At 39.9% G+C, this 288358-nt stretch overlaps 2 protein-coding genes and 1 long non-coding RNA gene across 4 annotated transcripts; 2 read left to right on the top strand and 1 right to left on the bottom strand.

Annotated features, from left to right (window-relative positions):
* The first annotated feature begins 20467 nt into the window (after positions 1-20467).
* MSH6 (mutS homolog 6) lies at positions 20468-42311 on the top strand. Its single transcript, XM_045787944.2, has 10 exons — positions 20468-20829; positions 30752-30951; positions 33537-33706; positions 35089-37633; positions 38998-39260; positions 40290-40407; positions 40713-40802; positions 41563-41717; positions 41826-42025; positions 42141-42311. The coding sequence occupies exons 1-10, from the start codon at positions 20573-20575 to the stop codon at positions 42220-42222; spliced, it is 4080 nt and encodes a 1359-aa protein (XP_045643900.2). The 5' UTR covers positions 20468-20572; the 3' UTR covers positions 42223-42311.
* FBXO11 (F-box protein 11) lies at positions 42278-126073 on the bottom strand. 2 transcript variants are annotated; one of them, XM_045787946.2, is made up of 23 exons: positions 125721-126073; positions 67684-67811; positions 67467-67548; positions 66919-67060; positions 65671-65800; positions 64867-64950; positions 64656-64788; positions 62635-62741; positions 62433-62544; positions 62240-62346; positions 62019-62156; positions 52552-52769; positions 51525-51610; positions 50341-50435; positions 49185-49307; positions 49013-49098; positions 48188-48264; positions 47953-48096; positions 45565-45675; positions 44821-44928; positions 44390-44498; positions 43682-43780; positions 42278-43598 (listed from the first exon to the last, which is right to left on the bottom strand). In XM_045787946.2, the coding sequence occupies exons 1-23, from the start codon at positions 125938-125940 to the stop codon at positions 43469-43471; spliced, it is 2769 nt and encodes a 922-aa protein (XP_045643902.1). In that variant the 5' UTR covers positions 125941-126073; the 3' UTR covers positions 42278-43468. The 2 variants fall into 2 exon arrangements, with proteins under 2 accessions (XP_045643902.1, XP_045643901.1); XM_045787945.2 differs by having other exon boundaries at positions 66919-67063.
* A 75-nt stretch (positions 126074-126148) lies between these two features.
* On the top strand, positions 126149-145711 carry LOC148109633 (uncharacterized). Its single transcript, XR_015725172.1, has 3 exons — positions 126149-126289; positions 144605-144674; positions 145540-145711. It is a non-coding gene; the product is annotated as an uncharacterized LOC148109633 (long non-coding RNA).
* Positions 145712-288358: the final 142647 nt, after the last annotated feature.

The raw sequence follows: 288358 nt of genomic DNA on the forward strand, positions 1-288358 counted from the left end.
CAAAAAAATGCTGTGTCCCTTTGTGGTCAACCTTTCCCCCAACCCAGTCCTTGGCAACTGTTGATCTGTTTTCTGTCCCTATGGTTTTGCCTTTTCCCAAATGTCATATAAATGGAAACATACAGTATGTCGCCTTGAGTCTGGCTTCTCTCACTTAGCATAAGGCAATTAAGATTCATCCATCCTTTTCCAAACATCAAGAGTTCATTCCTTTTTATTGCTGAATAACATTTTGTTGCAAAGATTTATTTATGCTCTATTAGAGGGGTATTTGGATTTCTGGTTTTTGGCAATTGTGAATAAAACGGCTATAAGCAGATTTTCATTTCTCTCGGGTAAAAAGCTAGGTGTGTGTTCTCTGGGTTGTACGGTAAATGTTTAACTTTATACAAAACTGCCAAACTGTTTTTCTGAAAAGGCTGTGTCATTTTGCATTCCTACCAGCGATGTACGAGCATTCTGGTTGCTTTGCATTCTCACTGGAGCTTGGGTTTCTGGGTTTTTCGTTTTAGCCATTCTAACTGAGGTGTAGTGGATCTCACTGTGGTTTGAATTTGCATGTCCCTGATGACTAATAATGTTGCACCTTTTTGCATGTACTTTTTTGCCATCCATATATTGGCTTTGGGGAAGTGTCTGTTCAAATACTATACCCATTTTTAAAAGTTAAATTGGTTTTTTATTATTGAGTTTTGTGAGTTCTCTGTATATTCTGGATTCCTTTATCAGATACACATTTTGCAAATATTCTCTCCCAGTTCATGGCTTGTCTTTTCATTCTTTTAACAGTATCTTCAGAATAAAAGAACTTAATTTTGATGAAGCCCAGGTTCTTAATTTTTTCCTTTATGGGTTATGCTTTTCATGTCATATCTCAGAAATCTTAGAGTAACCCAAGGATGCAATGTTTCCTCCTAGAAGTTTTATATTTATGTCTATGATCTGTTTGAGTCCATTTTTTATAGGGTACCAAGTATGGATCAAGGCTCATTTTTTTGCATATAGGTATCTAATTGTTTCAGCACTATTCCGTAAAAAGTCCATTCTTTTTCCATTGAATTACCTTTGCATCTTTGTCAAAAATCTGTTGGCCATATGTATGTGGATATCTTCCTAGACTCTGTCTCTTCTGTTCCACTGATCTACATGTGTCTCCCTTTTTCTGATACCACACTATCTTGACTGCGACAGCTTATGGTGAAATTGGAAATAAGGTGGTGTGGGCTCTCCAACATTGTTATGGTTCAAAATTGTTTTGGCTCTTCTGGTTCTTTTGTTTTTCCCCATAAATCTTAGAATCCACCTGCAGATTCTGCCTTTGTTTGCAGAACCCATAGGCTTACTGGCGCCGCCTGATCAGAATCCACACCGCTGTTCATGGTTTATCAAGAGGTTCTAGTGTAAGGGAGACAGTTAGAACAAGACTCTGGGACCCGATGGCTTAGACTCAAATCCTCGCTCCAAGTCTCACTAGAACTTGGGAAAGTTACTTGACCTCCCTGTGCCTCAATTTCCTGTTCTGTAAAGCAAAGGAAATGGTAATGCCTATTTCATGGGACTGTTGTGAGGATGGCAATAGCATGTGGAACACAGAACAGTGCCTGGCACATAGGAAGCCCTTGATAAGTGTTCGCTGTTAATTGTATTAGCTTTACGTACCTCAATCGTTCCCCTTCTCTCCACGCTCATGCTAACATTCCACAACCACTGAACTATAGATTTTTCTTTCCAGGACAATGTCTCAGGTTTATAAGCTATTTAATGGCCAGCTTATCACATGGCCATGGCCCTCCTGGAAGTTCAATATGCAGCTCTTCTTGGCTGTTTCACCTGAGCTGAGAGCTCCCTCCCATTATGAGATTTTGTAGAAAAGTGGCTTTGTAAGCCATATGATTTGGCTGGTAGTGAAAGGCCAAGCTGAGCTCTGCCTACTATGTCCCACACCACCGAGGCTGAGGGCCGAGCCACAGTCATGGACCCCCCACCACGAGCAAGCAAGGCCTGTGTCTCTCCTGTTGGACTGCTTCCATCCTTTCTCCATCAGCCTGGCATAGCCCCACAGGCAGGGGCTTGGTCTGTCTGGATCCATCAGGGGCTCCCCAACAGTGGGAACTGCTTCCCTCAGGGGACCAGAAGTTGTGTGCGAAGAAAGTCCAGTGTTCCTGATCTACCAGGGATCCCCCAGAGGGTTATTCAGACCTTTCCCACTGGAATGGGAAGGCCAAAAGCTAGGGGGCTACAGCTACTCCAAAGCTGAATACTTTTTTCCTAAAATATTTTAATAATTTTTATGATCATAGTTCTAAAATGGATTGCTTTTTAACTGCCTTCTTTAAAAGAACTCAATCTTGGGGCATCTGGCTGGCTCAGTCAGAAGAGCATGAAACTCTTGATCTCGGGGTTGTAAGTTTGAGCCCCACATAGGGTATAGAGATTACTTAAAAAAGAAGAAAAGAAGGAGAAGGAGAAGAAGAAGAAGAAAGAAGAAAGAAGAAAGAAGAAAGAAGAAGAAGAACTCAGCCTTCCCTTGATAATTCAAAGCCACAATCATATCCACCAATGGCTGTGGACCACCACAGTGATATCATGACTGGGGTCATTTAAGGCACCTGGGCTGTTTGCACCCTGCCCTAATGTCTCACATACCTTCCTACAGATCAAGTGCATGGGCTTCCTCCTCTGCCAATGCCTACCTGTTTTAGGACCCATCCCTTTGGTTCTCTAAACTGAGAAATGAACCTGAACACTATCAATATCCCATTATTAATGGCAATAATGAGAAAGAGAAAAGCAGCCCCCCAGAGCCAGGAGCTGGCCTGACCCCCAGAGCTAGGCTGTGGCATTCTGTCATTGGACATAAATGCTGTCACAGAACATCAACATCAGATAAGACCACTTTGTGATCTGAGTCAGAGCATGACCACAAACAAGACCATTCATCCCTTAATCGTGTCAGAACACAGACCAAACAACACAATTGGCCAAACCACGAAAATGGCCAAACGTCTCTCTAATTTGTCTAATACAAGTGGTTGCTGCTGCTTTACCAAGGAGAGCTTTCGTCTCCACTCCATTCCACCTGTCTTCTAGATCAGAGATGTGAAGATTCCCAATGATACAATAGTGGAGGTAACTCCACTTTCTGACACTGTCTCATTCAGAGCAAAGCCCCACTTCTTTGAATACACCTTAAAATCACCCACATGAACCCAAATACTTAATAAGTCCTCAGGATACAGTTCTGAATATTGATACAGTGCCTTAGTTCAAAGAGGTCACCCATGGGATTACAGGAATATCTGCAGGGCCACTGGGAAGCTTTCTGTGTCCCTCAAGTCTCAAATATTTCTAGAAACCCGTGGGTGAGGATTAATCTGTGAATCTTTAAATATATATAAATTTTTAAAATTTTATTTATTTGAGAGACAGAACGAGCAGTGGGGAGGGGCAGTGGGGGAGAGAGAGAGACAGAGACAGAGAGAGATAAGCAGACTCCCCGCTGAGCAGGAAGCTGGATCCCAGAACTCTGGGATCATGACCTGAGCTGAATTCAGACGCTTAACTGACTGAGCCACCCAGGCGCCTCTCTTTTATATATTTTGAATCAACACAAAATCCATTTGGGAACACAATATCTCTCTCTTACCATCTCACCCCTGCCCCGGCTCCAGATTATCCTGAGAGAGGGATGCACTCAGTTCTATTGCATTAAGGAGAAGAAAAAATGTAACTGCTCAAAAAATTATTGGTAGAACAATGTCTGCCAACAGAGATTGCTTCCATAATGGAGCCCAAAATAGAGTGAGCAAATAAAGCTGTTGAGACGTCTATGGGTTTAGTTTCAGCAAGTGTTCCCGCTATGTAGAAGACATAAAAATGATCTTTGTAATGAGCAAGTAGTGTTTTATTTCCGTCGGGGAAGTATTTCTCATTTAGCCCATTTCATTTCCTCTATGAAACAGGAAGCAAACATCTCACTCTTTTGGACGGTGATGGCATATAAAACCACATCTGAGTATAAATGTGAGGCTACTCAGTCTGTTATAGTTGAAAGTTTGAAATTTTCGCCAATTTTTTTTCTTTAAGATTTTATTTATTTATTTGAGAGAGAGAGAGAGCATGCGCCCGAGTGGGAGGAGGGGCAGAGGGACAAGCAGACTCCCCGCTGAGCGCAGGGCTGGGTCCCAGGACCCCGAGATCATGACCTGAGCCAAAGTCAGACGCTTAACCGCTTAACTGACGGAGCCACCCAGGCGCACCTTAGCGAATGTTCTAAATATAAGATAGTGCAGATGATGGGCTTCGTGTCAGTCTTCTGTGCTCCAGGTCATTTCAGAAAGACTTTAGGGCCCCTTATGCAGATAGGAAGTTTGCATTTCATCCTGAGTGGGGAGAGAGCAAGTCTGGACCCTAACTACAGGGGGTACTGCTCCCCACCCCCTTCTCTCACTTTCTCAAGAAGAAGCCCCAGTCTGGACGCCCAGAGTCATGTTCCATCCTCCTGCAGGCTGTCTTCCTAGCTGCCCTGCCTCTGCAGTGCCCGTGTCTGCTACAAGCGGGAGGAAATAATTATTTTCTCCTATATGGCAGAGTTTTCTTTTTTCATTCCTTATGGAGCTGTCATTAAGTCAGGCTTCTCTAGGGAAATCACTTTAATCTCTTTGGGGGTGTCTCACCATCCCCTGAGGGTGATTCGAGTACATCCAGGCAGTATTTCACTACTGAATCAGGGAATGAGCTGTTGGAAAAACGCATTTACTGTTTGACTTGCATGGCTCTGGCTCAGCTGACAGGCACGGCCTCCTCCCCCGGCCTCCTCCCCTCCTGCTGCCTCCTCCACAGCTGCACCCCCTATTTCTGCCCCCCACTCGCTCACTCCTAATCCCTGCTACCATCTTGTCTTCGCAGCTTACTGCCTAAGGCTCGGGAAGACCACAGTGGGAGCCGGAGACCCCTTTAGGGCGTTTCTACCATTAATGACACAGGGAAAACCTTCAAGGATCAAAGTCATTGCGGTGGGATCATGGGGGAGGAGAGACATCTCTTCCTCTAGGTTCTCTGCTGGGGCTCTGTAACCCAAGGCATTGATTAGCAAGAGAAAAGCATACAGATTAATTCAGTATAAATTTTACCTGACAGGAGAGCCCTCAGAAGGAAATGAAGCCCTGAAGAAGCACTTAAGCCAAAGCACCATTACGCCAGGTTCGATGAAGAGTGGGAAGGCATGGGAAAGTGTGACAAGGCAGTGGCTAGTAAGCTGGGGGATAGTTAGCAAGGCCTGTTTGTTCAGATGCCTCTTGGCTGTCCCTCCATCTTTGGAGATAGCAATGTTTCTTGCAGGGCGCCTGGATGGCTCCTGGTTAAGTGACTGCCTTTGGCTCAGGTCCTGATCCTGGAGTCCTGGGATTGAGCCCCGCATTGGGCTCCCTGCTCAGCGGGGAGCCTGCTTCCCCCTCTCCCTCCGCCCCTTCCCCCTGGTCGCGTTCTCACTCACTCTGCTCTCTCTCTCAAATAAATAAAAAATCTTTAAAAAAAAAAGATAAACTGAGGCATATTTAAAATCTTTAAGAGTTTATTTGAGCAAAAATTGACTGGAATTTGGAAGTGCCGAGCTGGAAGTGTTTGGAGACTCCGTGGATGAGAACTCAGGGAGAGACCTTGTAGAGAAAAGGCAGAAGCAAAGTAAGCAAATTGATTGGCTATAGCTTAAAGCCTAGTTGGCCATTTGTGATTGGTTGTTCTTAGGTTTCAACTTTGTAACCTTGAAGCCTTTGCAGACTTGGATTTGGGTTTCGTTATACAGACCCATTTGTGGGAAAAGAAGGTGAATTGTCCAGGGGCTGTGATCATAGTTCACATGCGTAAGTAGAAGGCCACAGTGAAACACACCCAATGTTAACAGGTGTTGGGCACTGGGTGCTTCTGTGGTTGAGAATGGGTGCTTCCTCTTTTTTTTACTTCTTCCTTCCTTTTCTCTTTCAGTCATTTTGAAATGAGCCAGGCCAGGGAGTTGGAACTCACCTGATGAAGGATGGGAGCCATTCCTTGCCTCTGTCATCTTCAGAGAGCCTTGTGCTTTGTGTCTCATCAGACCTGCCAGAGCTCTCCCCCAGGCTTAACTGGACAGTCAGGGAGAGAGAGAACCCAGGTCTCCTACATGTTGGTCTGAATGTGGGTGGGTCTGTACAGTCTGAACACGGGGGCAGACCCGAGGGGTAGATGGGAGGCTGTGATGATGGGGTGTGCCCAGTCGGGGGTGGGGGCGGCCTGTCCCCAGAGACCAGGGCTGGATCCCCACCCTCCTCACCCTCCCACACAGGAACAGAGACCCCTGAGCTGCACAGCTTACAACCAGATGATACAGGGGAGGTGCCTGTGGGACACCTGCTCTGTGAAATGACCATCAAAATGGTGGAAGTTCAGTTTGTTCTCGACATGGCAAGGCAGAACACTACCAGTCACAAATAGCCACCTAGGCTTCAAGCTGTAGCCAGTCAACAGTTTCCTGAGTCTCTGGTCTTAGGAGCATCTTGGCGGAGGAAGGGCCAAGGCTGGTTTAAAGTGGATATTTCAGCGCAGGGACTTGATGGAACTGGGTGAGAGAGTCATGTCACAGGAATTTAAGATGGACACAGCAAGGCAAGGGTTTGGAGGCAAAGATTTGGAAGGGTCTTGGGAAGCAAATTGTCTCTTGACGTTCCCTATTGAAGAATGGAACAGTTTGATGTTCTTTTAAATCAGAAGTTTCTTAACCTTGGCACTTTTGACGTTTTGAGCTAAGTGATTCTCTGTGGCGGTCCTGTGCATTGTAGGATATTAACAGAATCCCTGGCAATTACCCACTAGATGCCAGTAGCCCTTCCCTCTACAATAGGGAAAACCAAAAATGTTTCCGGGTTGGGGAGGGGGGACTTTAATTAATTAATTTTAAAGATTTTATTTATTTGAGAGAGAGAGAGAAAGCAGGAGGAGGGGCAGAGGCAGAGGGAGAGGCAGAGGGAGAGGCAGACTCCCCGCGGAACACGGAGCTTGACCTGGGCCTGGATCCCAGTACCCTGGGATCTCGACCTGAGGACCTGAATGGAAGGCAGATACCCAGGAGCCCCAAGGGGGGATTTAAATTTAAATGAGCCTTCCAGGAAATTCCTGGAATGAATAATAAAATTATTTGCAACTTTGGCCATCTTTGGCAAGAGATTCCTGTAACAGTAAAGTCAGTTAATAAAGACAGTGAACGGAAAAAGTTAAAAAAAAATACAGTGTACGAGTAAAGTCATGCTAACATGGATTGCAAGCCTGGTGGGTATAGATGGCCTCTGTTCTCACCCTGGGGTCCAGTTCACCCTCCTGCTCCTGCCTCTCTCCCACTGCTGTCTTTGGTCTCTCGCAAGTCTCCTCTTTCTGGTCAGCTTTTAGCTAGACGATATTACATCTCTAAAGTCAAGAACCAATAGCTTCTGAGAAATGAGAACATGCTACGGTGTACTGACCCCTTAGCTGAAACAACAGACTTTACATAACTCCGTGAGTAAGTATCACTGCCCCTTTTACACCTAAGGAAACAGGCTCAGAAAAGTGAAAAACGTTGCTGGAATCTGAATGCAAGGATCTGACTCCAAACTAGGTCGACAAATTTAACGAAACTCTCGTGTGGGACATACTTAACTCAAAAAGCATTTGTTGTTTATCTGAAATTCAAATTTAATTAGTCGTTCTGTGTTTTACCTGGTGAACCTACTTCAACACCCCATCTGTAGCTCCACGGGCGCAAGGCAAGGGGTGTGGGGTGCTGGTACTGAATCGATGGATGGGGGGCCAGGCCTGGGAGCGCAGGGAGTGGCGGTGGCGGAGGAGGTCGGGGTAAAGCCCGCACACGGTCCCTGGTTTGAGCGACTGGCGAAGAGTGACCCCTGGTGGCCGCGCGCCGCCCTGCAGGCCCGGCAGCCCAGACCCAGCGGTGCGGCCCGGGCCTTTAGCGGCGAACATCTTTTCTGGGTTCTGACCTCTACCGAGAGCCGAGCGCACCGGGGGACTGTGGGGAAGCGGGGCGGGCCAGGCTCAGAGCCTCCTGCGAGCTTTTTGAATCCTTTCGGCTGGACAGGAGGTCCGCTCCCCGCTCTGGGTCGGCGGCTCTATCGCCCCCAAGCGGCTGACCTGCAAAGAACGGACCCTCCAGCTCCTAAATCTTCAGGGCGCAGAAGAAGAACGGCTGAAATTCTTCCCCCTCCTCCCTGCTGCCCCCCGGCCCCCTGACCCCCCTGCCCACTCCAACATGAGGGAAGTCAAATCCTACCGAGGGTAGCACCCGAGCAGAGCTCCTGGTTAAAACCAGTTTCGGGGAGTCCATTTCCAGGGTGGAGTTCTATGAGTTACCTTTGTGTAAATCTGCTTGGTTAGAGGGTCCGTCTGTCCTCCCTTGGAGACTCCTTCCTCCCCCAGATTTTCACTGTGTCCTACTCTGTGGCAGGATTTGTCATGTTCTGAAGGTCACAAACACGGTCCATGTGGGCCCCCCTTTCTCAGGGCTGCTGAGGAGGCCCGCCTGGCTGCTAGGCCCCCCACAGCACCCAGGGTGGCTTCCACCCCAGGCCGGAAGGAATCCCACCTGCTGGCCCTTTCCTCTGGGAACTTCAGAGGCCAGAATGTCCTGGGGTGGTCGTGAGGGGCTCTTCCCAGGGGCACCTCTGCTGACTGGACCCAGCTGACTTGTCATACTTTATTGTGTGTATGTTTGGCCCCGAAGGTGTCCCTGGCACTGCCAGCTTGGCCAGGACTCATTCAGGTCTCAGCGTGCAGCCCAGGGCCCTACAGAACTTTAGAGAGCCCCCGCTCGGGTGCCTGTATGGCTCATTCTCCTTCTTCCCATCCTGTGTATTCTCTACCCACCTCCTCCCTACTCCGTGCCAGCAGGCCGACTGCTTCACCGGGGCTCCCTTGTCCCCCGGCTTCAGATTCGGGTCAGTCAGGAGGGGAGATAGAGGGGGAAGGGAGTTGCCTCCCACCCTCCCCACCACTGGTCTGAGGGTGGGCAGTGGCTGTGTTCCTCTACCCCAGGCCACAGCTTTATGGACACTTTCCTACAGCTGTAGGTCTCCCCCAGTTCCTTCCGAAAAGGCTCTTTTCCTTGACCTTTTAGGCCTAGGGCGTAGTGGCTTGAGGGAAAACTTTTCTTCAGTTAAGTACCTGGGGGCCTGCAAATTAAACTAACAAAAAACAGATTAACAGGAGAAAAGACACACTTTTTATTAATATTTGCATGCGTGGGTGTTCCCAGAAAAGTAAAATTCAGAGAGTGTTTGACTTGGGGGCTTAAATACCATTTTAACAAAGGAAAGAGGGTTTGGGCTTGAAGGGATGATAAACTGTAGGGTAGTGACTAGGACATATATGGGGGAAACTACTAGAAGATTCCAATTATTTTAGTAAGTTTTGTGTATGCAGATTCATCTCGGTGCTGATTCTGTCTCTGATGATAAGAGTTACTTCTGATCGGGAGAGGGGGACACTTTCCCTAGGTAAATGGATGCCCTACTTTGAGGAGAATTAAGGCAAGGACAGAGAGCTCTTCCCGCATCCCAATTCTTAACTGTCTTCAGCTCAAAATAATCCTTATGGCAAAGTGACATATTTTGAGGTGCCGTCTCCTGGTCCCTTCACTTACTACTGCTTACCCTGGCGTGCTTCGTTACCATCCATCACTGATTGCTCTTAACCTGCCCACGCGACTGCAAACAGCCCGTCATGAAGCTGTGCGTCTTGCCCGGGCACCAGAATGCCACAGCCGGCTTCTCCTTTGCAGCATCAAACATATATATGTGCACCCAGGACATGCCCGCGTGGAGACCCAGACCCTCCCGGCCCCTGTAGCCTAGTGGGAGAAAGACCGTGACAGGTCCGTAGGCTATGGTGGGAGTTCAGAGAGCCACCCAGCCCTGCCTGGATGTCAGGGCCGCTTTCTGAAGAATAAGGAAGGATGAGCCAAGTGGAGGAAAGCAGACAATGCAGGGAGAAGGGCAGCGTGCACGACGGGCTGGAGGCAGAGATGTCATGCATCAGGCACCAAAATGGCCACAGGAAGGCCAGCCTGGAAGAAGACTGGTCATTAGGCATGACTGGAGCCCAGTTCTGGGCCCTGGTTCTCAGGCACTCACAATCTGCTCGGGGAATGGCATCTATGACACAGAGGGAGTCCATCTTGAAAGGAGCCAGATGAGGCCCAAGCAGTGGGTGCTGAGGATGTTCTTGCTGTGTGTGGGGGGGGGGGGGGAGGGGTCCAGCCAGACGTGATCTGTGCTTTTATTTTATTATTTTTAAAAGATTTTATTTATTTATTTGAAAGAGAGAGAGAGAAAGCACGAACCAGGGGAGAGGCAGAGAAGCAGACTCCCCGCTGAGCAGGGAGCCCAATGGGGGGCTCGATCCCAGGACCCTGAGATCATGACCTGAGCAGCCGCTTAACTAACTGAGCCACCCAGGCACCCTGAATTGTGCTTTTAAAAGGTCACTCTGGCTGCTGCCGGGGGGAATGGGTGAATGTTAGGGAGACAAGCAGGGAGACCAGTTGGGAGGACAGCACCAGTAGTGGAGAGAAGGGAGGGGACAGCTTTGTGCTGTTTGGAGGTAGAGCTGGCGACAGTTGCTGAGACTTTGGATGTGGAGAATAAGGGAGGGGAGGTACCCAGGTTTCTGGCTTGCGCACAGAAATGCCACTTACTAAAATGGAGAGGAGGCAGAGGACAGGCTGGGGGAGGGATCAGGAGCTCAGCTTTGAATATGTTAAGTGTGAGATGCCTCTGAGACAGCCTGGCAGTGGGATATATGACTTTAGAACTCCAGAAAGAAGTCTTGTGAGCTGGGTCTTGCAAGGGAAGAAAGTGGTCAGGTGAGGAAGAATTTACCACTTAAAGGATTGGTGGGTCCTGGAAGCAAGGGTCTTGAAAGGGTCTTGGTGAACAAGCTGTAGTGAGACAGGGAAACTGAATGGACCCCATTAAAAAAGCTGTTTTTTTCTCCCTTCTCTCCAGCTTCTATTCTTGTTGGGGCCTGACACCCCCCCCCCACATATGCTTGTAATGCAAATACATTGTGAGGGACCAAGAGATAATGCTATCTTTGGAGCCTTCCAGCATGATAGATGACATCTAAGGAGTGAAGTGGTAGAGGGGTCGTAAATGTTCGCTAAGACCACTGACTCCCAACACCTAGATGCCAAGACCTTGGGCTTCAGGGAATGAATGACTTACGAAGGACACCTGGACCCTGTCCTTGTTCTGTACCAGACCACAGTAGCCAATAAAAACTCCAGACCCTAAACAAAGACGAGATTCCTGGATGCTCCTTCTATCCATCTCCATCTCTCTCCATAGATAGATAGATAGATAGATAGATAGATAGATCAATCGATCTTCAATAAACCCTGCTTTCACCTTCTGCTGGCTCATGTCTGATCTCCCTCCTTCGAGAAGCCAGGAGTCGTCTTAGCTAGGACCCCCTCTCAGACCTGGCCTGGCTGCATCAGTAATCTTGATCAGTCACCTGCTTAGTTGGTTTACAATCTTATTTTTTAGTAGCAGATATTTCCTGGAGCAAACAGCCAAATTATTTTTGCTTGGTCCCGGTATTTAACACAGGGACAGAAAAGTGCATTCATTTCAGTTCTCATCATTAACTAACTGAGTTAGTTACCTCAAGCAACCACCTTAAAAAAAAAAAAAAATCAATTACTATATAGTGCTTACTCTGCTGGACAGTTGTAACTCATTAGATTGTCACAACATGAAAGACGGATATTGTGAGATGGGCATCGTTATTTGCCCACGTTATCGATGTGCCTCTTGTTTCAAACACAGACAAGTTTAAGTAACCTGTCTGAGGTCACATGGCTGGTTAGTGGTAAGTCTGGGCCCCAGGGCTTGATGCAGGGCTGGACATGGCTCGATCCCAGAACCCTGAGGTCATGACCTGAGCCGAAGGCAGACACTTAATCACCTGAGCCACCCAGATACCCCTCCTATTCCCTCTCTTGTTTAATTGCCTAACTTCTTAGTTTCTCCTTATATATAGTGAGGGGTTGGCCCAGAAGATAAGGGCTTTGGGTGGGGGGCGGGGGTGTTAAAGAATCATTCAGGACACTTATTAAAGATGGCAAGGCAGACTTTACTCAAGAGGGGCTACTAAAGTGGGGTTTTGTAGTAGGAAGAGAGACCATGCTCAGTTCTGAATGCAATGAAGTAGGGGTTTATTGCCAAGGAGCAGGGGGTGGTCAGTGGATAGAAATTTACTAAAAGATAGGGTAATTCTTGGCTAAACTGACCCCCCAGGATTTTTGCTGAAAGGAGGCTGAGTGAACAGATATTAAGGGTGGTCAGACCAACAGTAGGGGATTTTCGCTAAACCTACCCAGCAGGATTCTTGCTAACACTGGACAATGCAGAGATGAGCATGAAGTCTAAAACGTCAGGGTCTCGGAGTTTGAGGAGGGAGTGCAGAGGAGCCTGTCTAAATTTGGTCAAGGAGAGAATCTCTATGAGGAGGGAAAACTTTTCCTCTCTGTCTCTTAAGTGAATGGAGCCTGCAATTAAACTGACAAGAGACAGATGAGCAAGAGAGCAGACAGAGCTTGTCTCCGCGTGCGTCACGCACACACGCACACACGTGGGAGTGCTCCGTGAGTAACTCAAAGGGGTGGTTAGAATTTGGGGCTTTCATATCTAATTTAGTAGGAAAAAGGGAGGGGGAGAAAAGGCTCCTATGGGAAGAGCAAACACATCTCTATAGGAAAGACAAATGGGTTTTCAGGAGAACAAACCTGAGATAAGAAAGTCTGCTATGCTGTTTGTTTATGCCAGTGGTCTTTCTGTCTTCAGAACCATAAAACTTCCCGGGGGAGGGGACTGAGGCCATGTTTGCTGTCTGTCTGTCTCCTGGGAGCAGACCCACACCAAACAGGTGATTTATGGCCGTCCTCAATTCTCAGGAGTTTCTGCTTTTAGTCAGATAAGAGAAGTTCTGGAAGGCATTTTTTTCTATATCTGCTGAATCTCATATGTCTTCAGCTTAAAATACTCTTTATACCAACTCCGGGGGCCCGAGCGGGTCCCCACAGGGCTCATCGAGTTCCATCATTCTGCGGCGCACCATGAAACGGCAAACGACAACCTGTGGTGTGTCACAAGGATCAAACGCACGCCACGGATGTTGGGCCCGCAGCTCACAGACCACCACATGGGGGCTTCTTTGAAACTGCAGCTCTCCTGATCTGGGGACAGTGTGTTCAGAGGAGGGTGAGGACTTCAGGTGAGCTGACAAAAGCTCCTGGATTGCGACTGGTGAAGAGAAGTGGGCAGGAGCTTGGCAGGGGCTGAGAAGGTGTGCGGGAGGGAGGGAGTGGTATTTTTGTGCTAAGTGGTCTGTTGATCTTATCTCATTCCATTTTCCCAATAATCCTATGAGGTAGGAATGAGTTGATCCCCACTGATTAGATCTGGAGACCAACCTCAAGACGCTGCCACGACTCGTATGTGGGGTCCCCAGGGTTGAACAGTGAGCAGTGAAGGCGGGGGAAAGGATTGCCGTCCGCTGGGAGGGGAGGCTGGGCCCAGACTGGAGATCAGAGGCTGAGGCCCTCTGAAACGTGCGAGGGCCTCTCTAGTTACTAGAAAAGCCATCCAGCCAGATGGCTCTGGGGGCCAGGGAGAGGCCTGCGCCAGCCCTCCCCACACTGCTGTTCCAGGTGTGAGAAGAATGCTGGGGCGGGGAAGAACCGGGAGCTGCTGCGGTCTATCCCGGGGGGGCCTCAGCCCGGCTGTCCCCAGCAAGTCACTCGGTGCCTTTACACACCTTGGGCACTTGGAGGAATGCTCAGGTGCCTTTGATGTCAAACCCCTTGCTGCTAGAAAGGCAGACCAGAGCCCCTGTCTCCCATCTGGCTGCCACAAAGTTCCTCCCCTCCTTATTTCTGGGGGTTGAGAAAGTAAAAATGAGCAAGGAATGAGAAGTGAACAATGTGCCCTGCCGTTCACAGGGCAGGGATAACAGAGATGAAGCCAGCTACAAAGTTCAAGAGGAAACACTATTTCTCTGAAGGCCAAGCTGCCCCTGCACGGTGGTGTGGGCCTAGCACTCACTTCCTCACGGAGAGACCTTGTTCTCTAGCTTCGTAGACCAGCAGAAACTCTGCTCTTTGAAATTGTACCCGTGGGAACGAAACAGCCCCGTCTTGCCTGGAGTGTCTAATTCACTTTGACCCCGAGAAGCAACTTTAACTTACAACCCAGGTGGACAGCATTAGATAAGGGCTTTTTGGACACACCGTTCTCCATCTTTCTTAACTTAGTGGTTTCCAAGGAAACGCGGCCTTGGGCCCATTTTGCAGTCTAGATTTTGACTTTGCTTTGAGCCCGTCCAAATACCACTTCAGGGAAATGTCTCCTAACCTCCGCCCTCCCCCCTCCCCCATAACAACTGTAGCTTGTCCTTTGTTGGACCAGCCGCCCACCCCCACGGTCCCTGTTGTGCTAGGACTCTCCTTCCTTGCCACTGGCCAAAGAAACCTGACGTTGTCAGACTATAGGCACGGGCTATTGGGTGAGAAGTTGACTTTACCTCCCAAAGCCCAAGATCGTGGGCTGACTGGGTTAGGACTTGACCTCATCTCCCAAAGCCCAAGACAAAGGCAAGGATTGTTGAGTCAGTCTGCTCCTGGGATGGGCATGTGCGGAGAGGGAGCACAGACAGAGCATCCCATTCTTCTGGAAAATCCTTAGAGCTTTCTCTTTATAAGGGTCTCCTTTATCCGGTGTTCTGCCGTGGCAGGCAGGCGCTGGGCTGAGGGCTTCACAGTGTCATATCACTCAGTCCTCATCACAACCCATAAAGGACATCCTCTTGTCATCATTCCCATTTAATAGGTGAAGAAATGGAGGCCCAGGGAGAGATTATATGGCTTGCCCAACAACGGCCTGCAGTTAGGAAGTGTCTTAGTTGGAATCTGAAGCATCAAGTTTGAGTGCAGAGCCCTTACCCACTAGGTCCTAAACCTCTAGTGCTCTTAACATCTCAGTACTGTCTTCACCACTCCCCTACCTATCCAAAAGAAATACTTAACAGTTCCATTTATTATGTCCATACACCGTAATGATTTATGTCCTAATAGTTTTATAGCTATTTGAAAATAATAAATATATAAGTAATAACATAAATTTAAAAAAATATATTGTATTTATGGGAGGGGGAGAGAGAGAGAGAGCCGCGCACAAGCAGGGGAAGTGGCAGGCAGAGGGATAAGCAGGATCCCCACTGAGCAAGGGATCTGGCAGGACTAGAACCTAGAGCCGTGGGATCATGATCTGAGCCAAAGGCAGATGCTTAACTGACTGAGCCACCCAGGTGCCCCTGTATTTCATTCTTAAATAACCTATACCAAGTGATGGGATATGTGTGCTGCTTGGGCACTATACAACTTCTCAAACTTTGGAATCAGATTTGGACACCATCATCCTCATTCCACATTAATTTTTCTCATGTGTTAAAAAAAGAAATTCAGGGGCGCCTGGCTGGCTCAGTCTGTAGAATGTGCAACTCTTTTTTTTTTTTTAATATTTTAAAAGATTTTATTTACTTATTCGACAGAGATAGAGACAGCCAGCGAGAGAGGGAACACAAGCAGGGGGAGTGGGAGAGGAAGAAGCAGGCTCATAGCGGAAGATCCTGATGTGGGGCTCGATCCCATAACGCCGGGATCATGCCCTGAGCCGAAGGCAGACGCCCAACCGCTGTGCCACCCAGGCGCCCCAGAATGTGCAACTCTTGATCTCAGGGTTGTGAGTTCAAGCCCCATGTTGGGCACAGAGATTACTTAAAATTAAATTAATTTTTAAAAAAAATTCAAGCAAGTGAATTTGAAGATCTAATTGGCTTTATTAAATGATTCGTGAAACGTGCAGCACCCTGTCTAGCAAGTAGAGGGGTGCTCTGAGGAGTTGGACAAAATAGAAAGGTTTTGTAGGAAGGGGGTGGGGCAAGAAAGTTACCAGCAAAAGGAAGGATTGCTTCAGGCAAGACCACCTTTCCTTAGGGGGAAGGGCAGTGGGCCTTTTTGTGCAGATTACTTTTTCCTTTGAGTGGGTGGGGGTGGAGAGGGCCCATGAGGCAGATTACCTCATTGGTGCTTATTAGAAAACTCCTGGGGGTCTGATTGGCTCTTTTGTGACTCTTGGTCTCGGGTTGTGAGTTTGAGCCCCAAGCTGGGTGTAGAGTTTACTTAAATAAAATTAAAATTTTAAAAAAAGAAAAGAAAAGAGAAGAAAGAAAACTCCTGATTGATAAGTTGAAAATTTCTGGAGAAGGTTGGAACTGCAATTAGGTTAAGTCTTAAGCCCTGGTTTGGTGACTTGGCCTGGCCCAAGTAACACCATTTTCGGCCTGTTATATATACCCCAAAATTTGTATAAATATTTTAAGCTGAAGACATTTGAGATTCAATAGATGCAGAGAGTACTTGTTTTGGGGTTTCCTGTATCTGACTAAAACCAGCAACTTCTGGGGCGCCTGGGGGGCTCAGTTGGTTAAACATCTTCCTTCTGGTCAGGTCATGGTCTTGGGGTCCTGGGATGGAGCCCCATGTGGAGGTCCCTGTGGAGCAGCCTGTTGGGCTCCCTGCGCAGAGTGCTTTACCCTCTCCCTCTTCCCGCGCCTCAAATAAATAAAATCTATAAAAAAAAAAAAAAGCAACTTCTGCGAAATGAAACTCTCATAGTCCTGCTCCTGGGGAGTTTCAAGGCCGTGAAAAAGGACGCTTGTAGCTGCATAAGTAATTACCACAGACTTTTTTGTATCCTCTTTGTTTTTATAAAAACCCATTTATCTTTCCTTTTTTTTTTTTTTTTAAGTAATCTCTACACCCAATATGGGGCTTGAACCTACAACCCCGAGACCATGAATCACATGCCCTACCACCCGAGGCAGCCAGGCGCCCCTTCCTCTCCATTTGTCTTCCCTAAAGAAACCATTTGTTCTTCCTCCTCTCTTTTCCTCCACTGAGGTAGATATATAAACCCGAAACGCTAACCACCTCTCTGTTACTAATCACTGAGTACTCCCCCATGAATTCCCCCTGCACGCAAAAAATAAACGTTTGGTTTCTTTTCTCTTGCTAATCTGCCTTTTGTCAGTTAAATTCACAGACTCCCAAGTAGTGAACCTGAGAGGGTAGAGAAAATGTTGTTTTTCCTCCCCAGGAGTATTGCCACAAGCAATCTAACAGGATTTAATGTTCAAACTGTGAACTCCCTGAAGTCAGTAGTTTTGCATGGTATCTGACAGATATTGCTGAGTTTCCCGTGAAAATGTAGAATACCCGTGCCCCTGTGAGTCTGCTCTTGCCTCTGCCTTGCCGCGCGGTTTGGGAACCATGGTCCCAGCCTAAATCCCAACCGAAGAGGATGTAACATCACCTCCAAGTCCGCCGGGACCAGGCTTGCTTTCCGGGTGGTCTCCACCTCCTCCGGACATGGCCGTCGGGGTCCTGACTGTACCCCTTGTGCCAGCATCACTAGCCTGGCACACAGTAAGGACTCAGCTGGAAGAGGGGTCGCATGAGCTTGGGGAGCACAGGTGCAGAGCACACATGATTAACTCTGGAGGGACATCCCACCCTCCCCCACTCATGAGTTATCCCACAGTAAATGCATCCACAATTTTGGATGTAAGTACCACTAATTTCTCCTGCTCTCCTGGCTCTTTTTTCTTAAACTTTATGCAGACCACACCCTCCCTATTTCCACACTTTCTTCTGTTGAGAATAATAGAGCTGAATTAGGTTACTGTTCATCGGACTGCACTGTCTCATCAACATAGCAGTCTGTATCACAAGAGTTCACCGGTCTGCTCTAAATCTCCAATGGCTCCCCAGTGCAGAGTCAAAGCCAAAGTCCCATAAGGGCTCAGGTGATCTGCCTTTGCCTTTCTTCCGTGACTTCACGTCTGGCTGCTCCTCCCAGCTTATTCTCTAGCCAGTCGGGCCTCCTTCCTATTTCCAAACTCAGGGTGTACTCTTCACTTAGGAGCTCTTCCCTTGGCCTGGAAGGTTCTTCTGTCAGACATGTGGAAATAGTTAGGACCACCCAAATGAGAACAAGTAAACACTATTTATTCGGTTTGCTACAGCAAGGCAGTCAGCCACCACCATGTACCTTCGACAGAGACTCAGAGGCTACTCAAAGGCTATAGGGGATGTTGTGTGGCTCCCTGGACTGGTTGTGGCAGATTGAAGCCCAACCCCGCCTCTTCCAACTCAGGATCAATCAGAGAAAACTAAATATGCTCCCAAATCAATCCCAAAGGATGTACCACTCCTAGGGAGCCCATCTCTAGCTTCCCCATGCAAGCTCCTCCCAATCAGAGGACACCTGAAGCCTAACCTTTGTTCACTGTGAAGCTTTCCTACGCCTTAGCCTGTCCTGGAATCGCTGCCCTCCTACGCCTTAGCCTGTCCTGGAATCGCTGCCCGATGATGGCAGCTGACTCTCTGGCTCTAGCAAGCTCTGCGTAAGTAGCTCGTTCTCTTTGTTCCTATTTGGGCGTTCTTCATTTATATTTACAGAGTATGTGCCTTCTGGAGATGGCTGGGTGATCTCACCTACTAAAAAATTGTGTTTGATGATTCTAAGCTGTGTGATTTCTTACTTTTTAAAGTCTTAATGGAGTTTGTGGGAGACATCTAACTGTAGCCTCCAAAATTAGGCCTAAAGTTAGTATCGTGCTCAATAACAATGAAGAAACAAGTCCAGAGAAGTAAAATTGTTCAGTTACCTGGCTGGTGGGCTGGAATGGAGCCCAGCTCTTGATCTAAGAGCTCTGGCACTTAAGTTCTGTCCCATAACTGGCTCATTCTCTCTGAGCCTCTATTTCCTTTTGGTAAAGCCATAATAATGATAGGTTGGACCAAATGAAATAGCATTTTCATACTTCAAAAAGGGTTCAATATTGGCAATTTCAAACAGTTCAACCTAATCCAAGTTCGTGAGGATTAAGTGAAATAAAATGTTAAATTGAAGGCAGTGTAACATTTCTGTTGATAACACAAGACTCGCGAACAGCTTCCCAGGATTAAAATTCCTACTCCATCACTTTCTAGGTGTTTGATTTGGGAACAGTACCTGGCCCATGTGTACCTTAGTCTTTACAACTATAGATCTATATATGTAAGGTCAATAATCCCTTACCTGCAACTCTGAAATGGAAAAATCTCTGAAAACCGAAAGTTTTGTGGCAAGCTCATTTGGTAGCAAATTTTCACCTGAGTTTACATGAGGCTATTGGTAGTCCATATTTATTCCACTTACTGTGAATAAATAGGTTTTGCTGCAGAAATACTGATTGCAGGGTGTTGCCCCACAATCTCTGGGGGTGTCACATAGCGTACGCATGAAGGGAAGAGAGCACCTCTCAAATATATTTGAAACAATGCTGAGTTTTTTTTCTTGCCTAGCAAAGGAAAAGTTGTGGCACAACACGGCTTCCCTCAACAAAGCAAAGAGCTGATCTTACGTAGATTTTTACCAAAGCACAGCTATCGCTGATTGGGGCTGGTTTCCAGGATTCTAGATTCCAGTTACTTATTCACAATTTGGGATCAAGGCCAAAGAACTATCAGTCTTCCTATTTCTTTTTTGAATTTGGAGAACGGGAACTTTAGTCACACCCTGTTCCCTTTCTAAGTCTGAAAAACCCTGCATCCTGAGACACACCTGGTCGGAAGGGTTCAGATGAGAACTGTGGCCCTGAAGTACTTCGCTCACAGCTACTGAGCAGATTTAATTAATCTATGTAAAATTGGAAAGCTCTGTGTAGCTGGCAGATTTATGAAAAACACGTAAAGTGCTTGCCACTTAGTATCCGTTTAGCACGTGTGTGAAGTGCCTACTAAGGGCAACGCTCTGAGAATACAAGATGAACAAGGGGACTTGATCCACCGCTGAATTAAGTCTGAATCCCCCCCCCGGAAGTGCTCTAACCACAGGATTTTTCTTGCAGGCGCGGGAAGGCGTTTCTCCGCAAGGGCCTCATTTCGCGACCCTTGGGTCCGCCTCCTGCAACCGGGCCACTCATGCCCACGCGGTGCGTGATGTCCGTACCGCACGGTCCCCGCTCGCAGTCCCACCACTGCCAGCCTCCCTTCGAGAGGGCCGGCTTCCCCAGAGCGAGGCTCCGCGGCCGCGCCCGCCTTCCGGCGCGGGCGTTCTAGCTCTGACCTGCCCGGATCAGCGCCACGGAGTGAGCGCGCCAGGCCCACCCACCGCCGCTCCGCCCGCCGGGGCCTAGGGCCCCGCGCGGCCTGGCGCCCCCTCCCCTCCTCACGTCGCCGGGCGCCCCGAGGGGGCGGGGCCGGGCGCGCACCGCCCGCGACGCCGCCGGCGCACGCCCCGGCGCCTGCCGATTGGCCGCCGGGGCCAGTGTTCCTCCGGCGCAGCGCGCCTCCCCCCAGATTTCCCGCCAGCAGTCGCCGCGCGGTTTATTCCGTGTCTCTAATCGCTCGGTCCGACTGAGCGGTTGGGCCTCGCCGGCCTTCGCTATGTCGCGACAGAGCACGCTGTACAGCTTCTTCCCCAAGTCTCCAGCGCTGACTAATGCTAATAAGGCCTCGGTCAGGGCGCCAGGTGAAGGCGGCGGCGCCGCCGCTGCTGCCACCGGGGCCTCCCGTTCTCCCGGCGGGGATGCGGCCTGGAGCGAGGCCGAGCCTGGGCCCTTGGCAGGCTCCGCGTCGCCGCCGGAGTCGAGGAACATCAACGGAGGGCTGCGGAGATCTGCCGCCCCTGCGGTCCCTGCCAGGTAGCGGGGTAGGGGGGAGTGTTGGGGGGAGCACAGCGGTGGGGCACAGGGAGCCTGGGGAAGGGAGGCTCGCTTTGGAGGACTTGGGGGGGGGTTCGCAGCCAGGCCTCAGGCTCGGAGGAGGTGGGGCTGCAATACTTGGCTTGAAAGCTTGCAGGGCCCGAGTTTGTAGCCTTGGCATTAGGGGGCGTAGATTGTAAACAGGGTAGGAGGAAATGGCCTGCAGGAAGAAAGCGGGGGAGGAGACGCGGAGACTTTGGAGGAAGAGAAGGGTTCCGCCTGGTGGGAGGCCGGGTTAGAGAGCGAGTGCAAACTGCTCCGGGTAGCGAGGAGAAAGGGGAGATGGGAGCGTTGGGGGTGGGGCAGGAAGAGAAAGGAGCTTTGCACACTCCGTGCGGGGTGCGCACCCAGGCCGGGGGGAGGGGGTGATGCCTGCCTGCAGCGGGGGAGGGGTGGCGGGAAAGAGGAATGTCTGCGGGGAGGATGAACGCTTGTAGCCCAGAGGCTGTGGGGGCGCGGCGTGCAGTGAGTGGGATCGAGGAGGAGGTTCCTCGTTCAGATCTGGGAGAGTGAATTGAGGTCCAGCAGACGTTCGGGGAACACCCTTGGATCGTTGGCTTTGAGCCTGGGGCGCCTAGACACTGAGCGGTGGGCCCTAGGCCTGCTTGTGTGGGCTGTGCAGGAGGTGGGGGTGGGTCGCGAGCTGCGTGCACCGGGGGTGTGTCGCGCTGCAGACCGAGGAGTCTGATTGGTCCGAGTGAGGGTTGCAGGGGCGGGGCGGGGCAGGTTGAGGGAGCAGAAAGTCCTGGGATCGGCTGGGTCATCCCATAGGTAGGCCGAACATGGACCAAAACAAATGAATTTAGAAGCTATATTAATTTTGATACACGTGGAAGTATTGTGTGGAGTTGAAAAAGGTGCTATTTTATGATATAGTGTCTCTTTTGTTGACAATTGCACGGGAGGATGGGGCCCTGCAGTTCTTTTCCGAGTCGAGAAGGCTTTATCTAAAGGCCGTGATCTGGCCCTGGGGAGGGATATACGGACGCGACTGTGGTCCCCAGCCTGCCGGGAGGCGTCTCGCTCTCTGAGCAGTTCGGTGCCGTTCCACTGCTTGGCCGGCCTTTTGTCGGAGCAGCGGGCGACATTTTGAAAAGCTCGCATTTGCTGTATCCCAGGTATTGTATTAGGCACAAAGGGTAATCGTAGCCCTTTGAAAGGATGAAGAAATAGAGGTTTAGAAAAAGTGAAAAACTCCCTTCAAGATCAGAAAGTTGGTTAGTGGTTCTGAGTAGGCTGTTTCAAATGTCTTGAGTTCTAGGCGTCCTACACATTTTGCAAAGTCCTAAGTGTCATTACAGTATTACTTTCCTTTAAGCGACCCTTTCAGGCAGTGAGTTTATGTAGTTGTGTGACGAGCAGTAGGATATGCCTCTGGCTTACAGATTATTAGGAGCTCTTTTTTTCTTTTTTTAAGATTTTATTTATTTATTTGACAGAGCAGAAGCCAGGGGGAGAGGCAGGGAGAGGGAGAAGCAGGCTCCCCACTGAGCAGGGAGTCGGTCGTGGGGCTCGATCCCAGGACCCTGGGATCATGACCCGAGGGGAAGGCAGTCGAGGGGAAGGCAGCAGGGTAGCCGACTGAGCCGCCCTGGCGCCCCTGAGCCCATCTTTTTGAGAAACAGTAGACAAGAGAAGTAACCGAATGTTACCCTCTGTGAGGGGCATTTGAATTTGTAAAGGAAACCTCCTTTTGTAAGGATGTCTCTTGTTCTGATCCAGGAAAAGGAGGATGAAATCAGGAGAAACTCTTAACTAATGGAGCCGGTTCTGGCTTAAATCTGCTTAACAACCATAATCCTTGTTGGCTGTTCTTTCCCTGGTAGCCTCCCATACCTGTCTGTCCCCACCCCCCCATTTTTCTTTTGTCTTTTAGCTGCAGATGGTATTTAAGGGGGTGACTTGGGCTATCTCTGTGAGTTACTGTTTTCCTTAGTATGTCCGATGTCTACAGGGGCTATACATGTTAAACTTTGGTTTTCTCTCATTAACCTTTTACTACTAAGGAGGTCTTAGCCCAGAGCTCAGAAGGATGGAGGGAAAAACATTTTTCCTCCCCTACGTGCATTTGCATCCTCCATAACACTTTTTCATAAATTTTTCATCATTCATCATGAGACCTGCAAGATGTGTTACAACGTTTACTTGAATGTGAATTGATTATTCCTGCATCCATGCTAATAAATGTCCATGTACGTACTCCGCCAGCCACAGAATTAGGCATTGTGGATCCTGGATACACCCTTGAATAGGACAGGCAAAAAGGCAGGTCTTGGAGCGGAAGCCGTGTGTGTGTGAGCTCTGTGAGCTTTGGTCAGGGGAAGAGGGGATATGTGTGTCAGGGGTAGGCTTTTGGCTCTTAAGGATGAGACCCAAGAGAGCGGTAGGAGTTAGCCAGGCTACAGGGGGAGTAGGGGTGTTGGGAAGCTGGTTCAGGAAGAAGGTCCTGCTGACTGTGGTTAGAAGGAAGAGAGGTGACGGAAGCCTTGGAGAGGGTATGTAAGGATCCAGCCACGAACAGACTGATGGGCCACAAAGACATTTGGATTTTGTTGAGGGTCAGTTGAAAGCTTTAAAAAGGAGTTGAGCAGCTTCTAATGTTGGTCATGTACATTTCCTCTTGCGTTTAAGTGTTCCAAGCGTTTTGCCTCTTTTGTTTTTTTTCCTAGTTCTTTGCCGGTGGTGTGTGATGCAAAGTCTTTTTCCACCCTGGGTCCTCCTTTTTGCCAGCTTATGGCATCTTGTGAACAGAAGTTACCTAATTGTAATGTCAGATTTGTCAGTCTTTTCCTTTATAGCTAATACTTCTATAGGTTTTATTTAAGAAATCCATAGGGGAGATTGAGGTTTTAGAAAGCTCACTCTGTGGGTGCCTGGCTGACTCAGCCCCTAGAACATGTGACTTGATCTCGGTGGTGAGTTTGAGTCCCACATTGGGTGTAGAGATTACTTTAAAAATAAAATCTTTAAAAAAAAAATCTCACTCCGACTTAAGTGTGTTTGGTGGGGAGACCTATTGATAATGGAGAGAGCATGTGGGTAGTGGCAGTGGGGGTAGGATTTAGAAGAGGAGTTGAGAGACCAAAGAGCTAGAATAGGCAGGTGTTGATGATGATGTAGGTAATGGGACAGAAGAGCAAGGAGACAGGCAAGATGACACCAGTTGGAAGTAAATGGGTATAAAAAGAGGAGAAGGAAGGGCGCCTGGGTGACTCAAGTTGGTTAAGCATCCCGCTCTTGATTTTGGCTCAGGTCATGATCTCTGGGTCCTGGGACTGAGCCCCCGCACTGGACTCCACGTTCAGCATGGAGCCTGAGGAGTCTCTCACTCCCTCCACCCCTGCCCTCCCATGCTCTCAAATAAACCTTAAAAAAAAAAAAAAGTAGCAGGATATAATGTACGCCCTGGGCCTGCTTCTCATACTTTATTTTTTCTGTAGTTTATTAAGATCATAATTGAGAGAGCTGTAAGGCTTCTGACCACTTAAATCTGGCTTATTATTACTACAGATCTTGGCTAGTTTATTTCTTACAATCTCACTTCAGTGATAATGGTCTCTCGTATGCCCTGTTCCCATTCACAGACAAGGAGTGGTCAGACCTGGCAGATCTTTTTTCAGCACCTTTATTTAAAGATAACTATCTGCACTGGTTGTAGGTGCTTTCCTAAGAACTTTCATACAGTTAAACATATTTATAGCAATATGTTTTCCAACTAATATCACGTCTAATATTAGTTATTGTAAGAGAAAAGAATTAAATTCAAGCTCTTTAAAAAGTATCCTGTGGACTCTGTCACAGACCTAACTGGTTTTAATTGACATAATTAAAACATATTAAAGATATTCACCTTGGGGCGCCTGGGTGGCTCAGTCAGTTAAGCATCTGCCTTAGGCTCAGGTCATGATCCCAGGGTCCTGGGGTGGCGCCCCGTTTAGGACTCCCTGCTCAGCGGGGATCCTGCTTCTCCCTCTGCCCCCCCATTTGTGCTTTCTTGCGTTGTGCTCTCTCTCTCTCTCTCAAATAAATACACAAAATCTTAAAAAAAAAAAAAAAGACGCCCAACGTGTTATAATTTGGTCTGTGGGAGCCTCTTTTGAGCTGCTTTTGTGGCTTAACATTACTTCAGGGCTTTTGAAAAACCTTCATTGTGATGACGGTTTTCCCTGCTCTAAGGCAGGAAATTAAGCTGCTCCACAAAGAACCTGGTTTCTGGGCCCCTGGGGGGCTCAGTCGGTTAAGCCGCTGCCTTCGGCCCAGGTCATGATCTCAGGGTCCTGGGGTTGAGCCCACATCTGGCTCCCTCCTCAGCGAGGAGTCTGCTTCTCCCTCTGCCCCTTACCCGGCTGGTGCTCTCGCTCTCTCGCTCTCTCGCTAGCTCTCTCTCTCAAGAAATACATAAAATCTTAAAAAAAAAAAAAAAAAGATTTAAAGAACCTGGTTTCTTTTAACTTTCAGGTTTCTTTTCCAGTGCTATTTAGAAAATAGTATTAGACGCTAGTTTGGATGATAGTTCATATGGTCACCCTAGACCCTAGTGCATAAATGATGGGCCATAGCTGAGCTGAAGAAGAGAAGAAAAAGGTATATGGGCAGAAGTGTACTGGTAGGTGGGTAGGTATTGTGGGGGCCTTGGAATTAATTGCTATGATGGAACTGCATTTAGTTATTTGAGGGTAGGGGAAGTCTCCTCTAATGTCCACCTTGAAAGTCAGGTGCAAACACTGATAGCTGATTTCTGAGGTTGGTTTGAGAGTGTTTCATGATATGACTAAATATTTATGTGCACAAGTTTTTGTTAGACAAGCCCAGTTTATCTTTTATTGCTTAGAGAAGCAAATTCTAGTGGGGCTTTGGTATCTACTGATTTTTTTTTTTCCCCTTAAGTAGATAGCCTAAAAAGTTGATTATGAATTTGGGGCACAACCAGTAATTGACACCAAGATTATGGACTAAAGAGAAAGCAAAATGTGATTTTAAAGGAAAATTTAAAAAATCTGTTCAGTGTATGTTTGGCTTTACTGAGTCTTTAGTTGTAGGAAGGCTTTATTGTTGTTGTTATTTTTAAAGTAAGCTCTACGCCCAATGTGGGGTTCGACTCCGAGATCGAGTCACATGCTCTACCCTCCGAGCTAGCCAGGTGCCCTAGTTGTATGAAGGCTTTTACATTTGTTTTTCTGAGCTGTCATCTTTTCCTTTTTTTTTTTTTTTAACTGTCTTTGGAATCCCAAGAATAGCAAACATTTAAGATATATTAACAGTTTTGGGGGCTCAGTCGGAAGAGTGGGCGGCTCTTGATTTCAGGGTTGTGAGTTCGAACTCTAGAGATTACCTAAATAAACTTAACAAAAATTTTAAAATAGATACATTAACATTTTTAAAACACACTTAAAGTCAGAACTGGATCTTCTTTGTAAGTACATTGTAAGATAATTGCAATATTTATTTTGGCATTTTAGCTTGGGCTTTAGGAAGAGCCAGTGTATGTTACATTGTAATAAAATCCTTAGATATGAGGTGAGTTTTCAGCCTATGTATTTTCAAATTGGATTTACATAGGGTTAATGATCCTTGTTAATACAGTTATATGAAAAGAGAAAGATGTTAAGGTTGTCAGAATATGTAGCCAAATATTAAAATACAGTGAAGGTAATGTATGAGTGTTGTGTAAGCTGTAAGGAGAGCCGGTGGGAACAGGTGGATGTGATTTTATAGGATGATTAGGCTCTTAAAAGGACCAGTGTGACAGATTATAGCACATTCCAGCTGTGACCCTCAGGCTTGCATTATATTTCCATACTTTATTTTTTTAAAAGATGTATTTGAGAGAGCAAGAGAGAGCGAGAAAGTGAGTACGAGCAGGGAGCAGGGAGAGGGGCAGACAGAGAGAGAGAAACTCAAGCAGATTCTGTGCTAAATGCAGAGCCCAGCTCTGGCCTCAGTCTCATAACCCATGAGATCATGACCTGAGCCAAAATCGGGAGTCGGATGCTTAGCTGACTACACCACCTAGGCATCCCTTCTATATTTTAAAATACAGTACTTAGTGTTGGTAGGAAAACTTGAGTATTTGCATGGATTAAAATAGGTGTTTCTTTTACTTCGGCATTCTTTGGAAACTATACAAATACTAGAAATTAAAATTTTAAAATTACCCATAAAGAACTTAAGTTTGCCCACATAATTAATAGATTTAAAAACTTTGTTAGCATTAAATGAAGGAAAATTTTATTTTTAAAGATTTTATGTATTTGAGAGAGAGCTCCCTGAGCAGGGAGCCCTGCGTGGGACTCGATCCCAGGACCCCGGGGTTATGAGCTGAGCTGAAGGCAGACGCTTAACCCACTGAGCCACCCAGGCGCCCTTACACAGTATATTTTATTACCTGCTTAATTCTCATTTTGAACCAGAATTTTTAAAGTGTCAATTTTTAGCAGTAGAGGAACAGTGCTTATTACTAAATTTTTTAGTCTTTGCATTTTATACTGTACTGCCAATTGCTAACATCAGGAAAGTTAGGTTGTGTGTAAGATTCTGTAAGTATAAGATTACATTTAGGGTAAGGTGATGTTGAAAAACAATTTGAATAGCTCTTTTTAACTTTACAGATAAGGAATTTACTTCAAAACATGATTGTAGGGGCGCCTGGGTAGCGCAGTTGTTAGGCGTCTGCCTTGGGCTCAGGGCGTGATCCCGGCGTTCTGGGATCGAGTCCCACATCGGGCTCCTCCGCTGGGAGCCTGCTTCTTCCTCTCCCACTCCCCCTGCTTGTGTTCCCTCTCTCGTTGTCTCTCTCTTTCTGTCAGATAAATAAATGAAAATCAAAAAAATTAAAAAAAAAAATTCTGATCTAGGGGCACCTGGGTGGCTCAGTGGGTTAAGTGTCTGCCTTCAGCTCAGCTCAGGATCCCAGGGTCCTGGGATCAAGCGCTGTGCGGTGCTCCCTGCTCAGCGGGGAGTCTGCTTCACCCTCTGTCCCTCCCCGGCTCATGTTCTCTCTCTCTCTCTCTCTCTCTCTCTCTCTCTCTCTCTCAAATAAGTAAAATCTTGAAAAAAAAATTTTTTTTTGATCTAGTCACATAGTTTCTCTGGGAGCCCCCAAGACAACTGAGATTCCTGCAAGTGCACTGTTGCCTCATACCAGGCAAAATAGAATTCCACTGGATTTGAGGCATCCTGCTCCCCTGAACTTCAAACGTACCACTGAGATGTACATTCTTGTCAGTCTCTTGGGCACTGACTCCATTCTTGAGAATTTGTAACTTTTATAAGACATGTATGTAACAAACAGCTGATGTCCAGTTCAGCACTTAGTCCTTCTGTAACTCTGTTCACAAAGGCAAGAAAAATAGCCATCTTTAATTTTACAAACCAAGAACACTTTGTAAACCTCACCCCATACTGGTCAGGCTCAGGGCTCATCCACATATATTTAATAAATTCAATACGTAGGGCAGGGACTGCCTCAAACTGGCCAGACGGGGTTTAGGCTTTGCTACGTACATATCAAAATGTTACCTGGGTCTCTATCTTTTAAGGGATTTAGTTGCCTTTAAGAAGGGCAGCCAGGGGGCACCTGGTTGGCTTCGGTTAAGTGTCTGCAGCTGGCTCAGGTCATGATCCCCGGGGACTGAGCCCCGAGTCGGACTCCCTGCTTAGCGGGGAGTCTGCTTCTGGCCCCACTCGTGTGCACTCTCTCTCATAAATAAAATCTTAAAAAAAAAAAAAAAGAAGTCAGCCAGGTTGACAGTATCCCTACTGATAGAAAAATCTGCTTGGATAATGTAATTTGAAGCCTAATGTCTCAAGACTATATAGCCAGAGATTCGTCCCTGACAGGGGACATGTTCATTGAAGTAACGTGCCTATTACTCTGTTTGGCCAGTCTTTTAACTAAAAATTACAGGCAGCGTTCAGACTCAAATCTGATAGTGTCTTTAGGGAGACAGTTATTTCCCTCTGTTAGCAGCGGAGAAAGTACTGCTTTCAGGTACTTCATACAAAGAAAGCTTGTGGTTTTCTGATACTGGTGATAGGCTTTTTGTGGTTCAGTGGCTGCCTGGCCAAGAGTTAAGGGAAAGACCGACAATAGGGAGGCCTGTAAACCATTCCGCACAGCCATGAGGGTCTTTGTCTCCTGGCAGTGGATATGTTAGTAAGGAGGAAGGGCTTATGGTAGAAATTTGAATTGTGTAGACAGAGCTTCCTGTTTGAAGATGACCTCCGTGGTGAGCTTGAAGGCGGTTTTGATGGATTTTTGCTTGTGGAAGTTGCTGTAGATTTCTGGAAGAGTGCACATACCATAAAGGCCCTTGAGAAGAGCCCCAGCTGAAGTCATGCTGTTGTTTTTGTTTCTTTGCTAATTGTCTAGGCTAGGGGTTTTCATATTCACATATTTGAAGAAAGGAATACTTCAACATTGTGATTGGGTCTGAGTAAGGTCGTCCCAGTGTACTAATGCAAGCTGATCTAAAATGTTCTTGTTTGTAATGTACTTATTTTACTTTTGCAGTTATTCAGTGAAAACCTTTAAGCAAGTTTAGAAAATCTTGGTATATAGTACTCGAGCAGAATTTATTAGCTGTTGTGGAATCTCCATCACTAGGGGACTTTGCTGTAGTCTTTAATTTTTACTTTTTTATTAAGTTTTATTTATTTATTTATTTTATTTATTTGACAGAGATAGAGACAGCCAGCGAGAGAGGGAACACAAGCAGGGGGAGTGGGAGAGGAAGAAGCAGGCTCATAGCGGAGGAGCCTGACGTGGGGCTCGATCCCATAACGCCGGGATCACGCCCTGAGCCGAAGGCAGATGCTTTAACCGCTGTGCCACCCAGGCGCCCCTTATTTATTTTTTAAGAGAGAACACGTGTGCAGGCAGGGAGGGGTGGAGGAAGAGGGGGAGAGAGAATCTCAAGCAGGCTCCCCACACCCAGTGCAGCACCCAGTGCAGGGTTTAATCTCCTGAACCTGAAATCATGACCGGAGCTGAAATCAAGAGCCAGATGCTTAACCGACAGAGCCACCCAGGCGCCCCTATTAAGTTTTAATTCTGGTTAACATACAGTGTTTTATTAGTTTCAGCTATACATCTGCCGTAGCCTTTTCAGCTAGATTCTTCCTCTTTCTCTCCCTTTCCCCTCCCCTTTCCCTTTTCAGGAGACCTTCAGGACCAAATTAATTTTGTTTTTGATTCTGCAGGCATATATACTCGTTATTTTTGGGCATGTTAGGCGCTTCTCTGTTTACTTGACTTTCCTTAAAACTAGATTTTTAGGGGTGGAGGTTAGTAGTGTGCTAGGTAGCTTGGAAACAGATTCCAAGCAGAGTCTAATGAGGTAATATTTATTATCACTAGCAAATTGCATAGTATGTTTGGTATTTTATTAATACCGTGGGTCAGGTCCTGTTCCCGATACATACCACATTGTGGTATACAGGTGCGATGCATAATTTGGAGAGCATGTACAAATGAGTCTGCCTTTCTCTTTGCATCAGTATTCTACCAGAATTTGGCCATAGTTTATAAACTTTGATTATTCTGAGAAATAGTTTCTCACCTTTATACCAGAATTCATTATATTCGCATTTGTCTTAATATGTTAAATAAGCATTGTGATATTTGCTTATGTTTTAAAAAAATGACTTGAACATATGATTTTTAAAAATTTTACTTTTTATTTTTTTGAATATCTGACTTAAAAAAAATAACTCTAGAATTTCTGTGCTTGAGTATTAATGCCAGAAGACTTCAAAGGAGTGTTAATGATGCCTTCCTTGGAATTGCTTATTTGTAGGTAATTGCAACTTAATGCAACTTAATCAAATATTAACCAAGTTATATATTTCCTTTTGGCAACAGTTCTTGTGACTTCTCACCAGGTGATTTGGTTTGGGCCAAGATGGAGGGTTACCCCTGGTGGCCTTGCCTGGTTTACAACCACCCTTTTGATGGAACATTCATCCGTGAGAAAGGGAAGTCTGTTCGAGTTCATGTACAGTTTTTTGATGACAGCCCAACAAGGGGCTGGGTTAGCAGAAGGCTGTTAAAGCCATATACAGGTAAGAGTCTCCACGCTTGAGGAGTGTGTGTGAGCGAGTGTGTGTAAGAGAGCAAGCACGCAACACATGAGCACAAGTGTCTGCGACTCCCGTGCAGTGAACTTAAGTGTATTATGTCAGTTGCAGGAGTGTCCGGGCGAACGCTTCCAGCGTGGGACAGAGATAAGAGGCAGCTGGTCTTCAGCTGGCTTGTTGTGGAGTGGAATCGCGGCCTTTTGAAGTTGACTTATGGCAGTATCATGCCCTCACGGGAAAAATGTTTTCATGATTAGATCTCATTGGGACCAGAATACCAAATTCAGTCACGAAAAGGGTGAATGAACAGTGCCCCATCTTCAGAGACCTGAGGAAGGCAGTGCAGTGAGGATGGGTAGCAGACGGGCCGGCGACATTGTCTAGGGCACATGGAGATGCGTGTTTACCTGGCCTTCAGAGTCCTCACTTAGGAGCACATCTGAGTGGAGTTTCACATCAGACTCCTGGAAGCGTAACGTTCTTTTTCCATGCCCAGCTTTTTTATGTCCTAGGCAGCAGTCCTGCCTGTGGAGCTTCACCTGGGCCGGGTGCACCCTGTCAGTTGCCTGAGTCACACGGTGCACCGTGCGTGTGCAGGGTTCGGCGCTTGTATGCGCGTGAGCCCGAGAAAGGCCTTATCCGGTATCCTCAGGTTCTCCAGGATAGGGTGCTGTTGAACTCTGTTTTGGAATCAGAATAAGGGTCAATTTCCCAGGAATCTCTGGGAATCCTGCCTTTTGGTCACAGCGCTCATCCTGCAAGGCGAGGAGAGCACACTGAGGAAAGTTAAGTTGCACGGAAATCTGACCTGCAGGATGGAAAGAGAATCTGGAAATGTGGTTCTGTTTTCTGCACTAATTTGCTGTATAATCTTGGCCAACAAAGTAACTCAGATACTGTTTACTCATCTATAAAGTGAGAGTGTTGAACCAGGTAACAAGGTCTTTTTCTAGGACTAATTTTGAGATTATTACCATTATTTTTGAGAGAGAGAGAGAATACGCCAGCAGGTGTGGGTGGGAGAGTGGGAGAGTCTTAAGCCCAGGGCTTGCTCTCCCGACCCGGAGGTCTTGTCCTGAGCGGAAACCAGCAGTTGGATGCTTAACTGATTGAGCCCCCCAGACGTTTTTGAGATTCTAAACAATTTTGAGATTGAGATTCTAAACAAAGCTTTGGCAACGCGACTTTAAGAATACCCAAAAAAGTTTACATTTATGTTGTCATTATTTTGTAAAGGCACCCCTGTTGTGTACTGCCTTTGCTCTTTAAAGTTCCAAATTGTTGCAATAGCATGGATGAGAAAAAGTAGGTTTTTAAATGTTCTCTTTTGGGGGGGGTCCTTAAAATTGTAAAGTAGTTTGCATCAGGGGTTTTTTGGGGAGTGAGGATGCCCTTACATAGGTGTGGGGGTGAGTGCGCTGCGAAATAGCACTGGAGGAAGTTACGAGCCACCCTCTGTGGATTCTGATTGTTGCATGTTGTGGTGTTGGCGCAGCTCTGTAGAAAAATGGGAAACCGCACCTTTATTTTAGGCAGCCCATGAGGTTGCTAATGTAATGGCACTTTAGGGTGTCCCATCAGTTTTAGTATACGTGGAAAGAAGGAAGTAATGTAATGTTTGGATCTGTTAAATTTAGACAAGTTCAGGTTTGTTTTCTAATTATATTTGGTCAGAAGAAAACAAAGGTATTCCTACTTCTCTCAGAAAAAAACTAAACAGTTTTGTGCCATTAGACGTGCGTCATCTGCATCTAATCTCTTGCTCAGGGGATAGGAGTGTCATTTACAATTAAGCTCTTGGGGTACCTGGGTGGCTCAGTTGGTTGAGCGTCTGACTCTTGGTTTTGGCTCAGGTCATGATCTTGGGGTCCTGAGATGGAGCCCCGCATCCCACTCAGCGGGGAGTCTGCTTGAGATTCTCTCTCCTCACCCTCTGCCCCTTCCCCCACTTGCAGGCATGCTCTCTCTCAAATAAAATCTTTTTAAAAATAATTTAAATGAAAGGAATAAAGGAAGAGTTTTACTTGAAAACAAAACAATAAGTTTGAACTGGGTTACCCTTGCAAAATGTTCGTATCCTTACCAGTAGGGTTTTGTTTGTTTTTAATATACCCTATTTAATTACCTTGGGGGTAAACTTAGTGTCATAGCTTCATTTAACTGACAGTGTAGTTTCTGCCTTCCTGAAGTAATTTTTTTGTACAGAGGGTCGCAGAACAAACCCCTTTTACATCTCATGCTTTGCCTGAAGCGGTGTGCCTTCTCTGTTTAGGGCCACAGCCCCGGTCATTAGAAGAGAGATGAAGTAGTCCTCGGTGACCCAATAGTTAAGGCAATTTCAAGGAGGTAAAATAGGTAATTTAAGTTTCACTGGTAGTTTTCCCCTGGTAATTCCTTCTTTGTAGGCTTTATTGATCTATTATCAATCAGAAGTAATAGGACATTAAAAACTATCCTTGATTCTTGTTCATTAGGACAGGTGTTGCACATTGAGCCCATTACCTAGCTAACGGTTTTTATTTATAAATGAATAAGATTGCTTAATAAGAAATATAAATTAAATTTTTTAGGTTCAAAATCAAAGGAAGTGCAAAAAGGAGGTCATTTTTACAGTTCAAAGCCTGAAATACTCAGAGCAATGCAACGTGCAGATGAAGCCTTGAATAAAGACAAGATTGAGAGGCTAAAATTGGCAGTGTGTGATGAGCCCTCAGAACCAGAGGAAGAAGAAGAGATGGAGGTGGGATATTGTTAAACAGTCCGTTGTTAATTCTGTTGGGAAAGTGATGGGAAAGGGGGGGGTATTAGTGATATTCTCTTTTTTTATTTATATGTATTTGCATATTATATATACTTTAATACTCACACACATGTTTTATTTTTTATTTGTGAGAGAGAGCACGAGGAGGTGGGCAGGAGGAGAGGGGGGAGAGAGAATCTTAAGCAGACTCCACACTCAGCGTGGAGCCTGATGAGGGATTTGATCTCACAACCACGATCATCACCTGAGCCAAAATCGAGAGTCTGGATGCTTAACCGACTGAGCACCCAGGTACCCCAAATACTCCTACACATACTTTTCCGCTTCTGTAGGACTGTAGGCTAAGTTAGATTAGAATCTCAGCAGCCATTGTGCTTGAGTTCTCAAGCTTCAAGCCTGGTGGAAGACACATGCTAAGAGGTCGTACCATTTTGGTAACAAGGACATGGTGATAAAATTGGTCATGATGTCTGGCAGTAAGCCTCTGTATGAGGGTGTGGTCAACCCCTGGAAATTAATTACCAAATGCTCTCAGTACTTTTTTTTTTTTTTTTTTTCCCCTGTATTTTGGATAGGTAAGAAGGTTAAATATCCTTGAAATACAGCCTGGGTTTCAAATGTTAATGGTCAGTATTTGAAAAGTAAGTCATTCTTTGATTTAACAAATTAATGAACTGTGTGCTTAAGAGATTCATTTATGACTAAGCCTGATTTTATGTTTTATTCTATTATAGATAGGGAATAAGCAAACTAATCTAATGTGTATTTTAAGAGAAATGAAAGAAAGTTTTTAATCTTATTTTTGAGGTTGAGGCCAGGGGTTGTAACATTAATGAAAGGTTTAGAAGTGGATGGTAATACAGAGATAATTTAACCTTATATAACTGCACATGTGTGGGAGATCCACGGTAAGTGAAGTGTGCCTTGCTCAAGAAGCCCCAGCTGGTTTGTGGAAGAGCAAGGATGAGAAACCCATATAGACCGCATTGCTTTCTTAACTAAAGAATTTATAAAAGGGCAAACTTCATAATATGTCCCTCTGGAAGAGGAGAGATGACCCTGGAAGAAAGATAACAGAGATTTAAAGTTATTTCCACAGATGACTGTTCATGAGGGTATTACCTGTGGATATTTGGGATGTATGGTCATGCTAATGGCTTCCTCCCTATTGTATAGGATAAAACTATCAGAATCATTTAATAGTGTGATACTACTGAAATTGATATTTTTCTGTTTCTCATTTCTGGAGCTGGATTCTTCTCTTGATACAGGATATTACAGCATTGAGAGATACTCCACAGCAGTACTGTAACTTTCCAGATTTTGTTTTGTATTTAAATAACTCTTTCTTTGCCTGCCAGGTAGGTGCAACTTACTCATCAGATAAGAGTGAAGAAGATAATGAAGTTGAAAGTGAAGAGGAAGTACAGCCTAAGGTCCAAGGATCTAGGCGAAGTAGCCGCCAAATAAAAAAACGAAGGGTCATATCAGACTCTGAGAGTGACATTGGTGGCTCTGATGTGGAATTCAAGCCAGATGCTAAGGAGGAAGGAAGTAGTGATGAACTAAGCAGTGGGGTGGGGGATAGTGACAGTGAAGGCCTGGACAGTCCTGTCAAAGTTGCTTCAAAGCGGAAGAAAATGGTGACTGGAAATGGCTCTCTCAAAAGGAAAAGTTCAAGGAAGGAAATGCCCTTGGCCACCAGACGATCAACTGGCATTTCGTCAGAAACCAAGAGTGCTTTGAATGCTTTCTCTGCCCCTCAAAATTCTGAATCTCAAGCCCACATTGGTGGAGGATGCGATGATAGTAGTCGCCCCACTGTCTGGTATCATGAAACTTTAGAGTGGCTCAAGGAGGAAAAGAGGAGAGATCTACACAGGAGGCGACCTGATCACCCTGATTTTGATGCATCCACACTCTATGTTCCTGAGGATTTCCTTAACTCCTGTACTCCTGGCATGAGGAAGTGGTGGCAGATTAAGTCTCAGAACTTTGATCTTGTTATATTTTATAAGGTGGGGAAGTTTTATGAGCTGTACCACATGGATGCTCTTATTGGAGTCAACGAACTAGGTCTGGTATTCATGAAAGGCAACTGGGCTCATTCTGGTTTCCCTGAAATTGCATTTGGCCGATATTCCGATTCTCTGGTTCAGAAAGGTTATAAAGTAGCACGAGTGGAACAGACTGAGACCCCTGAAATGATGGAGGCACGATGCCGGAAGATGGCACATATATCTAAGTATGACAGAGTGGTGAGGAGGGAGATCTGTAGAGTTATTACCAAGGGTACACAGACCTACAGTGTTTTGGAAGGTGACCCCTCTGAGAACTACAGTAAGTATCTTCTTAGCCTCAAAGAAAAAGAGGAGGATTCTTCTGGCCACACTCGGGTGTATGGAGTATGCTTTGTTGATACCTCACTGGGAAAGTTTTTCATAGGTCAGTTTTCAGATGATCGCCATTGCTCCAGATTTAGGACTCTGGTGGCACACTATCCTCCAGTACAAGTCCTATTTGAGAAAGGAAATCTCTCAACAGAAACTAAGATGATTCTGAAGGGTTCATTATCCTCCTCTCTTCAGGAAGGTCTGATACCAGGCTCCCAGTTTTGGGATGCAGCCAAAACTTTGAGAACTCTCCTTGAAGAAGGATATTTTAAGGAAAAGTTAAATGAGGACAGTGGGGTGATGTTACCCCAGGTGCTTAAAGGTATGACCTCAGAGTCTGATTCTCTTGGGTTGACACCAGGAGAGAAGAGTGAATTGGCCCTGTCTGCTCTAGGTGGTTGTATCTTCTACCTCAAAAAATGTCTTATTGATCAAGAGCTTTTATCAATGGCTAATTTTGAAGAATACATTCCCTTGGATTCTGACATGGTCAGTGCTACAGGACCTGGTGCTTTTTTTGCTAAAGCCAATCAACGAATGGTGCTAGATGCTGTGACATTAAACAACTTAGAGATTTTCATGAATGGAACAAATGGTTCTACTGAAGGGACCCTGCTAGAAAAGATTGATACTTGCCATACTCCCTTTGGTAAGCGGCTTCTAAAGCAGTGGCTTTGTGCCCCACTCTGTAGCCCTTATGCTATCAATGATCGTCTAGATGCTATAGAAGATCTCATGGTTGTGCCTGACAAAATCTCTGATGTGGTAGACCTTCTAAAGAAGCTTCCGGACCTTGAGAGGCTGCTGAGTAAAATTCATAATGTTGGGTCTCCCCTGAAGAGCCAAAACCACCCAGATAGCAGGGCTATCATGTATGAAGAAACTACATACAGCAAAAAAAAGATTATTGATTTTCTTTCTGCTCTAGAAGGATTCAAAGTAATATGTAAAATTATAGAGATTATGGAAGAAGACGTTGACAACTTTAAGTCTAAAATCCTTAAGCAGGTTGTTACTCTACAGACAAAAACCCCTGAGGGCCGTTTTCCAGATTTGACTCTAGAGCTGAACCGATGGGATACAGCCTTTGATCATGAAAAGGCTCGAAAGACTGGACTAATTACTCCCAAAGCAGGATTTGACTCTGATTATGACCAAGCTCTTGCTGACATAAGAGAAAATGAACAGAGCCTCCTGGAATACTTGGAGAAACAGCGTAGTCGAATAGGCTGTAGGACCATTGTCTACTGGGGGATCGGTAGGAACCGTTATCAGTTGGAAATTCCAGAGAATTTTATCACTCGTAATTTGCCAGAAGAATATGAGTTGAAATCTACCAAGAAGGGCTGTAAGCGGTACTGGACCAAAACTATTGAGAAGAAGTTGGCTAATCTGATAAATGCTGAAGAACGGAGAGATACATCATTGAAGGACTGCATGCGGCGACTGTTCTATAACTTCGATAAAAATTACAAGGACTGGCAGTCTGCTGTTGAGTGCATCGCAGTATTGGGTAAGACTTTTTGAAAAGCTTGTTCCTAGGGCTTTGGTTAGTCATGCCTTGTGTCCCAGTTATGCATTAAGATTTAAATCCATTGGACATTTGCCATTGAGGTATATGTCTAAACACAGGTAACAAGGTATTCGTTTTGATGGGTTATACTGTATACTTGCCTCCTCACTAGACAAAATGACTAGTTTCCCTGTAGCAATTTAAGTTCACTTTTTGGCCTTAATCTGGAATAATTGAATGAAAGATTGATAGGTTTTTAGTTTAGTTTTTTTTTTTTTAAAGCAGGGGCTTTTTTTTTTTCTTTGTTTTTAATAGGGGCTTGAACTCACAACCCTGAGATTAAGACCTGAGCTGAGATCAAGAGTCTTATGTTCCAGATGCTCAACCGACTGAGCCACCTAGGCATCCCAGATTTTTAGTACCTTTAGTAGCTGATACTGGTTTTTTTTTTTTAATACTGTTTTCTTCAGCTGCTTTTTTGTTAGACTGAATTAAAACTATTTTGGTCCATCACTTCCTATATTTCAAGATTTTAATCTTTTTTCTCTTAGCCCAAATTACCACACTTATTTCTTATAGTTGATTTCTAAGAGCCCTGATTTATATATTTGTAATTTGGCAACCTTTTCAGTTTAACTTTTTCCTTGAATTTCTGACTTATTTGGAGCCTTTGCTGTTTTACAGTTTGGTTTTTTTTCCTGTGTTTTAAAAATACAGTAACCGTAGTTTACCCAAATTTGTAACAGAACTGTTTTGATCTGAATACAGCTGTCCAGAATTGAATAGCATCCTTCGGTTTGTGCCACAGTTACTCCTTAGACCAATACAGCTTCGAATGGTTTGGTGGGTAACTTAAATCTTCCCTCAGCACAGGTGTTCAAAATTGGTGAATTTATTTTCCTCTTAAGATTCTTTTGTATCAGTGTGCCTGTTGTGTTAACATTCCGTTTCTAAGAAGTGTTAGCTCCAGGTCAAGTAAAAGAGGTCAGTATAGCATTTCCCTGTTGGATCTCTTAGCTTCCCCTTGGTATTCCTCTGGTCCAGGTGTTAAGGGGACTAAGTCTTACTTTGAAGGGAGAGATGTTGGGATGAAAATGAGTTATCTCTCATTTCACAAGTGCTACAATGAAGACACATGAAACATTTAGGCTGGTGACTCATTTTCTGTTAATGAATGCATTAACAAAGCATTTTATGGATTCTAGAGTGCCTACTGTTAGGGAAAAAAATGTATGAAAAGCAACCAGAACATACCACCCTCCACTGAAAGTGTTTTTGAAAGACTTTTTATATTAGTTGGATCTTTGTGCTTCTCAAGCAGCCTCAAAAATGATGAAGCCTCACTTTTACCCTCTCTTTAACAGATGTGTTATTGTGCCTGGCTAACTACAGTCGAGGGGGTGATGGCCCTATGTGTCGTCCAGTAATTCTGTTGCCAGAAGAAGGCACTCTTCCCTTCTTAGACCTTAGAGGATCACGTCATCCCTGCATTATGAAGACTTTTTTTGGAGATGACTTTATACCAAATGACATTCTGATAGGCTGTGAGGAAGAGGAAAATGGCAAAGCTTACTGTGTGCTTGTCACTGGACCTAACATGGGGGGCAAGTCGACGCTCATGAGACAGGTAAACTGAACCTTAAGGTCTTGGTACACAAAGTCATTTGTATACTTCAGGAATATATTACATATTTAGGCCACCCTTTTCCAAATAGCACATAGATTAGAGTCACCAGCAGACTAGGAAGCAAAGGGAAAATGCTTTGTATTGTAAAACTGAGAATTGTATTTATCAAATATCTGCTTCATGTTATGGGGAGCATACATTAAAAATTCAAGAGAGATTTCAGGTTATGATTTCTTTACAAACTCTTTGACTTGATTGGATTCATTTCCTCTGAAGGTAGATGTATTTATAATGAAAAAATGTTGGAGGTTTGTTACTCAGACTCATTTGTGGGAATCCTTGTAAAAGAACCATGAGAGACTTGGAGAGCAAATAAAATTCATGACCTCTAATTAAACTGTTGGAAACTGCTTTTAGGAAAGACAATATCTGTTTTCTCTTTATACATGAGGGGTTGGCCAGCCACTGAGCTAAAAACATGATTTACATTTTTTAAAGGGCTGTAGAAAGGAAACCTGACAGATATTGGGCCCTTGACTAAAAGTTTGCTGACCCCCTGCTCTCCTCCTGTATGATCTTATACTTAGGTTCATTAGATTTGCTAACTAGTTAGAGGCAGTATAGTAAAGTCCAGTGGTTTTCAATCCCATTTTTGTTTTTTAATACCACTTGGGAGAGCTTGACCAAAAAAGTACAGAGGGGGTTCCATCGTCCCAAATGGATGCATTTGGTTTGGAATTTGTTCTAGGCATCCGTAATTTTAAAGAGCTCCCAAGGGACTTCTTTGTAGTCAGCCAGGGTTGAGAATCACTAATGCAGTGGGTTAAAGCCTCACAGGCTCTGAGGTTTTAAGGCCAGTTAGGGCCTAAGCCTCTTGCTCTTCTGGGCTTCACTTTGCCTACTTTGGATTGTGGACAATTTTTTTTTTTAAAGAGTGCCTGACTCCTACATAATTGTTCTTATCTATATCTATCTGTATGTTTTTCTTTGATACCAATTAGTAAAGACCTTTTCCTCCTTCCTTCACAGGCTGGCCTGTTAGCTGTAATGGCCCAGACGGGTTGTTACATACCTGCTGAAGTGTGTAGGCTCACACCAATTGATAGAGTATTTACTAGACTTGGTGCCTCAGACAGAATAATGTCAGGTGAGTTTTCTTTTTCACCTAGGGCTTTATTATTGGACAGTTCATTTACATTATACAAAATGTATTTATACAAAAATACATCTGCCTTGAAATTTGTATGAGCCATTTAAATTCGATGTTTGATTTTTCTTGTGTTAGGCGAAGTGGAGTGCTTTCAGGCATTTGAAAATATTACGAATTGCATAATCTCTTAGTGAGATGTAACCTTTAGTACTGGGTAGCTCATGATATGAACCAAAAAGATGAACGTACTGTTTTAGGATTTTTAAAAAAAGATCTCCTGTGTGTGTTTATTTTCCCTTCAGGTGAAAGTACATTTTTTGTGGAGTTGAGTGAAACTGCCAGTATACTTACGCATGCAACAGCACATTCTCTGGTGCTTGTGGATGAATTAGGTAAGACATTACAATTTCCACTTGAAGGCTATTTTTAAAACTTTAATTTTTCTTGAAGATGGTCAGACCTTTCTTAAAGCTTGAATGTACTCACCTTTGTGCCAAAGACTCATAATTGGAGATAAAAGATAATGTGAAAAAGGTGTTTGGTTGATTATCAGGGCTCTAAATTTCTTCATCCTATTAATATACAGTTGTTATAAACTTTAATAGGACATTTCTGAAGATCATTGGTACCTGAAAAGTATTCTAAAAAGAGAAATGCAGGGGCGTCTGGCTGGCTCAGTCCGGTAGAACGTGTGACTCTTGATCTCAGGGTTTTAAGTTTGAGCCCCATGTTGGGTCTAGAGATTAAGAGTTAAAAATAAAATCTTTAGGGGCGCCTGGGTGGCACAGCGGTTAAGCGTCTGCCTTTGGCTCAGGGTGTGATCCCGGCGTTGTGGGATCGAGCCCCACATCAGGCTCCTCCTCTATGAGCCTGCTTCTTCCTCTCCTACTCCCCCTGCTGTGTTCCCTCTCTTGCTGGCTGTCTCTGTCTCTGTTAAATAAATCAAATCTTTAAAAAAATAAAAAAAATCTTTAAAAATAGAAATGCACCCTACTCCCCAGGGCTGATAAGTGGATCTAAACAGGGCCTATTATTTGGTTGCGCTAATTGATGTTACTGTTTTATCCTCCTCTTTTTGTCATTCCTTCGTGAGGTATATCCTTTTTGGTATAAGGCAGGTCAATAACTTAGGCATATTTTACTTTCACGTAGGAAGAGGTACTGCAACATTTGATGGAACAGCAATAGCAAATGCGGTTGTTAAAGAACTTGCTGAGAACATAAAGTGTCGTACACTGTTTTCTACCCACTACCACTCATTAGTAGAAGATTATTCTCAAAATGTTGCAGTTCGCCTGGGCCACATGGTATGTATAAATTGCTTATTTAGAAGTTTAGATTTTTGAGGGAATCAAGTCAGGTACTTCCACTGCTAGCACTTGAACAGAACATAATAAAGTATTTTCCTTTTTTAGGCATGCATGGTAGAAAATGAATGTGAGGATCCCAGCCAGGAGACTATTACCTTCCTCTATAAATTCATTAAGGGAGCTTGTCCTAAAAGCTATGGCTTTAATGCAGCAAGGCTTGCCAACCTTCCAGAGGAGGTTATTCAAAAGGGACATAGAAAAGCAAGAGAATTTGAAAAGATGACTCAATCACTGCGATTATTTCGGTAATTATACTTGGATATAATTTTGCCATGCAGCTGACCTTATTAAAACCGTAAAGGGGGATGGTTGATGCACTATGAAAAACAAGAACTAAAACTTTTTTTCTTTAATTTTAAGGGAAGTTTGCCTGGCTAGTGAAAGGTCGACTATAGATGCTGAAGCTGTCCCTAAGTTGCTGGCTTTGATTAAGGAATTATAGACTACATTGGAAGCTCTGAGTTGGCTTTTGACAAAGGTGGTAAATTCAGACAACATTATGATCTAATAAACTTTATTTTTTAAAAATGACCATTTTTCCATTTTCTTTCTAGGAAATTAAACCCTTTTAATTCTTATCTACCTTCTACATAATGGTTATTGAATACTCCACAATATATTAAGTCTAGATGTTATGGTACATGCATACACTTTCAGGCTGTTTATACCCACTGTCACCAATACACATAAATGGGGGGAGCTATGAAACTGTATAGGGCTGTATATATACTTGTCTCAGCTTAATGCAGGAAATTGTTTTTAATTTCCAGCAGTTTGTCTAAACTGTTCAAAAAAAAACTATGAACAGAGTTCAAATACAGGACTGTTTTGAAGAGACTTTCTAAAGTGTACTTTAAAACATAGTAGTTTTTACCTTTCACAAAACTGAGTTACAAGAATACTTTTGTTTTACAGTGCATCCCTTCCTAGGAAGTCTCATTAAAACACTCACTTTTTCTAGGGGTGATTTTGAATGCTGCACAGGGAAGGGAAGGAAATAATAAGTCTTAACTTTTCTTAAAGGATACCAGAAACATTGCTGGATATAATTTAAGATTAGTGTTTTCTCTTTCATAGAAAGAACGTACATACTGGGACATGAGTACAGTTACAGCAAGTCTAGGTGTGCTAACAAAACAGGGCACATTCAAGTACAAGAAGATTTGCTTGAAATTAAAAACAAACTACATGAGATTAAAGCATTAAAATCATATTTCTCAATCTGAATACATGTTAAAAAAAAAATCAAAAGAAACGCAGAAGTGCTAGCTCACATTTTTACCATATTACAAAAGCAATTGGTACCCATGTCCATAAAGGCAGCAACAAAGCTGCTTGTCTATTGAAGAGTACTACTGCAAATTGGACTGCATTCAATGCTAGTTGTAAAAACACCAGCTTTTTTTCAGAAGTTGGTATCTGTACAAAATTGCAGCTTATTTCTTCACTTCTGTCCCTTCAAAAGTCTTTACACAGTAATGCTAAAACACCCAGCTTTGAGATCCTGAGTCAATATATTGCCACTTTCTTTTTGGTAGCTTGAGCTTCATAGTGTCAACTGACCTCGTGTATCCATTTTTAATACAGTCTCTTCCTGTAGCATGGGCAAATATTTTAAATCTTCTTCCAAAAAAAATGTTTTAAGTTATGATGTTAGAATGGCAGGACTTTTTCTTTAGGGAAGGAATTCAGTTGTGCTGCAATGTATTAGATTCTATAGGTGGAGCAGAGTCATATAGTGTATCTGTATCATGTGTAGGCTCACCAGCTAATGTACAAGGATTAGACAGTGTTCCAGCACCACAGTCACAGAAAAACCTAAAGCAAAATGAAAACCCAAAAATTAGGAAAGTGATGGGGGAAAATAAGTGGGTAATAGAGCAAGCAAGTGTGCTACATACCTATCATGTCTAATAAATTCTACATCATGTCCCTGATGGCACTTCTTAATGCAGTTCACACATATGGCATTTCGATCTGTGGTGTTACAAGTGTGACATCTAAAAAGCAAAAGCTTACGTTATTTTTCTTGAAATGTTATTTCCTCAAAATACTGCATTTTACCCTATGACCTATGGCTTAAAAGAGGACCAAAATTTTTGTGGCTCTAGCTCAGATTAATTTCTGCAAAAGGACTTTAATGTAGTAAGTCAATCTCCTGTTCTGTCTCTTCTGAGGAAAACCACAGATTTGCAAATTGTAGAAAGGCAGCTGAAACTTTAATTAAAAAAAATTTAACCTGGGGGCGGGGTGGGAAGGGAGTCAAAAACCACTCAGTGACTGGGGTATATGGGACACTTAATTAGAGCTTTACTTTGTAACTCCTGAGCAAAAGCATTATGTTCCACCTTTCCAGTGATAGCAGCAGTTGCCGCAGTATACGTTCCCGTATTTATGGTCCCAAACAGAACCCTCAAGTACACTGATCACAGAACTTAATGTGGACAAATACAAAATTCTCAATTATATTCTCTTTCCATTGGCAAATACCCAATTTTCTCTACCTTTAGCTTACATTTAAGAGAAACATCTAAAAATGTCTTGCCGGTTTAGAAAAGAAAATCACTATCTCCCCCTTTTCAAGACTCACAAGTAATTCAGAAATATACCTGTAGAAATCATGCATGGGATAGCTGGTATAACTTGATATTTTATATAAACATTGGCCTCTACTAACAGCCTTTTCTATGGCGTCTTGATTGTTCATTATTTTGTTATCTGTAATAAAAGAAAAAAATAAGTAAAATTCTAGAGGACAAAGACTTAAGATAAAAGATATATGTTATAGGATTATTCTAATAGAAGAGTCCCTTTTTAAGACCTTTAAAGGAGGCTAACCAATTAAGTAAAAAAAATCAGCTTAAAATAGAAATGGATTTTCCCTGTGTAAGATATTGCCAACTGTTTAGAACAGTCGAAGCTTTCAAAATAGTTCCCTGAGTTGCAGTTAACTTGATAGAGTGACAGCAATGGCTTCTGATACCATTATCTTTTCATGGCATATCTTGTGTATTTATAGGCAGAACAAACTCCAACATACCTTTCATTGTCACATTAACACCAGATGCTAAAAATAAGCCTCCAAACCGGTTGTTAAAAATCTGATTGCCTTCTAGTGTTGCAGTTGCATGATTTGTAATTTCAATACCTGAAGTAAAATTTACAAACAGTAGATACATCATCACGTTACAGTTTCTTAACGTACAAAGAATAAGATGAAAATGTTTGAGTCACTGAGAATAACATTTATTTTTCAGTTAATAGTCCACTATCCTTTAGAAGAAGGAATGCTACTACATATGGTTCATAACTTACTACTTATTTTCTTGGCAAGCAAAAGAGGATAATGCCTGCCCAGAAGTATGTTTAGGTAGCCACTAGTTGTACATATGAAGAAAAAAAAGTGTCCTCTTCCCTGGCAAAAAGTTGAAACATATGCGCGATACTTGGATTTCACTTACCAAGATCTTGAAGAAAAAAAAAAGTTTGAAGCCAGAGGGCTTGAATTTGTTTTCCAAATGGTAGTACAAGCCTGCATTCTATCCCAATTAAGGTTTCATAATTACTAGTAAATAGCAAGAGAGAGATTTAGTTTGGCTTAGAAGAATTCAAAACTTGGATTAGGTGCTCTTATAAGCCATTGGTAATTGACAGGCGTTCAGCCACTCTTACAACACACTTTGCACACCTTCAGTTATTAAGCAAAAAGAGAATTAATGTACTAAAGATCAAACACTTTAATGTATTAGAAAACAAGCTACAGGTAACAAAAGAAAATACAAACCTGCAGCAAATCCATCAAATATTCTGTTTTTCCTTAAGACTGGATGACTATTAGTGCTGATGAGAACACCTGCTTGAGCATTCCTGAAAATATCATTTTCTTCAAGGAGACCTATAATAAAATATTTCCTCAGATTAAGGCTAATGCACATAACAAATTTTACTAGCCTTTTTGGTGGTATTTAGGTTTTTAGTTTCTTATTAACTGCACTGTATAAAACTCAAAGGACTAATTTTTCAGCTGAAATTCAGAGTTTAAGGGAGGACTTAACCAGAAACTGCTTAAAATGGCATGTAACCATTCTAACCAATAACTGGAAATTCCATGGTTATCAGGAACCATGTCAAGTTCACTCACCAATGCATTCCCAGTGACTGGTACCTATTTCTCACTAAAAACACTGAATTAAAATTAGTTCCTTTGAAGTATTTTTAGAACCACTGCAGCCTCAATGCTTTCATTCAAGCCCTGATTATTTCTGGCCATTATTATTATAATCATTACTTGATAATTTCCTTTACTCTCTCTCCTGCTATTCTTCCCAGTTTCCTACAACTCTATCATGTCCCTTCTCTGCTTAAAAACTATTTTGAGAATAAAGTTTAAAATTAAGTTGCCATTTAAAGTCTTTCAAGATATTCCCCTAACCTAGTCTCTTGTCTTAACTACATTACCTATGTTCTGAATATGCTATACATTTTTATCTCTAATGCCTTTGGTTTCTATTTCCTCATCCTGGAATGTCCTGCCTTCTTTCTTCCTTAAGTCACTTCCTCTAGATTTCAGTTTCCCTCCATCAAATTTATTCTCTCTTCTGAGTATAACATGATTAAAAAATGAGCTGAGGAATCAGACTTCAAATACGGATTCCACCACCACCTAGTTCTGAGTAAGCAAATTACTTACCTACTCTTTGTCTCAGTTTTTTATCTAAACTGGGCATAATGGCACCTACATATAAGGTTATAATGAGGATTAAATGAATTAATACTTGTAAACGTATGCCGCACTAAAGAATTAGCTAGTATTACTCCTATAAAACCTACTTATGTATAGTGAATTACTAGTTGTGTACTAGCATTTCTCTGCTCTCTGAAGACAGGAGGAGTTTATTATTTCTGTAGACATTTGACCCGCCTTTGTCATTTCAGTTTTGACCTCTAAATTGCTTTTCCCCTGGAAAAGACTACTCCAAGTCCCTATCTCTAATCTTTGTTTTTGCAAAGATCCGGTCTGAATTCCATATACAAAGTCTCTTAGAATCTGGGCTTGCCCCTTCTCTAGGCCCAACTTTCAGTACCTCTTTGCGCCTTACTGTTTCCTTTAGACTTTTGTTTACAATATGCCATTAGACTATAAACTTTATGGATGCAGTACTGTTTTATTCATCATTGTATCTTTAGCATCTGTATCAGTTGTTGGTACAGAGGTGTTCGATTAATAAATATGTACAAAACAAATGAAAGTGTGAATTATGCTTTCTGCACCGGGAATGGCCTCCCCACCTCACATTTACCCGTGAATACTCATTTTTCAAGACGCAGCTCGAGTGATTTTAGTCCATGAACCTTTTCTCAACACCTTACAAATAAGACCATCCACTGTATTGTGTTTCCTCATTAAATCTTGTAAAGACTCCTATCAGATATGTCACCTTACTGAATTGCTAGATTATGAGCTCTTTCAGAGTCTGTCAGTAATGGAAGCATCTCTGCTTGGCTGTAGTAGTAAATTTCGTTGATTATGTTGTAGTAAAAACTAGCTATCCCTTTCACATAAAATATGTACAGTGCTGGGTTACTGACATTTCAGGAATGGTGACAAATTTGCATTTGACATTCTCCCCTAGTCTTTTTGAACAACATATATTTGCAAGGGGCAGGGACTGTGGAACTCTTGCCTCAATGCAAAATGAGTTGACCTTTATGTATACAAAACCAGGCACACCTTGGCTTCATTAATTCCACTCTCCAACAAACACAGTTGTAAACAGGTACAAAGCAATACTTATTTACTACAGACATTTTCATATATTTACAGGCCAGTTAATTTCTAACCTAGTTCTATAACTGGACCTTGATATTTAGTATAATCATATCACTAAATAATAGAAAGTCCAGAGAGAAAATGTAAACAAATTCTACCTTAACAACGCCTAACAATTAGCACACTGAAGATGGTCACAAAAAGAAAAGAAAAATTGTGTAAACATCTATCTCCTTTACCTCTAGGCACTAACCTAAACCATCTCAAGACCTGATAAGGAAAAAGACTGAGATTCACTCATTTAAAGCTTATATTAATTGGCAATGTCACTGATCATTAAGGATATGGAGGAAGAATATCGAAAAATTGGATTTTTTACTAATGCAAAATTAACAACAATACCTCGACCCCCATTAAATATACAGATGCCACCATCTCTTCCATCATGGATTTTATTTCTTCTTAGTGTAGGATTACTATCTGTCTTAATCCAGACTCCAGCCATTGCATTGTCAAATATTTCATTGTCTTCTATACAGCCTAGACCTACAGGTATAAAAATTTAGGTTATGTTATTTGGGAAAGTGTATTTCTAAAGGCAATTAGCAATAAGAAAAAGATGAAAGATTAAACATACCAGAATTATAAACAAGAATTCCACCATTTTGTCCTCCCCAGATTTTGTTTCGTCTAATTTTGGGGTTGCTTCCAGTCCTATGGATACAACAGAAAATAATGCCATCTTAACTGCTTCTACTCCCATATCCCATGTTATATGAGGTAACAGTGAAAAAATTCATTAATCACAGTAAGAATGAGTCTTTCCAGATGCTCTGAGAAGTTTGTCGGTAAAGACACTGGTTTAATTTTGCTTAATTCTAATTCCCACAGAATACACTTAGCTATAGATTATATTATTACTACAGAGTCTCCTAATATGTAAATTAAACTGAGGAGGTTAGATTAAGTGACTACTATTATTGTATACTCACCTCATATACAAAATGAAGGGCTGAATTATAAGTACTACTACAGTTTCTAAAACTTAAAATACCGGAAAGAGGGATGTAAAAAACTATTACTTTTACAGAAATAGTGTAAAAACAGAAGCTCCCATATACTGAGTGCCTATAACATGCCAGGTATAGCTCACAAGTGTTTTTATACAGCCTTCTACTTTCCAAGTACGATGGGGTACATTGGCAACTATGACTATTAGAGTGGATGACAGAACACTGGAAACACACTCCTAAGGCGGGCGGCGTATGTGCCACTGGCTGCTATCCTCAGCTGGTTCAAGAAAAGCTTGTGGTAAGCCAAGCATGTGGTAAGAGTATGAATATATATACAAAAGGAGGAAATTTTATTGAGCATTAAATAACAAGGAAAGTTCTTCTACATACCCCACCATACTCCCACACAACTCCCTCCCAAAAGAAAGCCAAATGTGAAAAATGTTTACCTTATCTGAACCCCTGAATACATATGATTATATATATCATTGTCTTCTAGCACTCCATGTCCATTGTCATAAAAATAAACACCAACCTAAAATAAAAAAAAATTGCTTTCAAATGACAAAAAAAGTTTATAAAACAATGTATTTCCCATATAAGAGTCCAGAATAATTTTACCTGCTTTCCACTATGTATCCTGTTTCTTCTCAGTACTGGAGTGCTGCCAGTTGTCACCCAGACCCCAGCCAGAGTATTACTATAAACTTCATTCTCTTCTATTACGCCTTGTCCTTTCTCATGCTAAATAAAAGTTACATTGATACAATATATATTTTAGAAACAAGTAGTTTATAGTGTGTTTCCCCCTTTAAAGACAGTTATAAAAAAAAAAAAACACCTAAATTTTTATTTTTTAATCTGGATGAGGTGGTAGTAACATTGTTTTTGTGTAGCCTCTACCTGAGTTTAAGCTCCAGAAGTATTTATACTGTTCTTTATGTGGTTTTGTACTTTTAAGCTTCTTACTTCATTCTAAAATATATAACAAACTAAAGCTCTCTCTCTCATTTAGTAAACTAACAGCTATTTCAAATTACTGGTGAAATCATTCAAAATAAGGTCTCAGGTTACTAAAATATTTATTTTTAGTTTGAGCAGAAGATTTAAGACAGACATTTCTAGAACTGAAAATAAAAATTATAGTCACACCTGGCATTACACAAGGACCTTTCTGAAATTTCCTACATTTTCTCACTTGAATCAGTGTGCAACAGTTTCAGTTATACCATGGAACAGAAGCTATAGGACCAATACATGGTTTCAAAATTCTGTAAGGTGCTCAATTATGTTTCAATAAAAATTCAAATGAAATATTGACTTTTCAAAAAATATTCAAAAATATTCTAGTATTATTAGTACTTTCAGAGATATTATGGATTTACTTACTACTTTTGGAAAATTTCAGACTCCTAAGTGCAGTCACACCAGCAAAACTCCAGTGTAAAAATATAACTCAGCCAATCAGTTGTTGTTTTGAGTTCAGCCCATAATGCCAATTATGAATAAAGACTTTAATAAAAAGGTATATTCTCTATGCCTAAATTCAGTCAGTTGATTGAATTTTACAGAACACCACACATACTATAAAAGTCATTCATATACTGGCAGGGAGAACAAGAGTCTTATTTATTGTATAAATATTAAAGAGAGTCATAAATTCATATTCTGTAAGCTGAATATGGCCTACCTAAGGCTAGACATAATTCTGTCCTCTTCCACCCTTTCTCCCCTGGTTTTGATGCATGACATTCTAGAACTATATTCATTAACTTACCACATAAATCCCACCATGCTGGCCATCATGAATTTTGTTATGTCGAACAATTGGACAACTGTTTGTCCTAATCTGAATTCCTGCTAATGCATTGCCTATTTAAAAATAAAAGTTACAATGTCAACATATGGAGCCTCATTGGAACACAGCAAGAGTTTTACATTACATAGTAGTTAAAATTTTTAGAATTTTAGGAAAAGCACGATTTTGTGAAATATGTCATATTCAGAAAGATATTTATGGTCTAAGAGCATTAAAAAACAAAACTAAGGGAACTAGGAGTATAAAAAGAAAAACTGTAGGCAGTATGGGCATAATAGTTATGGGTAGACTCTCTGAAGCCAGGGTACCAAGTTTTGAATCCCAGGAACTCTCCCTTCCTGTATGACTCTGAGTAAGTTATTTAAACTCATTGTACCTTTGTTTCCTGATCAGTAAGTGGGGATATTTAACAGTATCTACTTCACAGGTTAATGTAAATATTATATGACTCAATTCAGGTAAGATGTTCAGAATAATACCTGGAATTAAGTAAGCTTTCTGTTTATATAAGTATTATCCAGGTAAGTACTAGCAAAAGAGAAAGCCCAGAAACTTACAGTGTCTAGCACACACACATCTAATAATGGTCCACTGAATTAATATCTCAGAAAGTTTTAATGAGGAATAAGTATTTTCCCTTTACAGTTTTTTTTTAAAAAGATTTTATTTATTTGAGAGTGAGCGAGAGAGAGCACAAGCAGGGGGAGGAAAGCAGAGGAAGAGGGAGAAGCAGACTCCCCATTGAGCAGGGAGCTCACTGTGAGGCTTGATCCTGGGACTCTAGGATCATGACCTGAACCAAAGGTGGACACTTAACCGACTGAGCCACCCAGGCACTCCTCCCTTTATAGTTTGTACCAAACTGAAAGGAGTGAATCTAAGGAAACTGTAGATACTCCCTGAGACTAAGGTCTTATTTATATTTTCATCACTGGTATCTAGTATAGTTCTTGGTACACAGTGGGTACTCAGTAAATGTTAAGTGAGCAATGATTGTTAAGCAAATAAATATCACAAATAATCTTTATTGAGAATTTAAAGAAACTGGATCAGTTCTCCTACTTGGTTTCAAAGTGGCCCACTTTGCTAATGTCAGGAAGATAGGCCGAGCTCCAAAATTTTATAGAACAAAACATGCTTACCATAAATGTCATTTCCTTCAATAAGGCCTCGTCCATCACCAAAGATGTAAACTCCCCCTTGATTTCCATTAAATATAGAATTCCCCCTATAATTATGAGAAATAATAAACATCTATTCAGCAAGAGCTTATTTGTTTAACACAATCAACTGCAGAGCTACTCATACTCATGGCACCTTAAAAATTACTTATCTTCTAGGAGCCATAGTTTCCTAATCTGTAAAATGAGGAACTCAAGACTAGCTAATTTCTAAATTCCCTTGTTTTCCTTCTAAGACCTAAAGCTGAAAGAGCCACCGAGTATTTGAGACAAAATATCATTCTTAAAAATTCCCCTCAAAATAACAAATACACTTGGAACTTTTTTTTTAAGCTGATCTAGACACATTTGCTAAATATTAAGCAAGATGGAAATCCCATAATCTACTTTCATAAAGCCAGTGGAAAATAAAACTTGGCAATTAAAAATAATTCATCGTTACTGATTAAATTATAATAGTTCTGTTCTACAGTCTTATTAGCCAACGCCTTTCAGACTGGATCTGTTTATTTCCTTACTGTAGCCAGAGGGAATGGTAGGAACTATTAAAAGTGATGGCCTGAAGTTTGACTTTTTGTTATTTTTGGTCTCTCTGTCCAAGAATCTTTGAGATAATTACTTCCCTGAGTTATGCTATCTGCAGACTCTCAGACAAAAAAAAAAAAAAAAAAAAGAGAGAAGACAAGGTCATTCAGGTTCCAAGAGAAGAACATGGCCCTATATACTCATTTATAATGCAGTTTGATGAATTTAAAATAAAAATCACGGCATTTGCAACTGTTCATAAAATAATTTTATGCATGACTTAGATAACAAACAGAACACCTAAAAATAAATGCAGTAGCTATGTTCACTCAGAAGCATAGACATTTACTAGGAAAATCTATTTTGCAGTAGTCAGGTGACTAGAAAATAAGAGTAAAGCTTGACTTTTCTTGTAACACAAGAAGTGAAAAAGTAATTTCCATCCATAATTACATATAAATACCTTATTGTTGGGTCACTATTTGAGGTAATCCATACACCTGCAAAGTTGTTTGCATAGATTTTATTCTCTATGAACTGTCCTCTTCCTTTTTCATGCACATATATTCCTCCAGTCTGCCCATGATGAATTTCACATCGAACCACTGTGGGGTTAGCATAGGCTTTTACTTCAAAGCCTGCTATTCGGTTTCTGTGTATGTTGCAACTTTCAAAGTAACCCTGAAAAATACAGAAATCAAACTGTAGGTAAGGCTGCTTTCCAAAAAGAAATAACATTTAAAAAATGACCTTTTTAGTGTATGCCTCAAAATTAAGTATCAGAAATGTTCAAGAGTAAGCATAAAACATACATACACACTAAATTTCAAATGATAAACAAGGAATAAAAGAGATTTAAATGTTTTAGTAAAACAGAGAACCACAAATCCTCTAATTAGTCTGAGTATACTCAAAGCCAAGAAAGAAAAATAGGGAAAGACTTATTCAATAAATGCAAATAAATACTATTACCCAATAAATACACATATCCTTTAACAAAGATTTATTGAGTATTAAAGAAAACAAACCCTTGGAGATTTAAAAATGTCCCAAGAAAACAAATTCTAAAAAGGTGACCTAAGGACATAATCAGAGACTACAGAAAAAGACATACAAAATAATGTTCATCTTAGCTCAATAATGGGGAACAGGCTAACTTATATTCATGCTCTACGTGTTATCGTGTTAGATAAAAGGAACAGTACATACTTCAAGATAGTATACATTAAGGATGATTTCAATTTCATTTCAAGAAAATACAACTTGAACAATAAAAGTATGAGGGTGTGATTATTTGAGAAATATTATAGATGGCCTTTGTACCCTTTATATTTCTCCCAATTTCTTAAAATTTTCTGTAATGGACAGACTTATTTTGTAATGAGAACACAAGTTACTGTAATACTGATATCCTAAATTCTAAGATTCAATCAAGACTAAGTATTTTTTAAGATTTTATTTATTTATTTGACAGAGCGTGAGAGCTAGCAAGAGGGGGCACAAGCAGGGTGAGCAACAGACAGAGGGAGAGGGAGAAGCAGGTTCCCCGCAGAGCAGCGAGCCCAATGAGGGGCTCAATCCCAGGACACTGGTATCATGACCTGAGCCAAAGGCGGACACTTAGCCGACTGAGCCACTCAGGCACCTCCAATCAAGACTAAATATTAAGAGAAAAAAGTAAGATATTAAGATATTCCTAAGATGGCACTCCTAAAAGCCATTTCAACTCCTGGTCTATCTCCCTTCAAAAACTAAGTATGTGGGGCGCCTGGGTGGTTCAGTCATTAAGCATCTGCCTTTGGCTCAGGGCATGATCATGGCGTTCTGGGATTGAGCCCCATGTCAGGCTCCTCCGCTGGGAGCCTGCTTCTTCTTCTCCCACTCCCCCTGCTTGTGTTCCCTCTCTCACTGGCTGTCTCTCTGTCAAATAAATAAATAAAATCTTAAAACAAAACAAAACAAAGTATGCTCTCCTTTCTTTAAATTCCCCTTAAGTACTTTCTTATGGTACCTCTATGTACTGCTTTGTACGATTCCTGTTAAATAGTCTTATCCATTCCTCCCTAATCATAAGCTCCTGCATAGAAATGACTATACTACCTTCTGTTACATTTATACAGGACTTCATGTATAGCAAGCACTCAAGCAGGAACTAACTCACTACTTTTTGCAAATTCTAGTGGAGGTTAAAAACAGATGTAATTCTGAATACTACATAAACTCTTTAAGAAAATAGACCTCTGAGAATAATATTCAGAAGTAATTTCAGGTTTCATTTTCCAAAAATAAAGTACAAATTATCTATAACTTCTTCATATTTGGATTAAATACTTTTTAATTGGGGGCATTATATTAAAAAATACCTTCTTTAAATATAATAAAATTTCTTTGATTTTATACCAAATAAAAATGAATGTACACTGGGTATATATACAGACTATTATGGCAAAACTGAGAATCAAAGAAACAAAGATTTAAAAAGTGTTTAGACTAAAAGAACTTAATGTTAGACTGGAAAAATTCCACAGTTCTGATGTTTTCATTATTGAGAAAGGAGCTCAATTAGGCTACTTTCTCTCTGCTGGGAGCTGCATGACATAACTGGTTGGTAAACCTGGGAATGAATAAACTGGGTATGACCAATAAGGCTTCACCCTTAAACTCAGGGAAGTGAGTTGCCCTAAGGGAGCATGCCTTCTGCTAAGTGCGTAAGCTTATTTAATTTTGGGGTGCAGTGAAGCAGACCCATTTTGTTCTTGTTTGAAGGTGTATTCTCCAATTTAACCTTTTAAGGGCAATAAAATTATTTCAGCCTCCTCATGCTACTTCATGGCTTTATTTCATAATTTGTTCAGAATGTGGCAAGAAAAGATACACTGCTTATTGGGTTTCCATAAAGATTTCATAACAGGCCACTGTCATGTCTTGACTATACTAAACACACAGTACTGCAAGTATACTTTGCTATGTACTGACTAAACATGATTCAAATGCAGGGATGCTCTATTTTCTTTAGGTTTTGATTTTGTACTGTTAGGAGAGTCAACAAGATCCACAAGTTTACTAAGGCAAACAGCAGCCTCCTCTCATTTCCCTTACCCAGAGGTCCCCACCTTCAATTCTTTTAACTGATTCTTTCTATCTACCTCTATATTTTTAAGTAAAGACTTGTATTGCTGTATCTTGAGTTTGCAGTTTAAGGTACTGTCTACTGACTTCCTACTTTGGCAGATAAGAATTTAGCTCTATCTCCCATCATACATTCACACTATATCCTTCCAATGCAGTGATATCACAATTTTGGTTAGATTAGTGTGCTATTCAAGAGCTGAGTCATGAAGTATAACTACATATTCTTTGCTGTACAACTTTTTATTAAAGTTGGTAATTATGTTATTTTTCTCCTTTGCTTATGCCTCTAGTGATAATTCTATCCTAAACTCATTACCAATTGTTTAAAAACCTCAATATAAAAAAAAAAAAAAAAAAAAACCTCAATATATTTATACTCACATCAGGTTTACCAGTTTATCTTCATGAACATAAGGTTTTATAATTTGCTCTAATCTGTAATGGTTGGCTTCACTGGCACCTAGTCAGTTACCATGTTGTAATTTAAAAATGTTCCTTAATTCCATCAAAGATAAAGTTTGTAACCTGCATCTTTTAAGATATCATTGAAGAAAAGAAAGCAGTAAAAACCATTTTTTTCTTCATGCTCTTTTTTTTTTTAAAAGTAAACTCTACTCCCACCATGGGGCTCGAGCTCATGATCGTGAGATCAAGAGTCACATACTCCACTGGATGAACCAGCCAGGTGTCCCACTCTCCATGCCTCTACAACCAGAAGCCTCTACACTGCTACAACTGTCATTTTACCACATTCAGACAGAACAGTTTTATAATTTTACAAGGAAAACCATCTCTTGTCACGGGCTTAAAGGGGTTCAGTTAATGTAATTTTGCTTTAAAACATGTTTTAATAGAATGCATCTGTTTTAAGAGATGCCTTTAGTGTAAAATGTCATAATAATACAGAAATGTGAAAGTATATATAGACAGAATTCTACTTTGCCTTGTAAGATGCAAACCACGAAAATTCCAACGTATATAGACAAAACTCCAAAAGCAGGGGCCTTTTTTTTTTTTTTTTTAAGATTTTATTTATTTGTGTGAGAGAGAGAGTGTGCGCACAAGAGTGGGGGTAGGGACAGAGGGAGAGGGAAAAGCGGAGCAGGGAGCCCAAAGCCGGCTCGATCCCAGGACCCTGAGATCATGACCTGAGCCAAAGGCAGACACTTCAACTGAGCCACCCAGGTGCCCCCAAAGTAGGGACATTTTATTGGATGACCCCAGAAAAATCCTATGTCCCTATCAAAAGATACTAAATTGTTAAGAGCTTCTTCTATATTTAAAATAAGGGCTTGGGATGCCTAGGTGGCTTGGTGCTCAGCAGGGAGTCTGCTTCAGGATTCTCTCTTCCTCTGCCCCCCTCCTTCACATGCACACAAGCTCTCCCTCAAATAAATAATCTTTAAAATAAGCGCTTGTTAGCTTCTCAGAACAGTGTTTCTAAATCCTTGCTGTACACATTACCTCAAATTTTTGAAAATTATCATTTAAGGTTAAGAACTTTTTTAAAAAAGATTTTATTTATTTATTTGAGGGAGAAAGAGCACGAGTGGGGAGGAGGGGCAGAGGGAGTGAGAGAAGCAGGCTCCCCCACTCAACAGGGAGCCCCACTCGGGACTCAGTCCCAGGACCCCGAGATCCTGACCCAAGCAAAAGGAGATGCTTAACTGACTGAGCCACCCAAGTGCCCATAAGGTTAAAAACTCAACACTGATTATCAAAATAAAAGGTGAAGCACTTTTTCATTTAAATGTTTTTTGGAAGTGCAACAGTCTTTATTAAATATGACAAAGTAAAAGGCATTTAAGAGTTTCTCTTAAAACTCTCCAAATAAAACAAGAATGAAAAAGAGGAAAAAAATGCTATCTTCATTAAAATAAACTTCCACAACCCCAAACTATTATCTATGAAACACCTGCCAAATACTGTGGAATCTGGATAGGAAGAGTAGGGTGCTGAAACCTAACAAATGTTATCTTAAATCTTCAGCTAGGTAGTTTCCCCCACGAAACTGAAGGTTCTCATAAGCCTAGCTAATGATCTTCTAAGGTGATCGGATCTAGTGGCATGAATAGAATATGGAAAAGAAATATTCCCATGTTATTATTTTCATAAAAATAACTCAGGCACAAGAAGTAAATGTGAGCAAGAATACACACTAATGTGCAATTTCTATCATCTAAAACTTACGTTTCCTATCTAAGGGAGACTATCCAAAGTAAAGGAAAATGAAAGGAGGGAGAGGACAGCCAGATTTTATGATAGATAATCTGTCATCTGTCAGTCTGTCATGTGTTAAATTCATAAATTTAGAATAAATGTCTCCAAAAGTTTACAGCAGTTTGGCATTGCTATGGCATTCTAATTATATTTTACAAAAATAACACTCTGCAACAGATTTAATATTAAACAAAGATAACTGGGAACCTGTGAACACTGATAGGAAAATTATTTTTAGGAATGAGACTGGCACTGTGGTTGTGTGAAAGAAAGAAAAAGAAAGAATCCCCATCTTTTAACGATGCATGCTGAACTATCTGCAGATAAGAAGATGATGTCCAGGATTCGCTTCAAAATAATCTAAGGAGTACAAAAGACAGTAAAGAGTGAATAAGTATAGATGAAACAAAACTGGCCATGAATTGATAGCTGTTGGAGAATGGGTACACGGGGATTCATTCATTATACTACTATTCCCTTTTTTCTGGAAGTTGGAAAAATTCCATAAAACAAAACACATTAAAATTAGAGATTAAAAAACCAAAACAAAACTATGGAGACACAGCAAGGGGCACAGATTTGAGGAAATCACATAAAACTTAAAGAACAAAGCAATACACAGACAAGTTTCTAAAGAAAGGAACACATGGAAGAGAAAACCAGCAAAACAACACATCAACAACAAAAACCTACATTATGGATACTGAAAGCAGAAAAGCAAATCATCGCAAGAAAAAAAAAAAAAAAAACAAACCCAGGGGCGCCTGGGTGGCACAGCGGTTAAGCGCCTGCCTTCGGCTCTGGGCGTGATCCCGGGCGTTGTGGGATCGAGCCCCACATCAGACTCCTCTGCTATGAGCCTGCTTCTTCCTCTCCCACTCCCCTGCTGTGTTCCCTCTCTCGCTGGCTGTCTCTATCTCTGTCGAATAAATAAATAAAATCTTTAAAAAAACCAAAAAACAAACAAAAAAAAAACACCCCAGGATAATCTCAGACAAAAACCAAAATGATCTCAGACTTGTCAGCCACATTTAATGCTAGAAATATAAAAATGACTACAAAATTTGGAGGGGAAAAAGTGTAATCAAAACCGTGTATACATTTAGCCAAGTTGAAAAGTAATGGATAGGCATTCTCGAGTGGCAAGAATTCAAGCTACAATACCAGTAAACCCTTCTTTTAAAAATAAACAAATAATGGCTAGATAAGAAAATTCAGCCATACTAAGAATGAATCAAAATAAAAAAAAAATCAGCAACGGAGAAACTGTTATAAAAGGATTAAAGGTAAACAAATATAGAATAAATACTGACCAATAATTATAGGAATGTAAGTTATAAAACTTTACATAAGAAAAGCAAGAATATAAAGAATGGGAAGGAGATAGGCTGAAATATAAAGTGCTTATTTCCTCATTTTTCACGGGGGAAGTTCGTACTTCAAAGTTTAAACATGAAGCTAACAATGACAAATGCTAGAGTCATACCCTGAAATCCTAGAGGTGTCCTTTATACTTGTGTAGTATTTTTACATAAACAATTCTTTAAAATAAAAAAGAGTAGAACATCTTTTACGATTCATTCTTATGAATATAAAATTTAAATTTTAAGTATGTCAACAAAGAAAAAGGAGCAAAAATTCAGAGAATAAATACGTGTATATTTAAAGAAAGTGGACAGTACAGAAACTAGTTTTAAGTGTTCTGATGTTCTTTGAAGGTCTACAGAAAACAAAGTAGAATTTTAAAAAGATTATCTTCAGTGATGTTATCCTATCAATCATGGGCTGTCACCACAAAGAAGACAAAGAATACAAGCCAAAAGAATATCTAAAATGGAAAAACATTCTATCAAGGGATTTTAAAGGATTGTGTCACAATACTGAAACAGAGGATAGGCCCAAGATGTTAGGTTTTAATTTTCATCCCTCCTTTACAAATATGTAATACCTTAGAAATCTCTTTATTAATCCTTCATGGGAATATCTATGTATAGCACTGCCTAGGAGTTGTTTAAAAACAACTTAAAAAATTTGTAAACCCAAATATATATATAAACTGTATCAGGAGTGTATGATGAGGAGTAAATTATTATGATGAACTTTAGTAGTGACCATCAGCATAGGTCTTTCAAAAATAAGGAAGCTTACTCAGGTTAAAATTAACTTGGTACCTCAAATGTCTCTTGTCGGTGAGACCAGAGGCATGCAAAAATATGATACTGGAATTGCATATAACTCTGGGACAAAGTCTAAAGGCAACACAGGCAAAGAAATACTAGCATAGTATAATGCCATTACAAAATAAGAGATCCATTTAGGAACTACAGCTAATATAGGACTCTAAGGGAGGTGAGATTTTCAAGATTCTTATGTTTTGACATCCTCCATACCTTTGCCCTCCAGACTACAATTCCCATGCTCCCTACTTCCCTACTCCTTGGGAAAAAGGAAGTATGATCTGCAATGAAATGTCAATTTCTCTACTTCAGCTGGAGAGGGGCAAGTGGTCATCTCCACTCTGCTTTCTTTTTATTATATTTATTTATTATTCCCCCCCTACTCTGCTTTCTTATTGATAGGTCCAAGCTATAGCCTACATTGTTTTCCTTATTTTTAGAGTGAGAGACCGCAGGAGCGGGGGTGGGGAGTGGCAGAAGGAGAGGGAGAGAGAATCTTTTTTTTTTTTTTTTTTAAGATTTTATTTATTTATTCATGAGAGACACAGAGAGGCGGGGAAGAGGGAGAAGCAGGCTCCCTGCAGAGCAGGGAGGCTGATGCGGAACTCAATCCCAGGATCACGACCTGAGCCAAAGACAGACGCTTAACTGCCTGAGCCACTCAGGCACCCAAGAGAGAGAATCTTAACCAGACTCTGTACTAAATGCAGAGCCTGATGGGGGCTCGATTTGATGACCCTGAGATCACGACCAAAGCAAAAACCAAGAGCTGGATTCTTAACCAAATAAAACATAGGCACCCTAAGCCTAAGGTTTAAATGAACTGTTCTTCTCAGGTTGCACTTACCCCAGAATATGATGCATTGGATGGCCTCAAACTATTTAGCTCTAATCAGAACTTCATAGAAGGAGTATTACCTCCTGTGGTCTAGTTTAGTTTTAAAAGAGTTCTACATTAAGGTTTTAGGCACAAACAACAAAAAAATTTCCTTCACTGACAATTTGTATATGTGAATCCAACAATCCTCTGTTGCATGATTCATACAACAGCAATAAAATTTCACCACAATCCCATTTGGCCACCATGCCATCACCTCCTCTCCCATCTCTTACTCCTTAACAAAAAATGTTGCCTATGTTGTAACAGGACTTGAAAATTGCCTCAATGAAAATTAGACATTAAATGAAAAGAATACCTGAATAGACATCAAAGGGATTATTATTTTTTAAAGATTTTATTTATTTATTTCTTTGACAGAGAGAGACAGCCAGAGAGAGCTCACACAAGCAGGGGGAGTGGCAGAGGAAGAAGCAGGCTCCCAGCAGAGGAGCCTGATGTGGGGCTTGATCCCATAACGCCGGGATCACGCCCTGAGCCGAAGGCAGACGCCTAACGCCTGAGCCACCCAGGCGCCCCAAAGAGCATTATTTTGAAATAGTGGCCTAAAAGACCTCAAAAAGTTGCATCTCTAGAAACTTGTATAAAATGACACAATAGTACTTAAAATACAATATCATCCACAAAGATGCCTAATTAACTGCTGTGTAAGTTTTAGAACTGGTATTTTATTACCATTATATCTCTTATTAAAATTCTGCCAATTAAAAAAAATTAAGAGGAATAAAATGGAAGTCAAACTAATAGTGAAACCATTAGTTCTCAAAGTGTAGCCTACAAATAGCTTGCATTGAACTCACGGTGAGTATTAAAGATGCATACGCTGGTTCCCATTATATTATGTTACATTATATTTATTCTATCTGGATGGCTTTTTTTTTTTTCTTCTAAAGATTTCCTTTATTTATTTGACAGAGACAGAGAAAGAGCACAAGCGGGGAGCGGCAGGCACAGGGAGAGGGGGAAACAGGCTTCCCGATGAGCAGAGAATCTGACATGGGGCTCGATCCCAAAACCCCGGGATCATGACCTGAACCGAAGGCAGACGCTTAACCAACTGAGCCACCCAGGTACCCCTAACAGGGGTGACTTTCACGCACACTTACATTTGAGAACTACTGGATTAGATCTTACTCCTGTCACAGATTACATCAATTCCCTAAGGACTCCATCTTCTCTACATGCACATAATATTAGACTCATGAATTATAGAATACTGCATATTGATTTTAAAATATGATGCTGAAATGTCTTTTAAACCAATACTCTTCAATTCACCTAGTTTGGTGATGAGAAAGTGCAGAAACCTATTTGAAATTTAATGGATATGGATCACCTGGCTGGCTCAGTTGGTGGAACATGTGACTCGATCTCCGGATTGTGAATTCGAGCCCCACAGTGGGTATTCAGAGATTACTTAAAAATAAATATCTTAAAAAAAAAGAGAGAAAGAAATTTAACTGATATGAAGTCGGTTTTTCTATTAAGAATAAATGTTCTTACCATGCCATGATCAAATGTGAACACACCAACATCTCGTCCATGATGGATATGATTCCGTCTAATAATTGGGTTTCCATGATTTTTAACCCAAATCCCAGCTAAAGCATTATTGGAAATTTCATTATCTTCATATATTCCCTACAACAATTAATCAGAAATAGGTATTAGCAGAACTTAAAAAAAATTTTTAGAAAGAAAAAACCCATAAAAGTTAAAAATACCTGTGCATGATCTGTTATATAAAGTCCAACATTTTCACAGTCGCTGATGTTACAGTGCTTGATAGTGGGACATGCTCCTTGACCACTAACACATACTGCAGAGCCAACTGTAAGAAAAATTATTTATTTAAAAAACCTATTGGTCAACAACACAATGACTTATTTTGTAATAAAACATAAGGGAAACACTAACCTGTACATGTACTTCGGATGATACAGTGATCAATAATAGGGCTACAGTTTACCGTAATCTCTAAGCAGTGGTGTGCATTATGGTGTTGAGCAGATTTGTCATCAGGGTTAAACTGAAAAGTAGAAATTTTGTTTGAAGTTTTGTATGAACCACTACCTTAAATGATTTTAACATACTTATTCTAAATCTTAAAATTCCTTACCCTTATTGTCATATATCCAACATAAGCATCCTCAGAACCTTCCATAAAGACAAAGGTTGAATCTCTAGTGTTTTCAATTATAACTTTGTCTGCTACTTTTCCAGGTGCTGTGGAGAAGATATTTTAAAACATATTACTTTTATTTAAAAAAAAACCAACACATTATTTATCAGAGGAAATTCAAATAAAATTCAATTTTTTAATCAGTAAAAATACTCTGTCATAAAACTAGTAACAAAGAAACTTTCTTTATTGTTTTTAGGTTGGGTCCTTTAAGGGGAATTTTTTTTTTCATTTTTCAAGAAAAATTTTAATTGAAGTATATATATAGTTGACATATTAGCCTCAGGTATACAACATAGTAACTTGACAATTATATACATTACGAAATACTCACTATGGTAAGTGTATTCTCCGTCAGCACACAAAGTTGTTATTTTTTTTTAAAAGACTTATTTACTCGAGAAAGAGAGAGCACTTCGAGGGCAGAGGGGGCAGAGAGGGGAGAGAATCCTCGAGCAGACTCCCTGGCTGAGTGCAGTTGCCTGAGGACCATGAGGATCATTGCCTGAACCAAAGTCAGGAGTCAGACACCCAACCGACTGAAGCACCCAGGCGCCCCATTATCATAATATTACTGATTATATTCCCCATACTTTTCATTTTGTGACATTTACCTTATAACTGGAAGTCTGCGCTTCTTAATCCCCTTCACCTTTTTTGCCTGCCTACCCATCTCCCTCCTGCAAACCACGTATAAGTTCTCTGTATTTATGAATGTTTCTTTTTCGTTGTTTTGTTTTTTAGATTCCACATATAAGTGGAAATCACTTGGTATTTATCTTTCTCTGACTTATTTCACTTAGCATAATATGCAGAGGGAGCTTTTAAAAAACATTAGCATTAAGTAAGAATAATGTTCATTTTATGAGGTAACTATGTTTCACTGGCCTTTACTACAGGCAGTCATATTTAATGTGGATATTCTTTGAGTACCATTGTACTCAAATTCGTGTATAACAATACTTCTAATAATATTTAACTACTAATAGTATTTAGTATCAAATACAATGACATATTAAAAAAATGGTTTCTTATGGAAACAAGATCAAAAATCACTTCCAGCAGCACCAGAAAAAGAGCTCAGGGAGAAGAAAGGAGAAGGAGATGTTGAGTAGGTAGAGAAAGTGAGAAATGTCCTAATTTAAACTTATTTCTAATATTGGCCTTGATTTGGAAGGTACTGCAAATCAATAGGCAAAATTTTCTATACCTTCCTCCCCTTTTCTCTGTGGTGGAAATGGGGGAGGGAAGCAGAAGGCGCAGTGAATGCAAATTTCAAAAACAAGTAATAATTTTTAGCTATCTTCAAATGGTCCATGTACTGTGTCCTTAAAAAATCAGAAAGCACAAATCTTGAAATGACTGATCAGTGCTCAACAACTGTTTCATTACATTTATTCTTAGAAACTTGACTATAAAAATAGCTTTGAAATAGTACGAAAAATTTACCAAGGACATCTGTTTCATTAAAAATACAGCAACAGAAACATTAACCATCTTTACTTTCAAAACAAAAGATGTAATAAATATCTTTTTTCCTTAATGAATAACTAAGGTGTTGGACAAAGTATGGACATCAAGACATACATCTTAAAAAAAAAAAAGAAATTAGGGAGTCTGGGCGCCTCAGTCAGGCACCCCACTCTTGATTTTGGCTCAGGTCATGATCTCAGTTGGGAGATCGAGCCCCTACTTCATATTCTCTCTCTCCCCTCTGCCCCCCACCCCCATCACCGCTCTCTCTCTCTCAAAATAAATAAATAAATAAAATAAAAAAAATAAAAGATACATCTGTAATTTCTGAACTCTCACATTTTCATTGCAATAGGCAATATTCCTGTTCTTTCTTAACCATTAAGCTATTATCAAGGTTCACCTGGATTTTAAGTCACTAGCATTTAAAAAACCCATCATGTAAATAATACATTAAAATTTTAATGACAATGCCTTTAGAATACCTGCACCAATCATGGTGATTGGAGATTCAATATATATCCATTCATCAGTGTATATTCCAGAATGAACAAAGATAAGTCCATCAAAATGAGCTTCTTGTACCCCACCAAGGGCATCTTCAATTGTATCATAATACTAGAAAAAAATAAAAGTGTCAGTACAGAACTGAAAGATTACCATTTTAAGTCTTATAAAAATACAAATCAAACATACCAACATATTTTCTCTTCCTTTATATCTTGCAGGATTACTGTAGAAATGTTCAGCAAATCCTGGCTTTACATGTGCACCTTTATACTAAAATGTCAAAAAACAAAACAACAAAAAACAAAACAAAACAAAAAACCAGAAACAAACATTGACTACTCATGTAAACATATTCTAAATTAATACCGTATATTTTTATTAAATATTGAAAACAATTATCAATTATTCCAACTAATTTTCTGTTGCATAGTGCAATGTAGAATCTGAAACAGCTTATGACTCAGTATTATCCAGTAAGAAAGGACAAAACTTGTTAATCTCAGCACTACTGATATTTTGGTACAGTAATTCTTCGTTGTGGGGGACTGTCCTGTGCATCATTTTAAGGTATTTAGCAGCATCCCTGGCCTCTACCCACTAGATACCAGTAGAATCCTCTTCTCCAGTTGTGACAACCAAAAATGTCTCCAGACATTGCCAAATGTCCCCTGTGGAGCAAAATCACCCCCAGTTGAGAACCACTCATAAAGGACCATATAAAAATTAAAATAACTACTGAACACTAACAATTTAAGAAAAGGTTCAAACACACCCATAAAAAGTATAATGCTCTCAGGCTATTGATGCTTACTGCCACTGTTTAAATTATTAATAAATATGTCAGTAGTGAAAAGCATTGTTGAACAAATATTTTGTGGAGTGATAAATACATTCATTGCTTTGAAACCTATTCTTGAGTTTAAATTAATTTTTTAAAAAGAAACTTTTATTTATGGATATAAATCAATATTTTCCATTTATACTTCATACCAACTGCTGGAAACTCTCTTTCCAAGGATTTGGGTGTTCATATTCTTCTGGATTAATCTGGTAGAATTTGCCAGGTTCAGGATGCATCATAGGGCGAGTATATTCGAAAACTTCCATGTATAATCGTTTCCTATAGGAGGAAAGAAATGAAAGATTTCTTCATAAAAAGTCCTTTAAACAACTAGAAAAATTATCTGATGCTTCAAAAACATGTAAGAATATAAAAAAACCAAAAATTTTAACTGTAAAATAGTTTTTGGCTAAAAACAATGTAACTACATATAAAAAACAGTCCACCTCCCAAAATATAGTGTCAATTCTCCAAAATTTGTTTAGGGGAAAAAAAGGCCACCCTTACTGTAAAAGCCTCATAGTTATTAAAAGGATGGCTTTCAATAAAATACACCGAACTTAACTCGTTATCATTTACATCCTATTATCAAAAACCATCAAATCTCACAAATGTAGTCATAGTAACTATTATCACTTCCCGTACAAAGCAGGGTTCCTTCCGATCTTTTTATCTACAGATAGTTTCATTTATTACAGTTGTGATTATATAGCATCTAAAATTTTGTATTCTGCTCTTTTCAAAAACTTTTTTAGAGAACATAGCATTTTCCCATGTTATTAACAACTCTGTAAAAATCACTGTTAAATGCCTTTATCACCAAGTTTTCAAGTAGACATTACATTGTTAGTTGATTACCTTATTGCTGGACATTTAGATTATTTCTAATTTTCCCCCACTATTAACTGTGCTATTATGAAAAAATTGGACATAAGAAAACAAAATTTCCAGAAGTGGAATTACGTGGGTCAAAAGGCATGCATATTTTAAGGTTCATGAATACAACTGTCAAACTATTTTCCAAAAGTGATATATCAAAATCTACTTTCACATTAAACTATTAGATTGAATTAATTACCTGTTTTAAATTAGACATAGCTGTTTCTAAAAACAGCTCAAAGCTTAAATTTAAATGAAATACATTTCCCAGAATCACTCAGTTGCTATTAACTGATAAATAGCAGAGAAAGTACTTCATTTATTGTTTTAGAAATACCGCTCAGACCAACAACCTACATTTGTGATGAACAGGTAACTTGGAATTTATAAGCATTCTAATTTTGTTCCAACTATTTAATTGTAACTACCAACTCGCACTTCAACTTCCCTACCATCTTTTAGCATTTGGGGCGGCAAATAATATATCTCAAGATAATAAGAAATAAATTTTAACTTACCACAAAATTGGATCATTAGCAAGCTCACTGAAGCGTTTACACACACAAGCTGCTCTACAAAGATCCTGTTCCAGCAAGTAAGAGAAGATTTTTAGAACTACTTCATCTGGTAGTTTCTCCTGAAGATACTGTTCAGCAGGTGCTGCTATAAAGAGATTAGGAAACAGAATATAAACAATCTATTTGTGTGATAGTTTCTCACTATTTAAAGAGCATAATTTTCATTTTATTTAATGAATAGATTTTTTGATGACCATCATTTTATAAGCATTTTGCTTTGACAGATGACACACACATCTACCTTCTTTTGTCTGACTTAACTATTCTTTTAGCTGTTATGCACCATTTCAGAAACTGGTTAAATACATTAATTGTTGTATAAAAATACATTTTAAGTCAAAAGAGAGGTCAAGGTTCTCATGCTTATTCTATAATATCACCTTCTCAATCCCAAATGCACCATTAAACTATATTTAATTATTAATTTTTTGGTATCAAACAAAAATTAAAAAGATTTAACCCTATCCTAGTTTTCCCAAAGGAAATACCTGACAGATCTTGTGATTTTCCAGATACTCTTGCGCGTTTTGCACGATGACCAAAGTTTTCTGTAGTTGAAGTTGAGGCACCCTTCAAAAACAAAATGAAAACTAAGCAAATATTTTAACCATACATAATCATTACTTCAAAAATATAGTGACATGTCCCTTTCTGTTTCAAACAATTCTTTCATTACAAAAAGAAAAGCAGTTACTTTTAATTTACCTCCATACTGCTCTTTGTAGGACACGCTGTTCTTTTTGGCAAAAGTGTTTTTCTACGAAGTTGGTATGGACTATTTTGTGCACCAGGACCTGATTCTTCAGCAACCATATCTGCAGGTACATCATCATCTGTTATAAACAAAAGCAACATGAAAAATGACACCCAGTTTTTTAAAAAAAGCTCTTCATATCGGGGCACCTGGGTGGCGCAGTTGTTAGGCGGCTGCCTTCGGCTCAGGGCGTGATCCTGGCGTTCCGGGATCGAGTCCCCCACATCGGGGTCCTCCACTAAGAGCCTGCTTCTTCCTCTCCCACTCCCCCTGCTGTGTTCCCTCTCTCGCTGGCTGTCTGTCACATAAATAAATAAAATCTTAAAAAAAAAAAAAAAAAAAAGCTCTTCATAAATTTTTTAGGGGGAGAGGCAGTACTTTTTTTTTTTTTTTAATTTGAGAGAGAGGGAGAGATAGGAGAGAGAACGAGCAGGGGGAGTGGCAGGCAGAGGGAGAGGCAGGCTCCCTGCTGAGCAGGGAGCCCGATGTGGGGCTCAATCCCAGGAACCTGGGATCATGACCTGAGCCGAAGGCAGATGCTTAACTGAATGAACGACCTAGATGCCCCTAGATACAACTTTTATGTAAAAGTCTAGCCAACTGGGGGCACCTGGGTGGCTCAGTTGGTAAGTGGCTACCTTCGGCTCAGGTCATGATCCCAGGATCTTGGGATGGAGCCCCGTGGCTGTCTATCGCACTCCCTGCTCGGGCAAGCCTGCTTCTCCCTTTCCTTCTCCCCCTGCTTGTGCTCTCTCTCTCTGTCAAATAAATAAAATTCCAGCCAACCGGATAAACATCTGAAAGGAATGTTGGACTTCATTTCTTACTTCACAATAAATTCCAAAGTAGAACATACACATATTTTAAAAGATTTATTTATTTATTTGAGAGAGCGTGAGTGAGCGAGTAGTGAGAGGGGCAGAAGGAGAGAAGAGAGAATCCTGAAGCAGACTCCCAGCTGAGTGCAGAGCCTGACCCAGGGCTGGATCCTAGGACCCCAAGATCATGACCTGAGCTGAAATCGAAAGTCAGCCGTTCAAGTGACTGAACCACCCAGGTGCTCCAGAACCTATAAATACAAAAAAATCAAACCACTAAAAGAAAACGAAAATTATTTTTTATAATGTTAAAGTAGAGAAGAGGTATAACACAAATTTTGGAAGGCATTTAAAAAAAGGTGAGGAGCATGTTCACTTGATGAAGGGAATGGAAGACTTACTACTACAATGGTTACAGTCCAAGTGGGGTGAGAAGGGTAGTCTTGCAAGAGGTGTCAGAATCAAAGCAGGGTGAGGTGGGTGTCCATGGAGAGGGACAGCTCAGTGTCGAGCATCAGATATCAAGTAGGATGAAAAGGGTACCTACGCAGACAGTGCACAGACTCAAACTGTGGCATAAAGTGCTGGAGCTCAAGAAGGGTAAGAAGGAAGTCTGCAGGGTGGGTGGGTGGGAAGGTGGCCTAAAATGGAGAATCAGAGCCAAGAGCAGGGAGAGAAGAACATCACACAGAAGAAGGGATGTTGGAACTGGAAGACTGGTTGCATACAACAGAGGGATTCATCATATAATTAAATAAGAGTAATGGAAGCCAGCATCACTTCTATGATAAAGATACATAACCTAAATCTAATTTAATAATCTTCAAAATTGTCAAAGTCATGAAAGTCAAGCAAAGTCTAAGGAACTGTCCCAGGATGAAGGTCATAAAAAAGATATAGCAACTAAATGCAACATATGGTCCTGAATTGGATCCTTTTGCTAAAAGGATGCTATTAGGACAATTAGTGAAACTTGAATTGGAGGGGTGTCAAAGGATTAGAAGGTAGTAATGTGTCAGTGTTAATTTTCTGATTTTAACAGCTGTAGTACAGTGATTTAGGAGAATATCTCTTTTTGTAGGAAATACACACTAAAGCATTAGAAGGTGGCAGGACAAGAGACTGGCAACTTCTGTAGGGCAATCAGAGGGAAAAAACCTTCCTTGTACTATACTTTTAACTCTTCTTTAAGTATGAATTGTCAAGAAAAAAAAAAAAGCTGATAGATTTGAGTAATATATAAAAAGTTTTAAAATTCCACTTAGAAAATGAACTCGATAAACATAATGAAAGGAGCAACACAATAAGGAAAAAATATTTGCAATACATGTCACAGAAGGCTAATTTCCTAACTCTATCTGCATGCCTACAAGTCAGTATGGAAAAGATGAACAATTCAATAGAAAATCAGGCCAAGGATATGAACAGATAACTCAGAATTAAGTTTAAATGGTAATAAAAACTACAATGAGATTTTTTTATGTAGCAGATTATCAAAGATCAGAAAGTGTAATCACATACTAGTATCATCAAAGGATAATATAAGGGGGAAAAAAGTTCCTAATTGCTTTAAGGACAGCGATTTGGCAACAGCTATTATTACTTAGCAATTCCACTTCTAGGAATTGATTCTGTAACTATATTCACACATGTGGGCAAAGTACTATGTACCAAGATATTTACTGTAGTACTGTTTATAATACTGCAGGGTAACAATCAAAATGTTCATCAATAACTATTAAATAAACTATGGTGCAGCTATACAAGAGACTATTATGTGGTCACTACAAAATATAAAGCAGTTCTATACAGACTAATTAAGAACTATTGCTAATATATAATAAGTATAAAAACCCAAAATATACAGAACAATGTGTTTAGTGTACGTGTGTGTTTTGAGGCTATATAAATATGCTTATAAATACATATATTTACTAAAATATGTGAACTCCATGATGGCAGGGAGCTAACTTGAAGAGGCTCCTATTGGCCAAAGATGGGACAACGTAAGCATCCATAAGAATGACTAGAATGAACTGAAAAAAATATATTTAAATCCATGAGTAATGACACTTAAAAAAATAAAAATAAAAAAGGTTATTTTGAAAGATGCTAGTGAAAACCAAGTCATCATTTTGAAAACTGGTAAATAACAGGAATTAAACTTTTATTCTTCGTTTCTTACATAAACTGAACCTCCAGGTAACCAAGTATTAGCTGAGAGGAAGTTTCTCTAGAGAAACATTTCACTAATAAATGAAGAAATAATAAAAATTTGCAATCTCTAAAGAGTTAATGGATTTAACCACTGAGTATCAGTAGTTCCTAATATCACAAGAAGAAAAACAACCCGACATAATAGATTTCCTGCTGAAAGAACACAACAGCACTCACCAAGTTTTGCCAAAACACCTAATCTGAATCTGATCAATCTGTAAGAAACTCCAAATGGTCAAACTGTTAACAGTTTCCTCAACAAATATACTGCATGGGAAAAACAGTGGGGAAGATATAAGCAAATCTAAAGCATACTGCTTAAGAATGTACACTTTGTTATTAAAATTAATAAAGAAAAAGTAAAAAAATTATCATAAAAATGCTTTTTGTGGGGGAAGGAAAAGGATTATAACTGGAACAGGGCACATAAAAGGGTATTGCAGTGGCCAGCAAAGTTCTATTCCTTGACCTGTTGGTATTAAAATACCAACTTTAATAATAACTCAATCCCTTAATAATAATTTGATAACCTATATGTCTGTTTTATATGAGTTTCTCTACCTGGCTGTGTTTTACAATAACAAAGATATTTTTTAAAAGGTGGGGTTTAAAGCAGTATAATATTAAAAAAACAGGTTTTCCCAATAGCAGACCTTGGGCAAATTAACATTTTTAAGCCTAATTCCTCTCATTTATTAAAGATAGTAGTATCTTAATAATTCACAAGGCTACTGAAGGGGTTTAAATAGAATAACACATGCAAAACACTCAGCAGTGTGCCTTGCTCATCTGAATGTTCAATAAATGTTTTCGCTATTATTTCATTTAAATATTATTCTATTAACATCACTTTCAAATGAAACCTGGAAAACCAAGCAAGTTTTCTATGAACCATACTGCAGCCAATGTGATGTGCCTATTTGTGGTGTCATCCCTTTGTAGTTTAATATGTGGTTAACGTCTATAAATGTTCCATGTGTGCTTGAATGGAACATCTACGTTCTATTTTTTAAAGTTTAAACATATCTAAAAGATCAAGTTTGTTAACTGTGTTGTTCACATAATTTGTGTGTCTACTTTTGTTGGGGATGGTGGTAGTGGTGATTTGATTTATTAGCTTCTGAATGAAATGTGGGAAAATCTCTCACTATATCTGCAGGCAGTCCTTTATTTGTAGTATGTAAAATTTTGTTTTGTATACTTTAAGACAATGTTATTTGGACATACAGGTTCAAGATTATTACTTCCTCCTGGTGAATTATTTTATCATTATGCAATGGCTCTCTTTATCCTTAATAATGCTTTGCCTTAAAAACCTATTTTTGCCTGAGGGCCGCCTGGATGGCTCAGTCAGTTGGTTAAGTGTCCGACTCTTGGTTTCAGCTCAGGTCATGATATAGCAGTTGTGCGACTGAGCCCCGAGTTGGGCTCCACACTCACTGTAGAGCCTGCTTGAGATTCTCTCTCCCCCTCTGCTCCTGCTCAATCTCTCAAATAAAATAAAATAAATAAAATAAATCTATTTTTGCCTGACAATATTTTCCTAATGGCTTTTTGTTGTGTTTTATGTCAGCCTAGTATTTTCTCAACCTTGTACTTTCAACTTTTTACTGCTGGATTGCGTTTTAGATTTAGTTCTTAACCATTTGTTGCTAGATTTTCTTTCCTTTTTTAAAATTAAAGATCTTAGGGACGCCTGGGTGGCTCAGTTGGTTAAGTGTGTCTTCAGCTCAGGTCATGATCCCAGGGTCCTGGGACCAAGTCCCACATCGGGCTCCTTGTTCAGTGGAGAGGCTGCTTCTTCCTCTGCCTGCCACTCCCCATCCTTGGGCTCTCTCTGACAAATAAATAAATAAAATCTTAAAAAAAAAAAAATTAAAAAGATTTTATTCCTAAATAATCTCTACACCCAACATGGGGCTCAAACCTAGAACCTTGAGATCAACAGTCACATGACCCACTGACTAAGCCAGCCAGGTGCCTCTAGATTTTCTTTCCTTTTCAGCCAAAGCAATGATATCTAATTTGCTATTTAACCCATCTCAAGCCAATTTTTATATACATACACACACATTTATATATATACACACATATATGTAATTTTTAAAAAAGATTTTATTTTTAAGTAATCTCTACACCCAACTTGGGGCTTGAACTCACACCTGAGATCAAGAGCTGCATGCTCCACCAACTGAGCAAGCGAGCCAGGTGCCCCTCCATTTTTATATTTTTAATTTCTGAAAGTTGATTTTTCTTTTTCAAGTCTTATTGTTTCTTTTTAAAATACGCCTATTACATCATCATGCCTCATCTCCCTTTTTTTAATCCTTTTAAAATTTTACACATGCTTACTTTATATTCTTTTTTGGATTATCACTGGTCACTTTTTTCACTTTTTAAAATTTTCGCACAATTAGGGAAGCTGTTTCAAAGTTCTAGGCCGTATGCCTGGGTCTTAGTTCTATTTTGAAAAGGTCCAAGGCCACGTATCTCCCATCCCCATATACGCATTAAAATTCCACCCCAGATCCCTTAGGAGATATATCCCAGGACCAAAAGGTCCCTGTGCTATTTTATACAGCAGCACCAACTCCCACTTACTACTTTGATTTGACTTCTCTCATTTCTGGTTTCCTTCTTTTCTTCCTTTCTTTAGAGCTTAGCTACGCATTTACAGCTTTGCTCTTGTTTTGTGTTACATTTCCGTATGTTTGTAGTGTGTATGCATGTGGGGATGACACCTTTATCAGCTTGGTTTATAATGCTGATAGCAGTTTCTATAACATTCAAAAGTACATTCTTAAAACTTTTCATCCTATACAACCCTCTCTCTCACCCCACTCCCACTCCTATTTAAAATCTATAGATCTTATTATTACAGATACCTACACCTCACCCACCCACCCTGGAATCCCTTCCTTCTCACCATCAACACAACAAATATTAAAGACTGAAAAGTAAGGAATTCAGAGGTACTAACGGAAAGAAAAGGTGTTGGGTTAACTCAGCTGCAACCTGAAGTTCACACCAAACAAATGCGTGAAGCTACATAATTTGAATTGTGTAATGCCATCTTAACCTCAACTTCCCACTTGTAAACACTGTCCTGTTCTAAAGCACTCAAAGCTCAGTTCTAGAAGAACTGTATTAAATTCTTACTTGTGCTGAGGTAAAGAATCTGTGCTAAATTTCTAATATAGTTCTCATAATAAGTTACCACTGACAGTTCTAAGTTACAGTGCTAGAAGGTATTTAAAAACGGGTCATTCTGAAAAGATCACTTGGCCACTATTATAATAAGAAACAAACTCTAATCATTAGTGTTCTCTTCATTTTTTGAATTCCTGTAGAATTGTGTAAGAATCTGTAGTATTGTGTAAGTACCATATATGTCATAGCTGCCTTACGTTGTTATTTACTTTTTTGGTTTATGCCATATTTTCCTAACAAAAATATAAGCTCTGAGGGCAAGGCCTCTCTCTCTCTCTCTCTTTTTTTTAAGATGTATTTATTTAAGAGAGAGACAGCAAGCAAGGGAGGGGCAGAGGGAGAAGGAGAGAATCTCAAGCAGACTCCCCACTGAACACAGAGTCTGGCGCAGGGCTCGACACAGGGCTCAACACAGGGCTCAATCCCAAGACCCTGATATCATGACCTGAGCCAAAATCAAGAGTTGGACGCTTAACCGACTGAGCCCTCAGGTGCCCCAAGGCCTCTTGTTTATATTCTTCCTCAGTGTCTACTTTGTTGTTCAGTAAGTAATCAATAAATGCTGATTCACATCTATGGAGAACACTAGTTTTATTCAATTCAAGGAATTTTTCCTAGAAACCATCACTAGTGGTAAACTATGATGATCTTACATACTACTTTACAGAAAACAAAAACGTGGACAGGAACTGCTTTGTTTCTTTGTCTCCAACTCCATGAACTCATTTACAATCACATCCATTTTTTTTTTTTGTTCCCTCCTAAAATTACGGAGAAGCGTTCCCCAAGATATATTTGGCACATATGAAGCAAACAAAAAAAGTTTTTATTAAAGAAACAAATGAGACAACGAATAAAATGAATGGTTAACAGTAACTGCCAAACAAGCTCCAATCCAAGAATCAAGAAATCATAAAATATTAGTTATGCTTTGTTCCAACAACAAAGTCTAAAAGCAAGCCCTCAAAATAACATTTTGTTAAAAATTTTTTTAACTTTATACCTTCACTTTTACATCGAATATTAGAATGCCAGTATTTAGATGTCAAGCTGTAATCTAAGACTAATAAAAAAATAATTCTCAATACCAAAAATGCTCAATTTCAACCATAACTTACAGAAAACATAATTTTCAGTTAGGAAATACTCAGCCAGCGATGTCTAAGTAGAAACAGAATGAGATCCACATACGTAATTTTGGAAAGTTACTTATTTTTTTAGTAATCTCTCCACCCAATGTAGGGCTCAAACTCATGACCCTGAGATCAAGAGTCACATGCTCTTCAGGACAGCTGGGTGGCTCAGTCCGTTAAGTGTCTGCCTTTGGCTCAGGTCACGATCTCAGAGTCCTGGGAACCTGTCCTACATCAGGCTCCTTGCTGAGCAGGGAGCCTGCTTCTCCCTCTGCCCCTACCCCTGCTTGTGCTCTCTCTTATTTTTAAAAGACTTTATTTATTTATTTGACAGAGAGACAGCCAGCGAGAGAGGAAACACAAGCGGGGAGAGTGGGAGAGGGAGAAGCAGGCTTCCAGTGGAGCAGGGAGCCCGATGCTGGGCTCGATCCCAGAACGCTGGGATCGTGACCTGAGCCGAAGGCAGACGCCTAATGAATGAGCCACCTGGGCACCCTTAAAATAAAATCTTAAAAAAAATTAAAAAATGAAATGTTCTTTGAAATACATACATATATATAGACAGACAGATACCTGTATCTATCTATCTATATATCTATCTATCTCACATGCTCTTCCAACTGAGCCAGCCAGGTACCCCCACATATGTAATTTTTTAATTAATTTTTAATATTCTAGTAGCTATATTTTAAGAAATCAGTGACACACACACACACTTTTATTAAGACCTTATCAGTGCTCTAGGGCACCTGGTTGGCTCAGTGGGTAGACCATGCAACTCTTGATCTCAGGGTTGTGAGTTTGAGCCCCATGTTGGGTGCAGAGTTACTAAAAAATAAAATCTTAAAACAACAACAAAAACCTTTTTCAGTGCTCTAAAAGATAAAAAGTTAGTACCATGCAATTTAAAGGGATGCTATACACATACACATTAATTTTTTAATTTTTATTTTTTATTTATTTATTTTTAAAAAAGATTTATTTATTTATTTATTTATTTATTTATTTATTTATTTATTTATTTATTTGACGGAGATAGAGACAGCCAGCGAGAGAGGGAACACAAGCACGGGGAGTGGGAGAGGAAGAAGCAGGCTCACAGCAGAGGAGCCTGATGTAGGGCTCGATCCCATAACGCTGGGATCACGCCCTGAGCCAAAGGCAGATGCTCAACTGCTGTGCCACCCAGGCGCCCCGAATTTTGTAATTTTTAGATTTTACTGTAAACCCTACACAAATATACCAGAGTCTTTGCTATTAATAGGAGCTAAGGTTTAAGTAAAGCTGTCTGGAAAATAAGCATACTTCTTTAACTAAAAAATAATCTTTGATATTAAATATGACTGAAAATTTATATTAGGATTCATCTCAAAAAAAGAAGAGACTTAAGTCCATACATTCTGAAGTCAAAAGAATACCTTAATTATTATATACTTAACTATCTTAAAGGCTTACAAAAAACTATACTACTGCTTGGCTGAGGTTCAAAGTCCTTTAGGTTATGCAGTAACCTGAAGTTAGAGTTTACGGAATTTAACTTACAGTAGTTTTTCTTCCCCACAAATATTATACATATTCCACATTACTTACCCATAGCCACAGATCAGAATGGAAACTTAAGCAAATCTGTGCTAGTAACTGTGTGTTTAGAAACAGCTCCTAGTCTCACGTTGTAAAGAACCACACTTGACAACTGTTTCTAACACAGTTGGGAACTACCACAGCTTTTTCCAACTACTAAAAAAATCCACTGAACAAACTGAAATGAAGACAAAATTCATTTTAAATGTTTAACTTAAATATTTTACTTAAATTTTTTTCTTAAATATTTTAAGGTAGGGAGTTCAGAAATAAAATCATAATAAAACGCTGCTTTTTAAAAGCATGGCTTGCTATAATCAGGTGTTTCTATTCATATACTTACAAACTTTAAAAAATATAATTATTCAAGATACTATTACATACTTCCATTAATGTATTTAGTTACTATTTACACACATACATACACTCTGTGACCCTCAGCCACAACATCAACTATAGGGATTGTATAAGATTGGTCAAAGAAAATATATTTATATGTTGACGCTTGAAATAATAATCTTTACAAGCCACTTCTTTGATATTATAAAAACTTATTGAAAACTCAAACAGGACTTATTTTCAGAAGAAAAAATTTAGACCAACTCATTCTAAACTGCCTGACAGGGGTCCCTGGGTGGTTCAGTAGGTTAAGTGTCCAACTCTTGATTTTGGCTCAGGTCATGATCTCAGTGTAGTGAAATCCAGCTCCAAGTGGAGCCCTGCTTCAGGTTCTGTGGGCTCAGTGGGGAGTCTGCTTGAGATTCTTTCCCTCTGCCACTCCCCCCCCGCTTGTGCTAATAAAAAATTAATCTTTAAAAAATAAAATAAACTGCCTGACATAAAGTATGTTCAACAAATATTTGCTGAATAAATGAAGACTAAATGAATGAATGTGCCACGAACGATGTGAGTTACTGGTGAAACAGAGCAACTATTAATGCTTTGAATGTTCAGAATTCACCAGTGGAGCAGTCTGATCCTGGACTTTTGTTTGTTGGGAGTTTTTTGATTACTGATTCAACCTCCTTACTAGTAAGTTCATCTGTTCAAATTTTCTGCTTCATCATGATGCAGTCTTGGTAGGTTGTGTATTTCTAGGAATTTATCCATTTCTTCTAGTTGTCCAATTTGTTGGCAAGTAACTTTATTCTATCTCTTCCAATCCTAACAACAAGAAAATCTCTTCTAATCCTTTGTATTTCTGTGCTATCAATTGTAATATTTCCTCTTTCATTTGATTTTATTTGACTCCTCTCTCCCTTTGTCTTGGTGAGTCTAGATAAAGGTCTGTCAATTTTATCTTTTCAAAGAACCAGGTATAAAGTTAGGTTTTAGACCTCTCTTGTTTCTTGAGGTAGGCAATTATTGCCACAAACTTCCCTCTTTGAACTGCTCTTGCTGCATCCCATAAATTTGTCTGTTATAGTTCCACTTTCATTTGTTTCAAGGTATTTTTTGATTTCTCCTTTGATCCACTGGGTGTTCAGCAGCATACTGGTTAATATCCACATATTCATGAATCTCCAGTCTTCTTTGTGTAATTAATTTTCTAGTTTCATACTACTGCAGTTGGAAAAGATGCTTGATATGATTTCGATCCTCTTAAATTTATTAAAGACTTGTTCTGTGGCCTGACATATCTATTTTGGAAAACGAGTCTTTTAGAAGGCAGCATACTGATAGGTCTTCTTCCTTTTATGATGGGTTTTTATTGTTATGTTCTACCAGCCATTCGAAGAAGAATTAATATGAGTCTTTCTCAAGCTCTTTCAAAAACAGAAGAGAACTCTTCCAAACTCATTTTACATTACCCTGTGAGCAAACATTACTCTGACAGCAAAACCAGATAAAGATGCCACAAGAAAAGAAAATTATAGGTCAATATCCCTTATGAACATAAATACAAAAATCCTCAACAATATATCAGCAAACTGAATTCAACAATACATTAAATGGATCATACACCATGATCAAGTGGGATTTATTCCAGGGATGCAAGATGGCTCAACAGCTGCATATTAGTCAATGAGATATACCACATTAACAAAATAAAGGATAAAAATCAGATGATGATCTCAACAGATGCAGAAAGAGCATACGACAAAATTCAACATCCATTTATGATAAAAACTCTCAACAGTGTGGGTATAGAGGGAACATACCTCAACACAGTAAAGGCCATATATGACAAGCCCACAGCTTACATACTCAAGGGTGAAAAGCCAAAAGCTCTTCCTCTAAAACCAGGAAAAAGACCAGTAGCTCTGGTCTTTTACTCAACACAGCATTGGAAATCCTAGCCAGAGCCATTAGGCAGGACAAATAAAGGCATCCAAATTGGAAAGGAAGAAGTAAAGCTGTCACTATTTACAGATGGCATTGTTATATACAGAACACCCTAAAGCCATAAAAGTTGCAGGATACAAAAATCAATACACAAAAAGCTGTTAAATACATGAAGAATGAACTATTACAAAATAAAAAAAATAAAATAAAAAAAAAAAAAAGGAAGAACCATCTTGGGGTTGTGGGATAGAGTGCCATGTCAGACTCCGTGCTCAGTGTGGAGCCTGCTTGAGACTCTCTCTCCCTCTCCCCCACAACTCGTGCTCTCTAAAATAAATAAATAAATCTCAAAAAAGAATTTAAAAAAAGTCCAATTTACAAAAGTATCAAAAAGAATAAAATACCTAGGAATAAATTTAATCAAGGAGGTAAAAGACCTGTATGTTGAAAACCATGACATTAATGAAAAAATTGAAGACACAAATAAATGGAAAGATACTCTGCGCTCATGGATTGGAAAAATTAATACTGTTAAACTGTCCATACTACCCAAAGCAATATATAGATTCAATGCAATTCCTCTCATAATCCCAATGGCATTTTTCATGGAAATAGAACAAACAACTCTAAAATTTAAATGGAAGCATAAAAGCCCCTGACTGATTCTTGAGAGAGAACAAAAGCTGAAGGCATCACGCTCCCTGATTTCAAATTTTATTACAAAGATTCAGTAATTACAACAGTATTGTATTGGAATAAAAAGAAACAAAGATCAACAGAAGGCCCAGAAATAAACCCACACATATAAGGCCAATTAATTTATGAAAAAGGAGCCAAGAATATAAAATGGGGAAAGGACAGTCTCTTCAGTAAATGATGTTGGAAAAACTAGACAGCCTATATGCAAAAGAATGAAACTGGACCATTATCTTACACTATACACAAAAATAAACTCAAAATGGATTAAAAACTTGAAACCATAAAACTCCTAGAAGAAAACATAGGTAGTAAACTCCTTGATACAGGTCTTGGCAAAGATTTTTTGAATCTGACATCAAAAGCAAAAAAAAACAAAAGCAAAAATAAACAAGTGGAACTACCTCAAATTAAAAAGCTTCTACAGAGCAAAGGGAGCTATCAACAAATTGAAAAGGCAACCTACTGAATGGAAGAAAATATTTGCAAATCATGTGTCTGATAAAGGGCTAATATACAAAATATATAAAGAATGCCTACAAATGAACAGCAAAACAAAAATGAAACCCAAACAATCCAATTCAAAAATGAGATTAGACATTTTTCCAAACACACACTAAGGCCAAAAGGTACATGAAGAGATGTTAACATCATTAATCATTAGGGGATGCAAATTAAAAGCACATGAGGGGAGCACCCAGGTGGCTCAGTTAAGCATTGGACTCTTGATTTCAGCTCAGGGCATGATCTCAGGGTCATGGGATTGAGCCCCCTGTCAGACTCTGCACTCAGAAGGCAATCTGCTTGAGATTCTCTCCCTCTCCCCCTCGCCATGCTTGCTTGCTCTCTCTAAAATAAATAAATAAATCTTTTTAAAAAAGCACAGTGAGGTATCACTCATACCTGTTAGAATGGCTATTATCAAAAAGACTAGAAATAACAAGTATTGGTGAGAATATAGAGAAAAGGGGCCCCCTGTGTACTTCTGGTGGGAACGTAAACTGGTACTGCCACTGTAGAAAACAGCATTGAGGTTCCTTAAAAAAATAAAAGTGGAACTACTATATGATCCAACAATTCCATTTCTGGGTATTATCTGAAGAAAACAAAAACACTAACACAAGAAAATATACATACCCCATGTTCACTGCAGCATTATTCACAATAGCCAATATACGGAAACAACCTAAGTGTCCACTGATTGATGAACGGATAAAGAAATTGTGGTATAGACACACAATGGAATATTATTCAGTCATAAAAAAGAATAAAATCTTGCCATTTGTGACAACATGGATAAACTCTGAGGGCATTAATGCTAAGTGAACAAATCAGATGAAGAAAGACAACTACTATATGATTTCTCTTACATGTGGAATCTAAAAAAACAAAACCAAAAAACTACAAAACATAAAAACAAAAAAACTCCTGAAAACCAAGCTCATAAACAGAGAACAGATTGATAGTTGCTCGAGGCAGGGGTGGGTGGATGATAGGAGAAATGGATAAACTGTTTTTTTGTTTTTAAAGTCTAAGTAAGTTGAAAAAATAAATACAATTTTAATTGAAAGAAAGAGGGGGAAGAGGGGTGAGAGGAAGGAAGGAAGGAAGGAAGGAAGGAAGGAAGGAAGGAAGGAAGGAAGGAAATGAACCCGATGAAAGTAGCTCCAAAGTTGTTGACAACTGTAAAGAAGAAAAAAAAAAAGAAACAGAGCAACCAAATAGAGTATTGTTATTTGCTCTCCAGGAATTTAGGAGAGATACAGACAACTAAACAGGCAATAATACAGTATGTCACATGCTGTAATAGGGATAAGCAGAAACTACTATGGAAATACACAAGAATATCGAATCAATATTAGATGATATTGGGGTATTAGTTAAGATTTTTTTGAAGAAAGTCCAAGCTGACATGAATAACAACTGGGAGTTAGTCAAGCAGAAAGAATAGTATATGTCAAGACCTAAAGGTGCCCATGTCCAGTACAGGTCTCAAGGAACTGCAAGTCACTCCATATGGCTGTATCATGTAGCAGGGGCCAGATTATGAAGGGTGCCATAAACACTTCAGAGAATTTAGATTTTATTTTGAATGCCAAGGATAGCCACTGAATGTTTTTAAGCAGAACAGCGACAGTTCTGATTTGTTTTAGGAAAACTATCTGAACAGTGTAAAAACAATTAGAAATGGATGGCATTGATGGTGGGAGACCAGTTAAGGAGACTATGGCAGTAATACAACTGAGAAGAGATAAACATGGCTTGAACTATAGTAATAAAAAGGGAGGAGGTGAATAGATTTGAGATATATGTACGAGGTAAATTCATAAAACTTGATGACTGGATGGATATGGGTGGGGTGAGGATAGAGCCAGAATAATACTGATTTGAGCAACCCAATGGATGATGGTGTCATGTACCAAGGCAGGGATCTTTGTGGGCAAGCCACGGATGGGGAAGAGGGGAAAAAAATTGATGAGTTAAGGTTTGGGTTTTTAATTTTGAGGTACTGTGGGACATTCAAGTGGAGATTCTCAACAAACTCAAGATCCAGTGAGTGATTTAGAGATAGAGAATTTTACCACTCTGTAAATATACTGTAGGAGAAGTAGAGAGCCACTAAGTACAGATTAGTTATCATTATTTACATACTATGATATAATACAGAAGCTTCACGGCAATGTGCTATCCAATCCTTGAGGGAAATCTACGTAATATAGAATGGACTGTTACCTATTGATGTCAAAATTATCAACACCATATATAAAAAATATCTGTGGGCCCAGAATTGGCAATAATTCATAATTCTAGCTTGATGAAAAAAGAAAAGAAAACCTCCAATGACAACTATTAAATCAAAGATTAACATCCTTTGGGAATAGCTTAGCTTTATTTTCATTCTTTCCTGTTACATATCACATTCTGTTTTCCTAAGACATACTCTCCCACTGCTTTCAGGGAAAGTGGGAGTATAGAAAAGCCTCACCCCCAAAATGGAACATTTACATTTTTTCTTCTATTCTTGTATTTTTACCTCCAGTTTTACACTTTCCGTATTTCCTAAACTGACAAAACTCACAAAATAATGCAATCGTTCTTTTCTATCAAACAGGAAAAAATTCCTTTTAAGTTAGTAACTTTCATAAATTTTAAGTAGCTTTAAGTTCATTTGGACAACAATATTACTCAAAACTAGCATTACATCTAGAGTAGAAGCTGATAAGACCAGGGAGTCAAGTGCATCATTAATTTAAGGTCAGAATGACCATGGCCTCAAATCAACAGTAAGATAAACCTAATTAATTATAGGCTAATCTAGGATTCATTTAAGCCAGCAATTTTAGAAATGCTGTTAGTTTTCATGTATTTGCTACTCACTACGAATACAAAGATCTGCCAGAGTAGCTTGACCCTGCAGGAAGCTAGACATACAAATAATTGAAGCACTGTAATAAGCACTGTTTAAAGGCACACACAAGGTGTTAGGAGAATATAAAATAGGGCACACCAATCGCCATATGCACACAGCTTTAAAGAAAACAATTTAGCTTGTCCCTAATTTTATTTTCACATTAAATTTAGAAATGTTTAGAAATGCCTTTTATTAGTTTAGTTTTATAGAGTAGGAATAGCCAAGACCAGGAGAGTAAAGTATGAAGATCAAAATGAGAATAAGACTATTATAGTTTAACAAGCATTAAACGCTTAACCTGTGTTATTAACTCACATAAGAAACTGTTTTTCTGAAAGAAAGAAAATGGACCTCATGGAGAGGTAGGAAGGCTGAGCACCATCAGTTCTCTTTCTTTCACGGTTTGAAGTTAGACCATAATTTCTGGAACTGTAAGATTTCTAGTAATGTTTTACAGATCAAGAGATTACCTGACAGAAAAGGTATTATGACACTATTTTACTGATAGAGCACCTGAGGCCCATTAAAGTTTACTGAACTGTTGAAGGTTAGAAAGTGGTAACAAAATAAGTTTTAGATCAATGGACTCCAAGTACAATGTTAGTTATGTAATTTGGATGTCTCAAAAGTTTATTTTATAATACAAATAATAACAATAATAGACACTGGACTAATGGTAGTAGTAGCAGCAATTCCACTACTGCTGCTACTACTACTATGACTAGTACCTAACTACTACTACTACTATTACTAATACTAGTGTACCTAACACTGAACACTTACATATGGCAAGCACTACTGTTCCAAATGTTTTATATATGTATAGGCACACCTCAAAAATGTGCCAGGTTTGGTTCCAGACCACTGCGATAAAGTAAGTATTGCAATAAAGTGAGTCAAACGAATTTCTGGTATCTCAGTGCATGTAAAAGTTATGTTTATACTATATTGTAGTTTATTAAGCATGTAATAGCATTAGGTCTAAAAAAACCCCATACATACCTTAATTTAAAAAATCTTTTATTGCTAAAAATTGCTAATCATTATCTGAGCTTTCAGCGAGTCATAATCACTGATCACAGATCATCACTACAAAATAATAATGAAGAAGTCTGACCTACTGCAAGAATTACCAAAACATTACAGACACAAATGAGCAAATGCCATTAGAAAAATAGTGGTGATAGACTTGCTCAGTGCAGGGCTGCCACAAACCATCAATTTGTAAAAAGTACAGTATCTGTGATATACAATAAAGTGAAGTGCGATAAAACAAGGTATTCCTGTATTAAGTCACTGAATCACTATATCAACTCTATGAGGAACATCTTCCTAGTTTATAAATAAGGAAATGAGGCAAGGAGAGGTTAAGCATCTTGCCCAAAATCACAACAGTATTAGGTAGTAGAGGCAGAATTTGAACTCAGTCTAGCTCCAGAGCCCCATACTCTTAAACACTGTGCTATCTAAATATAAATTAGTCTTGCTAAATACCAGCGGATACAGAATTATTTAGCATATAGGAGAATACTAGGAGTATTTATTACTACAAGTATTTAGCATATAAAAGAACACTATGAAATAAAAACATTCTTTTGGAAATGTTTATAGATTTTTAAAAAAATCATATTTTCACATCTTATTTTATTGTAAGTGTTAATAACATTTTATATAAAACACCAGAACATATATATCGGACCCTTTATTTTCATAACGGGCATCTCCTTAGATCTTTTTGTATTGTAAGTATCAATATTTGGATATACCATATCCAAATGATTAGGGATACAGGCTCTGGAAAAACTGGCTCTTGGTTAGAATCTTGGCTTAGTAAGCTAGCTGTGCAATCTTGGGACAAGAGTCTCAGTGCATCCATAAAATGGAAATAACAGTGCCTTCCTTATAAAATTTTGTGAACATCAATACAGTACACCTTGCAGAGACATCCAATTTTAGTTATTATTATAAATGAGATGGGATGCTGAAAGTTAGCAAGGTGCACTCAAAATATTCTAGCTACAGACCTTTTTCATACTATCCAATTCAATCCTCAAAAAAAACTATGAGGTAGAAATAATGATTACTAGTGCAAAATACTACTTATGATGGGTGTTCAGAGTATTTCTTGAATAGCAGAAAATACAGTGTGAAGTTGGGGCACCTGGGTGAGTTAAGTAGTTAAGTAGTTAAGTAGCTGACTCTTGACTTCAGCTCAGGTTAGGATCTCAGGGACCTGGGATGGAGCTCTGCATCAGGCTTCACCCTTAGAGGAGAGTCTGCTTGGGATTCTCTCTCTTCCTCTGCCCCTCCCCTGGCTCATGCACATGCATGCTTTCTCTCTAAAATAAAAAAAAAAAAATCTTGGGGCGCCTGGGTGGCACAGCGGTTAAGCATCTGCCTTTGGCTCAGGGCGTGATCCTGGCGTTCTGGGATCGAGCCCCACATCAGGCTCCTCCGCTATGAGCCTGCTTCTTCCTCTCCCACTCCCCCTGCTTGTGTTCCTTCTCTCGCTGGCTGTCTCTGTCTCTGTCGAATAAATAAATAAAATCTTAAAAAAAAAAATAAAATCTTAAAAAAAAAGAAGAAAAGAAAAGAAAGAAAATACAGTGTGAAATCCACAAATGCCATGTGCTGAGTACAGAAAAAAATGAATAATGTCTCCTTTAAGGTATCACTAGTCATTTGGGGAGGCTATAAAATTATTTCAATAATCTTGCCACAACCGAAGTTATTCGTCACACTAATTTTTTTCTAATTATAAAAATATGTTCACTTAGAAAATCTGAAGAAAAACACTAGATGAAAAAAAGTTACTGAAAAATCCCATCACTCAGAGTTTATTCCCATTAATATTTTAGGATTCTTATAGTTATTTTTCTCTATACAAATTATATAATTTAATTGAAATACTCTGTGTACTGCTTTGTACCTTGCTTTATTTCATTGCATCATGAATATGAAATGTTTATGATATAGGTCATAAAATTTTCTGAAACATGGTTTTCAATGACTACAGAACATAAAGGTTCCATTATTTCCTTAATTAGTCCCTTGTTAAATTTAACCAGTTCCCTCTTATTAAAGTTTCCACTTTTTTCCCTGGCCATTTTTGTGAATTCTTTCAATTCATGACAAAAATTTACCCTTTCAGGACAGATGATTTTTGACATTACCTTTATGTCATTCAGTGTCAAATAACTTGTTAAGCTAGGAAGTATTAAATAGTTGGTTTAGAGAGATTAACTTCTCAAACAGCTAGTAAGTAGCAAGGCTGGAATTTGGTTCAGGAATCCAGTCTTCTGTTCCATACTGCCCCAACAACAACAACAACATCATCATCATCATCACCACCACCACCACCACCACCACCACCACCAACACAACCACCACCACCAACAACACAATCACCACCACCACCAACACAACCACCACCATCATCAACACCACAACCATCATCATCATCGTCATCAACACCACAACCACCACCAGCAGCCAACACTAATAAAGTGCAGCTAACATTTTATCAATGTGTCAGGTATGCGATCATTATTTTACATATATTATCTCTCCACTCCCTTTAAAGAACACCTACTATTAGTCCAACTTAGTCTATTCTGTTTATATATGTATTTATATCTATGTGCCTTTATTCACTGTGGTTGGTCTTCCTGCTTACTATATCCATCTCTTTTCTCTCTACTTACATAAGGTTATAGTTCAGTGTTCTGGCAAGTCCCAGGTTTTCTACCCAAAAAGCCTTTCCCAACATTCCCATTTCATACTGCTTTAATTGCAACTTATAAAAAGTCAAATCAAGTGTAGAGTGTTAGAACACTAGTTATAACACTTTGGGAAAAGCAATTAACCTCTCTATACCTCAATTCTTTGCCTGCGAACTGAGAGGGATGGACTAGATCAGCAGTCCTCAAATTTTAGCATACATCAGAATCATGTGGACATCTTATTAAAACACAATACTGAGCTCTACTCCCAGTGTTTCTGAATCAGAAATGGAGAGGGGGAGTAAGAATTTACACTGCCAACAAGTTCCAAGGGATGTTGCTACTGTTGGGTCAGGAGTCTCATTTTTGAGAATCACTGGGGCTGCACAAAGACAAGTCCTTGAAAGCCAAGGTAAAGGGTATGCTCTTAATTCTGTTAAAAAAAAAAAAAAAACAAAAAACAACCATGGAAAATTTCCAGTTACTGTTGTAACATTTAATAAACCTTTGTTAAGAGGTGGCTTAGGCAGCAATGTGCATACAAGAAACTAGGATAAAATCAAAAGACTCCTTCAATGATGGCAATAAACCAGAAAGCCCTGGATTAAGGTAACGGTAATAAAGAAGAGGAAAAAACAAAATAAAACAAAACTCGCCCAAATTACAGATCAGTCATTCTTTTCTCCTAAGTTTTTGCCATTATCCAATGAAAAGCTGTATGTATGCATACTGCTATTATCTAGACACAAACATGAAATCAGGACTCATTTTCTGCCACAGTAAAATCACTATATTATCAATAGGGATCTAATGTTCAAGATACTTTCTTAATATATGTCAACTTTAAACCTTTTTTTAAAAAAGGTTTCATTTATTTATTTGACAGAGAGAGAGGGAGAAAGGGAACATGCGTGCACACAAGTAGGGGGAGTGGCAGGCAGAGGGAGCGGGAGAAGCAGACTCCCCGCCGAGCAGGGAGACCGATGTGGGGCTCCGGCCCCATCTCAGGACTCTGGGATCATGACCTGAGCTGAAAGCAGAGGCTTAACCAACTGAGCCACCCCGGCATCCCAACTTTTAACTTTTTTAAAGATTTAATTATTTAGAGAGAGAGAGGGTGAGAGAGTGCATGCATGTGTGAGAACAAGCAGGGGTAGAAGAAGAGCTCAAGGAGACTCTGCACTAGCCTGACACAGGACTCGATCTCAGGACGCTGAGATCATGATCTGAGCTGAAACCAAGAGTGGGACGTTCAACTGACTGAGCCACCAGAGTGCCCCATCAACTTTAAACTTTTAAAAATAAAAACCTGGGGGAAAATGGCAGAGTAGGTAGACTCATTTTATCTCCAAGACTCCTCAACATTATTAGTAAGGAAATAAAAAGATACAAGCACTACAGCAGAGGGAACAGGATAAAGCCATCAGTACACAAGAGATTTCAATGGACTTCTAGAAGAAGCAAAAATAAACAAGTACTCACTACAGAAGCGAGAAAGCTACCGCCTACTAAAGACGCTAGAACAGAAGAAGGAGCTGTCAAATTCTCTCAAAACCTCAGAGGAGTTTTAAACTCTGAAAAATGCAAGTAAAGGACAATCATGATATGTGGATCTGAAAGCAATGACATTCATTATAGATCAATAAAAGGAAGTCAAGTCTTCTCATCAAACCACCAAATAAGAGTGAAGGTAGAATAAAGAAATTTCCAGACATTCTGAGACTTACAAAGTTGGTCTCCTATATAACCTTTCTTAGAAGTTACTTGATGATGTATTTCAACAAAACTTGGGAGTAAATACAGAAAGAAGAAGATATGGGATCCAGAAATAAATGAAGTCATCACAGAAAAGCAACGAAGGGAAGAAATTCCAAGATAAAGGGTGTGAAGCAGTCCCAAAGAAACTACAGATTGGAATAAGACTCCATAGAGCTGCAGTAATGAAATTTCCTAATTTCATAGGGTAAATTAATAGGTTAGAGAGCAAGAAGCTTAGAACAACTTGAAGACATGATAAAGGCAACAGGTGAAATGTAAAAAAGAATCCATCGGAACAGTTAGGAATGGTCTCTTTTGAGAGGCCTAGGAATAACAGTACTAAGCAGAGGAGAAAAAGAAACTAGTACATACTTGGTGCTACAGAGAAAATATTTCCATATTCATAGTAAGATGAACACTTATTTTTCAACTTTTAGAATCAACCCATGTACAGATCACTGAAAAATACTTTACTAGCAATACGGTATATTCTCAATGCAGACTAAGATTGATTATGACAATGCAGAGCTAAAACAAGCTTAGTGGTCAAAGTCAAGAACCATGAGTATCCATACTCACCTTACAGAAGAGGGAGTCTATAGATATTATTCCTAGTTGAGGAAATATAAAATTAAGCTTTAAGTATGTGTTTTAAAGTTATACTGGGTTAAGGTGGGTGGCAGAAATGCTGTAAGTAAACCAACACAACAGAAATCAACAATGTTTAAATTGATGGAGAAATAGAGTAAGATTTGATCAGCCAGGGGCACCTGGGTGGCTCAGTCGGTTGGGTGTCTGCCTTAGGTTCAGGTCATGATCTCAGGGTCCTGGTATCAAGCCCCACATCAGACTCCCTGCTCGGGAGGGAGTCTGCTTTTCCCTCTCCATCTGCCTCTCCCCCAGCTCATGCTCTCTCTCTCACCCTTGCTCTCTCTCAGATAAATAAATAAAATCTTAAAAAAAAAGATTTGATCAGCCAAAGTAGACATCATGCTACTTATGCACAGAAACTCATCAACTTGACTCAAAGTTCACTGTTCAGGATTCATTTATCTTCACTCTGCACACAGTTTTTTCAATTAAGGCAACAGATATCCAAGTCTTCATATCCAGTAGTACATAAAGATTTGTTATCTAAGGACTACATAATCAGTATATAAATTGCCCCAGTTAAGAGAGAACATGCCACTTCTTTGGGGAGAAAAGACATACACGGCAATTAATGAACAAACTCCCTCTCTCCCTCTCAACGTACCAGAGTAACAGATCATGTCTGACGATTAGAGACCATGAATATAAAATAAGATGCTATTTCTGTAGTGCAAATAATTTATATAAAAGAAACTATAGACAAGCAATAAAAATCAAAGTAAATGTAGCTCAAAATCACATGGAAAGATTTCATAGAATGTACAGTGGTGGGGCTTGAGGATAATACATGGGCAGACTATGAAAGATGAAAAACTAGGTCTTCAGAAAGGGACATTAAAAAAAAAAAGAAGATAGATAGATAGATAGATAGATAGATAGATAGATAGAAAGAAAGAAAGAAAGAAAGAAAGAAAGAAAGAAAGAAAGAAAGAAAGAAGGAAGTCCAGGGAGTCTGTCTTACTCAGGAGCTTTCTGGGAAGACAAAGGAAGCTAGAGGAAAAGTTTTCAGGAACCTAGAGGCATTGAATGAATATGCAAAAGTGGCAGAGGTAAGAGTACATAATTTTTTTTAACTTTCACTTTTTATTTAAATTCAACTAACATATATTACTAGTTTCAGTGGTAGAGGTCAGTGATTCATCAGTCTTATATATATATATATATATATATATATAAAATACCCAGTGCTGATTACATCATGTGACCTCCTTAATGTCCATCACCCACTTACCCCATTCCTTCACCACCCGCCCCCTCCAGCAACCCTTAGTTTGTTTCCTATGATTAAGAGTCTCTTATGGTTTGTCTCCCCCCGACAAATATTTTTCAATACGCTTATTTCCGAAATTACTGAGGAAATAGCCTCAGCACCAGAAATATAGCAATCACAAGGCAGCTCACGCAGATAAAAAAAAAACAACTCCATTATTTTTGTGCTTTATATGGGCAAATCGAAAATATAATATATTCAAATCTACCTACGAGTTTTACCAAAGTAGGTGAAAGACCATATTAAAGAACAGCAGATGGCGCCAAAATATATATATATTTTTTTACACTACTGCCTTGAGTCACATAAATCATTAACTAGAACCAAAGGAAAAAAACTTTTCATATTAGAACTGAAGAATATTTTTAAAAATTTACCAATTACCCAGATTTTCATGTGGTATCCCATGGACTGATGTCACAACAATGTTCTAGAGCACGAATACTTACTGAAAAACCCAAGACTGGATCAAATGCCAAAAACCTGAATTCAAAGTACTTTGGGTTTTACTAAAAGTTGAACCACACTTCTTACAAAGGAATTACGGAATAAACAATGGCACTAACATAACTGATTAGTAATATGGCTAATTTAAGGCTAGTCTTTATGGAAATGTATTTCCCTTCTTGACTCTAAAATGTGTAAGGGGTAATACTAACATAAAATATATCTACTCATCTCAAGATCATCCAGAATCCAAAATATTAAAATATATAAAAAATAAATTGGAGATTTGGGGAACAACTTATGTCAACATCAATGATTCGCTCTGATGATGTCTGGGTTAGGTTAAGATTAAACTAATTTGCACTGATTGGGGTGAGGGGAGAGAGAGGGAAACTTGGCAAAATTTAAAATAGGCTCTGGGTGATTTACACAGAGGAAAAACAGCACATTTTCATAAATTCATAAATAGATGAGACCTCAAGAAAGATTTTGGTCCAATTTTTTCTATAAAAATAGCTAAAGCTTTACTGTGTCTTTCTTATCTGTAGCCCTCAAAGAAAATGTTTTCATAGCTTTTTCAGGATAGCTCAGGGTTTTACACCCCTCGAATACCAAAACAGAATTTTAACTTATTATTTTTAAAATCTTTTTAAAAGATTTTACTTATTTGTTAAGGTGCGTGAGAGAGAACGAACAAGCAAGGGGAGCAGCAGGCTCTCCGCTGAGCAAGGAGCCCCATGCGGAACTCAATCCCAGGACCCTGGGAACATTACCTGAGCAGACACTTAACCGACTGAGCCACCCAGCTGTCTCCAGAATTTTAATTTTAATCATTCTTTTTTTTTTTTTTTTAAAGATTTTATTTATTTATTTGACAGAGATAGAGACAGCCAGCGAGAGAGGGAACACAAGCAGGGGGAGTGGGAGAGGAAGAAGCAGGCTCATAGCGGTAGAGCCTGATGTGGGGCTCGATCCCATAACACCGGGATCACGCCCTGAGCCGAAGGCAGACGCTTAACCGCTGTGCCACCCAGGCGCCCCTAATTTTAATCATTCTGACTGAAAATACTTCTAAAGTACATTATTTTATTTTTAAAAGAATATCCTTAAAATAACACTTTGATAATTATAAGATAATCATCACGATCATTAAATAAGTCTCCTGTTTTATAATCTGATGAGACCCTGAGGACCCATTTATGAGTACGAAGTGATTTTCTAGAATAAACTGGCCTAAACTGGTGGGTTTCTTGTGTTACTCCCGTAGTTTATAGACTTCCCCCCCCTTTCTTGCTGTCATCTGTCATTTCTTCCAAGCTGTCTATTAAACTACAGACTTCTATTTTTTTCTGATAAACCAAAATAATAGCTTGCTGGAAATATTTATTTTAATAGTAAGGGTAAACAGGCACTGAATAGGAGTTTAGGAAATTTTTCTGAGAATAAAGTACATGAGTATTAGAACTATGTGATGCTGCTCAAAGTCTTTATTGCTTCTGCCTTAGTGTTAAGATAAACAAGGTTGTTGGGCAGCTTTATTCCAAAAAGTTAACATACTTCTTTTTATCATTGTGCTCTGAATGGTTAACTCATTTGTCAGAGAACACACAGCCAAAGATCTCTAACAACAGCCCCCACGTTAGAACTATACATTTCACATGAATGGTTAATAAACTTAAATGACAATTATGAATACGCATTTTCCATCCTAATCCCCAATTAACGATTACTTTACCCTAGAGCCTTAACTAAGGCTAACCAAACTCAGCCTCTTCACAGCAGAAACCAAGATAAATTAAACCAAACTATCCTTTGTTCCACTGGAAAATGATTAGTTTTTTTCCTCCCTCATTATTTTTTGAACTGGGAAGTGTAGCCGTGCTCAAAATTAGTTATGTACTAGATCACCTGTAGCTCTTGTAAAAACAAATATATCCACAATTCACTCACTATGAAGTGGACATTGTGATTGACTTCATATATCCATTCCACCACATATGAATAGTCTGGTTACTTATGGTAATTCCATACTCAAGGATGAGCAGGCAAAAGCCAATTTGGCCCAGTGAGACACAAGAAGTAGCTTGGTTTTTTGGCTTCTGGCTGAGAGAGGACCTTCTCTCTTTTCTCCTAGTAGATACAAAAAAAGGATAATTTTTTTTTTATGGTAGACAGCCATCCTAGGTCCTTGAGAACCTGAGCCAAAACTTGTCATTTGAGATAAATTTTCTTATTAAGCCAGTCTGAGTGAGATTTACATTACATTCAAAAGCATTTTGAATTCTGAAAAAGCCCTACTGTTCATGGTCTACAACCAAGGCTGAAAGGCACAGGGCTATAGAAGTAATAATCAGAAATTCAAAAGGAATTAGAGTGATGTCAAGAATTGGGAAGAAAAGGCAACAGTAAGAATCCAAACCTATCATAGTGATTATCATAGCACTAGGCATACCAATACCATTTAATAACTAAAACAAATCTAAAGCAGTTAGTCCAAAGATTTATATTAGCTTCAAATACAATGTTTCCCTCCTGCTTTCAAACCTACTTCAATATAGAAAATGAAGTTTTCTTCATTCTTCTTCAAGAGAGAAGGTCCTCTCTCAGCCAGAAGCCAAATGAAGTTTAAAATGCTGCAGATTTGTTAGTACCACAGGAAAGCTAATGAGCTAATTATTAAATCATAATTCTATTTATACAATTTTTTTGGCAAGAATAATCTCTAGTTGATTTTATAGGTGTTCTGCTTTAAGGCTAATAAAGAACAGAATTAAATGAGAATATACCTTCATTTCCACTGTTTTTTTTTTTTTAAAGATTTTATTTATTTATTTGAGAGAAAGAACAAGCAAGCAGAGGGGCAGAGGGAGAGGGAGAAAGAGACTCACCGCTGAGCAGGGAGCCCCACGCAGGGCTCGATCCCAGAACCCTGGGATCATGACCTGAGCTGAAGGCAGACGCTTACCTGACTGAGCCACCCAGGTGCCCCTCCCACAAATGTTTTTTTTTTTTTTTAAAGATTTTATTTATTTATTCGACAGAGATAGAGACAGCCAGCGAGAGAGGGAACACAAGTAGGGGGAGTGGGAGAGGAAGAAGCAGGCTAACAGCAGAGGAGCCTGATGTGGGGCTCGATCCCACAACGCTGGGATCACGCCCTGAGCCAAAGGCAAACACCTAACCGCTGTGCCACCCAGGCGCCCCCACAAATGTTCTTAAACAGCTCATTTACATGGCTCTGAAACAACCCAGTTACAGAAAACTTAAGGGAAAACTACAATCAAATCATGAGGGCATTACTTTTAAAAAGTGTTCAAAAACAAAGGGTTTATAAACGGATCCTAACTTATGAAGTACCCAAGTTATAATTTTATTTCAAAAGTTTCACAGTTTTCATTAGAGCTAGTATTTTGGGGTTGTGGCACAAAATTTTCAAAGGTATTTTGGTTGACTTTGAAGAAATATACCATGTTTTATTGGAGCATAAAGATAAACCTAAAATTGGATGTATGGGTTTTTTTCTTATATATGTTCAAAGAAAACATCTGGGTACTCTTTACTTCAGCCTACTTAAAGTTTTCCTAAACTGTAAATGAACACAAGAACTAATACAGTTTACTGTCACATATATTTATGAATCACAGTGTTTGGTACATAATAAGCACTCAATAAATACCTGTGAATAAACAATTTGAAACAAAATTACACCATTGTGAGAGAAACTGCTATTACCCCAAATCTAGTCACCTTGTATGTGACAGACCCTAGATTTTTAGCTGAGTAGATAACCATCTAAAACACTGCCCTTATTTTTCAGCCTCCCTTACTGCAGAGTTGGCCATCTGACTCTTTTTAGCCAATGTGATATTAGCAGAAGTGTCCTATCTAATGCCTGAGATATGTTCTAAAGAGAAGAAGAGGGACCTTCTTCTTCACACTTTCTGCTTCCTGCTAGGTAGAATGTTGGAACATAAGCAGGTATTCTGAAGCATAAACATCATGTGTTTAAGGACAGTGGAATAAATAAAACAGAAGGCCAGGGTCCATAATGTCATGGTGGAGCCTTCATACTAATCTCAGATGCTTCCTCCTAGACTTTAATCACAACAGTGAGGAACAAACTTCTATCTTTCTATCTTTTTAGACAACTGTTGCCTTGGGTTTCCTGTCACTCTGACAAATTTAATTTTAATTAATAGTCACACAAACTAAAACATTCTTTACATTTGTACAAAAAAATCTTAAATACAGTTAAGACGTTAGTGGAGGGTGTCTAGGTGGCTCAGTCGGTTGAGCGTCTGCCTGGGGCTTAGGTCATGATCCCGGGGTCCTGGGATCAAGTCCTGCATCAGGCCACCTGCTCAGCGGAGTCTGCTTCTCCCTCTGCCCCTCCTCCTGTTTGTGTCCATCCTCCCTCCCTCTACCCACCCTTGCAAAAAGTAAAATCTCAAAAAAAAAGAAAAAGAAAAAGAAAAAAAAGAAAAGACAGTAAGTGGAAACAACACAGACTATTAAGAGTCAACAGAACTTGTTCAAATCCCAGCTCTGCTACTTAGCCATATGATCCTGGGCACATTACCTCACTTAAGTCTCAGTCTCCACAACTGTAAAATGGCAGAAAAAAATTTACCTCTTAGAATTACTGTGAGGATTAAATATAACAAAGAAAGGAATGAGGAAGCAAAAAGAATACAAATATCAGAAGAGTGCTAAGAAAAATATTAGCTGGGAAAGGGATTAGCTGGGATTTCTCAAATGGTATTTTAAGATCTAAAAATAATGTAAAAGTAGATAATTCAAACATGTTCTTTATTTCATCTTTTATAACATATAATTCTATAAACTATGGCTGTTGTCTTATACGATATCTAAGGGTTCTTCCAGCTCTAAAATTGCGTTATGTCACAAATATCTACAACGTATACTGCAAGTTTGCTTAAAAACTTTCAGCTCCGGGGCGCCTGGGTGGCTCAGTAGTTAAGCCTCTGCCTTCGGCTCAGGGCATGATCCCGGCGTTCCGGGATCGAGCCCCGCATCGGGCTCCTCCGTTGGGAGCCTGGGAGCCTGCTTCTTCCTCTCCCACTCCCCCTGCTTGTGTTCCCTCTCTCGCTGGCTGTCTCTGTCGAATAAATAAACAAAAATCTTTAAAAAAAACAAAAACAAAAAACTTTCAGCTCCATGGTACTCTGGTGAAAAAAATACACACACACACCTCTTTGATAACAAGCAGGATTAACTAACCACGACAGGCCTTGATCATCTTCGGACCATTTTTATGTACACAACACAGTGCTGACTATGCAAAATGTTTTGTGATCTCTGGCATTTTTAGTGTGTACTCTCAAACAAAGTTGTAATTTCTAAGATTTAAGGCCTTTGATGACACAATTTATAAATAAATAAGAGTTACTCTAAAGACTAAAAATTTGCTATAGCTTGCAGGTTATGGGTTTTGTTTAGCATAGCTATCTATAATTAATTGCTTTAATAAGTTAATTACATTCTTTTCACTTTACTGCTATAATGTAGATATCAGTCAGATAGGCTAACTGCAGTAATGAACAACTCCAAAAATCTGTGGTTTAAAATAACAAATTTAGGGGTGCCTGGGTGGCTCAGTTGGTTAAGTGACCAACTCCTGATTGAGGCTCAAGTCATGATCTCACGGTTTTGAGACCAGAGCCCTGCGTCAGGCTGATCTTTAGATTCTATCTCTCCCTCTGACCCTCCCGGGCACCCCCTCCCCGCCCCCAGCCCGCTCACATACACACAGCTCTCTCAAAAAAAAAATAACGGATTTATTTCTTGCTCACTTTACGTGTCTATCATTGGCCGGTAGAGAGTTCTGCTCTGTATAATCATTCTCTTCTGGAACTCAGGCTATGGAACAGCTATTCTGTGAAACACTGCTAGTGGCAGCAGCAGAAGGAAAGAGAGATCATACTGGCAATTAAATGACTGGCCTGGAAATGACACACTCATTTCCATTCACAACTCTTTGGCCAGAACTGTTGACATGGCCCAATGACAGAAGGTTAAGAAATGCCAGATGGAAGAGAGCCAAAAATATTTAGTAACCAGTATAAATAACTACCCAAGTGCCCAGCCTAATGACACAGTAAGAGGTTAAATAAATGTTTTTTAGTGATACAGATTTGAAAAATTATTACTTCTAATAGTCCTATCATCACTGAACAAAATTAGTACTTAACAAACCTCACTGAAGTCACAACATTCTTCTTATAGAAACTACCAGAGTCTAGGAGAATCCATAGCAAATGCTTTAATGAAGAGTTTTTTTAAAATAAAGAACTGATAAGCATGTCTATATATCTGTATCTATATAAACAGATACATACATAAACATATTCTCCTAAAGACATACTACAGTTCAGGGAAAGAGAGATGACAATGCTAGCCCAAATTTGAGGTTTTTAAAAACATTTAATTTATCCTAATCAGCGTTAGCTTCCCATGCCATAATCAGAAGCAACAAAATTTTTACAAAGGTTCTGTACAGGGACACCTGGGTGGCTCAGTCAAGCGTTTGACTTCAGCTCAGGTCATGATCCCAAGGTCCTGGGATCGAGTTCCGCATAGGGCTCCTTGCTCAGCAGGGAGCCTGTTTCTCCCTCTGCCTGCCACTTTCCCTGCTTGTGCTCCCTTTCTGACAAATAAACAAAGTCTTTATTAAAAAAAAAAAAGGTTCTGTACATGGGTAAGTTAGCAAGCATCACAAATTTAAATGTTATGTAGGTCACAGGTAAAGAAAATGAGTGAAGTGAAACATTAAGAAATGGTGGGGGAATGCAGACAACTGGAGAGTTTATGGTTCATGCAATCCTCACCCAGTGCTAAATCCTGGCCAACTCTTGCCATGTTAGAATTCAAGCCAGTGATATCAGACAATCTGAAATGTTAAAGGAACCTAGGAATCAAGATTATGTGAAATTTCACATTTAAAATGTTGGAAACCAACTGAATTTATTTTTTAGGAGCACTGTGCAGAACAAATAAAACATTCTGTTGGCCAGATCAGTTTTGCTGGCTGCAAAATCTGAAACCTCTGGGCTAGGCAAAGTCAAAGACCTTTTGTGCACACATCTTTTGTGAAGCTGCCCAATTCTTGACTGCTGTCTCAGAGGCATCTCAGAAAAAAATAAACCCTTATTTTATTGGAGGGATCTTGAAGTAAACTAGGAGTCTGTCAAAAGAGACCTAAAATACCTTATACAATTCTGGTTTTGAACTTTTTAAAATATATAAAATGTAAACATTACTATAAGCATTTTTAGCAGTAGCTGCTAAAGTAGTATTTTAATGAAGTCAAGGCATGAGAGTTTAGTTCTTTTGCAGGGATTAAACAAAGAGAACCAACACACTTATATCCAAAGATCATCTTCCAAATCCAACTAAAGAGTTCTAGATTTTTCTGATGTCTTTCAAATCCAGTGCTATACTACGGAACACCAACAGATATGACTTTGGGTTGTTTTGGGAGTAAAAAAAAATTTTTTTTTGTAAAGCTGTAAATATTAGTGCATCCTAATAATGACTGATAGGGAAGCATTTATGAGATTGCTTATCTGGAATTAAGAATAGGTCTTTCTATGTAAATTAATCTATATGACTCCTGCTTCATTTAGCACTATATTCAAATTAAACTTAACTCCCAGCTCATTACAACTTCAGTGTTATGCTAAAGATACTGTGCTATAATAATTAATAAGCCTATGGAAACAGCTTATTTTTTCCCTTTAGTCCTTCTGTGAGAGATAAAAGTTCCATGAAGAAAAAAATTATGTATATGGGCAGTCTCTGAATTCCAAGTTTTTACTAAGAAATACAACTTCCATATATTTATACTTACTCCATACATTTTATTATAAACTATAATTGATTGTATTAGATTATAAATATGCTATATATTATAAATGTTCATATTCCAATATTATCACTCCTAGACACACATTTCAAATTTTAAGACTGAGTTATCACAAGACAGATCTTGCTAGCCAATGAGTCAATTTTACCAGGTATCACTTTATTTTCCATATAGAAATATCTGATTATCTTATTATTTTACAGCATTCAGAGAAATGTAAATGACAAACGGACGCAGAACAGAGATGCAAAAAAGAGGACTGAGGGGGACGCCTAAGTGGCTCAGTCAACGCGTCTGCCTTCGGCTCAGGTCATGATCCCAGGATCGTAGGATCAAGCCCTGCATAGGGCTCCCTGCTCAACGGGGAGTCTGCTTCTCCCTCTCCCAATGACACCCCCCCAACCCCGCTCCTGCCCTCAGACTTGCTGTAATGAATAAATTTAAAAATCTTACAAAAAAAAAAAAAGAAAAAAAAGAGGAGACTGAAGGTTTATATTTAATGTGCGAATGGTTATTAGTAATAATTATCACTCTCTGTTCCCTTTATCTGATTTAGGTTTCTTCAGAGCATTTACCATATCACCTAACATTACTTGTCATTTGCCTTACATTAGACTGTAGACTCCATGCAAACAGGACTCTGGTTTGTACACTGCTAACCCATTAATGCCTAGTTCCTGGTAATATGGTGGATGCTCAGTATCTGCTCAGTGAATATACTACTTTTTTCTCCTTTAACTTGTTGAAGGCGACGGGTTACATTAAGATGTTTTCCAGTATTAAACCAATTTTGCATTTCTGGGATTAACCCTACTTGACTGTGATGTTTTCCTTCATTAACTTAAGCTGGGTTTAATTTGCTAATGTTTTAAGATTTCTGCATCCCTATTCATAAGATTGTTATATCTTTTCTTATACTGTCATTGGCTACTTTAGGTATCAAATCGTTTTGTATTATTTCACTAATGTATGCAATATAAACACTCTAGAAATACTTGTTGAATGATTAGTCTTATAAAATGGACAGCTCTTCTTTTTCTCTTCTCTGTAACTATAAAATTTTGAGGTTTGGTGTACCTTTGGTGAGGAAGCTGGTACATGTAAATTTGTTCTGTTTTCTACTGAGTGTTTACTGATGATTAACTTATTAGTGTTGCGTATTTCTAAGGTTAGTTTCAGCAAATTACATTATTCTAAAAAACTATGCCATTTAAGATTCAAATTTATTGACATAAAGTATTCATGGAGTTACCTTAGGATTCTTAAAATTCTTCCTCTACTCTCAACTGGTCTTTTTTTTTTTTAAGATTTGATTTATTTATTTGAGAGTGAGCAAGAGAGAGCATGGGTTGGGTGGGTGTGGAGAGGAGGGGCAGCAGAGGGAGAGGGAGAAGCAGACTCCCAGATTAGGGAGCGCAATGCGGGGCTCAATCCTAGGACCCTGAGATTACGACCTGAGGTGAAGGCAGACACTTAATCGAATGAGCCACCCAGGTGCCCCTGTTGTGTACTGGTCTTTATACTGATCCCATTATTTGTTTCTTATTTCATTAATTTCAACTTTATACTTATTTTCATTGTCTTTGGTTTTATTCTTTTGTTATTTTTCTACTCCAAGAGTTGAAGACTTAATTATTTTATATCCAATCTTTTAAAATATCAGTCTTTTTAAGCCAACAAATGTCTCTTCACATTAGTTATAATTTATAAGTTCTGACATGAAATGTTTCTGTCAGAGTTCTAGTATTTTGTAATGTCTATTATATTTTATCTCAATAAGTACTACAGTTAGTTTTCAAAAGTTTAAGCTCATCATTGTTGCTGATTTCTCATTTAAAAGTCCAAGAACATGCTCTAAATGACACCGATTCTATGAAAACTGGTAACATTTCCACTGTGACTCAATACAGATTGAATTTTTCTAACTTAAATTTTATATACTTGAAAATAAGGTATATGTTCCACTCACGTGCATGTGCTTGTGTGTATACGGGGTTCTGTATCTCGTAAATGAATCTTATCAATTGTATTGTTTAATTTTCTATATTCTAAGTTTGTGAGGTATGACTAAGGTGGACTTGTTTACTTCTCTGTACTTTTAGCTTTATAATTTTCTTCATATATGTCAAGACTATTATACTTTATACTTCACACTTTTTGACAGTGTGCCTAAATAGAATTCTAAGGCAAAAATAATTTTTCTTCATAAATGTGAAGACATTTGCTCAATTGTCTTTGTTTTTTTTTTTTTAAAGATTTTATTTATTTATTTGACAGAGATAGAGACAGCCAGTGAGAGAGGGAACACAAGCAGGGGGAGTGGGAGAGGAAGAAGCAGGCTCCTAGCGGAGGAGCCTGATGTGGGGCTCGATCCCAGAACGCCGGGATCACGCCCCGAGCCCAAGGCAGACACTTAACCGGTGTGCCACCCAGGCGCCCCTTCAGTTTTGTTTTTGAGAAGTCCAAAGATATTCTGACTCCAGATCACTGGTATGTGACTCCTCTCTCCCAGAAGCTCTTAAGTTTTTCTCTTTATTCCTGGATGTCCTGAAATTTCATCATGATATACCACAATGTGGGCCTCTTATTATTCACTCTCATGAATGTGTGGTGGACCCTTCTAATTTGCATATTCATGTCCTTTACTTTTGAGAACATTTTTTTAAAAAGATTTTATTTATTTATTCGACAGAGATAGAGACAGCCAGCGAGAGAGGGAACACAAGCAGGGGGAGTGGGAGAGGAAGAAGCAGGCTCCTAGCAGAGGAGCCTGATGTGGGGCTCGATCCCAGAATGCCGGGATCACGTCCTGAGCCAAAGGCAGACGCTTAACGACTGTGCCAACCAGGTGCCCCTTGAGAAATTTTCTTGAAATATTTGTTTGAATTACTTCCTCTCAATTTTCTTTTTCTGGAACTCCTAATATTTCAGAGCTGGGTGTCCCAGACTAACAATTCTACTTTACTTTTCTACTATTTCTCTTTTTCTTACCCGTATTTCATATTTTTGGTCTTTTGATCCTAGTTTCTGGGAGACTTAATTTGCGTATTTTAAATTCTTGTATGTGTTTTACTTACTTTCATTTTCCATTTTCATTCTCCCACTTATACAAAGATAACTATTCTAAAATGTTTAACATCAATCTTTCTTTACCACAAAACAAGCATTAGTTTATATAGACGGTGTGTTGAGGGATCTTGATCACCTTTCCCTTTCACAAGATACTGCACTGATAGGCTTAGTGAGCAAGAAGCAGCAACTACCAGACTTAATTGTAACACATGTACACACCTGGAGATGGGAAATAAATCTGGCAAAAATTCAGGGGCCTTTAACTTGTATGAAATCTCTATGGGTCCACTGGTGTGAGGCATGTTGAGATATCCTTTCTAAGGTGAATGATAAGCTGTTGCATCTGGCCCCCTACAATTAAAAAGCAAACAAACAAACACACAATGCCTAGTGGGCCTCTTCCGATTTTGGAGACAACACGTTCCTTCCTCATTTGGGTGTGTTACCCTGGCCCATTTATTAAGTGACCCGAAAAGGTGCTAGTTTTGAGTGGGGCTCAGAACAGGAGAAGGCTCTGCAATAGGTCCAAACTGCCATGTAAGCTGCTCTGACATGCACTACATGATCCAGGAGATCTAATGGTGCAGGAATTGTCCGTGGCAGATAAGGATGATGTCTGGGGACTTTGGCAAGCTCCTATAGGAGAATGGCAGCACAGGCCTGCCTTTAGGTATAGAGTGAAGCCCTGCCATCCTCTGCAGATAACTCCACTCCTTTTAAGAAATAGCTTTTGGCCTGCTACTGGGCCTTAGCTGAGACGAAATACTTCACCATGGGTCATCAACCCATGTGACCTGAGCTGCTCACCACCACCTCACCCACCAAGCCCTAAAAGTTGGACCTATATACTGCAGCACTCCAGCATCAAATGGAGGTCCTGAGCACATCCTGAAAGCACGAGGAAGTTCCATGAAGACGTAGCCCAAATGCCCACGGGCCCCTACCCCTGCCACACTACCTGCTCTCTCCCAGCCTGCACCTAGAGCTTCAGAGGGAGTTCCCTCACATCAGCTGACAAGAGAAAGAGCTCAAGCTTAGTTTATACGGATGGTTCTGCAGGATACAAAGGCACCCCCTGAACACAGACAGTTGCAACACTACAGCTTCTTTCCGCGGCATCCCTAAAAGACAGTGGTAAAGGGAAATCCTCCTTGGGGGCAGAACTTTGAGCAGGGCACCAGGCTGTTCATTTTGCTTGGAAGGAAAAATGGCCAGACATGTGATTAAATACCAATTCATGGGCTGTGGTTCATGGTTTGGCTAGATGGTGACCTGGAAGAAACACAATTGGAAAACTGGTGACAGGGAAGTCTGGGAAAGAGGTATGTGGATAGACCTCTCTGAATGGGTAAAAACATTAAGATCTTTGTGTCTCATGTCAAGGCCCACCAGAGAGTGACCTCAGCAGAGGAAGATTTGAATAATCAAGTGGATAAGATGACCTGTTCTGTGGACACCACTGTCTTTTCTCAGCCATCTCTTTTCCCATGCCATGAGCCCTCAAAGGGCTCATGAACAAAGTGGCTGCAGTGACAAGGATGGAGGATATATATGGACTCAGCAACATGGACTTCAACTCACCAAGGCAGACCTGGTTACAGCCACTGCTAAGTTCCCAATCTGCCAGCAGCAGAGACCAACACCAAATCTCTTATATGGGACCATTCCACATAAGCCTGGTAGCAGGCTGATTACACTGGACCTGCTTTCATCATGGAAGGCGCAGCATTTGTCCTTATTGGAATACTTATTCTGGATATGGATTTGCCTTCCCTGAATGCAAAGCTTCTACCGACACTACCATCTGTGGACTTAGAGAATGCTTTATGCATGTTCATGGTTACAGCGCTGCTTCTGTCAAGGGAATTAACTCCATACAAACAAAGTACAGCAATGGGCCCACACTGGTAGAACCCACTGGTCTTACCATGTGCCCTAGCATTCTGAAGCAAATGGCTTGATAGAATGATGAAATGGCCTTTTGAAGACTCAGTTACAGTACTAGCCTGATGGCAATACCTTGCAGGGCTGGGGCCAGATTCTCGAGGAATATCAGTATTTGATATATGGTGATGTTTCTCTCATAGACAGGATGCACATTCCAGAAATCAAGGGGTGGAAATGGAAGCGGCACCACTCACTATTACTCCTAGTGACCCACCTACAAATTTTTACTTTCTGTCTCCATGACCTTATGCTCTACTAGTGGTCTAGAGGTGTTGGTTCCAAAGGAAGGAATGCTTCCACCAGAAGACATAACAATGATCCTACTGAACTAACTGAAAGTTAAAACTGCCACGTGGACATTTTAGACACCTCATGCTCCTGAATAAGTAGTCCAAGAAGGGAACTACTACTATGATGTTTGGATGGCTGGACCAAGGGGAATGTAGACTGTCACTCCACAATGGAAGTAAAAGAGTATGTCTGGAGTACAGGAGATCCTCAAGGGCATCTCTCCATGTTACCATGCCCTGTTATTAAAATCAATGGAAAACTACAACCCAATTCAGGCGAGACTACTAATGGCTCAGACCTTTCAGGAATGAAGGTTTGGGTCACTGTACCAAGAACTATGACCAGCTGAGTTACTTGCTAAAGGCAAAAGTAATATAAAATGGGTATTGGACAAAAGTAGTTAGGAATACCAGCTATGACTATGGGACCAGTTACAGAAATAAGAACTGTTTGTGTGCCTGTGTATGTTTGTATATATAAAGTATCTTTTTCTTCCCTCTTTTATTTCCTTGTCATTTAACATAAGATACATATAATACTTTATACTGTACTTATTTATCATAACTTAAAGTATATATCAAAACAACATCACAATATTTAAGTTATGGGATATCAAAGAGAAAAGTTAAACATCAAGGATTTTGCATCCTCTTTGACGAAAGGTTTAGGGTGTTTTGGGTTGTACATAGGATACTTGTATGTTGGGTAGAAGTATGACTTTGTTATTATCTATCTGGATTCTAAGTATGGTTTAAGGAGAGGTCTATGGGTGTCAGTTTGACAAGGGGTGGGCTTATGATGTTTAATTTTATGTGTCAACTTGGAGGATGTTTTGGACAAAATTAACATTAAATTGGTAAACTCTGCGTAAGCAGATTGTCCTCCATAATGTGGGTGGGCCTCAATGAGCTGAAGGTCTGACTAGAACAAAAAAAGCTTTGCCAAGCAAGGGAAATCCTCTAGCCCACAGTCTTTGGACTTCATCTGCACCATCAGCTATCCTGGGTCTCCACTCTGCTGGCCCACACTGCAGATTTTGACTTCCCAACCTCTATAATCATGTGAGCCAGTTCCTCATAATCTCTCTCGATCTCTCAATACCTCTCTCTCAATCTATCTACTTATATATAGATTTATTATCTCTCCTATTGGTTTCTCTGGAGAACTCTAACACATTGATTTTTTCATTTATATATAAATGTTATTGTTACTATCTCATCATTCTGTTTCTTGCATTTCCTGTGATATACTATGTGCATGCGTACATCTAATTTGTTTCTTCTAACTGCTGCATATAAGTCCATGTGTGTATGGATTGACTTGTATCCCTCAAGGATATGCTGAAGTCCTAACCACTGGTAGGTGGTGACCTAATAAGTGTGACCTTATTTGGAAATAGTCTACGTAGATCTAATCAAGTTAAAATGAGGTCATTAGGGTGGGCTCTACTCCATTACAACTGATGTCCTTATAAGAGCAAAACACCATGTGAAGAGACACAGTGAGAATGTCATATGACAACTGAGGCAAAGACTGGCTTGATACAGGGCAATCCAAGAAGAGCCACCACCATGATCTAGGAACAGGTAAGGAAGGATTCTACCCAGAGTCTCAGAGGGAGCATGGCTCTGCTCACACCTTGATTTTGGACTTCTAGCCTTCAGAACTATGAGAGAATAAATTTCTGTTGTTTTAAGCCACCCAGTTTGTGATACTTGGTTATGACAGCTCCTGGACACTAATACAATGTGCATCCACAAATTTTACCCATCTACACTCAGACTAGTATAAGAGACAACCTGACTGCCTCCAACTTCTGCTACTCCAAACAATACTGCAGTGAAGATCCATGTACATATCCCCTATGAAATTCTTACAAACACCTTGAGATAGAAATCTAGAAATGAAATTACTAGGCTATAGAGCGTTCATATTCTTAAGTACTGCTAGGCTGAAATCTGGAAAGGCTGCAGCATCTATACTCCTATTAACACAGGGCATTATCCAGTGTAGTAGTTTTAGAAATTCCACAAATTCTTTGATACTTCTCCCTTCACCAGTGAAGCCTTATTCTCCTCCCCTACTGGCTGAACTTAGTGACTTGCCCCTAGACTAGAAACATCACTCAAAGAGGTTATAAAAGGCACAGTGGCTTCCTGTTTGGTCTCTTTTAGATCACTTGCTCTGGGGGAAGCCAGATGCCATGTGTCTTAGTCAGCTCAGGCTGCTATAACAAAATAAACTGAGTGACTTAACGGGAATTTATTTTGCACAGTTCTGTAGGCTGGAAGTCCAAGATCATAACGTCAGCGTGGTTACGTTCTGGTGAAGGCCCTTTCCAGGCTACAGATGACTGACTTTTTCTAGTATTCCAACATGGTGGAAAACAGCGAGCTAACTCTCTGGCCTCTTCTTATAAGGGCACTAATGCCATTCAAGAAGGCTCTACTCTTGTGACCTAATCAGCTTCCAAAGGCCCCACCTCCAAATACGATCACACTGGGGGTTAGATTCTAACACAGAAACTTTCAACAAACTTTGGGGGAGACATCAGATTTACAAAAATGTAAAACAATGCTACTCTATTATTTGTTTTGAAAAGGTTATTTTTCGGGTGCCTGTGTGGCTCAATCAGTTAAGCGTCTGCCTTTGTCTTAGGTCATGATCCCAGGGTCCTGGGATCGAGTTCCACATGGGGCTCCCTGCTCAGCAGGAATTTTCTCTAAGAATTTTATTCTCTAAGGACTTTCTGCAATGATGAAAATGTTCTATGCTTTTCAGTCCAGTATGGTAGCCATAGTGAAACAAAGCTAACAGACTGCTACATTTCCTCTATATAACCACTTCATGATTAATGTGACAGAGGAACTGATTTTTAAATTCTATGAATTTTAATTAATTTAAATATAGTCATTTGTGGCAAGTGGCTATCACACTGGACAGCTCAGGTCTGGAGTGCCACTTCTCACCCTGTATTTATCTTCTTATCTGTATGTTTCTCATCCTCTTTTTTTTATTTTTAAAGATTTTATTTATTTGACAGAGACCACGAGAGAGGGAACACAAGCAAGGGGAGTGTGAAAGGGAGAAGCAGGCTTCCCATGGATCAGGGAGCCCGATGCAGGGCTTGATCCCAGGACCCTAGATCATGTCCTGAGCTGAAGGCAGAAGCTTAATGGCTGAGCCACCCAGGCACCCCTCTCATCCTCTTTTACACCTTTTTTGAAGGATGCAATACGTGCAAAAATAAACTGAAAAATTACTATTTCACTATTATATCTTCCTTCTAGTGTATTCCATCATTCTTGCTTTCTTATTCTTTTTTTTTTGCACAGCAGGAAATAATTGGTGGTAATGATAAAACTCTTAGAAACAGCAAAATATTTCAAGATACACACAAAAAGATCATGAGATTCCATAATGTACCTTAGATTTATAAAAAGGACCTGATGGATTCATGCAACATAGAACGATTTTTTAAAGATTTTCTTTATTTGACAGACAGCGAGCACAAGCAGGGGGGGCAGCAAGCAAAGGGAGTGGGAGAAGCAGGCTCCCCACTGAGCAGGAAGCCCAGCATGGGGCTCAATCCCAGAACCCTGGGACCATGACCTCAGCCAAAGGCAGACACTTAACTGACTGAGCCACCCAGGCTCCCCCATAGAATGATTTTTTAAAAAGTAAAATTTTTCTGCTCTTTGGAAGATCTCTAAGAAAGAATAAAAGTAATAAAATACCAATGCTTTTAAGTGGTTAGAACTGCTCAAAAAAGAATATAACAAATTAAAATTAGTCCACTTGGTCTTGATGGTATACTAAGAGGTAAGCTTTCCTCATTCCCTTATTTGAGTTCTGCTGGCCTGTAAGTCATAGATTTTATTTCTACTCTTTTCACGGTTACCCTTAAGATAAAGGAAATATAAGCAGCAGCAGCAAACATGTATTGAGTGCTTACATGTACTGAGTAGTGTTCTAATGGCTTTATGTGTATTGCACTTAATCCTCCCCATAAGGCTATGAGGATTATTGTCATCCCATTTACAGATAAGAAAATTCAGGCACAGGAAGTTGTAGTCACCTTAATGTCACATAGCTAGTAAGGGATAAGCTAGGATTTCATCCAGATAGTCTGGCTGAAGCCACACAAAAATAGCTATTTTTGTAAGATTTAGCCTTAGAATTCTCAGTATTTCCGTATTCACTTCTTGTGAAAAGAAGAATTTTAGCACTTTTCTTTTTTAAAATTTTAAGTAATCTCTCTACCCAACTTGGGGCTCGAACTCACAACCCCGAAATCAAGAGCTGCATGATCTATCAACTCAGCCAGCCAGGTGCCCTGAATTGTAGCACTCTTGACTCAATGTAATCCCCCTTCTTCCAACTTTCTTGTAATTGTCCAGTATTTTGGTTCTATCTTTAAAAACATTATACATATTTACAATCAATAGTCCACCTGATTTATTAACATATTTTACCAATTCTTTGCTCATGATGTATTTATCCAATTCCTCCCTCTCTCTAGTTTCCTGCTCAAGTATATCTTTTGGTTCTTGCATCAAGCTTTTACAGGTAATGAACTCTTAATTTTTGTGTATATACTCACTTTGGGCCTCATTCTTACTGATAACTGATAGTTTAAATGGGTACAGAATTCAAGTTAAACAGTTATATTACCTCTACATTTTGAGGAAAGAACATTCTAACTTCCGGAAATTATTGTTCTGGTAAATAGACTGTCAGTATAACTGATATTTTGGTATAGGCACTCTGGCTTTTTTCATCATTTTAAAGAACTCTTTATTTTATTATATGCTACAATTTCACTATGGGGCATTTAGAAGTAGTACCCCCTTTTTTTGGTATTTATCCTGCTAAACAATTGTTCACTAATGTACAATATCAATATGGAAACTTAGGTTTTATTTCAATTCTAAGTCCTCATATGTAAAAGGGATAAATTATACAGGATGGGGGCTATTGTAGAAATAAAACATGAATTTACTATCTACCTAGATCAATAAATGATTGCTATTAATATCACAACCACTACATAGTAGTTATTATTACCAAAATCCCTTGTGTTTTCCCATGTATATAAAGATATCTAATTGCTACTGAAGTGTTTTCAAAAATATTTTCTTGTTATGCTTAATATAAATTACACATCATTTCCATTGTGTATTATAAGTCCATACACTGATATCAGATATCTACTAATATGGAAAATAGGTTCTGGCGAGTTTTCAGAAACTTCAGCGCCAACTGTATTATAAATAAAAACATTCAGGATATCGAACAAGATTACATAAAATATTATCAAATATTTACTGATAATCCTCCACATATTAAGCATAAATGGATCTTTATGCTTACATAAATTTATTACAAAAATGTAAATGACAGTAAGCACCTGAGGCTGAGATATGGGTAGCTACCGCAAAAGCATGGGAATTCAAAAATAAGTGAAGGAACAACTGAGTTCAAAAATTAACAACGGCGCAAAAAAGAAAAAAAAGAAAGAGTAGCAAACTATATGGTTCATTCAAGAACAATGTGTAGATAAGCCTGTCAAAAAAGAATCATACAAAAGAAAAATGGGCAGCCAAAGTATAGAAGACTTTGAATCTGGACTAAAGAATTGAGATTATTTTACAGTTGGTAAAGCCTTGAAGAGAGGAGTGTGTCTAACCCAACTTTAACTTCTTTCTGGAAAAGAAACACCAAGACAAAGTGAACTGTGAGATGAACAGAGTATGATGATGGAGTTAAAATTCTGTCCTGGTAACTCTTCCATGTTCTCTGTCTGGCCCATTTCCTCTTACTAAGAATATCCTTTTTTTTCCCTTTTCTTTATCTGTGACATACTCATTCTTCAAGATCTAGTTTAAGCATTCACTTTCTCTGGCAAGTCTTTTCAAACCATTTCAGCTCTCAGACTGTTTCGCCTCTACTCTTTAGTATTTCATGTATACACTCATTCAATAACATTTAACCTCATACATTAATGGTGGGATTATTTTTTTAAAAAAACCAATTAGGCAACATTTATCAAACTTTAAAATGCAAATATCCCTTTAACACAATAACTCACTTTTATGAAACCAAAATTGTGACATAAACATGTTAAGATATTTGTACAAAGATGTTTACTTCGATACTGTAATAGCAAAAAATAAGAACCTAAATATTAATCAATAGATGTACATTTAACATAAATCATGGTCTATTCATATAATGAACTATTCTGCAACTATAAAAAATAAATAAGGTAATTTTAGATTTATATTGACACAGAAAAATGCCCAGGATATATTTAAGTAAAAACCAAAACCTAACTTATAAATTAATACATACAGTGTGGTTTCTTTTTAATAAGGTATGTGTATTTATATGCACATACATTAAAAAAAAACTCACCAGTAAACATAAACGCACACAGTTAAGAGTTATCTCTCAGGAGTGGTAGGTCAGGGGACGAGAAAATAGACCTTTTCTTTAAATATTATATACTTCTATATTCATTAATTCACTCGACAATCGCTTAAAAATTTCTAGAGTGCCAGGCATTCATGATTTATACCATTCACTTGGCACTTACACATTAAACATTCAGAGAGACTATTTTATGTTCCTGTTTACTGCACTGAAACATCCTGAAGGCAAGCTTTTACTTCCCACAGTAACAACCACAACAATGCAACTACCTGTTTACAGATTCACACAAATATGTAAAAGTATTTAAAAATGGAATGAACAGGGACGCCTGGGTGGCTCAGTTGGTGAAGCAACTGCCTTCAGCTCAGGTCACGATCTCGGAGTCCTGGGATGGAGCCCTGGGTCAGGCTCCCCACTCAGCGGGGAGTCTGCTTCTCCCTCTCCTTCTGGCCCTCCCCCAACTTGTGCACATACACGCGCTCTCTCAAATAAAATATTTAAAAAAAGATAAAAATGGAATAGTAAGTTCATATCTAATTCATGATAGTTGCTGCTTCTGAGAGGGTAGAAGTGAAAGGGAATGGGATGAAAGGTACTTTTTAAAAAGAAGATTCAGCTCAATAAGCAATATTTTATGTATAATTTTTTCATAAAAACTCTATATTAATCATTTGTATGTTAGAGAAAGTGCAGATTTTTTCCCAGTCGATTATTTGCCTTAATGCTTTGTTTATTAGCACCCTTCACTGCACGGAATTTTCCACTTATGTAGTCAATTTCTTGATGTTCCCTTAATGACTTTAGATTTTTTGGCCCTGCTGAGGAAGAAGTACTTTCTTCCAATTTCTTCTATGACTTTCTAAAAATATGGAGCTCTTAGTTGGAGGACATTATGTTAAGTGAAATAAGTCACTTAGAGTAGGACAAATACTATATGATTGCACGTACATGAGGTATCTAAAATACCAAACTTATAAAAGTAGAGTATAGGATGGTGGTTTCTAGGGGCTAGGGAGGAAGGGAAAATCAGGAGTTGCTCTTCAACGGGTATAAAGTTTCAGTTATGCGAGATGAGTAAGTTCTTCAGATCCGGTGAACAACTTACTTACTTACTTTCCCATTCATTCATTCATTCATTGTACAGAGAGAGAGACAGCAAGAGAGGGAACACAAGCAGGGGCAGAGGGAGAGGGAGAAGAGGCTTCCCGCCAAGCAGGGAGCCTGATGCAGGGCTCAATCCCAGGACTCTGGGATCATGACCTGAGTCCAAGGCAGACACTGAACAACTGAGCCACCCAGGCGCCCCTGGTGAACAACATTCTTGCCGATAGTTAACAATATTGTATTGCACACTTAAAACTTTGTTAAAGGGTAGATCTCAAATGTTTTTATTTTAGTAAAAAAAATTTTTTTAATTGGAAAAAAAAAGCTCTTTAACCATTTGAAACGTATTTTTTGGTATTGTACAAGGTAGGAAATTAACTGAATGCTTCTCCAAATGAATAATCAATAGTCTCAATATCATTTATTGAATAGTACATAATTTCCTTATTGATCTGAAATACCACCATTATCATAAATGGGCACAGTGGAAAAGAACTTTGCCCTGGGAATCTTTACATAAATCTATCATCAATATGGTTCACCTTATACTGAGTAATATAACTGCCTTTTTTTAAATGCCAGTATAGACTTAAAATATTAAGTCAATCTATAAGAAACAAGCTATTAAAATTTACTTGCATATCTTTTTTAAGTTACTGAGTACAAGTATTCTAAAAAATTAATTTTTGTTTAGTTCAACTAAGGAATTACAGAAAACTATGAGATCACAGCTTAACAAATCACTAAATGAAAAGTGAACAGAATGATAACAGAATTTTGAAAGAAGAACAGATACCACCATCATTGACTGGGAGTCAGGAAAACAGGGCTCTAATTCCAACCACCACCCTGAACAAGTAAACTAACCTCAAGAATTGGGACTACAGTTCTATATCCAACATTCTATAATTTCTAACTAATTTACCATCTCTAAAATAATTAAAGTATCTAATCCTAATAGCTGACACGGAAAATGCAGGGTATATAGTCTTCTTTAGTGGCCTACTTTAGATGTTTACCAGATGTTCTTTATACCAGTGTAAAACATCAATCTAATAATTTAATTTCATTTTCCCTAGATATCTTCTGAGCATACAGAAAAATAACTGAACAACATCCTTAAGAATTACTTTCAACCGGGGCATCTGGGTGGCTTAGTCGGTTAAACTTCTGCTTCAGCTAAGGTCATGGTCCTAGAGTCCTGGGATCCAGCCCCCAGGTCGGGGTCCCTGCTCAGTGGGGAGTCGGCCTCTCCCTCATCCTCTGCCTGCTGCCCCCCCCAATTGTGCTGTATATGTGTGTGTGTGTCAAATAAATAAGTAATATCTTATAAAAAATATTACTTTCAACCATGTGAAAGGTTTAGCCACCCTTTAGCTTATCCCTCTTTAGAGTTAACACTTAAATTTTTCCAATAGACATATTTTTCAACCACTTCAACATTTTACAAGTCTTATTACTATAAAATGGTTATCATATGTTTACACACACATAAACACATTCTAGGATGATTCATTCAACTGTAGTCCATATTGTTTTCTGCTATACTTAGTTCTGGTTCAACATTTCTAAGCGACTACTCACTTTTTTGTTGTTTCTACAAAGATGAAGGCATTTTTTTCTTAACACACCATTCAAAGTAATTTGATTTCTATACTTGGTTTTTCAGGTACTTAACCCAGCCCATTTTTTTTTTTTTATCATTTATGAACTTAATATGCTCAATAACTTAAATTAGTAATTACATGAACAATCTTGGTCCAGAGAAGGAAGCTGAAGGGAAACAAATAACCATTTACTAAATGTTTATTTGCAAGTGGTTAGTACTATTTTTGTAATTGGTAGCTTCCATATAATACAACTTTTTAAAAATTTCCCAACTATCACAACACCACATGACTACTTCATAAAATAAAAGCTGTATTTAAATCCACCTATGCTGCTCTTGTTCCTTCTTCAGCTACCAAAGTCAGTTTCAGGAAAATACTGTAAATTCATCTGTAATCCGCTCTTCATAAAACTATGTTGATTACTATCTAGAATCTACACTTAATGATTGATTTGCTCCAAACCATAACAGTAGTCCCTACTTTTTTTTTTTTTTTAAGGTTTATTTTAGAGAGCACGTGAGGGGAGGGAGAAGGGGGGAGGGAGAGAAAAGCAGACTACCACTGAGTGTGGAGCCTGATGGCCGGGCTTGATCTCATAACTCTGAGATCATGACCTGAGCCAAAATTAAAAGTCAGATGCTTAATTGACTGTGCCACCCAAGTGCCCCTAGTAGCCCCTACTTTTTTTTTTTTTTTAATATTTTATTTATTTATTTGAGAGAGAGTGAGTGCAAGAGAGAGCACAAGCTGGGGCAGAGGGAGCAGCAGACTCCCCAGTGATCAGGGAGCCCAACACAGGGCTCAACCCCAGCACCCTGGGATCATGACCTGAGCCGAAGAAAGACATTTAACTGACTGAGCCACCCAGGCACCCCATAGAACCTACTTTTAAAAACAAAACAACACAGCTCATCTATTTCAATAAAGCTTTTTAGTACATTTTCTAATAAAATGTTTTCTCTTGGTTAAGGTTTACAAGTAGTCTATAAGATGGTGAGAAGACTGGTCAAATGTGAGATGAGTTAACTCCAAATCTAATAATTAATTTTCGGCTGCAAAGAACTGTATTTTCTGAAAGCCACTGCAGGTTCTTATTTATTCTCAAGCACATTAGGTCCCACAATCCAAAAGGTCTAAGAATACAGTATCCTATAAAGGGAAGGTTGGTTTGTTGTTTTTAACTGATAATGGTGAAACAATTTCCCTTAGCAATCTGTTTCAACTTAATAAATTGATAGTCTTTAATTCTTTCAGGGCTAACTCCAGTTTTATGAGAAGATACCTTCCACATAAAATTAACAAACAGACATGAATCCATACCACCAGGATACAAAAGAAATAGCCACCTGTTATGACCAGTACTAAGTTTTGCTTTTCTTTCTAATATCCAGTTTGTTTGCACACTAAATTTCCATCATTCAGCCAGGAATGTAATTAAAATACTGTTTGTATGTATTTGTATTTACATAACCCACAGTCACAAACTTATCCTAGAAAGACAGACTCATGGCTCAAGTCTCGAGTAACAAATTTGTTTTTCATTCTGAATTAGGACTTTCTTATCATCAGTTATCCTCATCTCCTATAAATGATATATATAAGCAATTATTATCATGAAGTTGCTATGGATACAAAAACTTAAAATGTCCATAAATTAATAAGCACTTAAAACACAGAGCACTGAGATATGTAAAATTTTAAGCTTTTATTCAAGTTTAAAAGGACCTATATGAGGACTTTACCATCAGACCAACTACTATAAATTTACATCACAATCACAGCTATTAAAATCTTTTTAAAAATACAAACCTCTTTCCTTCCAGATTCCATATACAGGATTTGAAAAACAAAGAAATGTAGAAAGAGTAACAAAAATCACCTCACCTCCACCATTCCAAGACACTACTGCTAACATTTCACCAAAAATTTTTAGACACTTCACAAAATCAAGAGTGCATATTCCAAGTTTCAGAGAGTGTATTTTATGTGTTCTCAATGCATGTCTATGATTGATATGTGACATTTTTCCAGCCGTCTAAAATCAGACTTAACTTTACAAACCCTGGACAAGCTCACTACACCCAGATCTCTCAGCTTAGTTTTTCAGCTTTAAAGATTTCAGCTAGGAGGTTCTCAAATCAAATGACTCAGAAATAGAGGACAGGTTCTCTGTGAGATGTTGCAGTAGAGACTAAGACAGCATCAGAAAAAAATCCATAAAGGCACCCTAAGAGTTACAACTACTTGTCTGGGGGACTACAGATGCTATGAAGAAACTTAAAGTGTTGTTTTATCTCTGCAATTGAAGATTAGATTCTGGCAACATATGATCTAACTTAAACCTGTCTACTTTCAGTTTCAGGATATAAGGGCAAAACAATGAATGCAATGATGAAGGAAGAAAGACACCATGAAAACAAGAGGAATGACCCCAACTCTGCAGGTAATTTCCTTCACTAGGCACAAGTTTCTTTCTTAATCATTTACATAAGCATGCTATAACTTAGCTTAAACTTTGGGCTGCAACGATTTTTTTTTTTTTTTTTTTTAAGTAGGCCCCATGCCCAATGTGGAGCTTGAACTCACAACTCCGATATCAAGAGTCGGATGCTCTACCAACTAAGCCAGCCAGGCACCCCCTGCAACAATTTTCTAACTGTGGCACAAAGGTAATTCAATAAATGATTAAAGGGTAGAACACATATGAGACATCGGGGGGGGGTCATAAAAAACCCTTCATCTTAACATCATAGAAGACTCTCCAACAGACTCGGGTCTTGGAAACACTGGACAGATAAGGTTACAAACAAAACTCTGGTGTGGGGTGTGTGTGTATGTATGTATGTATGTTTGTGTGTATGCCTGCACGTACACGCGTGGCGTGTATCCTTAAAAATATCAGAAGACAGTGAAAATATGTTATTTAAATTTAGTCTCTAACTCAAGTATAAGTTCCATAAAAGCAAGAACCATGTCTGTATAGTAATACCCAACAAATTCAGGCCTCAGTGATTTATACTGGTAATTTAAATGATACAGAAAGTTTTAGCATCTCAGAAGTCACCTCATTCAAAATCCCCTACTTCAGAAATGGGATTAAAAAATCATTCTAGAAAAAAAAAAAAGGCACTTTTTTTTTTTAAAATCTTCGGTTTTATTAAATTCAAGTTAATTTCAGGGTAGAATTTAGTGATTCATCAGTTGCATATAACACCCAATGCTCATTACATTGAATACCCTCAATGCCCATCACCCAATTACCCCATTCCCCAGCAACCCTCACTTTGTTTTCTACAGTTAAGAGTTTCTTTAAAAAAAGCCATTTTGCTGAAAAAGCTCAGGCTCCTTCTTCCCAAACTTAACAGCAACATTTACTCAATGTGGCTATGTTATTTAAAAAAGGAAGGAAGGAAGGAATGAAGGAAGGAAGGAAAGAAGGAAGGAAGCAGTCTCTCCACACTGCTTGTTGTAGACAAGAAAGAACAACTGTTAGCACTAACACTGAACTGGTAAGTGCTAAAAGAGGAGACACAAAATAATAAGATCTTACTCTTTTTGGTATCTAAGGCTACCATATCATCAGTTTCAAGCAAGTGGTTCCTTAAAAACAAAGCCCTGTCCTAGTCACAGACGGCCTGTCATTCTGGGGATATTTGTATGGTGGGGAATAGGAGCTTATAAGCCACTAACTAGCATCAACTACACATCAGGAACTGATAGATCTGGCCAAGGACTAGAAAAACAACTTGAAAACAAAATGTGCCCCAATTTTTCTATAGAAGTTTTACAATTTTATATTTATATTTATAATTTTATATTTATAATCAAGATATGCAGAAAAAATAAAGTGAAACAATCAACCAAATAAAATATTTTCACAGGAGTTAAAAGGATAAGCTTAAAAGTAGTAAGAAACAGGATTCCAAACTGAAATGGAGAAACACAAGTATTTATGACAGTAGCAAAAATAAATAATTTTTGGAATGAAGGCTTAGAATCACACAGTAAAGTCCATAATATTTTTGAAAATTCCTATATTAAAAAAAGATTTCCCTCCTCCTCAAAATAAACTCAACTTACAACCTTTGGGGAAAATTACAGTATTTTAAGTTGATGGGTAAACTTCCTAATGCTGGACTTACAGCATACAGACCAAAAGACTTAAGAAAACCACTAATATCTGAAATAAAATCAATTGTTTTAGCAACATTATTTATGAGATGCCATATTCATATCTGTCTTAAAGCTATTTTACTTTCCATGTAAATGGAAGCTCTGCCTCTGGGAAAAGAAAACTAATGGTATCATTTGAGGTATAAAACTTACCAGGAACGTGTACATGTGTTCACCAAAAGATATACATAAAATGCTCATAGCACCACTATTTCTGACAGCCAAAGATGAAAACTCTATGTCTATTAATTATACAATGAATAAATTGTAGTATACTCATACAATGTAGTATTATACAGCAACAAGAATGAACAAACTATTGCTACAAGCAACAACATGGATGCAACAAACAAATATTGAGTGAAAGAAGCCAGACACAGGAATACATACTGGGTGATTACATTTATATAAAGTTCAACAGACAAAACTAATCCAAGCAGTTAGAAAAACAGGGTTGGGGATAATGAGTGGGAAGTCCCGGAGGGTGGGTGGGTGGGAGGAGGCCGGGATGGGATGAATACTACTTCTGGGATGCTGGTAGTGTTTATTTCTTGATCTAGGTATTACTGGCTACACAGATGTGTTTACTTAGTGTAAAGTCATCAAGCAACACACCAATAATTCGTGCACTTGTATACTTTCATTAAAACCTTAGTTTAAAAAACCTAATAAAATTATTTTGACAATTTAAGTAATTATAGTTATATATAGTATACACACATATATATAATTATATATAGACTGTTTCTAATTCAAATGACCACTGCTAATTTAAATGACCCATACATACTGCCACTCCCACTTGCTCTAATTCTTTTTCTTCTCTCCATCCCCCATCCCCAACCCAAAATCAAGGCTTTTGAAAAAATAAAAAGTGAAACTTTTAAGAAAAATTTTAGAGTCAGAAGTAGATTAGGAAAAACAACAAATGTGTAAGGTAAGTGATTCTTGCAAGACTCTTCTACCCTCTTCCTCCCCTACATGCTTATTTTGTCTACGAGGAAGAACTCCGAGCCAAAAAGTCTTTGTCCAAATCACTTATGTCTATCTCTTTTACTGGGTCTAAAATACCAAAATTTGACAAAGTGATCAGTTTCTTAAAAATGCAAATGCATTTCAAAGGATTATGAAGTTACCATTTACACACAACTGTTCATTAGATCTGTGGCTACTTTTAATAGAAAAATGAGTAATTCCACAATTTCTTTTACTATGCAATCACTTTGCCAATAACATTCAATTTCAAAATACAATGTCCTCACCCACCCCCATTTCTTTCAAACACGTCTTCTTTGATCCTTTATCTCTGCCATGATACAAACCTGGAGTGATTTCTACTTTCCATTTGTTAAATTCTACATCACTTCTAATTTTTCTTAAAGCCTGTCTTTTTTCCAAAGATGTATGATTATGTAGGAAGAAACAATTACTAATGATATAAATATACCAATCCTGTCCAACTCAAAATATAACAGGTGAATAAAAAAGAGCTCTATGTTCTTCCTCTTCCCCACTTGCTTACTTCCTAAGTGTCAGATTCTCATAAAGCCATGTGGTCTTATACATACTGTGTTATACACTGTGGATGTAAGATACAAAATCAATACTTGAGTGTAAAAAAGAATTCTTGAACCTAACCTCAAGTAAAGTCAGCAAACCAGCAAAGGCTAAACTGATTTAAGTCCGTTATCAATACATGGCACTAAAGAAATCAATGTCAAAGATTGAATCCGTATAAAGCCAGTTAATTCCACTCTGAGGAAAAACTTTCAACAGTCAAAGATTTTGACACAACCTAACTCAACCATCTGGAAAATGAGTGTTGTTGCATGCTAGAAGAAAACAGTGAAGCTAAGATTTTCACTGTTACCAGAAAAATAATTTTAAAGCACAGGTTACTACTCCATTTCTATCACTCAATTTCAAAGCTTTGAGAAAACAGAAAAGCAGGCTCTCTTCACAAAAAAAAAAAAAAAAAAAAAAAGATTGGTATCTCTTCTCTCATAAGATGTGGAAGTATTCCATAATGTTTTTAAAGGTTTAGCCACCAGTTGAGAGAATAGCATTTAATCATTTTTTCTCCTTTTTCTGAAGTCACACAATTATCCATTCGTTAGAAGGGCTAAACATTTGACAAATGGAACTTTAGAAATTGGGAAGAGTAAGCAACTACATACAGAACTTAAATTTGCTTTAATATACTCTCTTACTTGGGGTTTTTTAAAACAAAAAAAATACACAATTAATGTATTTGTTTTTAAAGTAAATATTTTTGATATTTCCTTAAACTAAAATAAATTATATAAGGGAAGTTAGTTGGTTTCATTTCTCTGTTTTCTAAGGATTAAGTTTACACACATTTCTTGTGTTAACCTAACATATATAAAAGCCCCAGGCTATATATCTAAAGACATCAAGCTTTGGTGACAAAAGCATATTTAGCCCACAAACCTGTCAAAACTACTACTGAAGTATAATTTAACTCATATCTTTTTCCTTCCTGAAATAGTCTAGTCTATAACCATGAGCTAAAATGACTTAACACCTTTTATTCATAGCTTATGAGTTATTCAAGGGAAATCTACCCCTTTTTGTACAATGGATGCTTAGTAATCTCAACAAGCTGGAAAAACATGCTGGCCAATCAGTGAAATCTTTTCTGGAGACAAATGTACATTAGAGGTAAAATTATGACCAGAGGGTTACTTAGAAAATGTGAAAGCAGATGTTTAACAATCAATGGCATCAGACTACTGTACCAGCCTTCAATAAAATAGAGGGGATAAAATAGGGGACAGATGTGCTTCAAGGCTAGATTATTCCCTCCCCTAAATGTAATGAAGACATTCTGCCAAACCCATTTTGTTATCTCCTCTTGTTTATGGGAAGACTCAGTGATATAAATCAATTTTGAAATTCTTCTCTGCTATTTACTATGAATATTCAATGCTGATTAATGTCCATCTTACAGAATTGTTGTAAGGGTTAAATGACAGTGTATAAGAAAGTATCTGACATAGACTCTAGTACCTAAGCAGAAACAGAGACCTAAGTTTATTATTATTCTCAATACCCATTTCTTCCATTTCCTTACTCTTTCTTTAAAGAATATTTCAATTCATTAGGTATAAAATAAATGACTTATAATTATAAACCAGTCTCTCTAAGGTTATACGAAGTCACCTAGATTCCATTTTGGGGAATGCCAAAAACTAACAACTCATGCACATTTTATCTCTTGGGTTTAGTTTTATATACAACTGATTCCATTCCTTACTGTTATTTTAATATTTTTTAAAGTTGCCATTCACTGAGCATCTATCAAGTGCTAGGTACTTAAATCTCTCAGCAATAACTATTCCATAAGGCAAGTATTATCACCCCCATCTTAAAGCTAATGAAGTAAGGCTCCAAGAGTTTACACTGCTTGCCCCATGTCAAATAGCCTGTTGATGGTGTATCCACGATTAGAATCCTCATTTAGCTAGCTGTAACTCTGAGCTCTATCATACTGCCCAACTGCCTCAACTCTTATATTCTGCTTCTTTGTAATTTTATTTTCAAAGGGTAAAAACTACAATTTGGGGGTACACTGTCAGCAATCTCACATAAACTGGAATTCTCTGGAAGTTGAGAAGGCAATTCAAAGGGCTGATTAGATTAGTAGTCTAAAACAAAATAACCCTTCAGAGACTAGTGGGACAAGATAGACACAAAATAAGAGTAACTCATTAGTAAGGAATAAATTGGAGGACAATAAAAACCCTCAAATTGAAATAATTCATTATTACAGATTGTTTAGCTTCAAAATTAAGACAAACAGGGAAGGGGGGAACCCTGAGAAAATACTCACTAGCCTTGAATTCTGCCAAATTTAAGTCTTGGGGTCCTAACAGGTCAGAATCTACTGGTAGTTCTTGCCTTACCTGATAGGTCTCCAAGCTGGCTGACCTGTCCCTGGGTTTGCCAGAACTTCCAGTAAAGAAAGAGAAAAGTAGTATAGTGACAACCCATAGGCCTCGTCAGCGGAACTTTAACATTGGCAGTGTCACTATCTCATTCCTATACCTCAAATAATTTGTAAGCTTTGAGAAAACAGGCTCTCCTCCACCCCACCCAAACACACAAGAAAACTGGGTGACATCTCTCCTTTCATGGATGTAAATATTTTGAAGGTATAGCCACAAGAAGGGAGAGCAGTGCCCCACAGTACTTAATTCCTAAAACAGGAAAAATCATGTCCCTTGTCCAGAACTCTTCTATCAAAAAACGTTGCAGAACTTCCTTATTCTTGTATTCTTTAAGTTCCTTATTCTGAAGAACCTGAAGGTAAAATATCATGAGCTAGAATAAGCCCACAGAAAGTATGATTAGCATGCATGACTAGAACGCTAAGGAGTTTCCTGGCTGCTGAATATTATAAATATGTAGCTCCATCAGGAATATTTCATGTAATACTATATGTACTCAATTACTTCAATAAGTTTAGTTAAAACAAAACAAAACCCTGTAATTCCAGGGTCATAGGTGGGATTTTCATCCCACAAATATGAAATTAAAAAGACTGATTACTATTTTGCTCTATATGATTATTTCAGACTAGAAATTAATAGCAATACCCATTAATATATTGTATTCATTAAATTTCTTTAACTATAAATGATTACAGTTAAAATTTCAGCACTTCAAAAGATCTTATGAATTTTCCACCCAGAAAAAAAATTACATCTATTTTCAAAAACTTCCATATCAAGATTTTCAGTTGTCAAATTTCATCTTTTATTAAAACATAATGAATGAGAAACTAATAATAGTGATTAATTCCAGGTAGGAGAATTTGGTATGTGAGGCAAGTGGAGGCAAGAAACTCTGGAATTTTAAATCATGTGCATTTATTACCTATTCAAAGTAATCAATTTTAACTACAAGCTAGAAGTGCTCAGAATATATAGCACTTCTGAGGCTTGTAAGCTTTCCTCATACTTCTCCTAGAAAAAGACTGCCAAAGAGATATTAAAATAAATTCAGCAGCACAAGTTGCAAAAGCGAAATCCTTTTAGGATTTTTAAAAGAAAATATAAAAAATCTAACCCCACACTACTTCCAAATTCACTGAGTCTGAAATGTTATTACACCAAAGTGTCCCTATGTGCAACACAAGTTATTTTCTACTAAAGTGGTATGTGAAATCCTAAACTCTGGAACTTAAACTAAAAGACCAAAACATATAATGATTAGTATTCCATCTTAAGACAGTGGGCCATTTCAGATAACATGAGTGAAGACAGCATTCCATGAAACATCCAGGCCAATTATTTCCCAATGTGGGTTATAAGTAATTCTCCCCCATGGAAGGCTTTGAAAAGTCCTGGTAAGAATTCAATCTATAACACTGTTTCTTTCTACTTCAAACATTGGCCATTACATATATAAGAAAGTGTGTGTGTGTGTGTGTGTGTACGTATGTGTGTATTTAAGGACATATCAAGAAAGTTTTTAGACCAATTAACTTGTGGGTGAATAAGCAACTAAAAACCAACCCTGACAAAATTTTTGCTTGGGGAAAAAAACCCCAAACTTTCTTGTAACGATTCTATTACCACTAAAAAGCCAAAAGTCCATCCTTTATATGAAATATATAGACTGAATTAAGTTGTCTTAAAAACAGTGAGTCTGACTTCAATTCTTGGCCAGGAAAGCTGTCTGATCTACTGTTATGTAACTCTATCCAAACTCTAATGTAAGAGTTACATATCCATTAAGAGTTAGTAAAAAAGTAAAACACATACACGTGTTAGCGGTAGTTCCTTAATTACCTTGTCAAAATTATGAAACCCAGCATATTCTTAAACAAACAACAACAAAACCTCTCCTATACAAATCAGAAATAGTGACACTCGGCACGCTCCACAAAACTTTTAAAATAAAGAGTATTCCTTTTGGCTAACTTCTGATTATGTGAACTGTACATTTTCAAAAAGTAATTAAATTACCAATTTCTGAAGAATTACATATTTTACATAAATCTGGCAAAAACTTTATCAGTCTTTTAATTTAACTTAATGTTTTATTCATCTTAAAGCCGTTTATTTGCCCTCTACAAGACCTACAGCATTTTCCCTGAAGGCTAATCAGCAAGTTCTTTTCCCCTCTGTGCCAACACAGAATCTCCAGAACAGTTTCTACTAGCTGCAGCAAAGCAACAATTCCACAGTGCATCTGATTTACTATCTGGTTAGGTACATACTGAAATCCTGATTTCATGAACATCTTTGTCAGTTTATGCACATGAATGAAAAGAAAACTGACACTCTGGCATGCCAATGCCAACAACCAAGTCACTTTACTTCAAAAGGAAACAGACTTTAGCAGCTAATAATTCACACAAATGAAGAAAAGTATCCAAGATTAAAGTACCTCGACTAAGTTTGAAATTACATCGCGAAAAGGAGATTCAGAATGTTTTAAAATACACAGTGAGACTAAATTAAGTTTGGCCAAACATTTGATTCAGCCCTAATGCTATGAACAATCAGTACGTCTTGAAAACGCTTACTTATTTCTAACAATTAAATCCTTACTATGCTAGGATTTCAATCTAATGTCACTGTTTTCTCAAAAAATTTTGTGATACAAAATACAGTGGAAGGAGACTTGAGTATTATTTGAATGGAACACAGGAAAACCCTGATATGCAAATATGAAAGGAAATGATGAAACTACAAACATTTTTAATTTACAAAAAAATGGTGAATGTATCAAAGAATCATTAAAACATATTCGCCAATAATGTTACACAAGACCTCTAACTGGCTTGAAACATCACATTCTTTCAAGCAACATATAGCAAACTGCTTTCTCAAGGACTATCTGTAACAGTGACTAGTGAAAACCCTTTGAACTATTTTTCAGATTATCATCTCTCTTCCATTTAAGTATTTTCGTCAAGTACAACACTGAAACAGTTTTTAAGGAAAGAATGTATAATTTTTAAAAGGCATTTAATCTCAATTCCCTTAATCAAAGGAGGTGTGACAACCAACGCATGTAAAATTAACCTTAATCCGCCAACGAAAACACGCAAAATGTCTCCTAACAATTCCCCTCCTCCTTAAAACAACAACCGTACACATAAATATGGTACTGACCTCCACCCCCACTGAGAGCAGCTAATTAATAAAGAGAATAGTTACGTTTGGAGACCAAGGTGCAACACCCTACCTCATAAACCTCCCAAAATAACCACAACATCAAAGTAGAACTGAACATTATTTTTGCTAAACCAAGAATCCAACCCCCGGGAGCCTCAGCCCTTAGACAATGGTGGTTACCAGACAGAGCTGCACAGTTGGGTCCAAATGACACATTTCACTAGGCCTTGGACACAGTACACACTCACACTCTCCCAAGGGGCCAGTTCGAAGGAAGGGGCGTTCAAACCCCACTAGGAGACAGAGGGTAGCACGGTGGCGTAGGGGTTCGCTAGGGGAGGACAGGCGAGAGGGGTGGTCGATAGAGCGGAAGGGTAACTGCACTGCACGCGAGGGAGGGGGCTGGAAATGGCCGATGGATTCTATATTTATTTATTTAAAGGTCTTGATTTAACGGGTCCTTCCCAGGGGTTCTGTAACTAAAGCCAAACTGCGCAGCAAACATTGTGGGGTTGGGAGAGTAGTCGCTGCTCCCCCTACCCCGTGACTAGGGAGGGGGGTGGGGGAAACAAGTTCCCCGGCCAACACCACAGACCACTCGGATTCCCCCCCTTCCCCCTCCTCCACAGGAAGGGGGAGGCTAACAGAGAAAAGGGGGAAAACAAGTTCCCCAGCCAGCCCCACCGCCCGATCACTCCCAGTTGTTCCCCCCCACCTTCTGTTAGGAAGGGGGAGGCTAAACCGTGGAAGGCAGTAGAAAAGGGGGGAAATCCCACCCTTTGCCTTCCCCCACCCTAGCTACCAACAGACTCCTGCGGGGTCCGTGAGCCAGGCGAGAAGCCAAAGGATGGGTGGGGGTAGAGGGTGCCGAGCCCCCGCAACCAAACAAAGCGCGGCCTGAGCGAGAGCCCGGGCGAGTGGGGAAGCCGCGGCTTTTCCTGCCGGCCGGGGCCCGGGCCGGGCTGACACTGCGGCACCGGCGGACCCGCCTCCGCTCAGCCTCCGTCTCCCACCCCGGGGGCGCACAGGCCTCCCCCACCCGCCCCGGCCTCCCTCCCCGCGGGTCCCGGCCAGCCGGCGCCCGAGCCGGCGGGCGGCGGGGAGGGAGCGCGGCCTTACCCCGCTCGCCGGCGTTGTTCCGCTCCTGGGGCAGCGGCGGAGGCGGCGGTGGCGGCGGCGGAGGCTGCTGCTGCTGCGGCGGCGGCGGAGGCTGCTGCTGCGGCTGCTGCTGGGGCGGCTGCGGCGGCGGCTGCTGCGGGGGCTGCTGCTGCTGTTGCTGCACCGGGCGCGGCCGCGACACTCGCCTGGGTCTCCGGTTGGCGGCTCGGACGGAGTTCATTTGCCGGGCTGAGGTGGCGGCGTTGGCGGAGGGACACACACACACACACACGCACACGCACAGCGAGCTCCGGGGCAGGAGAAGGGGGTGGGGAGGGGGAGGAAGGAAAGGGGGCGAGGGGAAGGGGAGATGGGAAGGGCGGAGGGGGCGAGCGAGACCCCGAGTCAAGAGAAAGGCCCGCGGAGACAGAGACCGAGCAAGGCCGGGCGGGCCTGACGCACGGGGAAGGCCGAGGCCGCCGGGCGGGGCGGCCGCGAGGGACGGAGACAGAAAGACGGGCAGAGCGAGAGAAAGAAAGAAAGGGCGTCCGCCCGCCTGGGGATCCCGAGGCGAAGCGCGGCGTCGGCGGGTGAGGAGACAGACTCCGGTCCCGCCGACTCCCGAGCGGCGTCTCCGGCGGCGGGGGGGAGTGGGCGGGCGGGCGAGGAAGGGAGAAGGAGGAGAAGAGAGGGAGAGAAGGGAGGGAGGGAGCAGGGGGCGCCCGGCTCTTTTTTTTTTTCCCTCTTCCTCCCCCCCACACCCCCTGAAAGAGATTTCTGTGAGGAATTTTTTCTTTCTTCGGCCTCTTCTCTCTCCTCCCCCCCTTCTCTCGGCGAAGGGGAAATGAGTGTGAAGGGAGGAGATAGAGGGAAAAAGAGGCGTCGTCGTTCCTCCTCCTTAAAGGAACCTTTCCTCCTCCTCCTCCTCCTCCTCAACCCCGTCGCCGCTGCTTCTGCTGCTGCTCCGTGGCAGGAGGAGCCATTGACACCGCCGAAGCCTCCACTCGCCCAGTGGGTCCCTCCCCGCCGTGGGGCTGGCCAGGGGCGCGGGGGAGGGCCGCGGGGCGGCGGGGGGAGGGGTGAATGGGCGGGGAAGCAGAGGGGCGGGGATTCCAGCCAAGCAGCCAATGGAGAGATCCCATACAACCTTCAGGCCAATGGGGCCTCCGCTCTTATGGCGAAGTCCCTTCCTTCAACGCCCTGTTTCCTCTCTCGGGTTTCCTCCCTCCCTCGCCAAGGAGGGGGAAGGAGGGAAGGGGGAGTGTGGTGGGGCGGGTGATAATGGGGAGGTATCAGGGCATATAATAGAGCGGGGGGTGGGCGAAGAGAGCGCTAGTGCGTAGCGACGATTCTAGGAGAGGAGGTGCTCGGAGGAAAGGGCGGGGGCTGCTGATGTAATGGGGAGAAGTGATTAATCCTTTGGTTCGCCTTTTCAGTCCCCCCCTTCACCCGATTTTTTTAAGCAGAAAAAAAAGTGGAGCAAGGGAGCCGATCATTGGTAACTCGCGTTTTCTGTGGTAGGTAGGTTCAAAGTGTGAGCTGTAGGGAGCGCTAGAGATTCTGTGCCCTTTAGCCCAGCTGAGGGTATTTGCAAACCTTGGCGATACAATTCACTGAGCTTTCAGCTTGTAACCGAAGTTTGGAGCACTTTCCTAATCGTAGCCTAAGAGGAGTCACCTAAGTCTTGAAAAGGTTTTGGTAAATAGGCAATAGACCCTTGGTCAATTTATTTTTTGGAAACGTCGCCTATATAATGTTCAGGAAAATAGTATGTGAGAAAAGGAGGGAATGTGCTGAGGTTGTGATTGTTTATGTGATCAAAAAAAAATTTTTTTTTAGATCCCATAAACTCAAAGGAAAAGAAAAAAACCCCAAGAGGAATTATCTTTTGTATCTGTATCTGGTCTCCTCAGTATAATCTGTCCCCAAGGAAAACGCGTTTTTATTCCCTAGCTTTTGTTGTGAAGACGGAAAAAGTACCCTCTCTCAATTCGCTCCGCTCTCCCTTTTGTTTATCATTTTATGAATGTGGTAAAACTAGCAGTTTACCTGATTCTCTGGTTTTCAGTCCTTTGGGTGATTTCTCTCTTGAGTTTGATCAATTGCTGTCTAGGTTTGAGATAGATAATTAAGCGGTTTACAAAGTATGATAAAGTAAGGCTGAGAGGCGAAAAGTGTGTACTTGGGAAAAGAGGGGGGTAAGGGGCAAGGAGAGATGAGCCATTATTGTGCAGGGTGTTTGAATCCCTGATTTGATGATGTGATTGTAGGCAAATTACCTTTCTAGATAATGAAGGTTCCTCACCTTTTAGTAAGAACTTATTTTGGATGACATAATCCTGTTTTCAACTTTTAAAAATTCTGTAGTTTTGAGATGATCTTTCTTTGGTCCTGAAAATGTTGAAACTTAGATATTAAGTTTCCTTCTCCAAAAAAATATTTGAGGAAGGGGTTCGTTAGGAAACAACTGAAGAACTCCACATTTTTATGGTTCTTAGCTAGGTGCCAATGGGTAAAATTTTAGATTTGGTTCAAATAAATATAAGGGGAGGGAGAGAAATCACTTGCTATTATATATAGGTGGATCCATAATTTTGATTTTTCTAAAAATTTTCTATTCAACAAGCACTTATTGGTTCCTTCTGTTCCATCTGCATTACTATGTAAGGTGCTGTGGGAAATACCAAAAATAAACATAAAAGGCAAAAATCTTGGGCATAAAGCTTTGTAATTTTGGCACGGCAGAGGCAAAGATTTACTTACATTCATTCAGATGTACAAAGAAAATATAGCTTGCTTATTTTCTTAATGTTTAACCTTCTCAAGTCCCCACATTATCTCTCTCTTTCTTTTTTAACGTAAATGTTGAATCTTTAGGATTTACCCACCTCCCTCTCATTCCAAGATACATATGGGGGTTGAGGGTTGCTGTATAAGGTGAATAGATTTCATATCTTTGGCATCCTAGATTTTTAAGTTTATTATGACAGTTCTCTGGCATGTGACAGTATGATGCCTTGTTCTAACAAAACCAGTATATTATGAAGATTTTCTGATAGGTGGAAGTAAAGTGTCTTGAGAAAGGAAGTGTCTTTTTCTAATTTATACAGTGACTAGTGGGTTGATAGCAGCCCTGAGGGAGGGGAAGGCCTACATGGCATCAGGGAAGCCACGCTTGCCACCGCTTGTGTTATCTACACAAGGTGTGGAGTGGCTGCAATGGTCTGAACACAGGACTGATAGCCTCAGAGGTAAAATAGGTTGTTTCTGGGTTTTTTTGAGATACCATGCTGGTGGTTCCTTTACTGAAGTACATACAGGAGCCATTCGCTGTATGTAGTGCAGCCTCAGTTCTGACTGACCCCAGGTCTCTGCCGGTCCATTGATTCTCACAGTGCCACTCTCTCTTCTCACCGAGATATATGGGAGCTTCTGGATTCCCTGAATACCACATGTAGGCCTTGATGAGCCGGGAGCCTTGCTTTGAGCTTATCTATTGAGCCGTCTCCCTCCACCAATGTTGCATTATTCTCCCTATGTCATATTGAACATGCCATCAAGCTGAAAGCTGAGTTTCTAGAGGACTCAGCTTTTCACAGGCATGCTCAGGGATGCCAACCACTATCCCTGGTTTCCTTGGATTTTCCCAAATCTATGTGAACTATATACCTCCAACTGTAGTTTCCACCCTAAGAAGGAGTGGAAGGTAAGCACACTGGGTCTGATTACCTCTTCCTTGTGCCCCTTTCTTCTTAACATCATCCCTCAGAGCTACAAGAGATGAATTTTTCTCCTTCTCACATGTCAGGAGCTTTCTTTATGTACCATATCCTGTTTATTCTTGTGATGGCATCTGCTGTGCTCCCTTTCTTGGAGCCATGATGGCTGATGGAGTGCAAGAGAGAAACTAGTTTAATGATATTGGAACATCTATTGGGAGATAACAAAAAATATCATCCTATCCCCATACCATATTTTTAGTCTATCTTATGGGATTAAATGTTTGAATCTTTGTGCAGAAGTTTTCAAAGCCATCTTAAAATTGCGGAACTTGGGAGTTGTTAGAATGGGCCTTGCAGATCATTTAATTCTCATTCCTGTATTTGACAGACTGGGAAGCTGAAGTTCAAAGAGGTAAGGTGACAAAAACAAATCCCATAACTACTTAGTGGCAAAGTTACTGTGTGCCAGTACTGTGCCCATTCCATTCACAGGTGTTTATAGGCTCAGTTCTTCCATGAAAACCCCCAAGTATTCCAGATAGCGTTATCCATTGCCAGGTCCACCTGTGTTAGTAAACAGTCCTGTCAATTAGCCATTATAGAAATTATGTGTGATAGAAAATAGGAGAAAAACGTAAAGGGGGTTTTATCTGGGATGGGAGTCTCCCAGAATGAGTGCCGTAGACACTTAGCATAAATTTCAGAGGACTAAATTCCCTCAGGGTTTGCTCTCTCTTTGAGAACATTTGTGTTTGTTTTTTTCAACTAATTACTGGTGCTTAACAGGTTAGTGTACTTAAAATTATTTGTTTATGAAACCTATCACAATAGGAGTATGAAAAAAAATAAGCCCTTTAATCATTTTAAACCTGGCAGGTGATATTTACTGTGATTTTTAAATGGCAATTTTTACCATGTCAAAGATTCAGCCTCCCTTTCCTCTGTCATCCCATCATCTAGTCCCAAGCCATCAGCACTCAGTCAGTTACATAAGACACCTCAGAGCTGCTCACTCCTTTTATGTCATTTAGGAAATTAGTTTGATCTGAATATGGTTTTCCTGAAGGAATAACCAGCTGTTTAAAATATCCTTGTTAGAGTATGAATGACTTATCTCACTAAGCTGCAGAAATTCATTCTTTAGTACATGCTCAGATAATATTTTATCAGTTAGTGAAAATTAACTTGGAACTAAGGATTTAAATTTAATGTATATGTGGGAAAACCTGGTAAGCACGCAGTCCAATGATACTTGTAATAGAGGTTATCTTTAAAGAGTTATAGATTTGAACTTTAATACCCTTCCCTGTGGAATAATAGAGACATAGCACTTAAAAAAATTAATTATGTGCAAGGTTTAGGATGGGCTGTGATAGGCAGTTGTAAATCTTTATTTTTGCTTTTTAAAAGCAGAAGCCAATTTCCAAGTATTGAGAGAAGATGAGGCCAAACGGTAGAAGTGTGTTATACTATGGAAGAACTGGTAGGTGACCAATGTGTGGGTGGATGTCAGAGCAGAACACTAACAGGGAGCGCTGCCATTTACTAGCTGTCTAGCTTTGGGCGAATTACTTACCCTCTCTGTGCTTTAGTTTCCGCATCTGTAAAATGGGGGTGATAATAGTCCTTCCTTCATGGGATTGTTGTGAAGACTGAGTAAATCAATACCTATAGTATGCTGAGAACCGTGCTTGGTGCGTAGTGGGGACTCAGTAAACTGTCAGCCACTGTGGCTATTGACATTGGTGCTGGTGTTATTTCAGGCCTTACTTGATGACTTTCAAAACTACACAGACACGGGACGCCTGGGTGGCCCAGTCGGTCAAGTGTTCGACTCTTGGTTTCCGCTCCGCTCGTGATCTTGGGGTAGTGAGGTAGAGCCCCACGTCAGACTCCACGCTGAGCTGGGAGTCTGCTTGAGATTCTCTCTCTCCCTTTTCCTCTGCCCCTCCCCCCTCCATCCTTTTGAAAATAAACAAATAAAATCTTGAAAAAAAGAAACTACATAGACATTGTATGTAGGGAGGCAGGTAAGGCTCTTGTTATAAGGAAATGTGCCTAGAAAATGGATACTACTAGAAATTTTTTACAAGGTACATTGAAGACAACACCGAAGGGAAGAGTTGGGCAGAATGACAGCAGGTGCAGATCATGCAGGGGTTGGTGGGAGACCTCCCTGCAGGATTCCCCCACTCAGGCAGTATCTGAACTGAGCATCTTATGGCAGCTGCAGAATGCTCCAGCATTTTTTCACTAGGGAGCCTCTCAAGTGAAAGTCTAAGGATTAGGTCAGGAAACGAACACGTAGGCCTAGCAAGAAAAAGAAAGGTGACAGCAGTTGGAGGTTTATCTGTGTGAGTGGAAGAATTGGCTGTGTTTAAGTAACAGGTTAGAATTTAAAAACTCACTTGGGCCTTGACAGGAATCGGAATGATAGAAAGACATGGAACAGAGCAGAGAAAGAAGTGGCAGAAATTAATACACGAAGTAGTGTAAGTTACTCAAGGACTGGAGAATCTGAAAGCTGGAGGAAGTGGGGTTTGGGGGGGGAGCGTATGTCAGGGGACATTTTAGACCCCTCTGTGGTCCTGAGACAATCATTTCTGGAAGCATCAATAGAAGCTTCAGATTCAGGAATCTGTGGAGAGTGATAATCCAGCTAAGATACATTTCAGGAAAGCAGATCTTGCCAGCAAGGTTAATAGACCTAAAGAGTTCTAGAGCAGGAAACAGCGGGCAGCAGCTGGGTCATAAAGTTTAAAAAGTCTTGGGCCTGGAGTGGACAAGTGCAAAGAAGAGCAGCTGCAAGGTTTATAAGTGTGGACTACAGGGTCACCTGTTATAAATGGGGGCTGTGTTCACCCATGGATGAAGGAAGCTATGTCATCTGACAGAGACCAGGCTCCATTTGACATTGGTCTTTCAGGCTACGAACACCAGATTTCAAAAGGGAAATGGAAATAGAAGTGTTCAAAACATTGGAAGAGAAAGAAGAAGATTTGGGTATGATCTAGACTTCAGAGATGCTGGCGCTGAAAACCTCTTCATATCTCTTTGTACCTAATTGCGTTCTATGTCCCTTCTTGAATGAATCTCTGGCAAGGATGAGGATTACTCTTAGACCAATCAGACTTTCCCCGATAGCTTCAGATGTGGTCAGACGGATGGAGAAAATGGGAGTCCATAGAAAAAAATTCAGTTTTTTGAGGAGAAGGAGGAAGATGTTGTATAGGAAGTCAACTATGTCCTTATTAAAAGCAACTGTGTTCTATGCCAGAGTTTGGAAGTTTATTGCAACTGAATTTAAATTCACATGTAGCAGTTGGAAAATTGACATGTTCTAATGGGCACCCCTGCAAGGCGGAAACCAAAAAGCTGTTCTCTCTTCATCTTTTGTTTCCCGTGTATCATTCTCTCCCCCAGGTAGCACTCAGTCTGCGGCCGTCTCTGATAGGCAACAGCAACGAGGGGCTGTCTTCACAGGGTCCTAGGAACATCATCTTGCTTGCAAAATGCTGTCCCTGCAAAAGTCACATTTGCTTCTACATTTGTGGGACTTGAGAGATTTGGGTGAGTTACTACATTTTGAAGGTGCCGAAGGTGCTACACCTTCAGGAAGGAGGCTCAGGGTGCAGTGGCTGCCAGCGGAACCCAAACCCCAAGGGCCTGGAAGGAGAATCTTCTGACAGGGGCTGAAAGGCTCAGGAAACCAGGGAGAAGAGTAATTGGACTTTTAAAGTCTTTGGAGTTCAATTTACGAAAGAAAGAGGAATTCATTTTGGATTGAATTTCTCTGTTGTTATTATTGTCATCTTTCCATTTTCAATCATTCTTTGTTGTTTTATTTGGACTTTTGAAAGTAATCTTCTCTGTTGACCAGTTTTGGACAGTATGACTAGGTATGATTTCAGATGGGAAATGCACTGGGGAGTGAATATTTGGCGGAGGGTACAGTGCGGCCTTGAATTTAAATTGATTAATGATCTGTTGTGACCCGTTACGGAAACTCTAAGGGGGACCAGCTTAACTGTGTATCTCAGTGGTCCCAGGAGGCTATAGCGAGGAGCTGGTAATGACCAAGGGAGCTGCTGATCTCTCTTAGTTGGACAACCTTGGCTGAACAAACGTTTGCTTATTAAGCCAGTTGTTAAAGAGAAAATAAACAATGGGCTACGTGGGGGGTTGTTCAGCTTTTCTGCCAGAGCTCAGAAATGAGGAAACTTCCACTCCAACTTTTGCTTCTATTTACCTCCTTCTTAGAGCCTCCGCATGGAAGAAGTGATTCGTCTGGTCAGAGATTCTGGGGGACACTTCACTAGAGGGAAGGATCATAATATTGAAAGATACTTTCCTTTCTTACGAGCCCTACCGCCTGCTTTTTTATTTCCTACCCTGAGGAGCAGCAGGCTGCTTTGCACCTATTGTCTCCAGGGGAGTGAGGGTAGGGTGGTAGGAATGGGCTATCTCCGGTCAGGAGGCCTCGTTGTCCCCTCTCCCCTTCCTGTTCTCAACTCCGTAGGTCTGGAAGGCCAACATCATCCTGGCAGCTGGTCAGGTCGGTGGACTTGTGCTCAGCTATTCATACCTCTCTCTGTAAGTCTTGTTCTTATCCTCACTCCTACTCTTCTTTCTTCTGGCATACTTGAGGGGGTCACAGGATTTAGATTTGGCGTTGGAAAAGCAAGAGGCCTCACTTCGACCTCCTGACCTCTGCCAGCCTTGATCCAAGCTTTAAGTTTGGGCATTTGTCTGCTTACTCATTAAATGGCACTGGGGTTCTCACTGGGGCATAGACACAGGCATGCATTGTTCCCTCACGTAAGTTGATCAGTAGAAGAGGCAGGGTAGCATTTGAATTTGGAATTCTACCCCCAATTTTTACACTGTTTGGGGGGACAGATGGTTATTTTCTACATCTTAAAGCCATGAATGTGTCTTACAAGATGTTGCCTAGCTCAGAAATTCCCAAAAGAAAAATGAAAAAAGAACAAGAACTTCAGAAAAGTTAGAACTGTTTTTGTGACATATAAACTGGAAAAGAACACAAGACCATGTAAATATATTTTGAGCAAGATTTTGTAGTTATAATTTACCTCTGTGCTTGGTGAGTAACTATTGCTGTTCAAGTTATAAATGAATGAAAAATGTGAAATGAAAGACAATTCCAAATAAGTGGAAATATTGTTATATTCAAAGCATGTAATAAATTCTTTATTTTAACCATAAAGAGCTATATATTTTATATTAATAGAAAATGAATTTTTCTCTGCCCTCAGCTATTTAAAGAATATTGGTTTGAAAGGGTGCCAGATGACTCCTTTCCTCAGGGCTCCCATGACTCAAGCCAGTCCTTTCTCAGCCTTTCACTCAGTCATTTATCGAATGTTGCTTTGTTTGTGCCACCTACTACACAGCCCTCGGATTCCATGGGTCCATTTGAAAAGACAGGCTATTGCAAGGAGTGCTGGGGGTGGAGAGGACAAGGGTAAAAATTGAAAAGATAAGGAGACTCACTCCACACCTATTAGAACAGCCAAAATCCAGGAAGCTGACCACAGCAAATGCTGGGGAGGTGAGGAGCAACAGAAACTCTTGTATATTGCAGGTGGGAGTGCAACATGGTGCAGCGACTTCAGAAAACAGTTCGGTGGTTTCTTACAAAATGAAACATACTCTTGGGACGCCTGAGTGGCTCAGTCGGTTAAGTGTCTGCCTTCTGCTCATGTCATGATCCCAGGGTCCTGGGATAGAGTCCCGCATTGCACCCCTTGCTCAGCAAGGAGCCTGCTTCTCTGCCTGCCGCTCCCCCTGCTTGTGTGTGTGCTCTCTCTCTCTCTGAGAAATAAATAAATAAAATCTTAAGAGAAATAGAACAAAAAAAACCTGAAACATACTCTTACCATAAGATGTAGTAATCACGATTGTTGGTATTTACCCAAGGAGTTAAAAACTTACGTCTACACAAAAACCTGCACACAGATGTTTATAGCAGCTTATTCATAATTGCCAAAACTTGGAAGCAACCAAATGTCTTTCAGTAGGCGGGAGGGTGAAATAAGCCGCTCAAGGTCATGCATGCGTGAGCGGGTTTGCTACCATGGCTGACTTCAAAGCCAGCGCTTTCTGGGACCCTGGGGTCCCAGAGAAGGGAGCAGTGTCCCTTCTACGGCTCACTACTCTGCAGTGCTTTCTCCGGTGGGTAAACGCACTGGGATACATCAAGACAGTGGAATATTATTCAGCACTAAAGAGAAATGAGCTATCAAGCCATGAAAAGACATCAAGGAATCTTAAATGCATATTACTAAGTGAAAGAAGACAATCTGGAAAGGCTACGTACTGTATGAGTCCAACTATATGGCATTCAGGAAATGGCAAAACTATGGAGACAGTACTGATCAATGGTTGCCAGGGGTTAGGGAGGAAGAGGGTGTGATAGGCAGAGCACAGAGGATTTTTTGAACTACTCTGTGTGATACTGTAATGGTGGATTCATGTCATTTTCAATTTGTCTAAACCCATAGAATGTACAACACCAAGAGTGAATCCTAATGCCCAGTAAACTATGCACTTTGGGTGATTAGAACATGTCATTATAGGTTCATCAATTTTAACAAATGTACCACCTCTCTGGTGGGGGAGGTTATACCTGTGTATGGCAGGGGGTATATGGGAAATATCCTACTTTCTGCTCAATTTTCCTGTGAACCTAAAACTGGTCTAAAGAAAGTCTATTAAAATCCACACAAACTTTTAAAGAAAAAAATAAGTTTTTTGTTTTATTTTCCAAAATACTGTATCGCCAAACAGACTGCCCACACATATGATGGATGGTCACTCCCTCAATGCTGCTTTAGAGGGAGAAGGGTGATAAGCCTCATACATGTGTCAACCATGTCAAGTAACTTTGGCTTTATGAAGCTCCTGCCCCGTCATATTTCTATTCAGTATGCAGTGAGTCATTAAGGTCAGCTCTTAAATAATTGTTGAGAAAATGGTGTATTTTTGTTCACTACACAACTGGAGAAGGGGCCTTGGTGTGGAGGCTCAGGTTTTGGGGTGTGAACCAGTGGGGAGTCTTACCCAATCCATTCTCATAACTTCCCCTCCCCCACTTCAAGAGAGCCTATGACACTGCAAAAATTTACACTTACGGAAATTGAAAATTAAGGAACTGATCTTTTTGTATAAGTAGAACCCTCCAAGCTACTACTTACCTAGGATCACAAATGAAAGGAGTCAGACTTTTGAAAACAAACAGATCAACAGATGAAACACCCTGGAGTTCTAATGACCCTAGTTAAAAACCCTTAGTTAAAAAGTAAACAATTAAGAGATACTCATCAAAGGTGGATAGCTTTTAGCATAGAAGCTTGTAATTTTTTTTAAATTTTTTTTTTTTTTTTTAAGGAAACACTACTTGGAATCCATCTTGTCCTAACAAGAAGGTAATAGAGCTTTCCAGTCATTACAGACCTCATTTAAAGGAACAGGCCCCACGACAGGATGTGTCTCCCTTTTCATATAGGTCAACTTTATTATGTGACTTATTTTAATGAATGTTTAACATAGAATTGAGGGTATTTTTTCTTTTAGAATACAGTTTGTTTTAGTCTTCAGGTCAAAATCCTTTGGGAAATAAGTGGGCAGGGCAAGAATTTTTCACCTACAAACCAGGGTTGGGTGAGCAAATACAACCAGATATTCTTGAAGCGTCCACTGTTGAGACCCCTTTCAAACCTTACTTCTTGAACCCAAATGTCTTTCCCTATTCCCTTGACTTCTACGTCTAGTGTCCAACCTTTGATGATTCGGATTCTGATCACCTTACCGTGTATCCTGTTTGTTGAATCTGCACCTCCCAAGATCTAATCTGGACCCTAGGCTGATAATTTGACCAAGACTTCCTGTTTCCTTGCTTGATAATTTAATCTGGCACTATAATGAAGTAGAAAAAACCTAGGCTTTGCAGTCACACAGCCTTCGGTTTACATCCCAACTCTACAACTAGCTATGGTCTGATTTGGGTAACGTTCCTCTCTGAGGATCAATTTCCTTTTTGGTACAATGAGGATGTTAATACCCACCTCAAAATGTCATTATAATTGAAAGTAGATAGTGGTAATGGTTACACATATTGTCACTGAATTCTACACTTATAAAAGGTTAAAATGGGCAATTTTATGTTATGTGTATCTTACCACAACTGTAAAAAAAAAAAGAAAAAGAAAAAGAAAAAATATTGTTGTAAAAATTCGCCTGTAGAATGCACACTGCAATGCCTGGCACATAGTAGGTGCTCAACAAATAGTAACTATGGCATAGAGTATTTCATGTTGCAAGTACCAAAAAGACACAACTCAAACTGGTTTAAACAAGGGAATGTTCATGAAACTGAAAAGTCCAGAGGTAGGGTAGGCTTTTTGGATTAGTTTATTTCACTAAGGATTGTTTAAGCCTTTAGTCACTAAGGGCTCAGTTTCTTTCCATCTTTCCACTCTGCCCTCTGCATCACTAGCTTTATCGTAAAACCAGCGACTCTCATGATCACAAGATGGCCACCTACAGCTCCGAAAAGTACATGTTCCCGCATTCACATCTAAAGAGAATGACCTGGTCCCCGCGGCCTAGCAAGTATCCTGATATTCACTTGCTTAAATCACATGCCTGCCCTGGCACCGAAATTTGTGCATGGGATGATGGAGTGTGATGGTCGGTTTAAACTAACCAGGCAGTGGGTCAGCATCCCCGGAAGTACATGGGCTGCGTGGGGAGAGGTGGATTCCTCAATGACAATCAAGAGACTGTGGGGGAGAGAGGGCAGAACTGAGACACGAAGGAGACAACCAACGAAAGTCCATTTTTGTAGCTATTATCCTTATTATTGGCTTTCTTGGCCCTTAGCCCTTGGCTCTTGGCTATTTCTTTGAAAATCATTAAAAGAAAAAAAAAAAAACCTAAGATCTTATTTTGAGTAAGTGTATTCTTTCTAGCTAAGAAAGATCAGTAAGTATAAAGGTAAGTTTAATGTAACTGGCTATTAGACATCTGGAACACCAGCCAACAAGCAGCAAAATGCACTGAATAAAGAGGCTTATCAGGAATGAATGTCAGAGATGGAGAGCAAGGAGGAAGCTAGAAAGGTGGTAACTTGCCAAAGTGCCAACCCCAGAGGGTGAGATTGGTTACTGGCCTATTCTTCACTGGTGCCTGGTTAGAAGCCATGACCTGGGTCAGGACAAAAGGGGTGTTCCCCAAAGCAGAGCTGACAGAAGAAAAATCGAATTAAAACCCGGCTTTTACTGTTCTGCCTGTGCCTTTGCAGCCACCACCTGCCCATCTATAAGATTCCTCTCTTTTTGAACCAGCCCCCATCTAATGACTCACTGATCTCTGCCAATTTTATTTCTGTCCCTTCTGCCAAGAAGACTCTTCCGCATTCCTTTGCTGCATTTCATCTGGCTAATTTCTACTCATTGGTTAAGACTTTAAACTGTGTCTTTTCTTCCCAGGAACGTCTTCCAGTGCACCACCACTGCCCCACCTCCCGCCCCCAAGACACACACCACAGGCTGATTTTGGTAATACTGTTTGCTACTCCCTACCTGTAATCAATACCCAGTAGCTTAATGATTTGTTTACCTGTCTGGTCCCAACCCCTGATGACTCTCTCCACACCACATTAAAGCTTCTGAAGAGTAGGGACTTTATCTTAGTCATCTTGGGTTCCATGATGTCCAGCACAATGGCTGGCACATAGTAGGAGTTTAATGAACGAAAGAGGCAATACCTTCAATTGCCATCTGGTATCTTCTTGCCCAGGACTTAAAAAATTGAAGGACACATAAAAACCAAAGTGTTCTCTCTACTTAGACAGGAGTTGGGAATGAGGAATATGGAGGCACAGAGATGTTTTGTAGCAGTTTGTACCCATTTAGACTTTGAAAGTGGTGAAGGCAGAATCAAAATTTTCAAGAAAATCTGGAATACCTCCTTCCCTTTTCTATTCTCTGTCTTCAAACACTGTTCCAATTCCCAAATTGTTAAAAGATATTTATTTTTCCTGTTTAGCCACATGGTGTTCACAACTTCTATGTTGTTTTTTCCCCCACAGAATAAGGATGCAATTATTACCTGAAAGTGACCATTATAATAGTTAGACTTCTAAGCACTAGTTGTTGGCATTTATAGAGTGAAGCAAGCCACCTGAACAAAATACCAGGTACTCAGTAAACTTACTGAAATACCTCATTCTGGTTACAAAGAGCTCATATGACCTTTATGTAAGGAATTTGTTTACTGTTTATTTTTCCATTTTGAAACAGAGATTCATCCATTATAGGAAAGGAGCCAATTATTGGGGAAACACAGTAACACCTAATGACTATACTCTCTGGTATTTAGTCTCAAAACATTTTGCATTTCTTAGCATACAGAATTAAAAATATTTTAACATTCCACTAAAATGAGATTAAATGTAATTTTTAATGTCCCGGGAGGTAGAACACTCAGCCCTGTTTCTCAAGCAGGCTAGCCGAAAGGTCTGTGCTTTGCCTGGTGGTTAGGTTTTGACAAGAACCTAAGGGGATAAGTTACAGAACTGAGGCCTCACCTTGATAACTTCTTGTTGGTTTCTGGTTATTTAGGATCATTTGGAGGCAGAGCCAGCCACAGGCAAGTTTCCTAATGTAATGGAATGTGTCTTTACGCACCATTCGTGCATGACCCATGACTGCTTTCAAGCGCCTTCTCCCTACTCTCGGTGTCCTTCCTGCCAAGTCCTCATGCTCTCATGCCTTTCTGACCAGAGCAGAGGGCCACCGTGCTGTTCCTACATAATGACCCGCATGTACACCTTTCTCTGACTCCCATCACTCCCCAAGGCCTCCCATAAGAGTTATAATAACTTTCTTACTCTAAAGTGCACTTCAAAAAATAATATTTTAGTGTTTTCTCAATTTGAAGACATACTCTCCCACCTTCACCCCCCCCCCCATTTTGGTGTTTAAAGAATTAGTTTTACAGTCTTTTTCTTTTATCTCCTAAAAAAGTGGTTACTACATTTTTGGTCAATCCTACAATCAAAAGTGTCTTAGAATTGGAGAGCTGTGGTATGACCATACTTCACTGGAGATAAGTTTTTTTGAGTCCAACATGGTATGTGAAGACTGGAGCTGTCACACAGCTAATTCAAGCAGAAAAAGGACTTTTGAGTAGGAATATATGAATAGTTTAGACAAAACAAACTATTTGTTTGTTGGTCATCTAGACTAATCGTTGTCTGGGTAATTATCTTACCCCACCCCTCACCCCTTTACATTATGTCATTTGGGAATTGGAAGCTAAGAAAATATGAAGCTAAAAGTCTCTATCGTATAAAAAATAGGGTTCATAAACTTTCGTTCTGCACAAATCATCCTAAAGCCATTTGTATTGAATAAGAGGCTAGGGTTATGAACAGAACTCTCCAGAACTTTTCCATATGGATGACCAGTTATCTCAAACTATCCCTAAGGTCTTCCCTAAAACAACTGTAACTCGATCTCATCTATTCTTGCCAAGAAGGTGATGACTGTTTGGTCACTGGTCTGTGGAGAGGGCAGACTGTCAACATAACCATTAACACATGTGGTTACTGCCATGGGTGGAACATTCAGAGATATCTGAGCCCCATTTATGATATGAGCAAAAATACACAATACTTTCCTAAAATATATAGGGGGAAATAATTATAAGTTGAAAAAGAAAGCATTTTCTAGGTATTCCCTGCCAAACCATCTTAGTTGTTAAAATAAAGAATAAAATGGAAATTCTGAGAGCATGCTTGTCCTTAACATTTGCAGTACCCAGGACAAGAGTGCAAGTAGAGGGCTGTATACGATAGGTACAAATCATTAAGTATTAAATCAAGGTAAAAAAACCATTAAATAAATGTGTTCTATCCACCTTCCTTGACAAATATACCTTTATTATGACAAAAAAAATTTTAACATATAAGGCAATGGTTTTTATATGACTGAAAGTCAGCTAAACAGCAGAAATGACTGTGCTTAATTATTTTTATACACTTAGGTTTTGTGTTGACGGGCTTGTGATGTTTGGATGAGTAATAAGATGTACCGAAGTCATAAATTACCACGTATTTATTTTGTACTTTTTTCCAGGAAAACCCTAATTATAATGTTATAATCCACATAGTTTGAGTTCTGTTGACACCAATAACAAAACTTTTCCTAAATCAACGTACCTTTTAGCTTTTTGTTTAACTTTTATGTGGAAATTTAAAAACATTTACAAATAAACATTCACAAATGTAGATATAAAGTCTAAAGAAATCCACTGTACCTGTCATCCAGCCTCAATAATTATTCACTCTTAGTCAGTCTTGCTTCATCCATACTCCCCAACTCTCTCTATCCAATTATTTTTTTAAAGCCCCCCCTTTTTTCTATAAAGATTTTATTTATTTATTTGACAGAGATAGAGACAGCCAGCGAGAGAGGGAACACAAGCAGGGGGAGTGGGAGAGGAAGAAGCAGGCTCCCAGCGGAGGAGCCTGATGTGGGGCTCGATCCCATAACGCCGGGATCACGCCCTGAGCCGAAGGCAGACGCTTAACTGCTGTGCCACCCAGGTGCCCCTCTATATCCGATTATTTTGAAGCAAATCCTAGATATTCTACCATTTATACATGAGTGTATCAATATGCATTTCTAGAAGAAAGGACCTCTTAAAAAATTAACTTTGATACTATTTTCATATGAAGAAAGTAATTCCTTAATATTAGATGTTTTAAAAATTTGCTTTGAGGGGCACCTGGCTGGCTCAGTCGGTTAAGCGGTTAAGCATTTGCTTTCGGCTTGGGTCATGATACCAGAGTCCTGGGATTGAGCCCCACATCAGGCTCCCGGCTCCGTGGGGAGCCTGCTTCTCCCTCTCCCTCTGCCTGCTGCTCCCCCTGCTTGTGCTCTCTCTTTCTCTCTGTCAAATAAATAAATACAATCTTTAAAAAAAATTTGCTTTTTAGAATTGGAGAAATTTAGTTCTGCTGAGGCAGTAGCAACTAGAATTGTCAATAAAATTTTTAAATCAATACTTATATTTGGAAATGAACCACAAATTTTACATATCATGTTCAAACACTTTAATGGGGTTGCTCTAATGATGATTATCACAGAAAACACCATAAAATTTTAATTTTATCATAAAAATTCTATCACCTGTACTTTTTTCCACCAGCTTATAAGCAATATCTATATCCATACAGTGTTAAATCTTCTTTCAACTTTTTCCATGCTGAGATATGAAGAAAAACAAAATGAAAAATATGTGGTTCAATTTGTTCAAATCTGTCTTCATAGGGGACTATACCTCTACCTATAATATAATAGAATATATATATGACATATAAATATTATATATACTTAGAAAATAGTCTATCTCTCTAGATATAGATATATAACATATAGATATGTAGTTGCATACAAATAACTTAATAATTATGCAAACATTTTTATTTCCTTCCAATTTTCTGTTATTTTATTAAAATATCATTTTTGTTATACTTGTCACATTTTGCATTTTTTTAAAGATTTTATTTATTTATTTGTCAGAGAGAGAGAGAGACAGAGAGAGAGGACAAGCAGGGGGAGAGGCAGGCAGAGGGGGAAGCAGACTCCCCACTGAGCAGGGAGCCTGATGTGGGACTGGATCCCAGGATTGAGTGGGATCATGACCTGAGCCGAAGGCAGCTGCTTAACCAACTGAGCCACCTCGGCATCCCTCACATTTTGCATTTTTCTATTTAGAGAAATAATTTTCTCTAAAAATTTAAAAAGTATTTTAAATTATTTAAAAATTGAAATAGGCAAGCTTAAATCTATGTCTTATATAAGTTTCTGCCAACATCATTAATAGAAAGCAATAGTCCATACAAATAACTGTCGTTAGCACAAAATAAAAAATGTTTTCCACCATGGACCACAATTCCTTATTTATTTGAGTATCCTCTATTATTTTACTTAACTATCCTAGTGCAGCTCACCATCTTGTCTAAATTAAATCTTACTTCTCTAAGAGCATTCAAATGGCGTCTCCATTGTTAACCAGCATGTCTGTGAGGTCAAATTTGATATGCATTTGATCAAGATGATCCCATTTAGGTCAGACCCGGAGAGCACTGTATATAATCTTTAAATCACTCCAAAGAATATTGTTGCTATTGTCAGTGTTGAGGCCATACTAGGAACATGCTGATAGATGTTTAATGGAGTTGAGTGTGTTTGTGTTTGTGTTTGTGAAGTACAGGGCTCAGGGCAAGGGCTCCTTGTGCCTGAGTCTCAGAGTGGCGTTGCAGACCAATGAGAAACGTGTGTATTAACGCTACCTTATAATATGCACGTGCTACATTATTTGAAGTGCTTCCACATTTATGATTTCTTTTGATCTTCCCAATAACCTATGAACTAGATAGAGCAATTAGAGATGAGAAACAGAGGTCTAGAGAGGTTAAGTGATTTATCTAAAATTACACATCTAATTAGTGGTAGAGCTAAGAGTAGAACCTAGGTCTCCGTACACAAGTTTTCCTCTTATGCTGTGTTACACTGTGCTTTCTCCTTAGTGTTTCTAAAACAAAGAGACCTGACAGTTGGACAGGTTGCATCTCCACATTTTTCATTCCATAACACCCTTTGGATTTTAGAAAAGAAAATAAATATGGGACAAGGCATGAAAAAAAAGTCACATGTTCCTTCATATCCGTCCACGTGGGACCAATATATACTTATTGACCAATGTTTCAGAAACGAGATTTATCTCCTTTCAGGCAAAGGTTCACTTGAGTAATACCGAATAAAGCTTCTGAATGGTGATGATCGTAGTCCTTAACCTATTCAGAAGGTCCTAAGTACAACTCTGGAAACACAAACTTTGGAAGCATCTTCTAAGAGCCAGGGGTTTGGGGAATGCAACATACATTCTTAGGGTAATATACAGCACCTGGAAGTATAAAACAGTGGTATGAAAATGACTATAATCCTCTTTTAATCATGCCAAGCCAGATTTCTTACGAATTCTCCTGTACAGTTGGCTCGGGACTGCCTTAGTGCCTCTGCCTTCTGCTCATATAGACCCGAGACTTCAAGTACTTACTAAAATCCTTTTGTTCTCTCCACTTTTTAGCACCTTCGGATTTAGGATGCTATTTTAGATGAACTAGAACACAGTGAGCTGTTAACGATGGTTAACTCTGGTGAGTTCGGTATTGCTTGCACACTCTATAAGAAGAATGCATTATTTTGGTGATGAAAACAAATTAAAAAATTTTTTAGACACAAAATGCTTTGTGGTTTATACACCCTACCTATTAGTACTAAAAGAATGTCAAGAATGTAATAACAGTAATTAACATTTCATAAGGTTTTATATTCATACTGGATTTCATAAGTCCCTACGTGTTAGCAATAGACTTGATACTTCTGAGATATTCCTCACAGAAGTCAGCTGTGAATTATCCACATGGAAACACTCCTCAGAGCTCGCCGGTACTCACCATATTGTATTGTAATTATCTGTTTACTTGGTCATTCCCCAACCACCACTCCCCCACCCCCAAGTGAGAGCTCCCTGAAATCAGGAACTGTGTCCATTCATTTCTGTGCTCCGGTGCCTAACACAGAGCCAAATATCAAGTTCATAAAATAAATGATTGAGTGAAAGACCAGCAGACACTCAGTATTTTTTTTTAATGTTATTTCCACCTATGCAGTTTAACAGTTTGCCTGTGAAGAGGGTGATTACTCTCCGGTAGGATATGGCTTGTTCATTTTTCCTTTGTGGATGGTGAATGGCAAGGCACAAACAGGAAATGTTATTTTTTAAAAAGTGTCTCTAGTTTCTCCCCTCAGGCATATATAACTTTAGCTTTTGTTGTCAAATCTGTTAATCTACCTAATTATTGTATAAGCAGGTAAAGAAAAGCACTTTCCAACTTGCTACTACATTAAATACCTTACTGATATATGTTGTGAGTAGGGGAAGTTTGAAGTCTTTTTTTTCATATTACTTAAATCAGAAGAAAAAATTTTGCCAATGAAAATTTCTTTTTTTTTTTAAAGATTTTTATTTACTTACTTGAGAGAGAGAGAGAGGACAAGCACAGAGGGAGAAGCAGACTGAAAAGAGAGCGTGATGCAGAACTCGATCCCAGAACCCTGGGATCATGACCTGAGCCGAAGGCAGATGCCCAACTGACTGAGCCACCCAGGTGCCCCCCAATAAAAATTTCTCCTCTGGTCTTTAAGCTATGGTTTCAATGTCTATATCAAGAAACTCTGCTTGGGAGAGTGTTCCTAAAGTTCCATGGTGAAGGATTGAGCATATTATTTATAGGATCTGGTACGTAAATGAAAGTAAAAATATTTGGCAATTCATGCAATGGGAGAAAATGTTTGCAAACCACATATCTGACAAGGGATTAACATACAGGCCATATAAAGAACACTTATACTCAACAACAACAGATCCAAACAACCCAATTAAAAAATGGGCAAAGGACTTGAATAGATTATTTCTCCAAAGAAGATAAACAAATGGCCAATAGCTTATGAAAAGATGCTCAACATCATGAATTATTAGGGAAATGCAAATCAAAACCATAGTGAGATACTACGTTATAACCATTATGATATAATATATACATGTATTATATATATATATATATACATATATATATATATATATATATATAAAAGAAGTGTTGGTGAGGATGTGGGAGAAATTGGAACCCTTGTGTACTATGGGCAGAAATGTAAAATGGTACAGGCTTTGTAGAAAACAGTAGGGAAGTTCCTCAAAAAATTAAACATGGAATTACCATATGATCCAGGAATTCCACTACACGGTGTGTCCCCAAAAGAATTGAAAGTGGGGACTCGAACAGGTACTTCTACACTAATGTTCATAGCAGCATTATTCACAATAGCCAAAGTGGGTAAACAACCCCACTGTCCAGTAATGAACAGACAAATGAGATATGGCTTCTATATACAATGGAATATGATTCAGTCTTAAACAGAAAGGAAATTTTGATGTATGTTACAAAATAGATGAACCTTGAAAGTGTTATGCTAAGTGAAATAAGTCGGTCACAAACAGGACAAATATTGTGTGATCCACTTATATGAGGTACTGAAAGTAGTCAGATTTGTAGAGGTGGAAATTTAGAGCAGTGGTCGCCGAAGGCTGGGGAGAGGGAGAATAGGGTGTGTTTACTGGGTAGTGTTTAAGTTGAGGAGGGTGAAAAAGTTCTGGAAACAGATGGTGGTGATGATTGTACAACAATGTGAATGTACTTAATGCCACTGAACTGGACACCTAAAATGGTTAAAGTGGTGAAATCTATATGTAGATTTTACCACAATTAAAAAAAGACATGACATTTACTTAGCACTTGTCTAAAAGCACTTTTACGCGCAGTATTTTATTTTGTTCCTCACAACGACTCTGAGAGACAGGCAGGGCCATTATTCCTATTCTCATTTTACAGATAATGAAACGAAAGCTCATGTGGTCAAGGGACACAATCCTAATAAGGGGCAGGGTCGGAATTAGGACCCACAACTCTAGTCTGCTGCTCTTTCTTCTATACCAAACTGCCTTTCACAGAAGGGTTCCTGGACCCTGACAGTTGACACTGACGTTGAATTCGCTGGCAAATGCCCAATTTTCACTTGGAGTGCGCACATAAAGCCTGATTCCAAAGAACGGTCTTGAAAGAGCTTTCTGGAGAATGTGGGCAAAACAACAGGCGCAGAAATCATTAACAACAGGCACCCTTCCCCCATCACAACAATAACATTGTCAAGAGCAAGACAGAAATACGAGAACTGAAGCCACAGCCAGGAAATGTCCCACCACCATGTGTTAATTTTTCACAACTCTAGTTCCTTTCTAAACAATTTTTAAGGGACAATCCCTTGTTAGACTGGAATTTTTATTTTGTCAAATATTCCTGAAACTTCATTTGTAGGCCATAACATGGTCCTTGAGAATGTTTTTATTGTGGTTAAGGGAGCTTTATTGGTGCCACGTAATACAATTTTGATCTGTATCTGATAGCCTCTTTGAGAAATAGTGATGGTTTTTTAAAATATAGAGACGTGAAGAATAACAGCACAGACTTTTATCGTACAACTGCGTGTTCGCATTGTTAAATCAGTCCTGTGAAATCTTTCCAGTAAATTAATTACAGCTAAGAATCAGAAGGGACCATAAAGCAAAAACGGCAGAGGAGTCACAGCCAGCTGTTCTTTAAAAATGGAACACTGATTTTTATTTTTAAGTATTCAACAAACAGTTCTTGAAGCACGTCCTCGAGAATCTCAATCAGATATTGTTGGTGGACTGTGAAGTTTTGTTTTGTGTACCAAAGAAGAAAAATGTCTGTTCCATCATATTAATACATTTCCATATGTTCAGGTTATTTTTTTTAAAGATTTATGTATTTATTTGGGGGGGAGGGGCAGAGGGAGAGAGGAAGCAGAACCCCTCTGAGTGCGGAGCTGGACTCGGGGCCCAGTCTCCTGGCCCAGCCATCACGAACGGGACATCAGGGCCCCGCTATCACAACCAAAGCCAAAACCAAGAGTCAGATGCTTAACCAATGGAGCCACCCGGGTGCCCCCTGTTCAGGTTATTTTTCTGTAAGCTGAGAGCTGAAGTTCTGTGGGGGCAAAAAAGCTTGGAAATTGAAAATATAATAATCCTAGAAAGACAAAAAATGCTTCGAAATTGTAATAGTGATTCAAATTAACTGAAAAAACCCAAAAGGTGGAAAATTTGTTCTCCAGCTTTCAAATGAGTAAATATATCATTAGTTCCATTTTTACAGAAGAGAAGGGTGAGGCCCAATAAAGTTAAGGGTTTGGGTTAAGTTCAACCAACTAGTAAGCAGCAGAACAAGAAAACCTCTGCTAGCAGGGATGTGGTTTAGAAGGGAGGACTGATAGTCCATTTTACTCCTCAGCCTACATTCTGTCGGGTGACTCTAAGCAGAATGGGAGCACTCTAAACACATACGTCGCTACACCATGTTTATCTCTGGTTTGATAAGCTTGCATATAATCAAAGAAGCTCCTCTGTCACAAAAATATGGTTTATTTGCTCTGAAGCATCTTTTGTATTAACAATTTAAGATCTTAATTCATGGACTGCAAATGAATCATGCCTGCAACCACAATGAGTTTCCACATATGTTTTGCAAAATTAAAGTATCATTACATCTTGTCATCCATGTGTGCATTTCTAGTAATGATCACCAAGGATGTCTTGCTGGTGCCTTTGGGGCCCCTCCAGTTGCCCCCAATCTTTTTTCAGTGAAGGCCTCATTTATCCTCTTTCTTCTCTTGGTTTAGCTATTGCTAAATCTTGTGATCGTAGGTCTCAGTTTTGACTATAAATCTCACTCCCTTCAAGTTGCCTGCTAGTTCCCTTTCTATGACACATCAAATCGATAATGATATCTACTAGTTATTGAGTGCATACCATGTACCAGTCAGTTTACACCTAATATTTCTAATCCACGACGTAAACTCTGACTACTTCTGCAATTTTATTTTCCACCGCTCCCTAATTGCGCGCTATATTCTTCTAGCTCAGAAGTCAGCGAACTATAGCTTGTGGACTAAATCTGGCCTGCTGCCTCTTTTTGTATGACCTGTGAGTTAAGGATGGTTTTTACATATTTAAGTGAGTGAAAAGAATCAAAAGATGACTAATACTTTGTGACATGTGAAAATTATGTTAAATTCAACTTCCACTGTCCATAAATAAATTTTCATTTGAACACAGCCACTCTCAATTCACTTAGGTATTGTCTATGGCTGTTCTCATGCTGTGACAGCAGAGCTGAGTCGTTACAAGAGGCAGTATGATCCAGAAAGTCTAAAATATTTACCCAGCTCTTTACAGAAAACTTTGTCAACCCTTGTTCTAGTTTAACCAAACTCATTTCTGTCCTTACCTTCTTGTCCTCATCTTCTTGTCCTCACATGTCTTCTTCTCTGTCTGGAATGCTTTTCTTTTCTTTCTTTATTCCTCTTTGTTCTCCTTCATATTCTCATTCTCTCTAGGTGATTTTATCCAAGCTCATGGCGTTAAATTCAATCAACATGCTGGTGGTGCCCACATTTATGTCTCCATATCCAACCTCTGCCTTGAACTCCAGAGCTAAATATAAAACTGGCTATTTGATATCTCTGGTTGATTTTGTAAACATCTCAACCTAACATGTTCAAAGTGGAATTCTAGATCCGTCCCCCTAAACCAACGCCTGTCAGTCTGCCCCATTTCAGTTGATGGCAACTCCACATTTGCAGTTGGTTACGCCAAAAACTGGTGCTTTCTTGATTCCTTTGTCTGTCTCACATTCAATGTATCAGCAAATCATGTTGGCTCTACCTTCAAAATACACCTAGAATTTGACCGTATCTCACCATTCCCATTGCCATCACCCTGGTGCAAACCAGAATCTTTCAACTGGACCACCGCAATGACCTCCCAGCTGTTCTTGCTGCTTTTGGCCTCAAGAACATTTCATGCAGTGTCAGTTTCTCAGATCAGGTCACTCCCTGCTCAGATCCTTCCCATGACTTCCTGTCCAAAGTCTGCCCCCGTTCTCATCTGTTGCCTCTCAATCTCATTTCCCAATACTCTTTCCCTCACTCACTCTACCGTAGGGATGCTGACTTTGTTCTTCCTCAAGTTCCTCCAGGCATTTTGTCCTTCAGGGCCTGTGTGCTTGCTGTTCCCTCTGCCATATTGTCCATGGCATTCCCATAGACGTTAAGACCTAGATATCTCACTCTTTAGATATTAAGCATCACCTTCTCAGTGAGACCTTCTCATCTACAATTTCAAATCTGCGTTTGCGGTTTAATTTTTCTTCCTTAGCACTTTTCATTAGTTAGATAAATACATCATGTATTTACTTGTCTTCATTATTGTCTACACAATAATGTAAGTTCACGGGGACAGGGATTTTCATCTGTTTCATTCACTACTGTATTCCTATTACCCAATGCCTGACGCATAGAGAGTACAGTAAGTATTTGTAGCATGAGTGTATGGATGAAAACATCCAGCTCAAGGGCCAGTATCAAGAACCCAACCTGGATGCTGGGTCCTTTCTTCTCTGGGCCAGCGAACATCTTTGATTGTATTTACTACACTCTAGAACAATTACTTGTTTGACAAATCTGTTTCCTCTACTAAAGTGAGCTTGATTCATTTTTGTATCCCAGTGCCTAGCACACTTCCTGGCATAGAACAAATTCTCATTTAATGTTTCCTAAATGAATGAATAATTCTTTACTTTTCAAGAAGATACTTCTCAGAGATTTATTTATTTATTTATTTATTTATTTATTTATTTATTTATTTTGAGGGGGTGGCAGGGGGGGCAGAAGGAGAGGGAGAATCTTAAGCAGGCTCCATGCCCAGTGGAGAGCCTGATGCAGGGCTCATTTCACAACCCTGAGACCATGACCTGAGCCAAAATCAAGAGTTGGATGCTTAACCCATTGAGCCACTCAGGCACCTCAGATATTTATTTAAATAGTGAATGATACTTAAATTGGAATAGGATTTTTTTTTAAAACCCACAGAGGTATTTAGGATCATGCTTGCTTTTGATTCTGAAACCACTGGAGGCAAGCTGGAGGTTTTAATGAGATGTAGAACCATATTCTACATATTACAGAGCGTGATACCAGAGACGGGCAGCTTAAAAATCAAGGTGCGGTTCCTTGCCTGGGGGTGTCCTGGCTTACATCATTGCTTATGCCTTAAGTTAAGACTATTGGTACGTGGAGAAAATACTTTTATTTGTTTGTTTTCAATCAAGACCTGTAAGACCTGCTAATTGGTGAAGTGGAAAGGATTAACGATCCCTGATCACTGTTAGAATGAAAAATGCCCTTATTGTTTTCCTGTCTCTAAATAACCTTTTTCCATCTGTGTTCAGGAAACAGTCACAAGTCAGCTAAGTAAAAATCTTTCAGTTGTTCTTTAAAAACAAGCATTTACTGGGAGATCATTGACTCCAGTCTGGCTGCCACACTCAGCGAGAGCTGACTGTGGGGGTGAGGGTGGGGGTGGCGGAGCGGTGAATTTGCAGGAAGGTTGGGCAAGCAGAGCAGCCTGGGAGAGAGCCTGACCTCAGGCACTTTGATATTCTAGTCTGGGGTCACTAGTAAAATGAGATTTGGATTTATCATTTTGCATTCTCCTCCTGGTGATTTCATGTACATTTCCTTATTTGGGTCTCATATACATGCGAGGTAGTGAAGGCATTAACTCTGAGAAAGAAAAGTGGAGAAAGTGAGGGCAAAAGGCGAAGTGACTTGGCTTGTCAGTTTACTGACCAGGATGAGAACTCAGGTATTCGTGCAGTGCTCCTTCCATTGGCCCTTTCTTCCAAACTATCTGCTTGCCTCAAGACTTTTTTTAAATTGCATGTATATAGGGAAAGAACTAGAAATGTTTTAGATGGCAGTGACATGGAGTGTCTGCTTTGTGCTCAGCACTGAGGTAGACACCAAGAAATGGAAAACACTGTTCCTGTCCTCAAAATAGTTACAGCCTAGCCGGAGGGAAAGAACATCTAAACAAAACAAAAAATAATAATAATACTGTAGGGTGAAAAACATCAGGTTACAAAAACGTGTGTGCTAACAATACTTACAAATTTTTATTCCTTTTCCTGTATTTCATTTGCTTAAAATACAACATCTAGAGTGAGGACACTGCTCAGAAGCTTGGGCGGGTGGCTTCTTTACTTGTCTTAACTCCTCTAATCTTCACACACACTCCCACCCTTCCAATTAAAGTTATCTCAGTCTCCTGGAGATTAAATAGTTTCTCAGGGTTTAACAGTCTATTTTGATTTAAAGTGGTCTCTATCAGGCAAATATTCATCAATTCAAAGTCCAATTCCCCCAAACAAGGCTGTTTCTCCCCCTCCCCCAGATGGGGGCTGTGGGAAGATGGCGGTGGGGACACTGGGGAAGCCGGTCTGGTCGAGGCACACTGGCTCCTCCCCAACTAACGCTGAGCTGAGTTTTAGATTTCCCCCTGGAGGGGTCCCTTCTAGGTCACAGTGAAGCGAAGACCAGTTTGGGACTGCTGCTCTGCCTTATCTATCCAGCCACAACCCATTGTTCTGCTCTTGCTCCACCCCCGCCCACAATGGCATGGGATCTCCCTGAGCTGCAGTCTCCTCCCAGGTTTCTTTCGGTGGGCAGGGCAAATCCCCTTGGCCTTTAGTTTACCGGTCGATTTGTCCAACACACTTCCCCTCCAGGAATTCAGTCCAGAGAGCATCGCTCAGAATACACCTGTCTACCTCCTCTTCTCCCAGTTCCTTCTTCCCACCCCCCTACTTAGCCCCCATTAACCTGGAACCAAAGTCGTCCCTCTCCCCCCAGTACATGTCCCTCATCCTTGGAGTTTCCCTACTGTTGGCTTTCAGGAAAACTTTGTATCTCTTAGGCTGATGAGAAATAAAAGCATTTAAAAAAATCTTGTGTGTTCTCATCTTTGGGGTTTCAAAACTCTTCATGTCTAATCAAAAATCTTATTTTAGAAGGCAACAACTGGGGGCGCCTGGGTGACACAGCGGTTAAGCGTCTGCCTTCCGGCTCAGGGCGTGATCCCGGCGTTATGGGATCGAGCCCCACATCAGGCTCTTCCGCTATGAGCCTGCTTCTTCCTCTCCCACTCCCCTGCTGTGTTCCCTCTCTCACTGGCTGTCTCTATCTCTGTCAAATAAATAAATAAAATCTTAAAAAAAAAAAAAGAAGTCAACAATGAACATTGACTCTTTTTCCACTCTTTGCATTCTTGCCGTAAGAATCCAATGGTTTAAGGAAAGAGGATGCTTGGTACAGAATGATGGGTGCTGACATACAAGGAAGTGCACAAGAGAAAAACACATTAATACAGTTCTAAAATATTTTCCCTGTTACATATGCATAGAAAAATAATCTGGAAAAATGCACACCAAAATGTTAATAGTGACCTTCTCTGGGTGGTGTTTTTTTCCAAGTTATTTTATTCTTTATGTCCTCTTGTATTTTCAGAATTTTAAAAAATGCCCATGTATTGCTTTTGTAAACAGAAAAAGCAATAAAAAGATCTCCATTGACGTGGGGGAGAGGATAAAAGCATAGAACTCCACACACGAGAGAGATCTCAAGACTATGCCCCCAAATTAATTATCAAATAAGCTATCAAGCCATAGTTGTGATGAATCCTTTTTGAGTCACATCTTTTCTTTTCCCTTCTTTTAAAAATTAAGATATAATTAACATATCATAAAATCCACCCTTTTAAAGTACACAACTCATTGGTTTTTAGTCTATTTGCAAAGTTTTACAACCATCACCACGATTTAATTCCAAAGTATTTTCATCACCCCAAAAAGAAACCCCATACGCATTAGCAGTCTCTCCCTATCCCTCCTTCCCTCAGCCTCTGGCAACCACTAATCTATTTTCTGTTTCTATGGATTTGCCTATTCTCCACATTTCATGTAAATAGAATCATACAAAATGTGGCCTTTTGTGTTTGGTTTCTTTCATTTAGCATAATGTTTTCAAGGTTCATCCATGATGAGTCATATTTTTCTTGATCTCCTTTTCTGGAAAGCTTTTCTCTCAGTGCTGCAGTAATACTCATACTGGTCCCCAACCCTTGCTGTACAGTCCACACAATGCAAAAAAGTCAGACTACTTCTTGCTCCAAAGTTGCATTTTCTGCTCTATGGATAGGCTCTGTGGAATAGAAAATTAATCACAATTAACCACCAAAAAACCCCTATATTTGGCTCTGGAATATAGAGCCAAATAATATGGGAGTGGTGTGGGAGGAGGAGGGGAAGCAGGGGTAGGGTGAGGCCCAATAACTTAGCTTCCTTGGAATCTGAGGTTGACATTATTAGAAGTTATTGGGATGGACACCTGGGTGGCTCAGTCAGTTAGGCGTCTGACTTCAGCTTGGGTCATGATCCCTAGGGTCCTGGGATCGAGTCCTGCATCAGGCTCCTTGCTCAGTCGGGAGCCTGCTTCTCCCTCTGCCTGCTGCTCCCCCTGCTTTGTGCTCTCTCTCTCTTTCACTCTGACAAATAAAAAAAGAAAAAAAAAAACACGCTTATAGGGTAAGGAGCCCTATAGATTGGACTCCATATTTTATTGTAAAAATAAACTTTCTCAGGTGTGCGGGCATTAACAATATTGGACATAGAATATGTATATATCCTCTTGAATCTTTCTTATTTCATATTTGTTAGTACTCCCAGATATTGGTCCTTTCTTCAAGTAGGAATGAAGGCCAAGACTGGGGTTCCTAATCCTGAAGTTTCCTGTAATCCTACAGGGTAGAAACACAAGAGTCACTCCAAGTCAGTGGTCTTTAATCTTTTGGTTTAGTCTTTTGAATCTCTGAGAATTATGGACCCTTTTCTGAAAAATTGTTAGTTATAATTTCCAAGGGTGTGTAAGTCCCTTGAACCATCCAAGGTATCCACAGTGTCTTAGCTTGAGCTGCTCTTGCAAAATCCCATAGACTGGGTGGCTTTAACAACAAAAATTTATTTCCTTGCAGTTCTGGAGACTGGAAAGTCTAAGATGAATGTGCTGGTGGACTTGGTGTTTGGTGAGGGCCTTCTTCCTATTTTGCAGATGTCCACCATCTTTCTGTGACCTCATATTAGGGGGGACATGGTTCTCTTGTTTTACCTCTTATAAGGGCATTAGTCCAATCATGAGGGCTCTGCTTTCGTGACTTACTCTGATTCCAATTACCTGCCAAAGGCCCTACTTCCAAATACCATCACACTAAGGATTAGGGTTTCAACATATGAATTTTGGAGAGACACACACATTTAGTCCACACCACAGAGATAGCCCCCAGATTGAGAACATCTGCCCTAGGAAAATTCCCACTTTATTACTCACTAGAGTTTCAGCCTTAGGTCCCAATCTTGTCTCCTGTTCTGATGAACTGGGTGGGACAACATGGACTTGAAGACCTCTTGGACCTATAGAGAAGCCTGTATGTCTTCTACTGAATCCTGCTCTAGGGATAGGAGGCACTGTTATGTGCCAGTTCTAGATACATAATCCAGAGGAGGAAGTGAGTGAATAACAAAGAGAATGAGAATTTTTATATCACTCCTAATACAGTCCCCATATTATGTTTTACATATATCCTTGATTTCATCCTTGCTCCTCGTCAGAACTTCTCTCCTTTGAGAATGTGGGAAGTAGACAAAAGCATTAGCTCCTTAGTGTGGGTTGGAGAAAGATTTTTGGTAAGCAGTGGATGCCTCCAACCAGATTCATGAATAAATTGAGGGCACATTCAGCGTCAGCAAGAAGGAAGTGACTCTGGAGGATAGGAAGAAACATCTAGAAGACATGGACTTGAACTTGAGCAGCAGATCTTTCTCAATGGATGCCTCAAGTCTTTGAATTTCCTGTTTCAGGGTCTGGCAAAGCTCAAATTTGTTAAGTTTTAAAGCATTACTTAAGTTAAACATTTGTTTGGTGTTTCAGGGAAGAGATGAGGGCATTTTCTCAAATAAAGAGAAAGAGTTCTGTTTTCTTAGTGACTACTCTTCTCTGTCCTTTTATAAGTAGTCCTCTCTGCCTCACTTTGGTTGGTTTCTAGGAGTGGCTGGACGAATTTAATGTCCTTTCTCCTTGGTAATCAAGTTGAAAGATCCTTTTTCACTCCGTCTCAGAGAGGAGGTCCCACATAGTTCAACGTCATCTGCAGGCGGCTCGGTCTGGGACCAAATCACCAACTGACCTTGTTCTGACTATTGAGTCGTGGGTGATGCATGAGCAAGACACAGCAGGATCGAAAACTCTAATGGGCTCTGCTGTCAAAAGGTGCTATTTTTAACAACTAGACATTATTTTTAATATAAATAAATATGATAGTGCCTATCAATAGAAAAATCTCTCTTTAACACACCTCAAGAAGAGTTGTCAAGGAAAATGAAGAACTACATTTTGCTAAATTTGATGATTTTTCTTTAGCCCTTTTCTTACCTGACCTATCAGTAGTATCTGACAGTTATTATTACTGTCTTCTGGAAATATTTTTTGCACTTGGCTTTGGGGATATTCCACTTGTCTGGTTTCCTACTATTTCCTAGGCGGTTCCTTTCCTCTTTCTTTTATGGTTTCTCCTCATCTTCCCATGTTCTAAACACTTGGTATATTTGTTAAAAATACTGGTGCCCAGTCCCTACCCTAAGAAATTCTCATTCCATTGGTCCAGATTGAAGCCCAAGTGTTTTTTTTTAAGAACATTAAGATGACAAATTTTATGTTATGTGCATTTTAGGTGATTCTTATTGGTAGCCAGGACAGAAACTTCTGGCTTATCTGTTAACAATACTCCAATTTGTATCTCTAGCCTGAACCTCCTCCATGCAAGCCTGAATTGTCTGTCCCACTGACAGCCTGACACTCTACCTAGATGTGTAATAAGCTTCTCAAACTTAACTGAACCAAAACCAAATTTCTTATTACCCATCCCACACCTGCTCCTCCCACAGTTCTCCCCCAAATCCTTGGAGTCCTTGTTGACTCTTCCCTTTCTCTCACATTCCACACCCAAACCATCAACAAATCTTGTTGGCTATGTCTTCAAAATACATTCAGAATCTGAAAATCTTTCACCACCTTTATTTCGCATTTAAGCTGGCCAAGCCACCATCATCTCTCGCTTGGATTATTGTAGTAGTTGCCTCTACCCTTGCCCATAAACAGACTCTGTAAAAGTTAGAACAGAAAACATTTTTCCTCTGTGTCACATCCTTTGACTAGCTTCCCTTCTCACTCACAGCAAAACCCAAAAGTACTTAAAATAGTCCACAAAACCCACCTAATCAGCCCCTTAATCTTTACTTCTCTCACCTTTCACCACATTCTGCCTACTCTGTGCTGCGGGGACTGCGGCCACCCTGCCCTGCTCAGCATGCTCCCGTCTCAGGGCCTGTGCTCTTCCTGAAGCCGCTGAGGCTTCAAGTGATTGACTTGTGCAATGTCACAGAACTAATAAGTGGTAGACGTGGGATTTGAACCCACTTCTCATTCTAAATTCAGTGTTTTTAGTGTTGTGCCGTGTGGCCTCTCTACTGTGAACAGTATTTACTCAGTCGTTCAGCAAGTGCTTTGGGGATGAGGTATAGCAGCCAACAAGGCAAAGTCCTTAACTTCGTGGAGCTCACGTTCCAACTAGAGAAGATAATAAACAAGTAAATTTAAACATAGTGTGTCCAATGGCGTTAAGTGCTATGGAGAAGCATAAAGCAAGGCAAGGGAGATAGAAAACCCAGGGCAGGAGGTGCTATTTTCTGAATCCATGGGAGGTCTCAGGAAGGCCTCACAATCAAGTGACATTGGAACAGAGACCTAAGCCAGCAAGGAAGGGTAGGGATCAGCCATAGGCATAGAGCAGGGGAAAGCATTCAAGTTAGAGAGTGGTCAAAGGAGTTCACATCTCCTTCTGATTTCAGTTCTTTGCAATGTAACTATTAACATACTGAACTATTTCTCAACTATGGCTCACCTGTGTTTTTGAATGTTTTTGGAAGTGGTATGAATGGATTGCTCTTGTCCAGACGTGCTTGTGGCTGGGCAGCTGGTAGGGGTTTAAGTCTGCTACTGAAACAAAGTCCCTCTGGCTTAAAGAAGCATATATCGAGTTGCTAAGAGGATGGGCTCTAGAGTCAGAAAAATCCCAGCTCCACTCTGTGTACCATTGTATAACCTAAGACAATTTACTATCTTATCCTAAGTCCCAGTTCCCAAATCTATAATGTGGGGATGATCACACGAGGTCATTTTCAACCACTGTGCACCTATTCTTCGTTCTAATTGATTGGTCATATCAGTTGTCAATTATTTTCATTTATTTATTTATTTATTTATTTTGAAGAGCAAGTGTGAGCAGGGGGGCAGGGAAGGACAGAGGGAGAGGGAGAGAGAGAAACTCAAGCAGACTCCCCACTGAGTGTGGAGCCCAAGGTGGAGCTTGATCTCATGACCCTGAGATCACGACTCCAGCCGAAATCAAGAGTTGGTTGCTTAACCAACTGAGATACCCAGTTGTTAAGGATTTTCGATATCATTCTTAGATAAGGGTATTATCTTACTCCATGGGAGACATTGTGATAATTGAATGAGATAAATACTCATTATTATTATATTTATCATTATTATTATAGTCTAAATCAAGAGTCAATGAACTATGGCCCATAGGCCAAACCTAGGCTTTCCATCTTTATAATATGGAGATGTCCCCAATGAATTCTGATGTCAAATTTCCAGAAATAAAAAACTACATATGGGCCCATGATGTTCAGGTAGGCAACGAGATGTGTAAGTGTGTCCACTTTCTGGTTTCTCCTTGCTCCTTAATCTCATATCCTGGTGTTAGCCTTTACCTTGCAATACTAGATTAAGGCAGAGGACAGAGGGGTGCTTCCAGAGAAGGCAGAAGGAGGATATTTTCTTTGCTAACCTGGGTAGGGCTTAGGGTCAGATTTACTTTTCACAGCACCTGGGTCCTTCAAAACATTATTTGGGCTTTACTTTTGACTTTGCTTCTTTAGACCAGTAGGTATTTTAGGAATTTTAGTATTTTTTACCTTTTATTTTTTAATTTAATTAAATTAATTTATTTATTTTAAAGATTTTATTTATTTATTTGACAGAGACAGACAGCGAGAGAGGGAACACAAGCAGGGGGAGTGGGAGAGGGAGAAGCAGGCTTCCCGTCAAGCAGGGAGCCCGATGCGGGCGCGATCCCAGGACCCTGGGATCATAACCTGAGCCAAAGGCAGACGCTTAATGGCTGAGCCACCCAGGCACCCCAAGAATTTTAGTATTTTTTTTAAAGTTAATTTATTTTGGGGCATCTGGGTGGCTCAGTTGGTTAAGCGTCTGCCTTAGGCTCAGGTCATGATCCTGGGGTCCTGGGATCAAGTCCTGTGTCGGGCTCCCTGCTCAGTGGGGAGCCTCCTTTTCCCTCTCCCTCTGCCTGCCCCTCCCCCTTGTGCGTGCTGTCTCTCTTTCTGCCAAACAAATAAATAAAATCTTTAAAAAATAAAGTTAATTTATTTTATCCATATTTCTTTAAAAAGTGGACACAGTTCTAAGCCTTCAAATAAATCACGCTGAGCCCAAAGGAAATCAAACAGTGGTCACAAAATTATAGAGGTCAAAACTCAAAAACACCAGAGGTTCATATACTCCTTTCTATTTTTCTTTAGTTTGATTTGACTCTGGTGGGAATTTATGACTCTGGGAATGCTGAGAGTAACTGAGCTCTGGTAATGGTCTCATTTTACTTCAGCAACATGCAGCAGACTAAGAGGGATGAGTCAATAAACACGGTTAATTGATTACTATTAAGTGACTACCTACTACGCACAAAGCATTGTCTTCACCCAGGTATTTTAGAGGGCCTCAAAGACTTTTTGAACCTATGTGCAAAGTTGTATTACTCTGCGTCCATAATTCAGCTAAACTCAAAAAATCATGACTTCAGTGTTTTGAAAAGAGAAACTTGAAGTGTTTCTTAGTTAATTAATGTTTATTTGGTTTCGGGAGAAGATCAAATATATTTTCCTCTTATTTAGGATATGATTAACTAAATGCCTTTATCTTAGTTTGTAAATATCTAATATCTTGTGATCTTTGTTTTCCAAGAAAGATCTGATTTCTAATCAATTGTTCATAGAAGATCAGTCAGAAAAGGTGAGAGAAATCATTCTTTTTGATGGCTGAGTAATATTCCATTGTATATATGGACCACATCTTCTTAATCCAGTCATCTGTTGAAGGGCATCTCAGCTCCTTCCACAATTTTGCTATTGTGGACAATGCTGCTATGAACATTGGGGTGCATATGGCCCTTCTCTTCACTACATCTGTATCTTTGGGGTAAATACCCAGTAGTGCAATTGCTGGATCACAGGGTAGCTCAATTTTTAACTTTTTAAGGGACCTCCACACTGTTTTCCAGAGTGGCTGTACCAACTTGCATTCCCACCAACAGTGTGAGAGGGATCCCCTTTCTCCACATCCTCTCCAACATTTGTTGTTTCCTGCCTTGTCAATTTTTGCCATTCTAACTGGTGTAAGGTGGTATCTAATATAACAAAATAAAACTTATAAAAAAAAGAAAAAGAAAAGAGAGAACAAGTTTCATGAAAACTCCCCTAACAGTGGAGCAAGTGTATGGGGTGTGCCTTTGCCTGGATCAGAACACAAACTAGGTCCAAACACTTGACCTGCGGCCTGAGGCCTAGGAATTGCTGAACAGCTGAGCGGCTGAGCCAGGGGGAGGTCCTCACACAGGCGCTGGGAGCCTCAGGCTTTCTCTGCAGAGACCGCGCAAGAGAACTTCTCAGTCTCGAGGGACCCTGAGTGTGTCTCCTGCCAGGAAAGGTCTCCTTGTGTCCCATTTCCAGAGTCTTTCCCTTCCCAAAATAGGGGTTTCAATCCTTACCCCAACTTTCTCCTAACAGGAAAAAATCACTTATCCTGTTGGAAGGAGAAAGGAGGCATAAAACAACAGGGTATTTTTGAAGTACGTGAGCCTGCATTGTGCCTTCTTTCTGCTTGTGGCACCGGTTCTGTGCCTTCTCCCTGCTCCTTCCGGCTTCCTTCTCAGCCCCCTCAGGTGAGATTTGCTCCCAGCAGAGTCTGTACCTTTTTCCCGTCAAAACTAGCCCTGGAGAGTAGGCTGGGTAAAGTCATTCGTGCTGAGGTAGCAATGATTAGTATTAACTTTGAAGAATATTTGCATTTTTCCTGGGAAAACCTCATTAAAAGGTGAAACTCTGGTATGAACTTACAGGTTTTAGACAGTAGATGGGGGACTCATCTAAGGGCAATAGAGCTTCCTGCTCACCATTAAAGTAACAGTCGACAAAGGCTGCACCTTACTGCAGTTAATCTCCAATATGAGAGCGTATGTGAATATATGAACATAATTTAACATAATTTGAAGAGCGAAAAAAGCTGTCGCCATCTAAACTGGGTTATTCTAGCTTTTCCAAAAGCTAGAGATGTAGAGTCAAACAGCAGAGCCAAAGGAGATAATCATCTTTTAGTCTTTCAGAAGAAGGTTTCAATCCCTTTTGGCTTTCCTCCAAGGATAACCGAACAGGACATTAAGTGGCTGAAAAGCCAAAGTTTTCAATGTTTCATAACTGCAATCAGTCCTATGAACTAATTTTGGGGAAGGACTAAGTTATGAAAACTTTCATGTTGAGGGGAGCAGCTCTATGACTCCGTGGGTTTTTCTTTTTCTTCTCCTTCTTCTCCTTCTTCTTTTTGTGGGAGGAGATGAAAGATTTTGTTTTAGTTAATGTTTTTGTTTTTGTTTTTAAAATGATGAAAAATAAAATGCTTCACTGGCACACAGCAAACTTTCCCATAAAACTCTCTTTGGCCATGGACTGAGTACACACATACTGCGGGTCAGCGGGTCAGCGGCGGGCGGGCGGTTATGGCTTCCATTTTTTCCCCTGCGAAGAAAAGAAAAACGAGCACAGGATCAAAATAAAGCGAGAATGCAAACCATATTTCAGCCTCATCATTTGGGCTTCTACTCTGCCTCTTAATAATCACTACAAGGATTTGGTTTCGTCAAAAAGAAATCAAATAACCATATTACCTTTCTTTCCGTGCTGGGCTTCCAGAGCAGGTGCAAACACGGGGAATTCTGTGAGCTGAGCTGCCACTGCTGTGTCGGTCAGGCATATTTATAAACCTCTCTGATTTGACCGGTACCTCCCAGGAAGCCTCCCGAGAGCCACACGACGGTCCTTCTGAAGACAAGGACGCTGCTCTGTCCTCGCAGGCTCTTCGTCACCTGAGTGCTGATCACTCAAGGAGCAGCAATCCAACCAGCAATCCACTCTGTGTGTGTTTTTTTTTTAAAGATTTTATTTATTTATTTGAAGAGAGAGAGGGAACACAAGCAGGGGGAGTGGGAGAGGGAGCAGCCGGCTTCCCGCTGAGCAGGGAGCCTGATGTGGGGCTCGATGCGGGGCTCGATCCCAGGAAACGGGGATCATGACTTGAGCAGAAGGCAGACGCTTAATGACTGAGCCACCCAGGCGCCCTGTACTGGTAAGGGATTCTTATATAGCAATAAGAAAAAAAATCCCTAATATCCTGTTGTAAAAGTGGACAAACAGGGCAATCTTGAAAAATATGCCTGAAGGACTTACACCATTGTGATATTGGCTCAATAATACAAAACCAGTCACCCAATGAAACAGAATGGAGAAAGAGAACCACATATATATGGTCACCTGATTTATGACAAAGGCAATAAATATTATAGACAGAGGGTAAAAGGCGTTCTTTCCATTTCATGATGCTTGGTGAATTGACTATGTGTATGGAATAAAATGCATCTGGACCCATACCTCATACCATACACAAAAATCAATTCCAAATGTATTACAGATCTTAATATGAAAGAGAAAAAAAATAAAACTCTCAGAGGAAAACATAGAAGAACACTCTCATGTTCTTGGAATGGGCAAAGATTATTTAAGCAATCACAAAAAGCATTAACCATTAAAGAAAAAAATTGATAAATTGACCATTTTAAATAAAAAACTTCTGCCATCCAAAGATATTACTGACAGAGCAAAATGGGAATCCACTGACTGACAAAAGCTATTTAGATGCATGTATATATCCAATTTACTGGACAGAAAGAAGAGCAAAGATTTGAAAAGATACTTTGCAAAATAATGTATCTAAATGGCCAATAAACATATGAAAAGGACCTTATATCAGCCATCAGGAAAATTCAAACTAAAACTACAACGAGATTCTGTTACACACCCATCAGAAGAGCTAAAATTGAAAAGACTGATGATACTAAATGTTGGCAAGGATATGAAGCGACTGTAACTCTCATACATGACTGATGGGATATAAATTGGTATGACCACTTTGGAAAACTGTTTGACAATATCTATTAAAACTAAATACACACACACACACATATTCAGCTCTATGTATATCATATATATATGTTACATATATGTATAGCAATTCCAGTCCTATGTAACTATCCAGCAGAAATGTGGACATACATTATTCTCCAAAAGACATGTCATAGCAGCACTATTCATAGCAGTAGCAAATGGGAAAATGCCCAAATGCTCACCATGAATAAATTGTCATATATTTACACAATGGAATTCTATTAGCAATAAGAAAAAACAATTTACAACTCTATGGGACAACATGAATGAATCTCACAAACAGATATTGTGGGAAAGGAGCAGGATGCAAAACAGAACACACCTTGTAATTCCATTTATATAAAATATAGAAACAGGTAAAATAATCTTTTTGTTGTGCTAGTGTGAGTAGAAATCACCCATTCTGAAAGGTGGTTTTGCAAAATAACAGAATGGATCAAGGATCTTAAAAAACTTGCTGCCTGTGGACCTTCTGAACTCCATCCTAAGGAAGGGATTGCAGGTGCCCATGCAGATTTACATTAGAACATATCCATGCTGGAGTTCTTATAATAATAAAAAGTTGAAAACTGACAAATACATATAATAGAGAAGTAATTAAACTTTTGTATATCAACATTGCTGAAGTATTATCCAACCAATAAATATCAGGTTTTTGAAGAATATTTAATATTATCCAATAGTCAATGATTTATTTATTTAAGATTTTATTTATTTATTTGAGATAGAGAGGGAGCACACACACGTGCCTGTGCATGCACAAGTGAGAGGGAGGGACAGCGGGAGCAGGAGAAGCAGGCTCTCTGCTCAGCAGGGAGTCCAAAGTGGAGGGGGGCTCCATCCCAGGATGCTGGGATTAACCTGAGCCGAAGGCAGATGCTTAATGGACGGAGCCACCCAGGTCCCCAGTAGTCATGATTCAGTGTTCAGTAAAAAATGTAGAATAGAAACCTATTCATATAATGCAGCCCCAGCTTTATTATAGATGCACGCACATACATATATACATACATAAAAGAAGGAGGGAAAAATGCCGCCAGGTCAATAATGGTAATTTCTGTGAAGAACTTTTACATTTTCTTCTTTAAAAAATTTTCCCTACTAAGTCCCTAGGGCTAACTCCAAGGTTCTGTCATGGCCTTGAACCTATCACTAAACATGACTCAATACCTCTTCCATTCCCCAGGTGGATTACAATAGGACCAAATGTTGATTTTTACTGAAGATTCTGTAGGAAAGATAGATGAGAGTTTCACACTGCACAGTTCAGAGCAACTCAAAGATACCCTTTGGGTGTGTCTTGGGATGGTTAATTTTATGTATCAACTTGACTGGACCACAGCATACCCAGATAGCTAGTTAACATTATTTCTAGGTGTGTCTATGAGGGTGTTCCAGAAGAGATTAACATCTGAATTTGTAGCCTTTGAGTAAGGCTGCCGGCCCTCCCCAATGTGGGTGGGCTTTATATAATCCATTGACGGTCTGAACAGCAAAAGGTGAAGGAAGGGGGAATTTCTTTTGTCTGCCTGACTATTTGAGCTGGACATGGTATTATCCTGCCCTCTGGAACTCACTCCATTAGATCTCTGGTTCTCGGGCCTTCAAACTTGGACTAAACTAGACCATCAGTTCTTTTGGTTCTCAAGCCTTTTGACTTGGACTGGAACTACATCACCAGCTTTCCTGAGTCTCCAGCTTGCTGATGGCAAGTAATAGGACTTCTCAGGCTCTAGAACCATATGAGTCAAATCCTTATGGCAAGTCTCTTTATATATATCCTACTGGGTAACATACGTATCACTTTACATATATCCTATTGGTTATATATCTCTTTATGTATATATCCTATTGGTTCTAATTTTCTGGGTAACCCTAATACATGCCTCATCTCTCAATTCTCTCCAGCTATAAGCCACACAAGGTTTCCTCTTTGTTGTCTTTCCCTGGGTAGCACCAGACAGGCTGGTTTCTGGCTTCTTCAATTCCAGAGCTTGCCCATCCCAGGCAATTTCTCTCCCTTTCTTAGGCAGAACAATTCACTTCTCCAAATATGCATGCAACCATCACTCACTCGGCAAAAACAAACAAAAATTCTTGTTAGTTTGCAAGTTTTCTACAATAAGTTTGTAGTACTTTCAGAATCGGAAAATTCTGAAATACCCATAGCAGCTCAGTAGGGGGAAATTTTTCTCTAGGAGGCACCAGTATTCATGAAAACATGTAATCTGCAAGATCAAGTCCAACTGGTTAAAATTAATCTTAGGGCCAGAAATTCCTCAACCTAAAAAAATATGCATATCAGGTACAAATTTGTCCGATAATTTGAATTATCTGTGCAGCCGCTTCTGGTGGTGACAGCCGAGATTGAAGAACTATTTGTATTAGTATTAGCCTTATATAACATGGATCAATAACCAGATGAATCAGTTAATTCTGGACTCAGAGAAAATAGTGGCATGAGCAAACATAAGAATTAGGTGGTTCAAAGCTGATTCCTGCTTAGTTTTCTTAGTGGTAGCATAATTATCTTCCTGAAATCTCTAGTGTCCTAAGAGGCTTAAATTATTAATCTAGACCTTTCTCCTTTTCTAATATATGAATTCAATGCTATAAATTTCCCTCTTAGCATTGCTTTCACTGCACCCCACAGATTTTGTGAAAGTGTATTTTCATTTAGTTCAAAATATTTAAAACATTGTTTGAGACTTATTCTTTGACCAATGTGTTTTATATAGAAGTGTGTTGTGGGGCACCTGATGGCCCAGTTGGTTGAGTGTCTGACTCCTGATTTCATCTCTCCCTCTGCCTGAAGCTCTGTCTGCTGTGCTTGCGTGTGCTCTCTCTCTCTCTCTCTCTGTCAAATGAATAACTAAATAAAATCTTGAAAAAAAATGTTTGCCCTAAAGTTTCCAATATACATTTACAACTATATCTAAGTCTATTTTAAAATAACATTGTATTGCTCATTGGCAGGATGGGTACCTTATAAGAGTATTCCCAGTTCTGCCCTCTTGTCTCTTATAATTTGCTGTCATTCATTTCACTTATTCATAAGCTATGGTCACCCAAAACATTATTGCTAATGTTATTCTTTTAAACAAGCAGCTATATATTAGATTAATTAAGAATAACAAAAATATAAGATTTTATTTTATTTTCGTTAGTTTCTTGCCTAACATCCTCTCTCTTTGTAACGTAGATTCGAGTTTCTGGCCTCTATAGTTCTCCTCCTCTGTGAAGAACTTCTAACATTTTTTCAAGGGCCCATCTACTGGTGACAAATTCCCTCACTTCTCTTTATCTGAAATAGCCTTTATTTCTCCTTCACTTTTGAAGACAATGTCACAGGATACAATTCAGTGGTTTTTAAATGTCAACACACTAATTATTTCATTCCATTCTCTTCTTGTTTGTATGGTTTCTAAGGAGAAGTCTGACGTGATTCTTATCTTGTTCCACTGTAATTAAGGTATCCCCCCCTCCCTTTGGCTTGCTTCAGGAATTTTCTTTTCTAAAGGCGAATATCAGATAGATTTGTCTAAGCAAAAATAATAAAATGTTATATGATCAAGAAGGACAAAGCAAAACAAACACCACAAACAATGATAAAGTTAAAGGACAAACAAAAAAAATAGTTGCAAAGGTGGGAAAAGGGTTAATAGTCTTAAAAAATAAAAAGCTTACTTATAAGATAAAGCTTAATGTTGTAAAAGAAAAGTAGGCAAAGAACATGAAAAGGAAACTTGCAAAAGAAGGAATTAAAATGGACAATAAACATATGTAACAAAAGAAAATCTTTGGTAACTGCAAATGAAATTAATTTAAGAAGAAGATAGATTTTTTTTAACCTCTCAGAGGACTGACAAAGATGTGACAATGTTTGCTGCATCTGGGAGAGGGTACTATCCTAATCAGCTGATGGCATGTATATTGTTATAATTCTGGAGGGCAATTTGGTAAATTTTATTAAATTCTTTCAAAACATCCATTTCTTTTGATTCAGCAATTGCACTTCTAGGAATTTATTCTGAGGAATGAACTGGACAAATAGACAGCAATGTATGTATAGCGCTGTGTATTATAGTAATGTTTGTAATAGTGAAAAATTGACAAAATCTTAAAGGTCTAAAAAGTGTTCAAGTTGATTTAAAAAAACAAAAAGTAAGAGATGAGAGATAAGAGAGAAAAAAAAAACAATTTAAAATAGGCAAACAGGTCCTTATGTCATAAAGCCTTGCCTTCCTAAGTGGCAGTCCTTCGTAGACAGAGAATGGGAGCAGCAAAATGTAATGAGACATCCTGTACGTATGGTGTCCTCCCGTGTCTGGAGGCCCAGAAGTTTGCACCCCCTGACAAGAGGGGGCTTACCGCCTTGGTTCCACAAACACACATCACTCTGTCCTCAGGTTCTTTAAATAGCATTGCCCATCACTCCCTCCGAAAGCTGGAAATGTAGCTCCTTCATTCAAAAACATCCTGTTGAGACCGGAAGAGAGCGTCTCCAGCTTTATCAGTCCTACCTGGGGAAAACTACTCACAGCAGAATGTGACTTCTCTGGGTCAGGAGGTAAGGCAGGGAAATCAGAATATAGGTTACCCAATAAACCCTTGGATGTAGCCAAGGCAGTCAGGACAAGATGTCAGCATGCCCAGTTCCATCCTGGCCCCACTGAGTGGAATGGACTACCTACAAATGAAGGGCATGGAACTCAGAGCAAGGCTCAAATACCTGGAATTTTCCCATATCACTTCCCATTTTGTACCAATTCCATTACTCATGGCTGTCATGTTCTCAAATCCTCTGACCTTCCTTTGGCTCCTGACCTAGGCTCCTGGGTCTCCTCTCAGGTGCCTTGGCTATGGAGACTGTTTTCAGGAAAGCCACTCCAGCCTGGCTGGACTACCTGGCCTCCTGGCATCCTGGCTCTCTCAGTAACCAGGGAAACTAGGATGTGCCACTTCTGTGCTTCTCCCCAGTCTCAGTGGGCCCGTACACCACATAACAATCTCTCCTCCACCTCAGGAAAGAGGGATCAGAAATGAAGGGATATATTTATTAGATCAAAGAACATCAGTGTTAGAAGGAACGATATTCATCATTTAACTAATCTGACCTCATTTAAGGTGAAATGACTTACTCATGGTCACACACCTAATTCCAATGTAACATGACATCTGGCTACCAGGCTGGGCTTTTTTACTTTATTTTATTTAAAACAAAATCTTATTTATTTATTTATTACCAATTCCTATGATTCCTGAGATCTGTAAGTCCACCTCCCTGTGATTCAGCCTAAGTGGAAATGGACCATGGGTCTAGTGCATGTCTGCGATCCTCTTATAAGGAGGAGGGAAATGTGCCGTGTCTTTTTCAAAGCTCTCTGCTCCCTGATTGTTGGACCCTCCTTCCAGGAAGAATGAAGCAGGTCTGGTGGGGTCCCAGCCTGGAAGTTGATGCGCAGGGTGGCCAGGAGCAGAGAGAGGCAGAATGAAGGAACACAAACATACCTGAAAGAAAGTTCAGGGTCCAGCCAGCAGAAGCCCCATCTCTTTTTGAAGGGGAAACAGGCCACAAAGGTTAAAGTCCAAGTAAATACAAGAACAGTCTTTGGTTGTTGGGGCTGGGGGTTGTGGAGAGGAGGGATTCCAAAGATGTAAGAGGCGAATTGAAAGGAATTAAGGTGTGGTTGGTGAATGGGTGAATGAGGCCAGAGGACAAATCCTTCATGGATGCTGACTGAAGGTAGGGGTGGGGTACAGCGGACTTAACTGAAGATTACAAAGAGGGGAGGTGTGGAAAACCACCCAGTTATGACCTCCCACCTGCAGTCAGAGAACACAGCCAGTCCTGGTAACCCAACTGAATGTCTCCCAGAGTCCAGTTTTGCAGACAGTCATCAAGTCTGTACAGTCAGTGAAAAAGTTCTCCAGAATTCTTCCCACTACTGTCCCAGCCACATTGCCTTAGACGGGTACAGTTCTCCTATAATCCCTAAGGCATTGTACATCTCACCATACTTTCTGACTCAACCATGGAAAATCTGTAATTATTTTTTCCTGAAAACAGATTCCCTAAATGTCTTTACCACTAGTGTTAAAGTCACCCTGCTCAAACCTTCCGAATCAGCTATGACTTTCTTCCATTCATTCATTCCGCAAATATTATTGAGTCCATCATGTACACTGTGTGTGAGGTTCTGGGGTATCCGATGGTCTATAAAACAAACTGTTATTTGCCTCATGGGACATACACTCAAGCCCTCACCAAACTATATTGAATCTGTCTTCATAATGATGGTCATATTAATTCTTTTCCTCTACCACCATTCCAGTCTAGTATTCCAGCACCCTGAACTTTTCCAGTAGCCTCCTGTCTGTCTCCCTGTTTGCATTATCTCCTGCCCTCTGAGCTATCATATACTTTACCCATTCCTAAGTATGATAGAGCATCTGTAACACATGAGATTTACAAATAGAAATTCCTGGATTCGAGCCCAGACCTACTGAATAAGAAGGGTGGTGGGGTCCCAAGAATCTATAGCATTTTTAAAGCTAACTCTAGGATTCTGATGTACGTCCAAGTTCAGGAGCCATTTTCCACATCACTATCCAATGCAATTCCACTTGCTCAAAATTCTTGAAGAAATTTTTATTGTCTACAGAAGAAACTAACATATTAGCCTGGCATTCAATATTCCAACCTGTCTATTCCAACTTGCTTTTGCTAAAATTCTAGTCTACCTTTAATTACATAACCTTGATAGAAATCACTCAGATTGGCAGGTAAAAAAATCAAGGACCCAGTCTTTATTATCCTGTGCTACAAAAACTCTTCTGCAACTAGTTCAGTAAAAAATTTGAAGTAGTAATGTATTTATGTTCTTTGCCAAATACCATTGTGGTGATGAGTTTCATGCCCCATTCTCTGTTCTTTTCCTCTCCTGTTTCCATTCCTTTCTGCTTATGGTTCTCTTCATGATTTTTTTCTCATTTAAATAGTCATACTCACACTTGCTAAAGCCTACTAGTTCATTCTTAAGTTGTTAATCACAAAGTAATATGTGTTTGTTGTAAAAAAAAAAAAATTCTAATTACATGGAGGAAAAACACAAAAAGTAAAAGTGCCCTCTCCCTTCCACTCCAAGCCCACCTTGAGAGGTATTGCCTATTGACAGCTTGGTGATGCAAAGATCTTTAATTTTACTTGTATTTCCACTTTCCACAGGGATTTTGCACCTGCTCTCTGAAATGCTTTTACCCTCCCCAACACCTCTGTTCCTGTATCGGCTCAGATCAGGTTTTCTCCCTGACTTCAGCACCCATCCAAGTCCTACATGCCCCCTGAGGACACTGAGGACAATTGCTCCTTTCCTGTACCTTCTTTCTGACTACAGCAAAGAGATTGACTAATAATGCACCATTATTTTCCTGGCTTCCTCTCAAAAGCTTCTTAATTGCCATTAAATCTCTTTTTTCTACCATCACCTATTTTGGGGCCTCCTGTTGCGTGCAGGATCGTGCCTTTCCCCAGCACATTTTACCAACTGGCAGACAAGGTGACTAACTACAAGAGATGGTTTCCTGAGTCCTAGAAAGATTTCCCATCACCCTTTCTTGCAAATATTTCTTCCGCTAGAAGCTGAAGTTTGGAATCCCTCCAACAATTTTTTTTAGTAACAGCTTTTATTGAGATATAATTCACACACCATATATCTAAAGTATGCAGTTTGATGGTTTTTAGTATATTTACAAACTTGTGTAACTGTGACTATAATAAATTTTAGAACACTTTCATCACCCCAAAAAGAAACTCATACCCATTAACAGCCACTTCTAATCCTCCACAACCCTCCCAGTCCTAGGTAACCACTGACTAACTGTCTCTCTTTATGGATTTACCTATTCTGGATATTTCACGTAAATGAGAAATCATACAATATGTGTGGGGTTTTTTTTTGTTGTTGTTACTGGCTTCTTTCAGTTAGCATAATGTTTCAAGTTTCAGCCACACCATAGTGTGTACATGTATCAGTACTTCATTCTCTTTTTTATGGCTGAATAATATTCGGTTGCATAGACAGATCACATTTTATTTATCCATTCATCAGCTGATGGGACATCTGTGTTGTTTCCACTTTTTGTCTATTATGAATAACGCTGCTGTGAATATTCATGCACGAGTTTGTATATGGACATGCTTTCGTTTCTCTTGGGAATATGCCAAGGAGTGGGGTTGTTGGGTCGTATGGTAACTCTATGTTTAACATCTTGAGGAACTGCCAGACTGCTTTCTAACATGGTTACACCTTTTCACAGTCCCACCAGTGTACAGTGTATGAGGGTTGTAATTTCTCCACATCTTTACCAACACTTGTTATTTCCCATTTTTAAATAGCCATCCCAGCGGGTGTGAAGTCGTATCCCACTGTGGTTCTGATTTGCATTTCCCTAATGACTAATGATGCTGAGCATCTCTTCATAAGCTTATTGGCCATTTTAATATATTCTTCAGAGAAAGGTCCATTCAGATCCTTTGCCCATTTTTTTTTCTTTTAAAGATTTTATTTATTTGAGAGAGAGACAGGGAGCACATAAGCTGGGGGAGGGGCAGAGGGAGAGGGGAGAAGCGGACTCCCCGCTGAGCAGGGAGCCTGACACAGGGCTCAATCTCAGGACCCAAGATCATGACGTGAGCCAAAGGCAGATGCTTAACTTATCGAGCTACCCAGGTGCCCCCATTTGCCCATTTTTAATTGGGTTATTTGTTTTTTGTTATCGAGTTATAGGATTCTTTACATATTCTAGATACAAGTCAATTATTAGTATACTATTTGCAAAATTTTTTTCCATTCTGTCAGTTGTCTTTTTTACTTCCTCAAGGGTGACCTTTGAAGCACACAATTTTACGATTTTGATGATGCCCATTTTAACTATTTTTTCTTTTGTTGCTTGTGCTTTGGTGTCCTATGCAAGAAACCGCTGACAAATCCAAAGTCAAGAAGATTTACACACATTTTTTCTTCTAAGAGTTTTATAATTTAGCTCTTACATTTAGGTCTTTAATTCATTTTGGGTTAGTTTTTGTATATGGGATGAGGTAGGGGGTCCAGCGTCATTCTTTTGCATGTGTCTATCCAGTTGTCTCAGTACCATTTGCTGAAGAGACTTTTCTCCCCATTAAATTGTCTTGACTTTCTAACAATTAAAAGAACAGAACACCATAAAATTCAATGTTTTCAGGGTTGGAGGGTATCTTATGAATCTGCCCTGGTCAGGTGTTTTAGTTGCAGACGGGAGTATGCATCTTAGCTATTACAATTGGGGAGAAATTTATTAAATCATTGTTGGAAGGAAAAGAGGCAGAACCTCTGAATCAGAAGTTCTCAAACATGGCTGCACAGTGGGATTGTCTGGGAGCTCATGGTCACATTATACCCCATGCATGCATCGATATTTTTTTTTTTTTAAAGTCTCCTTAGGTGACTCCAATATACAGCCAAGATTGAAAATCACTACTCTAGACCGAGCTCCTAGGAATAACATCTAGGTCCACACTGCTGAATTTGCCTGGTGAGGGAGCTGTTGCCATCACATACCTCAGAACACACAGCCTCTGCCATAATCTGCTAGCTGGCGGATTGTCACCACTGACAATCTCAGAAATACACTGCCTTTGTGGTTACCCGTGGTAGAAAAACTGGAGCCAGTGCCTAGGCTGTTTCCTTAGGTAGCTCTTTCTGAATCAAAATCTCATGTGGTAGAACCTGTCACATGCTTACATCTAGCAGCAAAGGAATCTGGGAAAACAATTTATTCAGATCTTTTAATGGAAAGGTGGGATTCCCAATGTGGAGAACTATTAAAATATGATAAGTGTTAAAAAAATAAAAATGGAGCAGCCAAGAAAGGAATTGTTCACTACAGGGTCAATTGGTTGGTTACAAATCTGGACATGCATCAGAGCTAGGGAGGTGACTTTGCAATAATAAAGGTTTGCAGGCCACACCACTGGAGAAGCTGATTCAGTAAGTCCATGTGGGTTCTGCATTCTGCCAGGCTTGGGACTTTTGATAATACAACTTTGAGTGTTTGCCCCTCAATCAGAAGCTTTTAACTTCTGATCAGAGATAAGGCACAATCTGCACATAACTCTGGAGAAGCAACGGAGTGACATAGACTCGTACAAAAGTGTAAATGACCAGCAGAGTTTTTGGCTACAATCTTAATCACAGGAATGGTGCACAGAGGAGGGCAGGAAAGAAGTCTAGACTAGTGAGTGTTAGGAATGTGGACTTTCCTGATCCTCTATGATATCCATTATCCACCCTCGGGAGAACTGTATAGTTTGAAAAGTCATTTTCAAAATTGGAAGACATTTTTAATATTTGAGGGCAAATAAAAACAATCTCTTATTATTTTCATAACGAAAACAATTGCAAGTAAAGCTAATAAAATTTCCCAGGCTGCTGAGTGTGTGCAGAAGGTAACGATTTCTAAGTTAGAAATGTGTAGAGGCTGTCAGAATCTCTGTGGGAGGATGTGTATGAGATTTTTACATTTATCTAAATAAGGTGTGCGTTCAAAAAGATTGGGTAATGCTGCCCTACATCAAGTTGCTCTTCCTTTTTGGGGAAGAGAGGGTATGAATTCAAAGCAAAGCCAAGAGGGGAGCCCTCTGATGGCCACATACTCCAACAGCTGCCCCTTGTGCCTGGCGAATGAAATTCTTCCAAAGGACTATATATACTTTTAAAGTATTCCCTGGAGTCTTCAACATACAACTTTTAAAAATTACTGGAGCCACCTCCCTGTAACCCAGGTGACCATCGTCTCTTATTTTATGTGCTGTATGTTCACCGTGTCCTGGGTCAAGGCTACTTCAAATCACACCTTCCCGGAAAGCACATTGCTTTTTATCAACAGCTTGATTCATGACCCGCAAAAATCCATAGCCCTGCATGACCCTTCTAAAGAGCCTGCCTTTCACACCATGTCCTCTTCAGAGGGAATAAAACACCCTCATTTCTTCTATCACTGCATTGGCTGGAAACACTACCTGGACTAGCGGTTTATTTGAGAGACTTGTGTTCAGGGGAGAGGCCCCACAGCTAGAGAGCTGATCTCACAGTACAGCTGAGAGCAATATGTTACAGGCTGTTCTCTGCAGAGAAAACGGGAATAGGAGTTTTCACACCATCATGAAGGCAGCTTGGGTTGGCAGATAGCACGTTCTGAGCCTTTCTGGTTCTCATAACCTCTCCCCATCTGTTTTCATAACCTCATGACTGTTATGTCATGGGGGGGCGGGGACAGGTAAGAGAGGGAAAATTGGCCAGAAGAATAAATCGGGTATTTAATTTGCTGGGGAAAAAACCCCCTAGCAATCTGATAGGTCTTTGCCAACACCTATTAAAACGAATGTTTTAAGAAAGAAAAACAGTTACCTATGGTATGGTGATTCCTCTGTGTTTGGCTAATTGTAAGTCAGGCAGCTAGCAGGAAATCGTAATTGAAAGGAATCCAAATAAAACAGAATCTCCTCTATCACTCATGGCTGGTTGGTAAAGCTCACTTTATACCAAAAAAAAAAAAAAAAAAAAAAAATCAAGTGTTAATTGCAGAATTGGGGTGCAGGAAGGCTTTATTTTATACAGCCAAAACAGGAGCAGTGATGAATTAACTTTTAGCTGCTTGTGATTAAGGCGATGATTTGAATGAGTACTTTCTGAAGCTGGGAGCCGGGCGCTGAGGTGGTGTGCTGGTTTCCTACAGCAGCAGGACAAAGAAAGGGAGAAACTTGCAGGGCCAGCAGCGTCCTGACTCTAAGAGCTAGGAGGTTCAGGTGACTTGTGATAGATCCTGTTCCTCGGAAATGGAGGAAGGAAGCTGCCGCCTCTGGATAAACTTACAACGGAGTTACAGCACCTCTCAGGTACAGAAATGCAAGCATGGCATTACAGGAGACCCTGTGAAAGGTTAGGAAGGATTGATTGGCAAAGACTGAAGTGAACGTGAACTCCCACTTTGGGAAGGATGTAGTGACAAAGGCATTTTCATACAGCGGTAGGGGAGTGTGAATTGCCAGTCTTTCTGGAGGGCACTCAAGCAGCTTTATCAAAACTTTAAATGTACGTTCCCTTTGACCCAGAAATTCCACTTTTAGGATTTTCTTGAACAACTAAACAATGATGTGTGTACAAGGGTGTTCCCCCCAGTATTTTCACAGTAGGAAACTACCCAAGTAAAAAGTATTTAAGTAAATTATAATGCATTCATACAAAGGCATACTGTATAACCATTACAAATGATACCCGAAAAGACATTCAGAGAAAGGTTAAACGAGGGTTTGTCTGGAAGGCAAAATTTGGGGATTTTTTTTTTTTTAACAAAAGGAAAGGAAATTTAGGAGGAACCTCTTGCCCTTCAATAATTGCAAAATAAAGCTGCTTTCCTTTTTCAATATTAGGGCCCCACCTCATGAGGCACCTATGACTAGGGATAGAGAGAGATATTTGTTGCCCGTTTCCCATTTGGAGAAGAAACCCTGAGTAACTCCCAACCTTGAAGTGAAGAGGCAGATAGAGAGTTCTGCTGAGGAAAAACTTTCTAGAGATTTTGTGTTAAACAGAGAGGTAGAGTTCTTTGCTAGCTGTAGATGTATAAAGGTTATTCATAGAATAAATATTCATCCAGTGATAGAAGGAACGAGAGAAATAATCTAAACTCTCATTCCACAAATGGGGTGCTCAGAGTCAGCAACTAGAGACAGATGCACACAGCTAATAATTGGTCGAGCTAGGACTAGAGCCCAGGTCTCCTCACCACTGCAAAGACGATTGCGACTTCACAAAATCAAGAGCGATCTGTGATTTCTCAGGTTGCTTCCATATCCAGGAAGAGGTGGTCCCCATGTTGTGTAAGGGCTACTTAGATACGATCACTAACTGTTGGCAAGACACTGTCTAAGGCTGTGATTTCACTTGGAGCTGCCAATAACCACAATATTTTCTGCATGGTTGGCGCCCAGTAAATGTTTGGCCACTCGTAATCGGCTTGAGGATGCTGTTTCCTTTGCCCTGGGAGGGGATACACTGAGTGTCCCCTACCCCATGATTGTAGCTAAGGAAGCAAAGTTTTCTCTCTCTTCCTGAGGGCCCTGCCCCCAGCAAAGTTGTGAACTATGTGGTTTTAGACTCCTTTGGTGTTCTCTTCTAGTATTAATCTTCTCCATCTCTGCTTTTCCTTCTCCCTATCTCCTTCTCTTCTTATGTTTGCTAAAAACCTCCCAGGCACCTATCCCATGTCCATCTTGAAGGACCATAAATGGCATTAAATAAATCTATGATTTCTAAATTAAATTAGATGTATTTCATTGTGGATAATTTTAAAAACACACAAAAGTAGCAATAATGCCCATGTCTCCAGTACTTAGCCTTAATCAATTGTCAAAATTTTACTAATCTTGTTTCAGCTATTCTCCCTCTCAACTTTTTTTTTTTGGAGTATTTTATTTTATTAAATATTTATTTATTTATTTATTTATTTATTTATTTATTTATTTGAGAGAGAGAGTGCCCATGTGGTCACGTGCAAGCAGGGGGAGGGGCAAAGGGAGAGGGGGAGAGAATCCTCAAGCAGACCCCCCAATGAGTGCAAAGCTCGACTTGGGGGGAGGTGCACAGGGTTCGATCCCAGGACCCTGATATCACCACCCAAGCCAAAATCAAGAGTCCAACATCCAACTGACTGAGCTACCCAGGTGCCGTTTTGGAATATTTTAAAGCACATCCTAGATATCATATTATTTCATTCAGAAACACCTTAGAATGACTCTCTGAGAATGAGTTTTCAAAAACACAATCATAGGGCACATGGGTGGCTCAGTTGTTGGGCATCTGCCTTCGGCTCAGGGCATGATCCCAGGGTCCTGGGATCGAGCCCCGCATGGGCCTCCTCTGCTGGGAGCCTGCTTCTTCCTCTCCCACTCCCCCAGCTTGTGTCCCCTCTCTTGCTGGCTGTCTCTCTCTCTGTCAAATAAACAAATAAAATCTTTAAAAAAATTAATAAAAATAAAAATAAAAACACAACCACTATGCCATTAGTTCACAAAAAAATTACCAATAATCCCTTAATATCATCTATCACTCAATTCCTGTTCAAGTTTCCCCAATTGCCTCAAAAATGTATTCTTATAACTGTTTTGAGGGACTCAGAATCAAACCAAGGACTACACATTTGATTTGGCTGGTATATTTCCAGTCCTTTTTTTTTTTTTTTTAAACTTATGTCTCTATATCTATTTATCTGTTTATCTATCAACCTCCCCTTGTTGAGGTAAAATTCACATGGTGCAAAATTAATTATTTTAAAGAGAACAATTCAGTGGCATTTAGTGCAGTCACAATGCTGTGCAGCCACTACCTCTCTCTGTTTCTAAAACATTTCCCTCACTCCAAAAGGACACCCAGAGCCCCACTGAGCAGTGGCTCTCTAGTCCCACCTCCCACCAGCACCTGGCCACCATCGAACAGATTTATCTGTTCTGGATATTTCATAAAATGGAATCATACAATACGTGACATTTTGTGTCTGGCTTTTTACCCTCACCGTAACATTTCCAGGGTCCATCCTCAATCCAGCATGTTATCAGTACTTCATTCCTCTTTATGGAATAAATAATTCCATTGTATGTATACACCACAACTTTTTTACCCATTCATTTGTTGATGGAAATTTGGGATGTTTTTGGCTACTGTGAATACTGCTGCTATGGACGTGCCTGTGTATATATTTGTCTGAGTGCCAATTTTCAGTTCTTTTGGATATATACCCAGAAGTGGAATTGCTGGGTCATATGATACATTTATGCTTAAATTTTTGAGGACCTGCCAAACTGGTTTCCACAGGGGCTGCACTATTTCACATTCCCACCAGCCATGCATGTATGGGGGCTGCCATTGTCCCACATCTTGCCAGCACTTGTTACTTTCTACATTGTTTATTACAGCTGTCCTAGCGGGTGTGAAGTGGTATCTTGCGGTGGTTTTGATTTGCATTCCCCTAATGACTAATTACAGCAAACAGCTTGGCCATTTCACATCTCTTTTTAGATAAATGGTGTTCAAGTCCTTTGCCCCTTTTTAAATTGGCTTGTCTTTTCTGGGATTGTTGTCTTTTAAAATCAAATAGTTCCCCTCCCCCACCCCCTTTCAGGTTCTTCATTTGCACAACAAACCAGATCATTTGTCCTGTAGAATTTCCCTCACTCTGTATTTGGCTGTTTCCCCATGGTGTGATTTAACTTGTTTCTCTATCCTCTTACTTCCTGTAAACAGATACTTCAGAACTAGATGTTTGCTTAAGTCCGTCTGTCCTTCCTTCCTTCCTCCCTCCCTCTTTCTCTCTTTCTTTCTTTCTTTCTTTCTTTCTTTCTTTCTTTCTTTCTTTCTTTCAAGATACTTCACAGGTGGTATAGCCTTCCTACTGCATTATGTCGAGAAGCTCATAATGCCTATTTTGTCTGGTTTTAATGACCCAAGCTGTATATTAAAGAACTCTAAGCTTCTTCAGGGTTACTTAAGGGGTCCTGCATATGTCCAATTCAAATTTCATTTAAAAAATATACAAATGACTACTGCTTTTCTGGATTTTCTCAGATTAAAAAGGAAGCCATGGAAGTGAGCCCCGGCCCTCCACCTGCTTCAGCCGGAATTACTCTACCTTTTATCTTTTGGGGTCCTAGATAAGATTTCATTAGAAAAATATTACACTAATTAAAAAAATAAAATGAAATGAACCCCTTCTAAAATGTTAGGTGATTGTGTAACCCTTTCCAGAGGTAGTTATATCATAATCGGGGACTCTGGAAGTCGGAAAGGCCTTAAGACGCAATGAATAAAGTTCCTCATGCATGCAGTGGGCACAGCTGATGGGAGACAGCGTGGAGTCTTTCTGGTACCCCTTGAATCATACAGGGAACTGTTATGATCCCCCAAAATCTATGGCTGCCTCCCATTCATATAAAATATCCTTGCCTCATATAAATGAAAGTGGACTTTGAATAACAGCTTTAAAGTAGAGATAAAGCTTTATGAGAGGACCGTGGTTCAAAAATGGAAGGCGTGTGAGGTAGAATAGCTGAGAACCTAGCAAATGCCTCTGGCGTAGTATACAGATGTCCTTCATATGTCTTTTGCTGGAAATATCTCTAATTCTGGTCATAAGAAAAGATCCTCCATCTTTCTGACACAGAATATACACACTGTCTGTGATACCTTAAATCAATACCTGATTGTCCACTAGACTCTTTTTCTGGTATTCATTAAAATTGAGCTTCTCTCTATAACTAAATGTTGAACACATCAAATTGATGGATGGTGCATCAGCCCCTTATCCCTAGGATTTTGGAGGCAAAGTCTTCAGTCTTCTTATGGCTAAAAGGAGATTTATGAACCTTTGCCTCAATTCTAGTTTAATCTTCAAGTGTCTGCTTTTTAATTGTCAAAGAGTTGTCAAGTCTGCCCTTCGTGGAACTAGAACAGCAGGATGGATACACAGCTGGATCCCATTGCAGGTGGATGAAGGGAGCACTGAGACCTCATATTTCTTCTGAGATGAGAAGACACTAAGTTCTGATTATCCTGTTCCTCTGATCTGCAGTATTGTTTCTGGAATAAAATATTTGCCAGTAGATGATCTATTGTGTTATCATTACCATCAATATCATCCTCCTCCTCCTCCTCATGCCTATATTCCAATATAATGTTGAAGAGATGGACAGCTACTGCCTCTCTTGACTTCTAAAGCTCAGAAAAAAGGGCTTACAGAAGCAAAGGAAAAAAAAGCAGCCAATCAAGGCTCAGATCAGCTATTGGCCTCACAGACTCCAAATTCACTGCAGAAACTCAATTACCTTTCTGATCGTCCAAACAGAATTCTCACGAGTTTTCCATGATGATTTTGGTTAAATCTTACCAGCTTTTATCCAAACTGATAAATAGAGATACATACAATGAAAGTGAATTTTTAGACACAAACGTCAAGGTTTATCAGTTCCCAAGTCCTTTCCGTAAGTCCGTCCCTAACTAATTGGTTTCAGAGTGATAATTACATGCCAAGGACAGAGATGCTGTTGGAAGGAGGCTTGGCTCCAGGCACACACAGAAAATGAAGCTGAATAACAGGCCTTCCTCCCTGTTCATTCATTCCTTATGATATAGAAATCACACTTTGCACGAGTTTAGATATAAGATGTTCATAAGATGAACAACTGGAAAGAAACTAAATGCTCATCAGTGGGAAGAGAAGGAAGTATAACTGAATTTTGAAACTTGAAAAAGGATGCCGCATAAAATTGATTGATGTGGGAAGATGTTCAGGATAAATTAGTTGAAAAATAAGGTGGGGAAAATTTTACATATTTATAATTTTCTTTTTAGTTTTGGATATTTTTAGTCTTGAACGAACTATGTGTGCTTTATTTGGGAGTAGAAGGGAGGTTCTATTCTAAGCCTTTTAGTATATTTGCATGGGTTGGCTTATCAGGCTAGCTCACTGTGAAAGGCACAGACATCTTGAACCAATGGAAATGAGGCAGAGAGTGAGAACATTTCAACTTGGGGAGAAGAGGGGAAGGACAAGCCTAGATCATTGTTGGAGCAGCATTGGGACTGTCCCCCATGGGACAATGGGGGAGATGGTAGATGGGAAAAGGAATGAGTAAATGAAGGCTTGGTTTGATGTACCAAACTCTAAGCTTTGAACCTTTCACTGTTTGGGTTAAGTACCTCCAACATGAGGGTGAGCGGAGTAATGTCAGGGCCTGGGCCGCAGCTGACATAAAGTGGGACAGGAGTGATCTTGTGATGTTTCTTTCCTCTACCTTTTTGTTTGTTTGTTTGTTTAGATTTTATTTATTTGAGAGAGAGAGAGCACAAGCAGAGGGAGCAGCAGAGGGAGAGGCAGGCTACCTGCTGAACAGGGAGCCTGATGCAGGACTCGATCCTACAGCTTTGCGATCCTGATCTGAGCTGAAGTCAGATGCTCAACAGACTGAGCTATCCAGGATCCCCTATCCTTTATCTTATTACTTTACCTACTTGGTTCTGGGTGGGGAGGCCGGATGTTTCTCTCTTGCACAGGACAAAGCCCAGGAGTTCAGGAGTGACGATTCCAAAATCAGCTAGACCAAAAACAAAACAAAACAAAACAAAACAAAAAACAAAGTGAGTTAAATAGAGAGAGGGTGATAATGGGGAAACCATGCACATGGATCTTCTTTTCAAGTGGCAGTTCACCACCCTAAATGCACGGCCTCAGGTAGAAATGCAGGTTAGAATTCAGAGCCCAACATCAAAGATAGGGTGCTTTGTTTCAGCAGGTTAAAAAGCAACTCATGGTATCACTGTGAATATATCTGGAAGGAGTTGGCAACTTCAAAGGGATTCATTAAGAGATCTCCCCATTAAAGTCCCTGGAAGTTTACTAAACTGCACAAACGTGCTTTTATTAAAAGCTAAAAGCAGGCCTAGGAGGCATTTTAATAAAGATCTCCAGTTAGCTAACTGGACCACGAGAGCTGTGTCGAGGGCCTAGAACAGAGAGAAGTCTGTTGTGATGTATCTCTTAGGGCAAAGTTCCTAACATTTCTCACTTCAATTTTTTCTTCTTTAAAACCCAGCCTTACAGGGACACTGAGAAGATTAAATAATATTGTTTGCAAATTAATTCATTAATGTTAATTCCTTTACAGGTAAAACAAAGTGCTCAACATTACATCTGAACCAATGTCTGTGATACTTGCTTTGGAAAGATTCTAGGTTCTTCCCAAGTGTATCATGCCTAAAAGACAAGCAGCAGGAGAGGAAGGTTAAACTCAACCCACTCCTTGAGGTTCAGAAAGAACAAAATGGTGGGATGTTGAAGGAAGGAGGCTGTTGGAAGGTCAGAATTTGAATAAGAATTGAAAGAGGTATTCTCTCATCCCCCTAATGTTTAAATGATCTCGCTTGGTCTTAAGAAGTGAAACCTACAGGGTCTGGTAAAATTTTGAAGCTTTCTGAAAGGTTGCTCAAAAAGATAAGAACACAGAGAAGAGCCATTGTTGGACAGACAAAGTGACATACGCACACTGCCATCTTGAATCCCGGACAAAAAGATTCGCCATGATTACAATTGAGCTTTCAGTCTAGAGGCCAGTTCAGCCAAACATTTTGTTCATGCTTTTTAAAACTCAGTGGCAAGTACATAAAAATGTCTGCAACCCAGATGAGGTTGTTAAATTCTTTCTTAAGAACAAGACAGAAAGGAGAAGTGATTTACTAGAGTATGTTGCTGGGTTTGTGTTTTATTTTTATTTTTGCTCTTCTAATCCCCAAGCCCGCAGCAGCCCGTCTCGTTGAATCTTGATTTGTTTTTGTCTTATATGAATGTGAACATCCATCCTCCCAGCAGAAATGGTAAATAGCTATACACATCTATGTCACGAAGTGGTCATAAATAACAATCATTTATGGGGCTGGTGGGAGGGCAACCTTTGGGCTTTGAGAACTGCCTGCAGTAACATTGTTCTATGAAGTTTCCTGTAACTAAAGGGGCAAAAAGCATGGATTCCTGTTGTTACTGTTTAAAATTATTATTTTAAAGTAATACATGCACACAGTAAAAAATTGTTATGTCACAGAGTGGTGGTATTAAATGAAAAAGCTCTATGTCTGCCACAGTGGTAACCACTTAAAAATGATAAGTTTCACGCTACACAAATCCTATATGAACACTTTCTTGCAAAAATGTCAAATCACACAGACAAAGCTAGAGTCCTTCTTGACCATCACCTCAATTACATTCCCCTCCTCAGAGGTAACCACCATTGTTAACAGGGGTGGGTTTCCTCCCAGAGCTTGAGAATTTTCACAGGGATTCTTGTTTTGGTTTTTATTTTACACAAATGGTATCCTACATTTATAATCCAACAACTTGCTTTTTTTTGACTTAATAACATGTCTTGGATAGGGGCACTTGGGTGGCTCAGTCAGTTAAGTGTCCGACTTTTGATTTTGGCTCTGGTCATGATTTCAGGGTTGTGAGAATGAGCCCCATTTTGGGCTTTGTGCTGGGTGTGGAGCCTGCTTAAGATTCTCTCTCTCCCTCTGCCTCTCCCCAGCCTTCCTCTCTAAAAAAAAAAGGTAATGAAAAAACATGCCTTGGATATCTTTCCATGTCAGTGCATTTTATATGTACTTCACTCCTTGAAACTGTTGTATGGGGCACCTGGGTGGCTCAGTCAGTTAAGCGTCTGCCTTTGGCTCAGGTCATGATCTCAGGGTCCTGGGATCAAGTCAGGCTCCTTGGTCAGTGGGGAGTCTGCTTCTCCCTCTCCCTCTGTGCGCTCTCTCTGATAAATAAATAAATAAATAAATAAATAAATAAATAAATAAATAAAAACTATTGTATAATATGACTGGGCCATAATTTGTTTATGTGTAGTGAACATTCAGATATTTTCAATTCTTTAATATTACAACACAGAGCTGCACTGAACATCATTGTCCCTACTTCCTGGACACATGTAGAAGTATTTTTCTAGAATAGATAGGAAATACCCATTTTTAGCCATTTCTATTTTTAGTTTTTCTGTTGTTTGTCATGATCATTCAAAATAAGACATTTATCATTTATTTCTTGATTCATCAAATTTAAATCTTATCAATTCACCACTTACTATAAGAGATGGGGAATTCAACTCACTATATGACCTTTCACTTCCCTTCCACTGCCAACTTTTGTTACATTTTTATTACAGTAATAAAATATATATATAATACAACTTATATAATACACTTGAATATCTAGTTTTTATAACATCAACTTTAGACAATATCTCTTGAATCTCTATCACGAATGAGGGTATTAGCACTTCCGTCCCCCTCTTCTCTCTTGCCGACCTCTGTCAGTTATAGTATTACTTTCACCTTGTCCAGGTTCATAACCCTTACATTCTATTCTGTAACTGTACAATCCTCTATGGTTTCTCTGTGGACTGATTCCTAAACGTTGGAAACCTTTTGACAATGTTTTAATATCAAGACTCTTTAAATAATATTCTCCTCATACCCAAGCATTGTTGTCGACCCCTTAGAGAAGGAGCGGTATTGTTCAAAGAAAACTGTTCAAGCATCAAGGTCAAAGGGATTGTCTTTTCTTCCTCTTTGTCACATGCTGGAAATCATGCTGCATTTTAGTTTGCTTTACAGATGGAGCTTACCTTTCTAACAACATCCTTCCACCTCTGACATTTCTAATCTTTCTTCCTTCCCTCTTTCCTTTCTTCCTCCCTCCCCCACCCGCCTTATTTCTTATCCAACTCTGCCTTTATCTTCCATGTGCATTGGGGTTACAGTTTTCTTTGCTCTATTTTACCTGTAAATAAGTTCTTATCCATTTTCTCTTTTCCAGAAAATCATCAAATTCTCTGGTCTGTGAACAACTCCTCCTTTCCATTCTCTTTTGTGCATTTTCACTCTTGTTTTAGTAGAGGTTTGGGGGAAGGGAATGTAAATACACCCACTCTGTCATCCATCCTGGACCCGACAAAGCAGGAATTTTTAAAAGCCACCATTAAAAACCACCGTTTCTTTGAAGGCATTTTCAACATATGGGTGCCAATTTCAGCAAACAAAACAACTCTTGGTTTTCTAATTAGCCAGAGACAGGTGAGAGAGTCTATAACCCATACCACAAAATGAAACACTAGAACCTGTCAGATATGGTGTTCACTACTAATTCCGTTACAAGGCATCTAGTCTAAAAACTTGATCTCTACATCCTTGTTTGTCAGTCCTGGCTAAGAAGGGGAGGGACTGAAGAAGGACTCCAAGGTCCATGGCTGAGCTGTAGGGATAGGTTGTTTAATGGTTCCTCATTTTTCAGTGCTGCTTCCCCAGAGAACCGGTCCTGCCAGCAGCCCGGGGAAAGTCAGGATAACATAATGGATAAGAATTGGGGACCCAGGGGGCACCTGGGTGGCTCAGTCGGTTAAGCGTCTACCTTCAGCTTAGGTCATGATCCCAGTGTCCTGGGATTGAGCCCCTGAGTCAGGTTCCCTGCTCAGTGGGGAGACTGCTCCTCCCTTTCCCCCTCCCCCTGCTTGTGCACTCTCTCTGTCAAATAAATAAATAAAATCTTAAAAAAAAAAAAGGAATTGGGGACCCAGGGATTCTGACACTTCATAGCTGTGTGATTTTTTTTACTACTTCATTCCTTAAGCTTCAGTTTCCTTGTCTATAAAGTGGAGGAATAGTTTTCATCTCGTAGGGTTGTTATGCTGATTAAACACAATAATACATGTAAATCACTTGGTGCCAACACACAGCAAGTACCAATAAATGTTAGCCACTTTTATAAAGAACTTTGCATTTTGAATATACAGTCCTCTGTGCGAAATTGCAGAGGAAGGAAGGCAAATGGTCCCCATCCTCACAGAGTTTCTAGTCTAAGGAACGGCAAATATTTTCACTCTATGATTCTTCACATATGGCAAGAGTTTAATGGATATCTGCTGGATAAATAATTGAATAACCTTGGTCACAAAGGCAGACACAACTCTTTCTTTCAAGGAATACTCAAAGAGAAATAAGACACATATTGTATAAACAAATACTGAGTACGTTTAATCCCAGTTCACTAATGTGATAATTCATTCAACCAATATTTGTTACTCATTGACTATGTGAAAAAATTATGTTAGGTCATTTAACAAGATACAGTCCCTGCCTTCAAGGAGTTTAAAATCTAGTATATAAGATTTATACACAGAGCTAAATACATTAGGATGAGGGCTTTACTGCCAATCGGGGCAAGGGAATTTGCTAAGATGCATTATTCCCACCATCCAAGTCCTCTCTCCCCTCCCTGGCCACCTTCTATCTCTCCCGTGTGTCTATAGCAATGTTTATTTCTGAAGTAATTAAAAAAAAATCATGTGGACTGTGTCTGAAAAAAAAGGTGATAGGTACATAGTTCCCTATCTTCCTGAATAAACCCATGGAATTAATCTCCCCGCAGGCTAATGAACTTTGCAGAAAGCACACATTTTTCCCACTGACTTCCTAACCCTAGCCACTCAGCGCCTTCTTTCTCTGTGATAGAAACCCTTTCCTCCATTAGTCATCTTATAAGCACATACCTATGGGGAAAGATCTTTCACTTGCAAATTCCACCATTCCCTCCAACTCAGTATATTTCTGGAGGTAGAGAATGGTATGGAGAAAAAAAACCTTTGAAGCCAAACAAACACGAGTGCAAATCTCAGCTCATCTCTTTACTAGATGAGTGACCTCAGGCAAGTTAACTTAAGCTCTCTGTCTCAGTTTCCTCCCACATAAAATGAAAATGATAATGCTGTGTCAGAAACTGCTAGTTCTTCCCCTAAATCCAGCCTATCCTTTGCCATAGGAATAGAATTTTTAGCTGGTCACAAGGTTGCCTAGAATAGAACAAGCATTCCTTGGCCATGTGAATAAATTCTGGTTAAAGGGGTGTGCTGATAAAGGCTTCACTGGCTCTACACACACACACACACACACACACACACACACACACACACACAGTGTGTACACATATGCACCTAAGTTTGTTATAAATGTTACTGATATTAAAGACATACAATTTACAAATAATGAAATATACAGTACTGTATTACAAGTTCCATACAGCCAACTGAATCTTACAGAATGTTTTGGTTAATTGTTGGGGAACGAGAAGTTCAACCATGGTTTGACAAACGGAGTTCCGTTTCAATTCCCTCTTTTCCCAATAAATGGATTGCTGTTCAATCTGAAATGTGATCTACTACTAACCTGTTTTTCATCCTCATATAAATTATATTCACTAAACTGAAATCTCTTTCAGCCTTAGCACTACATTGTGTCAAAAGCTCACTCATTTGCCAAGGAGGTAAGTGACTTCTCTGCAGAACTGGAGAATGGTATTCTAATGCTGGAAGGATATTGCCTTAATGTTTTGCGCTATTCATAATGTAGTGATCACACATACACCACACTTTTAAGTTTCGTCTGCATTTTTGACCTTTTTTTCCATCACTTTCCTAAGTTTAGACAAATAACAAAATAATAATTCAAATCCCGACTTGTAGCCTTTGCTGATGTCCGTGGTGTAAACATTCTCATCATGGCTGAGTTTAAACTACCAGCATGAGGTCACTGAACACAAAGTTGGAAAGAAATAAGCAGGGTTTCCTTCATATGAAAGCAACAAATATAATTTCACGTTATGGTTATTTGGAATTCTCTGAGTTGTCAATTTATATTTTCTTACCGTTCTTAATACTATATTCTCTCTCATTTTTGAGAACTTTCTGTATGTTATCAGTCATATGTCCTATCTCTCACTGGAAGGTAAGCGCCATGAATACAGGTACTCAGACAAATGACAAAATAATAAATCAAACCCTGACTTGTGGCATTTGCTGAATGTTTTATTCAGCACTGCCTCTGGTTACACCCATCCTATAAAAGATGTTCAAAGAAATATTTGTTAAATAAATGAATTTGATAAACCAATGTTGCAAATATTTCCCGACTATAATTTGTCTTATTTTATTTATATTTATGCTTTTTGCCATACAAAAGTGTTAAATTGAATGTTGTCTAATATGTCTGCCTTTTCATTTATTGCATTGGAATTTTCTGTTCTATTTAAGAACGCCTCTCTCAACCCAAGGTGGATTATTCTCCTAAAATTTTCTAGAAGTTTTATTTTTTTGTTGTTACATTTAAATCTGGAATCCATCTGGAATATATTTTTGTATATGACATGCATTTCTTCCAGATGGCTAGCCCATTGTGCCACTTCTGTAAATAAATTATTTTTCTCTGCTAAGCTGAAATTCCACCTTTGTGGTACATTAAGTTCCCATGTGTGCTGGACTCTATTTCCGATTCTCTAATCTGTTACAGTATCTATTTGCCTACTTCTGGGCCTTTATGACACTCTTTTGATACACTGACTTTATCATAATGGTAATATAATAACAGAGCACAATTATAGTGTTTACTATATTCTATTCTAAGCAATTTAGATTTAATCTTCACCAAAACCCTATGAGATAGGTACTATTAATATTCTCATTTTACTGATAATAAAATTAATGGCAGAGAGGTAAATAGACATGCTCTGCCCCGTACCAGCAGCAAGTAGCAGAGCCTGGGTTTGAACCAAGGCACTTGTTCTTAGCCATTAGGTCAAACCACCTTTGTGTAGAACATGTAACCTTTTACTATTCCTTCACAAAATAATTTGCTTATCTATTCCTGGAAATTATTCTTCCGTAGACTTCTTTAAAATAATTTTATTGAGCTTCCAAACAAAAATAAAACCTCTCTATTGGGATTCTAATTAGAACTGTATTAACTTTATGCATTAATTGTGGGAGGCATATGGTTTTGTGAATTAAGTCTTCCCCTTTAGGAACGTGATCAACTTTTCTGTACAGTCAGGTCTCATTTCATGTACTCTTTATTAAGAGTTTCTAGTTTCCCTTCTATAGGTCCTGCATCTTGTAAAATTTTATCCCAAATATTTTGTAAGTTTTGTCATGGTTGTGAATGAAAATTTCCCCCCATTGTTGAAAAACCTATTGTTTTTCTGTTTGTGCATGTTGTATGTGGTCGTATGTATATATACAGTGTTCAGTCACCTTACCAAATTCTCTTATTAATTCTACAGGTTTTTTTTCACTTGAGTTTTCTAGGAACACAGTTATATCACTTGCAAACTGAGATAATATTCTGTCTCTTCTCCCCTCCTTTCCTCCCTCCCTTTACTCTTTCCTTCCTTCCTTCTTTCCCTCCCTCCCTCCTTTTCTGTAATCTAGTTTTTGATTAATTGTGGAAACATTAATATAAGATTCTTTCTCTTTTATTTACCAGCTTTTAGGATAATAAATTACTGTCCTCTAGTTCTCTGAAGGTGATCAGTTAGAGTTTTTTCCCAGTGTTTTGTTTTGTTTTGAGAGGGAGAGGTAGAGAGGGGCAGGGAGAGGGACAGAAAGAAAGGGAGAGAGAGAAACTTGCCCAGCACAGAGCCTGACGCAGGGCTCCATCTCACAACCCTGAGATCATGACCTGAGCTGAAATGGAGAGTTGGACGCTTAACTGACTGAGCTGTCCAGGCAGCCCTCTAGGTTTTAAAAGCTGCGGTAAGATGTACTTAACATAAAATTTACCATTAGTGATATTTAGTACATTCGCAGTGTTGTGCAACCATCACCCCATCTAGTTCCAGAACATCTTCATCACTCCAAAAATAAACCCCCTACTCATTAAGTACTCACTCCCTTTTCCTCCCGTCCCCCAGCTCCTGGCAACTACTAATTTGCTCTCTGTCTGTACAGATTTACCTATTCTAGATATTTCATATAAATGAAATCATAGGAGGTGTGGCCTTTGTGTCTGGTTCGATCAATTAGTTTTTAAAAATATTATGGGGGCGCCTGGGTGGCTCAGTTGTTAAGCGTCTGCCTTCAGCTCAGGGCGTGATCCCAGAGTCCTGGGATCGAGCCCCACATCAGGCTTCTCCGCTGGGAGCCTGCTTCTTCCTCTCCCACTCCCCCTGCTGTGTTCCCTCTCTCGCTGGCTGTCTCTATCTCTGTCAAACAAATAAATAAAATCTTTAAAAAAAATAAAAAAATTAAAATATTATGAATTCATGGATTTAAACATATTTGATAGGTTTCAATAAATTACAATTATTACCTTTCTGAAGCTCAGATTTTCCTATCTTTGGTTAGTATGAGCCTCTTCTAGTTGGCTTCTGGGTTCTTTTGACACATTCAGACTATTCCTTGCTTAGTATTACAGGACATTCTAGGCTTTTTTGGTACATTTCTTGTGACAGACTTGGAATTGGCCATTTCTCTAAGAAACACAGATTTCTTTTAGTGAGAGATGGTATTTTAAGACCACATTTTGGGTACTTGTTTAGCTCATTGCTATTGGGTTGGTTACTGTTTCTAGGCTTTTTTAGTGGACAAATCTAGGTAGTATATATGTCTATATCTATATTTATATTTTCAAAGGTAAACTATCTCATGAGTTTATAGTGATATTTCTAATTTGAATTCAGGTCCACAAGTTTTTACTTAGCTTCTTCTATATTACAATTGTATGTCCTTTCTTCTGCACTATGAATCTGGTTCTCAAGGAAAAAGGGTATGATAGAGTCAGAATATGCCATGATTACTCATGTACTTAATTCTACATATCAATATACAATAGTCTCAGTAAAACAATACTATTTACTGAGAATAATTAGAATTGTTTTTTGCATTATGCTCTTCTTATACCCCCTCATTTTTTAAATAATTGTATTATATCTATATTGCCTGAGCACATAAACATTACCTACTAGACAGACTCTCTTCCTTTTAATACTCATTTAGTTTTGGTTCTACAGTTAATTATATATTCTTTTTTTTTTTTTTTTTGGAAATTGGTATTTGTTCATGAGATTTTCATCATTAAGAATTCTACAGAGTAAAATTACACCCAGTGGTCACACACTTGTTTGATCCATCATTTTGCTTCTTTTCTTGAAGGTATCCAAGGAGAATTTCACAACTAAGTCCGTAACATAATACCTCTTACTTAGGATACTGTATTTTTTATTATTTTTATTTTTTTATTATAATAATATGTTTTTTATTATATTATGTTAGTCACCATACAGTACATCCCCGGTTTCCGATGTAAGGCTCGATGATTCATTAGTTGCGTATAACACCCAGTGCACCATGCAATATGTGCCCTCCTTACTACCCATCACCAGTCTATCCCATTCCCCTGCCCCCCTCCCCTCTGAAGGCCTCAGTTTAATTATCATATGGTTTCTCTCATCTATGGAACATAAGAACTAGGAAGATCGGTAGGAGAAGAAAGGGATAAAGAAAGGGGGGGTAATCAGAAGGGGGAATGAAGCATGAGAGACTATGGACTCTGAGAAACAAGATAATTATATATTCTATATTTAATGTTCACCAATAGTCCTTATGTCAATGTCTCCCTAGTGCTTTTGATTGTTTGAAGTTCATTCTCTAGTAGATTCCTCAGGAAGGGCTCATGGGTACAATATTCTCTGAATTACTGCATTTTGATGATCGTTGATCTGTGCCCTTTATACTTGAAAGTCAATGTTTCTGGATATAAGATCCTTGGCTCACATGTTCTTCTTTTGTGTATCTTAATTATTTTACTTCCATATCCTCTGTTATATGGTGTTGCCGTTGAAAGGTTTGATGTTAATCTAATTTCCTTAACCTTACACATCACTTTTGGTTTTTGCTTAGATGACCAAACCCTGAGTAGTTCCAGGGGTTCTTTGTCATTGTGAGGCCTTATCCTGCAAGGGAGCCCTAGGAGGCTGGACTGGGCAGTGCACAGGGGCAGAGGGCTTCAGCCTTGCAAGGGACCCCTAGCGTTCACCTGCTATTCAGTTGGGTCAAACTCCTCACAGTTTTACGTGCTCCTCCTTCACTGTCCTTCCATCCTTTCCAGTAAATACCTGTAAGCCATTCTGGGGTCTTCTGTTTGCATATCTATCTGATGCTATGTTGCTTCCCTCTGCTTTCTCCTATGCAAGGTCTGTGATACCATGCGGGTCTGTGGCTCCTGACAGTTTGTCCTCAGCTCCTTGTATTTTGGGACTTGTGTGGATATCCTGTCAATTAGTTTCACTATAAGTGTTATCCACGCACGGGTGTTTCATTCTGCCATCTATTGCTCTGTCTCTTTTTAAATAGGGAATCAGAGAGATTAAAGAATGACACTACCACCACCATCATCACCGGGGAGAAATCTTTTCTCTCTCTTACTCACCTCTACTCAATTATTAGTTGCTATTTCTAATCCCTTTAGAGCTGAAATGTTCCCAGAGGAAGGAGAGAAAAGATGGGTAGAAAGTTCATTTTTGACAGATACTGTTATAAGCTGGCTTCACATTTCCTAGGCCTGTTTTTTTTTTTTCTTCTTCTTCTTCTTTTCTCTCATGGCCACTTGTATAATTTTTTCAGATTTTTCCAGCTGGGTCCTTCTGATAGGAAATCTAGTGATGTGGGCAATGAATTCTATGTATCCTCTCTGCCCTGGATCTCTACTTTCCCTATTACCACTGTATAAACTCTCTCTGTTGGATTCTCATAGCTCTCTCACACTGCGCTCTTGGCAAGAATCAAAAAGGCTGATTTCTCTCCCTCAAGGCTTATGCCTGGTCTAAGGGAAGAAAGTCCAAGCACTGCAGGACAGATCAGTCCCAAAACAGCTAGCTGCCTATGTTCGAGCCACTGGAATAGCCAGTCTCTTGCTCAAGAGATTTCTTAGATGGGACTAAGACCCCAAACAACTGTGCTCTTCTCTCCCTCCCCTATTCCCTCCCAACAATACAAATCAAGCTTTCTGGGTTGTCCAATTGAAATCTCCTGGAATAGACTTGGGGTCAGGAGGTAACATTCCCCTCCTCTCTGGTGGAGGAGAGTAGGAATCACAGCTCGGCTATTTCCAAAGAAAAGACTCCTGACAAATTTCTCTTTAATTTCCAACTCTTGACCCTTTTGTGACTTCAAAGTGGGTGAGAGCTTTAAAAATTATGTAATAAATTATTGCTTTTGACTTTATAAATTCTGCATGTGCTTTAGTCCTTCCTTTGGGATATAGTGATACAGAGTCTGATGTACTTTGCAGCATGAGCTGAAACTTCAATTTTAATGTAGTGTTATGTTTTAATAAGAAAACATTCATTTCCTCTATATTCTCAAAGCATAGCTATAGAGTTCAATTTAATATTCACTCATCATATTTTCTCATAATATCTTCTCTCTTATTCCCAGTCTTGTGGTTCTCTTTTTTATGTTTGCGCCTTTATTAGGTTTGAGAGAGATTTACCCATTTTATTGGTCCTTTTGAAATATTAAACTTTGAGGATTTAATGGAAGTTCCATAACCTTTTATACATTTCAATAATCCCAACCTTGTCTTTATTATCTTCCATTACTTTCTTTTGGTTTCCTCATTCTTTCACTACTTTCTTAAAAAAAAATTCATTGCAAATAAATGTATTTTTGGTACTCAGGCTATATAGTTTCCTCAGAGTACAGTGTTAGCTGTGACTTATTGGTTTTCCTCTTATTTTTTAAAAAATATTTTATTTATTTGACAGAGAGAGCGTAAGTTGGGAGAGGGGCAGAAGGAGAGGGAGAAGCAGGAGCTGCTGAGCAAGGGGCCTGATGTGGGACTCGATCCCAGGACCCCAGGATCATGACCTGAGCAGAAGGCAGATGCTTAACCAACTGAGCCACCCAGGCACCCTGGTTTTCCTCTTTGATCAAGAAAATTTCATATATGGAGGCACCTGGGTGGCTCAGTCGTTAAGTGTCTGCCTTCAGCTCAGGTCATGATCCCAGGGTTCTGGGATCAAGCCCCGCATCAGGCTCCCTGCTCAGCAGGAAGCCTGCTTCTCCTTCTCCCACTTCCCCTGCTGGTGTTCGCTCTCTCAGTGTGTCTCTCTCTGTCCAATAAATAAGTAAAGATCTTAAAAAAAAATTTCATATAAAAATCAATGGAACGAAAGCAATGCAGACAAGCAAAGACAACAAAAAGTGCATTTGACCCCCCCAAATTTGCAGTTAATTAACTAAATGGAAGAGATGCATTTTGAATAGTAGTGATGAATAAACTCCTGTATTGTTTGACAATCCAACTAATGAAAATGAAAAAATCATATGAACATACTGGCAAAAATTTATATGACTTTGCGATTTGGCAGAAAATACTAGATAACAAATAATTATATAAAACGCATGCAAACTTTACAATAAGGGCATTGATGACAAACTGGTCAATGGATATCATCAATTTAAAGATAATTTAAGATTAGTCATTGAATAAGAAACTTTGAAATGACCTGAAATTTTATGGTTTGTATATGAAAGAAATTTAATAGAGATTTCCTCAAATTTGACAACAGTCCTACAAAATTATATGATAATACCAATATCACATTTAATCTGAAGGAAAATTTCTAAACTATCATTAATAAAAAATAAATTTTGATCAACCATGCTAGAGGAAGAACTGAATTCTTTCTAGTTCCTCTATGGAAAGTAATATTATAATACCTTTGCCATATGAAGAGGCAATCAAAAAATATGCAACCAAAACATTATGGAGGAGTGTCAGAAATTAATAAAAATACTATTAGATTATTTCATTATGTTATTTTTCTGTATTTTCTAATATTTGTAGAAAGTATTCACTTTTCCATTTTTAAATTTGTTATGTAATGTCTCTTTACATTCTAAATAAGTATTCAGATTTATATCCAATTTTGTATTTGTAATTTTATATTATTTCTCTTGAAGAACACTTCTTCCTCTACCTTCTCTACAGATTTATAAGCCTTAGGCCTCCCAAAATTTGTCTGCCCAGATTTGAACTAATTCCAATCACCTTCCTTCACATTCAAACACATTCTACTTATAGTAGCTTATTTCTTAAGGGGTAATGATGTTGCTTTCCATGTAGTGTTTGGGACGGGTTTTACAAGGAATCTGAGGATGAAGGTAACACAATTTCAGGTTTCTTAGTGTGCTTCTAAAGCATTTTCTTAAAAAAAAAAGAAATTCAAAATGGTTTTTGAGCCACTTGATGGTCACTAGATCATTAAAAGCAAATTGGATCACTACCTTTCTTCTTGTATCTAATTAATATAGTCCAGACAGATAAAATATTTAAATATAAATAAGGAAGTCATAAACATATGCAAGAACTCCTATACAACATCAATGTGGGAAAAGGTTTTTAAGTTTGATACAAAAGATTGATAAATTTGAATGAATAAAAGTAAGAAAATTCTGTTTGCCAAGAAATAATAAAGCTAAAAGACAAGCAACACATTGAGAAAAAAAGAACTATTAATAACACATATCCCATAGGGTTTATATCCTTAATATAAAGAGTCCTTACATATTAATAAGAAAAAATATCAACAACCTAATAGAAAAATTGGCAAAGGATATTAATAGGTGCTTTATCAAAAAAAGAAATACAGATGACTTGTGAACATATGAAAAGTTGCCAAATCACCCCTATAATAAGAGAAATGCAAATTAAAACTGACAGATTGGCAAAGATCCAAAAGTTTGCAACACACTATAACTTAAAGTTATAGGTGAAGATACCAAGAAGCAGGCAACTGTTGGTGCAAGTGTAAATTGGCAGAACTTCTGGAAAAGGCAGATTAAATTTGACACAATAGCTTCATTTCTAGATATTAATTTTATAGATATGTCTACATATGTAAATTGTTACATGCAGAAAGGCATTCACTGTAGCATTGTTTCTAATAGCATAATGCTGGAAACAACCTAAATGTCTATCAAAAAGGGACTGGTTAAATACATAATAGTACATCCATCAATGGAATACTATGCAGCCACAAAAAATAGAGAACAGCTCTGTACAGATATGAAAAGTCCCTAAAGACCTATTATTAAAAATGCAATGTTCAGAGCGGGACACTGACATTTCAATGGATACATTTAATACTTATGCTTTCATGGAATACCTCTTAAAGCCAGTGGTTACTATCAGGTAGAGAACTAGGGCAGGAATGAGTAGGTAGGCAGGAAGACTTACTTTGCACTGCATATCCTTTTGCACTTTTCAAGTGTTATTCCCCATACCTATCTTACCTATTAAAGTGCTACAATTATTTGTTAAAAATAAGACGTGAACTGTAACTAGGCTAGTGAAATATTTGAGCATTGGTAGTTCTTTCCCTGAAGGCACATTATTGGGTACATGGAGAAAAAGCAAGGTAGTCCAAGGCTTAAGTATAACATTGTCCTCTGCAAATAAGGTTATCAGTATACTAGTGATCTGTGAATGGTTGCTGAGGAGTTTCTGAACTATCCAAATCCCAGTCAAGGTCTAACCTCAGGAGAACACAAAAATTTAAAGCTGAAGCCTATTTAGCTGTGTGATAGTTACCAGTCCAAAGGAAGACGGAGCTGATAGATGGGAGCTGGTCAACATGAGGTCTAGAAAAAGGAGGCCAAGGGTAGAATTTGACAGTATTCGTCTACTACTGACACAGGGAGATGTTCTCTGGAATGCTGTGTCAGTTGTGTCTTTTACTTTTTCTATAGAATTAGTAACTACTGTTTAAATGATCTTTGAGTAGTGGCTAAGAACATGGCCTTTGGAGACAAACAGATCTGGGTTCAAATCCCAGTTCTTCTTCTTTTTTTAAAAAAAATATTATATTTATTTATTTGAGAGAGAGACACAGAGACAGAGTGCGAGCATCAGCAGGGGAAGGAGCAGGAAGAGCAGAGGGAGATGCAGAAGCAGACTCCCCACTGAGCAGGGAGCCTGACAGGGGTTTGTATCCCGGGACTCCAGGATCATGACCTGAGCCGAAGGCAGACACTTAACTGACTGAGCCACCCAGGTGCCCCCCAGTTCTTTTAATTATCTGGGTGATTTTAGGCACATGTCAATTCGGTTTATATATAGGTAAAATGGGGATAATAATCTTAACTTGAATAATCTTTACGTGAATATTGTCGTGGGTTAAAGAAAGTAACAGGAAAGGTGTAGTACAGTGGCCAGCATATAGTTAGTGCTTACTGAATAGTAACTACTTTTTAAAAAGATTTTATTTATTTATTTGACAGAGAGAGAGACAGCCAGCAGGACAGGGAACATAAACAGGGGGAGTGGGAGAGGGAGAAGCAGGCTCCCAGCGGAGCAGGGAGCCTGATGCAGGGCTCAATCCCAGGACTCTGGGATCACGCCCTGAGCCGAAGGCAGACTGAGCCACCCAGGCGCCCCAGCAACTTATTTTTATTTATAGATTGCTTTTATCATCTCTGCAACTTAAAATCTTAAGGACTGGTTAATGATAGAAACAAATTAAACTGAGTCAAATGGATAGCATTTTGTCATTAACAAGGTAAAACAGAGCCTTCTAGACAGGGTCTCTCGGTGATGGGTATTAAGGAGGGCACGTTTTGCATGGTGCACTGGGTTTTATACGCAAGTAATGAATCATGGAACTTTACATCAAAAACTAGGAATGTACTGTATGGTGACTAACATAATATAATAAAAAATTATTATTAAAAAAAGAAAATGAGAGAAGCTCAGACCATTTTCTCTCTCTTTTGTTCTTCTATTTTTTATTTTTGAGGCTTTCGGTATTATATAATATAGGATAACAGAATAAGAGATACATGGTTGCAAAAAAATCGTGTGTTTTAAATGTCATTTACATTAAATGTAGAGGGATGTATTTGCATTTTGTGTTATTTGCATAATAATATTTGAGTTGTTAAAGTATAGTGCATCACAGGATGGCATGAAAGTTTTTTTACATGGATGTCCTCCTCTTTTTAGTCACAGTGCATCTCTGGGACTGGATGGATGGCCTCCTTTGATGATAACATCAAATGTCTGAACTGGAAGCCCTTCTTCGAGTGTGAGAACCAGCCAAATGACGGTCCTGAATCCCAGCCCCAGTGATAGGCAGGCCCTGTTCTAAGGAGGAAGGCAGAACACAAAGGCAAACTCCTCTAATGGTCTGCAAAACTTAGACAGACACACTTCTCTCTTCGAATTGCGCAGCATTTCTAACTTGCCAATGACAAAAGCCAACGTTTGTGTCTTGTGTCTTCCTCTCAGTTGGCGTGACATAGTCTCTAACACTAATCTGGGTGGGTTGTCACTTGGGGGCCTAGATAATGCTCTTTGTAATGCAGGGAAAACTCAATCCACTCACATTTCCCTGTATCATGGGGAGCTGCTTCAGGCCAGTTAAAATCAAGAAATGATATAGTTAAAAGACTTTTCAAGAATCAGAAATTAGCTCCTAAGTGGGGTCTTTAGTTGGACACCAAAGAGAAATGGCCCATTTTCTCCCTGGTTGAGTGAGTTTTCGCTGCTGACCTGTAAATTCTACACTATTTCAAAGTTACCGGCTGGGAAATTAATGGAAACTGAGCTGGGAATTTTTTCTTTCTTAACCTTTATGTGTGATGCCTTATTTAAAATAATTCAGACTCAAAGTGAATTTCTAGCAAATGGTGCTCTGGCTGCTATTAAGTTTATTGATGGCAAATCCATCATCCCTGCTTTTTATGTATGATGTCGCTGATGTGGTGATTTTTTTTTTTTTTAAAGCTCCATGGTGAGACTTTCTTAAAATTCACCTCTTCCTTCTGCCCCATAGTGCTATAAGTGACTTCAGGTTAAGATACTATTTAGCAAATTAATTTGCCATGTTGAGATTTTATGGCAAAGTTTTGCAAAACCATTAAGTAAACCACGCTTATTTTTTCTATATTAGGATTTTTTTGATGTGCTAAGATTTTATATAAATTTGTTATTTATCTTGATGAAAGCCAGATAAATAAATGCTCCTATCGTGCGTAATAACTCAACTCTTTGCTTTCACAAGGCCAGAGCAAGGCTGAAAGGAAATTCATCTCAAAGCTATTAAGAAAAGCCAGATAGAAAGGAAGCATAAAAATGAAATGAACTATGGTGAAAGGGCCAGACCCTCTTCCAGACCGCCCTACATCATCCCAGCTATCCAGGTGGAACAAAGATTTAGAGCTCCAAATAGAACTCAAGAATGGAAAGAAATGATGTGGGATGGTCTGAGAAAGGGATCAATCTATCCTGTGTTCATGGGAGATACAGGAAGAAAAAGAAATCATTTGGCAAAGTCTCAACAGCCTAAGCTAGAAATAACATGTCCCACCTCCAAACTGCCATCATGGTCCCCATTTGAATACACCTCAAAAGCAGCCCTTTTTTCCACTGCTTTGTTTCCTGCCCAGGCGTGCAAGGGGACAAAACAAAGGAAGTGAAGAAACCACCTGGGTGCCTCCTTCCTGATACTTGGGGGACTGGTTGGTTCTAACTTTCCAGTTGTCACTGAAGCCCCTGGCGACTACAAAGACTACAAAGAAATTCTGACAAGTGATTTGGACCTTGAGGGTTTCCTCTAATAACCCATCTTTGGTGACTTTTCTTTTAAAGTCTCTACAACTGCATAGCACGGAGCTTGATGTCACTCTGCCTTCTCTCTCATTCGTTGACACTGGCATGTCTTATCTTTCCATCATGTTGGAGGACCTTGTGAATCCCTGAAAAACCTAGGCTTTTATTCCCACTCACCCAATGGAATTTCCTTAATTGCAATGTTTTTTTCCTCATTTTTCTGGGTCCAAATCTTGTCCACCCCCCAAAGAGCAGTTAAAGAGGGACACCTAGATGGCTCAGTCAGTTGAATGACTGACTCTTGACTTTGGCTCCATTCATGATCTCAGGGTCGTGAGATTGACCTCTGTGTGAGGCTTCACGCTGGGCAGTGAGCCTGCTTGGGATTCTCTCTCTCCCCCTCCCTCTGCTCTGGCCTCCACCTAAGATAAATAAATAAATTTTTAAAAAAATTCAAAGAGCAGCTAAAACTATTTCCAATTTGAGAAACCTTCTGTAGCACCATTAGTCATTCTTTGTGGTGGCCTCCTTTCTATGTTTGGAGAATTAATTACCCTTATAGGGCACGGTCCATTTTCCCCTACAACCCTGAGAATGCCAGATACTCACTTTCCCAGCCTTCCTTGCAACTAGGTAGGGTGTGGACAGGTGACCTAGGCTCTTCCGGTGAAATGTCTCTATCCCACACTAGCTGTGAGAAGAAGCAGGGATGGTGCAGAACCCATTCTCGTGGCCAGTGGGGACTACAGCAGTAACAAATAATCTGTCTTCCAGAGGCAGTGAGGGCTGTGCTCCCTGTAGCTGAATTGCTTGTGTCCTCTGGGCAAGCAACTTAGTCTGTGCCCAGCAGCAATGGCTGTGATGCTTTTGCCATTCCAATTGCCCAAATAATTTAGAACATTGTTTCTGCCTGCACAACCTCTAAATCCAGTTCTCCAGTCTCCCTGAGATTCTGTGAGCTACCCACTAGTTTTTTAAACAGTTTTATTGAGATATAATTCACATACCCATTTAAAGTGTACAATTCAATGTTTTAAAGTAAATTTACAGGATTGTGCAATGATCACCACAATCTAATATTAGAACATTTTGTCCTTGCAAAAGAAACCCCATACCTATTAGCAATTACTTTCCATTCTTTCCCCTACTCCTGGATCTAGGCAACCATTACTCTACTTAATACCTCCATAAATTTGCCTATTCTGGCATTTCATATATATGGAATTGTACAGCATGAGTTTTTTTGTGATTGGCTTCTTTCATGTAGGATAATGTTTTTAAATTTCATCCATGTTTAGCATGTATTGGTAATTCATTCCTTTTTATTGTTGAATAATAGTCCATTGTATGGCTAGCCCACATTTTATTTATCCGTTCATCTGTTGATAGGGTATTTGGGTTGTTGATAGATATTTGGATGTCTCTATGAGCATTCATGTATAAGTATAAATGGTTTATCTTCATTTCTCTTGAGTATATACCTAGGAGTAGAACTGCTGGCATGGTAACTATGATTAACCTTTAAGAAACTGATAAACTGTTCTTTAGAGTGGCTGCACTATTTTGTAATGTGTGAGGATTCCAATTTCTCCACATCTTAGTTGCCAAATAATCTTTCGTTATTATGTCTTTATTATTACAACCATTCTAGTGAATATGAAGTAATAAATCATTGTGGTTTCGTCCACTAGCTGTTAAAATAAATTCTTTCCGCTTAAATCTAGTTTCTTGCAACTAGATCCCTGACCGATCCATTCCTGGTTCAGTGCACACTGGCCTGTCCTATTTTTGGACTGAACTACACAATTGAACATTCATCCATTGCCTGAATGCAAGATGCTTTTCTCCTCTCCAAGGTCATAAGCTATTGAAGGTCAAAGAGCCCATTACCTACTTCTCTGTCTCACCTGCAGTGTCTAACTTGAAGCTCGACACTTACAAGGCTCTTAATTGGAAAACTGCCGACTGGTTCATCAAAACAGTCTTTTGCTTCCTATGCAATTCTAGAAATGTGTCTTTTATTCTTTCATTAAGAAGATTCCATCATGGAGACATGTAGCAGGTACTGGGGACATGGATTTTGGAGATTGGTCAGATTTGGGTTCTAATTCTATCATTACTGAGTACTAGCTCTGGAACCCAAGGACCAGTTAATTACCCTCTCTGAGCTGTGGCTTTCCTATTTACAAAGAGAGATAATAACAGATATCTCAGATAAGTATTATGAGAGTTAAACTACATCCTGTATGTAAAACAATAGAACAGGGTGTGTGGAAATCTCACAATAAATATTAGTTTCCTCTGCACCCCCACACTCCACCCTGCAATTCCCACTCCCAGTAATCTGGTTTTGAGATGCATCTTAGTTATGTTTACTGTTATGAATATTATGTTGAGGGGCCAAAGCAATGGAAATCAGGGGAGGAGGGAAAGAAATTGTCCAAACTCAATGGAGAGAACAGAGGGCTGTTGATTTTAGAGAGGTCAAATATGAAATTGCCATTGAGAAGGAAGGAACAGGATGCAAGGATGCCTGGGCTCTGCTGTTTACATGTCCTGTTTCCCCAAAGGACTCTTTTTTTGGGTTATGACCACATAGGCATAGAATCTTTTTAAAGCAAGGTTGATGTTTATTTCAGATGACCTATTTCTAGGGGCATTCTGGGATCTGACTGGAAGAAGCCATGTGTACACCACAAGCTGAAGGATTAATCGTGGGAGAGGCTGGCATGAATGTTGGTGTGTTATGGGAAGATCGCTGTCTGTGGCAGCTGTCTTTATCCTTAGCATATTCAAAGCAAGCTTTCATCCTGGAGGGCTTAAAATAAAGCACCTTGTTGAGTGAAACTTTTTGTAACGTAGTTGTGAAGGGGTTGAGCAGACATCTATATGATAAACTAATGGGAATTGAGTCTGGTTTTTGAATGAATCTTACCTGGAGAACCATATAACTTGCCGTTTACTTAGTGTTAAATTTTTCTTTATCTTTTACTTTTACTAGGTAATTTAAATTCTTTTAGTAGGAATCAAAGTCCTGCTATAGATTCTTCAGTGCAAGCTCAGATGCCAAATAAATCTGTAAGGGTTAACGGACTGATATTTTTTAATTAATGTGTAAATTGCTGGATGCACTGCCTTTGTGAGAGTGTTTTAGTGGTGAACTGAGGGAAGTGATCACAAGGGAACCAACTTCTTAAAAAAGGCACACTATAAAGGAGAAAATGGCATACAGAATGGGGAGGCTGCAGACACAGAAATTAACTTCTTGGTTTCCCCAAAGCCAGCCCTATCTGGCTTCATTGTCATTCAGCAAACATTTAGTAAGCATCTCCTATAGACTAGGTTCTGTGCTAAGAACTTGGATGACAAGGCAGGGCCTTTATCGTTAAATCCTTTATGTTGTGTACAGATCTGAACTTAATCTACCTCATTATAGCTTGGATCCTGGAACTCAAAAGAATGAATTCTAGCCTAGCTCAGTCTGGTTGTAGTCAACCTATGGACTTGTGAACATGAGAATAAGGGACTGTTACTGTGAGCCTCTGATTTGGGGGTTGTTTGTTACATAGCATTGTTGTAATAACTGACTAATACATCATGATAGGTTTGGAATGTCTTCTAAGAGATTAGGGAGATACTGAAGAATTTTGATCAAGGGAGAGCTTGATAAACTTGAAAATTTTAGAATGATCTCTCTGGCCACAATAGGCTCATGGGTGGCCATTACTTTTTTAGTTTGGGTGCCAAATGAGACGTATGGAACAATAGTCAAGCCCCAAGTAGCTGCTAGTCCAAAGATAATGAGAGACAAGTAGTGAATATCTGAGCCAACCTGTAGCTTGAAGCCTAAAGAATGAATCAAAGACAGCAAGATTGGATTTAGGGAGACCAGCAAGGAGATTACTGCAATCATGTAGGCTTGAACTTGGAAAGTGACTTTAAGGAAAGAGGGTTATTCAGGTGGTAGAATTGATTTGTCTTGCTGATTGTTTAATTGCATGTGAGAGTTGCAGGAGAAGAAGGTTAAGGGTGACTTGGTTGGTCAACATGGTAGATGAGAGTGCCCTTCACTCAAAAAAAGACATTTTTTTCAAGGTGAGATGGCAGCAGAGACAGGTTCATTTAAAACATACTGACTTTATGTTTCCAAGTTATGTCCAGAAGACATTTAGATATTCAGATCTGGATAGCAAGAGAGAGATCTGACTGGAGACTTGCAGTTGGTTGTTGTCAACAAACAACAGTTAAGAGTTTCCCAGTGAATATATGAATCTTCCCAAGGAGATGATGTGGTTTGAAAATAAAAGAGGGCCAAGAACAGACCTCCAGAGAGTTCGGATATTTAAAGCATGGGTCTTAAAAGAAGGGCCTGGAAAAGAGACAAAGTAGTTGTAGAGAGTAGGAGACAATGGATTCATGTAAACTAAAACAGTAAAGAATTGCACAAAGGAGGGAGTGGTAACAGGGTTAAATTTTGCAAAGAGAGAATGTATATGACCTAGACATCCAATTGCTGGTACTAGAGTCAAAAAGAATTGGGTTCAAGTCCTGGCTCAGCAATTTATATCTGTGTGACACGTTACTTTACCTCTCCAAGGCTGTTTTCTGACCTGTAAGATGGGAATAATTTTAGTATCTATTTTATATGACTGATGGGGCAACAAATGAATTTGTAGTTGTATGAGTACTTACCTAGAGAAGCACTGATGCACAGTGATCCTTCATTAAATCATAACCATTATTATTGTTAGCCATTACTTAGCAAAAGGAAGTCACTGGTGATCAAGGGGACAGCAGTTTTAATGGCGTGGTGGGACAGAAGTCAGGTTGTAGTGGGAAGGGACTCAGCAGAGGAACTGGAGACACCAAGGTAGAAAACTCTGTTGCCTGACTATGAGGGAGAGAAAAAAATATAGAACAATAATTTGAGGAGAAGTACAATAGAAGTCAATTTTAATTGTTCTGTTTCTTTTTTCCATTTATTTATATATTTTTAACAATATAATTTTAACATACATATTTAAGGCATACAACATGATGATTTGATAGACATATACATAGTGAAATGATTACTATAGTCCAGCTAATTAACAAGTCATCTCATCACATAGTTACCAATTTTGGTGTGATGAATGTACCTGAAATCTACTCTTTTAGCATATTGTCAATGTCCAGTGCAGTACCATTAGATATAGCAATCAGGCATATATATTAGATCTCTAATTTTTTTTCATTCTATGTAACTACAACATTGTACACTTTGACCAACATTTCTGTATTCCCCCAACCAAGCCCCTAGAAGCCATCATTCTTTTTACTCTCTGCTTCTGAGTTCCTTTTTTTTTTTTTTTTTTTTTTTTAGATTCCACATGTAAGTCGGATCACACAGTACTTTTTTTTCCCTCTGTCTGGTTTCTTTCACTTAGCATAATGTCCTCCAGGTTTATCCATGTTATCCCCAAAGACAGGATTTCCTTCTTTCTAATTGCTGAATGGTATTCCATTGTGTATAAATATCACTTCTTCTCTATTCATTCATCTGTTGATGGACACTTGGGTGGGTTTCAAATCTTGGTGATTGTGAATAATGTTTCAGTGAACAAGGGGGTGCCGATACCTCTTTGAGATCCTGATTTAATTTCATTCAGGGATATATCCAGAAGTGGGATTGTTGAACCATATGGTAGTTCTATTTTTAATTTTTTGAGGAATTTCCATACCATTTTCCATAATGGATATACCAATTTACAATCAACCAACAGTGTACAAAGATTTCCTTTTCCCTACATTGTCACCAACACTTGTTAGCTCTTGTCTTTTTGATTGTAGACATTCTAACAGGAGGGAGGAGATATCTCATTGTAGTTTTGATTTAGATTTCCTGGATGATTTGTGATATTGAGCACCTTTTCATATGTCTGTTGGCCATATCTATGTCTTCTTTTGAGAAATGTCTATTCAGGTCCTTTGCCCATTTTTTAAATTGAGTTATCATTATTATTATTATTATTATTTGCTGTTGTGTTGTTTGAGTTTCTTATATATTTTGGATATTAGCTCCTTATCGAATGTAGAGTTTGCAAATATTTTCTCCCATTCTATAGGTTGTCTCTTCATTCTGTTGATTGTTTGCTGTGTACAAGTTTTTAAGTTTAATACTGTTTGTCCCTTTTAAGAGGAAATTAGCTTGGCATGTTAGTAGGCTGTGGGGAGAGTTGAAAGAAAGAAAAGAGGTAATTGGTAGAGCAAGGCCTCAGAGGATAATAGAACCCCAAGAATGAGTGGTGAAATAAGGCTTCAACTGTTGAAAAAAATAAAAGATGACCTTTCCACTGAAAATGGAAGCAAAGAAAAGTTTCAAAAAAGATAAGTAAAATGAGATGTTGAAAATTTCATTTTCCAGAATCCCAAAGATCTGAAGATTGGACCTCAAAAGAGAAGCATTAGGAAGTAAGCCACCCTACAATGGCTCATGGTGTTGAAGGTCATGGATCAGGAGCAGAGGCTTTGGATGTTTTCTGATATAGAAAATAAGGTTTAAAGTCACTGTACTGGTGAAAGGCAGCATGTGCCCCATATGGAACCTCCCCATAACTCCTCAAACCTTCAGTGAAGTTATGAAATTCACAAAACCATTATTGTAATAGGATTTCCTGTGGAAAATAGTGAAGGGGTCAAGTTGAGCATCCTGGCTGTGAGGGGCTCCTTAGAGACAAGACACACGGTACAAAAGGAATAGATAAGGCAAAAGCAATTAAGTGTTGCATTTACATAAACCTTAAGGAGGATCTCCTGACTTACACAGGTAGAGAAATTAAGGGCTGAGGGCTTAGGTTAAATTACTTAGTCTCTGCTAGTCAGAGGGACACCCAAAGTCACATCTCAGTTATATAAGTTTCTTAGGGTGGGGATGTGGGCAGAGTTGAACAAAGCAGCAATTTTGTTGAGGTTGTTCCTATTTTATCCCCCCCCCACACACACTTGCATATTTTTTCCAGCTAAGTGGGAGGTGAAGTAGTCACCATGAGTTCTGGTGGTGGTGATACCACTGGAGAGGTAGTTGAGGAGATTGGTAATGGTGAAATCTATAGGGCTATATGGTCCTGAGAGGAGCTCCATGTTTAAGGTTCAGGAGCTCTGACAGCAGAAAGTTGGCTTACTCCATTTGGAGTTTCACCAGGTGGGCTCTGAAGAGAATAAGCAAGAGTCGGGAGGGTACAAATCAGACAAAGAGGGATTTGAATGATGGATCACTGATGGATCTTCTCCATGTTGTTGGAGGATGGTGCAGGAGAAAAGTCTGGATTTATAAATACACAATTAGGGCAGAGTCCTTATTTCAAGTCAATTTAATCTGACCCAAGTTTTTTTCTTTTTTTCAAGTTCCTACTGAATATTTAATTTCACAACTGACAGACCCATATCAAACTTTATTTATTTTTATTATTTTTTAAAGATTTTATTTATTTATTCAACAGAGATAGAGACAGCCAGCGAGAGGGGAAACACAAGCAGGGGGAGTGGGAGAGGAAGAAGCAGGCTCCTAGCGGAGGAGCCTGATGTGGGGCTCGATCCCATAACGCCGGGATCACGCCCTGAGCCGAAGGCAGATGCTTAACCGCTGTGCCACCCAGGCACCCCCCATATCAAACTTTAAATGATAAAGTCAAACAATAAATCAGTGGAAACATTTTTCATCCAATTTTTCAGAGCTATGTCACTTGTATAAAGTGAGGCACGCTTGTGCCAAGGCTTTACAGTAAGCTTATATTTAAAGAAATTTATGTCATATGATTAAAAAACTAATAACCACAACAACAAGCTTCTCATCTGCCAGTGTAGCAGAGACTAGCAAGTGTTGTTATCTTGATGCTGCAGTGGGAAATGGAAACGTGCTGAGACAGAATCACTTCTTCAAGGGTTCTTTGTATTCCAGAGCATCCCAGTTTCTGAATATGTGGTATATCATGTAAACTTCCAAACAAGAACAGTGAACAAATAAGCTATCATTTATTAATATTTATGGAGCCCTTGTGTCATGCTTAGCCTGTGGTGAGTGCTATAAATTATTAAGATGAAGATGTGCATTGTATATTCCTGGACTTAAAAATTCTATAATCTGGTTAGAGAGTCCAAACCTCAATATACTAGAAGCTTACAAAGCACATTAGAGATAAATAACTTGAGACAATGACAGGAAAAATCCTGAGGCATGTGTGAGGCAACCAGTGAGTGCAATAGACAGTAAATTGGAGGTCAGAGGAAAGGAGAGGTCAGAATGGGCTGGTGCTGACAGAGAAGACTTCACATAGGGGGTGAGAATTTGACTGGACCTTGGGGAATGGGTAGTGTTTGGTGAGTCATCTTTATCATTATCATCTTGCTTATACAAGAGCAGCTGTATAAATATGAACCCTCACAAGTCTCCATTTTAAAGGACAATTTCAGACAGAAGTCTGAAAATAATTCCCTTTGAGTAAGTATCAAGTCGAGGGGGAGATGGGAGAAAATACACTGAAGACTAATTTTAGTAAAATCACATTTTCCCCCTGAGAACTGGTTCTGCTGGATTAGATTGATTGATTAGATTGATTAGGATTCTCACTACCTCCTATCTGACTTGTGCCTAAAATCTGCATTTGTGACAAGGGTGAACCCTCCCATTGCCCTGGTTCTTAATGCTCTATTATGCCTTATTTCTTCATGAAGGAAAAGTAAGCCAAACCTTGCTGGCTTTCCAGAATGTTCACTTCAGTTTTCTGAGGAATTCTCCTGGGGATGGTAAATATTGTGGCCTGGACAGAATCATGGCAGGGCAGGGTGTTGCTACTCTTCACCTCTCAAGTGAGGTGAGCTTATGGTCAGGAGTTCCGAGAAATACACAGTTTAGAGTTCCTGCCCAACTGATGACTGGATAGTCAGCTGACAAGGGTAGAAAGATCATTGAACAGTGACCGTCACTAGAGTCCTGTGCAGACTCTGTGGGGAGCACACTCACACTGGAACAACTCTTCAAGAACTGGTCCTTGACATCTGTGACCTGAATCCAGCAGGTTCTGAACTTGTCTGTTCTTCAAATACACACCCCTGCCTTCTTTGTCCACACAAAAGCCTTATTCTCTCATTTTCTCCTAAAATGAGGTTCGGTGATCCATAAAAAAGAGCTTATCTGTTCATTAAATGCAAGCATTCAGCAATCCAAAGCTCTATATTTAGAAACACAGTTGACTTTGGTCAAGATGAGGACCAAGAAAACACGGGAAATCCTCTTTCCACTCCCAACACATAAAGTTGCCAGACACTAAAGACGTTTTTTTTAAAAGTGTATAGCTGAGCATGTAAATAAGAAATAGAAATATCCATGTGTCAGAAATTGAGAATCCATAGAGGTGAGCGCTACTTACATCTGATGAGTAATCCCAGCACCTTTGGCTATGGATTTTAACAGCTGGAAAGAAAGTCAGTTAAGTCTTTAGTTCTGCACACGGGAGTAGGCTATAGTTAGGCTCCCTACAGATCATGGGCCAGGTTCCCATCTTTGGGCCATGGATATCAAAAGAGTCAGCTAAGAAATAAAGATCCTTATTCCATGCCATCTATGCAGGCTCAAATTCTCATAATAACTTCATCACATAGAAGCCTTGTGCCAAAAATTTAAACTAAGTATTTGTGTATAATCAGTGAATCCCATTGAACCCCCAGCAAAGGCAACCTTGGAAAAGCTTGATGGGTTCTTATCCACAACCCAGGACACCATGCAAAAGGGACTTTAAATGTGCTTAAAAGTATTTTTAAAAAGGAGGTGGGGGAGGAATAGAACTTGTAAGAATAGGACATACTTTTTTTAAAAGGAGGAATATGAAAGAGAATCATGTAACATGGCAGATTGTATCTTCCAAAACTGTTATCCATAGATGGCCACAGCAATATTTCCTATCCTACATGCTTTTCTCTTACAACATGTCCTTTATAATCCTTCCATCAAGAGGTGAGGTCTATGTCACTTCCCTTGAGGGACTCACTTGTAATTAATCTAATGAGGTGTAAGTGACACTGGGTGACTTCTGAGGCTAAGTCAGAAATGTGGGGTAGTTTTTGCCTTGCTAACTGGATCACTTATGCTAGAGTCCTGAGCTGCGACGTAAGAAGTCCGGCGGCCTAGGAATGGTCAGGGGTGAGGAAGCTGAAGTTAGCCCGTGCAAAGTGACCCCATGTAGAGGTCCTATGACTAAAGAGAGATCTCTGGCTATCTACAACTTCTCCAGCACCTGCTGTTCTAGCTCTAAACACTGTCTGACTGCAACTGCATAAGAGACCCTAAGCTAGAACCTCTGATGGAAACGTTTCTGAATTCCTCATCGACAAAAACACAAGCAAAATAAAAAGGTTGTTTTAAGCTGCTAAGTTTTGAGATAGTTTGCTATGTAGCAATCAGTAACTGGAACATACAGAAACCCTAGAAGTTAAAATATACAGAAAACTTATAAGACAGCTGGATTAATTAGTAGTTTAATTAGCTGAAGAGAAAATTACAGAATTAGAATTACAGAATATATATATAAAGAAATTATACAGAACGCAGAACACAGAGAGAAAAATCAGAAAAATCAAAAGGGAAATTAGGAGACATGGAAGTTGAAATAAGAGGTTACACCAGATATCTGGTAGGGATTGCAGAGAAAGAAAAAAGAGATGAGAGGAGAGCAAATATTTAAAGAGATAATGGCTCAACATTTTCCAGAATCAAGGAAAGATATGAGTTTTCGGGTAAAAATTGTACAAATGAGTTAAGTAGAATAAATAAAAACAAATCCGAATGTAGACATAGTAGAGTGGAAATATAGGTCAAGGTACAAGAGAAAACCCCTAAAATATCAAGACTGAAAGAACAGATTATCTATTGGATTAAGCCATGTGTAATAGAGATCAGCTGTAGACCAAAATGACTGAGCAGGGATTCTGCTTCTGCCTATGAGGGAGTAACTGCTATGGGAATCGCCCTCGCTATGTAAATAGCTAGAAAGCAAGACAACTGTATTGACCCAAATGTCCACTACTTGTGAACAGATGAACAGACTGTAGTTTATCCATATAGTGGAATTTTAGTCAGCAATAAAAAGGAGGAAACTACTGACAAATATGATAACAAGAATAAATTTCAAAAACATTATGCTAAATGAAAGGAGCGAGATACAAAAGAGCACATACTGTATGATTCCATGTATGTGAAATTCTAGAAATTCCATCTGATCTATAGTGACAAAGAACAAATTAGTGCTTGCCAGGGATGGGAGGAGGGGATAGATTGTAATGGGTAATGAGGGAACATTTTTGGGTGTTGGAAGTGTGTTTTTTTTTTTTTTTAAGGTTTGTTTATTTATTTTAGAGAAAGAGGGAGAGAGAGAGAGTGGGGCAGGGGGCAGAGCGAGAGGGAGACAGAGAATCTCAAGCAGACTCTCTACTGAGCACAGAGCCTGACTCGGGTTTTGATCCCACAACCCTGAGATCGTGATCTGAGCCGATATCAAGAGTTGGACGCTTACCCAACTGAGCCACCCAGGTGCCCTAGGTGTTGGAAATGTTTTATATCTTGACTGTGATGGTAGTTATATTGCTGTACACTTGCCAAAACTCATTTAATTATATACTTTAAACTGGTGAATTTTATTATTAGTAAATTTACCTCAATAAAATATGGCCAGATACTGGAAATTTCAAATGATTCAATAAAACATAAAGACAGAATGGCAGCAGTCTTTTCATCAGTAACAGTAGATGCTAAAAGTTATAATATTTTTAAAACGTTGAGGAAAAAACTTAGTATCAACCTAGGAGTCTTTAATTAGTAAAATCAGTGGTTTTCCAACATTAGTGTATATCAGAATCACCTGGAGGGTTTATGCAACCACATAACCCCCAGAGTTTCTGATTCAGGAGGTCTTAGGTGGGCTGAGAATATACTTTCTAACAAGTTCCTACATGTTTCAGATTCTACTGTTGTAGGGACTATACTCAAGAACCACCATCTGAACCACCACATGAGACATGGTGAAAAAAAGAAAACTTCATTCTTAAACAATGGCTAAGAGAGCTTAGTATCCACAAACCCTCTCTGAAAGAGCTAGTAAGCTATTCTTCAATACCGAGGAGACCAAATCCAAAAGGGGTGAATGGGAGGCAAGAAGCACTTCCTTAAATATTACCAATGCATCTCCCCCCACCAAACTGCCCTCTGGCGGAGTCTCTTTTGTTCCACCCTGTGGAAGGTTTCCTCCCACTTGCGGAGGCTATGTTGGATGACTTCTCATCGCAGTAAAAAAGCAAAGGGGAAAGGAAGTTCTGTTCTACCCTTAACATATTTAATTATTTTAGCTACAAATGTAAGAAGCACCTAATTGTCTGTAGGAGAGACCAGTCAGGGTACACACTGCTGGCCAGATTTTTCATGTAGTAGCAAAGTAAGTGTGAGGAGGTGGAAGAGATCAACCCTGGGTGCAGGCAATAGGGGCTGTGTTTTCCCTCGAGGTGCTAAGAACAATTGTTTAACACGTTAGAGTAGATAAGCTTTTAATTATCACCATGTACGGCAATTCTAAATGATGTCGGTGATAAACTACTCATTCCCCCCAAAATTCTTCTGTTGGTCTAACAGTTGTTGATATTCTCTCAACATTTTAATAATATATGTAAACTTCAAATTAGCACATTTTTATTATTTATCCTTTAACAAATACGGCATTCTACATGAAAATTAATACAGAAAATTCCTAGTTATCCAGTTAGCTTCCTATATACTGAGACTTACCCACATGCTTTTGTTTCTTGAGTAAGTCAGTAATGGGACAGAATTATTTGAGTTTGCTTTCTGTCTCTAATCCCAGAGGTATTATGTATTTCCAAATTTAAATGGTAGATTAGAAATAAACCCTCATACCATAGTGCTTGTAAAAACAAAGAAACAAAACTCGAGTTACCAAAAGTCTGTCTTTCTACAGGACCACTTAGGCTTTTTAACTGTGTTTGAAATTTAAAATGGTAAGACAGAATGTAGAGTTTGAGGTGTAATATATTTGTTTAGTGAGTGCAAATGTTGTTCATTCAAAATGGTTTGTACTGAATATCTTTAAAACTGAAATTTCGGGGTGCCTAGGTGGCTCAGTCGTTAAGCATCTGCCTTGGGCTCAGGGTGTGATCCTGGTGTTCTGGGTTCGAGCCCCACATCAGGCTCCTCTGCTGGGAACCTGCTTCTTCCTCTCCCACTCCCCCTGCTTGTGTTCCCTCTCTCGCTGGCTGTCTGTCTCTCTGTCAAATAAATAAATAAAATCTTTAAAAAACAAAACAAAACAAAAAAAACCCTGAAATTTCTTTTTAGTTTTTTTTTCTGATTTGTTTTTAAACTCTGTTATTCATTATTACAACATACTATATGTAAATATAAGGTTTTTTAGTCTTCTGTTTTAAGATTTATTTGTTTATTTTAGAGAGATGGAGAGAGAGAAAGTGCGCTTGTGTGTGTGAGTGGTGGGGGGGGGGCAGAGGGACAGGACTCAAGCAGATTCCCAGCTGAGCGCAGAGCTAGATGGCTCATGACCTGAGCTGAAATCAAGAGTCGGATGCTTAATCAACTGAGCCACACAGAGAACCAAGAGTTTTTAATCTTTGACTCCAAAAATGCATTATCATTAAAAATTATTAATCTATTACCGATTTCCTTTTATGCATTGTAATATTTATATTTATATATTTTTTACTGCCATGTATGCCAGTAAACACACACATTTAAGTAAAATACAGACTTTATTGTCTGTTTTCTTTTCTTGCCATCATGATTATTTGTTTAATTTTATGATTATTACTGAAATAATTTTGTCATCTAGAGGAGGGAATGTTAAGAATGATATGCCCTGTTGCTGGCTGGTAGTGGGTGTTTGTGAATTCTGAAATAATCTGGTGGAGTAAAAAATATACATAAATATAAATATTATGATGTATAAAAGGAAACTGGTAATAGATTAACACTTTTTAATGATAATGCACTTTTGGAGTCAAAGATTAAAACCCCTTACTTTTACATATTAATAAGTATGTTATGAATAATAACAGTTTAAAAACAAATCAGAAAAAATAACAACTAAAAAGAAATTTCAGTTTTAAAGATATTAATATTCAGTAAAAACATTCTGAATGAACTAAAATTTCCACTTACTAAACAAAAAATATTACACCTTAAAATCTACATTCTGTCTTACCATTTTAAATTTCAAACACAATTAAAAAGTCTAAGTTGTTGTGTAGAAAGACAGAATTTTGGCAACTCAAGTTCTGTTTCTTTGTTTTTACAAGCACTATGGTATGAGGGTTTATTTCCAATATACTATTTAAATTTGGAAATACATAATACCTCTGGGATTAGAGACAGAAAGCAAACTCAAATAATTCTGTCCCATTACTAACTTACTCTTGAGACAAAGAGGACAGAAAAGTGGAAAGAAGCTTAACTTTTTGGTTAACAAACTACCGTGGTTGAGAAAGCATTTCCTTAACTCTAGGGAACACAGGGGTGCCAGCAGTGTTGAAGTGGGAGACTGAGAGCTGAAGTTGGAGCAATGACAATGGCATGGTGGCCAGGGAGGTCCTGCAAGGAGAACAGCAACAAGAAACCCATAAACACTGAACAAACCCCATTTTTTTAAGGGGGAATGGATCAGATAAGAGCATAAACCACCTATGATCTCTAGAAGAGAGGACACATGGAGGCTTGGAGAGGAATCAAAGACGATTTCACTTGCCATTTAAGGGTATAATTGCCACTAAACAGATGTGGCTTCAGTAAACAAAGCTTGCCTTGGCTTGAAAGTAGTACTCCCTGACTGTAATCCCATGATATAAATCAATAATATTTTGAGTAACAGTAGCATGAAGGATATATTGTATTTAGCAGTGTATGTGTGTGTGTGTGAGAGAGAGAGAGAGAGAGAGCGCTTTACAAAAAAAATTTTGCAAGACACCTACAGGGCCACCCCTGGACTTAATTAAGAAGCTGATGACGTTCAGCTTCTGTATCTGGCTTTATTCTGGTCCTTTAAACCTCTGGTGTGTGCCCACCTTCTTTTCACAAGGCACCTGGGGTCACCCTGTTCTCCCTGAAGTTTCCTCTAATAAAAATATTTTTTTACACTAAGGTCTAAAAACTGCCAAATGTCATCTCATCCAGTGTATTTACTTTTTTAAACATACGCTTTTTATTTTGAGATGATTGTAGATTCACGTGTAGTTGTAAGAATAAAACAGAAATCCCATATACCCTCTGCCCAGTTTTTCCCGATGATAAACATCTTGAAAAACTGGAGCACAATGTCATAATGAGGTCGTTGAAATTGATACTAAAGATTTAGAACATTTCCCTCCCCATAAATATCCCTCATGTTGCCCTTTAATGGCCCTGCCCTATCCACTTCCCTCCCACTCCCTGCTACTTCCTTAACTCCTGGCAACCACAAATGTTTCCCCTTTCTATAATTTTGTCATTTCAGGAATGTTATATAAATGACATCATACAGTATGTAAACTTTAGGAATGGGCTTTTCTTACTAAGCCTACTTCTCTGGAGATTCATTCAAGTTGTTGTTTATATTATAGTTCATTCCTTTTTATTGCTAAGTAGTATTCCATGGCATGAATGTACCACAGTTTGTTTGTTTGTTTGTTTTAAACCATTTACACATTGAAGGACACTTGTGTTCTAGTTTTTGATTATCATGAATAAAGATGCTATGAACATTCATGTGCAGGTTTTTGTGTAAATGTAAATTTTCATTTCTCTGGGATAAATACCCAAGAGTTTAATTGCTTGGTTATATGGTAGTTGCATGTCATCGTTGTTGTTGTTTAGAAGAAACTCCCAAATTATTTTCCTGAGCGGCTTTCCTATTGTGCATTTTTACCAGAAATGTGTGAGGGATCTAGTTTCTCCACATCCTCATCAGCATACGGTGTTGTCGTTATTTTTTGTTTCAGCCATTCCAATAGGTATATAATGATATCTCCTTGTGGTTTTAATTGGCACGTCCCTAATGGCTAACAAATTAGAACATCTTTTCATGTATTATGTGCTATATATCCTTTTCAGTAAAATGTCTTTTGATGTCTTTTTCCCATTTTCTCTTTGGATTGTTTGTTTTTTACTATTGCATTTTGAGAGCTAGTGATATTTTCTAGATACTAGTCCTTTGTCAGATATGTGTTTTGAAAATAATTTCTCCCAGACCATAGCTTGCTTATCTTTTTATCCACTTAATAGGGTCTTTCACAGAGCAAGAATTTTTAATTTTTTGCTAAGTCTCACTTCTCAATTTTTCCTTTCATGGATTGTGCTTTGGAGGGCCCTAGGCTGGGGCCATGGGTTTTTTTCCTGTTGTATTTGGCTACAGTACAGCAGTTATTGTCTAAAAGTTTTTCACCTTTCAGGTTCTTGGCTAGAGAAAGCAAGCTTTTATTGGGACTTTTATGTCTATGCTTGTTGGCATTTCCATGTTGCCATCTTCTTCCAACACCCAGTCTGGGTATATGAGGCAAAAAAAAAAAAAAAAAATTCAGATAACTCACCACCATGTCATTCCTTGGGTCCTGAGGTCCCTAGCCTGTCTAATGTTTTCTCTCTACCATTTAGAGTACTTGTGTTTTGAAATATAATGTCCAGAGTTTTTAGTTGTACTTAGTAGGAAGAATAGGGAAAGGTATGGTCCTTCTGTTTCCCTCAAAGCAGAAGTACTTTCTATTAGAGAGTTAGGCACAGAATCTGATGAAAGAAAGTGGGGCATCAAATTTTTATTTTGATTAATTTGTTTGATAGTAAGGCCAGTCCTACTAAACTATGAGAACACAGTCCCTTTAAAATCAAAGACAGAGTCACTGACATGGATATACATATAGAAGATTCACAGTTGGATTTCGCACATTAAGTCAAGCCACAAATAAGTGGACAAATGCATGTATTAACACAGGTCAAAAATGATTGCCTTTTAGGACAGGTTGAACCAAGTTAAATATGCACTAAAGGAAGTAGCTATAGGAGTGTCGTTCTTTCTTTGAATCAATCTGGGAAAAACGCCTAAAGGAAATGATGTTTCAGGAGTTGCTGTACAATATGGGAAAGGGGTTTGTCAATTGGATGGTGAATAAACCACAAGGTGTAATATTTTCCAGTGCGTTTTTTCACCTCCAGAAGTTTAATTGGTGTGTTTTTATATTTTTCCACTACTCTCTCCATTTTGTTAGTGTTTTTTCCCTACCTCCTTAAATGAACAGAGCTTATTTATAATAGCTGTCCTCTGTGGGAAATGGATTATGGAGCAGCTTTGAGGAGAGGTGAGGGAAGTGATTGAGATGCAAAAGATGAGAGAAATGAGGTAAAATCAGAGTCTTACAATTTTTGAGATAGAAGGAACTAAGAGAGGGGTGCCTGGGTGGCTCAGTCAGTCAAGTGTCTGCCTTGGGCTCAGGTCATGGTCCTGGGGTTCTTGGATGGAGCCCTGAGTCAGGCTCCCTGTTCAGAGGGGAGCCTGCTTCTCCCTCTGCCCCTCCCCCCTGCTTGTGCACTCCCCCTCTCTCATATAAATAAATAAGATCTTTAAAAAAAAGAAGAAGAAGAGGGGCACCTGGGTGGCTCAGTCGTTAAGCGCCTGCCTTCGACTCAGGGCTGACCCCGGCATTCTGGGATCGAGCCCCACATCGGGCTCCTCCGCTGGAAGCCTGCTTCTTCCTCTCCCACTCCCCCTGCTTGTGTTCCCTCTCTCACTGCCTGTCTCTCTCTCTGTCAAATAAATAAATAAAATCTTAAAAAAAAAAAAAGAAGAAGAAGAAACTAAGAGATTATCTAGTCCCATCTCCTCATTGCAAATGGTAAATGTTAGGGTGGTGAGACACGTACATAAAGAGGGTCACTGTGCTTATTGCATTCATATATACATACATATATCTTTTGTAGAACCTTTTAAGAATATCATCTATACATAATACCCCTTACCCTAAATATTTTAATTTGTCTTTTCTAGGAAAAATGACATCGATATTCTCTTGCATAATTACCATGTGGTCATTAGATTCAGGAATTTAATATTGATACAACGTTATCTAATACTCAGTTCATATTTAAATTTTACCAGTTTCCCCAATAATGTCCTTTAGAGTCATTTTCCTTTCCCTCTGATCCAGTACCTGTCCAGGATCAGGTGTTGCATTTAGTTCTCATATCTTCCTAGTCTTTAAAATAGAGCACAGAATGTCCCTCAATTGGGTTTGTTTGTTTTATCATAATTACATTCAAGTTACATATTTTTGGCATGAGTGCTATATAAGTGATATTGTGTCTTTTTCAGTTTCAGTATGTCACATCAGGAAGTGCCTAGTGTCAAGTTGTGTTCTTGGTGTTGATAATTTTTATCACTTGGTCATGGTGATGTCCACCAGGTTTTTCATCTGAAATGTTACCATTTCTAACTTGTAATTAATGTGTGATCATTTCTAGTATTCTTCATTTCCTTGAGTAGATCCAAATTTCCATCTGTTATCATTTTTTATCTCCCTGTGTAACTTCCTTTATTATCTTTTTGTAGGAAAGATCTGCTGTAAATAAACTGTCTCAGCTTTGTCTGAAAATGTCTTTAATTCACTTTCATTCTTGAAATGTATTTTTGCTGGTTAAAGAATTCTAGTTTTCAGCTTTCTTCTTTCAGTAAAGAAGTAAAGAGGTAAAGAAGACCATTGTCTTCTGGTTGCATAGTTTTTGACAAGAAGTATGTCATCATTCTTCTCTTGGTTCCACTTTGTATCCCATGTTTTCCTCTGAATTCGTTTACAACTTTTTCAGGCTAGATTTCAGTAATTTGATCAAATTGGCATGGTTTTCTGTAGACTTATTCTGTTTTTTGAAGCGATAGCTTAGATTATTGATTTTAGATCTTTCTGCCTTCTAATATAATTAATTAAAGACAAAAATTTCCCTCTAAGTACCGCTTTATCTGTATTCCATAAATGCTGATGTGTCATGTTTCATTATCATTCAGTCCAAGATACTTTCCAAGTTTCCTTGTGATTTCTTCTTTGATCCATGGGTTATTTAGAAGTGTGTTCTTTATTTTCAATTTCTGATTTCCTCAAATTTCTTTTTGTTGTTGGCTTCTAACTAATTTGATGTGGTCAGAAAATGTACTTTAAAAAATCTCAATCCTTTTAAATTTGTTGAAAATTGTTTTATGATCTAGTATATGGTCTATCCTGGAGAATGTTCTATGGATACTTGAAAAGAATGCGTATTTTGTTGTTTGGAGTATAGTGTTCTGTAAATGTCAGTATGTCAAGTTGGTTGTGTTGTTCGAGTCCTCTATAATCTTGTTTACAATCTAGTTTTATCAATTACTGAGAAAGGAAAATTGAAGTTTCTAACTATAATTGTTGAATTGTGTGTTTTTCTTTTTAATTCTATCAGTTTCTGCTTTATGTGTTTTAGGGCTCTGCTGTTAGGCGCATATATACTTTTATAATTTTAATTTTTCCTCACTCAAGAAAACTATCCTCTCGAAATTTAACTCTTTTTATCCTCATGAAATTTCCCCCTTTTCTTCTAGTAGGATTTCTTGTTTGAATGTTTATTGGTCTGATGTTAGTATGGCCACCCCAGCTTTCTTATGGTTACTGCATGCATAATATACCTCTTTGTCATCTGTATTAGTCAGGGTTCTCTACAGAAACGGAACCAACAGCATACACACACACGCACACACACACACACACACATACACACACACGTGCATGCATGCACACAGACACACAGAGACAGAGAGACATTTATTTTTAAGGAATTGGCTCACATGGTAAGTCTAAAATCTGCAGAGTATGCTGGCAGGGTGAGGACCCAGGGGAATTGCAGTTTGATCCAAAGGCCATCAACTGGGGTGCCTGGATGGCTCAGTCAGTTAAGTGCCTGCCTTCAGCTCAGGTCATGATCTTGGGGTCCTGGGACCGAGCCCCACATCGGTCTCCCTGCTCAGCAGGCGTCTGCTTCTCTCTCTCCCTCTGCCTCTCTTCCCCATCACTTGTGTTCTCTCTCTCTCTCAAAAACAAAAACAAAAACCAACCAACCAACCAAACAAACAAACAAAAAAACCCACAAAAAACCCAAACAAACAAACAAACAAAAAAATAAAGGCCATCTACTGGCAGAATTTCTTGTTGCTCAGGGGAGGTCAGCTTCTGCTCTATGAAGACCTTCAACTAATTTGGATAAGGCCCACCCATATTATGAAGGGTAATCTGCTTTACTCAAAGTCCATCCACTTAAATGTTAATTTCATCTGAAAAACACTTTCACAGAAACGTGCATAATAATGTTTGACTAAATGTCTGGGCACTATGGCCCAGTTAAGTTGACACATGAAATTAATAATCACACCATCCTTTTACTTTCAATCCATTTGCATCTTTGAATCTAAACTTTTTCTCTTGTAGACAGCATATCATTGGATCTTGTTTTTCCATCCAGTCTGACACTCTCTGCTGTTTGATTTAGTCTATTCACATTTCACATAATATTTAACATGGTTGGATTTACATACACCATGTTCCTATCTGTCTTCAGCATGTCTCGTGGCTTTTTTGTTTCTGTGTTCCTCCTTTGTTGTATTTTTTTGTGTCAAACAAACATTTTAGTATGCAATCATTATTTCTATTTTGATTTTTTAATCACTATTTTTATTTTATTATTTTTATTATTTATTTATTTATTTTTTTAATAATGATTTTTTATTATATTATGTTAGTCACCATACAGTACATCCCCGGTTTTCAATGTAAGGCTCGATGATTCATTAGTTGTGTATAACACCCAGTGCACCATGCAATATGTGCCCTCCTTACTACCCATCACCGGTCTATCCCATTCCCCCACCCCCCTCCCCTCTGAGGCCCTCAGTTTGTTTCTCATAGTCCATAGTCTCTCATGTTTCATTCCCCCTTCTGATTACCCCCCCTTTCTTTATCCCTTTCTTCCCCTACTGATCATTCTAGTTCTTATGTTCCATAGATGAGAGAAATCATATGATAGTTGTCTTTCTCTGCTTGACTTATTTCACTAAGCATTATCTCCTCCAGTGCCGTCCATGTTGTAGCAAATGTTGAGAACTCGTTCTTTCTGATTGCTGAGTAATATTCCATTGTATATATGGACCACAACTTCTTAATCCAGTCATCTGTTGCAGGGCATCTCGGCTCCTTCCACGATTTAGCTATTGTGGACATTGCTGCTATGAACATTGGGGTGCATATGGCCCTTCTCTTCACTACGTCTGTATCTTTGGGGTAAACACCCAGTAGTGCAATGGCTGGATCATAGGGTAGCTCAATTTTTAACTTTTTAAGGGACCTCCACACTATTTTCCAGAGTGGCTGTACCAACTTGCATTCCCACCAACAATGTAGGAGGGATCCCCTTTCTCCACATCCTCTCCAACAATTGTTGTTTCTTGCCTTGTCGATTTTTGCCATTCTAACTGGCGTAAGGTGGTATCTCAGTGTGGTTTTGATTTGAATTTCCTTGATGGCTAATGATTTTGAACATTTTTTCATGTGTCTGGTAGCCATTTGTATGTCTTCATTGGAAAAGTGTCTGTTCATATCTTCTGCCCATTTTTTGATTTGTTTATTTGTTTCTCGTGTATTGAGTTTGAGAAGTTCTTTGTAGATCTTGGATACCAGTCCTTTATCTGTAGTGTCATTTGCAAATATCTTCTCCCATTCCGTGGGCTGCCTCTTAGTTTTTCTGACTGTTTCCTTGGCTGTGCAGAAACTTTTAATCTTGATGAAGTCCCATAAATTCATTTTATCTTTTGTTTCTCTTGCCTTTGGGGATGTATCATGAAAAAGGTTGCTTTGGGTAATCACTATTTTTAAAGCTTTTTGTTTGTTTGTTTTTCTAGGGAGTATAATGTACATCTTAATTACCACAAGCTACTGCAGGTTAATCCCAACTTAACTCCAGGAAAATGTAGCAACATTACTCTAATATAACTCTATTTCCACCTCCTTCCTTTGTGATATTATTGTCATATAATTTTTTCCTAAGATTTATTTATTTACTTTAGAGGAAGAGACAGAGAGAGACAGAATGCAAGTGGGGGGAGGGGCAGAGAGGAGAGAAAGAATCTCAAGCAGACTCCTGGCTGAGCATGGAGTCCAACATAGGGCTTAATCTCATGACTCTGCGATCATGACCTGAGCCAAAATCAAGAGTCAGACACTTAACTGACTGAGCCACCCAGGCACCCTGTCTTACAATTTAATATATGTGTTATAAACCCAACAATATAGTGTTATAATTATTATTTTATACAATCCCATGTTTTTAAAGGAAGTTAAGAGAAAAAAGAGAAAATATATTTACTTATAAACTGTATATTATATTTTTATAAATACATATTTCTTTTATATATCTGTTTATCTGTTCTATTTACCCACACATTTATTATTTCGTGCTTTTCATTTCTCTCTGTGGATTATATTTACCATCTGGTATTACTTTCTTTCAGCCCAAAGGACTTCTTTTAGTATTTCCTGTATGACAGGTTGACTAGTAACACATTCTCTGAATTTTTGACCATCAGAAATGTTCTTATTTTTAGTTTCGATGGTTATGGAATTCTTGATTAAAAGGTTTTTCTTATAGCACTTTGAATATGTCATTCTTCTGCCTTTTGGACTCCATTATTTCTGATGAGAACTTAGCTATTAATCATATTTTTGTTCCCTTGTACATGATGAGTCATTTTTCTCTTACTGATTTTGAGATCTTCTTCTTTTTTTTGGTTTTCAACTTTTTGACTATGATGTGTTTGGGGGTGGAGCTCATAAGTTTATCATTCTTGGAGTTTGTTGAACTTCTTGGGTTTAAAGATTAATGTTTGTCATGGAACTTGGAGAATTTTTAGGTTTTGTCTTTTCAAATGTTTTTTTCTACTCTTTCTCTCTCTTCACTTTCTAGTGCTCCTATTATAGGTATGTGGGTATGTTTGATGCTGTCTCACAAGTCTTTGAGGCTTTGTTCATTTTTTTCTTCATTCTTTTTTCTATTTTTCAGATTGGAAAATTTCTACTAATATATCTTCAAATTCACTGATTTGCTCTTCTGCCAATCTGCTTTTGAGCCCACTTAGGGAATTTTTCATTTTTCATTTTATTTATTGTACTTTTCAACTCTAGAATTTCCATTTGGTTCTTTTTAATAGTTTCTATTTCTGTGCTGACATTCCTTACTTATTAGACATTTTCATATTTTATTTTTATTCTTTGAACAAAGTTTTCTTTAATTATTTAAATATATTTATAATAGCTGCTTTGAAGTGTTTGTCTGCTCAATCTAAAATCTGGGCTTATGGAGTTAGTTTCTATTGACTGATTTTTTTTTTCCTGAATGTGAATCACACTTCACTGTTTCTCTGCATTTCTCATAATTTTTGGTTGACACCAGGCATTTTCAATAATACATTGTAGCAAGTCCGCATTCGGATATTTCTCCCTTGATTAAAAAAAAAAAATTGTCTGGACTTTAGTGGTGGAATCTTTCTCCCTCATGAGTTGCAGACCATGGCTGATGTCTCTGCCCAGACGATTTTTTTTTTTTGGCCTGACTTACTAGGAGTCATCTCTGTGTCAGAATAGCCTAGTGGTCAGCCAGTGATTTGAGCAGAGATTTTGCTCAAACACCTTGAATCCATAAGGCTTTAACTCGATCTGCTAACTTACCTATATGTAGACCAAAGAGTGCATTCAAAATTTAGCTAGTTCTCAAATATGCCTAGGCTTTTGCTTTCCACTGGGCTCTTTCTCTTTGGGACACCCTGTTCATGTGTGTAGTTTCCCAGTCAGCCAGGAATAGGTGGAGGGCTAATCTAGCCTTCCATGGCTCTGTCATTTTCAGGATCTCTTTGTTAAATTTCTGTCTAGTCAGGCCGCTTGCCCTAGCTGTGATCATAAACTCAGGCTAGCAGGGTTGTGAGTTTTACTGGTTAATTTCATACAAAAAAAATTTTTTTTTTAACGGATAATGCTGCCATAGCTATTTGGTTCCTGCTCCATGTCTGGTTTGCCTCTTCTTGCAGCAAAGCTGTTGGTTTTCACACCAGCCTCACTTTTTTACAACTACCATTTTCAGTAACTAACCTGGGGATGGGAGGGTGAGTGTGAACCCAGACAAGAAGGCCATAGACTCCTGTTGTTCTTATCTGAGGTTTTAATTTCTAAAAAAATTAATAATTGCTTCTCAATTTGGTGTTTGCCTTTGGTCATTTTTCCAAGGTTCTGAAATGGTTATTTTTGACAATTTTGTCCAGTTTATACTTATTTTTTAAAGAGAGGATTCACATACTTCTTCATTCTGTCATAGCCAAAAGTCCTGTCTGCATGCTTAGTAATTTTTTGGATGCCAGACATTGTGACTCTTATATTGTTTTGCTGGATTTTGTTCTATATCTTTAACTACAGTTGGATTTTATTCTAGTGCACAGTTAAATTACTTGGGATCATTTGGTTTATTTCAAGGCTTACTTTTAAGCTTTGCTAGAGGAGGTCTGGAGCAATCTTTAATCTAGGGCTGAATTAGGGCTACTACAAAGGACTCTTTATTTTTTTTTTTAAGACTCTACCCAACATCGCATGTATTAGGAGTTCTTTCTACTCTGGTTAGTAGGAACATGAACTATTCACAGGTCTATGAACTGCTCTGCCTACTCCTTTCAGGTGATTCTTTCTCTGACCTAGAGTAGATTCCTCTTACAAATCAGTGCCTAGTCAGAGACCTGATGGGATCTCTCTGCAGACCTTTGGAGCACTGTCTCTCATCCCCACCCCACCCCCACCCCCCACCACACACAGCTGCTCACTCTTATCCAGCACTCTGCTTCACAAATTCTAGCCACCCTAGCCTCCCTTAGCTAGGTCTCTATCTCTGCAACTCACAGGGATTTGTTTAGTTTACCCCTTTCAGTGATGTGGACTGAAAATTTCCTCCAAGAAGTAAGTTCATGCAATTGTAGGGCTCACCTTGTTTCCTTTCTCTCAAGGATCATAGTCCTGTACGACCTGTCTGAAAAATAGCTAGATAGATATAGATACAGATTTTTTGTTGTTGTCCATTTTCCTAATTACTTAGAGAAGGAAGATAGATGTCATCTGTTAGTCCATCCTGACTGAAAGTGAAAGCTGAAGAATTTTAATCAGGGGACAGAAGTTATTTTGTTCGTCATTTAAGATTACTGTGGTTGCTTTGCAGACAATGAATTATATGGGATAAGACTGGAAAAAGAGAGATCAACTAGGAGGTTTAGCAGTCATCTAGGGCAGAGATGATGGTTGCCTTGTTATTGAAATTACCACAATAAATTCAATAAGTTTCAATGAGTTGTGGTTTTTGAAATTTAGAAGAATAGATTTGAGATGTATTTTGAACATAAAATGGATAAGATCTGCTGATTTTTTAGACGTAAGGAAAATGAGGATACAAGGATGATTCCTGACTAGCACACCCAGCCAACTTTCATTTCCTTTATCCTTTTTAAACCCATAATTTGGCCTCTCATCCTGCCCGTACCATTCTGCCCTTTGAGCTCAATCTCCTTCCCTGTTTCTTGCTTCCTTCTCTGAAAACATAAAATGTATAATAGTTAAGCCAGCAACAACGGAAAGGATAACTTACTGATTATGTACCTGGAGGGTGTTAAGCCCCAGTAAAGACAACTTACTTAGTGGCCTACAACAAGGAGTTCCCAAGAATAGAGGAGGACCTGACAGAACCAAGTCAGGCAGGCTGTGTAGGATCTACTGTTATAATCCAATTAGTAAGATTTTGGGCAAACAAGGAAGATTCAAAATAGGTCTCATAAGACAGAGTTCTCTGGTTGGTTGAGGCTCTGGTTTGGTGAAGCTTGGAGCCACATGGTTGGCCTCATCTCAGGGCTGACAGTCCCAGCAAGTATAACTTTCCTAGATGTGAAGGGTTGTCCTGTTTAATCTCTGGAGCTCATGGCATTTGTGTTGAAAAGAAGAGTCACTTCCTTTGGGAGGACTGACCTTTAGCTGGAGGCTTTGTCGTGTGAGATCCCAGAGCACAGGGCCCGAAAGGCCAAGGAGATATAAACCACCTTGTGTCAATGCTATGAATAAAGTAATCCAGTCACCCCTGAGACTGGGCAAGAGGCTGGGTCTGGGAGTCTCTGGATCTTTTGCAGTTCCCTTTAGTGCCACACAGTTTAACAGTGCATTACTCTAGAGCTGCTTTGTGATGTCTGAGTTTTTACATCCTTAACCAGACTACTCTGTTTGTTTCCCAGGGCTGTCGTTACAGAGTACCACAAACTTGTTGGCTTAAAATAATAAATTTGTTGTCTTGGAGTTCTGGGGGCTAAATGTTCAAAAACAAGGTGCTGACAGGACCATGCTCCAACACTACTCAGAGACTGCCATAATTACTTTATTGGACCAATTATGACTGTAAGGCCACATTTTTTAATGAAATATATGGGGGAGAATCTTTCTTTGCCTCTTCTAGCTTCTGGTGTTTGCTGGCAATCCTTGGAGTTCCTTGGCTCACAGATACATCACTCCAAACTCTGCCTCTGTCACCACATGGCCATCTTTTCCCTATGTCTCTGTCTCTATGTCTCTTCTCTTCTTATCGGGACACAGTATGATCTCCATCTTAACTAATTGCATTTGCAACTACCAGATTTCCAACTAAAGTCACATTCTGAAGTACAGGGAATTAGGACTTCAACGTATTTCTTTCAGGAACACAATTCAACCCATAACAGTCTTCCTTAAGGAAAAGGACAGTGTCTCATCCTTTTTTTTTCACTCCATGGACACCTAACTCAGGAAATTCAGCTAGTTTCTTGTTTGGGCAGATGTGAAATAAAAGGAAGGACTGTGATTTTAAAAATGACACGAATTTTATGTAAGGCAGGAAAATGTATTTAATTGTAGTGAAATAATATTTTGATATTAATTGATATGTATTTTCCTATAATTCTTTTTATTTATCCTATAGCTTTTCCCCCATTCTTGAGATACGGATTGTCTTAGGGAAGGTTGTTACAGAAAAATCAGAGAACAAGAGTGAAATATTACCTATTGAGTTTTAAAAGCTCAGGTCTAGGAAGAAGACAAAAGGATTTAAAATAATATTTGGTTAGTCAAAGCCAGTTTGTCCCCTCTTCCTTATGTTGACCTGAGATTAAAATCTACAGAACTAACCAGAGAAGAAGAGGAGCATCTGAGAGAAAGCAAGACATTATTGGTTACTGAGCAGGAGTCCTGTGGCTTACCCTCAGGGCCAATTCCTGGGGCCAACGAAGGAAGTAGAATCTTCCCCAGAAAGATATAGGGATTTAGGAGAAGAGAAAGTTTGTACCTTGTTTCCAGGGAGATTACAAGATTTGTAGGATTTTCCTGTCCAGGAGGGGTAGAAGTACAGCTGAATGTTTTCTGTATCTTTGAGAGGGGTGCAGGAGTACCTGAGACAGAGTCAGGCTGGAGGGGCCTGTGGTCAGGTGCAAGGGGCTGAGAATGAATTTAGGACTGGGGCGCAACGGAAGACAGACATCTCAATAGATGCACATATAGGCAGATAATAACTAAAGGCCAAAGTCCTCTTCTCCACCCCACCCCCAACGCACCCACATCTCGTAAATCGCTAAGGATGGCTCCCTGCATTGACATACTATGTTTCTACTCCTATGCGGAATGAGACTCATAAAATAAATTATGCTTGGTTATTAAATAATAAAGTCTATTTCTTTCAACCTTTAATTTGTGGTCTGAGATTTATTTCAGCTACATAAAGAAAATGATGATTCTAAATGTACAATTTGCTTCTTCTTTGTGAGGTGGGCAGTGGGAACTGAAACTGTCCTCTGAGCAGCCAGGTACTCCCAAGTGTGACCTGGCATTTTCCCAGACTACAGAAATTATTGCTGAAATCTCACTCATTGGGCCTCTAGGAGGGAAGGAAAGGGAAGTGGAAGAAGTGGGTGGGGAGGCAGGCGTGTGATTAAACCATTCAAGTTATATTTTAAACTTTGGATATATTGTTCTGGGAGTGACTCTGGACCTTTTAGAGGGGAAGTTCTGAGCAGCTCTGAAACTGGAGGTACCTGGAGGAAACTTAGTTGTTACCCAGGAGCAAGTGTGCTGAAATTGTGGTGTCAGTGTCACCAGCCCCTGCTCAGAAAGCATCAGAAGAGAAGAGACAGTTCTGTGTGATAGGTCATGGGTTATCATTTAAAATCATCTCTTCTCTGAAAAACTATGACCTCACATTTGGGGGTATCTTATAATTGGTCCAATAAGGTAAAATATGCCAGTTCCTGAATAGTCATTCAGTTTCGGGGAAGAGAAATGGAGAGAAAAGGAGGCGGAAAGAGAAGAGAAGGAAGGGAAGAGAAGCCATCTGAAATTAAGTGATCTCATTAAAGGATATTTTGGAGGAGAAGTCAGAGTCAGAATGAGCCTTTGGAATTAGACTAAGATTTGACTGTCTGTTTTGACACTCACTAAATGACCTTGAGCAAATATTTTTAACCACTCTATGCCTTGAGTTTCCAATTTGTGGAATGGGATGTGTTATGGGAAAACCTGATGAATTTTGCTACTTTGGCTCTGAATATTTATTTCTAAATAAATTGTTCATCATTTTCATTTTTATTTTAATAACCCAGTGTGGTTGACAGCCTCTGATGTGGTCCCCGATGACCCCTATTTCCTGGTCACAGCCTTGTGTAATCCCTTCTCCTTGAATGTGGGTTGGACCTAGTGACTTGTTTCTAATGAACAGAATATGGAAGAAATAATGGGATAATACTTCCTATATTAGGTTATAAAATGACTGGCTTCTGTCTTTCATTCATTCTCTTTGTCTTTTTTTCTCTCCCTCTCTCCTTCTCTTGGATTACTTGCACTGAGAAAGCATGCTGCCACGTGGTGAGCAACTCTGTGGAGATGGCCACATGGTGTGTGGGGGAACTGAGACCCTCAGAGCAACAACACAGAGAAACTGAAGCCTGCCAACGGACCAGGTGAGTGAGCTTAGGAGGGGGTCCTTCATTCCTGATCAAGTCTTGAGATGACTGGAGCCTCAGGAAACAGCTTGGTTGTAATGTCATGAGAGTCCTTGAGCTGGAGGCACTCAGCTAAGCTGTACAATACTTGTGTCCCACTTTGATGATTTTATGCTTATTGGACATGGTGAGCAGAAAGTAGCAACTATTCCAGACACATCAATAAGACATTTGTGTGCCAGAGTGGGAGATAAGTTCCACAGAAATTCAAGGCCCTGCCACATTGGTGAAAGTTCTAGAGGTCTAGTTATCTGAGATATAAAGAGATTTCTCATCTAAGGTGAAAGGCAAATTGCTGCACCTGGTTCCTGACCCATAGATAATGTGTGAGATCATGTTTGTTGTTTTCGGCTTCTAAGTTTTAGAATACTTTGTTATGCAGCAATATATAACTGATACATGACTCCGGTCCATCTTATAGTGGGCCCAGTGTGTTTCCAGATTCACCGTGTAGTTATTTTTCCAGTTCCCAAATATATAATTAGAATAGATACACTCAGCAACTATCAGAGACACCATAGTGGATCTCTGACACATGGAATGAGAGCTATTATGGTAGGAAAGACCAAGTGGAAGCCACTAAAACTGTCTCTGCCTACAAAAACAGTTAACCAAAAGCAATACTGCATTCTTGGAGGAACTGCAGAGACTGATGCCACTTGGAAGGACTTACAAGATGCAGGGGTTGAGATTCAACCAGAATGACAATGGACTGTCATAAAATTACTAGGTGGTGGCACCAATTGTCATTGCTTTTTCGGATGTGGTTTTGTTGCTGGAGCAAATCAACACATCTCTGGCACACAGCTATTGATCTGGTAAATGCTTTTATTTTTGTACCTGTTGATAACAACCATCAGAAGCAGGTGGTATCATCTGGCGATGCAGCAACACACCCTCTCTGTCTTACTTCAGGGGTCTATCAACTGGTACTATATGTCACAATCTAGTCTGCAAGGACCTTGATTGCCCTCCTCCATAGGACATCACACTAGTCCGTTACTTTGATGATTTTATGCTTATTGGACATGGTGAGCAGAAAGTAGCAACTATTCTAGACACATCAATAAGACATTTGTGTGCCAGAGAGTGGGAGAGAAATTCCACAGAAGTTCAAGGACCTGCCACTTTGGTGAAAGTTCTAGAGGTCCAGTTATCTGAGATATGAAGAGATTTCTCATCTAAGGTGAAAGGCAAATTGCTGCACCTGGTTCCTGTTACCATCAAGAAAGAGGCACAATGCCTACTGGTCTTCTTTGAATTTTTGAGGCAATATATGTCTCATTTGGACATGCTACTTTGACCCATTTGCTGAGTGACCTGAAAAGCTGCCTGTTTTTAGTGAGTCCAAGAATAAGAGCAAGCTCTGCAACAGGTCAAGCTGCTATGCAAGCTGTTCTGCTAATTGGGCCATATGACTCAGAAGATATGATAGTACTTGAAGTATTAGTGTCACATAGAAATGCGACTGGAGCATTTAGCAGGACCTATCATACAACACTGACCCTAAGAATTTTTTTACCAAAGCCATGCTTTCTCCTTTTGAGAAACAATTTTTGGCTTGTTACTGGGACTTAGTAGAAACTGAATACTTGACTATGAGTCATCAAGTTACTATGATCTCATCATGAACTGGGTATCATCAGGGGCAGCACTGCATCATCAAAGGAAGTAGTATGTATGAGACTGGACTTAAGCAAGCCCTGGAGTCACAAGTAAATTTCATGAGGTAGCAGCCCAGATGCCCGTGCCCCCACTCCTGCTACATTTCCTTCTTTCTCTCAACCACACCGATGGCTTCATGGTGAGTTCCCTAGGATGAGTTGACTGAGGATGAAAGCACTTGAAATTGGTTTACAGAAAATTCGTCATGATTTGCAGGCACTATCTGAAAATGGACAGCTGTAACTACAGCCCCACTTTGGGACAGCCCAGAAAAAGAGTTTTGAAGGGAAATCCTTCCTGTGGGTAGGACTTTGGACAGGGCATATAGTTGTTCATTTTGCCTGGATTGATAAATGGCCAGACATATGGGTCTACATCAACTTGTGGGCTGGGGCTAATGATTTGGCTAGATGGTCAGGGACTTGGAAGGAACACATTGGAAAATTGGTGACAAGGAAATCTGGGGAAGAGATATGTGGATAAATCTCTCCAAATGGACAAGGAATATGAAAATACTTGTGTCCCATATGAATGTTCACCAAAGAAAGATTTAAATAATCAGGTAAATAAGATGACCTCTTCTGTGGATGTCAATCAGCCTTCTCCGGTCACTCTTGTTATTGCTTATTGGGTTCATGAGCAAAAGGCCATGGAATCAGAATGGAGGTTATGCTTGCTCAGCAACATGAATTTTCACACTTTCAACATGAACTTGTTTGGATGAAGCCACTGCTGAATGCCCAATCTGCCAATAGCAGAGGCTAACAAGGAGACCCTAAAATGGCATTTCCTGGGGGATTAGCCAGTCACCTGATTGCAGGTTAATTACATTGGTCTGCTTCCATTATGGACTGGATAGCATTTTGCCCTTATTGCATATGGATTTGCTTTTTCTGCTTGTCTTCTTGCAATGCTTCTGCCAAAGGTACTATTTGTGAACTGATCAAATATTTTATCCAAAAACAAGGTAGTCTACACAGCATCACTTCTAACCAAGGAATTCACTTTATAGCAAATGAAATTAGGCAATCGGTCCCTGCTCATGGGATTCACTGGTCCTATCATATGACTCATAATTCCGAAGCAACTGATGTGGTAGAATGGTGTAATCAGTTTTTGGAAGTTCATTTATGGCACCAAGTAGGTGGCAACACTTTGTGGGGCTGGAGCAAGGTCCTCCAGATTGCAAACAATGTTCTAAATCAATATCCATTATATTGCTGTTTCTCCCATAGCAGAATTCACAAATCTAGGAATCAAGGGGGTAGAAAGTGAAGTTGTTGCTCTCCTTATTACCTCTAATGATCTTCTAGTACAATTTTTGTTTCCCATTCCCACAACTTTAGGCTCTGCTCCTCTGGAAGTCTCAGTTCCAAAGAGAGGAATATTTCTACCAGGAGATGCAACAATGATTCCAATGAATTGGAAGTTGAGATTGCCACCTGGCCACTTTGGGCTCCTAAGGCCACTGAATCAATAGGCAAACAAGGGATTTACTAGATAGCTATGAGGACTGATCCTGACTATCAAGAGGAAATTGAGTTGCCATCACACTGTGAGTATTTCTGAAATGCGGAAGATCGTCTAGGGCAACTTACCAATACTTTGTGATTATTAACTCAATGGAAAACTACAACAACCTCCAATTCAGGTAGGATTGCTAATGGCCCAGACTCCTCAGGAATAAAATTTGGAACCAAAGAAATGTGACCAATTGCAGAAAAAAGACTGTAATCATTATGAGTATTTTTTCTTTATTTAGGTATGCATATGTTGGTGTATATACATTGAGCAAATATTTTTGTTTTCCTCCTCTTTTATCTTCTTATCTAAGATATGCTGTGTGTAATTAACATCATATCTCAATATTTAAGCTATAGGATATCAAAGAGTGATATATGAATTGATAGCAGGAGAATAAAGATTACTCAACACAAACAGGATTTTCATTCTCCTTTGGTGAAAGGAATAACACAGGGATTGGCAAACTATGGCCCAAGGGCTGGCCATCTGCTTTTGTAAATAATGTTTATTTGGCATACAGCCACATTCATTCAGTTACATATTGTCTATGGCTACTTTTATGCTACCATGTTATCATTGAATAGTTCTAACAGAAACCATATGGCCTGCAAAACCAAAAATATTTACTATTTGACCCTTTAAGAAAGAGTTTTCTGACCTCTGGGTTAGCATGTTACTGGTTTTATGGGGATAGTTGTATTATGTTAGGCAGAAGCATGACTTTGCTTTTATCTTTATTTGGAGATTAAATATGGAGGAGATAAGCATGGGTCCCAAGTTGACAAAGGTTGGATTGTGGTGGCTTTGTAAGGTGTCACCTTGGCCAGGCTGAACTACATTTCTCAGAATTTCCTTTATTGTATGTTTCCAGTTAGGCTGGACCACAAGAGAGACTCTCGTGGGCAATTTGGAGCGTGTTAAGTGAAGCAATAGCTCACTTTTTTGTCGTTTACATACATTGTCTGCTGGCTCTCCTTGGGGTGGGACAGTGGCCAAGGCTGGAACTGCTCCATCTTCTGGATCCTCTTTCAGCTTCTCTTTCATTTGAAGGAATACTAGATGTCTTCACTCCTGTCGTGAGATTCACTATTGATTGCTAATATGTATTCATATTAGCGTGTGTGCGTGTGTGTGTGTTTGTGCATGCGCATGTGTGCATGCATCTGTATGTGTGTGTTTATCTCCATGACAAAAGGCCGAGGCTTCTGCACGAGCAAGGTCAGAAGCAAGAACTGATGTAGGTTTTTTGGGCCAACTTGTGTTCTCCCCGCTTTACATCCTGACTGCCTTTCCTGAGGACTTCAAGTTCCAATGTCAGATGCAATGACAACAACCTTAGAGAGACTGTATAGCCAGATTCTACAACTGTATCAGATCAAATCTCTGAATATATGGATGACCAACCCATTATGTGTAGATATTTCAAAGAGGAACAATGTCTCTGACTAAACCCTGACTGATATGCCCAATAGTCATTTATAAAGGTGTTTAAAATATTCAAGTAGGTAGATTTATTTTTTTACTATACTTCTCTTGTTAATTTCTTTCTTTTTTAAAAAAGATTTTATTTTTAATTAATTTCTACACCCAATGTGGGGCTCAAACTTAAAACCCTGAGATCAAGAGCCGCATGCTCTACCAACTGAGCCAGGCAGGGACCCCTTCCGTTGTTAATTTCTTTTTTCTTTTTTTTTTTTAAAGATTTTATTTATTTATTCGACAGAGATAGGGACAGCCAGCGAGAGAGGGAACACAAGCAGGGGGAGTGGGAGAGGAAGAAGCAGGCTCCTAGCAGAGGAGCCTGATGTGGGGCTCGATCCCATAACGCCGGGATCACGCCCTGAGCCGAAGGCAGACGCTTAACCGCTGTGCCACCCAGGCGCCCCCCGTTGTTAATTTCTAAGTCTTATCACATTTTGTTCAATGAAAGTGCTTGTATGAGTACTGCCTTTTAGAGTTTGTGAAGAGTTTAAAGTATTGCCTTTAGAGTTTTTCTTCATGACCTAATACACGGTCAGTTTTTTTTTTTTTAACTATTTCCACATATGTTTCAGAACAATGTGTAGTCTCTGTTGCATGCAAAGTTCTATATAACTTGTTACTATGCTATATAAATTCCGAATATACTTAATTTTGTCTGTTTGATTTATCTCAAAGAGAAGTGTGTTAACATCTTCTAATACAACTGTGGCCCTGTCAGTTTCTCTTTGTATTTCTAGTATTTTTGTTTTATACATTTTTGAAACTATATTGTTAGGTACATAAAAGTTCATGACTGGTATAACTTCTTGAAGGACCATACATTTTATCAACATGGAATATCTATTTTTATCCCTTTTAATGTTTTTATACCATCTTATTATCCGCCACTACTACTTAGTCAGTAATTGACATAATATGTAAAGTGCTTAGTGTCATGCCTGAACAGTAGTACACAGGCAATAAATGGTAGCTGCTGCTATTATTGTTATCATTATAATAATCATTATTCTGGGTCCCACTGTATACAGGTTGTCTGGTTTCTTCGGGGGACAAAGAGGAAAAGAAAGGACCGAAGGGCTTAAGAAAAAGAGCAACTGCCTTGCCGGCGCTGCATAGTGATGCTTAGGGCTCCTTCTCCCCTGAAGAAGGTGATGGAAACTCCAGGGAAGAGAGGCCCCAGGCTTGGACAAATCACCAGAAAGCCTGCCAAGAGAGGTCTCCTAAGCAGCCAAGAGAAAATAGCAGAAACAGATTTTCTTGTTGGATTTTGGCCTTTCTGCTTTTAAGGCCCAGCTGAAACCAAGAATAGAAAAAAGCAAAACAAGGTCAGACCCAGTAGTAGGCATGTTGCTGTGCTTGGAAGGTCAGATTGATTTCTTCTGAGATCCCCTCATATTATGGCACATACAGGCCTATAAAAGCAATGCCCACAGCAGTTATAATTCTCCACCCTCAGTGAAATTCTCAACTCTGCCAAACTTGGATGTATTTAAGATTCTGGTCTCAACGCCTCATTCCCCACATCATCATCTCTTAGGTCTGCCCTGCAGTTGGACCCATTTTTATTTTATTAGATGTTCTGTTTCTGTTGTGATGCTCACTATCGACTGCTAACATGCCCTCAGTATGTATGTATGCTTATGCATGTGTATGTCTGCCTGTGTCTGTGTGTGTCTGTGTGTGTGTGTCTGTCTGTCTTTGGAGTAAATCAGGGTAGCCTTGCTAACTGGACACTTGATTGCTTAAAATCCCTTGCCCCAAATCCCTCCACCTGCCTGAAATTCTTCACTTCTCTTTACCTTGCTGCCTGAAATTCATAGATTCACAAAAGATTAAAGCTTAAAGGAGCTTAGAGATTAAGTAGTCCAAGCATCTCATTTCACTAAAGGGGGAAGTGGAATCCAGAGAGGTGAAGTAATTTGCCCCAAATGACACAACTAGTAAGAGGCAGCATGAAGTGTTCATTCCAGGAGATAGGAACAAATACAACAGAGGCTGAGAGGCACATGGCCTCTGCTGTTCTGGCCCTACTACTAACAACACAACATACTTTAAAAAGAAAACCCCACGTACAATAGCAGCACAGCAGCAACAACTACAACTCATCTGTATACTGTTTAAAATCCTTCCATATACATTATCTCAAGTAAGTTTACTCCATGAGAAGTAGCTATTATCCCTGGTATAGTGAAGATAAAATTGGAGCCAAGAAAATTGTAAAATAGATAACGTATCCTTGGGAATGTGCTGGATATGCTGGTTGTCTGTCTGTCACTATCCGCCCCCCCCCCCCCCCCCCCCGCCTTTCCCCTTTCTAAGAAAACTGCCATTTTGTCAGGTTTCTCTGTTCCTCCCACATCCAGATGACCACACCCCCAAGTTCTAGGGACGGCTTTGATTGGCTAAAGGGTAACTCCATCTCCTTGGAAGTAAGTGATATGGGAATGGGCATGTGAGGTTAATTGGGCCATTTTGATGGGATGAGAAGCTGCGTGTATAGTATAGTGTTCAGGAAAAGCTTTCTTTACTCTTTTGAAAGAGCGCTGGAACCTCTTCTCCTTTCCCAGTAGAAGCGAATGAAGAATCACGTGGTTCCAATTGCTACAGACCACGAGGCCAGCCAGCTCAGGATGAAGCTGACAGATGACAGCAAGCCAGAGAAGCAGAAAGAATCTGAGTCTTTTAGGATCTCACTGAGTTGCTAGAGCAACCAACCCTACAGCTTGCCTTACTTTTGGACTTATAGTTAAGTGAGCCAATATATCTCCTCTAGAGACTGGTTTGGGAGAATGTGCTATTACCTTTAGCATCTTACAGCAAGGACAAAGGGATGGACCTCATGGCTGAGCATAAATTCAGTTTACTTCTATAAGGAACGACTCTGCTGGTTTTTCTGGTGCATTTAAACATCTCTCTCTTCAATAAATATAAAGTACAATATGAAGAAGCTGGAAAAATATAAAATATTTCTCTTACAGATCCCTTAAATCCACCATTAGAGTAAGCATTCCTGTATGGCCTCTAAAGTGTGCCAGCTTTGAGCCAGACTGTATTCAAACCCGGCTCCATGGCTTCCCGGTGTGCGACCTTAGGTAATTTAATCGGCCTCTCTGTACCACAGTATTCTCAACTGCAACACTGGGTTAGTCATAATGCCCACCTTACAGAATTTTGGAGAAGTAAATAAATTAATATATGTAAAGAGTTTAAAAGTATAACTACAGGGGCGTCTGGGTGGCACAGCGGTTAAGCGCCTGCCTTCGGCTCAGGGCGTGATCCCGGCGTTGTGGGATTGAGCCCCACATCAGGCTCCTCTGCTGTGAGCCTGCTTCTTCCTCTCCCACTCCCCCTGCTTGTGTTCCCTCTCTCGCTGGCTATCTCTGTCAAATAAATAAATAAAATCTTAAAAAAAAAAAAGTATAACTACAGAGTAAGGGCTCAAAACATTTAAATATTTTTATGGTGAAAAGCAGAAAGAATAATCCAGAGACCTAATTATTATCAATAATACATGCTACTAATAATACATACTAATGTGGTTCTGGTATATTTATTAATATAATACCTATCATGTGCCAAGCATCTGGGTAGGTATTTTACACATTTTCTCTAATTCTGATAATAACTCTCTGAGGTAGGATTGATTCACTTCATTTTTAGATGAGGAAACTGGTGTTCACAGAGCCTAAGGGATGTGGCCAAAGTTACATGGCTAGTGACTGCAGAGCCAAGGCTTGAACCCAGGTGTAACTCCAGAGCCCATTCTCTTTCCCCTACCATGCAGCTTCCCAAAGCACCTTTTAGTCAATCATCCTGGTGGGGAACAATGAATTTAGGGTCAGGAACAACCCTAAGAAAGAGCAGAGAAACAAGCATGCAAACAGAAAGTCAGGCACAAGAGAAATAGACATGTTTGGAGATGGGAAAAGGCTCAGATCCATACTAAAGCCATCCCCTGAGCTCTGTGCCTTTTTCCAAATGACCAGAATTGCAGTAGAAGGTACTTTTTCCTCTGAACGATGTTTCCCAAGTCTGAGAAGATGGGATGCACTAGAGATTCTTTTAGCGTTGCCATTTGAGAATGGAAAAGCAGGGAAGAAGTGAAGGGGGTGGAATTAGAAATTCAAATGGCATCTGATGAAATCACTTTGGACTCCACAGTTATTAATCCCACGTTGGCTCATTCCTCTAAATCTTGAGCTCCCTCTCAAGTGTACTATACATTAAGTGCAAGAAATTATTGATCCCTCTCTTCATACAGCTAGTACATCTCCCTATCACTGAAATGCAAAGAAGCAATAAATGCTGAATAGATGTTTCTTCTGGAAAGACCAATAGTGAACACGTTCTCAAGATGAGGCAGTGAAAAGTATCTTTCTGAAAAATGGAGACTAGCTATAGGAAGACCCACCTGGAGGATCTGCTAGGGAATTTTTTTACTAGGGGGAATCACTCCAAGCACATTCACTCAAATAATAAAATGATAGTGGTGTTTGAAAGAATTTAGAAAGGTCTCTAAACTCCTTTTTTGTCAGAATAGATTGTTACAAAATGTTCCAGATAGTTCCATAGAGCTTCATTTGAAGACCTTGACATAGTCCAAAGCAAATCTCTGCCTTAAAGTTCTATTGGTAGAGTGCTTAAGAGTTACATGGTATTCTTTGCAGAGAGGTGTTCATTTGATGAGGAATTGGGGAAAGCTATTTCCTAACATTATGCAGCTTTTTGCAAGGATTTTAGTAAATTCTGGCTTCTGTCCTTGGTCAGAAGTTAACCACCTCTACTTAAGATAATTAGTAGTATGTAGGACAATGCTTGAGGTTTAACTCAACAGAGGGTGGGAATGGAAGGATGCAGGGGAGGCAGAGGCCAAGTCCCAGACTTAATTGCCAGAAGCAAAGTGAGTGTGGTTGGTTTCTGAATAGGCCACAGGCCAGACAGTAATCGGAATGATCTGATCTACAGAGATGTTGGTGTTGGTTCATTGTTCAGGGGATTCCTGGGATAGAAAGAGATGTGCAGCCTACTAAAGCCCTAACTGATTTGCAATTTTTAATTTTTTTTAAAGATTTATTTATTTGAGAGTGGGGGAGTGGCAGAGGGAGAGGATCTTCAAGCAGAGTCCCTGCTGAATGTGGAGCCGGACGTGGGGCTTGATCTCAGGATTCATGAGATCATGATCTGAGCTGAAACCAAGCGTTGGATGCTTAACCGACTGAGCCACCAGGTGCCCTTGATTGCAATTTTTAAAAACATAGGTCTGGGGAAAAAGAACTTGGCTTATATTACCCTTAAAGTGAGTCACAGAACCTCACTCAATAACTAGACCTAGATGAATTCACAATGCAGAACCCCTAGCATGCAGATGTGATCAAATATACCTGAGGATGGAGTTTACACCAATGTCACAAAAACAAACTGTGAATCTTCCCCCTATAGATCTGAAACCACTTAATGGGTAAATGTGATCAAAAGAAAAGCACACACTCAAAACATTCACAGGCTCTTCAACACCGATCCTGGACTTACACTAATTTATTGGGGCCCTGACTATTAGTAATGAGCCTTATGAGGAACAGGTACTAAATGGAATTTTGACCCAGTGCAACTCATAGTTGGCCCTGTGGGAACTCAAACTCTTTTCCCATGGCTATTTCCCCATGATCTAAAGATACAGACAGAATTGGACAACCTCAGCAACTGGAAGCATCCTCACATAGACTTGTTGACTCAGGGAATATGAGCTATCATAACAGAGGGCCAAGTGTAAGTTCTTGGAATACCCTCTCATTAGCAAAATACAGAAGAGCAATGTTACTGCATGACACCTATTATCACCTAGCAATATATTGTAAAATTGTTTGCTTGTGTATGGTCTTTTTCCCTCCCTAGAATATAATCTCCTTGAGGGCAGATATTTTACCTGTCATTGTTCATCTTCAGTGTCTAGGAGAATGACTGGCACCTAATAGGTGCTCAATTAATATTTATTGACAAGCTAGATGACTAAATTCCTGAAGGAAAATTCAGAAGTCAATGCCATCATCAAAGATTTGAAAGATACAGGTATAGTGATTCCTACCACATTTCTATGTAAGTAAATATGGATGGGTCTTGGAGTATAAAAGTGAACAATCATAAGCTTAATCATCTGGCATTTCAAACTGCAACTTTTGTTCCAAATGCAGTGTTCTTACTGGAAAAAAATAAATATTATGAACACCTGGAACACAACTAATCATCTAATAAATGCTTTTATTTTTACCCCTAGTCTAATAAAATATTAACACTGAGACAGGTTGATCTTACTTGGCAATGACAACACTACAACTTCACTGCTACCTCAGCTATACATCAATTTTTTGCTACTGTACTATATTTGTAAAACCAAACTTGACCATCTCATTATCCCACAGGAGATCATTATGGTTTGCTCTATTGATGACAGCATGCTTATAAGACTGTGTATTAATTAACTACTGTTGCATATTAAACTACCCCAAAATTTAGTGGCTTAAAACAAAAATAAATATTTATTTCTTACAGTTTTTATGGATCAAAAATTCAAATTGGAAAGGATAGGGAGGGCTTACCTCTACTGTGATGAAGCGAGCCTCAGCTAGAAGACTCTAAGGCTGGAATTGGAATAATATGAAGGCTTCTTCACTTGTGTGTCTGGCAGTTGATACCAGCTGTTACCTAGCTAGGTTCCAAGGGCAAGTGTTGGGAGAGAAAGAAAGAGGGGCCAGGGAGAGAGAGAAAGACATAAGCTGCATCCTTTTTATTTATAACTTAGTCTTAGAAAGCACATAGCATTACTCAACTGTATTTCTTTGGTTGGAGTAGGCACAAGATCCCATCCAGGTTAAAGAGCGGAGGAAACATCACCCACCTCTTAGTGGGAGCAGTGACAATCACATTGTAAGAAGAACATGTGGGATGGGATAAATATAAAGTGTGGATATATATTTGGAAAATACAATCTGCCACAGATTCAGAAGTAGCAGGTACTCTAGATACATATGCATGCCAAGAATTGGGAGATGAAGCCTTTGAAAATGCAGCAGTCTATTAGTGATCAATTGCAATTAATGAACTATGGCTGGATTCTGGTTTGAAAAAAACAGCTATAAAACAATGTAGTCTCCATCCATAATTCCCAACTTGAGTATAAAACAAATTCCCTGTTCTTTCACTGTTCTATATAGGTGTGTTTATGGTGTTTAAATTCAAAATTTAGTCCATAGGTTGTAGAATATCAATATTAGGTCATATTGGACTAAAAAAGAAATGGACAACACTCAGAAATTCTGCATGCAGTGTCTAATGAAACTTTGGATTGTCTCCCTTCAGAGAGGAGGTGAGTACATTTTTGGTTATTATGAAGAAGAGATGCATTATATTTAGTAGGGATTTGTGTGTGTGTGTGTGTGTGTCTAAGTATGGAAACAAGGGTGCATGTGGATATTGAATATTCAAAGGGCTGAGTAGTAGTACCTAATATTACACAGGAAAATTAATTTCTTAGTTAAAATAACCTGAGTCCATTTCTGCTGCTCGTAACCACAAAACCCAATGGATAGACCTCCCCATGTCAGAGAGAGTAACAGCAACCACAGGATGAGAAGTAAACTCCATCATCCAGACCAACAGATGGGAGAGAAACAGCAATGGCATTCAGTGATGATGGAGGTTTTTGCTACCAACTGAAGACACCAGGAAAACTGTACCAGCAACCATCATAAGGATTAAATGAACCTTTGAAAACCATTTACAACAGGCTATGTAGTAAGGACCATACAAGTGGCGTTCAACAATAACAAATTAAATGGTGCTAGCAAGAAAAATTAAACAGCATATAAGTTTGGGGGGGGGGGTCCACAAGGAAAAAGAGGGAATTTAAGAGGTTAAATGTCCCAGTCATTCTATGATGGTGGTTCAGAGCCAAAGATACTTTCGCTATCTTTGAAATAGTTGTCCACCTCAGTCTACCTACCATCCTCTCTGCCTAGATGATTGCAGTATCCTACTAATTGCTCCCCATAAATTCCACTCTCAACCTCCCTACAGCTCATTCTTCACAGTGCAATCAGGATGATGTAATTGAAAGTCCAATTATGTCATTCTCCAGATGAAAATCCTCCATCATTCCTGCACTACTGATGCCTGCCAATGTCTCAATGTTATTTCAATTCTCCCTCTAATTTTGTAAAGTTCTCTTCAAGTGATCATGCTAAAAGAATAGTAAGCTCTAAACATTGAGCATATCTCTAGAGAGCTTACTATTCCTAGTGAAAAACAACATCAACAAAATTAATCTAACATCCATTGATGATATATGTTACTATGCAGTATGCAGTCAAATATAATCAGCGTATGAATGCATCAGGATATCAGGACTCAACCAGAGAAGCAGACCACCTTGAATATTATAGAAATAAGGATCTATTATAGAAACAAGACCTATCACAATTAGGGAGAAATTTGGAGAAGTAAAGCCTAAAATACAGAGTTAGAGGATGAGAGAAAATTGCTAGCCAACCCTCCTGACACATTGGCATGACTGGACAAGTTACGTCCTGCTGGGGAATTTGAGAAGCCACGTACATCAACTGCTGGAGTGGGTCTGTGAGGAGCTAGTGGAGAAATCTACGGTAAGCTATTGCCTTTGCATTTGAGGGCAGGCCTGGGGTTGCTGTTGGTCAGCAGTACCAGCTGCTGGAAAGAAGAGCTAGACACCCAGGGGGAAGAGCCAGGCTTATCTAGAACACATCAGCACTTACATCATTTCCGCCTTCTAAATCTCATGTACATTTTTGTTTGGACAACTTTAACATTGAACCAGCCAGTGAAGGAGATTCTGGACAAAACTGTCCTAGGTTAGTTAGGTTCATACAATATGAATTCATTACAATCAATAAACATTTAGATAAATTACTCATTTATATCTCTTTTAAACCATTTAACCAAATTGCTAGGTTTTGCTTTCTCATTCTGTTGGTTCATGGACTCTTTAGGTAGGAAAATTTTTATTGTTTTCTCTGATTTTAGATATTCTTTCATCATCACCACCATCATACTAATGCACACTGTCTTAGTCAACTTCAGCTGCTATAACAAAATACCACAGACCAGATGGCTTAAAAAGCAAACATTTATTCCTAACAGTCTGGAGGCTGGGAAGTCCAACATGATGGTGCTGGCAGATTTGGTGTCTGTTGAGAGCTTTCTTCCTGGTTTGCAGATGGCTGTCTTCTTGCTGTGTCATCACACAGTGGAGAGAAAGAGGACTCTGGTCTCTTTCTCTTCTTATAAGGACACAAATCCCATTTTGGGAGCTCTATCCTCATGACCTCGTTGACACCTAATTCCCTCTCAAATGCCCCAATTCCAAATATTATCACGCTAGAGATTAGGGTTTCAACATATGAATTTGGGGGGACACAAACATTCAGACCATAACATGCATGCACATATGTAGATGCACATAGACACACATATACACACACATACCAGAAAGCACTAGATGTCTTTAAGGTGTGTTGTAGTTTGGGTTCCCTAGAAGCAGATCCTGAAATGGGGATTCTTGTTCAAGTGATTTATTGCAGTACTCTTAGGAAAGAGGAGTGAGGGAAGCAGGTTAGGGTAAGGGGAGAAATGTAGTCTCAACAAGATTCTAGCTTAAATTTGATCCCCTGGAAAAGCTCTAGAGCATAAATTGCAGCAGTTAGCTCCATCTCAAGGCAAGGACACTAGCTCTTTGTAACCTCATGCCAGTTAGTCACTGGTTGAGATCTGTTGGTGGGGTGATGGATGGGTGAAAGCATTTGGCTGAGGGCAGTTCTCCAGACAGCAGGCGGCTTCAAGAGTTACCAGCTAACACTTAATTAATAAAGGGGATGGGGTGGGGCCCAACCTCATCCACTGCAAGGTGTGTTAGGAGCAGAAACGTCTATATGGAGAGTGTGTGGGAACTCAGCCAGCTGAAGCAGAAGGCCCACAACAGAATCTTCTGTTTCTACTCCCTTTGTTTCTGTTGTAACTTCAGACATGCTATTGATTCTACAGCAGTTTGGTGTCTTGGCTCCTACTTTTAGATATCCTTTTGTGGTTCAGTGCTTGGTTATGGATGCTACATTTGCCATTGAATTCATGGTTCCTGTCTCTTCTCTTGTGTTACCAGCCTTAGGTTGTCTGGGGCTCATGTTTGGATGCCCACTTCTTTTTTTTTTTTTTAAGATTTTATTTTATTTATTTGACAGAGAGAGAGACAGCCAGAGAGAGAGGGAACACAAGCAGGGGGAGTGGGAGAGGAAGAAGCAGGCTCCCAGCAGAGGAGCCTGATGCGGGGCTCGATCTCAGAATGCCAGGATCATGCCCCAAGCTGAAGGCAGACGCTTAACGACTGAGCCACCCAGGCGCCCCATGGATGCCCACTTCTATTTCATTGTCTAACAGGGTTCCCAGGCCTCTCCCACCCTAGTACCCTCCCTCCCACTTCAGCATTGTTATATACAACATAACATAATCACACACATAAAAAGAAAAGGGTTCCCACACATAACTGGTTTTCCCCTCATTCCAAAGAACTGCCTCTATGGTTTGCTTATTTGCTCTATCCTACCATTGTTCTCCTTTTTACTCAGTATTTGTTATTTATTGCTGTGTAACAAATGATCCCCAAATGTGCCAGCTGAAAACAACAAACATTATCTCATTGTTTCTGTGAGTTGAAAATTTGGGAGCAGCCTAGCTGGGTAGTTATAGTTCAGAGGGTCTCATGAGGTTGCAGTCAAGATGGTGGCCATGATCGCAGTCACCTGAAGGCTGACTGTGCTGGAAGATCTGATTCCAAGATGGCGCCTGCATACAGCCCATTTGGCAGAGGCCTCAATTCCTTGCTGGCTATGGGAAAGAGGCTGTGGTTTCTCACTACATGGAATTGTCCATGGGGCTGCTTGATTGTCTCCATGACATGGCAGTTTACTTCCCCCAGAGTGAATGATCCAAAAGCAAGTGATCTAATATCTTTTAAGACCTAGTCTCAGAACTTACGGACAGTCACTTTTGCCAAAATTATTTGTTAGACATGAGTTACTAAGTCCAGTCTATACCCAAGGGGAGTGGAATTAAGCTCCACTTCTTCAAAAGAGAAATATTAAAGAATTTGTGGACATATATATTTTTTAAGAATTTGTGGACATATTTTAAAACCAACACATACCTACCACATTAGCAGGGTCCCTGGGCAGCTGTTCCCTGGTCCTCACCTACCTGGGATACTTGCAGGACTGAGGTAACAGATTCTGAACCCAGAGAATGAGATCTACCTCCACAAAGGGATGATCACATGACCACTATTCCAGGGCATCTAAGAATTGGTGAGGTGACAGGGATGCACAGTGAGGAAAAAAAGGTAAGAGAAAATGGGCTTAGGGGTCAGATAGATTGGGGTTCAAGTCTTCACCTTGACATTTCTAACCTGGCTTGGGAAAGTCATTTAATTCAAGCCAATAATTTTTTTTATTTTGAGTATTAATTGTGTGTTACTCGGTGCACTAGATAGTGGGGACAGAGTGCTGAAAAAATTCACTTTTGTGGTGCTTATAGTCTGGTTAATCAAACAGACATTAAATAAGTCATTTCAATTGTGATGGGGATTACGTCTATCAGAGCATATCCCAAGGAGATTTAGCCTTATGTAAGGAATAAAGGAAAACCTCCTTGGGGAAGGGACATTTTAAGTTAAATTCAGAGGATGATTAAGAGTTAGCCAGGTGAGGGGTGCCTGGATGGCTCAGTCAGTTAAGTATCTCCCTTTGGCTCAGGTCATGATCCAGGGTCCTGGGATCAAGCCCCACACAGAGCTCCCTGCTCAGGGGGTAGTCTGCTTCTCCCTCTCCCTCTGCCCCTCCACCCCCCAACACTCTCTCTCTAAGTAAATAAATAAAATCTTAAAAAAAAAGAGAGAGAGAGAGTTACCCAGGTGACAGGAACAGATAGTGCAAAGGTTGTGAGGTACCAAGACCCTTAAACTTCTAAGGAAACAAAAGAAATCAGAGGGGCAGGAGTGTTGATGTTGAAGGAGACAGTGGGGAGAGATGAGACTAGAAACCCGGCTAGAAACCATACTTCTCTGAGTTTCAAAGGCCATATTAAGGATAGGGACCCACACCTACAGGTCCCCAAAAATGGTCAGGCCAACTACTGACTTTTTAATATTCCACCAATAACTTGGAGCAGGTCATTTAATCATGGATTCATTTTTATTTTTTTTTATTTTATTTTATATTTTTTAAAGATTTTATTTATTTATGTGACAGAGAGACAGCCAGCGAGAGAGGGAACACAGCAGGGGGAGTGGGAGAGGAAGAAGCAGGCTCATAGCGGAGGAGCCTGATGTGGGACTCGATCCCGGAACACCAGGATCACGCCCTGAGCCGAAGGCAGACGCTTTAACGACTGCGCTACCCAGGCGCCCCATGGATTCATTTTTAAAGTTTTTAATTTTAATTCCAGTATAGTTAACACACAGTGTTATATTAGTTTCAGGTGTATAATATAGTGATTCAACAATTCTGTACATTATTCAGTCCTCATCAGATAAATGTGCTCTTTAATTCCCATTGCCTATTTTCCCCATCCTCCTACCCATCCCCCCTCTGGTAACCATCCCGTTTGTTCTCTATAGTTAAGAGTCTCTTTCGTGGTATGTCTCTCTCTCTTTTTTCCCTTTATTCATGTGTTCTCTTTCTTAAATTCCACTTATGACTGAAATCATATGGCATTTGTCTTTCTTTCACTGACTTATTTCACTTAGCATTATACTCTCTAGCTCTGTCCATGTTGTTGCAAATGGCAAGATTTAATTCTTTTTGTGGCTGAATACTATTCCTGTGTGTGTGTGTGTGTGCGTGTGTGTATGCCACATCTTTTTTACCCATTCGTCTATCAGTGGACAGTTGGGTTGTTTCCTTAATTTGACTATTGAAAATAATGCTGCAGTAAGTATAGAAGTGCATATATCCCTTTGAATTAGTATTTTCATAATCTTTGGATAAATACCCAGTAGTGCAATTACTGGATCATATGGTAGTTCTATTTTTAATTTTTTGAGGAACCTCCATACTGTTTTCCACAGTGGCTGCCCCAGTTTGCACACCCACCAAAAAACAGTGCATGCAGGTTTCCCTTTCTCCACATCCTTGCCACCTCTCGTTGGTTCTTGTGTTTTTTATTTTAGGCAATCTGACAGGTGGGAGGTGATATCTTATTGTGGTTTTGATTTGCATTTCCCTGATGATGAGTGATGTTGAGCATCTTTTCATGTGTCTCTTGGCCATCTGGATGTCTTCTTTGGAGAAATGTCTGTTCATGTCTTCTGCCCATTTTTTAGAAAGATGTTATTTATTTATTTGACAGAGAGAGAGGCAGAGAGCCAGCGAGCACAAGCAGGGGTGGTGGCAGAGGCAGAGGAGGAGCAGGTTCCCTGCTGAGCAGGGAGGCTTAATCCCAGGATCATGCCCTGAGCCAAAGGCAGGCACTTAACCAACTGAGTCACCCAGGCGCCCCTCTTCTGCCCATTTTTAAGTTGGCTTATTTGTTTTTTGGGTGTTAGGTTGTATAAGTTCTTTGCATATTTTGGATACTTACTAACCCTTTATCAGGTATGTGATTTGCAAATATCTTCTCCCATTTCAACTACTGACTGTTTAAGTAGAGGTGTGGCTTGATAAGAATTGTACAAAACCTGAAAAATGAGTTAAAGAGGGACAAAGTGGATGTAAGGGGCTCTTTTGGGGGGGCACTACAGGAACCTAAGTGTGGAGGCAATGGTAGAGTAACAGATAGGACTTGGCCAATGACTATGGGCTGGAGACAGGAATCAATGAACACTGTCTAAAGGGCAGATTTTCAGTGGTGATGGTGGGTGATGGGTGGGTGGGGGCAGACTTTGCATTCTGCTTTAGACATACAGAGTTCTAGGGACTTGTGAGATATGAAGCAGAAGTGTTGGAAAGGCTTGGAGTTCAGGGAGGGCTGGGCTCTGAAGGCAGCTGTGAGAGTCTAGATATGCATGCTGCAGTATCTTCCTGAAGGAGTGAGAGATGGTCAGGGTGAGAGTGTAGCAAAAGTCCAGGGAACCCTTGCATTTAATGAGCAGGGAGAAATGGAGCCTGTAAAGGTCTCTGAGGAGAAATAGAGCTGGGAAGAGAAGGAAAACCTGGAGGGTGTAGCACCTGAGCTAAGGAAATGGTGTTTCTAGAGGAAGCATTAAATGGAATTACTGTTTTAATTAGGATAATTATAATCCTTATCTCTTAGGACTCTTGGGAGGATTAAATGAGATAACATATACAAAAATTATTTTAGTAATTCATAGAGGTTTACAATGTTGGGTGTTCTCTTTAGCAGAGAATGGGAGTGTATGGGGTAGGGTTGGGGGAGGGGAGAAGAAGGCCAGAATGTTCCTTCTGAAGTTACTTCCCAGCGCCTGATGCATCTAAAGCAAACTTGCAGTCAATTACCGACATTTGGGGCCAGCCAGCCTTTGATACAGTGCAGTGTGATTTTGGAAACCAGGAAAAACTACCCTGCTTTAAAAAAAAAAAATCTTTACCTGCTTAATAGTCCTTAAAAATCCCTTCCAGGGAAGACCTACAAAGCCATTTCATTCTATAATAAAAGGTTTTAAAATGCAAATACCTGGGGCAGTTACCAAGCAATGTGAACAAGACAGTTAAGTATAATTATGCTATCAGATCCTTTAAAAAACAAAAACAAAAAAACTTCATAAAGGCATCCAGAACCAGGAAGGAGCAGGGAGGGGAGAGAATGTTTGGTCACTGAGGGAGAAATAGGAGGTGGGAGACACCCAAGGCAAATTTCACTGACTTCTCAGTTTCACAATTTTGCTTCAGGCAGGATCTGTTTATCTTCACATCTGTCCAGAAAAAATACAACTTGCATCTCTCTGGGTAGCTCGTGCGGACCCTTACCTCAGCAGGAGGAATGCACCTCTCCTGTGTGTTCCACACGAGTGCATTTTTCTCTGGCAGGTGTTGGTGACCTAATGTCTAGAATCTAAATACAGATTCCCAACCCTGCCCAATTTAGGGTGCCAATGGTGTGGAGTGGATCCTTCTGGAGGGTTGCCATATTGAACCAGTGCAGGAATCACTAACGTGGGCCCTTTAGGAATGGAGCACCTGGGGACTGATCCTGGGAAACTGACCTCCCCTTCACCTTTCCAGTAAGCACTCAGGAATGCGCCCGGTTGTCAGGTTCACTTGTGCCTGGTGGGCAGGCATGTCCTAAACTAGAGTCTCCAGAACAGAGCAGTGGGCTAAGAGAGTAAGGAGCCCCACTTCCCTCCCAAGGAAACGGGGAAAAGGAACTTCTGAATGCATGGATGGGCTCCTCAGATGAGCTGGTGGCATCATAGCATGGGCAACAGGGCTTGGGGGCAGAGGCCAAGGAAGCCTCTCTGAAGACGGGAAGATTGCCGGGTCTCCGTTTGTGGAATCTGTGTAATTGGCAGTGTCCTTTGTCAGGGCCTCTGAGGTTAGTTCTGTCAATCACGGTCATCTGCACAATCAGGCTGTTACTCTATGCAACTGTTCCTTTTCTGGGGACCATCTATGTCTTGCAGTTCATTACATCCAGGAGGCTGTTTGTTCCCATGAGATTCTGAGTAATTAACTGAAGATGGCCCTTTAATTCAGCTCCATTGTATCTACACCTAGGAAGCATCCATTAAACACTCCAGTTGGAGGCCAGAGGAGCAGGACAGTCCTTGCCCTCAAGGGGGCTTGTCTCAGTCCAGGTGGGAGACGTCAGGCTCAACTGGCCACCTCTCCCTTGACGCCACACTTCTCTCCCCACATGCCTGTCTTCTTTATTTCTCCCCCCCAACCCCCCAACCCCAGCTTCTGGACTTGAGGCAGACGTGCTGAAGAAGCTCCATGGAGACTTAGGCTCACCCTGGCTGCTGGTGTGCTTGCTGCCTGAGCCCAGCACTGATAACCAGATACGGGCACCATCTCCTCTGTGCCTCACTACTGCTTTGGACTCTGCCTTGTATCTGCAGTACAAGCTTCTGATTTTTCCTCATCAGGAGCAATGTCATCATCTCCCCAAACCGCTTAGGCATGAACCACCCCAGTACACATTACATTGTGCGGTGCTAATGTCGACCTGGCCCACTCCTGTCTGTCCCACTCTTGCTCTGCACGCAGACCGAACTGACATCCATAGCTGGGTCGAGACTCTTAGCATATGACTTGCCCTCCTGTTCCCAATTCCAGTGAACAGACCTAATTCTAGAATTTACTCCTTTAATAATCAGTCCTACCCCATTTCAGTTAATCATAGATGTGCAGCTGTTTCTTGAGCTATGTCAGGGAAAAGTGAGTTTAAAAAAAGAAAACAAAGGCAAGACAATGCGCACACAATGTACAGTGGTGTGGTACAGGGAACACACAACACGGACGATTCCAAATGGGAATACAGCACGTCTTGTGCTGGGACGGACCTGTGTACTCCAGTCGAGAAGTCAATCATTCAGCCATGAAGGCACACTGTTTCTCAAGATACTCCAGTAAAGTAAGAGAAAAGAGAGAAAGAACAGCAAAACGCCGAGGTATTCAGCTAAAAACCAAACCAACGACCGGAAATCAAAGTGGCTGGCAAGCTGTGCACTAAATGCCCAATATGTAAAAGATAATTCCACACACTGATTTGAAGAATTTCAGTTCCACGAACACTTCAAACACAAAATCAGAATCGGAATTTATTAGCTTTTCTCCGAGTTTCCTGACTTGGTTGACCATCACCCAGCCATCCAGACTAGAAATCTGGTCTTAGAACAAAAATGAAGACTCAGACTCCAAAGATTGAGAATGGAGTGGAAGGCACTGTTGCCAGGCAGGGGACTGACCCAGCAGAGCTGAGACTCTGGGGAATGAAGTTCTTTTTTTTTTTTTTTTTTTTTTTAAGATTTTATTTATTTATTTGACAGAGATAGAGACAGCCAGCGAGAGAGGGAACACAAGCAGGGGGAGTGGGAGAGGAAGAAGCAGGCTCATAGCGGAGGAGCCTGACGTGGGGCTCGATTGCATAATGCCGGGATCACACCCTGAGCCGAAGGCAGACGCTTAACCGCTGTGCCACCCAGGCGCCCCTGGGGAATGAAGTTCTAACAGGTCACAGAGCTTCCTGTATTGTGAAGGCAAAATCTCTGAGAGTTGCTGACAAGGCTGACAGAGGTGGATTCTGTTGGGTGCATGAAGCACCTTGTTTGGGATAATGACTCTTGGCTGCTTCCGTTGTGAGTCTCAGAGGCTGAGGAGAGATTCCAACACCCCCAGCAGGACTGGACTGCTGTCAATATCCTAGGTGTGGGTTCGGATGTGTTGCTCTTGTCTTCCTCTTCCACGGACCCTGATATCCAACTGATAACCAAGTGATTTAATCACCTGTGTCTTTTCATTTCTCATTTGTCTCTTCCTTTCCATCCTACTTGTGTGGACTTAGTCTAATCTCTTCAGATTCCAGCGCACGTCAGTACCCCCTGCATCCCATTGTTTACACATTCTCCCATCCAATGCTTGGTTTGTGGCTCTCCTCTGTTTATGAGTCTGTCTTCCTCTTTTGGACTGTGAGAGCATGGATGTTCCCATATCTTATTTTTCCTTATATGTTCAGAAACTATTATAATCTTGACGTCTAGTAGGCACTTAATAACTGAAAGTGAATGAATGAAGACCTATTGGCATTTCTTCACAAATTACATCATGTTGACATCATATATGTGAATAAAAGTAGTATGTGTTTTAAACTGAGTCAGTGATCTCATGTATATGACTCAGCTCATCAATATAACCCTGGATGGTGATGGTGGGAAGATTTTGCTACAGGGTGAATAAAGATTATTTTTCCTCTTTAGCCCTATTGCAGCCTGTCCTTTTTATCAAATAGTTTGGGCATTCGATTCTTGTAATTTATGAGTTCCTATATATTCATCTTCTGGGAAAATTCACAGAACGTACTTGCAAATGGAAAATAATTTGCTGGTATTTTTTCCCCTTTTTGGCACACGAATAAACGGAATGTTCTGACAACTTCAGTATCTCTTGCTTTGCCGACTGCCTTGCCCAATATTTGTCTTCAGCAATTTCACTGCAGTTATTTTTTTCTCACAAAGAAATACGTTTCTTCACATTTAAGAGGCACAAATTGTTGCTCCCACTTTTCAAAGGAGATGTGGTGTTTCCAGATTTAGAAAGACACTTCCAGCTGCCAAGCTCTGTCAGACCCTGCCTTGGCGTAACGAGGAATGTTTCTGTTTTTCTTAGGCACAGAAAAGAAAAAGTAAAGCCCCCAAATTATTTAAGTATCTTTCAGTTTAGTTTAGAGGCCAAGAGAGGCAGTTACATGAAAATCTGAACGAATCAGCTTGGGTTGAAGACTTGGACTCAACTGCCTAATGCCATGCCTGGCTTTGCACAGATGGGTTAAGCCTCTGGTCTCTGCTTCGTGGCTGGTATAATGGAGAGGTTGACCTATATGGTTTTTGGAGTCTGTCCTAGTTCTGAAGGTCTATGACTTGATGTATTAGTCTCCTCTATTGCTACATAAGTTTTGGTTGTGTATACCCTCTCCAAGGGAGGGAGATGATGTTTTATTGTAATGAGGTAGCCAGGGACAAAGGGAATGTATTGTTTGATAATTTTTGACTCCCTGTTGAGGACATGGGGCATGACAAATGGGTCATACTGGGACAAGAAATGAGGAAGGCATAGACTGGGACTTCCTCTCCTCTCTGGCAAACAGATCTGATTGTTCATGGAAGAGGTCTAGTTTGGGGGTCTATCTTGTGGCTACTTTGGAATCTCTACTGACTTGTTCACCCAAGTTCTATGGCATTCCTTAGCAGGGGTGGACTTTTGGTATGTGGAGGTTTCCCTAAAGATCTAGAACCCTGGTCTCTGAAACACCTGAAGTTGACAAGGCATTGAGAGAGAGAAGTGTTCTCATCCTCCTTCAACTTCCAGGAACCACTGCTAAATGGCAGTGAACTTCAGATTAAATAGTGATTCCTCAAGGCACAGGACTAGTATTGGACCACTGGTTCTGGTGGCAAAGTAGTCACACTAACCTCAACTGTTTCTGCCATGGACCTTGGCCACTGTAGCACTTCTTCTGGCTAAGGAATTGAGGGACTCCCTGTTTTCAGCAGCTCTACAGTAAAGCCACAGCCACAGCAATGGTGGTGGAGAATGGTTTCTTCTGGCAGACAAATGGATTTTCTTTGAAGTGATCTGGGTAAGCACTCATGGGTTTCTGGAATGTATCACAGACAGGAAACCCCGGGAGAGGAGACTAGATTTCCTGCCCTTGGAATTGGAGTGCAGAATTTTATTGATTTGATTATGAAAAAGGAAGATCTCATTTTGAGCTGCAAATGGGTGAAATAGGACATTTAAATTGTGCCATATTTAGTTTCTCTCACAGATGATGATTATTCAATAAGTGCTTACTGACTGACTGGATAAATGAAACTGCTGTTGAGAAGAAACTGAGGATAAAGGAGTTCTGCCGGCCATTAGCTGTTGGTCTTGATTCATCCCGTAAGGTGTAGATGATGCTAAACAATGGGCAGAGCTTCCAAAGAGCAGATGAGAGTTGGCCCATTTCTTCACCTAGAGGTTTTTACTTCATTCCTTCATTCCTGAGCGAATGCCAACCAATCTGAAACCTCCTCTTCCTTTTCTTCCCATTTTCTCCCTTTTCTATACTTCATTCTTTCCTCTTTCTCTCTACAACCTTGGTCTTCCATATTGAAAAACTGGTCAAGAGGAAGGAGTGTTTAGGGTTGAAGGAAACCAATCAATTTCTAGACTGAGCCTGGAAGCATTCTTTGGCATATCCCTGAATACATATACCTTGAGCCCTGAGATAGTGAACAGGCAACAAATTCTAAGCCCCTTGAAATCTCAGTCTAATCAAGCCTTCAGGGTGCCGAGTCATTTCAAGTCCTTAGGGTTGCCTGGGCACCATACAAAGCAAGTTCCAAGGTAAGACTCTTTCCTCAGGGTTATCTATTCCTGTACAATGAACTACTACAGAATTTAGTGGCTTGGAACAACAACCATTTTATATTTCACTATTTTGTCAGTTGGAAATTAGGCAGTTCTTGGTTGGGTGATTCTTCTGCTCTACTTGGAGTTGCCTGGATTTGCTCAGGGTATCCAGCCACAGCTGGTCTGATCTGAAGGGTTCAAGATGGCTTTTCTCACATTCAAGGCACCTTAATGGAAATGGCACTGACTGGAAGGTTGGCTTGTCCATCCCCTCTTCACATGATCTCAGGGACTTTCCACATGGTCTCTCCAGCAAGGCAGCCAGACTTTTTATGCAGCTACTCAGGGCTCCAAAAGAGCAAGGAGGAAGTGGCTGGTTCTCTTAAAGGTTAGTCCCAGAACAAGCACAACTTCTCTTTCAGTGTACCCTAATGGTTAGTATTATGTATCAACGTGGCTGGGCCATGGGATGCCCAGATATTTGTTTACACATTATTGCTGGATGTGTCCTATGAGAGTGTTTCTGGATAAGGGGATCTGAACTGGTAGATTGGGTAAAGCAGATTGCTCTTCCTAATGTGAATGGGTATCAATCAATCCACTGAGGGCCTGAATCAAACAAAGAGGCAGAAGAAGGGAGAATTTGTATTCTCCACCTAACTACTTGAGCTGAGACACTAGTCTTTTCTTGCCTTCAGACTGGGACTTACACCACCAGTGCTCCTGGTCCTCAGGTCTTTGGATTCAGAATAGAACCCAACACCACTGGCTTTCCTGGCCTCCAACTTGCAGATGGTAAATATTGAGACTTCTCAGCCTCCATAATCATGTGAGCCAATTCCTTATAACAAATCTCTTTCTCTCTTAGGTATATGTACTCTCTTGCTTCTGTTTCTGTGAATACTCTAATACAACTGTTCTAGTTTAGAATCAAGGAGAGGGGAAATAGAGCCCACCTCTTAATGGGAGGAGTGTCAAAGAATTTGCAGCCATCTTCGACCCACTCCAGGGGTTTATAGGTTGCACGCTAGTACACACATAACTGGGACTGGCATCTACTGGGAATCAGCAGAATGAGGACCTAATTCTATGTGCTAAGGGATACCTGGCATGAGAACATCTGGGTCCACCGAATCAAAACTGTGACTAGATAGAATGCAGCAGAGGCTCGTGTGCTATTAGATGTGACACTAATATTTGCAGAAGGTTCTGGCCCTAATAGCCAAAGTTAAGAAGAATTTTGAAAGTGTAATCCTGAGAATTAGGCTGTTGGATGATTTTCATTTTGATCTCTGAACTGTGTTTCCTCATGTTGGCAATAACAGAGAGGAACATTGGATTCTTAGCCTAAATTACTCTTCAGTGTGACCTCGACTTCTTCATTTCATTTTATACTGCTAAACTCAACCCGCTTTTGGATAAAACTAACAGATGCAAGAACTCCCAATGATAGACTTGCTGACCTCCAGGACATGGACAGGGAGGGGGCTCCAGGTGGGACTCCAGACTTTATCTCCAATCCTCCCAGTAACTACACATGTTCCATGTGCTAGCCCCATTTTGCAGATGAGGGAAGAGCAGCTCAGAAAGTTTATTCAGAAAGTGGTACACTTGTTATTTGAACCAAGACTTGCTTGGTTCCAAAGCCTCTTTCCACTACCCCATGTGATCTCTGGAAAATCAGAGAACCTTAGAAAACATCCATAGTGTACTGCCCAAGAAAGCACAAAGCCAATGAGGCTGGACTGAGCAGCCAGCGAGAGGCCCGAAGCTCAGTACTGCGCTCAGCCACCACTCCATGGAGTCTGCTCCTGGGCCACCAGTGTGTTTTCATTCCACCTGCATCCCTCTTTGAGTAATCTTGATATACACAAAAACATAAAGGTGCAAAGTGATCTGTTCTTTTTCAGAATTTTTTTTTAAATAAAATATCTCTTTGCTAAATTCCTTTGAACAGAGCCCTACTAGGGTATTTAAAGAGATTCAGTATGCAAAGAACTGTAAAGAAGAATCACCTGGATATTATTCCCTCCTCATAGTACCTAATAGCTTTAGTCTGGGTCCTTAGAAAAGCTGATGTGAAAGAACCTGGGGAGGTTGTTAGTAAGTCTAGAAGAGTCAGGCTGCGATGTTATCTAACCCTCTAATCAGTGAAGGTGAGTGAAGGGAGGATGCATGGAAAAGTGCTAGCAGGCTATGTAGTCTCAGGAAGGTTCAGCATAGCTGCTAAGGAGTACATGAGCCAAAACTGGTCATCAACTAAGTCTGTATCTTCTCAGGGAATGGGCCTCTCTCAGAATTCCTGTCCTGCTCAGTTATTGGCTGGGAGTGGCCTGTGGATTGCAGAGTCTGGCAGTTGGGTCCTTGGTCCATTAAACTCCCCAGAGCTGGAGGTCTTTGAGGCATGTTCTCATGGCTGCCATACTAACAATGTTCTGAGCATATAGAAGATGCTTAATAAATATATGTGGCAACATGGTGTCCAAAGCAGTCTTCTAAGACTCTGTGCACTTCCTATATCTGTGCTTTTGCTCAAATTTTCCTGTTTTGCTTGCTCTGCTCTTCTCTTCTCTATCTACATCCAGAAATCAGTTCAGATCTCATCTCCAAAATGTCTTCTCCAATCCCCACTGCCAGAATTAATCTTGTGAATTCTTCTAGGCACCTATTTTTTTTTTAAGATTTTATTTATTTATTCGACAGAGATAGAGACAGCCAGCGAGAGAGGGAACACAGGCAGGGGGAGTGGGAGAGGAAGAAGCAGGCTCATAGCGGAAGAGCCTGATGTGGGGCTCGATCCCAGAACGCCGGGATCACGCCCTGAGCCGAAGGCAGACGCTTAACCGCTGTGCCACCCAGGCGCCCCTCTTCTAGGCACCTATGGTACCATCTCTATACTTCTATTATTGCATCTAATATAGACTAAAGCACACTGGAATTATTCATTTGTATATATGAGGTCTTCGGGATCCAGGGTAATGTCTTATTTACTTTTTGTGTCTCCCCACAACCCCCAGAGCAATCTAGGTCAGGGCTTTGCATATAGTAGGTGCTTAATAATTAGTTGTTGAATTTAATGAGATTCTTGCAATAGGGTGTACCTGAATATATCTTTAGGAAGAAGTGGTAGTATAGTTCTGCCCAGAGTCTCTTATAAGAACTTGAAACAGTGTGTCCCAAACTGATCACCTTATCAGCTTCCTGAACCTACTTCATGTCTGCTGTTTCAGTGCTCACTGCCCATGCTCCAGTACCTAAGCCAGTCAACCTCAGCCTCCTGGGCTTCTGCCCTGGGTCACATGCTGGCTTATGGTGCTACTTTGGAAGGGTCTCCCTGATCCTGAAGGAAGGGCCTCCACCCCTGAAGCCTCCAACCTCTCTTACCTGGACTGTCATACTGGCTTCCTTGTGGCCTGTTCTGAAGTATGTCCTCCCCCTCTCCAAGTCCTTCCACTGTCCCCACATCAGGGCTGGGACTAACATGCAGTGAGTAAGGTGCCAAAGGCATGGGATTTAAGGAGACCCTACTCTCAGGATCACGGAAGAGCTGAGAGTGAAGGCTCCTTAAATTTTGCTCACTACATGCCTCACTCACCTCACTCACCTGGGCCTGCCTCAGAGTCCAACTGTGATAATGACTTTCCTTTACCAAAAGTTCTTCCGGCAATCTTCACTGCAGTATATCCCAACCATGGCTGTGCATTGCCTGCAGACCTCGGTGAAAAGAGACTCTTTGATCTCAGCCCAGATTGAATCCGACTGGTAGTGGACAGGACTCAGGAATCTGCATAGCCAGGTTTGGGAACTGCTGGCTTACAGCACCAAGTCTAGACTTTGGAATAACATTCACACTTCCTCCCAGTTTGGCATCTGCCTGTTTCTGGCTTTATTTTCAGTCGGTTTCCTCTTGGCAGACACTCAATTGGCCAATCGTACCAAACCACTCATTGGACCCAGGTATGCCCTGCATCTTTGTGTCTTTGTGCCTTTGCTCGGGTTGCTCCCTCTGGCCAGAATGTTCCTCTTGCCCATTCTCCAAGGCAAAATTCTACTTGTTCTTCAGGATCCACTTCAAATGCTGTCTCAGCTCTGAAACCGTTTGGGATCTTTCTTCTTGACCTTTGCCAGGGCATCTCCATCTCTGCTTTCATGTATTTTACTCATAACACCAGCAGCGCCTCTCACGCTGTGTCACATGGGTTCTGTGAGGGACCCCCTCCCTGCCCAGGTCCTGGAAGTCAGCAATTACTTATTTCTATTGGATATGTAGCACCTCATGCTTTGCCCAGAGCACAGCAAGCATCTATTAGTTGTTTGTTGAGTTGAATGGAAATAAATACTAACTAGTTAAATTTAACTTTTCGTAGTACTTAACACAATGCCTTGAACATTAGTCTTTAAAAATATTTGTTGAATAAATAAATGAACAAAGGACTAAATAGGGGCCAGACTTTGCCATCACCACTGAGTCACTTCTAGGGAACTTGTGTATGTTTTGATGTCACACAGTAGAGCTCAAATGTCAGTATGTATAAATAAGAGTCATCTAGAATGTTATCAAATATGCAGACTCCTGGCCACACTCCCAGTGATGCTGATTCAGTAGGTCTGGGTGGGGCCTCGGAATTTACATTTGTATTAACTATCTCAGGTAATTTTGAGACAGGTGGCCCACAGACCACATTGAGAAACACTGCAGGGGACACTGGCTGTTCAGCAGGTGGTGTTCACTCTCTGGAGGGATTCTCAGACCAGCTGTATTGAAGTTCAATCCTTAAGGTTGAAGGTCTTGTGGAGTTTTGTCAGGAGGATGTGGTAAAAGTAACACGTCCAATGTGGCATCTGATGGGTTTCAGATTCTGGGCAGGCCATTCTTAGGAGAGTCACTGAATTCTGCAATAGCAGGAAGAATGGCAGGTTCTGCAAGCTTCACTTTGGTTGCAGAGACCCTGGTTTCTGGCTTGTGGCTCTGTTTGAAAGCCTCCAGTTCCTGATGCTGACTGGATCTGGGTGACTCCCTGGCTTGCTTCTATCCCCTAGGCATGGCTTCTGCGGTGGTTCCCACAAAGCTCTTGCCTTCATCACCATTTACTTCCTCCAGCCTCACCTCCAAAGGGGTAATTGGTGGGTCTGGTGGGTCTGAGCGAGGCCAGAAAGATGAGCCTACAGCTCTCGTCCTGGTCTGAACTCTGCCACTAACCATCCACCAGAATTGCCGCAGGCCAGTTAACCAAATCAGCAGGCACTTAACGAGCACCTGCTGTGTGAAAAGCATGGTCTGCAGATCCTCTAGGACCCTAGCTAGATTCCTCAGGTGTGAAGTCCCTTGCAGTCCTTAACTACTGCTCACCATTGAACACAATCTCACAGGGAGTCCATCTTTCCACTTGACCAACCTGGCACTGCTCTTGGTGCCAAAATCACCTCTCACCTTTTTTTACCCTTTCTCTTCATACTAAGTGTTAAAACATTTTAATTATATACTGCACTATTATTTGACATCATATGAAAAACAGTTGTTCCCATAGTCTCTAAAAAATGAGAATGAAGGGATGATCTTCAAAGAAATTTTTATTGAAATCGACTCAGAAGGGGATTTTTAAGAAACCTAAATCATGGAAGAAATTGACAATGCTACCAAAAACTACTTAACCCCAATCATTTAACAAGTTAGTTATTTTGTTTTATTTTATTTTATTATTTTATTTTTAAAAAGATTTTATTTATTTATTTGAGAGAGAGAAAGCGTGAGTGTGAGAGAGAGAGATCATGAGCAGGGGGGATGTCTAGAGGGAGAAGCAGACTCCTTGCTGAGCAGGGAGCCTTTGTGGGACTCGATTCCAGGACCCTGGGATCATAACCAGAGTCGAAGGCAAACACTTAATCAACCGAGCCACCCAGGGACCCACAAGTTAGCTATTTTAAACCTTTAAGGGAGAGATGATTCTGATGGTATTTAACTCATTCAGGGCATAAAGGAAAAAGTCTCCTTCTTATTTTATGAAGTCAACACATGATTGGTACCAAAACCTCATAGTGATCACATATATGTACCACACACTTCATACAAGCATTGCCCAATACACACACGCACACACCACATATCCCGCACCACACACACACTGTACGAATACAAACATATCACATGTACACACCATATAGCACATACTACACTCTACTCAAATATAAACATGTCACACACAGATACACCATCCACACACTATAACACCACACCACACAGACTCACATCATACTTACACCATGCACATATCACACACACACACACACCCCCCACACACTAAGTTATTCTCACATTTAAATATATTAAAATTCTAATCAAAACACTAACAAGTAGAATTCAGTAGTCCATGAAACAAATGCACTGTGACAAAGTGGGGTTCATTTCAGGGTGATTCAATTTTAGAAAATCTATTAGTGTAATTCACTCTATTAATAGTCAAAGGAGAAAAGCCATGATTACCTTTGAAGATACAGAGAAGGAATGTAAGAAAATTGAACATTCATTTATAGTAAAACAATAATAATAAGAGCTAACATTTATTTTGCTCTCCTTATGTCCTGAGTCCTGTCTGACATGCTCTGCATGCATTTTCTCATTTAGAGAAATGAGAAGGTACCAACGATAAAGGTACTATCATGCTCACTTTACAGATAAGGAAACTAAAGCTCAGCAAGGTTAAAGATCTTGCCTCAGGTCACAGAGCTAGGAAGTGGGTTGTATATAGCTGGCAGATGGCATATTCTTAACCACTGTATCAAACTGGAATGTAGAAATACTTCCATCATATAATAGACATATGTACCCCAAATCATAATTCAGCATCCTAATTAGTAGGAAAACAAAGGAAACATTTCCACTATAATCAAAAATAAGACAAGCATGTCCTCTATCATGGTTATTATTTAACATTTTACTGGAAGACCTAGCTAATGCAATTACAAAAGAGAACCAATAAAAGATATAAACACTGTAAGAAAGGAGGCAAAACTCTATTTACTGCAGATGATATGGCAATACACCTGACACCTAAGAGAAACGACAGAAAAACCACTAGAAACAATATGAGAATTCAGGGAGATAGCCAGTCACACATTTTTTTTTTAAGATTTTATTCATTTATTTGAGAGGCAGAGTGCACGCATGCGTGCGTGCAAGGAAGTGAGAGAGAGAGAGAGCGCATGCACGAGCTGGCAGGGGGTAGCAGAGGGAGAGGGAGAAGCAGATTCCCCGCTGAGCCAGGAGCCCAATGTGGCACTCGATCCCAGGACCCTGGGATCATAACCCAAGCCGAAGGCAGACGCTCAACCAACTGAGCCACACAGGTGCCCACCTGTCACGTATTAATATTTTAAAAAATCAGCAAGTTTCTTGCATACAGTGACCAGGTAGAAAATGCAATGGAAGAAAAGATCTTACTCACAAAAGCAACAGGAAATGAAATAATTAAGAATAAGTTAACAAGGGGCGCCTGAGTGGCGCAGTCTGTTAATCGTCTAACTCTTGGTTTCGGCTCAGGTCATGATCTCAGGGTTGTGAGATCAAGTCCTGCGTTGGGAACTGCACTCAGTGTGGAGTCTGCTTGAGATTCTCTCTCCTTCTCCCTCTGCCCCTCCCCCCAACTTGTTCTCTCTCTCTCTCTAAAATAAGTAAATAAATCTTAAAAAAAAAAAAGAAATAGAAATAGAAAAATGGGCAAAAGATAATACAGGCAAATCTCAGGAAAAATGCAAGTGTTCAGTAAAGCAAGTAAAAATCTGCTCATTTCACTAATAAAGAAATGCTAAATAAAATAATGAGTTATAAGTGTTCGTACAGATATTTAAAATAATTTAAAAAGTAATATCCAGTGGGTGAGAAGGTGGGAAACTAACACTCTCATCAATTATTGGTGAGAATCTAAATTGGCATGATATTTTTGGAAGAAAATTTGGCAGCATGTACTAAAATTTTGAAAGCCCTAAAGATGTTCTGGGTTAAATTGTGTCCCCTCTCCACACACAAAAAAGAGATATATGTTAAAGTCCTAACCCCCAGAACCTCAGAATATGACCTTATTCTGAAATAAAGTGGTTACAGATGTCATCAGTTAAGATGATGTCATAGTGGAGTGGGATGCTGACATAGTGATTTGGGATTTGAACTTTCAAAACTGTGAGACAGTATGTTTCTATTATTTCCAGCCACTCAGTTTGCGGTCCTTTGTTACAGCAGCCCTAGGAAACTAATACGAAGGAAAACTCCACAAGAATTTTATTTTCCCACAGTATGGAGGTTCCTCAAAAAGTTGAAAATAGAATGACCCAGCAATTGCCCTACTGGGTATTTACCGCAAAGATACAAATGTAGTGATCCAAAGGGACACCTGTACCCCAATGTTTATAGCAGCAATGTCCACAATAGCTACAATAACCAAATGATGGAAAGAGCCCAGATGTCCATCAACAGACGAATGGATAGAGAAGATGTGGTATAAATATACCATGGAATACTACTCAGCCATCAAAAAAATGAAATCTTGCCATTTGCAACAATGTGGATGGAACGAGAGGGTATTATGCAAAGCAAAATAAGTCAATCAGATAATTATCATATGATCTCACTCATATGTGGAATTTAAGAAACAAGGCAGAGGATCATAGGGGAAGAGAGGAAAAAATAAAACAAGATGAAATTAGAGCGGGAGATAAACCATAAAGGACTCTTAATCATAGAAAACAAACTAAGGGTTACTAGAGGGGAGAGGGTGGGGGGATGGGGCAACTGGGTGATGGACATTAAGGAGGGCACGTGATATAATGAGCACTGGGTATTATATAAGACTGATGAATCACTTACTGCTACCTCTGCAACTAATAATACATTATATGTTAAGTAATTGAATTTAAATTAGAAAAAGAAAAATACTGAAAGAAATCACAAAAAAAAGAATGGTGGAAGAGTGGGGGAAGGGTGAAATGATGGTCAAAGGCAAGCATTCAGTTGAAAGGTGAATAAGCCCCGGGGATCTAATGTACAGCATGGTGACTAGTTAGTAGTACTGTGTTGTGTACTTGACTTCGCTAAGATAGTAGACTTTAAGCATTCTCACACACACAAAAAGTAGCTTTATATAAGTTGATAGATGTGTTAACCTAATTGTGGTAATCCTTTCATGAAGTATATGTATGTCAAATACTCACATTATATTATGCCTAAATAAAGCTGAGAAAAATTAGTAAAAAAAAAGAATTTATTTTCCCCCAAATACTTACTCAATTATATGTATTCAAAGATGTCCATTTCATCGTTGCCTGCAATGCTGAGACACTGGGTACTCTCCAGATATTCACCAGCAGAGACCTGTTTAAGGAAATTATGATATTTCTTTAATGGAATACTAAGCTGTGATTCAAAGCAATAAAGTAACTAAAAATGTATGAATTCATGGGGCTCCTGGGCAGCTCAGTTGGTTAAGTGTCTGACTTTGGCTCAGGTCATGATCTCAGGGTCCTGGGATTGAGCCCCGTGTGTGGGCTCCCCACTCAGTGGGGAATCTGTTTCTCCCTCTCCCTGCTCTCTCTCTCAAATAAATAAATAAAATATTTTTAAAAAATGTATGAATTTCAGGGGCGCCTGGATGGGTCAGTCATTAAATGTCTTCCTTCAGCTCAGGGCTTGATCCCAGGGTCCAGGGATTCAGCCCCGCATCGGGCTCCCTGCTCTGCTGGGAGCCTGCCTCTTCCTCTCCCACTCCCCCTGCTTGTGTTCCCTCTCTTGCTGGCTGTCTCTCTCTCTGTCAAATAAATAAATAAATAAATAAATAAATAAATAAATAAATAAATAAAATCTTTTAAAAAAATGCATGAATTCAGGAGATAGTCAAGACAAACTGGTAAGCTGAGAGATAAAGTTGTAAAGTACAAGTAGTATATGACACTAAACATCTTTTTAAAAAGTCATAATAATACGCTAGTATGTGGATAGAAAAAAACATTGATGTATTTTACACAAGTGGTGGAGGTGGAGATAATATGAGGGGCTTTGCTTTTTCACATTGTATATAGCTATAAGACTTAAATATTTTAAACTTGGCACATATTGCTTTTGTCTTCAGAAAAAAAACATTGTTATTATAAATTCTGTGAGGGAGATTCGTATGTCAACTTAGCCTCCCTCTGAGTTTTCAAATCAGCTTCCTGGAGCAGCCTCAGTGATCTCTCACCTTTCCAGAATTCAGCTTTCTGACAATCTCCCCATCCAGAAGGTACCATACAGAGAACTGAATGAGGAAATTTGGCAGAAAGTCCTATTTGCTGTGCCTATGTCCTCCATCAAAATCTATTTACCTTTACTTTACACCCAAGATAAACACCCTAGTTATTCTAATTTCTAGAATGCAGCAATTTCAAAGAGGGGTAACAAGGACTGCTCATGGTAAGGGCTCTGACCAGAGAGAGGGAGGTTTCACAAAAACTACAAAAAGCCATGGCAAGGACTTACATATGTACAAATCTGGGTCATTTAATATGGGAATAAACCATCATACATGGCTCAGCAACCTCTGACATCATCTTTCTATTGTATTTCTATTACAAGTCAATGTATAATTGTTGTGACTCAGTCAAGAAAATGTTAAATTATGTCCATTGTTTAAAAACCAGGGAAAAGTGACACATTTGATGTAGATTGACATTTGAAATGGTTAACATAAAAACTTCAGGCCTTAAAGAAGCAAATGCTCAGTTATCTGGGAAATTTCCACCACCCAGAAAGCCTCATTATCCAAGTGTTCTGGACAGTCAAGATTTTCCTCTCTCTTCCTTTCTTCCTAGAGCATTTAATCAAGGCCACCCACAGCCTAGAGGTTTTAGAAGTCCCTAGTTGAGCCATTTGTTCATAGCAGAGTAAACAGAAAGGAGATGGACCAGGAGGATAAGGTGCTAGGTGAGGCTTCCCTTGCAGGCCCTCCCCTGAGACAGATGGGCAGTGAGGGGCTGCAGGGGAGAGCTCCACAATGGGAATTCTCCACCCTTCTCTTGGACTTCTTTCCCCTAGTCAAGCCCAGAAATGGTTGGTGAGGTTCCAAAATAAATAATGCTTGTTAAGCTTAATTAGCATGTAATGCAAAAACAATTAGACAAATCATTTTAAAAGATCAACTTTGTTATAAGTGCTTCTTAACGTCAGGAGTGGCTCTTCTTTCCAGTATGCTCAGCTTTCAGAATTCATTGTTTTCCAGTCATCTAGGCTACTTTAACCAGCTCCCTCCATGAGAGGAGAGAGAGAACATTGTCCATAAGAACATTTCCTTATCAGAAGGGATCTGCACAAAAGTAGGGCCCTGGCAGCATGGTTGCAATTGCTATAATTACACCAAAATGCATGTGCCACATTCCATTACCTCCTTGTTCTAGAACTAGAGCTAAGATTTAAGCTAGACTGAAATTCAGTGTGCAATTCACTTTTTGCGTCTCTCTCATCTCTTTTTAAAAAGCTGGTAACCAGCATTAAAGACAATGTGGTCAGTATCCTTATAACTAAAATATAGCTTCATTTCTGCTCATGGAAATATGTAGTCAATTAGCCATAATGTGGTCCAGGCTTCCTTTGATATTCTAAAATAAAAACATTCCAAGTTATTTACTTGAGAAGAGTTATTTCCAAGCACGCCCAGTAGCTGCTGTTTTTAATAATGCTGCTTTTAATGGGTGTGGGGCATTCTGCATAAAGGGGGGATATGTGGCTCAAAGTTCTGAACTATTATCACTGGATTTTTTGGAGTAATAATCATGAAAGTTTACATTTAGATAGAACTATTACTGAACTGTATCTATTCACATATATTTAACTTTTGTACTCCTTTCTCTTTTCAGGCCAGGGAAGAGAAGCAGGTGGGGAGATCCCTTATGAGGATGCCTTGCCTTGGAAATTCTCCCCACAAGAGCAAAGAAAGGAGCTGCCCCCTACATAGCATTGTCTCAGAAGTAGTTCCCAAATTGTTTATTATTGAACATGGCAAGGCAAGATGCTCAAGTATCTCCTGGAGAACATTAATTATGAAAACAAAGCAAAACAAAACCCCTGGTTCCACCTTGGTTAGAAGTAGGGATGGGGTGTGACAGAGGTACAGGGGACAACCACAGATTTGGAAAACAAGGCTTCTCATTGTTGCATAGATGGTCAGGCTCTTTAGCATTTCCCTGATGTGTGAGTTCAAGCAAATCAATCAACTTCTCTGAGCCTCACACTGGCCATTTATAAAGTGATGATGATATCAGTAAGTCCTACCTCAAAGGGTTGTCTTGAGAATCAATTGAGATTAGGTATGCAAAAGCACTTATTAATCTGTCAAATACTTTGCAATTTTGGCTAAACTTAGATATTGAAATCCTAGTAGAATTTGTGCTAAGTAATTTGAGAGACAAAAAAAGAACCAACACAAACAAATGGCAAGATATTCTATATTCACAAATTGGAAAAATTAATATTGTTAAAATGTTCATACTACCCAAAGCAATCTACAGGTTCAATGCAATCCTTATAAAAACACCAATAGCATTTTTCACAGAACTAGACCAATACTAAAATTTGTATGGAACCACAAAAAACCCCAAACAAGATTGCCAAAGCAATCTTGAGAAAGAAAAATAAAACTGAAGGTATCACAGATACAGATCTGTATCTGTAAGATCTGTAATACAGATTTTAAGATACAGTACAAAGCTGTAGTAATCAAAACAGTATGGTGCTGGCACACAACAGTTAAATAGATCAACAGAACAGAACAGACAGCCCAGAGATAAACCCATGCTTATACGGCAAACAAAGGGCAAGGGACAAGAATATGCAATGGAGAAAAGATCGTCTCTTCAATAAATGGTACTGGAAAAACTGGACAGCTACATACAAAAGAACGAAACTGGGCCACTTTCTTACACCATACACAAAAACTCAATATGGTTTAAAGACCTAGTTGTGAGACCTGAAACCACTAAAATCCTAGAAGAGAACACAGGCAGTAATCTCTCTGACATCAGCCAAAGAACATTTTTCTAGATATGTCTCCTCAGACAAGGGGAAAAAAAGCAAAAATAAACTATTGAGACTACACCAAAATAAAAAGCTTTTGCACAGTCAAGGAAACCATCAACAAAAGAAAGACAACTTACTAAACAGAAGATTTTTTTCAAATGACATATCCAATAAGAGGTTAATATCCAAAATATATAAAGAAGCTATAAACTCAACACCAAAAAAACCCAAATAATCTGATTTAAAATGGGCAGAGGACCTGAACAGACATTTTTCTAAAGAAGACATCCAGATGGCAAACAGACACATAAAAAGATGCTCATCATCACTAATCATCAGGGAAAGGCAAATCAAAACCACTATGAGGTATCACCTTACCCCTGTCAGAATGGCTAGAATAAAAAAAAACAAATAATAAATGCTGACAAGGATGTAGAGAAAAAGAAACCCTCGTGCACTATTGGTAGGAATGTAACTTGATATAGCCACTGTGGAATACAGTGTGGAGGTTCCTCGAAAAGTTAAAAATAGAACTACTAGCAATTCCCTACTGAGTATTTACCCAAAGAAAATGAAAACACTAATTTGAAAAGATAAATGCACCCCTATGTTTATTACAACATTACTTATAATAGTCAAGATATGGAAGCAGTCTAATTGTCCATCAACCAACGAATGGATAAAGAAGATACAGTATATACACACAATGGAATGTTACTCAGTTATTTAAAAAATGAGATCTTGTCATTTGCAACAAAATGGATGGACCTAGGGTATTATGCTAAGTGAAATAAAGCAGAGAAAGATAAATATGATAAGATTTCATTTATATGTGTAATCTAAAAAACAAAACAAAGGAACAAACAAAAAGCAGGAACAAACTCATAAATACACAGAATAAATTGATGGTTGCCATGGGGATGGGGGGCACAATGAGTGAAGGGAAGAGGGAGATACAGGTGTCCAGTTATGGAATGAATACGTCACAAGGATAAAAGGTATAGCATAGAGAATATAGTCAGTGGTGCTGTCAGTGTTCACTGGTATCAGATGGCAGCTGCACTTGTGGAGAGCATAGCATGAAGTATAGACTTGCTGAATCATTATGTTGTACAACTGAAACTAACGTAACACTGTGTGTCAACTATACTTCAATTAAAAAAAAAAAGAACCAATGTATAGTTTGGGAGGAGTTTTCAATCTATCTGGAGAGACAAGGTAAAAGGGAAATGGAATAAATAGTATAAATGGTAAAAACAAACAAACAAACAAAAACAACAACAAACTACATCTAACAGCCTATTAAGCCACTAAAAAGCATTTTTAGTGTGTACTGTGTGTTCTGTGCTACAGTAAGTCATATGGTTGACTGACAAGTATTATACCTAACCTGGATATTTTTCTAAAAGGGCTTCCAGTTTTGAAGGAGAGAAGAGTTTCCTCTATAACAGCCAAATAATACAAAGATAATATAATCAAAGTAAATTCTAAATTTTATGGTCCCATCTATAAAGGGTTATTTAGAAAGCTGTGAGTAAGGGCAATAGGAACTGCTGTAGTCCAGAAAGAGATGAAACTGTAGTGGGCTTGGAGTTAGAACAGCAAAGGGGAAAGAGAGAGGATCATTAGGGGAATAGCAAAGGCCAAGCAGAGAGGCAGAAATACACATGGGGTAAGGAGCACGAGCAAGACTAGCCTGGCTGGAATGGTGGAGCCTATTAGAGAGGGCCTTAAAAGCTCAGCTGAGAAGTTTGTACTTGATCTATCTGGACATATTTTGGATATGTGGGAGAGGCCTATTTATATACCTACCCTTGAAACTCTAGGACTGTATTGTCTAATATGACAGCAACTAGCACTTGAAATGTGGCTAGTTTGAACTGAGATATTCTGTAAATATAAAACACATACTAGATGTCAAAGGGATTTATTATTTTAAAACCTCACTAAGTTTTTTTATATTGACCATTTGTTGCTATGATAGTATTTTAAATATTAACATTATTTCACTTGTTCCTTTTCTTTTTAATGTGGTTGCTAGAAAATGTAAAGTTACATGTGGGTGTTGCATTACATTTCTATTAGACAGCCCTGTTCTAGAATGTCAGGACTGGCTTAGAAGAATTTTATTTGCATGAAGATCCAACAGACACAGGAACCCTGGGAGAAACAGGGAGGCTTTGAAGGAGATAGTTTGGGAGATGCCCAGGAAGCTGGAATTAACAGTATTATATTCCTCCACCCACACTCTACACACCAAAGAGAGCCATGGATGACACTGAATTAGGAGAGAGTCAAGGCAGTGGGATTTGGCCTTGGAATAGTGCATATAGGTTGGTATTAAGGGCTATCTTTGTGTTTGACACTGAGGGATATACTTCAAAGAAAAGAACCATTAAGAAATTGAGAAAGCAAGCAATGTACAAGAGTTGTAGCAGGAGGGCCTATGTTTAAGGACCAGAGCCACAAAAGTCCTAAGCCTCAATGAGAGACAGAGACTTCCCCTACATCAAGAAAATATCCCTCGCTACATGGGCCACATGGTCTACCACTGGACAGGTCCCAGGGAGCAGGATGGCCCTTGGTCAGAAGAAAGACGTATAGGTGGCTCCAGCTATCACATAGCAGAGTGCAGTAGCTCTGACCAAAAAAAAAGAGCAGTATTCTCCAAGGAAAAGAAGCAAACTCCTAGAAAAGACAGAGGCTTACAGGAGTTTGTTTGTTTGGGCCCAGAGTCAAAAAGTGATTTCTACTGTTACTCACAAGATACACATATATATATATCCTGATTTTGGGGGAAAGATTTGCCATCTGGAATAGGACTGTGCTCTAAAAAGAGTGAATTGTGTTGATGAAGAGGCATTAGTTTTTCTGAGCATGTCCACAGATACGTTTATATAAATTTGGTGTAGAATCTAGCCGTAACTCCTTTCCTGCCTTCCCCTCAACCACCCCACCCTCATGCAGGGTTGGATGTCAGTTAGCACTACAAGAGAGAGAGAAGAATTTAGAGGGGGTGGTGGGCAGACAGGAGGGAGAGCAGAGGGGAGGAGATAAGACTCCTCATCTTGTGATGTGATCATCTTCTTGTAACTCCACCAAATCTTGTGAAAATTTTGACCAAATCCACCAAAATTTGGCATGAGTGGATTTCTTGGAAAAACCAGCAGAGACTGAGTTTTGCCTCTGGGGTAATCTAAGGAGAAACACATAGCATGTTCAAAGGGCCAGCCAGACCTCAAAATATAAGTCCCTCTCTTCCATTTCATATTAGTGAGTGAGACAGAGAAAACAGGAAGAGAAAGAAAGAAAGAAAGAAAGAAAGAAAGAAAGAAAGAAAGAAAGAAAGAAAGAAAGAAGAAAGGGAAAAGAAGAAAAGGGAGAGAGGGACAGAGAGAGAGGAGGGAAAGAAAAAAGAAAAGAAAAGAAAGGAAAGGAAAGGAAAAGAAAAAAGGAAAAGAAAAGGAAAGGAAAGGGAAAGGAAAGGAAAGGGAAGAAATGAGAGAAGAAATTAAAGATTTGGAGTTTAGAGATACACAAATTGTGCCCAGGGATGGCATGTGAGAGGAGCTGGCCCTGTTGGCCTCCCTTCTTGTCCTGGTCACCTGGGCCAGACCAGAGGGGCTCACAGGGAGGCCCTGGCTCTGTAGACTGTGCTGTTTTAAGGCACTGCTGTCTTTCTGGGAAAGTACACTAAACTTTTCCAAATCTCTTTTATCACATCCTTTTCTAAAAATTGCTTTTGGTTTTAGTATAGCCCTCATTGGCTTGAAGACCATATGTTGAAAGGCTGAAAAGTGAAAGATGCCGGGTCTCCAGCCTGAAGGATCAGAGTTGCTTCAGATGCAGGAATTGGGGGAAGAGGAGGAGGCTGGGAGGGTCTGAAGAGGGAGCCAGGGAAAATGGGAGGGGTGGGATCATGACACTTGCCTTCCTGTTCTCCTACTCATCTGTTAGTATTGGAATGAGTAGGCTTCTGGAATTCAGCTGAGCATTGAGATTTTTTTCCTGTTGCTTTTTGGGCTCCATGTGTTAACTGAGGATTCCCACACACAGCTCCTCAGACCCTGAGCCAGCTCTGCAGCTGGCAGTGTGCATTTCTGCCTGGCATTGGGGAGGGAGTGGGCAGGAAGAAGGACCTCAGGAAAGGGGAGGGCTTCCAACAGAGGACTTGAAGTGTCCTAAATGAAGCTCTGTCTGAGTTGACCAGCAAAACTGTGTTTACTCCAGCAAGGATCACCTTGGCAACCAGCAGAGCCAAAGGAGTCCTAGTTTTTAGGAGTGTGTTATGATGGGGCAGCTTAGAGATACAAAGATAAATATGAATTCTGAATGTGCCTGTTGCGTATACAGAGATAATACTGCGTGTGCATTTTTGTGTCTGTGTGCTTGGCTCCACCTGTTTTCATACTAAAGAAGTCACCAGTCTGACATAATGAGATATTCTCAGATTATTTCTTGATTGCCTGTATTGTAGCCATGCTGCCTATCTTTTGATGATATATTGGATAACACTGAAAGCACAGTGAATTCTGTTTAGAATTTGGCACTATCATCAAAGTGGCAGAGGGAGAGGGAGAGAGGAGGAACAGTTGCATTTCCCCAGAGCATCAGAGCTTCCTGGGGTCATCATGGACTTAGGACCTGGGCCTCAACTCATCAGGTCAAACAGATACAGTTCTCTCAACAGTCATAAGTTTCCATGGTTTCCAATCATTAGACCTATTGCTTATTTTTCAATAATAGTTGCCAATAGTACAATGCAGGCTCTTCTCAGAAGGAAGGAAAGTGAGAAATAACATTCATTCCAGGAAATTCTTTGATAAGCACAGAAGGTCAGGATGAAAGGAACGAGTCATCCCAAGAAATACTGTTATTTTGCTGTAACAACCATCTATTAGAGGATATCAGCCAAATGACCAGGCATGCTCACACTGGGGCATATTCTCCTCGTCAGGACTGACACATAAAGGCAAATGCTCACTTTGGGACTTTCTCCCACACTTCGATTACAATCTCTTTTTTTTCAAATGGTCCAAGGAAGAGGGCTAGGTCTAAAATGGTATTGGTGGATATTTGTCCAGGAGATATTTAGAATATGACAATTAGTTAGACCTGATGTACAATTGGATGAGAGCGTGAGGAAAAAAGAGAAATGTAGAGTGACATACTGATTTCTGGCAGGTGGGAAGAGTGGTTAATTATGACACTAACTGAGAGGGAAATTAAATAAAGACTCAAAAACAAAGAGGAAGAGGAGACATTAGCGCACGAGAGATTCCACCAATTCCTTGCAAGTTAGAAAGCTAATGGAGGAAACATAATTGATTACAGAGTGCAGATAGTTATGAATCACAAAAGGGAACACTGAGGAGAAGGGGATTAAGAACTTGGAAATCCAGGGGCACCTGAATGGCTCAGTCGGTTAAGAGCCCTACTCTTGACTTCCTCAGGTCATCATCTCAGGGTGGTGAGATGGGCCCGCATGTTGCGCTCCATGCTTAGCAGGGAGTCTGCTTGAGATTCTTTCTCTCCCTCTCCCTCTGCCCCTTCCCTGCTTGTGCACATGTGCGTGCTCCAAACAAACAAACAAACAAACAAACAAATAAAATCTTTTTTAAAACCCTTGGAAATCTGCAAGAAACCTGAAGCACAGGTGTGAGGTGTGATGATGAAAACAAGCGGACAAATTGAAAGAGTAGTTGGACCCTCGGTTCCATTCCTTCCTCTTCCTTTCAAAACTGTGAAAGCTGGCATAATGCCATCTTGATGGGAGCTTGGAGGATTCTTTTCTGGAGAAACTGACTATAGAGACACCCCACAGATTGATAGCTAAGGAGTCCCAGAGAAATAGCTGGCTCCCCCCACCTGATCCATGTATAATGAAGCTGATGAAGCCTGCCAGGCAGTAAGTGTTATACGTGCCTTTATTTTTTAGAACAGTTTTAGGTTCACAGCAAAATTGAGCAGAAGGTATACAGATTTCCCATATACTCCTCTGCCCTCAAACATGCTTAACCTCCCCCCATTAACATTCTCCCCCAGAGGGGCACATTTGTTACTACTGATGAACCTACACTGACATATCATGATCACCCAAAGTCCATAGCTTACATTAGGGTTCACTCCTGGTGTTGTATATTCTATGCATTTGAACAAATCTGTAAGGACATGTATCACCAATTACAGCATAATACAGAGTTGTATCACTGTCCTAAAAATTCTCTGTGCCCCACCTATTCATTTCTCCCTTCCTGCAAACCCTTGGCAACCACTCATCTTTTTTTTTTTTTTTTTTTTTTTGCGATTTTATTTATTTGACAGAGAAAGAGTGAGCACAAGCAGGGGGAGCAGCAGACTCCCCACCGAGCAGAGAGCCCAACGTGGAGCTTGATCCCAGGACCCTGCGATCATGACCTGAGCTGAAGGAGGACGCTTAACCAACTGAGCCACCCAGGGGTCCCACCACTCATCTTAATGTCTCCATAGTTTTGCCTTTTCTAGAATGTATTGTAGTTGAAATCATACAGTATGCAGCCTTTTCAGATTGGCTTCTTTCACTTAATAATATGTATTTAAGTTTCCTCCCTGTCTTCCCATGGCTTCATAACCATTTTTTTCTAGCTTAAATAATATTCCATTGTCTGATGTACCAGTTTGTTTATCCACTCACCTACTGAGAGACATCTTGGTTGCTTCTAAGTTTTGGCAATTATGAATAAATCTGCTATAAACACTCATGTACAGGTTTTTGTATAAGCCTAAGTTTTCAACTTCTTTGGGTAAATATCAAGAAGTATGATTGTTGGATTCTATGGTAAGAGTATGTTTAGTTTTGTAAGAAACCACCAAACTAAATTGTCTTTTCAAAATGGCTGTACCAGTTTGCATTACTACCAGTAACTAATGAGAGTTCCTGTTGTTCCACACCCCCGCCAGAATTTAGTGTCAGCGTTCTGTTAGTTATTCTTTCTTTTTTTTCCACCCATTTCTCCCATCCTCTACCCATACCTCTGGCAACAACAAATCTGTTCTCTGTATTTATCAGTTCATGTTTTTTAGATTCTATCTATAAGTAAGATCATACGTATTTGTCTTTGTTTGACTTATTTCATTTAGCATAATGTCTTCAAGGTCCATCAATGTTGTTTTGAATGGCAGGATTTCTTCTTTTTTATGGGTGAATAATATTCCATTATATGTATATATCACATTTACTTTATTCACCCATAGATGAACACTTAGGTTGTTCCCATGGCTTGGCTATTGCACATAATGCTGCAATGAACTTGGGATGTGCATACATCTTTTTGAGATAGTGATTTCATTTTCTTTGGATAAATACCCAGAAGTAGAATTGCTGAATCATGTGGTAGTTCTATTCTTAATTTTTTGAGGAACCTCCATACTATTTTCCATAGTGGCTGCAACAATTTACATTCCCACCAACAGTGCACAAAGGTTCCCTTTTCTCCACATCCTTGCCAACACTTGTTATTCCTTGTCTTTTTGATAATAGCCATTCTGACAGGTATGGGGTGATAATTTCATTGTGGTTTCAATTTGCATATTCCTGCTGATTAGTAGTGTTAAGCATCTTTTTATGTACCTGCTGACCACCTGTATGTCTTTGGAAAAATGTCTATTCAGATCTTCTGCCTATTTTTTACAGATTTTATTTATTTATTTATTTATTTATTTATTTGAGAGAGTGAGCAAGCAAGAGCAGGAGGAGCAAGGGAGAGGGAGCAAGAGAATCTCGAGCAGACTCTGCTGAGTGGAACCCAAAGCAGGGCTCGATTTCACAACCCTGAGATCATGACCTCAGCCAAAACTAAGAATTGGATCCTTAACCAAGTAAGCCACCTAGGCACTCTAGTCTTCTGCCTATTTTTAATACATTTTTTTTCTACTGAGTTGTATGAGTTCTTTTTTTAAAAAAATTTTTTTTACTTATTTATTTTGAGAGAGAGACCATGAGAGAGGGGGTGGGGCAGAGGGAGAAGGACAAGCTGATTCCCTGCTGAGCAGGGAGCCCAACGCCAGGCTTGATCCCAGGACCCCAGGATCATGACCTGAGCCGAAGGCAGACTCTTAACCAACTGAGTCACCTAGGAGCCCTGAGTTGTATGACTTCTCTATTTATTTTGGATATCAGCCCCTTATCAGATATATGATTTGCAAATATTTTTCTCCCATTCTAAAAGTTGCCCTTTTATTTGTTGATGGTTTTCTTTGCTGTGCAGAAGCTTTATAGTTTGGTGTAGTCCCACTTATTTATTTTTGCTTTCATGCCTTTGTATTTGGTGTCAAATCCAAACAATCATTGCCAGTCATGTCAAGGAGCCTATCACCTATGTTTTCTTCTAGGAGTTTTACAGTTTCAGGCCTTACATTTAAGTCTTTAATTCATTTTGAATTTATTTTTGTATATGCTGTAAGATAGGGATCCAGTTGTATTCTTTTGCATGTGGCTGTCCAGTTTTCCCAACACTATTTATCGAAGAGACTGTCCTTTCCCCCACTGTATATTCTTGGCTACTTTGTCATAAATTAATTGACCATATATGCATGGGTTTATCTCTGGGCTCTCTATTCTGTTCCATTGATCTATGTACCTGTTTTTATGTCAATATCATACTGTTTTGATTTCCATAGCTTTGTAATATAGTTTAGGCCAGTTTCTAACTGGAGTAAGGTGGTATCTCAATGTGGTTTTGATTTGAATTTCCCTGATGGCTAATGATTTTGAACATTTTTTCATGTGTCTGTTAGCCATTTGTATGTCTTCATTGGAAAAGTGTCTGTTCATATCTTCTGCCCATTTTTTGATTTGATTATTTGTTTCTCATGTATTGAGTTTGAGAAGTTCTTTGTAGATCTTGGATACCAGTCTTTTTTCTGTAGTGTCACTTGCAAATATCTTCTCCCATTCCGTGGGCTGCCTCTTAGTTTTTTTTGACTGTTTCCTTGGCTGTGCAGAAGCTTTTTATCTTGATGAAGTCCCACAAGTTCATTTTTTCTTTTGTTTCTCTTGCCTTTGGAGATGTGTCATAAAAAAAGTTGCTGTGGCCGATGTCAAAGAGGTTGCAGCCTATGTTCTTCTCTATGATTTTGATGCATTCCTGTTTCACATCAAGGTCTTTCATCCATTTGGAGTTTATCTTTGTGTATGGTGTGAGAGAGTGGTCAAGCTTCATTCTTTTGCATATAGCTGTCCAATTTTCCCAGCACCATTTATTGAAGAGACTGTCTTTTTTCCACTGGGTGTTTTTTCCTGCTTTGTCAAACATTAGTTGCCCAAAGAGCCAAGGGGCCATTTTTGGGTTCTCTTTTCATGTGATAATTCCAACAGGAGTATAGTGGTATCTCATTGTTGTTTCTATTTGCATTTTCCCTGATGACACATGCTGTGGAACATTTTTTCATATTCTTATTTGCCATCTGTACATCTTGGGTGATGTGTCTTCCAAGATATTTGGCCCATTAAAAAAATGAGGTTGTTACTTTTCTTTTTGTTGCATTTTAAGAATAATTTTTATGTTTTGAGTAATAACCCTTTATTAGATGTCTTTTGCAATCATTTTCTCCCAGTCTGTGGCTTCTCTACTTATTCTCTTGAGAATATCTGTCACAGAGCAAACCTTTTTTTTTTTTTAACTCTAATGAAATACAGCTTATCATTTCTTTCTTTCATAGAGCACACCTTCAGTGTTGTATCTAGAAAGTTGTTGCCAAACCCTAGGTCATCTGGGTTTTCTCCTAGGTTATCTTCTAGGAGTTTTATAGTTGTATGTTTCATGTATAGGTGTGTGATCCTTCTTGAATTAATTTTATATGAAGGGTGTAAAGTCTGCATCTAGATTCATGTTTTTTATATGTGGATATCCAGTCATTCCAGCGCCATTTTTTGAAAAGACTATCTTTGCTCCATTGTATTGTCTTTGCTCTTTGCCAAAAATCAATTGACTATGTTTGTGTGGAACTATTTCTGGGATCTCTATTCTGTTCCACTGATCAATTTGTTTGTTTTTTCACCAATACCACATTGTGTCAATTACTGTAGCTTTATAGATAGTCTTAAATTTGGGTCTTGTCAGTCTTCCGCCTTTGTTTTTCTCCCACAGTACTGTGTCGGCTATTTTGGGTCTTGGTTTCTCCATATAAACTTTAGAATCAATTTGTCAATATCCACAAAGTAACTTGCTGGGATTTTGATTGGGATTGCATTGAATCTATAGATCTAGTAGGGAAGAACTGATATCTTGACAATATTGAGTCTTCTTACCCATGAATATAGAATATTTCTCCATTTATTTAGCCCTTCTTTGATTTCTTCCATCAGATTTTCATAATTTTCCTCATATAGATCTTGTACATATTTTGTTAGTTAACAACTAAGTATTTCATTTTGAGAGATACTAATGTAAATGGTATTGTGTTTTTAATTTCAAATTTCACTATTTCACTTCTGGTATATAGGAAAGTAACTTTTGTAAATTAACCTTGTATCCTAAAAGCTTGTTATAATCACTTATTAGTTCCAGGATTTTTTTTGATGATTTCTCCAGATTTTCTACATAGACAATCATGTCATCTGCAAACAAAGACAGTTTTATTTCTTCCTTCCATATATATATGTGTGTGTGTATATATATATATCTTGTCTTGTCTTGTCGCATTAACTAGGACTTCCAGTATGATGTCGAAAATGAGTGGGTGAGAGGGTACAACCTTGCTTTGTTCCTGATCTTAGTGGGAAAGCTTTGAGTTTCTTACCATAAAGTATGATGTTAGCTATAGGTTTTTTGTGGCTATTCTTTATCAAGTTGAGGAAGTTTCCTTCTATTTCTAATTTACTGAAAGCTTTTATCATGAACGTGTTTGATTTTGTCATATGCTTTTTCTGCGTCTATTGATATAGTCCTGTGGTTTATTCTTCTTTAACCTATTAATCTGATTTATTACATTCACTGATTTTTGAATGTTTAATCAGTTTTGCACACCTGATATAAAACACACTTCGTTGTGGAATATTTTTCTTTTTTATATTGTTGGATTTGACTTGCCACTATTTGGTTGAGGATTTTTGCATCTATGTTCATGAGAGATATTCGTCTAACAGCTACTGTGTCTATAAAAGAAATGAGTATAAATGCTCACCAAAAGACAGATACTAGACCACTTTTATGAGGTATTCAGATAATCAAAATCATGGAGACAGAAAGCAGAATGGTGGCCGCCAGAGACTGGGGGGAGGAGGGGATACAGAGTTAGTGTTTAATGGGTACAGAGTTTCAGTTTTATAAGATGAAAAAGAGTTACGGAGATGGATTTTGGTGATGGCTGCACAAAATTATGAATGCATTTAATACCACTGAACTGCACACTTAAAAATGGGTAAGGTGGTAAATTTCATGTTAACCATGATAAAAAAAATTTGAAAAAAAAGAGAGATACTAGAATGTTTATAATAGCCCTCCAACAGGCAATTACCTAAATATCCAACTGTAGAGTGAATAAATTGTTGTATATTCACACAATGAAACACTATACAGCAAGTAGAAAGAACAAACTATTGTTACACGTAAAAACATGTTTAGTGAAAGAAGCCAGAAATGAAAGAGTACATATTTTATTATTCCACTTCCATTAAGTATAAAAATAGGCAAAAATGAATTTGTGCTCTGACAAGTCAGGCTAGTTGTACCCTGGTGGGAAGGTGAGAAGGTTAGTAACTGGAGGAGGGCATGAGGGGCTCTGGGATACTGTCAGTGTTCTGTTCTTGGTCTGGGTGTTGGGATGGTTAGACTGAAAATTCAATGGGCTATACGCTGATGATAATGTGCACTTTGCGGTATATAAATTAAACCTCAACAAAAAAATCAAAACAACAAATTTAAAAATAAAAAATTGGTTTCTATAAAACCTCTACTTTACAGATGTGGAAAATGAGGCTTGGAAAGGTTAAATGATGTGTGAGTTGTCACATGATTGTCAAGAAACAGAACTGAAAATGACCAAGGTGTGGGGGCTGCAAGTTCTGTGCACTTTCGCCTACACCTCAGAGTAACTGTTGGTTATTTCCCTAGGAGATTTAGAGGTTTTCAGTTTGTTTGTGTTGTTTCTCAGGGGCAGGGTGGGAGTGAGGAGTGGGAACCAGGGCAGAGGAAGTGGACCCATGAGCAACATATGTAAAGCACCTGGGTCAGAGCTGGGCACATAGTAGAGCCTTAATAAACACTAGGTTTCCCTCACACAGCCCCCTTTCCAGGGCAATGAAATGGAGAGAATGTTGAGGAGTGCTGGTGGCTTTGGAGCAGACACTGGTCACTCCAGGACAGAGCGACTGGACTGGAGTCTTGGGTTTGTGCTGAAACCTCTCCACTTCCAGGGCAAACTCTCCTGGGGATGAGCAAGAGAAGGGAGGGCTTCTGATTTAGGCTAATATTCCTTGATTATTTGTAGGGCAAATGAGAAGCTGACCTGAGGGGTAGAGACCAAGCGTGGGAAGGGAGTGTCCCCATACCTTGATGTCCAAAAACTGTGTGTGTGTGTGTGTGTGTGTGTGTGTGTGTGTGTGTGTGTGTGTAAGGAGGTGGGCTCCTTTATTCTGCACTGACATTCTTGCTCGTCACTTCTTTTGTGACCTCTGAGCCAACTTGAGCAGGGCACTGCTTTCTGCTTAGACAAAAGACGACCCTGTGCTCTGAGCTCCTCATAACCCTTAGAAACCTGTTTTTAGGTCTGGAAGCCAGTGGTGTCCCTTTACCCAGATGGGCAGCAAAGATTTTCCCAGGAAGCATCCCTGCCAGCCATGGATTTCACATCATGACAGCGACACCTTGTGGCCAAGCGTGAAAGTCTAGCCCGCCCCCCTCCGTATTGGCTCCTGGAGCGAGGGGAGGAGTTTAGGGAGGGTCCAGACCCTGCCCTTTACACACAGCTTCCAGGAGTTCTTAATCCCCAGACTGCCAGTTCCGCCCAACTCAGACCTTAATCACATCCTGTCCTGGGTTGCCCTCTGTTTCATGTGTAATCATTTAAAATCATTTTGTCTACCAAATTAGCCCAAGGTTTTGAGGCTAGGACTATTGGAATCACAGACCTTTTTAAAGTTGGATGGGAATTTAGGGTCTTCTAATCTGACTCATGGGTTTTTCGGATGGGGAACAAAGATGCTGGGGGGTGACGGGAATTGCCCAGCTACTTAAAAGTGAAGTTTGGAACAGAGCCCAGATCTCCTGAACACTCCCAGCCCAGTGCTTTCCATGGCACCATCCTCTTTCTTTGTGTCACCCACAGTGCTTGCACACAGTAGGGGGCCTGGCACACAGTGGGTGCTCCATAAATACCACCTGACTGACGGATCATTGCCCTTGGCACCAAAGTGAGTTTTCAACTGTCATCTGGGCCATCTCCCACTTCTGGGCCTCTTGAGAGTTCTGATCAATTAAAGTGGCCACTTTTGCCATAGTAGGCCCCTGTCTTTTCCATTTATAAAGCACACAGTGTGGATTCAAGGAAAGAAGAAATGAAAGAGAGATATACAATCTGAAGTAAGAGTCCCAATCTCCACATCCATTCAGACCTCGCGTCTACAGTGGACTCCATAGGCTCTAGCTCAGTGCGTCTCAAACTTTTTGTGCATCTAAATCCCTGGAAATCTTGTTAAAACACAGGCTATGATTCAGTAGGTCTCGAGTGGGACCTGAACTGCATTTTTTTATAAAAAGACTTATTTATTTATTTGAGAGAGAGAGAGTGGGGGAGGGGGGCGAGGGAGAGAGTCTTTTAAAGCACATATATCTTCATCAGGGCTTGATCTTGCAACCCCGAGATCAGGACCTGAGCTGAAACCAAGAGTTAGATGCTCAACCGACTGTGCCACCCAGGTGCCCCAAGCCTCCGCATTTCTAACAAGCTCCTAGATGTTGCTGATTCTGTCTTTCGAGGAACAGGGATGCTGGTAACTACCCCACCCTGGCTCAGGCCTTCTGAGGGGGCCACTGGCCCAACCTGAGCCTCTCCTTCCACCCCAGCCCGGCTGACCTTGGCTTCAGGGAAAAAGGAAAGGAGCTGAAGCAATGGTGAACATCATAGCTCTTCAGTGAGTCATTTCAAGTCCCTCTCCTCATCCTACGCCTCCCTCCTCCCCAAGATCCTGCTATCAGACAATCTGGAGAGAAGGCAAAGTTGAACCTGACCAAACACTGCATCCAAAAGGAGAGACAGACTTGCTGTTGACATCCCTTCCAATTTTCTGGAGGAACAGCCCTGCTTGGTTGCCATTTTGTATCTGGGTGCTATGACATCCCTATAAAGCACAGAGTTTCCTTTTTTATTATAAAATATATTTTAATTTATATAGCTTAATTATAAGATATATTTATAGATTATGCATATTTTCATTTTTACTATTCTTTCCCACTACTAACCCCCCCACACGCCCATTAATGCAAAATTGAAGAAAGGAAGGAAATGGGAATTTACCAAACCACTACTTGTGACCAAAAGAATGAGTATTTTTATGCATAACTCACTTAATCCTCACAATGCCCTCACAAGAGGGTGTTATGACCCTACGCTATAGCAGAGGACAGTGAAGCTCTGGGAGGTTATGCACATTCCTCAGGACCACCCCGCAGTGTTAGGCACACAGATAAGTTTGGTTGAAAAGCTTCTTTCCACCATAAGGATAATAGATATTAATATTTGCACTGTGTTTACCGTGGACCAGACACTGCTCTAAGCATATACGTTAATTCATACAATCTTCACATCAACCTTAGAAGGCAGATACTATCATCACTCCTGTTTTACAGATAAAGAAACCAAAGCATAGAAAAGGCCAGATTGGGGCACCTGGGTGGCTCAGTGGTTAAGTTTCTGCCTTTGGCTCAGGTCATGATCCCAGGGTCCTGGTATCAAGCCCCGCATCAGGTTGTTTGCTTTTCCTTCTCTCTCTCTGCCCCTCCCCCAATCCGTGCACAGGAGTTCTCTCTCTCTCTCTCTCTCTCTCTCTCTCCCTCAAATAAATAATAAAATCTTAAAGAAAAGAAAAAAAGAAAAGGCTCAATTACTGGCCCAAGTTCACACAGCCAATAAATGATGGAACTAGGATTTCGATCCAGACAGCCTGGCTCCAGAACGCTACTCTCAAACACCATTCTATATTGCCTATCAAGTTCCTATCAATTTCTTAAATCTCACAATTGAGTGGAAATCTCCTCCCCCATTGCTATGTCACCCTTTCTTACTCAGTGTATCCTGTACCCCGTGGAAAAATCCCATTTACCGCACTAGTAAACCCTACGTATTTGTTTTTCAACTGGGACTGCCTAGGGCTTTGGATTCTCTCTCTATCTGGCAAAGGCTGGGATCTCCTTGAAGAATCTTCCTCCCCACCAGCTAGAAGTTGAAGGAATAGGAAAGACTTTGGAGAGTCATGTGCTTCTCCGCTGACTAACCACCCTATCCCACCTAGTTTGGCTGGCCTAAGACAGAAAACAGAAAGATGAGGTTGGCTGGCAAACTGAGCTAACTCCTACAGGCTAGCCCCATAGGAGTCCACTCTATACACATGGTACACAGACGTTGGGTGTGCACACACACCTACTGACTGTGAATGTTTTGTCCCTCTGTATTATTTTTTAACTTATCTCCTATTTACCTAGCATAGTCCTGCGTCTTCTTTTTGCACCTGAAAGAGTCCTACCTGTGCAGGTGCCTTCATATTTCTGTGGGCACTGCAGTTGCAGCCTTGTATATACCTATCCCAGCGCTTCCCTTGCCGTGTGACTATGGGCAGGTTACCCGAGCTTTTCTGAACTTTAGTTTCCTTACCGGTACAGTGGGGATAATGAGAATCTACTTCAAAGGATGGCTGCCTAGGACTAAGAACTTATCATAGGTCCATAAAGAGGAGCTATTTATTAATACAATTCATAAACGCATTCCTTCTGAGTGAATGAACCAGCTGAATGATCATAAAGAGAGGTTGAGAAGGCTGACCTGATACACCCGAAACCAACAAATAACTCCCTTAACTTCTTTAAAAACACACATTCAGAAATTTATTGTTTTGGGTGAGAACCGGGTAAAAAGAGAACACTAAAGGTTGTATGGGAAGGCTCCCAGGACAAACTTCCTCAACTTTGTAGCTTTGCTGGAGGCTAGGCTAGGTCAGCAACTGAGGTAGGGACAAGCCTCTCAAAACCTCATTCGCCTCAACCCTGACCCAGCTCTGAATTCAAACCTAGGCTTCCATTGGAGACTTCTAGATGACAGGATGTTTTTTTCTCTCTTTGTTTGAGGGGGTGGGGGGGAAGAAGAGGAGTACTTTGTATGAGCAAAGCAAAGTAACTTATTTTGTTGATGCTTTTGGAGAGAAAGCTGTTATTGAAGGAACTTAAGGTGCTGTGGTAATAGGAGTGTGCCTACTGATAAGACTGAAAACTTCTTAGAAGAAACAAAATCTGAAAGCAGAAAATAGTTTTTCTTGTCTCTGAAAGGATAACAGACACTAAAATAAGATGATTGTTTTTTTATTGGTCTTTTTTATGCTTGTTGTGGCTAATGAATGGGGTATTTGTCTTGAAAACCGATCTATTCTCCAAATCAAGACACATCTGGTTTATTGATTGTAACACCCCTGCTTTTTTTTTTTTAATGGGTTGTGTTTGACTTGTAAAAATAAAATAAGATACAGTTAACATCATCCATATGCTCAATGCAATGAGCACATGATTTGTAAGTTTTAAACTCCGGGAACTGAGTTTCTAATGTGATTACAATGGGTCGTAAAAGTGGGTGAGAGAACTAGTTTCCCAAGTTAGGGTGTCTATTTACCATCTACTGGCATCTCTGACACTTTGGAATGAGACAATAATCATCCAGGAAGAAATGACTACTGGTGACTCATCGATCTATGAACTTTGCACTAATTACAGTGCCTCAGTTTCCCTATTTTATAAAACGAAGCCTGCCTCTATGGAGTGTTTGGAAAGCTGAGGGAGATAATAGTCTTTGAGTGCTTTGGAAATACAGAATATATTATAAATGCTAAATAATAATAACAATAATAATAGGGAGTCTTTAATAACAGGGGTCCTTTAATAATACTCATCAAGTATAATAACATTACTAACCAGTGGGAACAAGACAGAGTGCGTCTCTGTCTTCTTAATCATTAGTTTGTATCATGGGAAATTGGTGGGGGATTGGCGCCTTGTTCAAGTTGCTCATGGTGCCTCAGGAGGCAGAGCCCATCAGGAAGGCCCCTGCTCCCTCCTGGACCCTCCAGTTAACACTTGGTTGCCTTTAGGAAGACACAAGCACCTGTGACTGGGAGGTGGTGGACAGAGGCATTACAGTTCAACTCCTATGCCCAGGGAACATGATTTTTAAATGTCCATTGCTAGCTGGTTGGGGAAAGATGGAAACGTACTTGACTCAAAGTTGTAGGCCTGGTGGTCTGGCCGAGGCGCCAGTGTGGCCACCCAATCCTGCCACGAGATGGCGACAATCCAGCTGGAAACGCTTGCCCGGGGGTGGCCCTGCCGGTTTCCAAGCGGGGAAGGGCTTCCTCCCTCAGACACAAAGAAGGGATCTTTCGAGCCAGGAAGAGGTATTTGGGGGGACTACGAGCTGGGACTAGGAGACTTTCACGACTAAGTCTTCCGGGAGAAGAAGTACGCAGCTTCCTTTTCACACCTCCCCCCCTTGGACTTCTACTTCACTGGGCCGAAACGCCTGGGGGGATGTTGTGCAAAAGCGCCCAAGAAATTCCAGGTTCGACCTCTCCCTCTGCCCAGAGGCGGTCCAGCTGCTTCCCCGGACCGGCGACATTCCCGGGATTCCGGCAGGGGGAGCGGGTGCTTCCCGAGGCGGAGCGCAGCCAAGTCCGGTCGTGCGCCCGCCTTCCCCGGCCTCGACCCAGGCCCCGGCCCCGGCTGGACACTTGGTTCGGACCTGGGCTGGGTAGGGCGAACCCCGCCGGCCCCACCCCGGCAGACCCGGTGCCTTGGAGGCTCAAGACCCCGGGCACCTAGAGGGCTGTGTTCCTAGGCTCTGGATTCAGGCAGCAGCCGCAGAGGCGCGGGCTCACTCCTCTCCCGCTGCACATTCTGCTTGGGAAAGGTCCGCAGGCCTTCCTGGGTTTGGGGCGGGGGTTCTCTTTGTTTTCTTTTCTTTTGTTTCATTTTGAATGTAAGGAACCGCCACACCTGCGTTTGTCTCAAGCTCGAGTAAACTTGCTTTGAAACGTCTAGCTATTAGGAAACACAGATTCGGATGTCCAGGTTCCAGAGAATGACGTTACAAGTGCGGTGTGTGGAGCCCTACTGGTTTGCAGAGCCTGGGCCTGGCCAGCCTGGCCTCCATCTACCAACCTTGGGCTTGACTGTCGCAGCCATGGTGAGACCACTGCTCCTCCAGCCCAGGACTTGGCCAGCACTGGCCAGCGTGGGAAGGAAGCCCAGAACAACAGGGTCGCTGATCCCTGCCTGGCCCCAGCCCACCACTTATCGGCTCACCCTTCTGGGGTTGGGGTGGAAGTAGGAGAAACAGTGAGCATTAATTGAGCAGGTGCCACACACAATTACCTCATTTAAACCTCACACACCATTATTATCTCCATTTCATAGATGAGAAAACCAAGGCTTAGAGTTGCTGAGTAATCTGCCCAAAGCGGTACAACTCTTGAATAGTGGGGTTGGGATTTGAATCCAGATCTACATTTCTCTGAAACACCAGGCTGTTAGCTCCTACAGCCGCACTGGGAGACAGTGCATCAAGTATAAAGACCTACTTGGTGCTATGATTACACAACTGGGGTGGACAACCAGGGACATTTTGGACTCTTTTTGCCTTTAAATGTGTGCTGTAGAACTGGGCTAGTCTAGCCTGCCTTCTTTCCTTCCTTACAAAAATGTTTACTGAGCGCATATTATATACTAGCGACTTTCCTAGGCACGGAGACATTGCAGTGAACAAGATAGACCACACTTACTGTGTGACCTTGGGCAAGGTGCTTAATATCCTAGTTACTAAGTTCTTAGTTCCCAACCCACCTTCTGAATGCAGCTTTGAAAGGCTGCAGCTGGGACTCTGCAAACCCTTTCTCCTTTGCCACCGCTCCTGTTAAGTTTTGCCAATAGGGGCGCTAGAGGGGGACTGGAGGCAGGAGAAGGAAAGACACTCATTGTGGCTTGCTATCCCTGTCAACCTCACCACAGCGCTAGTGGTCGATTCTGGCCTCCAGTTTCCATCAGCACCCCCATGCAGTATCATCGTGTCCCCTCCTCTGCAGTCTGAGCCCAGCTTCTGAGCCCCTCTGCGCTCCCAGATTTTCATAGCCCTGCCTCTTTCCTTTGTTTCCCAGTCCTGGGGTGGTAGCTGCTTTCTCCACTCACTATCTCTGTGTTACTCTAATGTTCCCTTTTTTCCCCAGTCCTCCAATACCTATAACCAGGGGTATGCTGGTAAATATTTAATGACCAGGTTTCCAGAAATACAAAAACAAAAAGAAACATGATTTGTAACATGTGATGATTTTTCATAATATAAATCATTTGCCATGGATAATTTTCAACTACCAACATGACATCACTGAAGTTAAGCTGGTATTGGTGAAGGATAGAAGCAGAAAAATGTTCACCTTTAGCCCACAAGGCTGACCTATATATAGCCTGCAGAGCTCCGATAAGGATCAAATAGGTGCTGGCAGCTACATTCTTAAAGGGTCTCGTGACTGCCTCACCCACAGTGAATATCAAGCTGAGTGATAAGCACCAGAGAAATCTTGTGAAAGTAGTTTTACAAGTAGAAATTTGAAGAAGACATTTATGATCTAATACTCCCCGCATTATTCCCCCCACCCCCTTAAGCACTAAGCATATAACCACGAGCTGCATACAACTAAAGTGCAGCTCCTTCTGCCCACGGGTCCTGTCCCTGTGCTATAATAAAACATCTTTTTGCACCAACAACTTCTCAAGAATTCTTGCTTGACCATTCGCTCCCAAACCCACATCAGTATGAGCAGTTCTAGTATACGAACACCTGCAACCAATTCCCTATAATAAATTCTCTCTGTTGAAGGACCTAGTTTGCCTTCTGTTTTTATGACTGGGTCCCAACTTAAGCTTCTGAGCATCAATTTTTTAAAAATAGAACTACTGCCATTTCTTTCATCTATCTCACAGAGTTGTTGGCATTATCTGAGACAATACAAATAAGACACTCTGAAAACTACTTTTGAGAATTTGGTACTATATAACACAGTTACTGGACATTTCTGCCAGAAGGATATAAAGCTGAGATGATGAAAGTCATCCAGTAAGCAGCCAAGTATTTTCATGACAGCTCAGAGAAGTGTCCCAGGTGCTTTAGAACCTAAGGTGACCTCAGACCAGGTGTGGAGCTCGGTGACTCAGAAAGCAGTGGTCACGGCAGTAACTGGGTTGTGATATTACAATGTGTGTGTGTGGATACTTTGTTTTTCGAGGACCCTGGGACTGAATATTGTACAAATCAAGAAAGTACACAAAGCCAATGGGAAAACAACTGAAATTATCCAACAACACCACATATGTGGGGCAGCAAATGAGGTATACACGTTGTATTACTCAATTGTAGAAAGGAAAGAAAACTTCTTTATTTTTCCATAACTGATCTTATTTTCCCAGGAAGCACTCAACCCATGAATAGTGAGAAAAGGAAACAATCTTTTAACTTGTAAATCACCAGTGGCTCTATTTGTGCTATCTAAATAATCTCTTCTAAATGACCCAGAGTTTGCATAAATGCTCAGTTCTTCACTTGTTCTCTTGGAAAGATGATGTTTCAGGTAAGTGGGAGGTTATCTGACCTCATGGCACCAGGAGAGAAGAAGACTTAGATCCCTGTGACCTCTGCTTCCTAGCCTGGCCCCTGGACTGGCCTCATATATGGTCTTTTGTTTCTCACTGGCACTCGTACCTGAAGTCTGATTTTTTTCTTTTTTAAGATTTTATTTATTTATTTGAGAGAAAGAGAGTGAGTGAGCAAGTGAGAGAGTAGGAGCCAGGGGCTGGGGGTGGGAGGTAGGCAGAGAGAGAGGGAGAAGCAGACTCCCTGATGAGGGGGGAGCCTGAAGCAGGGCTCAATCCAATGACTCCAGAATAATGACCTAAGCCGGAGCCAGATGCTTAACCAACTGAGCCACCCAGGCAACCCTGGAGTCTGATTTTTAAAAGCACTACATGCTGAGACATCTTCATCCTGACTTGAGATTGGTTATTCCATCAGGCCTCTGCCTCTTCGTGTCACCTTGCTAAGGTGCTTGGGAACTCCTAGATACTATGTATGCCATATGCAAGCCATAGGGAGCCAAGTATGCTGCCCCTGCTCTCCTGCCTTCTCTGAGACCACACTGTCACCCCCCCCCCATCAGATGCAGAGAAGTTGCTGTGCTCCAAGAGGTCTGTGGCTTCCCTGTATCATGCCTAAGGAATGGAGTAATCGAATCCTATTGACTTGGACACCTCAGTGCCTAAGCAGCTGTCTCTACAGTCTCCTCACCTTGAGGCTCAGCTGGGAAGGAGAGCTGAGATTCCCGGTATTGGCATCTGACCATCTCTATCTTCCTCTGGATCTACTGTCTCTCCTTTCCCACACTTTCACCTCTTCAGAATGAGCCATCCTTATCATAGCCTCCTACCCGAGCTATTATCCATAGCCAATAGTAATGTGCCCTGGCTTCATGGCTAAATGGCTGAAGGAGTATCTGTCTTCTCTACACTATGGAAGAAACTGGTTGATATGGGGACCTCAT

This window comes from Ursus americanus, chromosome 7 (genome assembly GCF_024610735.1).
Source record: "Ursus americanus isolate L20-20 chromosome 7, mUrsAme1.1.p, whole genome shotgun sequence".
In the NCBI taxonomy this organism is placed as follows: Eukaryota; Metazoa; Chordata; class Mammalia; order Carnivora; family Ursidae; genus Ursus; species Ursus americanus.

What these genes read in the sequence shown, in the direction of transcription:
- MSH6 (XM_045787944.2), top strand. Translation starts at nt 20,573, where the DNA reads ATGTCGCGACAGAGCACGCTGTACAGCTTCTTCCCCAAGTCTCCAGCG. An exon ending in GCCCCTGCGGTCCCTGCCAG is followed by an intron (nt 20,830 to 30,751) that starts GTAGCGGGGTAG and finishes TTTTGGCAACAG; the next exon opens with TTCTTGTGACTTCTCACCAG. An exon ending in CTCAGACAGAATAATGTCAG is followed by an intron (nt 40,408 to 40,712) that starts GTGAGTTTTCTT and finishes TTTTCCCTTCAG; the next exon opens with GTGAAAGTACATTTTTTGTG.
- FBXO11 (XM_045787945.2), bottom strand. Translation starts at nt 125,940, where the DNA reads ATGAACTCCGTCCGAGCCGCCAACCGGAGACCCAGGCGAGTGTCGCGG. An exon ending in AATAGTGACCCAACAATAAG is followed by an intron (nt 51,611 to 52,551) that starts GTATTTATATGT and finishes TCATAATTATAG; the next exon opens with GGGGAATTCTATATTTAATG. An exon ending in AATTCTTGTTTATAATTCTG is followed by an intron (nt 48,097 to 48,187) that starts GTATGTTTAATC and finishes TTATACCTGTAG; the next exon opens with GTCTAGGCTGTATAGAAGAC.